This window comes from Panthera tigris, chromosome B3, assembly GCF_018350195.1.
Source record: "Panthera tigris isolate Pti1 chromosome B3, P.tigris_Pti1_mat1.1, whole genome shotgun sequence".
NCBI classification, from domain to species: Eukaryota; Metazoa; Chordata; class Mammalia; order Carnivora; family Felidae; genus Panthera; species Panthera tigris.
The window spans coordinates 47,710,445-47,928,777 of NC_056665.1; the positions used below are offsets into that span (position 1 = coordinate 47,710,445).

Genomic DNA, 218,333 nt, shown 5'->3' on the forward strand with positions numbered 1-218,333 from the left:
GAATAAACTCAGACTGTCTTGAGAACCCAAAGTACATATTAATTTCTTGATTGTAAATTTGTTCTCCCAAATGTAAATGTGTTGTAATTTTGCCTTCTGTGTCAGAGTTTGGCATCATCTAAAATGCTGAAATGAACTATGTGAGTGTTGACTAACTCAAGCTGTATAGTCATAGAAATAAACACCTTTAAAATCTGGACTAGACGGGAAAGGAGGGAAACAAACATTCAATGAGTACTTACTTTGTGCCAGGCATCATGTTCTGAGGCTTGTCTCATTTACCAAAATAATTCTGAAAGATAGGTATTAATTCCACTTAGAAACATAGGGTATACATATTAAGTGATATGCCCAATGTCACAACTAATAAGAGACACAGCCAGAAAATGCTTTCAGACTTCAGGTCCAGTGATTTTTCCACTCTGTAAAGCCTCTGCTCATGTAAGAGTGAGGATGTAAACTCTAAAAGGCAATCTAGTGTTGAGTTGTCTCTGTTCCCCATTCTAATTCAACCAACACATTGTGGTCAAAACCATCTACCTGAAACATAACTCTAATTATGACACTCATCTGGACAGAAGCAATAATGTTCCCCAGTAGTTTAGTAAGAAAACCTCTGATCTGCCCTTCTCTCTGGCTACTTCACCGTGGCAACTGTGTCTCATCCAGACTCTATCCTTTTGTTAATACTAGCCTAAACCCAGGACAGGCCTTCCTATAACATTGACATATTTAAGTTTTATCTACTATCAGAGACATTACTCAAATTTTGTTTTTACCACCAAGTTTTTTCTGATTTTACACAATAGAGTGAATCTTCCTTTTTCTTTCTATTCCCACTATACCTTACTCATATCACTCTTGTTTGCATTTAATTTTACTTTCTAAACTGTTTACTCTGTCTCCCCAATGCTAGATTGTAAGCTCATAGAAAGTAGGAACATGCATTTTCATTTTTTAACCCCTCTCAGTAACTAGTATGATAGCAAGTGCTCAGTAAGGGAATGATAAAAAGTATAGACAATTGTACCTTGCTCAGCACTCCTTCTTGTTCTCTATTTTTTGTTCACAAATGTAGTCTTAATTCAAACATGAATGAAAGTAGGCTTACAACTCCAGCATTATACTTTAAAATTTTTAAATGTCTGTTTCATCCCTTTGTATTTCTCTTCATCTTCATGAAGTTTCATATTATGATAGAGCATTGAATAAAACCATGCATTCTAAATATTTTGGTAACTAAAAAAAATGTGAATCAGTTTATTATTTGAAATAGAAAACTTAAGATTTGTTCCTCACTTTTCCTACTATCATATATATAGTAGCTTCTAAAGTGCTCAGCATCACACATTTTTTAAAGTTCATAATGGCCACTTTACACACTGGGGGCAATGTGAATGATGTAGAATGGCCACCACAAAGAAAAATCTTCATCCACCTCTTCAGGCAGGAATGTACTAGAGAAGGTGACTAGAAAGATGCAAATGCAGGTCATTCCATAATTTTTTTAAACCTAAACGTGTTGGGGACAAAAATGAGAAATAGGGGTTAAGACCTGAGACAGTGAGCTGGAAAACAGAGCTTGAGTCCCTCACTGCTGTGAACTCTGAGAATGAGGAATAGACAGATCTGGTAACACCAGAAACTTGAGCAAAAAGGAGCTATATATACAGAAAAGGGTCCCACTGAAAAATTTAGGAAAGCTTACTACCAAAATTCCATAGAATGCCACCACCTTTGGCACAGTGAAGTCAACAATGATTTCTAAGCCTCAGTGGTAACACGGGGCTAGAGTTGAGGATAGGTGTACTAGCTTATAAATCAGAGTTTCTCAACCATAGTGCACAATATAATCACAAGAGGAAATTTGAAAAAAAAAACAGTGGCTGAGGGGAGAGAGGACGGGGAGTTTTTGTTTAATGGGCACCAAGTTTCCGTTTGGGATGAGTTAAAGATTTATCTGGGGTCAGTGAATATATGTACCTTAAAAGATAGTCAGGTAGCATATGGAAAGTGCTAAAGGAATTCAGGAAAGAGTGATTACCAAAGGATGATGTATATAATAAAACTAAAGAGTGGAGGTAGCGTTTGAGCTCTGCTTTGAAGATAATGTACCATTTAGATAAAAGGTGAAGAAAGGAGAAGACATTTTAAGTAGGAGAAGTGATGTGACCGAGAGGGGAGGGAACATGTGTCTATGTGGGAAATCTGAGCTTGATTGGAAGGCTTTTTTAAGGAGTAGTGTGAGAAAAAGTTGGAAATGAGGTTCTTGAGAAGGCTGTGAGAAGATAGAATTTCAAGCTGAAGAATTTGATCTTATTCTGAAATCAGAAATAGCCATTAAAAAATATTGGAGGGAGGGATAAAGGAGTGCTGATTCATAGGGGCACATGTACCCCAATGTTTATAGCAGCGCTATCAACAATAGCCAAATTATGGAAAGAGCCCAAATGTCCATCAACTGATGAATGGATAAAGAAGATGTGGTTTATGTTTACAATGGAATACTACTTGGCAGTGAGAGAGAATGAAATCTTGCCATTTGCAACAACATGGATGGAACTGGAGGGTATGATGCTAAATGAAATAGTCAGAGAAAGACAGATATCATATGTTTTCACTCATATATGGAATTTGAGAAACTTAACAGAAGACCATGGGGGAAAGAAAGGGCAAAAAATAGTTTCAAACAGAGAGGGAGGCAAACCATAAAGAGACTCTTAAATACAGAGAATAAACTGAGGGTTGATGGGGAGGTGGGAGGGAGGGGAAATGCGTGATGGGCATTGAGGAGGGCACTTGTTGAGATGAGCACTGGTGTTGTATGTAAGCAATGAATCATGGGAATCTACTCCTGAAACCAAGAGCACACTGTATACACTGTATGTTAGCTAACTTGACAATAAATTATGTTAAATAAAAGCCATTTTGAAATAAATTTAAAAAAAAATATTGCAAGGTTCCGTAGGCAGGTATGTAAACAATTGTAGCTTTGAAAGATTTACTAGCATTTTTGAGGAGAATTGACTGAAAGGTAGAGTGACCCATATGGTGGAAAGAGCGATTGAAGGGCTACAATTGTGTGATCATAAGGTAATGGTGGCCTTGACTAGGTGAACAATGGTGACATTAAGCATAAGAACAGATTGTAGGCACATAAGACATCTGGGTAAGATGGTGTATGGTAATGGATGTGTATGATTAAAAGGAAAATGTAACATATGCCTTACTGAAGGAAAGATCAAATCGGGAAAATATTTTCAAAGACCTTATATTCTTTGTACATGCAGAATGTTTAGGTTTTTATGACCCAGAATGTTCCTTAAAGGCTGTTTAAAAGCAGATCTGTTTAGTGTATACTTAGTTAGGAAATGGTGCTGGTGAAAGCTCATTCTTTGCCACTCGTGTGTTCTCCTGGCTAGCTCTTTGGCCATTTAGGCAACTATGGCCAGTGGGTGATTATCATTAACTTATCTAAACCTTAGTTTTTTAATCAGTAAAATGAGGACAATACCAGTTCTGCTTATCTTGCAAGGATAGTATGAAAATGAAATTACTCTAGATTAAATTATATTAAAAAACATTTATTGATTATATACTGTGAGTATACCTGTGTGAGGTTCAACAGGAAGTAAAGATGAATGAGACAAAGTGCCTCTCTATGGAAGACTAAAACAAACACAAAACATGAAGTGCCTGGGTGGCTCAGTCAGTTAAATGTCTGTCTCTTGATCTCAGCTCGGGTCTTGATCTCAGGGTCATGAGTTCAAGCCTTGCACTGGCTGGCTTCATGCTAGATATGAAGCCTACTTTAAAAAGTAAATAAATAAAACAACACAAAACACAAAATGGTAACACAAAAATATAAGATGGGATAAGAAAAGCATCTCTGGACACAAAATCCTTAAGAGTTCAAATAAATGAGAGTGGATATCTGGAGGATGAGCTAAAGAATGGCTTCATGAAAAAAAAGGGATCATTTGAGGTAAGACATTAATAAGTAGAGAATGGAGGATAAGAGGAGAGTAATTCATCCATTTATGCACTCATCTATCTATTCATTCATCCATCCATTCATCCATCCATCCATCCATCCATCCAGTATTTTGGGGGGGATCCTCTTTGTGACAAATCACAGAGAGAAATAATACCCTGCCCTTGTTTAGCTCATAATCTAGGAAGGAGCTTAGTCCAGAGCACAGAAGGAAAGAAAATAAAAGGAAAGGAAAGGAAAGGAAAGGAAAGGAAAGGAAAGGAAAGGAAAGGAAAGGAAAGGAAAGGAAAGGAAAACGATTCAGTACTGAACCAATTAAGACAATGGATATAAACTGCATAAAATCTAAAGTAGGAGAAGCCTAAGATTAATGCATAGTAAAACACAGAGTGTTAAAATGTAGGAATTGCCTATATGTCTAGAAGTTTTCTTCCTATTCAAGAATAGGGGGGCTTCAATAACATTTGTGGAGCAGAGACCAGATCTGGGAAAGAGAAAATATTTAAATGGTCAGTGAACAATCTAAACTAAAGGAGACTTATTTTCACACATATTCCATTGACTTTGGCTCTTCTCTCTTGGTAATATCTCCTACATCCTGCCTAGGGTTCTGAAAGATGGAGCACCAGTACAACTCCAGCCAAAGCTATAGACTTTTAGCTTGTATAGTTCAGCTTCCTCTCAGTTGTTTCTTGTCTATAACTATTAGTGTGGCTTTGGTCTTTTATGGTGGGTCTTGAAATTTCTTTACTGTCTCCTTCCACTATACATCCTTAATGACTGATCCTCCTTTCATGAGGAAGATAGAGTTTATGAAAAAAACTATGGGGCCAACTATGGGGCTCATTCTAGAGCATGCTTATAGGAGGGAGGCAGAGGCAGAGGTAAGGACAGAGGAAGAGAATGAGAGGAGAAGAGGGGGAGAAAGGTAGAGAGAAAGAGATGGATTGACTAGCTTTTCATGTATAGAAAGGCTGTGTACTGTGAGGTGAGAACTGTTGCTACTAATGTTCCCACAATGGATAAAGCAAAAATTATTTTTGTAAAAGAGAATATTTGGGATAAGAACATGAAAATTAAACACTCTAAACCTTTAACAAGTCAGGAGAGTTGTGTTATTCACCAATATGATCAAGGAATTCAGGGAAAAAAATCTGTTGCATTTATGCCAGTTAATAACCCTACAATGACCCATAAGTGTATAAGTGGAAGGAAGAGTTGCACGTCTCCCACCTTAAATCAAAAGCTAGAAATGAATGAACTTAGTGAGGAAGTCATATGAAATGTGGAGATAGGCTAAAAACCAGGCCTCTTGCACCAAAAGTTAGCCAAGTTATGAATGCAAAGCAAAAATTTTTTAAGGAAATTATAAGTGCTACTTCTGCAAATACATGAAAATAAGAAAGTGAAACAACCTTACTGCTGATAGAAAGTTTTAGTGGTCTGGACCGAAGATCAAACCAGCCCCAACGTTCTCTTAAGCCAAAGCCTAAGCCAAAGCAAGGCCCTTAGTCTCTTCAGTTAGGTGAAGGCTGAGAGAGTTGAGGAGGCTGCAGAAGAAAAGTTTGAAGATAGCAGAGATAGGTTCATGAGGTTTAAGGGAAGAAGCTACCTCCACAACATAAAAGTGCAAGGTGAAATAGCAAATACTTATGTAGAACCTGCAGCAAGTTATCCAGAATATTTAACTAAGATAAGTAAGTAAGGTGGCTATACTAAACAACAGATTTTCAATGTAGATGAAACACCCTTCTATTGGAGGAAGATGACATCTAGGACTTAAATAGCTGCAGAGGAGAAGTCAATGTCTGGCTTTAAAACTTCAAAGGACAGTCTAACACTCTTGGTAGGGGCTAATGCAGCTAGTGACTTTCAGTTGAAGCCAATACTCATTTATCATTATTAAAATCCTAAGGCCCTTAAGAATCATGCTAGATCTACTCTGCCTGTGCTCTATAAATGGAACATCAAAACATGGATGCCAGCACATCTATTTACAACATGGTTTACTGAATATTTTTAGCATACTGTTCAGAACTACTGCTCAGGAAAAGAAAGATTCCTTTCAAAATATTACCGCTAATTGACAATGCACCTGGTCACCCAAGAATTCTCATGGAGATGTACAATGAGATTAATGTTGTTTTCCTGCCTGCATCTCATCACATCCATTCTGCAGCCATGGATCAAGGAGTAATTTTGACTTTTAAGTCTTATTATTGAAAAAATTCATTTGTAAGGCTAGAGCTGTCATAGATAATGATTTCTCTGATGGATCTGTGCAAAGTCAACTGAATACTTTCTGCAGAGGATTCACCATTCTAGATGCCGTTAAGAGCGTTCGTGATTCATGGGAAGAGGTCAAAATATCAACATGAAAGGAAGTTTGTAAGAGGTTAATTCTTTTTTTTTTAATTTTTAATGTTTATTTATTTTTGAGAGAAAGAGAGCGCAAGCAGAGTAGGGGCAGAGAGAGAGGGAGACATAGAATCAGAATCAGGCTCTAAGCTGCCAGCCCAGAGCCCAATGTGAGGCTCAAACTCATGGGAAATGTGAAATCGTGACCTGAGCTGAAGTTGGATGCTTAATCGACTGAGCCACCCAGGCACCTCTGGAAGAGGTTATTTCTAACCCTCATGGGTGACTTTGAGGGGTTCAAAACTTCAGTGGAAGAAATAACTGCACCTGTGGTAGAAATAGCAAGAGAACTCGAATTACAAGTAGAGCCTGAAGATATGACTGAATTGCTGCAATCTCATGATAAAACTAATTGTTGAGGAATTGCCACTTATGAACAAAAAAGTGGTTTCTTGAGATGGAATCTACTCCTGGTGAAGATGCTATGCAGATTGTTGACATGACAACAATGAATTAAGAACATGATGTAAACTTCGTGGATAAAGCAGTGGCGGGTTTGAAGGGACTGACTCTAGTTTTTAAAGAAGTTCTACTGTGGCTTAATGCTATCAAACAGCATCACATACTATGGAAAAATAATTTGTGAAAGGAAGAGTCATTCAATGTTGTCTTATTTTAAGAAATTGCCAGAGCCACCCCAGTTTCAGTCACTACACCCTGATCAGTCAGTAGCCATCAACATTGAGGCTAGACCCTCCACTAGCAAAACTACTATGACTTGCTGAGAGCTCAGATGATGGTTAACATTTTTAGCAATACATTATTTTTTAGTTTAGGTATGTACATGTTATTTATTTATTTATTTATTTATTTATATTTATTTATTTTTTTTAATTTATCTTTTTTTTACATTTTTATACAGATCAAAACAGATTTAGTGCCATGTTCATATAGGCATTGACTATGTAAAGAAAGATGAGCCTCTGAAGACATCTCATACACTTTGGGCTCCCACTGTTTCAGGTTTTTTTAGTGTCTGAGAATTCTCAGCTAATTCTTCAATCTGCATTTCACATAATATTTCACCAGATAAATGGTTTTTCTGTTCTTCCTCTACAATTTTCTTCCTTAGATCTGCCTCTGAATATATTGTCAGTTTAAGCGGTAAATCTTCAACTTTCACAAAGTACATGTTTTTTAGATACAGTGCTATTGCACACTTAAATAGATTATAGTATAGTGTAAACATAAGTTTTATGTGCATTGGAAAATGACAAATTTCATTCGATTGCTTTATTTTTATTTTGACTTTATTGTGGTGGTCTGGAACTGAACCTGTGGTATCTCTGGGGTATGTCTATACAGCCTAAGTGTAGCACTCTATAAAAATGCCTGAAGCACTTGTAGGGTCTCAGGAATTCTTCTGAATGTTTCCTACTATTTCCAGTTTTGACCAGTTTGTTCTGGTCTGAAGTATGTGTCTTGTTGCCATATAGTTGGCTTTTATATTGGCTGGCTAGTATCTTTAGAATGATATATCAGTCAGATGGATTGCCTGGCATTCTCTTTCATTTTTGCCTATTGCTTATTTGTTAGACAGTCCTGGGCTCCCTAAATATGAGCTCCAATTCTCCCCTACAATGACACTCAACCCTGGTGTGATCTTCCACTGCCCACTCTGTTCTTTGTGGCCTCTGCCCAACCTCTTGTATTTTCTCAGGAGCAGCAGTCTAATACTGGACTTGGAATCAGAAGACAAAATTTTGATTCTACATTCTGTTCTTTCCTAATCATCAAACCCTGAAAATCCACTTAAGCTCTTTGAATTTTAGTTTTCAGATCTTTTTTTAAAAATTTTTTAATGTTTATTTCTGAGACAGAGAGAGAGAGAGAGAGAGAGAGAGAGAGAGAGAGCATGAGTGGGGGAGGGGCAGAGAGCGAGGGAGACACAGAATCAGAAGCAGGCTCCAGGTTCTGAGCTGTCAGCACAGAGTCCGACGCGGGACTCAAACTCACAAATCATGAGATCATGACCTGAGCTGAAGTCGGTCGCTTAACCGACTGAGCCACTCAGGCACCCCTAGTTTTCATATCTTTTATGCATATGATGCAGATGCATACCAATTGATGTATGAGGATAAAAAGAGATAATGTGTGTTAAAGTCCCTTGTAGACTACTTTTACCCTGGAAGGTGTCTTTGAGGCTTTGAAGAGCTAAATTGACTATGGGGGAAATATAGAGGAGAAAATGCTGGAGCTGGCTGACCTCTCTTGTTGTGCACTGGATCCCATATCCCTTTGTCCATGCCAGCGCTGTTCCTAGAATTATTCTCTGTGTTTCCTACATAATCAACATAATCAGTTTCTCTTTGTCTATTTAGATAATTCTGATCAGTATACAAACATGCTTTAATAGGTCCTGTTTGCACAACATCACAACAACAACAAATCTTACACCTCATGTTCTCCCACCAGGTGTAATTTTTCTGCTCCTCCGTATAATGTTTGTCTCTTCCTACTTTTTTTTTTTTTTTAAATGTTTATTTATTTTTGAGACAGAGAGAGACAGAGCATGAATGGGGGAGGGGCAGAGAGAGAGGGAGACAGAGAATCGGAAGCAGGCTCCAGGCTCTGAGCCGTCAGCCCAGAGCCTGACGCGGGGCTCGAACTCACGAACCGTGAGATCGTGACCTGAGCTGAAGTCGGACGCTCAACCGACTGAGCCACCCAGGCGCCCCGTGTCTCTTCCTACTTTTGATTTAAACTACTCTGTGTTAGTTTGACTACTCTGATATATTGATACCCTATGATTTTAAGTACTATTTATATGGTGATATTTCCTAAGTTTATATCTCCAGTCAAAACCTCTCTCTGAGCTCCAGAATTGAAGGCTCATCTTTATATTAGACAACTACTTGAAATCCTCTTGGTTGTCTAATGGGTATATGAAACTTAACATGTACAGAACACAACCTTTGATTTTGCTATAAGGATTATTATCTACAGTGGGCAAGAGTAGAGCAGTGGAGACCAGATAGAAGGCTATTGTAATAATCCAGGAGAGAAATAGATGAGATGATGCTGGCTTGAACAAGTGGTACAAGGACTTTGCAGATACGATTAGGCTACAGACCTTGAGATGAGGAACTATCCTGGATCATCATGGTGTACCTAATCTAATCAAGAGTCCTTACAGTTGGAGAACCTTTCCCAGCTGTGGTCAGAGAGAGAGAGAAATGTGATGAAGGAAGAATGATCCGTGAGATGTGATATTATTGGCTTTGAAGATGGGAGGAAAGGGCCATAAGCCAAGGGATGAAGACACCATCTAGAACCTGGAAAAAGCAAGGAAGACATTCTTTCCTAGGGCCTCCAGAAAGGAACATAGCTCTACCAATACCTTGGTTTTAGCCAATTGAGACCTATGTTGGACTTCTGACCTATAGACCTGTAAGATAATAAAATTGTATTGTTTTAAGCCAGTAAGTCATGGTAATTTGTGATAGCAGCAACAGGAAACTAATAAAGCATACGTGTAGTGGTCCTTTGTATTAAAGGTGGTTATGGGCGTTAAATGAAGTTAAGAATTGTGATCATTTCTGAATATGGGTATACATAGTTGCTTCATTCTCCTCAGCTTGCCCCCTAAGTAAGGGGCTCCCTCTCCTCACAAGATCCCAATTTTTTTTAGTATAGTTGACAAACAATGTTACATTAGTTTCAGGTGTACAATCTAGTGATTTGATGTTTATACTTTATGCTATGTTTATCACAAGTATAGCTACCATCTGTCCCATTACATTGCTATTACAGTATCATTGACTATATTCCTTATGCTCTGCTTTTTATTCCTGTGACTTACTCATTCAATAACTAAGGGCTCTCTATTTTTAAAAAAGTTTTTAAAGAGTTTATTTGAGCAAGGGCACCTCAGTGGCTCAGTTGTTTAAGTGTCCGACTTCCACTCAGGTCATGATCTCATGGTTTGTGAGTTCGAGCCCCACATCAGGCTTTCCGCTCTCAGTGGAGAGCATGCCTTGGATCCTCTGTCTCTCTGTGTCTCTCTGCTCCTCCTCTGCTCGCATTCTTTCTCTCTCTCAAAAAATAAACATAAAAAAGAAAAGAGTTTATTTGGGCAAAAATAATTGGAAATGGGCAGCACCAAACCAAAAGTGGTTATGAACATTCCACTGTCAGGAGTTCAGGGAAAGACTTTATGAACAGGAGGAAGCAAAGTAAGGACATTAATTGGCTATAGCATAAAACCTAGTTGGCTGTGAATGAATTGTTGTCCTTTGTATTTTGATTTTGTAACCTTGAGGCATTTATAGACTTAGACTATGGTTTGCTTATGTAGTTCTCCATGGCATTACAGCCTCATCAGTCTAATGACCTCCTTGTTTAGTTTAACAATTTCCACCTTTGGTAATCCTCTCATACAGGAGAGATTAGCACTACTTTCAGTCACCATCAGAGTTAGGTTGCTCATTTCAGAAGAATTGGTTTTTCTGTTCCTGTCATTGTTCATCTTGTGTCTGTTTCTCCAAGCACAGTGAGACCATGTGATGTACTGCTGATGGGTATGAACATACATTTAAGACCTTTGAGAGAAATAGTGTACCAGAGAGACTATAATGCTAGCTATTAGGAGGATAATATTAAGAGACTGAGGTATACTTCTTACCCATGATCCCCATTACCAAACCAGTTAGTTATCAAATAAATCAAAGAATGAATCTGAAAGGGTGATCTGTTCTAGGCTAGTGACTGGCTTGTTAATTTCTTGTATTTGCTATAATACCAGAGCCATTAATCCAGGTACAGCAGAAGTTACTTGCTATGGCACAGACTTCTCCTTGTAAAGGCAGTAGTAATCTAAAGCAATTCTTTATCTAAAAGCACCTTAGCAAGAAAATCTAAGGACTTTTATTGTGCAGCTATGGCCTTAGCATTGGTTTCAGTGATAGTTGCCAGAGTTAAGGAGCATTATCTTCCCATCTATTAACAGAGAAAAGACAAGTAGCAAAAAGGCAAAAAGAACAAATGTTCACATTGGAGATGAAGATCTTGATCTATGATCTTGGGAGAGCTCTACACCTCAAGATGCTGCCTGTATTGAAGAAAAGCACTTATGCAATTATTTGAGTTGTGAGCTGAATTAGCAGAGCTTTTTAAAAAATGGAATGCCATTTTTACTTGAAGGAAAAACTGATAAACTATGAGTTTACTGTATTTGAGAAAATATTCTCAAAAATGAATGATGTGAGCCTGTCATTTTAAGGAAAACAACTGAAAGTATTTGTTGCTGATAATAAAATTTGAGCTTTCAACCAAAAAGTAGAAGTTTGGACACATGTGTCCACCACCATGAACTTGGCAGCTTCCCAGTATTTAAAGATTTTCTGATGAGATATGTGATATTGGTAACTGATGTGACTTTTGATATTGTATAATGAAAAATGTCAACATTTGGAAATCTACATAACTCAGTGCACTAATGTTCTCCATATGATCAATGCATGATGTATAGAATCACACATGGGTTAAAGATCCATTCAAACTTCAAAATAAACGAATGGACTATAATGTAATAGGATGAACGTTCATTTATATGGTTTCAGATTCTATATTGTAACTAACATTTAAGAAACTATTAAATGTTGAGTTTTGGCATACTGCCAAAGAATATCCACAATTATACGGAAAGGCTATTAAAATACAGTAAACCTTGGTTTGAGAATAATTTGTTCTGGAAACATGTTTGTAATCCAAAACATTTGAATATCAAAATGAATTTCAAGAACCATTGGCTCAATTGTGATCATGTGATGTTAAGCATCATGTCCTACTCGTATTGCAAGACATTGCTCGTTTATCATCTTAAAATTTATTCTAAATACTTGCTTGTCTTGCAGAACACTTGCAGAACAAGTTACTCATAATCCAAGGTTTTACTGTATTTCTTTTTCTAGCTTAAAAAAAAACAGTGAAAGGGCGGGCCTCCACCGCCGACTCCATCTTGTTCTGTGTCCTTCACCTAGACCACGCCTCCTCCCCTTGAGTAACTCCCGCTCACCCGTTCAAACTTCCTGATCAAAACACGCCCAGCAACCTGCGTAACAGGACTCCGACCCTTCCCCAGCCAATCGGCTGAGGCCACAGGCATTACCTCACCAACTGCCCCTAGGCCCCAATAAAACCTTTGTGCTTTTGAAACTTGCTCTCTCTCCCTGGTATCTCACCGCTGCGTCGGTGCAGGTAGGGGATTGAGCTCCAGCTAGCTCTAATAAAGGCTCTTTTGCTTTTGCATCAGACTCGGCTCCCTAGTGGTCTTTGGGGATCACGAATTCTGGGCATAACAACAGGTATGGGGGTACCTGGGTGGCTCAGTCAGTTAAACATCTGACTTCAGCTGAGGTCATAATCTCATGGTCCGTGAGTTCGAGCCCTGAATCAGGCTCTCTGCTGTTAGCATGGAGCTGGCGTTGGATCCTCTGTCCCCCTGTCTTTCTGCACCTCCTCTGCTTGCACTCTCTCTCTCTGTCAAAAATAAATAGACATTTAAAACAGAGTAGGTATGAACGTTAAATGAAGTTAAAAATTTTGATCATTTCTGGGGTTACCTGCCTGGCTCAGTTGATTAAGTGTCCAATTTAGGCTCAGGTCCTGATCTCACAGTATCATGGGTTTGAGCCCCACGTCAGGCTCCATGCCGACAATGCGGAACCTGCTTGGGATTCTCTGTCTTCCTCTCTCTCTTCCTCTTCCCCATTTGTGCTGTCTCTGTCTCTCTCTCAAAATAAATATATAAACTTAAAAAAAAAAAGAATTTTGATTTTTTTCTGAATGTGAACTTCTAAACTGAGACCACACATATATTTAAAATGACACAGATCTTTCTAGTACTTTAGAGTGTCAGAAAGGTGATGGAGCTTTTCCAAGTGTTATTCAGGGATAAGAAGAACACCACTCACTCAATCTCACCCCCAGCGAGTAAATTTTTGAGGTCAATAACAGGCAATAGCAAGTTATATTTTTCATGAATAAAATGCAGGCATGGACATGGAGGAACAAAGGCACCAAATCAAGGTGGTAAACAATATGCCTCTAAGAGCAGACAATCAAAATGTAGAATGTAAGCACAAAACCCTGTATGGCTACAGCAAAGTGGAATAGAGGGCACTTAATATTGTTACACAGGGTACAACATGGATTCTGTTACTTCTTTACAGTGTTTAATCCTTTATCAAATTAAATTTGACCTGTAAGTTATTCTTTTAGCCAGAAGCTAAGATAAGAGGGGAAGAGTACCAACAGAGAAGCAGATGTGGATAGTACAGAGCAGAAAGTTGCCACACAGAGGCAAAGAAACCATTCCACTTATAAAAGTTCTGAGTGACATTTTAGAGAAAGAATACTGGAGAGTGTTGAGAGGGAGTTATGTGAAAATCCCAGTGGAGCCTGAAATTCCTCTGGCAGCAGCCATGGAAAGGGGGATACTGATGTTATAACCATTGTTTTTAACCATGGTAGGCCAAAGTTCACTGAGCAATAGCAGCATGTTTGCATGGAGGGAGAATGAATAATATATGCAAATTCTGTGCTTTAAGTCCCCTTGTTTAGAAATCTGGCTTGCTTGATTTTGTCTCCTTAATCTACTTAGGCAGAGACCTTTCCTTTTGTTTTAATATCAAATAGGCTTTAGCATGGACAGGTCTAATGGGACTTTGCCATTGGTGGAGGCTTAACAGAGTATCAGGAGATTTTAAGTAAATTTCATTAGAAGGCTACAATCTCTACCTTATGAAAAATTATACTTTTAAAAATGTACAGGGTCAGGATATCCCTCCAATTTGCTAGAGCAATAACCTAGAACTATCCCGTGGGGATTACCTGTAAGGCTTCTGATACCCCTCTGTAGTCCACTTCCAGTCATGAGCAAGCCACATAAACTCATGGCTCATGAGTGCTTGGACAATTGAAGTTTTTCCCTTTAAGCAAACAACTGAAAAAGAGTATGGCTAAATATAATTATTGTTTGGACATTGGATTTGATAGAAAATAAAAGGGCATGTTAATCACTTTTCACCAGTTTCTGTTTGTTAGAGTCCTGAATTCTGTCCCATTGTTATAAAAAAATTAAAATATGGCTTGTCTTCCTAATTTGGCAGACTCTATATAACAAATAGAAAGAAACGTCCTTCAGTTCAATGCAATAAAAAATCAAGAGGGGAAGGAAAAAAAAAGTTAGGAAGTATGGGAGCCAAACAATAAAAGACTCTTAAAAAGTAAGAACAATCTGAGGGTTGATGGGGGGTGGGAGAGAGGGGAGGATGGGTGGCGGGTATTGAGGAGGGCACCTGTTGGGATGAGCACTGCGTGTTGTATGGAAACCAATTTGACAATAAATTTCATATTAAAAAAGTAAAATAATGAAAACAAAACAAAAAAAATAAATTGTTTCAAAAATATTTCAGAAAAAAAATCGGGTGTAGTTAGAACTTTATGAAGACGTCCTTTTTTTTTTAATGTTTATTTAGTTTTTGTTTTGCTTTGTTTTCTTTGAGAGAGAGAGAGAGAAAGAGAGTGAATGGGAGAGAGGCAGAGAGAGGGGGAAACAAAGAATCTGAAGCAGGCTCCAGGCTCTGAGCTGTCAGCACAAAGCCCCACGTGAGACTCAAACCCTTGAAATGTGAGATCATGACCTGAGCCAAAGTCAGATGCTTAACTGACTGAGCCGTCCAGGTGCCCCTATTGAAGACTTCTTCTTTATTTTTATTTATTTATTTTGAGAGAGAGAGAGAGAACATGGGGGGAGGGCAGAGAGAGAAGGAGAGAAAGAATCCTGGGGCTCAATCTGATGATAGGTGATCTTGACCTGAACTGAAATCAAGAGTCAGACACTTAACCAACTGAGCTACCCAGGAGCCCCAATTTATATTTGCTTTTATGTAAACTGTTCATAGTCTTTGCCCTTTTATCTTCAGGGTTATTGGTTTACCTATAGGGTTTTTTCATTTATTTTTTCTTTTTACTTAATCTCTTTATTTTAGGCTAAAATGAATCTGGAATTGCTGTCCATGTGAGAGAATATATTTAGTTGGTCGATATTTGATTTGCACAAATGAGCTTTTGGCTTACATTCAGATGAGTGGTTGAAATTCCTTCTGAGGTTTGTTTAAGTACTTCAGTGAGGTTGCTTTTTGTAATGCTCCTCCTACAGGAAAAGATATTTACTTGTAGAAAGAGGCTTGAGCTCCCTTTGTTTGTGTGGCTGGTTCAGCCACTAAACTTCATCCTATATCCTTAAAATGATGACTGGTAATTGACCCCTATTGAAAATAAAGTTGATGGATGAGCTTTGAAAATAAACGTGATATGTACTGGAAACGGGGAAAGTGGGATATCTTTCCCTTTCCCATAAACTAAAAATTGTAGAAATGTTTGGTAATAGTACTTTTACATTTCCCAAACTTTACAAATGTCTCATTTTCACTGCATTTCCTCATTTTATATATCACAAATCATTTATTTCCATAAATACCACCTGCATTTATGCAGTGAAGGAAGGTGTTCTTCCTTCCTGGCAGAAGTGAGAAGTAGTGGTTTGTGATTGGTCTGACACCGGCAATCTGCTCCAGAGAACAGCCCTGGGATGTCAGCATGTGAACAGCTCAGGCTGGGCAAGTTGCCAGTTGGGCCTTTTAGACCGGCAATAATTTTTGTTGATACATGTATTCAAGGTATTATTGTTTATTTTATTTTGAAAAATTTTAACAATTCTTACCATAGTTGTTTTTCTAGTTTACATGTTCTCTGATAACATACTGACATGAATTGGCCCTGACCTCTCCCCTGCCAGAAAAACATATCCTTATAACTACCCGTATTATCTAATCTTATCTTGGTGGGAAGACTTTTTTTTAACAGCTGCTTCAATATATTTAAGAGTTGCAGGACTATTCAAGGTTTAATTTTTTCTTGAGTTACATGTTGTATATGTATGTTTTCAAGAAGCATATACATATGTTCTCCATGCTGTCTAAGTTTTCAAAATTGTTACCAGGTAGTTGTTATAGTTTAACAAATAAGATTCCTTATAGACAAAAAATATTGGTGCTTTGTGAAATGAATTGCACATATTTTTCCATTATTTCCACAGAGTTCATGAATATTAAAAATTATTTGCTGCCTTTATATTTGAATAACAATTTGGATGATATAAACTTGGGTCACACTTTCTTTCCTTAAGGCTTTTAAGAGGCATTTCTCCAGTCTTCTAGAAGTGCATATTGTTGTAGAGAAGATTGATGTCAGCCTGTTTTGTTTTTATCCTTCATAGATGACTCATGGTTTTTGCCTGATTGCCCAAAGGATTCAAAGTTCAGCAACTGTATTAGGATATATCTGTGTTGACCATTATGTGTCAGTTTTCCTAAGACCTGAAATGCCCTTACAAAATGAACATTTTCTTCAATCATATTTCAAATATTTGTTCTGATCCATTATATAGGGATTTCAGATAAGTGTATGTTAGACCTCCTTTGCCTGTCTTCCCTAGATATCATTTTATCTCTAATTGTTTTAAATGCTATTGGTTTTCACTTATTTTATTTGCTTTTCTCATGTCTAATCTCCATGTTCCTTTTTGCATTCTCATCAGAATCTAGTCTCCCCTGGGCTACTTGCAGTTTTTACTCTATTTCTGTTATTTTTTAAACCACTATTCCCCCAAGAGATCTGCCAGTTTGTGTTTCATTTCTTTAGTTGTCTCTGTCTTCCTGAGCCTTATATCTCTGCCTTTAGCTCTTTGCTAAATAAAAAATAAATTATTGTAGTAAAATGTACATAATGTAAAATTTACCATTTTAACCACTTTTAAGTGAACACTTCTATGGCATTACATGCATTTACATTGTTGTGCAACCATCAACACTATTCAACCCCAGAACTTTTTATCTTCCTCAACTATGTACTTATTAAATACTAACTCCTAATTCCTAACCTCCACCCTCAGCCCCTGGCAACCATCATTCTTCTTTCTGTGTCTATGAATTTGACTACACTATGTACCTTGTATAAGTGGAATTATACAATATTTGTCTTTTGGTGACTGGCTTATTTTTCTTAGCATAATGTCTTCACATTTCATCCATGATGTAGCATGTGTCAGAATTTCCTTTTTTTTTAAATGACTTTTTTTTTTTTTTAGCTCAGTTTTAGGTTCACAGCAAAGTTAAGGGGAAGGTGCAGAGATTTCCTGTATACCCTCTGCCCCTACACATGCAGAGCCTCCCACATTATCAACATCCTCTACCAGACCATTTGTTACAACTGATGAATGTACATTGACACATCATAATCACCAGTTTAATTTGGGTTCACTTTTGGTATTGTACATTCTAGGGTTTGGACAAATCTATAATGATGTGTATCCATCATTATGGTGTTGTACAGAGTATTTTCACCACCCTAAAAATCCTCTGCTCTGCCTATTCATATTCTTCCTGCCCAAACCCTTGGCAAACACAGATCTTTTTACTGTCTCCATAGTTTTGCCTTCTTTAGAATGTCATATACTTGGAATCCTATAGTATATAGACTTTTCAGATTGGTTTCTTTTACTTAGTAATTCACATTTAAATTTCCTCCATGTCTTTTCATGGTTTGATAGCTCTCTCTCTTTTTTTTTTTTTTTTTTTTTTTTTTTTTTAGCACTGAATAATATTGCATTGTCTGGATGTACCACAATTTATTTAGCCATTCACCTACTAAAAGACATCTTGGTTGCTTCCAAGTTGTGGCAATTATTAATAAAGCTGCTACAAACATCCATGTGCCAAGTTTCTGTATGGACATAAGTTTTCAAGTTGTTTGAGTAAATACCAAAGAACATGACTGCTGTATCATCTGATAAGAGTATGTTTAGTTTTGCAAAAACTGCCAAAGTGTCTTCCAAAGTAGGGGTATCATTTTGCATTCCTACTAGCAATAAATAAGTGTTCCTGTCACCCCCCCTTCATTGCCAACATTTGGTGTTGTCAGTGGTCAGGATTTTGGCCATTATAATAGGTGTGTAGTGGCATTTCATTATCATTTTAGTTTGCATTCCCTGATGGCAAAGTATGGAGCTTCTTTTCATATGCTTATTTGCCATCTGTGTATCTTTTTGGTGATGTTCCTGTTAAGGCCTTTAGCACATTTTAAAATCAGATTGTCTTTTTTCTCATTGTTGAGTTTTAGGAGTCCTATGTATATTTTGAATAGTTCTTTATCAATTTATTTGTCTATTCTTTCACCAGTAGCTTTATAGCAAGTATTGAAGTCTGATAATGTCAGTCTCCCACTTATTCTTCTCTTTCAATATTGTGTTGACTATTCTGAGTCTGTTCCCTCCATGTAAAATTTAGGATCAGTTTATCAATATCCAAAAAATAACTTGATGGGATTTTGAATGAGATTGCATTGTATCTATAGGTTAAGTTGGGAAGAACTGACATCTTGACAATGTTGAGTTTTCCTCAATATTGAACAGGTACTAATTATTTATTTACTTTTTCTTTGATTTTTTTTTAATCAGGGTTTTGTAGTTCTCCTTATATACATCTTGCACACACTTTGTTTGGTCTATACCAAGTGTTTCATTTTGGAAGGTTGCTAATGTAAATGATATTGTGTTTTTAATTTCAACTTCCACTTACTCATTGCTGGTCTATAGGAGAACAATTGACTTTTGTATATTAATATTGTATCCTGCAACTGTGCTATAATTGTTCACTAGTTCCCAGAGTCTTTGTTGATTCTTTTGGATTTTCTGCATAGATAAACATAGCCACCTGCAAACAAAGACAGTTTTATTTCTTCCTTCCCAATCTCTATACTTATAATTTCCTTTTCTTGTCTTATTGCATTAACTAGGATTTCCAGTATACTATTAAAAAAGGGTGGTGAGGGGGGAATTGCTTCCATTGTTCCTGATTTTAGTGGGAGAGCTTCTAGTTTCTTACCATTAAGTATGATGTTATTTGTGGGTTTTTTGGTAGATATTTTTTACCACATTGAAGGAGTTTCCCTCTATTCCTCTTTTACTGAGTTTTTATCACCAATGGGTGTTGGGTTTTGTCAAATGCTTTTTCTCCATTTATTGATATGATCATGTGCTTTTTCTTTTTTAGCCTGTTGATGTGATGGGTCACATTAATTGGCTTTCAAAACTTGAGGGGCGCCTGGATGGTTCAGTTGGTTAAGCATCTGACTATTAATTTTGGTTCAGGTCATGATCTCATGGTTTGTGAGACTGAGCCCCTCACTGGGATCTACACTGATAGTGTGGAGCCTGCTTGGGATTCTCTCTATCCTTGTCCCTTTGCCCCCTGTCTCTTTACCCTTCCTCCACTCACACGCACACTTACTCTCTTACTCTGTCTCTCTCAAAATAAATAAATAAACAGGGGCGCTTGGGTGGCTCAGCTGGTTAAGCATCTAACTTTGGCTCAGGTCATAATCTCATGGTTTGTGAGTTCAAGCCCCATGTCAGGCTCTGTGCTGAAACTGAGAGCCTGGAGCCTGCTTCACATTCTGTCTCTCTCCCTCTCTCTTTATGTCTGCCCCTCCCCTGCTTTCACTCTGTCTCTCTCTCCCTCTGAAAAATAAACATTAAAACAAACAAACATTTTTTTTTTTTTAATTCACTTAAAAAGCCCTTGAACCAGCCTTGGATACCTGGAAAAAATCTTACTTGGTTATGGTGTATAATTCTTTTATACAATATTGGATTTGGTTTGCTAATATTTTGTTGAGGATTTTTACATTAATGTTTTTTTAATGTTTATTTATTTATTTTTGAGAGAGAGAGAGAGAGATAGAGAGTGAGATGTGGGGCTCAAACTCATGAACCATGAGATCATGACCTGAGCCAAAATTAAGAGATGGATGCTTAACTGACTGAGCCACCCAGGTGCCCCCTGTATCTATGTTCATTAGAGATATTGATCTGTAGTTTCTTGTGATGGCTGTGTCTGGTTTTGAGATTAAGGTAATGCTGGCCTCAGAATGAGTTAGGAAGTATTCTCTCTGCTTTTATCCTCTTAAACAAAGATTGTAAAAATTGGTATGATATCTTCCTTAAATGTTCAGTGAAATTCACTAGTGAACCCATTTGGGCTTAATGCTTTCAGTTTTGGCAGGTTATTAGTTATTGATTCAATTTCTTCAATAGATATAGGCCTATTCAGAGAATCCATTTCATCTGTGAATTTTTGCAGATTGTATCTTTTAAGAATTGGTCCATTTCATTTAGGTTATCAAATTTGTGGGAATAGACTTGTTCATTGTCTTCCTTTATTATCTCCTTAATGTCTATGGGATCTGTGGTCATGTTCCCTTTTTCATTTCTGATAGTAATTTGTATCAACTCTCTTTTTTTCCTAGTTAGTTAGAGGATCAACTTTTATTGATCTTTTCAAAGAACCAGCTTTTGGTTTCATTGGGTTTCTCTCCCTTCCTTTTCAAAGCTTTTAAAATCATTGCATGTATGTATGAGCTCTTGTTAATTGATGAATTGTTTCTTTAACTGTTTAAATCCATGGCAAAACATTTGTTCAAAATTTTCATCTGTTTCATGGAAATACTACTTTGATCAATATTCATCTACATTTGTATTCTTGTTCCTTTTTTCTTTGTATAATATTTTTTTAAAAATTTAAGTTCATTTTTATTTATTTTTGAGGGAGAGAGAGTGCATGAGTGAGGGAGGGGGCAGAGGGAGAGAGAGGGAGAGAGAGAATCCCAAGCAGGCTCTATGCTGTCAACATAGCTCCTGATGCAGGGCTCAAACTCAGGAAACATGAGATCATGACCTGAGCCTAAATCAAGAGTTGGATGCTCAACTGACTGAGCCACCCAGGCACCCCTCTGGTAATATTTTAGTATAGATTCTGGATGGTTTATTTTTGATTTCTCAAATTGATAAGTGAGCTTCCTTGACCAGCTACTTACAAATGAGTCATATGTTGGAGATACTAAAGCTGTGTCCAAGGCTAGTAGCAGTCTCTTTAGAACCCTTAGTTAAATGTAAGAGTCCATTTAACTGTTACCTTTCCCTGGCCAACAGAAAGAGGCAGCTGTAAGACTCATTCAGAGTCTTTTTCAATCTTTTGCCTCATCAACAGACTTCTTCTTAAAAAATGGCTTATCATATTAGTCATATCCTTGTTCACTCCTATTACCTCTGCTTCTCAAAAGCAAAGTAGTACATGGATGCTTCTGTCGCTACCCCACACTCCCTGTCCCATCTTGGGGTGTTGCCAGCTCTCTGAGGGATTTGCATTCACAGCCATTCTCTCAGCTTCTTCCCACATCCTGTTTGATCTTCACTGCTTTTGGCAGCCCTTCTATTTGTGGCTTAAGTTTCCATATGTATCCTAGCTTGTATTTCTCTTTCTCATTCTTCTTTTGGGTGACTTCCTAGAGAAGAAGGAGGAAAGGCCAATTTTACCCCATTATTATCAAACTGGAAATCTATATCTAATTCTTCTTCCATACTTTAGGGTAAGTCATTCTCAAACAAATGTTTTACTGCTTTTGTAAACCTCCAAGTTAGAGAACACTTTTGGGTAATATTGTGGATATTTGAACCTAGGAGACCCAGCTGACAATTGCAATCAAGAGCATTATGATAAGAAAGCAGAACATGAAGGAGCATCAGTCAGAGGAGGACTGAACTGGGTCATTTCTAGTTTTATATGTTGCATACAATTATCTTCATGCCCTCTGATTCAATGATTGGAACCATCAGTGTCTTTTCTATCACCCAATCATTCCAACACTTTCCGGGTATGAATGAAAATAGCTGTTCCTGGCTGATACTGGGATTGTGATTTAAGAACTCCCCTTCCTTCAACTAAATGCGCTCATTATGCAGTTCCTCAAGTCATTGCTTTTTTTTAAAAAAATTTTTTAAAATGTTTATTCATTTTTGAAAGACAGAGAGAGACAGAGCACAAGCAGGGGTGGGGCGGAGAGAGAGGGAGACACAGAATCTGAAGCAAGCTCCAGGCTCTGAGCTGTCAGCACAGAGCTGGGCACGGGGCTCAAACTCACCAGCTGTGAGATCATGACCTGAGCCGAAGTCAGATGCTTAGCTGACTGAGCCACCCAGGCGCCCCAAGTCTTTGCTTTTTTTAATGTCTAGGGTCTATAGCAGGGCTGCTTTACTGTGGGAAAAAACAGTGTGGTTTCAGGAAGCCCGTGAAATATACCTCTGATCTGTGTGCATATGTTAAACTCCATCGGTAACAATTTATTCCTTTATGTTGCTATGGGCTCTTTTAAATGCCTATCATTTCTTTGGAAATAAGTCATCCTTAACATCTTTGTGTAAATCACTTTTAAAGAATTGTTTCCAGAGGAAAGAACACTGAGAAAGGAAATAGAGGAAGTGGAAATTAAGGAACATCCAAGATAAACACTGAACACCAAGATAAACACTGCCCACTTAACAGTTTGGTCTGGCTGGGCTTGTATAAAAAGAATGCAAGTCAAGTTGTTACTCACATTTAATTAATAGTTAAAATTGGATAAACCTACCTATACGGTAAACTGAACCTAAAGTTTAGTATGTGAGCACTTCCTGGAGAGAAGGCAAACTCTTTTTAGATGCCTATAAGTAAATTCCTGTTTTCCTTCTCCACTTTATGGAATTTTTAAGCCTTGCATTCCACACTAAGTCCAGTTGACGTTATTGTTCTTTCTAGAGCATACCTCTGCTCTATGCAAAGCTTAGCTCCTGTTCTTTTTATATCCTGTGAAGCAATACTAGCCATGGCAGCTAGTTTAAGGGTAATTAGAGAGTACCACCTTTAGGTTTTGCAACATCAACAGCACTTCTATTATATAAAGAGTAATGTTAGGATTGGATTTAAGCTTTCCTGTACTGGGCTGGCATGGATAGTTGTTGCTCAAAGTCAGAATTATCAGTCATTTCATTTTTAGAAATCGATTTTAAAAATTAAGTTGATGGAGAAAATGTGGACATTGAATATGATCTAAGACCAGCATGGGCTCTAACATAAAAAATATTGTGAATTGGAAACTATCTCCTGATAGAAATACTGTTTTGAATGACAATCTCATAAGGGTATATAATATAATCATCCATACATTATGTATAAATTTACCATAATTTCCAAAGCCACAGGGAACATACTGTACCTCCTTTTCAAAACTACTCTTAATCCCGTGGCTTATACAACTGAGGTTATACTGCCAAGACAGTCATTTCAATTTCTTGTCCCATAAACAGAAGCACTTAGGCACAAATACTTTTTTTTTCACAAATACTTTTAATAAGAAAATATTTTGAAAGGCATTTTATTAATAGTTATGGCTTTGGAAATGATTAGTTAATAGGAATCATACTGAATATACTGAATACTGTGTTCTGAGAATTCATTTATTCAGTGATCATTTACCTAGTTGAGAACTTTTCCAGGATTTAATACTTTTTTTCTTCTTATCTTTTAGTCATTTCACATTTTAGTACTAAGATCAAGAGAAAGAAAAATAATAATATCCCCAAAATGGAAACAGTCCAATGTCCATCAGCTAGTGGAATGGATAAATGAAATGTGGTATAGCCCCATAATAGAATGTCATTTGGCAGTAAAAAGAAATGAAGCACTGGTACATGCTACACCATTGCTAAACCTTGAAAACATTATGCTAAGTGAAAGGAACCAGTCATAAAAGACCACATATGGTATGCTTCCATTTATATAGAATGTCAGAATAGGCAAATCAATAGAGACAGAAGGTAGATTAATGTTTACCTAAGGCAAAGCACTGCGGAGCAGGATGGGAGTGACTGCTATAGGATATGAGATTTCTTTTGGGGGCAATGAAAATGTTCTAAAATTGATTGTGGTGATGGTTGAACAACTCTGTGAATACACTAAAAATAATTGAATTGCATGCTTAAAATTTGTTTAAAAATTTTTATTAAGGTATAAATTGACATAACATTATATTTGTTTTGGGTATACCTTGTAATGATTCTATACTTGTATATATTCTATACTTGTATATATTGCAAAATGATCACCATGATAAATGCAGTTAATATCTATCACCATACATAGCTACTTTTTTTCCTTGTGATGAGAACTTTCAAGATCCATTCTCCTATTACTTTCAAAGATGCAGTATAGTATTATCAACTATAATTACCATGCTGTCCATTACATTCCTATGACATATTCATTTTTTAATTGGAAATTCCTACCTTTTGAGTCCTTTTTACCCATTTTACCCACCTCCACTCCCTGCCTTAGGCAACCACCAATCCATTCTCTATATCTATGAGCTCAGTTTTTGTTTTGTTTTGTTGTTATATTCCACATATATGTGAAATCATACAGTATTTTTTTCTGTCTGACTTATTCCACTTACCATAATGCCCTCAAGGTCCATCCATGTTATTGCAAATTGCAAGGTTTCATTTTTAATAGCTGAATAATATTCCATCATCTATATGTATACATACATATGTGTTTATATATACACACATATATGTTTATATTTATTTGTCTATTTCATTGATAGACATTTAGATTGTTTGCATGTCTTGGCTATTATAAATAATGCTGCAATGAACATAGGGTGCATATATTTTCAAATTAGTGTTTTTGTTTTCTTTGGATAAATACCCAGAAGTGGAATTGCTGGATCATATGGTAGTTCTATTTGTAATTTTTTGAGGAACCTCCATACTGTTTTCCCAATTGATTATACCAATTTATATTACCATCAAAAGTGCATAAGGGTTCCCTTTTCTTCATATTCTCATCAACACTTGTTATTTCTTGTTTTTTTTTTTTTTTATTTGAGCCATTCCAAAAGCTGTGAGTTGATAAGTCATTGTAGTTTTGATTTGCATTTCCCTGATGATTAGTGATGTTGAGCATCTTTTCAAGTGTCTGTTGACCACTTGTATGTCTTCTTTAGAAAAATGTCTATTCAGATCCTCTGCCCTTTTTTTTTTTTTTTTTTGCTACTGAGTTGTATGAATTCTTTAAATGTTTTGGATATTAACGCCTTATCAGATATCAGATATTTGCAAACATCCTCTCTCATTTGCTGGTTACCTTTACATTCTGTTGGTGGTTCCCTTTGCTATGAAGAAATGTTTTAGTTTGATATAGTCTCACTTGTGTTTTTGTTTTTTACCTTTGCTTTTAGTGTCAAATCTAAAAAATCATCACCAAGACCAATATCAAGGACCTTACCACCTATTTTCTTTTAGGAGTTTTATGGTTTCAGGTCTTATGTTTAAGTCTTTAATCTATTTTGAGCTAATTTTTGTGTATGGTGTACGTCTAGCTTCATTTTTTTGCATGTTGCTGTCCAGTTTTCCCAACACCATCTATTGAAGAGATTATACTTTCCCCATTGTACATGGCTTTTTTTGTCATAAATTAATTGACCTTATGTGGATAGGTGAGTTGTATACTTTAAATGGGTGACTTGTATGATAGTATATATCAATTAAGCCGTTGGAAATGCAAAAGGGAAATGAGATTTTCCCATTAGTCAAATTTTTGAGATAACAGTCCTTGTGAGGAAAAATGTGGTGGCATTTTGATACAGAATATCAAAAGATATAATGATAAAATAGGAATTGTTACAAATTTTAAAAATGTTTTATCTGGTAAACGTTTTTTCTACTTTGATGCTTGGTTTAATGTTTGCCACTATTAGTCAGGGTTTTCCTGTCTAATACATATTAGTAGAATATGCATATATAGGTTTTCCTGACTAATACATATATAATACATATAATATAATATAATATAATATAATATAATATAATATAATACAATACAATACAATACATATTACTATATATACATACATATGTACACACACACACACACACAGAGTGAGAAACCCAGAGAAAGAGATTGAGAGAGAAAGATTGATTTATTATTTTACAGAATTATCTCACATGACCATGGAGCTTGAAAGTCTGAAATCTGCAGGTTAAGCTGGAAGGCTGGACACCCAGAGAAGAGTAGATGTTGCAGCTGGAATCTGAAAGCACTCTGAGAAAGCGTTCTGGAGGCAGAATTCCCTTTTCCTTGAGGAGCCTCAATCTTTTTGTCTTAAGGTCTTCAGTTGGTTGTATAAGACCTACCCACATTATGGAGGGTAGTCTGTTACTCCAAGTCAACTAACTGATTTAAATGTTAATCTCATCTAAAAAATACTTTCAAAGCGACATCTAAACTGGAGTTTGACCAAATATCTGAGTACTATGGCCTAGCCAAGTTGGCACATAAAATTAACTATTACACCCACTTATGTGGGGAAGCAACTAATTTTAATATTTTCATTTCATTTTGGCTATACACAGAAAGAGCAGGCCAGCTCTTGAGCAGAAAGAATCCAGTAATCATACAAGCAACATGTTTGAGATTTTGGAACTTAATTTCTTTGCAGAAGAAAAATTAATGATTGCTCATTACTATAATTTTTTAAATGTCAGAAAATAGAGTAAATGAAACAAAACCACCCTATACTCATCATTTTGAGTTATCTTGTTCAATTAGACTTTGTGTAGAATGTCTTCATAAATTGGAGAATTAAGGTTTTTGTATAAGAAATACTTTAAAGTCAAATATATCAAGTGTGTAAAGAAAATGTATTATGATGCCAGTAAATATGAATTGTCTATACTACACATTTCCACTTTTTTAATACAATCCAGCAGGTCCAGAGAAACAAAACAATGGTGTTCATGAGGGAGAAGCTTCTTATGAGACCGTGGTCCTTACTTTCCAACTGCTAGTCTTGCATATAATGCAGATAATAATAGCGTTTTGCCTTTCTTCTCAAAACTTTTGGAACCTACTCCATAACCCAAAGATATTCTCTCCACAAACTTAAACCAGTTGGCAATGAATTTCACAATGAAAACATTTTATTTTAATTATGAATCAAACCACAGCATACATTTGATCTGGATACCATATGTGTAGAAGATCAACAGTCATTAACTGAGGGTATACTAGGTTACAGATAGTTATAGTTAATTTACTCTGCAATACTCCTGAATGGGAAAAATGGAAAGGTTGAGAAGAAAATGAATAAGAAGTCATGTTATGTGCCATGTTCTAAAGCCTATTACATGATTTAACATAGCAGTCTTGCAGGGTAGGTAATGCTTTTCCTGTTTTTGACAGATTAGCAAACTGAAGCTTAGAGAGGTTACCTTCATTGTCCTAATCATGCAGCTAATCAATAGAGAAGTCTTTCTCCCTCCTCAACCCCCCCCCACAAGATTGTGTTTATCCTCAGAAGCCTCAAATCAAGGGAAAATAGAAGAGTTTTCTGAGCCCCAGCCCTTGTAACTGGTGATCATTTTCTGTTTCCTAGCGTCTTCCAAGCGTGCTTAAGCTCCTGTGTTTCAGCCTATCCGAAACAGCTCTGGTCTCCCAAAAGACATAGCAATACCTTGGCTGTTGTACATCCTGAAGCTGTCCTGGAAATAGTCCAGGGGCCAGGCTGTCTAATCCAGATAGAGTTTCCGGTTTCTTTCTCTGAGGACAGTCTTTGGGAAGTTCATTGGAATTTTTGAAATTAGCAATAATGTCTGAATTAGGTTCTATTTCCAGTATAAGGTTTCTGATCAGGTATGATGAAGTGTACATGAATACTTATAATTCCAGACAAGTCCCCACATGTCACAAAAGCTGGAGTAAAACTTTATGAAGGACTAGATAAAGAATTCAGTGGATCAAGAATGATGCCTATATTTTTGTTTTGAGACTGAGTAAATGATGGTGTAATTTTCTGAGATTGGGAAGAGTGAGAAGCAGTTTAGTAGGGAGGTTGCAGGGAGATGTTTTGTTTTGATCTTTAAACTCTTCCCTCATACCCCATATCCAATCTCTCACCAATCCTGTCATTTTTACTTAGAGGTATGCTGATTCCAACACTTCTTACTAACCCCACTTGTCCCTGTATCAGTCCAGTCTCATCCAGGAGAAGAGAACCCATTTAAAACAGAGAAGAGTTACTGCAGGAAATTCATTACAAAAGTGATGTGAGAAGTGAAAAGCCAAATGGGATGACGAGACAACCCAAAGATGAACAACCCTAGGAAGCTGCTGCCATGTGCACAGGCTAGGAGGACAAAAGAAGGGTCATGATCACCCAGATGAAGCTGGATCCATGGTGATAGCATATGGCAGATGCCAGAGCCATTCCATCCCTGCCAGAGATGCTTCCTGTGGCAGAGATTGAAGGAGAGAGACAGAAAGAGAGAGAGAGAGACAGAGACAGACAGAGACAGAGAAAGAAAGAAATGACCTGGCTTCCCCCATTCCTGCCAACAGTGCCTACAGCCAGCCAGAAGTCAGGTGACAGGGAGCCTGGAAAATGCAGAATGCAGGGACTGGGCAGCAGAGGAATGGAATGGGTCTGAGAATAAAAGGCCCAGCTGGCACATACCCTAATTCAAGCCATCATCATCTTTTAACTGATTATGACAATAGTCTCCTAAGTCTTCCCCCTGCTCCCACTCTAACTTCTCCTGCTGTTAGAGTAAGATGAGATGACTGTAACAAAGAGACCCAACAATTCTGTGGCTTATTGCTTAAAGAAAAACATTTTTTTCTGTCTCTCATGGGTTGATGGGGAGATTTGTTGTTGCAGTGATTCAAAGATTAGTGTTGCTTCTAAGTCATTGCTTCTCCATTTCCTTGGGTATTATCATCATTTGCATAGTCCAAAATGGGCACTGCTATGTCTGGGTTGTGACTTCCAGAAAAGGAAAAGGTTGGACACTCAGGGTAAGGATTTCTTCTTTATCTGGTGATTCAAAAATGTCACGCATCATTTTACTCACATTCTATTGGCACATACTTGAGCACATACCCACATGCAGCTGCAAAGAAGACAGAAATGTAGCCTTTAGTCAAGGAGCTTTTGCACTAAAGGACAGGTTGAATTTGGAGCTTATAACCATACCCCCTATAATCTATATACCAATCAGCAGTCAGGATGTTCCATGTAAAAAGTAAGTCAGATCATGTCTCTGCTTTGCTCACAACTCTTTAAAGACTTCCCATTGCCCTTATACTTAAATCCAAATTCTTTGTCTTGGAGTACAAGACCCTTCAAGTTCTGACACTTACCTACCTTTTTTACCTCATTCCTATTACTAGTAATGGGATCCTTTATATGCTGCCTTTGCCCATTTCCAAAGTATAAATACTTCCTCCATGGCTGGTATCAAGCTAACAGTGGAACATCACTAAATATAAGGTTGGGAAGAGATGCTTAATTTCAGCTCTTGTGAGCTAGTATAAGCTGACTTTGGCACACTGTTGCCTACCATTCTCCCAATTACTTAAATTTCTCCAGCCATATTAGTTTCTTTGCTGTTCCCCTAACACAATGGTTCTTGTAGTGTGGTCCCTAGAACAGCAGCATCATCATCACTAGGGAACTTGCTAGATATGCAAATTCTTGGGCACCTTCCCAGGCTTACTGAAAAAGACAGTGTGTGTGAGGAATCAGCATGTTTTTTAACAAAATCTCCAGTTGATTCCAGTGCATGCTTAAGTTAGAGAACCACTGCTCTGATATACTAATACTCCTCCCAGCTCAGGACTTTTATTTCTGCATCCTCCAGCGAATACTCTCCTCCTCCAGATTTTTATGTTATCAAGGTCTGTGTTCAAATATATTATGTCCTTGAAGAGGCTATTCCCTCCTGCCAACCCCACTCGATTCCCCTTACTAGAATGTAAGCCTACCACAGGGAAATTGTCCTGTTCCTTGCATCTCCAGCAGCAAAAACAAAAAACAAACAAACAAAAAAAACCCAACCACAAAAAACCAAAACAAAACAACAACAACAAAAAATAATTCCTGGTACCTGCTAGGCAAAAGGAAATATATATCACATGGATTAACATTATATAATTTATGTTGGAATTAGTTTTATATTCTAAACAAGTGCATTGAAAAATACAAAAAGAAATACAAAAAAGAAAAAAAATAGAAAACACAGTTATAATCAGACCTTTAGAGACCATCTATCCTTCTCTCACCTCTTTAAACCTGAAATTCAACACACACGCATATAGTAGTTCAGGTGTAAGTTACATAAAAATATTTTAAGGTAAAAATCACCCAACATTTCTATTTATCAGTTGTTTCTGGTTCTTTTTGTAGGGGAGGGGAACATCCTTATTAAGATACAATTCACATACCACACAACTCACCCACTTAAAAGTGTACAATTCAGTAGTCTTTCGTATATTCACAGAGTTGTGCATCCATCAACACAATCAATTTTAGAATATTTTCACTTTCCTCAACTCTCCCATCTCTAGGCAACCACTATTCTTTCCGTTGCTATGAGTTTGCCTATTCTAGACACTTCATATAAATGAAATAATAAAATATGTGATCTTTTGTGACTTGCTTCTTTCACTTAGCATAACATTTTCAAGTTTCTTCAATTTTGTAACATGCATTAGAACCTCATTTTTTTAATTGCCAAATAATATTTCATTGTATGGATATACCACATTTTATTTATCCATTTCATCAGTTGATGGACATTGGGTTGCTTCCACTTTTTGGCTATAATAATGCTGTTATAAACATTCATGTACAAGTGTTCGTGTGGATATAGGTTTTCATTTTTCTTGGGTATAATTCAGTAGTAGAATCAATAGGCCATATGGCCATATGGTTACTCTGTGTTTAAGCTTTTGAAGAATGACCTGATTGTTTTCCAAAGAATTCACACCATTTTGCATTCCTACCAGTAGTGTATAAGGGTTCCAGTGTGTCCATACGTTTGCCAATGCTTCCTATCATCTCTATTTTTTATTATAGTCTTTCTAGTAATTTGGAGTGGTATCTCACTGTGGTTTGGATTTGCATTTCCCTGATGAATAATGATATTGAGCACCTTTTCATATGCTCCTTGGCTATTTGTATATCTTCTTTGGAGAAATGTATATTCATATCCTTTGCCAATTTTTAGGATGGGTTATTTGTCTTTTTATTATTGAATGTAATAATTCTTTGAACATTTTAGATAGAAGTACCCTATCAGAAATGTGATTTGCATATTTTTCTCTTATCCTGTGTGTTGTCTTTTCATTTTCTTGGTGGTGTCCTTTTAAGCACAGAATTTTTTAATATTGTTGAAGTCCACTTCATTTTTTCTCTTTTGTTGCTTGTGCTTTTGGTGTTACATCTAAGAAACTATTGCTAAATCTAAAGTCATGCAGATGTATACCTATGTGATCTGCTAAGAACTTTATACTTTAGCTTTGATTAATTTGAATTGGTCTTTGATCCATTTAGGTCTTTGATCTATTTTGAGTTAAATTTTGTCTATGGTATAAGTAGGAGTCCAATTTCATTCTTTTGCATTCAGATAACTAGTTTTCACAGCATAATTTTTTGGAAGGACTGTTCCTTCCCCACTGTATTGTCTTGGCACACTTGTTGAACATCAGTTGACTATAAATGTGAGGGATTATCTCTGGACTCTCGATTCTATTCCATTTATGTCTATCTTTCTGCCAGTGTTTCTGGTCCTTTTAATCAATGTCCACTTGGCCATATATTAGAGCCCATTTCACTGCATAAACATATGCTTTATTCTAAAGCAATTCTGTCTGCATGTTTTTCATTCCACAACTAACAAAATGTAGTCAGTTTTGCCCTCTTAGGAGAGGGGAGGACTACAAATTATAAAAGGGAATGAACTACTTCAAATGAGTGGAGTCTTTTCGTAATACCAAAAGATGGAATTGGAAATCAAATACCAAAAAATGGTAATATTAAAATTATGATTGCTTCATCTAGATCTTATATATGGTAGCTGTCTCCTTTGTAGAAAAGAGGTGGGCATTTGTAGGCACAGTGTAAATAAAACATTTGAAGACAGTTATATTACTTAGCATTATCAGTGAAAGGTTTTAATACCCTAATGAAAATTCAGCTGATTAGTTCTCCTGCCTTTCTGACAAAATAAATGATTCTTCTTGAGAAACTGTGATGCCACATTTTACCAACACTCCTCTGTTCACTCTCATCCCACTGTTCTCATGTCTGAGGTCCTAGAATTGCTCCCCTGTGAATGATTTATGTTGAAAACAATTGCTTTCTCTTTTGTCCAAAAAGAAAATGATGTATTCTACCCACTGTGAAAGTGGAAATACCAAGAATTCTAATCAGATGTAGCTTTGGACACCATCCTAAAGTAATTTTATCTCAACAAAATCAAACATGTAAGATATGCTGTGGTCAATATTTTCATTGTGACAGAAAGAACTTCAAGTGATAGTACCCTAGAATCTAAATGAAACTTGCCTCAGTTGGGGGGGTGGAGCATTGTTTTTCAAGAGCTTTAATTCACTAGTGCACAGGAAACGTTTTTTTCTCAAGTACATTTTCAGTTTTCAAAACCATGTGTTATTTACAGAAAATAGAATTCATATGTTTTTGATTCCTTTACACTTAACTCATTAAAAAATTCTTGTTAAACCACTTGGTATGCAAGGACTTTTCAGTTTTCTAAATAAGTTTCCAAAAGCCTTCTCAAAGATATGAAATGGTGTTAAATAAATATGTACATGAGTTTCCAAACCATGTTCATAATTTGTCTTTAGAATTTTATGCCTTTAATTAGTAAAATGTGCTTTTCCACTATCCAGAAAGAGACTAATGTGTGAAAATTTATCATTTGTCAATGTAAGAAAATCTAAATTTACAAATAAGTTTTAAATATCATTAGAAATCAACAAATAATTTAATGATGCACATATATGCTACAAATAAATGTCAGATAAACATCAGAAATTAAGGAGGGAGAAAGTGAAGGAATAATTATTGAGCACTTTTTACATACTATTGAGTACTTAGCAATCACTTTACATAGAATTTCATCCTTAGGAGATGGATATTTTTATCACATTTTCACAGATGAGAAAAATGGAGGCTCAGACAAGCAAAATGATCTTCCTAAAGTCACACAGCTAATAAGTCAGTGCCAGGATTCAAACAAAGGTCTGTGTGATTCCTAAGTCCATGTTATTTCTGCTATCTATGAACCCACTAGATTTGAAGTTAAGATATCTGGCTTCAAATTATTGTGCTTTTATTCTATATTAGTATTCTGAGCATGAATAAACCTTAGCTTTCTTGACTTAGAATGGGAACAGTAATACCCACCTTATAAAGCTGCTGTTGGAAGAAATGAGATAATGTGCATATAAACATACCTAGACTGAGTTGGACTGGTTTTCTTACCTCCAGCCTTTCCCCATTTCAACAAATTTCTCATAAAGCATAGCTTAAACCTTGGAAGCTGCATGTCTATTCCATCTTCCAAATTTTTTATTGATTCCCCAAAACCTTATACTATCACTAAAAATTCATGCTGATTTTGTTCTAAAGTAATATATTCAACTTCATTTCCTTTTATTCCCTCAATAAAACTTTAACTTCAGTCAGATTAATTTATTACCACACCCATAAATCAACATGTACACTATACTTTTTAAAAATTGCAGTAAAGGGGCACATGGGTAGCTCAGTAGGTAAAGCATCCGACTCTTGATTTTGGCTCAAGTCATGATTTCACAGTCATGAGACTGAGCCCCACATTGGGCTCTGCGCCGAGTGTGGAGCCTGCTTGCAATTCTCTCTCCTTCCCTCCCTCTCTTCCCCTTCCCCGCTCATGCTTTCCCTCTCTTTCTCTCAAATAAAATTTAACAAAATAAAAAAAAAATTGCAGCAAAATATATACAACATAAAATTTACCATTTTGACTATTTTTAAGTTTACAGTTCAGTGGCATTAATTCACATTATTGTGCAACCATCATCACTTTCCCACACTGTACTTTTCCAAGCAGCATTTCACCATATCCCTTATTGAAAGTCTTTTCCCACTTCTATTTATCTAATTCTTAGTCCTCTTTTTAAAAAAATCTTTTAATGTTTATTTATTTTTGAGACAGAGACAGAGCATGAACGGAAGGGTCAGAGAGAGAGGCAGACACAGAACCTGAAGCAGGCTCCAGGCTCCAAGCTGTCAGCACAGAGCCCGATGCGGAGCTCGAATTCACGGACTGTGAGATCATGACCTGAGCCGAAGTTGGAAGCTCAACTGACTGAACCACCCAGGCACTCCAACTCTTAGTCCTCTTAAGATTAAATTCAAACCCCATCACCCATGAAATCTTCCCTTACTTTGTTCACCTGACTTGTATACATGTTGAAAGGAAGTTTAACATACTGGTTAAAGGTACAGACTCTGGATCAGATTATTTGAGTTCAATTTCTAGCTGTGTTACTCCTTAACTATATGGCCTTGGACAAGGGAATCAAACTCGTAGTGTCTGGGATATTTATCTAAATTACTTCAAAATGTGTCCACGTAAAAGCCTGAGCATAAATGTTTATAGCAACTTAAAAGTTTTTTTTAAATGTTTGTTTATTTTTGAGAAAGAGAGAGAGAGGGAGGGAGGGAGCGGGGGAGGGGCAGAGAGAGAGGGAGACACAGAATCGGAAGCAGGCTCTAGGCTCTTAGCTGTCAGCACAGAGCTTGATGCAGGGCTCGAAGTCACCAACTGTGAGATCATGACCGGAGCTGAAGTTGGACACTTAACTGACTGAGCCACCCAGGCACCCCTATATCAACTTTAATCATGGTTGCCAAAAACTAGAAGCAGTCAAATGTCCTTCAATAGGTGAATGAATAAACAAACTGTGGTGTATCCAGACAATGGAACATTCAGCAATAAAAATAAAGCCATGAAAAGTCATGGATGAACCTCAAATGCATATTGCTAAGGAAAACAAGCCAGTATGAAAAGGCTACATAGTCTATGATTCTAACTATATGACATTCTGGAAAAGGGAAAACTATAGAGACAATAAAAGGATCAGTCATTGATAAGGGTTTGGGGGGAGGGAGACATAAATAGGTGGAGCACAGGGGATTTTTAGGGGAGTGAAACTATTGTGTATGATCTACAATGGTGGATACACAACATTATGCATTTGTCAAAACTCATAAAACAAGGGGCGCCTAGGTGGCTCAGTTGGTTAAGTGTCTGACTGTTGGGTTTCAGCTCAGGTCATGATCTCGCAGTTTGTGAGTTTGAGCCCCATATTGGGCTTTGTGCTGACCATGTGGAGCCTGCTTGGGATTCTCTCTCTCTCTCTCTCTCTCTCTCTCTCTCTCTCTCTCTCTCTCTCTCTTTCTCTCTCTGTCTCTTTCCCTTCTCTGCCCCTCCTCCCCTCACAGCCTCTGTCTCTCTCCCTCTCTGAAAATAAATAAATAAACTTAAAAAAAAACCTCATAGAACAGTACAAAGCAGAATGAACCCTAATGTAAATTGCAGACAATTGCAAAAAACGTACCACATTAATGCAAGTTGTTAATAATGAGGGCAACTAAGGTGGAGAAGGAAGAAGGGTTAAATGGGAACTTTGTACCTCCTGCTCAATTTTTCTGAAAACCTAAAACTGTTCTAAAAATAAAGTCTGTAGGGGCACCTGGATGGCTCACTGGGTTCAGTGTTTGACTTCGGCTCAGGTCATGATCTCATGGTTTGTGGGTTGGAGCCCTGTGTCAGGCTCTGTGCTGAAAGCTCAGAGCTTGGAGCTTGATTTTGATTCTGTATCTCCCTCTCTCTCTGCCCCTCCCCAATTCGTGCTCTGTCTCTGTGTCAAAAATAAATAGGGGCCCTTGGGTGGCTCAGTTGGTTAAACGTACGACTACAGCTCAGGTTATGGTCTTGTGGTTCTGAGTTCGAGCCCTACATCAGGCTCTGTGCTGACAGCTCAGAGCCTGGAGCCTGCTTCAGATTCTGTATCTCCCTCTCTCTGTTCCTCCCCCACTCATGCTCTGTCTCTCGCTGTCTCTCAAAAATAAATAAACGTTAAAATTTTTTTTTAATTTTTAAAAAACTTTAAAAAATAAAAATAAAGTTTGTTAATATGAAAACAAACTAAAAAATTATAAATCTGTAACAAAAAGATATCTAGGAAACCCTCAAATATCTATAAACTAAATATTACATTTCTAGATAACCTATATGTCAAAAAAGAAATGAAGACAGATTTGAATTGAAGAAAAATAATTTGCTGAAATGAATGAAAATGAAAACACAACAAATCAAATTTGTTAGATGGATATACATCTAGACTTAGAAACTTATAGCACTAATGCCTATCTTAGAAAATAAGAAAGGTCTCAGTTCAATGACTACAGCTTTCACCATAAGAAACTGGACAAAAAAGTGAAAGTCAAGCCCAAAATAAGCAGAAGAAAGGAAATAAAACATATCAGAACAGAAATGAAAACAGAAAAATAATAGAAGAATTCCATGAAATTTATTTGGGAAAATGAAAAAAGAATTAATAAAAGTTTAGCCAGATTGATTAGAAAAAGAGGGAGAAAACACAAATGACAATATTTGGAATGAGAGAGGAGATATCAGTATATATTCTTCAGATGTTAAAAGGTTAAAGAGAATATTATGAGTGACTTTATGCCAATAAATCTGACAACTTAGATGGCATGGATAGATTATTTGAAAGACAGAGACTGCCAAAGCTCATCCAAGAAGAAATAGAAAATGTAAATATATGTATGTCTATTAAAGAAATTGAATTTGTAACTAAAACATTTCCTACAAAGAAAAATCCACGCCCAGGTGCTTTCCTGGTGAATTCTATTGAACGTTTAGGGAAGAAAACAATACCACTCCAAAAAATTAAAGAGGAGGGATGATCACTTCCCAGCTCTGGAAGGCCAACATTACTCTAATACTAAAACTAGACACAGACATTAGAAGAAAAGAAAACCTCTCTTCTTTATAAAGTTATATATTCTATTTTTACTCCCAATCCTTCTGACAAAAGAGCCTAAAAATATTGGAAAAATTATTAAGTTTTTTTTTCTTAAAAGCATTGTAGAGCCCAAATTATGGCCAAAATCCAAGAAAACAAGAAAACAATAGACTCTGGAGACAGAAGCAAAGCACTGATACACTGAGGCTGCCTTTACTCTAAGGGAAGTTGTTGATCTGGGCATGTTTGGGCATTGGTTTTAGCAATCTCACATGTAAGAAATCAGAAGTTGAAACCCAAGTCCTGCCCACAGTGAGGGTGGGGGGTACATAGCAGACAACCCCTTCTCCACTGAAGTGGTGTCACCTTCAGAGCAAAAGAAAACCTGAAATATACCTATCCATACATGCAGAGACCAAAGAGAATGTTGCCTTGGCACTTCAAAAAACAGATGTAAAAAAAAAGGAGAAAAACTCCCTGCGAGGCTGTGGCTGTGAGCTCACTCTTCACAAGAATTACAGATCTGGATTTGAATGGCCCATTGAACATGAAGCCATGAATTTGTATAATTTTGTTCTAAACTGGTAGAAGAAAATCCTTTCTGAAAGAAGGTACATTTATGCTAGACTTCAAAGAATCCTTTCACATAATATTTTATGGACAATAAACAGTGTACAGTAAAACAACATAGGCACACATACACAAACACACACACACAAGGAAAGCATCCCATGAAAAAATGACAGAAATAAAATATAGCAGATATTGGAATTATTAGAGAAGAGATTTTTTTAAAATGTGGCTTACTATACTTAAATAAAAAACAAATTTAAAATATCACAATAATCTAAAAGGCGGCTGATAATATTTTTAAAAGAACCAATGATATTATACATAAATTAATGTGATATAAACATTTACAAATGAATGGATAAATACAAGAGCAAATTAGAAAATATTTTAGAAGAAATTTTCCAGAATGAAACACAGATAGACAAAAGAAATAGGAAATATAGAAGAAAAGTCAGGAGACATGGAGGACAGATCTAATATTCATATAATCAGAGTTCCAAAAGGAGAGGAAGGAGAGAACGGAACAGAGTCAATGCTTGAAGAAATAATGACCAAAGATGTTCCAAAAATGAACAAGAATCTCACTTCAAATGACTTGGCCATCTCATGATAGTTCAAATATTTGCAACATGGGCTATTCCATTTTTAAAATACTGCTTCCTTTGTGCTATGAAAATTAGAAGCTTCACTTATGTGCTGCTTACCAGATAAGTCATTTAAACTGCTGCTTCATACTTGATAATTGCAACTCTAGATATCTTAGAGCAATATTATATTAAAAAAGCAGGCAAGTTTCAGGTGGGCTATTCCATAATAACAAATTAATAGTATTCACATATTGATGCTCTATGGATATTTTAGTATAACAAATTTTAATGCAAAGTGTGGTGGTGGTATTTAACATTTTCCAGACCAAAATTATTGCTGCCATGCTTTATGGTGTGGAACTCTGTAATATCAGTTACCCAGTTTTCAGTACGTTAGAGGGGGCACAAATTATTTTCTGAAGACAATTTCATCTTTATTCTTGTGCTTTATTTTTTTGGCACAACTCCCAAGTACCAGGTGGGGTGACTTTTTATACAGGCATCTTTTGCATGTTTTAATATTCACCAGAAAATGTCAAAGCTACCCCCCAGCTCTAGTGATTATTAAAACATAAGGCTCTGTACTTAATTAGTGACAATGAATAGCTGTATTCTAGGTGTTTCTCAGGTGGGTTAATTTCAAATTCAGAGCTGTTCACTATTCTTTTTTAAAGCTTAGATGAAAGAATCACTAAGGAGGACTATCCAGAGAATTCGTAATTCATCCATTTCTCTGGCTACACTGAAATCTACTCCCAGATTAAGGCATATCATACATAGAATCTTGCCTATGATGATCCAGTGGAGAAATTATTTTCTGGTTTGAATTCAAGCATAGTTTTACTTTCCTAAGAAATTGGTTTGCGTTTTGCATTAGGACAATATGAAACTTTCTTAACCTTTCTTCCCTTTTGACTGACTTTCTTGTTTTTAATTTATTTGATATTTCCATATTATTTGTATCTGTATACAAACTTTTTTGAAACGAAGCATTACATAGATACATTTAAAAACAAAAATTATCTAAGTATTTACGCACCCAACAGCAGAGCACCTGATATATAAGGCAAATACTAACAAAACTAAAAGGAAAAATAAACAGCAATACAATAATAGTTGAGGACTTTAATACCCTACTCTCAGACAATCAATAAGGAAACAGTAGATTTGAACAACACTATGGACTAAATGGTCCTAATGGACATATGCAGAATATCCCATCTAATAGCAGCAAAATATACATTTTTCTCAAATTCATGCAGATAATTCTTCAGGATATATCTTATGTTAGGTCACAAAACAGGACTTACAAATTAAAGAATATTGAAATCACACTTAAGTATCTTTTATGACCACAATGGTATAAAACTAGAAATCAATAAGAGGAAGAAATCTGGAAAATTCACAAATACATGGAAATTAAACAACACAATCATGAACAACCAATGGATCAAAGAAGAAATCAAAAGAGGAATTAAAAAATATCTTGAGACAAACAAAAATGGAAATACAACATTGCAAAACTTGTGGGATACAGCAAAAGCAGTTCTAAGAGGAAAGATGTTTATAGCAATAAATGTATACATCAAGAATAAAGGAAGATCTCAAATAAACATCCTAACTTTGCTCCTCAAGGAACTAGAAAAAGAAGAACAAACTAAGCCCTAAATTAGCGGAAGAAAGGAATTAGAAAGATTAGAGCAGAAATAAGTGAAATAGAAAACAGGAAAACAATAGAAATGATCAGCAAAACTAAGAGTTGGTTCTTTGAAAAGATGAACAAAAACAGCAAAACAAAGAGTTGGTTCTTTAGCTAGACTGAGCAAAGAGCACCCAAAAATAAAGTTGTAAATGAAAGAGGAGACATTACAACTGATATCACAATATAAAGAACCATAAGAGACTACTATGAATGATTATATGCCAACAAATTAGACAACCTAGAAGAAATGAATGCATGTCCTAGAAACATTTAGCATACCAAAATGAATCATGAAGAAAGAGAAAATCTGAATCAACTAATAAAGAGTAAGGAGATTGAATCAATAATCAAAAACCTCCCAACAAAGAAAAGCTTAGGACCAGATGGTTTTTCTGGTGGGGTTTACCAAAATTTAAAGAAGAATTAATGCCAGGGGCACCTGGGTGGCTCAGTTGGTTAAGTGTCTGACTCTTGATTTTGACTCAGGTAATGATGTCATGATTTGATTCGTGAGATCAAGCCCCAGAGCCCCATGTTGGACTCTGTGCTGACTGCTCTCTCTCTCCCTCTCACTCTGCCCCTCCCCTGCGCATGTGCGCGCTCTCTCTCATGAAAAGGCACTCAACATCACTAATCATCAGGGAAATGCAAATCAAAACCACAATGAGATATCATTTCACACCTGTTAGGATGACTATTATAAAATTAAACAAGTTTTAAGTGCTGACAAGGATATAGAGAAAAAGAAGCCCTTATATTCTGTTGATGGAAATGTAAACTGGCCATTATGGAAGACAATATAGAGGTTCCTCAAAAAATTAAAGCTAAAACTACCACATGATCCAGCAGTTCCACTTCTGGGTTATATCTGAATGAAATGATATCTCTGTCTCGAAGAGATATCTGCACCCCATGTTTGTTGCAGCATTATTTACAGTGGCTAAGACATGGAAACAACCTAAATGTCCATTACTGGATGGATTTATTTCTCAGCCCTAAAAAAGAAGGAAATCCTGACGTTTGCTACAACATGGATGAAACTTGAGGTCATTATGCTAAGTAAAATAAGTCAAACGGAGAAAGACAGATACTACATGGTCTTACTTCTATGTGGAATCTAAAAAAAACCCAAATTCATGGAAACAAAAATCAGATTGGTGGTTGCCAGAGGTAGAGGCAGTGGAATGGGGGAAATAGGTGAAGGTATTCAAAGGTACAAACTTTGAGTTATAAGTTAAGTTTTGGAGGTATAGAAAACAGTAATGTTCAAGGTGACTACAGTTAACAATACTATATTGAATATTTGAAAGCTGCTAAGAGATTATTTCTTAAAAGTCTTATCATAAGAAAAAAATGTATGTGAGGTAATGGATGTTAACTAAACCTATTGTGGTAATAGTTTTGCAATATATACATATCTCAAATAGTTATGGAATACATCTTAAACTTATACAATATTATATGCCAATTATATATCAATAAACTGGAAAAACTGATTATCGCTTTTGTAAATTCTTTATCAATTATGTTTCATTATGATGCATGGCTATGATTATGTACATTATTAAATATTTTGGATAAAATGTTTTATATTTTTATTTCATGACTAAATGCTGTTCATGTGTCACTGAGTCAACATATTTAGAGATTATATTACATAGTTCTACCTGCTTATCACTTACAAATATTATCACTTATAATTACTTATAATAACCAAAATATGTTAGCCTATTTATGATCTAGTACTCTACCACTGTTTTAGAGCTTACACTTAGAAATGGAGACAGGACATATACATAGCTCTGAATTCTGTTTTTTTGAGATGGCCAGTTTGATGCAATTGTTACAGACTCATCAAAATGGTCATGATCATGACAAAACATAAACTCAATTTTGTTGTTTATACCTCACTCCTTACCCCACTTGATCTCTAAGCCTCATCACATCCCAGATCTTTACTCCTACTGAAGATGTAATTGTATGAGACTTAGGAATGGGTTGAGAAAAATAATTTTGAATATTTTATCAAAATAAAAAATAGTATGAGTTTCTATTTTAGTCTGTACCAAAATGTTCCCTAGTCAAAATGATCACATCAAAATTTTACATACTCAGGAAACTATTAATATAACAAATGTCAAATTCATCTAACAATGTCTCAGCTGTGGGTTAGGTATTTGGATCATGGAACAGTGAGACACTAGCAAATATGCCCAAATTTGAAAACAAGGATTAGTTTAATATTTAAAAATGAAACTAGTAGAATCTATACATAATGGAAATAACCAACTACCCACAGAAGTAGTTGAAGTTTGTGTGTAAGTTAGTAACTGAGGAGTTATGGAAAGGAAATTAAAATGAAATTCATTAAACATATTTATTATGAATTGGACCTGTGTATTTACCTCATTGAGGAGCACCTAAAACTCTAAGTAAAATAAAAAAGGAATAGTCTCAGGAAAGTATGGTTGTATTACCGCACAAAAATTCAATCCAGCTTAATCTAATAAATTTTATTATATTTTGACTGAAGAAAAAATGATTTAATAAAGAAATGTTCTACGTGTTTCCTATATGGTACAATAGACCAAAAAATGCAGCTTTTTAGAATGTTTGTCATTCGTTCACATATTTGTTTATTAATTAATCAAACATTCATTGAGGCTTGGTATAGGTTTTGTGATAATCACTGAAAAGGTAAAGACTAATGAAACACAGTCTCTGTGCTCAACAAGCATATAGTTTAGTAGAGAGCAGTAGACAATAATTACAATATAGACTGACTTTTGTAATAACTACTAACGCTAATTATATACTGTATTAGCTATAAATGCAATGTTACATAAGAATGTGGTCACTTAGGAGAAAATAGTTGTAAATCATATATTTGATAAGGGATTAATATCCAAAATATATAAAGAACCCATATAATTCAATAGGAAAAAAGAAAATCTGATTTAAAAATGGGCAGAAGATCTGAATAGACATATTTCCAAAGAAGACATACAGGTGGCCAATGTGTATATGAAAATGTGCTCAAATTCACTAATCATTAGGGAAGGTATTATCTGTAGGTAATACCTACATCTGTTAGGTTTATAAAAAAAGACAACCAATGTTGGTGAAAATGTAGAGAAAAGGGAACCTTTATGAACTGTTGGTAGTAATGCTAATTGGTGAAGCTATGGTAGAAAACAGTATGGAGATACCTCAAAAAATTAAAAATAGAATGGGCATATGACCCAGCAATTCCATTTCTGGGTGCTGTGCACATAAAACAAAAACACTAACTCAAAAAGATACGTGTACCCCATGTTTATTGCAACATTATTTAGAAGAGGCAAGATATGGACTCTAAGTGTACATTGTCAGATGAATGGATAAAGAAAATGTGATAAGTATATATATACATATATATATATAATGGGATATTACTCAGCCATAAAAGGAATGAAATCTTGTGATTTGTGACAACATGGATGGACGTTGAGATCATTATGCTAAGTGAAATAAGACAAGGAAAGACAAATACTGCATGATCTCACTTTTATGTAAAATCTAAACAAACAAGTAAAGAACCAAACTCATAGATATAGAGAACAGATTGGTGGTTACCAGAGGCAGAGATTGGAGGCTGAGCTAAATGGGTGAAGGGAGTCAAAAGGTACAAACCTGCAGTTATAGATAGATAATACTACCACTAGTACTCAACTGCTGCAATTGCCTCTAACAGTCACATCTTAATAACCTTGCTGCCAGAAGATGGCTTCGACCTCAAATTTAGTGCAGGTGCATCAAATTGCAGAACCTAACACATCTAGAACTCTACTGGTAAGGCTGTATGGAGAGTATAGTTGTGTTTTTTGTGTGTTTTGTTTAGCTTTCTATCATGTCCAATTAGAAGGAGAGTGGAATGGAAATTGAAGTGGCCAATCCACAGTATCCAGCACATCATGTTAAGGAGCATGAGCTTTGTCTTTAAGGGCTATGTAAAAAATTGATATATTTCTAAAGCATGGATGTTATATATTTAGATTTGCTTCTTAGAAAGGTGTTTTATAGGGGCGCCTGGGTGGCTCAGTTGGTTGAGCATCCGACTTCAGCTCAGGTCATTATCTCACAGCTTGTGAGTTCGAGCCCCGTGTCGGGCTCTGTGCTGACAGCTTGGAGCCTGGAGCCTGCTTGGGATTCTGTGCCTCCCTCTCTCTCTGCCCCAACCCACTCACATTCTGTCTCTGTCTCTCTCAAAAATAAATATACATTTAAAAAAATTTAAAAAAAAGAAATGTGTTTTATAATGTTGGAAGAAATTAATTGCAGGAGTGTACAAAGGAAGATTTTCTCACTCAAGTGAGGTAGAGTAGAGGAACTAGAAATTAAAAGTAGGGAAACGGTTAGAAAGATGTGATGAAGGTAGAACCTTCAGAAGTTGGTACAGGGTTGATGGGTTATGATGGGGACAAGAGAAGGAGAAGGTGAGGGTTATTCCAAGATTTCAGGATTAGAAAGTTGGAGGGATGGCGCTATGGCTGAACAAAATTGAATAGAGAAAAAAAGAGGGAGCATAAAGGATTAAGTGTTAGTAATGTTGAGTTTTTAGGTCCTGTGGGACATCCAAGTGGGATTGTCAACTAGGTGATGAGATATATGGCTCTGATGCTTTGGGGAGGGGTGTGCTTTGAGGATATAAGTTGAGGAATAATGAAAATAGAGATAAAAGTCAATGTCATAGGAAAAGTCAGTAACAATGTATTTGGATAACTTACACTAGCTACTCAAAAAAATAACCCCCAAATCCCAGAGACTTAACATATTAAAGTTTATTTCTCACTCACCTTATAGTCTAGTGGATATTGATGTGTTTTTTGGGGATTTGTTTCTCTTCCATCAATCATTCAGAAACCCCAGGTTACTTCTACCTCGTACCTCCACTATTTTCTAGGGCTTCAAGTACTCTGGTAGATCCTCTGCATCTGACCAACTGAAGAACAAAAAGGTCTGGGAAGAATGTTAAGAAGTTTTAGAGGCTGGGCTAGAGGTGATGTTAGAATACAGCTTCTCAAACTATCTGTAGCAAAGGACCACTTTTTAAAAACTTTCCGATCTGTTACAGACTATTACTTTTGTAAAAGACAACAAAGATGTTGTGAAAATGTCCAATTTCTATATAAGTTTCTAAATATTTTCATTTGCTATTCTTACCTTGTTATGGACCAAAAACAAACAAATCATGGAACAATACTGGTCTCTGAACCACACTTCAGTAGCATTGATGTAAATTGCTTCTGATTACATTCCACTGTCCTGAACTAGTTACATGCTGCCACTTGAATGTAAAAGGGATGGGAAATGTTCAAAGGAGAAAATTAAGTGATTATCTCTGTCTTAATCCACCTTTCTGGTCCCAAATACGTATTCTTCTTTTCCTCCCTTACACTAACCTATGTCCAAAGGTGATAATCCAGAGTCCCATCAAGCCATTGTGTCTAGCGTAAAGTCTCAGATGGTGCACAGATTTCTTCATCAGCTCTAGATGTGACTTTTCTCAGTTTGGTGACCTATGAGCTAATGCATATAATCCACTCCTCCCACAAGACTTACACTCAATATACAATGGTAGAAGTGAAGGAGGATAACTACAAAAGACACTCTTGTTAGAAAAGGAGCAGAATGTGAGACAAAGTGGTTACACCTTTATAGCAATTCTGAAATCCTGATGACAAGACATTTTTGAAGGCCCTTTATACCAGAGGTGAAGAAGTTTCCTTGGTTAGGTGTTAAACTCTAATTCTTCTTTTGGTGAGATACTCTGTAATAGCGTTTTCCAGAGAAACAATCAATAGGTGTTAAATATAGAGACAGATACATATCTTTATTTCTATATATCTGTATCTATATTTACATCTAGCTGGAGAACCAAAAAAGCCAGTGGCATATTCAGTACAAATCTGAAGGCTGAGAATGAGGGGGGCTGATGGTGTAAGTCCTGGCCTGAGTCTTAAGGCCCAAGAACCAAGAGTGCTGATATCTGAGGGCAGGAGTTGATGCACAAGCAGAGAGAGTAAATTCACTCTCCCTCTGCCTTTTTTCTTCTATTTAGGCCCTCAACAGATTGTATGATGCCCATCCACATTGGTGAAGACAGTCTTCTTTGCTCAGTCTACTGATTCAAATGGGACTCTCTTTTGAAACCACCCTCATAGACACATCCAGAAATAATGTTTTATCAGCTTTACTGGGCATTGCTTATCCCAGTCAAGTCAATATGTAAAGTTAACCAGGATATTATCTTTCTTCATTTCCTCTGGCTCTACACTTTGGGAAGTTTTCCTTGTTTATAATCTTCCGTGGCCATATCTGAATTAGACTGCTCTCCCTGGAGACTGTATAGCTTTCATACTTGAAGAGGCTAGTGGTCAACCAAAGATGGTTTTACAGCTTTAAAATTAAAAATAATTTTAGATTAGGTGCCTAGTTACTTTCACAGTAGAGTTTTCTCAAAACTATAGTAGGCCTCTGATCCATTTGTTTCCAGTCAGTTATATTAACAACACCCAAAATTCTTTCTGAGACTGTTTTAAGTTGAGTTACCCAGGAGATCCTGAGAAGAGGATTTGTGAAAATTGACTATTAAGAACTTTGTATACAAGTGGGGAAAGCAGGGCAAGGAAGAAGAGGAAGCCAAGTGTATCACTAAGGATCCAGTTAGGAGATAGAAGCATACTATCTCCTAACTACTAACCTAAATACAAAGAGAATTTAAAATAAAGAATTGTTAACAGCAAAAAGATAACACTAAATATTATGGAGGTGGTGACTACAGGAATCAGCTACCATCTCTATGGCTGAGGGAACAAAGAGGTTTGCATTACTAACACTGTCTTAGTTTGAGATGCTATAGCAAAAATACCATAGACTGGGTGGCTTAAACAACAAACACTTCTTTAAAAAAAAAAATGTTTATTTTTGAGAGGGTCCCAAAGAGAGAGGGGGACAGAAGATCTGAGGTGGGTTCTGTGCTGATAGCAGAAAGCCCAATGAAGGGCTTGAACCCATGAACCATGAGATCATGACTTGAGCTGAAGTCAGGCACTTAACTGACTGAGCCACCCAGGCTCTCCAAATGATAAACATTTGTCTCCCACAGTCTGGAGGCTGGGAAGTCCAAGATCAAGTTGTGGCAGACTCAGTGCCTGGTGAGAACCTGCTTCCTGGCTTGTAGAATGGAGCCTTCTTGCTGTATCCTGAGAGAGTGGGGGAGGGAGGGAGAGGGAGAATCAGAGAGAGAGAGAGAGAATGAATGAGAGAGAGGTCTCCATTGTTTCCGAAAGGCCCTATCTCCAAATACGATCACACTGGGGATTAGGGTTTTAACATAATGAATTTGGGGTGGGAATGCACTGGTCCTACAGGGGAATTCTGGAGTGTGAGTCATGCTTCCAAGTTGTTCTCACCCAACAAGGGAGTTAGGACTTTCACACTCCTGCATTTATCAGTTCTTGGTTAAGAGCTTGCCCTATGGGTATAAATTCCCAAGTATTTTCAGTCTCTGTGTTGGGAGGAAAAGTGGCTCCAAGAGCCTAAGTGTAGTCCTCTGAAAAAGAGCTGCGGATGCTAGCTGTTGGAAGGCACAGTGAAGCTTGGGGCAAAGGGAGCACCCCCAAAAAAGTGGGTAGATATCTGAGAGTAACGATTGAAGCACCAACAATATTGCCCCTGGGGACATACTTCTAAAAGATGCCTTATTTCTCCACTTTCTTAATCAAATCTCACTCTCAATTTAACAGTTGCTACTCTGGGGAGATGCTGGTCACAGCTTTCAATTATAATATGAATACATTCTGGGGATTTGATGTACTAATACTGTGTTGTATACTTGAAATTTGCTAAGAGAGTAGATTTTAAACTTTCTCACCATACACATGCAAAGTAACTGTGTGAGGGGATGGATGTGTTAATTAACCTAATTGTAATAATTTCACAATGGATATGTATATCAAATCATCCTGTACACTTTATAATACAATTTTGTCAGTTACACCTCAGTAAAGCTGGGGAACAAATAATAGCTGTTACTTTGAGGCTATCTGAAACAGTAGATACGATTTGAAACAACATGTGTAATCTGATCTGTTCCTAAGGGCTGAGTCATTTTGTTCAAATCCTACTGAGGTTTCCTTGCTCAAAGCCTTTTAAAATCATAGCTCTTCCTCTTCTGAATCTAGGAGCATTGTGTTTTCAAACTCTGCAAGACCTCCAAATGCTGGATTCTATTTCCTTTCATTTGTTTGTAAACTGGTTCCATGCTAATCTCTTTCTAGTAATATCTTGCTAATCACATAAAAAGTCACCAACATCTACAATTAATATTGTTTTCTCAACTCTTCCCTTAAAGCTAGAAAATATGTACTTATACCAATCTGCCTTCTAAGGTATTATAGGCAACAGCTTAGCCCCTGCCTAATATGAATTTTTGGTTATCCAGCCTACTACATGGTTCTTTAATTTCCACATGACTGCTATGCTAAACTAATGCCACCTATTTGGATTTTTTGTTATGGTAGGCCATTGTTTCTATTATTAATCAAGGTTAGTGATTTAGTAATAAACAACCCTCAAATCTCAGTCATAACCCAGTAAAAGTTTATGTTTTGCTCCCATCAGTACAATGAAGATCATTGTATTAGATGTGCTCCATGCAATTATTAACAGAACTAGGGTCCTTCCATCTAATGTTACTGCCTTTCCTTAGCTCCTCAGAATTTTGTTATGTGGCTGACTGATGTGTGAAAAATAAAAAGGAACTACAAATCACTGGAGGCTTTAAGGGTCAGGCTTTAGATTGGGCAATCACTGCTTCTGCCTACATTGCACTGGCCAGAAACAGTCACATGGCCTGACATAGAAGGAGCTAGGAAATGTGGGTTTCCTGGGTATGCAAGATGGTGAATATTTGTCTCTGTCACAGTTAGGGTGCTTTCACTTGCAAGTAACAGAAAGTCCACTTAAAATGGCTTTGTCAGGCAGCAAACTTTTTCTTTATTCTCTTAGATTTACTTTTCAGGGGCTTGTGAGTAAAAGTGACAAAAGGACAGGTTAGCAAGAGAAAAGACAGAATTTAATCACAAACCTTGTAGGGGGGTTTACAAAGAAATGTGACTCAAAGGAGTGGTTAGAATTTGGGGCTTATATACAATTTAAATAGGTGAAGGGGAGGGGAGAGGGCACTTACATGAAAACAATTGACTTATTGGAAAGGGGTGGGGGAGAAAGTGCACTTATGGGAAAACAAATGACGTTTAGGAAAGATAAATGGGCCCGTAGGAGAATAGATGGGAGATATGATAGTTTTGTGATAATGATTGTTTAGGTGTGGTGACAATTCTCACTGTCTCTGTTGATAAGAGCTAATCTTCCCTGGTTGCTCCCTGGGAGGAGATTTATGACAATTGAGTTCTTTTGGGAGGCTCCACTTTTAGGCAGATAAGAGATTGCAAGAACTCAAATGCCTTCAGCTAAAAATAATTTTTTTTTGCCACAGAGTCTTATTCTGGATCCCTTCTACTTAAACAGAAAAGGAAATTTATTGGCACATATAATAGAGAAGTCTAGAGGTAGCAGGGGGTTCAGGTTGGGTTTGGTTTGGAGGCTTGTGATGCTCTCAGGGATTGACTTCCTTTCCCTATGATTGATTCACCCAGCCCTTCCTCTTCCATTTGTTAGCTTTATTCTCAGTTGGCTCTTCTCAGTAGAAAAAAGGACAAAAAAGTTATAACTCTACCAGTATTCACATTCTAATGCCAATGCTATAGCATTCAGAGAAGGAAATAACTTCTCTTTTGCCCACAAACAAAAATCCTGGGCTTTGCTCTAATTGGTTTATGAAACCAAAACTGGTTCAGAGGGAGGTAAGGGTAGTAATTATAATAGTTTTACGCTGACTGGACCATTCTTGGAATTGGATAGTGGTTATTTCATCCAAATTGTATAGGTGGATACAATGGAGTGGTGGAATGGAAGCTGGGCAATCACCTATGCCCACTACAGTCAGGGAAGGGTGTGGAGCATGATCTCACTTGAGAATGAGTATGGTGAGGATACTTAAAGAGTATGTATATAAGGAAAAGGGCAGAAAATAGAAGTCAGAGAAAGAGAAGCTCTTAAGAAAATGATAGTAAGTCAAAAGAACCAAGAGAGTCATGTTCTACAAGCCAAGGGAGGAGTTTTAAGGATGGAGTAGTCAAAATAATAATTAATAATAATAATAATCTAAATTACTTCATGTGTGTTGATTCCATACTCATTGGACATCCTTTATAATGTAGCTTCTCATATAAATGTTTCCTTTGAGTGAAAATGTGTCAACCAGGTTTTCTGGTCTTCAGAGCAGTTATGCTTTTCACGAAAGGGGGAAAAAAAAAAAGAGGGATAAACTGGTTTGTATATCAGTCTGTATTAAGTTTGGTTGGCATGAATCATCCCCTGGATTTAAATTAGCTCTAGGGTCTAACAACATTAAGTTTCTGTCTCTTTAAACCGAGGACCAAACTATAGAACACAGAGTGAAATCTAAGTTCATTTTCATACCATAATGCTTTGAGAACCACTAGAAGTATATTTGAAATATAACGATTTAAGAATAATACACCAAGATTTTTTTTAACTTTCAGCTTCCCAGTTTGTTATTTTAATTATTCTCTTTTCCTACAAAGTTGACTTTCAGGGCCAGGAAGAAAAGAGAAAGCTGGGTAGACTCTCCCTGGCACAGATGGGGGAAGAGTAGGTCATGGTTACCTGTAGCCATTCCAGGTCTTCTAGGGTTAATTCAGGTGGCCTTTGGGTAAGATTAATCTGGGGGTGGTAACCAATAATGAAGTGACTGTAATGCTAAACACCAAAGAAAAGCTGGGGGCAGTCTGGATGAAAAAGAAGAAACTAATTCAAATAGGGAGAATTAGTACAATTCAGTGATGGGTTTGCACAGTGATTGGTGTTGTGTGTGTGTGTTTCAAGGATCTAATGAAGATACATTGATCTTGTGAGAACAACTCGGAGAGGAAACTTCTCTTACAGATCAGAATATAGTGTGTAGCAAGCAGTATCTTGGTAAGTGTCCTTGTAAATGCATGTTTCTTTCTTTCTTTTTTTTTTTTTTTTAAGTTATTACAGGCATCCATATGGCAGGAATTAAAGGAGACACAATTAAAATCGCAGGTTTGAAAAAAGTATGGCGAAATTAGCCAATTATTAAAAGAACCTGTCTTGACTTCTCATCTGGTTTACGTCTTCGCGCCTCAGGAACAGTCTTTGTAATGGCGCCTCTCTTCCTAGACGTTCTTTCTTTCCAAGCCTGCCGAGAACTAGCTGCTACACACAGGGAGGACCTGGAACTCACGTTCCCATGCCTTCAGACCCGGTGCAGCCCCGATTTCGAGACAGCTGGCCCGACCGGGCCGACAAGCAGGCGGGCTCTCACAGCCTCGCCAGGCCCCGGCCCTAGCCCTCGCCCGCGGCCAGCGCGTGGTGGGGCGCCGCGGCCTTCGAAGGCCTGCGGTGAGACGCACATGCCGGCGCCCGCCTCCCGTGTCGGCTAGAAGAAAGGGAGCCCGGACGCGCGAAGGCTGACCCGGAGCCTACCCATGAGGCAGCGCGCCGGCTCCACGAGAACACCCCCCCCCCCCCCCCCCCTTCCCACGGCTCATCTGCTGCTCCGCAATGGGAGCCGCCGCCGTTGCCGCCGTGTAGTTTTTCGTGCTCCTCCTTTTCCTCCTCCTCTTTCTCCTCCTCCTCAGGGCCCCAGTCAGGCCGATCCGCTCCGCTCACGGTAAGCGCCCCCCGCCCCCGCCCGCCCCGCGCTGCAGCAGGCAGAGGCCCTCCCGCGCGGCCTGCGCCGCCTCACTCCGGGGGCGCTGGGCCGGGGGTGTCGAGGCCGGCGCGGTTTGCCGAGAGCGCCCAGGGCGCGGGGGAGGGGACCGGCTGCGCGGCGGCGGCCTGACCGCCATCTTGCGCCGGCCCCGGCGGGGGAGGGATCCCGGCGCGACGCGGCAGACGGCTCGCTGCGGCAGGCGGCTCGGTGCGGCAGGCCGGGGCCGCGCAGGCCTTCGCCGCTTCTACCTCCGTCTCCTCCTCCGCCTCCTCCACCGCCTCCTCCATCTCGCCTTCCAGGGCCTGTGCGCCTGTTTGCCCCAGCTTGGGTTTGGCTCTCCTCTGGAGACTACTCCCTTTGGTCCGCCGTACATTTTGTGCCGATGTTTGGCGGGGACCCATGCCTCCCTCACAACGACGCTCCCCGGAGTCTCTAAAGTGGTAGACAGAGACCAAAGGGGGTCCCGAACTTCCAGGCGTCCAGGGCCCTAGGGCCCCTGTCTGCTGCCCTACCCGTCGCCCCCAGGTGACCAGTCATTCCACGCTCACACCCTCATTCTTGTCAAAGGGACTTTCCCTGCTCTGCCCTTGAAGTCCCGTTATTGTCTGCAGAAGGGCCCTGAGGAGAAACGTGGAGTTGGGTACACAATTTACTGACCGTGCTTTCAGGTTTCACTTAATGAGACATAAAGAATGAGCTCACTCTGAGGTTTTATCTTGCTCTAGAGATGGAAGTTCTTCCCAACTTACGTCAAGTTTGAAGGCTTTTAAGGAGAAATCTGCTAGAGAGGAGAAACGTCAAAGCGGACCCGCTTCTGCAAGCACGGGAGACCTTGGTCCAAGGGTTTCTCTTTGTTTGCAAAGATTGGTTTTTTAAAAATTCTGTGGACTTAAACTTTATTGTTTTGAGATTTGGACTGGGTCTTAAGAATTTGACATCTTTTAGTGCCATTAAGCATAAAATTGAAGCCTCGGAGTAGAGTTTTAAAGTACAAAAGCCCCCTCTTAGCATTTGTGAGAAGTCCTGCTTTCGGGGGATTAGTGGCAACTTAGGCTGCCTAAGCGGAAACTTGCTGTGCCAAGGAAGGCACTGGTTTGCTTGGAGAATTGTTACGGCTGCTTTGCTCTTGATGTTTCGAAACATAAGTATAAATACCGTTACAACTGTTATCTTGCATTTGTATCTGCCATTGGTGCAATCTATTTGTACCTGAAGACCCCTTTTGCACTGGTCTGTGTTTATGGCACCATCTTGAAGATCAGGAGACGGCCTCAGGGAGACATCTTTAATGAGGTCATGGCTAAGGAGTGATAGAACCATTTCTAGAACCTTAGGTCTTCTGATACCTCAGTGCGCACGCAATTCACTATATTTCTTTTTTTGTCTGTGGGAATAAGGTGAGTGAGGAGAAGCAAGGAGGCTCACCTACAAAATTTAAGAAATATTATTCAATTGCTCCTTCTTTTACATTTTTGTTTTTTAGACTTCATTTCTTAGTTTTTCAACTTTTTATTAAGTTTTGATGTTATTTTTTTCCCCAAACATATTGAAAAGTTGAATAGTCTGTTTGGACACACATAACCTACCACCTAGTTTAAACAGTGTTGCCACTTTGTCACATTTGCTTTAAGTACCTATCTTAAATTCTTTCTGGTGAACATTTTCAGAGCACACTGCAAATACCACAATTCACACCTAAGTACCGTGGATGGATGTGTCTGTGTGTCATAAAAATAAGGCCAATTTTCCATATAAACACAATACCATAAGCACACTTAAAGTTAAGAATAATCCCTGCAATCTAATATATATATATATATATATATATATATATATATATATGCAGTACGTATTCACATTTCTCCTATTGTCCCCCAAAAATGTTCTGTTTAGTGATTTATTTTGGAACCGGTATCCAGTCATGCATTACATTTGTTTGTGTTAGTTTCTTTTAATTTAGTGTAGTTCCCTCTTTTTTATTTTTTAATGACACTGACCTTTGAGACCAGGCTACCAGTAGTCCTGTAAAATAACCCACATTCTGTATTTTACTGATAGTTTACTCTTCGTTAGGTTTAAATTGTACCTTCTGTACATATATATTTTATGCATTTAATTATATACCACATACTACAATGGATATGCACGTTTAAAAATTTTTGGTATGCACACGAAGAATATCTTCCTTTATTCCCACTTTGAGACCTGTGCAAAAGAATGTTGTGGTTGAAGGGTTAGACAAAATTCCTTGTTTCTGCAAGTTGTTTTCCTAGTTGCATGAGAAATATTTTTCTTGGCAATTTATGGTTTTGTAATTGAAGCTTTCCCCATACACTGAAAGAATTCCCTGCACTATTGTCAGTCATAGGTTATCATTTTCAAGTCATTCCTTTGCAAATACAAGTTCTAACCTTCTTAATGAGCATATCTACCTCTCATGTAGTCTTTTTATAATACATCTCTCTTCATGTTAATTTATGCAAGGGTTTTTGAATTCATTTATGCTTGAGAAAGCATTGAGCTGAGAAAAAAACTAGTTTTTCATAGGATAGTTAAGAGTCATCAAATATGTATAAAGCCCAGATTATGTGCAGTTGACTTTTTCTTATGTCCTATTTGTGAAAATTCATAGAAGTTCAACCATGTTCTTCCTGATATTGCCAAATCAAGAAAATTTCTTGTTGGATAATAATACTAACCTAGTTCTAAACTTAGAAAAATTTTGTCACATGTTGTATTTCTGACAGAATTTTAAAATTCTTTTGTCCATTCTTGTGATTTTTCTATTACTCTTGGTTCTGCTCCCACCCTTTTCTGAATCTGTGTAGATCTGCATCTTTCAAGTTTAGGATGATTCACTGTCCTGTGTTGCCCAGATTTTTAGTAAATGTTTTTCAGGGTTTGAAAGTGTGTGTACCTGAAATGGGCAACATTGTTTGAATGTAACTAACTACTGGTCAGCTGTCATACATGAATGAACTTGGAGTGTATTTATCTTGTAAATACTGATTTCAGATTTCAAATACTTCTGATAAGTTCTTATCATTCTGGGGCTTTTTTTTTTTCTTTTGCATGTGCATCATTAAATGCAATACTTGAAGAATTTTTTGAAACCTTTCATAAGTCTTAATTTTGTTGAAGCATTGATGGCCATCTTTGCTTCATAATTGCCAGATATTTTCAGTTCTGGATTTGTAGATATCAGTTAGCATAACCAATCCAGTGAATTAAAAAAATTTTCCACATTTTCTATGTCCTTTTAGTCATCGTTATATACACCCGCATTTAACATTTGTCCATTTATGAACTGTATCAGGTTAATCTCATCTGAAGATTTAGTCTGAGATTTCCGTGTTTTCATCATTAGAGTCTAAGGTGCTTGCTGTCTATCTTTGCATTCATTTTCAGGTTCATTTAATAATTGTGAAATGTGTCCTCTGCCAGTTTTCTTCTGTCCCATAATGGGCAGAAAATAAAAAGTTCTGAGTTCTTAACTGTATTTAGGGAAGACTAAAATAAAAGCATATGAAAAGGATCAGGGTATGCTGTGCTAACATATGCCACTTTGAGCTAAGGATTATTTTGAGTGGACAGCAGTTTGGAATTAAAAGAAGTAAAAATTGTTTTCTGTCCTCCTGTTATCTGCCTGAAAGCAAGGCATAAATATCCCTTTGTGAAGACATCCCCCTCCCCCAACCCCGGGCCCCCTTAGTAGGAAAGAGTGACTCTTACCACTTTGAGATGGAGAGCTGATACCAAGATGAGTTTGCATAAAGAGACCTAATGAAAATAACCCTTATCTTCCATTAGTTCTCCCATGTATTTCCTAGTTATTTCCCATGATTTATTGTCTCTCAAAGCCCTAATCCCCTCTCCTTTGTTAAAATGGTATATGAGACCTTGAATTTAACCACTTCTTTGAGTTTTACTTCTTTTCTGTGAATTCCTGTGTGTGTAAATGTTAATAAAAATTTTGTGCTTTTTCTCTTGTTAATCTGTTTTTTTTGTTAGTTTAGTTCATGGGTCCTCAGGTACAACAACATAAAAGGGTAGAAGTAAAGTTCTTCTTTTCGACACAGATTACAAAGATAATGTCTTCAGTCATCTTTTGGAAAGTTCATGCAATATTTTGTGCAAAACAATAAGAAAACTGAAAGATAAGAAGAGTGAAAGATGATGATTTACTTAACCGTTGCATTATTCTTCTAGGCAGTTAAATCGTTCTTATGTTTTCTTATTTATTTATAATTTTCTTTTGTAAGCATAGGTGGGAATATTTGTTTATCAGTGGTGAAATAATACCCAGAATGATGGAATTAGCAAATTATTTCAAGATGTAAGAAGAATAAAATCACTATGATCGCATAATGTATCTTAGATTTATAAAAGGATCCTGTAGACCCACATAGTAATTGTCAAATACAATGAGTTTTATTCGGTTTAAAAGTAATAAGGTGTTGTTTGAAGATTTCTAGGAAACAATAAAAGCCATAAAATGTCAATCTTTACAACTAGAACTACCCGAGAAAGAAAATAAACTAAAATTGTTTCTGTGGATTCTGATGGTATATTGAAGGTTAATGGTTAATTTGGACCTTCAGATATATAAAGTGCCCCCTTTCTAACACATTAAACCTGCCTGCCTCTCCATCTACTACCATGATAGGTTTTTCAGCAGTTTGCACTCCATCTCTAATGAATGCAGGTAGTACTTAAAAAGTTATTCCTTGACGTGTCTGTTCCACAATATTTTTGTTGTTAGCATTTTTTCTTCCATTACTTCCCAACTTTACCTTCAGAGGTCCTCTATAGTAAAAAATGATTAACTGAAACCCTGTAGAATCAGGGTGTAATATTTAGGCCTTTTGGCGAACTGGATTAAATAAAAAATATTTCTTATTTCAATTATTTTTCATTGCAAACATTTCTGCTTTTCTGGTTTATTATATGGTGATGAACACTGATTTTTTGGAATGATGCTGTGTCATTTTACATCTTTGTGTTTTTAAATACAATGCTTTATATATAATTACTGCTTAATAAATGCTTTTTCTTAATGTTGTGCTCATCACTTTAATATTCCCTAACTATTTAAAATTGTGACTTTACTCCTTGGGATTGGTATATACCAAATTTTTGGTCAGCTCTAATTTAGCTCTCCTTTTTAAACAAAGGCTTTGACTTGTTTAATGTAGTGTAGCAGTTCTCTAACCATGGTCTTGGGGACCTGAGGTGCTTTCAAGGGTTATACAAGATCCTCTCTCTACCACCTACGTATCTTGTGAGGCTGGATTTTTCAACCGAACGATGTAGTGCAACAGATTAAATGTAGAAGCAGATAAGAAAATACAGCTGTCTTTATTAAGGCAGATACTAATGGGTTTTGCAAAAATATAAAACAATGCCACCCCTCTCTAAATATTTTGTTTTGGGAAATACTTCTCACATAAATATTTATATTAATATGTAATGGGTTTATTATAATCATTTTTAAAAGTTTTTCTTTTTTCTTTTCTTTTCTTTTCTCTTTTATTTTTTAAGGGAGAGACCCCACATATGTTCAGGGGAGGGGCAGAGGGAGAGGGAGATAGAATCTTAAGCAGGATGCATGCCCAGTGCTAGCCTGAAGTGGGGCCCAGTCTCGTGAACCATGAGATCACAACATGAGCCAAAATCAAGAGACGGATGCTTAACCAACTGAGCCACCCAAGCACCCCTATTGTAGTCATTTTTAAGTAAATTAATATATCTTGAATATTTTAGGTTGGGGTTTGTGGACTTCTAAGATTCCATCCTTAGAAATTAATTAGACACACTTTTTTTTTTTTTTTTTTTTTTTTTGCCAGGTTGGGGATTTCTTCAGCATGACCGCTACTTGCATGTCTTTCAGTTGAGGGCTATTAACCAAAGCAAAGATCATTAGTCTATGAAATAATATATTCCTTGCTTCTAGGCTTTACCCCTGTGTTTTCCTTATTTTGTGGGTAATTGTTACCTTTGGCAAGTTTGAGAAGGGAAGCCTAAAGCTCTTGGGAGGGGTCTGAGTGTTTTGGGTATAGGTAATCCCTATCTCCTACTTTGTTTACTTATTTTGCTTTTTCCATTTAGGGTTTAAGATTATCTGACTTTATACAGGATTGTTGATTGCTGATGGGAAGGCCCTCATAAACAAAATGTCTTTATTAAGTTCTAGGATTAAAAATAAGTAATAGAGCTCTCAACTTTGTTGAATAGACAAAGAGTAAATAAGAAAATTGGCCTTACTTTTTTGACACTACATTGTTAGTATTTGTGTTTATTTGAGGAGTTGTAACACAAGAGATGTGTTTCTAATCTTTTATTGTGATATTTTATATATTATAAAATAAATTTATACATCATATTTTATCTTTAAAATAAATGCCTTTTTGAGATGGATGGTATTATCATCATCCGCCCTTTACAGATGAAGGAATTGAATCTCAAAAAGTGCATTTCATTTATTGTAATACTTACTGGATGCCTAATGCTGTATGTTAATTTTGTAGGCTATGATGCCTTGGTCTTACCTAATTCAAACCTCAGCCCTGTAATCCCAGGATTGCATGTTGTTTGCTTAAGCTGGATAGTATAGGACTAGCCTTGCAGCCTGGCAGCACCAACCACTGGTGGAAATGACAGTTTCTAAAACATTTGGCCTGTTCTGTACCTCACTGGATTCTAGAAGCTTCTGACACAAGGATAACCGAGCTCTGCATGGATTGGTGGAGTGTTACTGAGGAGTTTGGAATTGATAAATGACACAATGAAAACATTTTTTTATGACATTGTTAATTTGGTGGTTCTATGTTAAATGGATGAAATCATATAGATCTGGATGCTGAGAGGCTGATATAAAGTGAATCTTACACGGTAAATCTTACTATGGATGTGAGGTTCTAAGTGCCTGAACAAGTATGTAGTGAATTGAAAATCAAGGGTGGTTGTAGAAAATATTTTGAAGGAAGACTATATAGGACTGGGGAATTGATTGATTAGATACGATGAATAAAAGAGGGGAATATTGAGAAACACTTTTAAGGACTCAAGATCAGAATGATGACAGTTTTATTGGTGGAAGAAGAGAAGTAGAACTAATTTTTATAAACTGAGGTCAGGTTAACATAACATTAAATTCACCATTTAAATTATTTTAAAGTATACAATTTAGTGGCATTTAGTACATTCATGGTGTTATACAATCATCAAAATCGTCTAATCTCAAGGTAGTATTTTCAGCTTTCAGACCATTAACTTTCAGGTAATGGTACTGTTAAGCTGCCTCTCCCCACTCCACAGGTCCTGGCAACCACTGATCTAATTTCTGTCTCTGTGGATTTGCCTGTTCTGGACATTCGATATTAATGGAATCAAACAGTATGTGACTGACTTCTTTCACTTAACATAAAGTTCTCAAGGTTCATCCATGTAGCATGTACCAGTACTTCATTTTTTATTGCTGAGTAATACTCCATTGTATGGATATATATCATATTTTGTTCATTCATCAGTTGATGAACATTTGGCTTGTTTTCACTTCTTGGCTGTTATGAATCATGAAGTAGGACTAATTTTTGTGGAGAAGTTATGTTCAGTTTGGAAATACTGAGTTTGAGGTGAGTTTAAATACCCAGATAGTAGTTTTTAGCAGTTAAGAAATGATAGGCGGGAACTTAGTAGGGGAGTCAAGGTTGGAGGTTAATATTTGATGATTTTATACCCTGCTATTGAGAACTGACAACCTAAGACAATGGAATTTATTAGATCTGTTGTTTAGGTAACAATTTGTGTAGGGCGGAAGACTAAACTCTGAAAAACCTGATTTTGCACTATTTAAGGAGCAAGAAAATGTGGAGAATCTATTGAGTTAAATTGGAGCAGGTAGATAGAGAAACAGTCTGTTGGCATATAGAAAATATTTGAGGAGGAGGTTTCAAGAAATTGAGTTAAAATAGATGAAAGATAAGGAAAATGTAAATGAAGAAAGGGTAATTTGCTTTGGCAATGGGGGAGGGTTATCCGGATTGTCAGTAGAATACAGTGTGTGCAGTAGAAAAGGTAGTAGCTGTACTGTGGTGCTTAGGTTAGTTTTGACTGACAGAATGGGTGGTGATAAGTAGAGCAAATGGATTGCAGCCTGGATCAGGGTTAGCAGAAATTTTACTTGGATGAAATGGAGGTGGTACAAAAAGAGATTGATTCCTCATACCCTTTTTTATGAAGGATTCCTTTCACATAGAAGCTTTTAATGACTCTGCTGATTTAGATTGATTTATAGTTATAAGCAGTCTGCTGAAGCATATGCCTTCTACTTATTGATACTACTTTAAAGATTTTTGTGTCATCAAAAATGTTAAAAATCTGAACAGTTGGTTTATCATGATTTGATATTTGGGATTTTGCTCTGAGTCAGTGTCTGTGAAGTAGATCTTGATATCATTGGGAGTTGACATCAAACAGGTTTATTAAAATTCAACTTATATTATTTAATTAAAATTATCAACTATTACTTATTCTTCAGGAATTTACTTGCTTTTATCCTCAGTTATCCTCAATTATCCTCAATGTTGAACTTCAACCCATTTGCTTCATTTATTATATTGAACTTGGAGTTTCTAGAAAATATTTGGGAATGGTTGATTTGATTACTGAAAGACTTTTCATAATACCAAATTGGCTTTTCATAATTCAACATTCACTGAAATAATAAATCCCCTTTGTCTAGGCAAAAATTTACATTTTCATATCTATGCCAGATGGGTATGTTTATATTAGGGTTGGAAGGATCCTTGGGGATTTTGGAAAGTGACCATTTCGATTACATAATGCTTGAATTTTTCATATTTTTGTTTGGTGATCTATCACACCTTGAGTTCGTCTCATTTCCTGATATTTAACCATGAATTGTTCTGTTCTTGTGTTGAGATGAAATCTGCCTCCCTGTAATTTTGGTCTTGTTCCTGGTGGAGGCAAGTAGTGTATGGCTGGAATCTGTGATATTTTAAGTGTCTAGATTTGAATCCTTGCTCTACTCTTAATTGTGTTGCTTTGGGCAAGGTACTTAACCTCAATAATTCAGTTTCTGCAGTTGTGAACTGAGGATGATAATAGTACCTGCCTCATAGAGTTTCTTGAGGAATAGACAAAATAATGTGTGCATTTAATTAATGTTAGCTTATGGTAATGATAAATTGTTATTATTAGTAACATAATTTGTAATTGTGATAACATAATAGTATGTAATAAATTAAGTAGTTTTGTTGAAGCTGAACACTAGGAATGAAATTCTTGTTTATTCAAAACAAGTAAATATTACTAATATTGTTATTATTATCACTTGAGCTAGAAAGAACAAGACCTACTCTTTTCCTTCTTTCTCATGACAAACTTAAAATATCTGTAAATAGCTTTCTTTTCAACCACCCCTGCCCCACAGTCTCATGTTTCCTAGGTTAAATATCTTTAGTCCTTTGACCTAGACAAAGTGCTAATACTAATTCCTTATAATGGACATCTGTTGTTTTTGTTACCTAACATTCCCCTTTACTTTGGTAACAGATACCTTAATTTTCCTTTGGGGAACCAATTTTTATCTTAGTTGTTGTTGTTGTGGCTCTGGTGCCAGGGGTAGTATGTGATCTAGGACTAAACCTATTACAAGTCCTTAGCAATAGTGATTGGCTTCAGGAAGGGCATATGACTTAAACCAGTCAAACCAGTCAACTCCAATCAGAGCTAACCCTCTTATTAGAGTCTTGGACTTGAATCTTGGAAGGTGTTAAGTTGGAGAGATTCATAGTGGGAAACCTCTTCTGAAGGTAGAAACAACATAGAGGAAGTGAAGTCAAGGAACAGAGATAGAAAAGCCAACTTTGTAAGTCATTGTTTAAATTGCACCTGTATTTAGTTCTGTAAATGTGCTAAAAATTCTCTTTTGCATAAGCCAATTTGAATTGGGTTTTCTGTTACTTATAGGTGAAAGCATCCTAGCCAGTATACTCACTGTATTCCCAGTGGGGATGATTAGGACAGAATAGAATAAAACTACCGTCTCTTTGATTTTAGACTCAAATTCTGTTATTTTGACACTGTATTACAAATCTGATTATACCAGTTCTTGTTTAAAATCCCCTTTTTGGCTTTCCATTGGTCTTAGATTACGGACAAGATTCCTAATATGATCTCTAGGATGCTGCTGTTGTTTGACTTCTGTCTTACCTTCTACCATATACCCCCTTGATTTTCTTTTCCATTCACACTGGTTTCTTTTCTGTTTTTCATATTTGCTGTGCCATAGATCTTTTCCACATGTTATTTCTTCTGCATGGAATCCTTCCCTCCCCTCCCCTCCCCTCCCCTCCTCTCCTGTCCTTTCCTTTCCTTTCCTGGAACTCCAGCCAAGGCTGAGTCCCAACCCTTTCCATTGTCTCTTTGCTTGTTCACTGTTAAGATTCCTGCATGTATAATCCTTTTTTAAAATGACATTTGAAATATTTAGTTTATTTAAAAAATAAAACAGTGTATCCATATTCTCCCCTTATGGAGACCTTTTCTCATATACTTGGAGTGACCATTTTCAAAAGACATTATTCTACTTAACATAAAAATAACTGTCTTTCAGAAATTGGTTAAAATTTGATGACATAGCTTCTAAAGTTTCTATGATCTCTCAGTATTTTGTCTGTAGTATTTTAGTTGCTAGTGGTCAGATGTTTCTGATTGTACATTTTATGTGATTGAAATGTACCTTTTTCAGAAATAAGTCTGTGGTTTTTAACAGACTGGACTGATAAACTGGGCTGATTCTACAAAAAGGTACTTAGTTTTCTAACAATAAAGCATTTTAAAAAATAGGCATAAAAGGAGAAAATACTGATTTAAAATTTTGTTTCATCTGCTTAATGTTAGTAAATAAATTTACTAAGTTAATTTCTTTATAAAACCTCATATTTAAACACCTGAATTTTATGAAATCAGATTTCACTTGTGGGTCTTTTTCAATTATATAGGGTTTATTGCTTACGCTTTAAGGTTTGTATTTGTGTGATGTATGCCAAGATAGACATCATTCTCTGTTTTCTAACCTTGTTACAATTAATTTCCACAGTGGAATCAATAGGTGATGGATATTAAGGTACTATAAAATGAAATTTTTAAAATGACTCTTTGTCCTCAAAAGATTGTGTATGCTTTTAAGGTAATGAACGTTAAAATGAGTTTTTTTGTAATCTCCTTGAGATAGTTGGAAATTCTTGAGAGATCACAAAACAAGGGTTGGAAATAATAGATTGCTACTCATAGTTAAGAACACACTTTGAATCGTTAAAGCTCTATTAATTTGGGATTAGAATTCTAAAAATATAGACCTCCATTTCAGTATGCTATTAGTGAAAGACTAAGAATTGTTTATAAAATGATATAGAACATAAACCAAAGCTTTAAAGTCAGTGGAATGATTTGAATACTTGATTTTTTGGGAAATTTGTGAGGAGGAAAGAGTGACAGATCAAACTTTTCTGAACAGTGTACCAGTGACCCTGTGTCATCCAAATTACTCCACTGAAAAACACTTCCAAGTGTATAAGTAAAATTGTTAAAGGTTTATTAGTGTTTCTTACAGCTAGCTTTTTTTTTTTTTTTTATAAAATTTATTGTCAAATTGGTTTCCATACAACACCCAGTGCTCATCCCAACAGGTGCCCTCCTCAATGCCCATCACCCACTTTCCCCACCCTCCCACCCCCATCAACCCTGTTTATTCTCAGTCTTTAAGAGTCTCTTATAGTTTTCCTCCCTCCCTTTCTTTTTTTATCCCCTTCTCCTCCCCCATGGTCTTCTGTCAAGTTTCTCAGGATCCACATAAGAGTGAAAACATATGGTATCTGTCTTTCTCTGTATGACTTATTTCACTTAGCATCACACTCTCCAGTTCTATCCACGTTGCTATAAAAGGCCATATTTCATTCTTTCTCATTGCCAAGTAGTATTCCATTGTGTATATAAACCACAACTTCTTTATCCATTCATCAGTTGATGGACATTTAGGCTCTTTCCATAATTTGGCTATTGTTGAGAGTGCTGCTATAAACATTGGGGTACAAGTGCCCCTATGCATCAGCACTCCTGTATCCCTTGGGTAAATTTCCTAGCAGTACTATTGCTGGGTCATAGGGTAGATCTATTTTTAATTTTTTGAGGAACCTCCGCACTGTTTTCCAGAGTGGCTGCACCAGTTTGCATTCCCACCAACAGTGCAAAAGGGTTCCCATTTCTCCACATCCTCTCCAGCATCTATAGTCTTCTGATTTGTTCATTTTAGCCGCTCTGACTGGCGTGAGGTGATATCTCAGTGTGGTTTTGATTACAGCTAGCTTGTTAATCTTAGACAAAATTTATGAGTTGGTTGAACATATATATGCTGTACTTATTTTGAATACAAATTTTCATTATTTAAAATCATTATATTTTGGTTTTGTATTTTCCCTTTTATGTTAATTCTATCTGGTTTTACTGTTGCTAATTTCTTGATTAGGAATGCAAACTCCCTATTAAAACATTATTTTTATGATGAGAAGAAAGCATTAATTTTATGATGTGGTTTCTCGGGTTATTTTATTGAATAACTGACTTTTGGGGCCTGGGGAGATAGAAAACTTAACCATTCACCATATTCCTCACATTCTTTTTTTAATTTAACTTGGTACCTACTCATTTTTTTTTTTTAAGGGTTTTATTGTTTGTTTGTTTCTTTGCTTTTGAGAGTGTGGGAGGTGGGGAGCAGAGAGAGAGGCAGAGTACCCCATGCAGGTGGGGCTTGAACTCATCATGAGATCATGACCTAAGCCGAAGCCAGATGTGTAACTGACTGACCCGCCAGGTGCCCCTTACTCATTTTTAAAAGGATTTTTTTTTAGAAATTAAAATACAGTGTTGCATGTAAAATGAAAGTGTTTTTTAATGGATATGATATCAGGTACTTTATTGTAATGTTAATTTTTATATGTTGGTATTTTTTAATTAGATACTGTTTTAACCTATGAGACAGGTAGTATATATTTTAACAGTATTGATGAATTGTAGGTATGTGTGTTATGTTTATATGAGGGTTTAAAATTGTTATGTGTGTTTTCACTAGTTTATGTTTCTTTCTTAAAAAGATGAAAATATGGTAGGATAGATTTGACAGCTGCATTCTAGAAGGTATACTTATAAAGCTAACATTTCATCGTGCAAAAGAAATAATGTAACAAAGATCTAAAAACAAAATAATTTCTAAATGCTCAGCTGATATCTTGAAAATTCTAGTGTAATAACAAAATTGTAATCTGTTCTTAGAGTTTTTCAGAATGTGATTAAGCCAAGAGTTAAAAATGGTTAAGATTTATTGAATGATTTCTGTGTGCCAGGCAGAGAGCTGTGTACTTTATGTGTGTTATCTAATTTGATCTTCACTGTAACTTCATGAAATAAGTTGCGTGTATAAAGTAAAGCAAGGCACAGAGAGTAATTTGCCCAAGGTTGTACAGATAATAAATGGTTGAGTCAGAATTTGAATGTGGCATTCATTCTTCACCATGTTTTACTGTTTACTGTTAATAAATGTTTAAAGTACACAGTATACAGCAGAGAGCTGAATTAAGCCATAGAGATTATTAGTTGAACTAAGAACTGAGACCCAAAATTACAAGGTGATTTGACTGCAAGTTGTAGTAGTGCTGGGGGGCTATAACTTGCCTCTTCTGGCTTTTAGCCTAAAGCTCTTTTTTAATGTGCAGACTCTACAGTTGGGGTTTGTGGAATTAATCTTTTATCAGAAAGTAAATTGAACTATATCTAGTACATAGCACACCTGTGTCATACTGTGTGCTTATGTACCAGATCAAATGCTTTACTTTCATTCAACACAGTGACATTGCATCAGGTAACAGCTGTCAGTGGCTAAAAGCAAATTTTTCAATTAAGAATGTAGACCTACATTTTTACTGATTTTTTTAAATTTGTAGAAAAAATTATTTAAGATATAGCTTAATTTTGGATATATAAAATCTGAAACAAAAAATAGTGAAATAGGAATTAAAATTATTTATATAAGCAGTCTCCCAACAGTGAATGAATCATTTTCTAAAAAGTCTTTGATAAGTCAGTTAATTGGAATTCATTTTTTTTTTCATAGAAACAAGTGTATTAAACTTGGCATGAAATGAGTCTGTAGCTGAAGTAGAATATTCTCTTTTTTCTGGCTATTTTGGAGCTAAGTCTGAGTTGTAGAAGCTATTAGAAATGTTTGGGAACTTTGAGATCCACACTGCATATCTTTGCTGGATATTCCACTTCAGTGACAGCTGACTTAATCCTTCATAGAATTCCATGCCTTACACCAAAATTCTGCAGTGTGACCTGAGAGGTTTTTATAATGGTAGTTTTGGCATGCTTCAGTGGCTGAGATGACAAAAGAATCCATGAAAGTGTTTGTTCATTAACGGAACAAAATATGGCAATGATTTGTTAGTCCAGTGTTGTCCAATTGTAAGGTTCTGTAGCTGCACTGTCCGATATAGTAGCGACCAGCCACATGTGGCCTTGAGCATTTGACATGTGGCTAGTAAAACTGAGAAACTGAATTTTACATTTTATTTAATTTTAATTAATTTAAACTTAAATTGTCACATGTGGCTAGTGGCTACTGTATATCACAGGGCAGCTTTAGGCTGAATTTATGATTCAAGTTTCATCTGAGGACTTCCAACTTTATAGTAGGCTACTATGGTCCTCAGGCTTTTGAAGTAGGTTATCTTAAAGTCATCTCTGTCATAATAGGCACTGGATGTCTTATTCATATAGACAAGTCATTCATTAATTGAATATTTGTAAATTGAATACTAATTACAGAATTTTGGTAAGAGATATTTGTATGGTCACTTAGCAAAATACCTATGTGTCAACTATGTAATATTTAATATAACCATTATGTATGACCCAATATAATTATAAGTACTCAAATAAAAAATATATATGAGTCTCATAAGCTGTGTAATTGTGGCACTTAAAAAATATTCTGTATTCTTGGTAACAGTAGGTCCTTAACATGAGCAAAAATTGTTATGTATATATTTCCTTGACATATTTGTAATAGTGATACTGTTTAGAGATAAGCTATAACTATTTAAATGACTGAATTAAGGGGTGCCTGGGTGGCTCAGTTGGTTAAGTGTCTGACTCTTGATTTCAGCTCAGGTGATGATCTCATCATTCTAAGTTCAAACCTCACGTTGCGCTCTGCGCTGGCAATGTGGAGCCTGCGTGCAATTCTCTCTCTCTCTCTCTCTCTCTCTCTCTCTCTCTCTCTCTCTCCCTCTCCCTCTGTCTCACCCTCACTTGCGCTCTCTTTTTCAAAAATAAATAAACTTAAAAAAAAATGAAGGCTATGAGTACTTATGTTTTTTAAGTTTATTTATTTTTTTTAATTTTTTTTTTAATGCTTATTTATTTTTGAAACAGAGGGAGACAGAACATGAGTTGGGGAGGGGCATAGAGAGAGGGAGACACAGAATCTGAAACAGGCTCCAGGCTCTGAGCTGTCAGCACAGAGCCCGATGTGGGGCTCAAACCCACGAACCATGAGATCATGACCCGAGCTGAAGTCGGATGCTTAACCGACTGAGCCACCCAGGCGCCCCAAGTTTATTTTTTTAAGTAATCTCTACATCCAACTTGGGGCTTGAACCCACAACCCTGAGATCAAGGGTCACATGCTCTTGTGACTGAGCCAGTCAGGTGCCCCAATGAGTAGTTATTTTTGGATGAATTAATCTACACTGAAATATATCTAATTAATTTCTTTATTTTTAAATTCTTTTGATAAAAAATAAGAAAAATACAATTTATTTAAAGTTATGTTTTCTTATGGAAGTAATTACACTTATACCTGAAACGTGAATAAGTAACAGTTAAAGATTAGTATCACTTAGCATTTGAAAATTCAGACTTACTAAAACAATACATTATGAGGTGATTACTCATTTTTACAAAAAGATTAAAAACATTATTTTTAATAATTCAGACTTCTTCAAGTAGTAAGTACTTAAGAGAATTACCATTTTTATTACTAAATTCTTGAATGAACCAATTATGTAAAGTGAGTTATAAGTAAAAGTCAGACATATCAAACTTAAAAATTGAGCTTTTTATAGGAAAAAAGATTAAATATGTGTACACTTAATTTAATGAGATCCACTCTAATACTAGGTATCTTTATTTTATAGGAAGGAAAACAGATACAAATTGCTGTCTTGTCTGTAATCACATGGTGAGTTTTGAGATCAAAATTAGATCCAAGAATTTCTGAACCCCAAGTTTCATGTTTCAATATTTGGCATTACTTAAAGTGACTCATAAAATTGACTGATATCATGTGTCAGTATTCAGGTGACAATTTACAGAAAGTCAACTCTGCAACTTGATGGGCGACAACCCTTTTCAGCCAAAAAGTAAGTGTTGCTGCCACGACTGATAATAGTATACGTGGCTTTTGTACTGATAAATTTGCTTCAGTAGAAAGAAGGAAGGGTAGGCACATTTTCTTAAAGACAGAAAAACATAAATTTATTGGAGTAACATGCTCACATAAAAAATGATGTAAATTAAAACGTGAGTAAAGTAGAAATGAAGTTTTTTTCTTCTTATGCTCAGTGATAACTGCTAGTTTGGTGTATATAATTACCTATATTTTTTCTATGCATAGACAAAAATATAATTATTTATAAAAATGTAAAGATGTTATGTGTCTTAAAAAATTTTTTTCTCAACAATGTATCCTGAATGTATTGACAATGGCACTACCCTGTTAAGAAGAATGAAGAAGATCTTTGTCTTCTGTATTAGTTTGCTTGGGCTTCCATAATGAAGTATCATAGACTGGATGGCTTAAACAACAGAACTTTATTTCAGAATTTCTCACAGTTCTAGGGTCTAGAAGTACAAGTTCAAGGTGTTGGCAGGTTTGATTCCTTTTGAGGGCCATAAGGGAAGGATCTGTATCACGTCTCTCTCCTTGGCTTAGAGATGGCCATATGCTTCCTGTGTTTTGGATGGTTTTACCTTCAAGCATGTCCTTCATCCGTGTCCTGATCTCTTCTTCTTCTTCTTTTTTTAAACGTTTATTTTTGAGACAGAGAGAGAGCATGAACGGGGGGGGGGGTGGTCAGAGAGAGGGGGTACACAGAATCTGAAACAGGCTCCAGGCTCTGTCAGCACAGAGCCCGACGCGGGGCTCGAACTCACGGACTGAGAAATCATGACCTGAGCCGAAGTTGGCCGCTTAACCGACTGAGCCACCCAGGCGCCCCATGATCTCTTCTTTTAAGGACATCAGTCATACTGGATTAGCACCCACCCTGATAACTTCATTTTCACCTCATTATCTCTTAAAGACCCTGTCTCCAAACACATTAAGATTGTGAGGTACTGATGGTGAGGACTTTAATGCATGAATATTAGAGAAACACAATTTAGCCCATAACATATACCAACTGGAAACTTTTATTATCCATTTACAATGTTTCCCTAATTTTTAAAAGCTAGGCATTGCCTAACTTCACTTAGTTTCCTAGCCATAGATTATTATATACTATGTGCTTACTGCCTGTCTAGTGTGTAGAGGGAAATACACTCAAAGAGTTCAGTTTGGTCTTGGACATATAGTAATATTTTTAGTTACTTTACTTGAAGAACTCTATGTAGTTAATAAAACATTATAGTTTAGAAAATAAAGGGATCAATTAATATGTTTATGACCTTTGGGAAAATGGAAAGGCCTTCTTTTTTTTGGTAGGTGGACTATTAACATTTAAATAATGTTAAGACAGGAAATGATTTGTGACATACTTTTATAGAAAGGAAAAAATTTAAAAATTTATAAAATAATGGTTCTTAATTTGTTAAGATATTTCTTTTGTATGCCATCAAAGAATTGTTTCAGTTAGTATGTTTTAAGACCTGGTAGAACATTATCCTAATTTTGAGTCAAAAGTAGAAGTGGCATTACTTTAATATAATAAAAAATTACCTTTAGAAATGACTATATTTAAATGATAAATGAAATATATTATTGTCAAAGCCAGAACTCTGGAGGGTTTTTTTGTTTGTTTGTTTTGTAGACCACCACCCATCTCATTCTGTGTATCAGTTAAGCACCACTTATATCTAGTTGGGATATAAGTTTAGGCCTTCAGTACTGTTTCTCTTCTTTCCCCTCTTCCTCCTCTTCTTTTTTCTCCATCTTAGCTTAAAGCAATCAATATATGCAGATAGTTTAAAAAGTCAGATAGTCCAGGGACGCTTGCATGGGCTCAGTTGGTTAAGCGTCCATCTCTTGATTTCCGCGCAGGTCATGAGTGCAAAGTCCAGCTCAGGGCTCAATCCCAGGAACTGCTAGGTCATGACCAGAGCCAAAATCGAGAGTGGAATGCTTAACCGACTGACCCACCCAGGAGCTCCTATCATATTTTTAATCTTATTTTTTGTTTTGTGAATATTACTTTTTATAACATTCTTTCTTATCTAATATCTCTAAAGATGCAAATTATATTTTCTTTAATATTTTTCTTGCTCTCTGCATTATTTCTTTTCCTTAGGATTCTTTATCTTTTTTATTGATTTGTTCTAAAAGACAGGAGATTTTCCTAAACTTTCTGGTGCTTATTGATTGTCCATTAATATTTAAGAGTGAAGTATTAAAATGCTTCGTAGGAGTTCTGTTCTTGGTCAGAACTTATAGGATGGTGTATATTCATATTTACTGCATGTTCTTTGGTCTGTTTCTTTAGGTGAGAAATGGTCTAATTTGCCCCGAATGGAATAAGTCTCACCTTGTTCCCTTATTTTAGTCTAGCATCTCATCACTGCTTTGTGTCTAGAATTCCTGAATTTGGTTTAGTTTTACTAAGTATATCTCCCAGGAGATGCCTCCTAGTCTTAGTTTATTTCCCATTTGTTAATATCCCCCCCTCCTCCCGATAATGGTTAGGTACGGTCCTTTTGTAGATAAAATTATATTCCAGGCATATGACTAGAACTCATTTTGACTTTTCCATTAAATAACTACTACTGTCAACCATTATCTGTCTAAATTGGTTTGTATCTTAGAGAGTGAGCTCTGAGTTTCTCACTTGCTGCCATGCACTATGTACAAATATCAAGTTACATTGCTATTAGGATGATTAAAGTAGATTTTAAATATACTATGAATTTTTAAAAGTGTATTTTTCTTTTTGAAAATAAGGTTTGCTTCTCTCCTTTTGGAAATTAGATAATTCAAAAATGGCAGAACTCTTTATGGAATGTGAAGAAGAAGAGTTGGAACCATGGCAGAAGAAAGTAAAAGAGGTTGAGGATGATGATGACGATGAGCCAATCTTTGTTGGAGAGATATCAAGTTCAAAACCAGCAATTTCAAGTAAGCATTTACTTGTAGTGAAGCCAAGTTTTATAAAATATTGTTTCTAATGGGAAAATTTGTGAACTGCTTTATAAGGACATAAGTTCCTTGGAATATTACCATATTATAAAATAGTTACTCAAATTCTGTTACTGAAAACATGACGGTTAAGGTCAGGTTGAATTTATACCAATTAGGGATGACTGATAACAGTATTCAACTAGAACAATGTATATTAGTTTTAGAATAATTCTTTCCAAAAGGAGATTGACCCCAGTAGAAATTCTCTTCTGGACTGTTAAGATGCAGAATTTAAATGAATTTATTGTTGTTAAGGTATAAGCCATAAGATATTTTAGTATGTGGAATATGAGTCAAGTGTTTATATAGAACTGCTAGGTAGGAGGGTAAAAACTTGTGTTTTGTAGAATACAGCCACTAAAAAGTACTTCAGCCAATAGTTCTTTGATGGTTGGAGTAATACTTAATCTTAAATTTCTGAATGAAAATGGTGTCAGGTTGTTTGAACAGGTTTTTATTCTGTAAGACATTTGTAGTTAGATATACAGTATTGTATTGCCATTATCAGAAAACAACTCTACTTTTGTGTGGCCCTTTACTTTATAGAGTTATTTTATGTGATCTGGTTCTTTTTTTACTGTGAGGTAAAAAGGAAATTTTTATGAGGTTTGGTACTGTTTGTGCTTTTACCTTTTCCTGACCAGCAGGTTTTGGCAAATCCCCACTCTTCCAATTTTAGCTTGATTACCAAAAAATCTAGAAGTTACAGAGGTAACACACATGTCAGAATCAGGAACTTTCAAGTGATCCTGAAAGTTAAATTAGGCTCAGATTGACTTCAGGTATACTGGTAGATTTGAAACCCCTTAAGTTATAAGATACCCTGATAAACTGTAAGTTGTTTTAGTCTGCAATCTCTGCTAGTTTTTCCCTTTCAGAATTCTTCAGAGTAGGGGCAACTGGGTGTCTCAGTCAGTTAAGTGTCTGACTCTTGATTTTGGCTCAGTCATGATCTCACAGTTGTGAGATCGAGCCCTGTGTCAGGCTCCGCTTTGAGCGTGGAGCCTGCTTGGGATTCTCTCTATGTCCCTCCCCAGCTTGGGCTTTCTCTGTCTCTCTCAAAATAAATACATTGAAAAAAAAACCAACTCAAAAGTAATGCTACAGATAATCCAATGAAATCCCTTATAATAACACTTCCAAGGCTTCTAGAGGTGTGAGTGGGATATGGAGGTTGGAAAAAGTTTGATTTTGAGTGGTAGGATCCTGAGTCATCACTCAAAGAAAGATACATATGCTAATTATAGACTGCATATACATATATTTTTGGAAGATTTTTATTATGTGGGCCTTTTCTTTACCATAAAAGAAACTTTAGAAAGTTTGACTTATATGTAGTCAGATTTATTAATCTTTTACTTCTGGCTTTTAGATTTTGAGTTACAATTAGAAAGTTTATTCTTATTCTATAAAACAAGGCTAGTAATCTTGTTTCTTTGGTAGATAAAGATCTATATGTTTAAAATTAATCATATATATTTTTTAATGTTTATTTTTGAGAGACAAAAATTTTTGAGAGACAGAGCACAACTGGGTGAGGGGCAGACAGAGAGGGAGACACAGAATCCAAAATGGTCTCCAGGCTCTGAGCTGTCAACACAGAGCCCGATGCAGGGCTCAAACTCAGGACTGATGAGATCATTACCTGAGCTAAAGTTGGACACTTAACCGACTGAGTCACCAGGTACCCCAAAATTAACTGTATTCTTAAATCAGTGATAACTTATATACTTCTTCTGGGAATCTATTTGATTGTTTCAATTCATGATTTCTGTTTTATTCAAATAATGAATTTTAAACTCACTATAATTTTTTGTAGATATTTTGAATAGAGTAAACCCCAGCTCATATTCAAGAGGAATAAAGAATGGTGCGCTCAGTCGAGGTACAGTATTATTTTAGTATTTTATTTTAAAGTGAAGTATTTTGACATCATTGATTATATCAAAATATATTCAAAGCACTGTTTAATTTTAAAATACAGGTATTACTGCTGCATTCAAGCCTACAAATCAACACTACACGAACCCAGCATCAAATCCAGTGGCTGCCTCGCCTGTAAATTTTCATCCTGAATCTAGATCTTCAGATAGTTCTGTGATTGTTCAGCCTTTGTCTAAACCTGTAAGTGTTTCTAAAACTACACAGCTCAGGGATACATTGGATATTATTTATCAGTATAAACAATGCCAATTAAAATTCTGGATTGTTGTGGGTAGTCATCCAATAGAAGCATAATCAGCATCAGGAATGTCACTATCTATATGATAGCTCAGCCAGTATCCGGAGTAATATTGGAAGGAACTACCGATGTAGTCTGTTCCTAAATCAGGTAACACACTTAAATAGTAAGGTATTGGAATTTGCGATAATAAAACATGAATAAAAGTATTACGAATATTGCATAATGGCAAAAATTGTAAACTGGGTCAAATGTTCTTAGTTCTTAATTGGAAAACTTTTGAGAGGACATTGTAGCTTTTTATTCTGAAAATATACCTTCATAATTTAGTTCACTTAAAAAATTCTTAACAAAAAGTAATAGTTAATGGTAATAGTTAATATTTGTAATATTTATGAGGCTTTGTTGTAAATGCTATACATAAATTAATCATTTAATTCTTAAACGACCCTGTGAAGAGGCACTATTATTATTTTTCCTGTTTTATAGTTGAGGAAATTGAGGCTCACAGAGGTTAAATAATTCATTTAAGGTCACACAGATGGCAAATGGTAGATCTAGAATTTCAATCCAGACTAACCCATAGTTTCTATGTATTTGTATACATATGTACATATTGGTATGTGCGTGTGTGTATGTGTGTATACTTAATATATACTTAAAATGGAACCATTGCCTTAGTGTAGCAGTTTTCAAAGTATAGTCTTCAGTCCCTGGGGTTCCTCTGAGACTCTTCCATGGGTTTTGAGAGTCAACACTATTCTCATGATAATACAAAGACATGATTTGCCTTTTCCACTGTGTTGACATATGCACCGATGATGCAGAAGTAATGGTGGGTAAACTGCTGGTGCCTTAGTATAAATCAAGACAGTGGTACCAAGCTGTATGAGTACTTTTTATATTCGTCCCCACTGTGCACTCCCAATAAAAAATATTCTTGCTCAATTTCCTTGATGAAATGTTATTAATTTTATTAAATCTCTACCTTTCTATGTGTCTTTTAAAAATATTTTGTGTGATGAAATAGTATGCGAAAGCACTATTGTTTCCAAAGTTTGATGATTATCTTAAGGAAAAGCACTTATGTGATTCAGTTGTGAGCTAAACTACCCACTTTTTAAAAATAGAAGACTACTTTTACTTGAAAGCATGACAAGCCATAGTATATTATTTATTTTCGTGTATCAGTAATATCACAGACTTCATGGTGTAAAACCACACATATTGTCTCACAGTTTCTGTGGGTTGGGGGTCAGGTCATGACTTAGCTGGATCCTCTGCTTCAGGTTCTTATGAAGCTACTTTCAGGGTGTGGACTCTGAGGTTGTGATCTCATCTGAAGCTTGACTGGAGACGTATCTGCTTCCAAGTTCTCATGGTAGTTGGCAGCATTCAGTTTCTTAAGGGTTGTCAGACTGAGAATCTCACTAAATGACTGGCTTTTGGCTGGCTTTGCCACCTGAGTTTTCCCAGTTTGGCTTCTTACATGCTCAAAGCCCACGAGAGAGAATATGTAGCAGAATGCCATGCTGATCTAATGTAATGTAATCACATACACAAAATCATGTAATCCTGTCACCTTTGTTGTATTCTCTTGATGAGAAGCAAGTCACATGCCTTGCCCACACTAAAAGGAAGGGAATCATGCAGGACATGAACACCATGGGGTGGGGATCATAAAGGCCACTTGAGAGTTTGTTTGCTGCACACTGTGAGTTATTCAGTTTTGGTTATTTGGCAGACATTTCCTGAAAACTGAACAAAGTGCACACTTAAAGGAAAATAACTGATGGCATTTCTTCCCAATAATAAAATTGAGCTTTCAAGCACAAATTAGAATTTTGGAAAACTTGTATCAGCAACCATGATCTGACAGCTTCCCAGTACTTAAAGACTTTTCTGATGGGTGGTACAGTTAATAAATGTGATTTTTTGTTATTGTATAGTGAATTCTGTTAACATTTGGAAGATAATCATAATTCACAGAAACCAGTATTTTTGAAATAACCAGCGCATCATATTATAAAATCATGCATGGGTAAGAGATCATTCAAAGTGTAAGATAGACTAATAGATTTTATTTTAACAAAGTACAAAAAATTCAGTGATAAGGAGTCAGATTCCACATTGCAGTAAATCTTTAAGAAAATATCAATGTTGAATTTTGGTGTGGTATCAAAGAAGTGTACCCATAGTTATCCCAACTTGCTGTTAAAATACTCCCTTTTTCAACTATATATCTTTATGAAGCCAGATTTTCTCTATATTTTTCAAATAAAATAACATACTCTAACAGATAGAAAACAGAAGCAGATATGAATCTGTAACAGTTTTTGATTAAGCCAGACATTAAAAAGATTTTCAGAAATGTAAAACAGTGCCATTCTTTTCACTAATTTTTTATGTGTTGTAGGATAGTCACTTTTCATAAAAATGTTATTTATGTTAATCTATAGTGGGTTTATTGTTATTTAAAATAAATATTTAATGTCTAATATTATAAATATCAGTAGATATAACCCAACTAAATAAAACCTTTTGGGCCCTCAGTAATTTTTAAATGTGTTAAAGGGGTCCTGAAACCAAGGAGTTAGAGTACTAAAACAAAAGGTTACCCAAAATGTAAAGGTTCTTTGCTATTAGTTGGAATTGAATTAACTCAGTGCTTTTTTCATGTATATCTATCATAAGCTATTTGGCACTGGCCTTAGAGAAATAATAAATTTTAATGAAAATGTTTGTTCTTTTGACAATAAGGGAAACTTCCAAAGCACCTATAAATTTTCTTGCAGATGTCCAAGTTCAAAACCAGAACTGAATCCAAATACTTTTGTGAGGAATAATATATTTTTTCTGTATTTCATATTACTATTAGGTAATCTGCAGATCTGTTAGCACTAAAATTGATATTTTGCGGTTTTATTTTTCATAAAAGTTATTTAAATTGTAATTTATGTAAAAATGAAAAGGAAGGCTGTAGATTTTTAAATCTATGGCTAAGTAAATTCAACTCCCACTTATATTTTGAAGAGGTTATATATCATAAAAAAATAAGAATATCTTTGGGCAAATGTTTCTGTCCCCTGAGTTGTTAATGACTTGAGATAATTATTATCTGAAATAATAACTCATAGTGATATCAGCTCTGGACCGGTAGTTTAAAAAACTTAGATTGAAGCAAGAGACTTGAATGCTGATTCAACCTTGCTCCTTAGCATTGCCAAAACCTCTTTGAGCCTCATTTTCTTAATTTCTAAAGTGAGAGATTTTACCCAGACCACTGACTCTATCTTGGATCCTAAGGTTATGCAGGTTATTTCTGGGATTTCAAAAGTTGGAAAGCTACTTGAAATGTATTAGTTGGATCACATTAACTCAGTATACTTTCCATAAGTTGTCAACCCAGTATACTTTCCATAAGTTGTTGGCTTTTGCAGGATAGAAAACTGGAAAAAGAAACTTTGTTATTTAATTCAGTTTGATAAAAAATCTTTCTGACTTGGACCCAGGAAGAAGAAAGAAAAACAAAAGGAAGGGTTGTACGTTAGTGTTATAAAAGTTAGAAACTAGAGCTTTTTCTAGCTGAGAATATTTATTTCTCTGCGCATAGTTTTAAAATCAAAACACCTCAGTTGGTGTTTCCCAATCTTGTAAGTTCTTAAAAGGAGAGATTGTGCCAGTTGGTCTGTGTGGGTCCTACAGATGAAATATTGTAAAAAACTCTCCAAGTGATTCTAATGTGCAAAGTTAAGAATGTCATATATTCTGGAATGAATTGAGACCCCTCTATTTAAGGGAATTTACTCTGAAGTTAGGAAGCCACTGCTTTTAATAAATTATAATTACAGTTTTTCATTTTTTGGTGTGTGTGTATATGTGTGTGCGTGCACACACACACACTCACATGCTTTTTCATGGAATATCTTTATACCTCAATATCTCTTTGAGATCTCTTGCAGATGGCAGGGATATATTATTATCACTTATAATAAAGTTAGTGTGATACAGCCTAACGGTATAGCCTTGGAAATAAGGCGTCGATTCTAATTACAGCTACATCAACAAGCAGCTGTATTGGGAAGCCTTATGTAACCACATCTAAACTTAGTTTACCTATTTATAAAATAGGGTATAACATTAGGTTTTTATTAGTAATGTGACAACTACTTGATTTAATACATACATGTGTCATGAAGTACAAGTACATTTAAAACACAATTGTAGCCATTATTTCAGTTTGATAGGTGAATAACTTGAAGCTCAGAAGTGACTTGCCCAAGGTTACATAGTTAAATGTGCCAGTCTTCTGAATCTCAGTCTAGTGTCTGTTCCACCCTTACTATTCCATTTGATATCTTTTTGAACTGTTTTTTAAGACATTAAAAATTCCCTGTTGGAGAATTATTTTAACCAATTATTATTGAATACTATGTGCCTGCTCTCTGAAATTGTTGAGCTTAATTAACCAGTTGTTTTCCTAATAAAGTATTAACAGTATTAACTTTGTATTTCTGTTAAAGAACTATTTTGTTAAATACATGTGAATATTTTCTATTTTTTAAGTGCAAATTTGGAGAAAATATTTATTATGAAATAAGATTGTGCTTTTTTACAGTAAAGTCATGACATTACTGATTTTTTATATTACATTGTTAAGGCCCAAATAAAGATAATTTACCTGTTATTTCTCAAATTTTAGAAGTGGTTTGAGTTACTTACACACTTGTTTCCATAGCTTCCAAGAGCAGAGCAGCTGGTCCAGATTATTCCTATAAACAGTTTCCATTTTAAATAAACCCTGTTTGCCTGGCTTTCTTATTTGTTTACCCTGTTGATCAGGTAGCTTTCATATTTATCCTATGAAATGGAAGATTACCTGGTCTAGCATGGCTTTCTGTGGAATGGTAGGAAGAGTGAGGCGGGGCAGGGTGTGGGTGGGGGGACACCCATTCTTTCTTTTCCTGACCCTTGCCTTATAAATTTTTCCAATTAGGATGATTACAAAACTCAAACCATGTGATATATTCATCCCTAATCCTGATGCACAGCACTGCAGATTGACTTCTAATTTGTTTGCCCTAATATTTTGTCTTGGGGTGGGGGGTTTATAGAGATACAGAAGCTTTTAAACTTATGTCAATATGTTTTCATATTTGTTTTCCTTTTACCCAAAGATTTTGATAAGTTTTACTGTTTGCTCTTTGATAGGAATACTGCATTTTTAGTAGCCCTCTAAAGTGTATCAATCCTATTGATTTAAAATGAGTATATGTTTCCTTGATCTTGAAAAAATCAGACTAAAATTTGCCCGGTTTTAATTCGCTAGTTAGGAACAAATCAGCTGTAAGTAATAGCTTCCTTTTAGTTTTACTAGATGATAATTTTGACAGTAATAATTACCTTTGTGTTTTATAACTTATTAATTACTAATTGATTCATCAAAAGCTATTCTTACAATATTGACATACAGTTAAGTTTACCTTTAGAAAAGTTTATGAAAGAAAATAATTGTAACTATGTTGAATAAATGTAATATTCTTCCTTTGAAATATTTTAACAGGGTTATATAACAAACTCATCACGAGTTGTGTCTAATAATTCTTCGGAGTTACTATTTGATTTGACCCAGGATACAGGAACATCACATTACCAAGGGGGACCGACGCTTTCTATACCAGGTTGGTTTTAGCACTTTTAAACAAAATTATAAGAAGAAACTTGATGAATATGCATATGTAATTGACTTTCTTGTAAGGTAGAATGGTGCTAATAGTTCATGAATACCTTTCTTGGGTGACTTTTTTTCCCCCTTGGATGGTTTTAAGTAAAATTTTATTTATTAATAAGACATTTTATTTTTATTTGTTTTTTACTTATTAATAAGACATTTTATTAATAAGACATTGGCTAATGTTCTTACTTGGCACTAAAAATGGGCTGAAAAATCATAAAATAATTTCTGTAAGTTATAGAAGTCTTCTGACACCATAAATACTCTGTTAAAAGAAGTATTAATTTCCATGACTAGTGTGAAAAAAGTATATGGTTACAATTGATTTCCTAATTAGATTAGCGTCTTTCTATTCAGTAAAGCCTTTAGATACTGTAGTTACATATGATTATAGAATGCTATTATAAAGTGGTACAATAAATTTGTATATAGCCAGTACTCAGTATATGCCCATTGGAGGAATATGAAATTTCTGTTTAGTAGAATTAAAGTTCTTAGATTGTATACTGAAACATAGTTCTTCATTAACCTAAAATAAATTATCTATGAAAGAATTTCATCTAATTGAAAATTCCCTGTAATGAAGGCAATTATGCTTTGTATCTTAGCAGTTTTGGTATATTTCAGATATTTGACTAAATAGAGACAAGTAAGATTTGAGGGGAAGTTTTAGATTATTTACTAAAAAATCAGTGTGGAGAATCTACTAAACCCTCTTAACCATTGTTTTTTTTTTTTTTTTTTTTTTTAAAGCAAGACAGAAATACAAGCACACTTACTTTAAAAAAATTTTTTTTAATGATTATTTATTTTTGAGACAGAGCATGAGCGGGGGAGGGGCAGAGAGAGAGGGAGACACAGAATCCGAAGCAAGCTCCAGGCTCTCAGCTGTTAGCACAGAGCCTGATGTGTGGCTAGAACTTATCAACCGCGAGATCATGACTTGAGCCGAAGTTGGATGCTCAACTGACTGAGCCACCCAGGCACTCCTCTCCTCCAATTTTTTTTATTGTAATATTAGTGCCGAAAATGTTTTTCCATTTAGATAATATTGAGTTCATATTCACTTCTTGGTGTGTCACTTACATGCTTTATAAAAATATAGTCAGTAACATAGGTAAGAACCAAAAGAAAGAAGAAGAAAAATTGTTGTCTTAAGTCTGGTTTTCTAAAACACAGAAACTTTATTAATAGAAAAAGTGAATTTTTGAAACTTCTTGGGAGTAAGGGCAATGACTCCTGCTCAACCTGTAAGTTTTCTGTTGCAGAGAGAGTTTAGCCTGAACAGTAAGTAGGATGAGGAAGAAGATGTAGATTTCAACTGCCGTTCTTAAGATTTTTGTAGTCTTTATCAAGTCTTTATACTTCAGTTTTCTCATATTATTAAAATGGAGATTTAATTTTTCTTTTTTAATGCATTTATTTTCCAGGCCTGGAGTCAGCCATCAGGAGATATAATTTTAATTCTCACTCTACTTTAGTCAGGGATTTTTCAGGCACAAATAAAATAAATAAAATGAAAGTGCATTATGAACTTTATAAAAAAATTTTTTTTAATGTTTATTTACTTTTGAGAGAGGCACACACACAGCATTGAGTACGGAAGGGGCAGAAAGAGGAAGACACAGAATCTGAAGCAGGCTCTAGGCTCTGAGCTGTCAGCACAGAGCCCAATGTGGGGCTCAAACTCATGAACTGTGAGATCATGACCTGAGCCGAAGTTGGATGCCTAACCACCTGAGCCACCCACATGCCCCAAACTTTAAAGGATTTGACACCAGTTGGTGTGAATGATAATATGTGTTTTATGTTCAGTAGTATGATTGACTACTCTGCAGTGATCATGGATATTTGGAGAAGATTGGATTTGAGCTTGTTCTTGAAAGGATTTTTACTGGCAGAGAGAGAACTGTTCAGAATAGGAAACAACACAAGCCAAAGACAACAGGGATAAATAAGTTGAAGGGTCAGAATTTAAAACTCCTAAATGCAGAGTGATTTTATTATATTAAAAATTTCTTATAGTAAAACAGTCTGTTTTTACTCTCGAGCCTGTTATGTAAGCAGATGCATAATTAAAATATCAGCATTCATTGGCTTTTCAAGTAACCTAACCATTTCACAAGAATGCTATTGTGATTGCACAAATCTTTTCCAGGTACCCATATTATAGCCATAATGATGTGCCTTGAAGATGGGAAGAAAATCATTTTTATGTTATTTCACAGGATGAACAGAGGAGCCAACTAATATAATATTCTTTATTTTTCTGGCATGTTTCCCCATATTAAAAAGCTGATAGGTGAATCTATTAGAATAATTTTTTTCCTCTAAAGTAAGATACAGAATAATTTCATTAGTAATGATAACAGCTACCATTTATTATTGAATGCTTTCTATGTGCCATATATTGTATGGGTACTTTTTAAAAGTAAGTTAAGATACAAAATATTTTTTTAGTAATGATAATAGTTGTCATTTATTATTGAATGCTTTCAGTATGTCAGATATTGTGTTGGGTGCTTTAAATATATTATCTTATTTGATCTTAAAACAGCTCTGTAAAATAAGGCATTATAACTCTTATTTTACAAAAGAGGATACTGAGGCTAAGAGAAGTTAATTGAATAAACCAAGAATACATAGCTAGTCAGTGACAGAGCCTCGATTTGAACTTATACTTTCTGACTTAAAACCCTGGAGTGTTTCTAATATATTTACTTTACTGCTCCTACTTACAGTGTACAGTTGAGAGAATGAAAATATGGTGTGCAGTTTTAGAATGCTTATTACCATGTACAGTTGAATGTTATTTTCAAAAACAGCTTTTGCCTGGCCTGATTATATAGCCTAAATATCCCCATTTCTCTTGCTAATGCTCTGAATAAGGCTTTCAGGTGATGGTTTTCAAACTGTTTTTAGGAGTAAAATTCCTATGCAAAAAAAATTTTATTCAGAAGCCTAATAAATAAAATATACAAGAATTTCTCTGTTAGACATACCCTCTATATTCCCTAAAATGAGCCTTTTAGGCTCTGGGAACATAATTTGAAAACCTTTATGCTAACACTCCTTCCATTATGAGTCCTTTCATATTTTACCCTTGATCTTAGCCAAAAGGCCAACAAGCCATGGGCCCTTTCATATGAATGAGTGAAGTATTATCGTTTAAGATTAGTTTTTCTACTTTGTACTTAGGAATTTTCCTCAAGTTTTTTTTTTTTTTTTTTCTTTTAAGTGTATTTATTTATTTTGAGAGGTGGGGGTGGTGCACAGAGAGAGAGAATCCCAAGCAGGCTCCACACTGTCAGCGCAGAGCTCCCATGTGGGGCTCCAACCCATGAACCGAGATCATGATCTGAGCGGAAATCAAATCAGACACTTAACCAACTGAGCCACCCAGGCACTCCTCTTTTTTTTTCCTTTATGTTCATTTGTTTTGTTTCTTAAATTCCACATATGAGTGAAATCATAGCGTATTTGTCTTTTTCTGACTGACTTATTTTGCTTAGCAGAATACTCTGCTCCATTTATGCTGTTGTAAATGGCAAGATTTCATTTTTTTATTCTTTTTTTTTTAATGTTTATTTATTTATTAGAGAGAGAGAGAGAGAGAGTGCATTAGCAGGGGAAGGGCAGAGAGAGAGGGAGACAGAGAATCCCAGTCAGGCTCTGGGCTGATGTGGGGCTCGATCTCATGACCCGGGAGATCATGACCTAAACTAAAATCAAGTCAGACGCTTAATGGACTGAGCCACCCAGGTGCCCAAATATTTTATTCTTTTTTAATATCTGAGTAGTATTATATTACACACACACACACACACACACACACACCACATCTTCTTTATCCATTTATCAGTCTATGGACATTTGGGTTCCTCCAGATTTGGGCTATTGTTGATAATGATGCTATAAACATTAGCATGCATGCATCCCTTCAAATCAGTATTTTTGTATCCATTGGGTAAATACCTACTAGTACAATTGCTGGATGGTAGTGTAGTTATTTTTAACTTTTTGAGGAACCTTCATACTGTTTTCTGCAGTGGCTGCACCAGTTTGCATTACCACCAACAGTGTATAAGGGTTCCTTTTTCACTGCATCCTTGCCAACACCTGTTGTTTCCTCTGTTAATTTTAGCCATTCTGACTGGTGTGAGATGATATCTCATTGTATTTTTGATTTGTGTTTCCCTGATGATGAGTGATATTAATAAGCATCTTTTCATGTGTCTGTTGGCCATCTGTATGTCGTCTTTGGACAAATGACTATTCATGTCTTCTGCCCATTTTTTAATGGGATGATTTGTTTTTGGATGTTGAGTTTGAGAAGTTCTTTATAGATTTTATATACTAATTCTTTATCAGATATGTCATCTGCAAACATCATCTCCCATTTCATAGGTTGCCTTTTAGTTTTGTTGATTGTTTCCTTTGCTGTGCGAAGCTTTTTATTTTGATGATATCCCAATAATTTATTTTTGCTTTTGTTTCCCTGACCTCAGGAGACCTATCTAGAAAGAAGTTACTATGGCCAGAGTCAAAGAGGTTACTGCCTGTGTTCTCCTCTAGGATTTTGATGGTTTCCTATCTCACATTTAGGTCTTTTATCCAGTCTGAATTTATTTTTGTGTATGGTGTAAGAAAGTGGTCCAGTTTCATTCTTTTGTGTGTTGCTGTCCAGTTTTCCCAGCACCATTTGTTGAAGAGACTCTCTTTTTCCTATTAGATATTCTTCCCTGCTTTGTCAAAGGTTAATTGACCTTATAATTGTGGGTTTATTTCTGGGTTTTCTGTTCTGTTTCATTGATCTGTGTGTCTCTTTTTGTGCCACTACTATGCTGTTTTGATCGCTACAACTTTGTATTATAACTTGAAGTTTGGAATTGTGATGCTTGTAGCTTTGCTTTTCTTTTTCAAGATTGCTTTGGCTATTTAAGGTCTTTTGTGGTTCCATACAAATTTTAGGATTGTTTGTTCTAGCTCTGAAAAATGTTGTTGGTACTTTGATAGGGATTGCATTGAATGTGTAGATTGCTTTGGGTAATATACACATTTTAACAGTATTTGTTGTTCCAATACATGAACATGGAATTTTTTTTTATTTCTTGGTGTTATCTTCCGTTTCTTTCATCAATGTTTTGTAATTTTCAGCATATAGATCTTTTACCTCTTTGGTTAGGTTTATTCTTAGGTATCTTATTGTTTTTGGTGCAGTTATAAATGGAGTTGATTTCTCGATTTCTCCTTCTGCTGCTTCATTATTGGTGTATAGGAATGCAACAGTTTTCTCTACATTCATTTTTTACTGAATTTGTGTATCAGTTCTAGCAGTTTTTTGGTGGAGTCTTTTGTGTTTTCTGTACACAGTATCATGTCATCTACAAATAGTGAAAGTTTGACTTCTTCCTTGCTAATTTGGACTTCCATTATTTCTTTGTGTTTTCTGATTGCTGTGCTTAGAACTTCCATTACTATGTTAAATGAAAGTGGTGAGAGTGGGCATCCTTGTCTTACTCCTGACTGTAGAGGAAAAGCTCTCCGTTTTTCCCCGTTGAGGATGATGCTAGCTGTGGGATTTTTGTATGTGACCTTTACTATGTTAAAGTATGTTTCTTCTAAACTGACTTTGTTGAGGTTTTTATCCTGAATGAATATTGTACTTTGTGAAATGTTTTCTCTGCAGCTATTGAGAGGATCATATGGTTCTTTTCTTTTATTAATGTGGTGTATCACATTGGTTTACAAATATTGAACCACGCTTGCATCCCAGGAATACGTCCCACTTGATTGTTGTGAATGATTCTTTTAATGTACTGTTGGATTTGATTTGCTAGTACTTTATTGAGAATTTTTGCATCCATGTTCATCAGGGATATTAGTCTGTGGTTCTCTTTTGTTGTGCAGTCTTTGTCTGGTTTTGCTATCAGGGTAATGCTGGCATCATAGAATAAATTTGGAAGTTTTCCTTTTGTTTCTGTTTTTTGGAATAATTTGAGAAGAATAGGTATTAACTCTTCTTTATATGTTTGGTAAAATTCCCCTGTGAAGGCATCTGGCCCTGGACTTTGTTGGGAAATTTTTGATTGCTGATTCAATTTCTTTGCTAGTTATTGGTCTGTTTAAGTTTTCTATTTCTTCTTCTGTTTTGGTAGTTTATATGTTTCTAGGAATTTATCCATTTCTTCCATGTTGTTTTTTGGCATATAGTTTTTCATAATATTTTCTTATAATTGTTTGTATTTCTGTGGTATTGGTTGTTATTTCTCCTTTCTTGTTTGTGATTTTATTTATTTGAGTCTTTTTTCTTTGATAAGTCTGACTAGAGGTTTATCAATTTCATTGACTTTTTTTTTTTTTTTTCAGTGAACCAGGTACTGGTTTCATTGATCTGTTCAAATATTTTTTTTAGTTTCTTTATCATTTATTTCTGCTCTGATGATTATTTCTCTTCTGCTGGCTTTTGGTTTCGTTTGTTGTTCTTTTTCTAGCTCCTTTAGGTATAAGGTTAGGTTGTTTATTTGAGACTTTTCTTGCTTCTTAAGGTAGGCCAGACTTCCCTCTTTTTTAAACTAAGTTTATTTTTTTTTAATGTCTTTTTTTTGGGGGAGGGGATGTGGGGGAAGAGAGATAATTCCAAACAGGCTCTGCACTGTTAGTGCAGAGTCTGATGTAGGGTTCAATCTCAAGAACTGTGAGTATGACCTGAGCTGAATTTAGAATTGGATGCTTAACTGACTGAGCCACCCAGGAGCCAGTGTAAACTTCCCTCTTATGACCAGTTTTGGTACATTCCAGAGGTTTTAGACCATTGTGTTTTCATTTTCATTTGTTCGCTTGTATTTTTTGTATTTGCTTTTGGATTTCCTCATTGACCCATTCGTTGTTCAGTGGCATGTATTTGAGGTCTTCCCAAATTTTTTTTTGTAGTTCACCTTAAGTTTCATAGCATTGTAATCAGAATATACGCCTGATATGATCTCAGTCTTTTTGTACTGGTTGAGGCCTGATTTGTGACCTAGTATGTGATCTGTTTTGGAGAATGTCCCTTGTACAGTTGAAAAGAATGTGTATTCTGCTTTAGGACGAAATGTTCTCAATATGTGTGTTAAGTCCATCTGGTTCAGTGTGACATTCAAAGCCCTTGTTTCCTTGTTGATTTTCTGCTTAGATGATCTGTCCATTGATGTAAGTGGGTGTTAAAAATCTCCTACAATTATCGTATTATTATTAGTTCCTTTATGTTATTAATTGTTTTATATATTTGGGTATCTCCATGTTGGGGTAATAAATATTTACAATTGTTAGATTTTCTTGTTGGATAGTCCCTTTTATTCTGTTGTGCCCTTCTTCATCTCATGTTATAGCCTGTGTTTTAAAACCAAATTTGTTTGATATAAGTATTGCTCTTCTGGCTTTCTTTTGATGTTCTTTTGCATGATAAATATTTCTCCATCCTTTCACTTTCAAACTACCAGTGTCTGGGTCTAAAATGAGTTTCTTTTAGGCAGTATTTAGTAGGGTCTTGCTATTATTTATTTATTAAAAAAATTTTTTTTTAAATGTTTACTTTTTTTTTTAAATTTTTTTTAATTTATTTTTTTATTTTATTTTTTTTTTATTTTTTAATATATGAAATTTACTGTCAAATTGGTTTCCATACAACACCCAGTGCTCATCCCAAAATGTTTACTTATTTTTTTGAGAGACAGACAGCATGAGGGGGTAGGAGCAGACAGAGAGGGAGAGACAAAATCCGAAGCAGGCTCCATGCTACGAGCTGTCAGCACAGAGCCCAATGCGGGGTTCAAACTCATGAACTGTGAGATCATGACCTGAGCTAAAATCAGATGCTTAACCAACTGAGCCACACAGGAACCCCTATTTATTATTTTTTTAATAAACATTTTTAAATGTTTGTTTATTTTTGAGAGAGAGCACAAGATGGGGAGGGGCAGAGAGGGAGGGGGACAGAAGATTTGAAGCAGGCTTTACACTGACAGCAGAGAGCTCGATTTGGGGCTTGAAATCACAAATTGTGAGAACATGACCTGAGCCAAAGTTGGACACTTAATTGACTAAGCCACCCAGATGCCCCTATTTTTTAAAATGTTTTTATCATTTTAGAGATTGTACATGAGTGCGGAGAGGGGCAGAGGAAGAGAGAAAATATCTTACTCCACACTCAGTGTGGAGCCTAATGCAGGGCTCAATCCCCTGACCCTGGATGACCTGTGCTGAAATCAAGAGTTGGACATTCAACTGACTGAGCCACCCAGGCACCCCAGTACCTTTTTTTTTTTTTTTTACCCATTCTGACACCCTATGTCTTTTGTTTGTGGAGTATTTAGTCCATTTACATTTAGAGTAATTATTAATAGGTATATATTTAGTAGCAGTGTATTACTTGTTTTGTCATTGTTTATGGAGATTTTCTCTGTTCCTTCCTTGTCTTTGTCACTTTTAGTCTTTCTTTTCCACTTGAAAAGTCCCTTTTTAATATTTTTTGCAGGGCTGTTTTAGTGGTCACGAACTCCTGTTTTTATTTGTCTGGGAAACTCTTTATCTCTCCTATTCTGAATGATAGCTTTGCTGGGTAAAGTGTTCTTGGCTGCGGATTTTTCCCATTTAGCACTTTGAATATATCATGCCACTCCCTTTTGGCTTGTCAAGTTTCTATGGAGAGATGTGAAGCTAGACTTATGGATCTTCCCTTGTAAGGTAGGGACTTTTTGTGTTGCTGCTTTTAGGATTTTTTTTTTTTTTTTGGCTATATTTTACAAATTTGATTACAATATGTCTTGATGTTGACCTGCTTTTATTGATTTTGATGGTAGTTCTTTGTGCTTCCTGGATCTGGATGTCTCTTTCCTTCCCCAGATAAGGGAAGTTTTCAGCTGTTATTTTCTCAAATAAATTTTCTCCCCCCTTTTCTCTCTCCTTCTGGGATTCCTATAATATGAATGTTATGATGTTTGATGGAGTCACTAAGTTCCTAAGTCTATTCTCATGTTCCATAATTCTTTCTTTCTGTCTTTTGTACAGCTTCATTATTTTCTATTATTTTATCTTCTGTATCACTTATTTGTTCCTCTGCTTCTTCCATCCATGTGTTCTCTGCATCCAGTTTGTTTCAGTTTGTTTTCAGATTGCATTTATCATTTCTGACTGATTGTTTTTTAACAGTTTTATCTCAGGTAAGGGTCTCCCTTTTTTCAAGCTCAGCAAGTATTGTATGATTGTTGCTTTAAATTTTCTATCAGGGATATTATATCTATTTTGATTGAATTTCTGGCCATGACTTTTTGTTGTTTCATTTGGGATTAAATCCTCTGTTGTGGCATTTTATCTAGGTCTCTGTCTTCTGTGTGTTAGAAAAGCCTGTTATATTTCCTGTTTCTGAGACTAATGGCTTTATGAAGAAGAGGTCATATAGTGTTCAGAGCTTGGCGCCTCAGGGAGTGTCTCTGGTGTGTGTTGTGTGCACTTCACTGCTGTGTTTTGGCTAGTATGTCCTTTAGGCCAATCATCTTCAGAGGTTCTGTTTGCTTGCAGTGAGCATTGTTTGGACCTGGAACAGAGTTTGGTGAGTTTTAACTACTTCCTCTAGAACTGAAGCCTTGCAGAACTGTCTGGCCAGGGGATGTGATGTTTGCGGGGTTTCTGCTGGTCTTCCGGGTAAACGGCCGACTGCACTGGTACTGAAGCATGCTTGCCCAAGAAGGGAAGTCCCACCAGAGTGCTGGGGGGCGGTGCAGGGCATGGTGTAAGCAGGTTAGGCAGTCAGTGTAGGCACTATGCTGTTTACTGCAGGTGGTTTATGCTGACACTTGGGGAGAGAAATGGTGCCAGCGTGCTCCCTTGTCCCCAGAGAGGGGTCTCCGTGCTTGCTCCTATCAGGGAAGCACTCTCAAAAGAGCAGGTAGTTTCCCTTCTTGTGTCCCAGGCATCTTTCAGATTGCCATTTTCATGCTGTCTGTCCCTGGGTTGCTTGTCTGCCAGGAGCAGTGCAGTGTACTTAGGGCTCTAGCCCAGCCAACCCTTCTGACTTCTAAAACTCCAAACTTTAGGGATGTGGTGTGGGCATGGCCTGTGCTGGCCTTCTGGCAAAAGGTCTTGTTGCCCTGGGACTGATGTGGGTTTGACCAAGAACGGCAGTCGCCAGAGGCAAAGGTGCACAGGGTAGGCAGCCAGTGTTGGGTCCAAGCTTCCCTTGGCAGGTGGCTCTGTGCCTATGCTGAGGGGCAGGGTAGGGAAATAGTGCTCCCAGCTCTTTTGGCCCGTGAGAGGTGCCTCTCCAAATGCTACCTCTCTCAGATGCGCCCCACAAGTGAACAGTTTCCCCACTGTGTGCCTTGGGCATTCCTCAGATGTCACTGTCTTCCCCAGATTTGTTTGCCTGCCTTCTCGTCAAGCCTGCTGACCTTTAAAACTCCTGTCTTCAAGCTCTGCTGATTGCAAAAACTTAGGAAAATCCGCCTGTCTCCTTTTCCCGGCCAATGGCTTTGGGGAAGTGTTTTTGTGCATTCCCCTGTGTGTTCTTTTCTTTTTCTTTCTTTCTCCCTCCCCTCTCTTTCTCATCTCTCCACCACCAGAGCTCCCTCCCCTCTGCAGCACCTGCAGTCCATTTCTCCCCCAAAGTGTCTGTGCTTCCTACCTACCTAGATGTGTGGCCTCTTCTCTCCCTCTAGTTGTGGTGTTTGTTCTGTCAGTCCTCAGGTCAATTTCTTGAGTATTCAGAATGATGCTATAGTTACCTAGTTGTGTTCAAGGGACAAGAGGAGCCTAGAGTCCTACTATGCTGCCATTTTAGTTCCTCACCCAAAAGTTAAATTACTTTTTAAAAAATTTCGAATATAATTGAATACAGTGTTATATTAGTTTCGGGGGTATAATATAATGATTCAAAAATTCTATATGTTACTCAGTACTCTTCATGATAAGTGTACTTTTAATCCTCTTCACCTATTTCACCCATTTCCCATCCACCTGCCTGCTGGCTACTACCAGTTTGTTCTTTATATTTAAGAGTCTGGGTTATTTCTTTCTCTCCTTTTTTTCTTTATGCATTTGTTTTGTTTCTTAAATTACACATATGAATAAAATCATATGGTGTTTGTCTTTCTCTGACTGAGTTATTTCACTATAGCATTGTACCCTCTAGGTCCATCTCTGTTGTTGCAAAAGTTCAGATTTCATTCTTTTTTATGGCTGATATTCCATATACATCACATTTTCTTTATCCATTCATCTGTGGATGGATGCTTGGGTTTCTTTTACATTTTGGTTATTGTAAATAATGCTGCAATAAACATACATCTTTTTGAATTTATGTTTTTGTATTCTTTGAGTAAATACCCAGTAGTGGAATTACTGGATAATACAGTAATTATATTTTTAGTTTTTTGAGGAACCTTTACACTGTTTTCCAAAGTGGCTGCACTGGCTTGCATTCCTACCAATGCATGAGGGTTCCTTTTCTTCCACATCCTCATCAACACTTGTTATTTCTTGTCTTTTTGATTTTAGCCATTCTGACAGGTGTGAGATGATTTCTCATTGTGGTTTTGATTTGCATTTCACTGATGATTAGTGTTGGTGAACATCTTTTCATGCGTCTGTTGGTCATCTGTATGTCTGCTTTGGAGAAATGTCTGTTCATCTCTTCTGCCCATTTTTAATTGCGTTATTATTTTTTTTTTTGCTGTTGAGTTGTATAAGTTATTTGTAAATTTTGGATATTAACTCCCTATTGGATGTATCATTTGAAAATATCTTTTCCCATTCTGTAGATTGCCTCTTTGTTTTGTTGATGGTTTCCTTTGCTGTGCAAAAGTCTTTAATTTTGGTGTAGTCTCAGTAGTTTAATTTTGCTCTTGTTTGCCTTGCCAGAGGAGACCTATCTAGAAAAATATTTCTATGGCTGATTTCAAAGAGATTATTGCCCATGTTTTCTTGTAGAAATTTTATGGTTTCAGATCTTTCATTTAGGTCTTTATTCCATTTTGAGTTTATTTTTGTGTATGGTGTAATAAAGTAATCCAGTTTCATTCTGCATGTTAACTGTCCAGTTTTCCCAACATCATTTGTTGAAGAGACTTTTTCAAACCATTGTATATTCTTGCCTTCTTTGTTGTAGATTCATTGACCGTATAATTGTGGGTTTATTTGTGGGCTCTCTGTTTTGTTGTACTGATCTGTGTGTCTGTTTTTGTGCCAGTACCATACTGTTTTATTTGTAGTATATCTTAAAATCTGGGATTGTGATGCCTCCAGTTTTGTTCTTCTTTTTTAAGATTTCCATTTGGTACACCCCTGACTTTTCATCACATAAATTTTTATCATTATTTATTGTCATTTGAATGATAGGATCACTCAATTGTATTACATTTAATTTAGCTCCAAAGTAATTTTATTTAGTTGTAGGAAACATGCTACAGTGTTTAAAAATACTTTTCCCACTTATTTAACTCATTGTAGGTATGAATGAAAGTTCGTTTTTATCAAAACGTCCTTCTACTTCTGAAGTAAACAGCGTTAATCCAAAAAAACCTAAGCCCAGTGATGGTGTTTCTGGAATAAATTCTTCAGCTGTATTTCCTTCAGTTAAGTCTCTTTCAGTGACATCTCCCCAGGCTACATCATCAAAAGGTAAATGTGAAATGTGGCGTATAAAAAAGAAATTATAGTATTTATATATAAATTTTAGAAATCGTAAATTTCCTGACTATTTTTAGTGGTTAAAGTTATAAAAGATGAATTTTGAATTACATATGTTTTGAATTTATTTTAGGTACAAATACCTCGTCAAATCAATCTAAAAATGGAACACCTTTTCCAAGAGCTTGTCCAAAGTGCAATATTCATTTTAATCTTTTGGATCCTTTGAAAAATCACATGAAGGTAAAACTTTTTCAAAATTTAATTTTAAAAAGGTTTGCAAATCCCTAAAGTATTGATTTATAGTAAATAATGCTTTGTCCAGATATTTAATGAAAAAAATCTTGTCATAGTGGTATTTCCATATAACTTTGGCAAAGATTTATATTCATAATGATTATCTTCATATAAGATTTTTAAATTTCCTCTGAATCATCAAATTTTTTTTAAATTTTTTTTTTTTTAAATTTTTTTTTTTAACGTTTTTTATTTATTTTTGAGACAGAGAGAGACAGAGCATGAACGGGGGAGGAGCAGAGAGAGAGGGAGACACAGAATCGGAAGCAGGCTCCAGGCTCTGAGCCATCAGCCCAGAGCCCGACGCGGGGCTCAAACTCACAGAGCGTGAGATCTTGACCTGAGCTGAAGTCGGCCGCTTAACCGACTGAGCCACCCAGGCGCCCCTTTTTTAACGTTTATTTATTTTTGAGACAGAGAGAGACAGAGCATGAACGGGGGAGGGTCAGAGAGAGGGAGACACAGAATCTGAAGCAGGCTCCAGGCTCTGAGCTGTCAGCACAGAGCCCGATGGGGGGCTCGAACCCACGGAGTGCGAGATCATGACCTGAGCTGAAGTCAGCCGCTTAACCGACTGATCCACCCAGGCGCCCCTGAATCATCAAATTTTAAGAATTAAGTTTATATACATTATAATGTATACTTATTATATTCTCATTTTAAATGAAAGTAAATTATTAATCAAAATATTTAGTAGATTTGGCATAATTCAAACTTTTAAAAAAAGGCATTTTTATAGTTTCTGTAATTATTATGTTTTTGGGTTCATAGTAACATGTGCATGACACATTACATGATGAAAATCTGAATTTTACATTTAATTTTCAATGCTCAGACTTAAACCCCAAATGATGGAGCATTTCATCTGAAATAATTATATTCAGAGTATAGTTTGTGTAATTGTCCTAAATTAATTCAGGCTTTTTATTGGAATAGGAAGCTCTTGAGATTAAATTTTAAGAATTTTTCAAAGTACAAATGAAATATGAGGTGTAGGTAACATTTCACTTGAAATATTTTAGTGTATATTACAGTATCCTCCTTTGGTGTGAGGAAAGATATCCTGCATTCTCTTTGCATGTCCTGTAGAAATGGCAGGAAGGGAGAAAGAGAAAGAAAAAAGTCCATGTAGATTATATGAAGAAAGAAAGGAAGGAGAAAGGTACAGTTGTAAAGAAATAGGTAAGGAAAGTTCTTGTTCACAATTTCAGAGATTGACAAACTTTTATTAAGATAAAACATTTTATTAAAAAGGTAGAAAAAATAAGGGAACTTTTTTAGAATTTCAAGTATGTCTTTTTATTCGGTTACAAAACAGCATTTGGTCTGTCACTACTTCCAGCAACCAGAATGTAGTCCCTGATAATTGCACTCTGTGCTTTCTTCTTACATAAGAATTAACCTGTACAGGTGCTTTCACTTTTTTTTTTTTTTTTTAATCTGTGTAATGCTTTGATGAGATACTTGATGTATTTTATGTTTGCATTTTAGATGGAAAGAAAAAGCTACATTCTTTGACTTTAATTATTTGAGTAAGGAATACAGTGATATTATTCAAGATAAAAAAGTTTCCAAAGACATATAAGTGAAAAATCCTAACTGTGTCTCTTATTTAACTGGTTCTCAGAATGACTCTCAAAGAAAATAATTTTTATTAGTTGGTTTTTGTATTTTTCCTAATTTCCTTTCTACATATACAGTTAACACAAATGTTCTTATTTTCTTTCTGTTTTGTATATAAATTGTAGCATATTGTGTATATCCTTCTGTATCTGGTAAAATTGGCAGCTATTTTCCAAAATGTAGCTTTACATCCAATATGTGTATTATTGCATTGTTTTTGATTACTCATATTAGAAACAACCAAAATTTCATATAATATTCATATAATAGAACACTATGCAACCTTTTAAAAAGAATGGAATGTCTGTAATGGATAATGATATGGGATGATCTCGAAGACGTATTAGTGAACTAAGTTAAATATATGATATAAACAGCTTATTATGTGTGTTTATATCATAAAGAAATGTGACAGAATAGTCATCAACTCTAGGACAGGGAAGTTTAAAACTTAGACTTTTTGTATCCTAACTTATGCATTTTATATATCAGTTGAAGTTTTAGTATTACAACAATGAGTTCCATTTTGAAAAAATGTGATTTTTAGATTCTTTGTGAATTAATGTTTGCTATTATAGATAAGTAGATGACTGCACTACAGAAATAATGTTTTCTCATTCAGTAAAGAATATCTAAAACATAAGGCAAATATCCTACAGTATTAAGAACAATTTGTGTATCTGAGACCATGTGCCAGACTACTAAACTTTAAATACTGTATTTCATTTAATCTTTAGAAAATTCTTGCAGGGGCACCTGGGTAGGTCACTCTCTTGAGCATCTGACTCTTAATTTTGGCTCAAGTCATGATCCCAGGGTCGTGGGATTGAGCCCTGCTTCGGGTTCCACGCTGGTAATGGAGCCTGCTTAAGAATCTCTCTCCCTCTCTCTCTCTCTTTCTTTCTCTCTGCCCTGCTTGTAGGTTCTTTCTAAAATATATATTAAAATCTTAAAAAAAAAAAAAAGAAAAAAATTCTTGGAGATGAACATTTTTCTCATTGTTTTATAGCCAGTTTATTTAAAGGCATAACTGGCGTTCAAACATTAATGGTAAAAGCCAAAATTCTCACAATTTTTTTTCCTTTTTGAGTGGATAGGTTATTTAATGTTACATGGAAACCTGAAAATAGGTATGCAGTTTTTCATAGGGTATGGAATTTGAAATTTATCAATCAAACATAGCTTATTAATTACATTATTTAGATTTCTGTATCTTTATTTTGTTGTATACTTCATCTTTTTTTTTAAATCTACAACAAATTTATTATTATTTTTTTAATTTAAATCCAAGTTAGTTAACATATAGTATAATAATGGAGTAGAATTTAGTGATGGATCACTTACATATGACACCCAGTGCTCATTCCAACAAGTGCCCTCCTTAATGCCCATCACCCATTTAGCCCATCCTGTCCCCATCTCCCCTCTAACAGCCCTCAGTTTGTTCCCTGTATTTAAGAGTCTCCCCTGGTTTGCCTCCCTCTCTGTTTTTATCTTATTTTTCCTTCCTTTCCCCTATGTCCATCTGTTTTGTTTTTTTAAATTCCACATATAAGTGAAATCATGATATTTGTCTTTCTCTGACTGATTTCATTTTGCAAAATACATTCTAGTTCCATTCACATTGTTGCAAATGGCAAGATTTCATTCTCTTGGATTGCTTAGTAATATTCCATTGTATATATATATACCACATCTTCTTTATCCATTCATCAGTCATTGGACATTTGGGGTCTTTGCATAATTTGGCTGTTGTTGATAGTGCTGCCGTAAACATTGGGGTGCATATGCCCCTTCGAATCAGCATTTTTGTATTTTTTGTATAAATACATAGTAGTGTAATTGCTAGCCATAGGATAGCTCTATTTTTAATTTTTTGAGGAACCTCTGTACTGTTCTCCAGAGGGGCTGCACGAGTTTGCATTACAGTACAAAAGTGTTCCCCTTTCTCCACATTCTCGCCAACATCTTTGTTTCCTGAGTTGTTCATTTAGCCATTCTGACAGGTGTGGGGTGGTATCTCATTGTGGTTTTGATTTGTATTTCCCTGATGATGAGTAATGTTGAGCGTCTTTTCATGAGTCTGTTTGCCATCTGGATGTCTTTGGAAAAGTGTCCATTCTTCACTGGATTATTTATTTTTTGGGTGTTGAGTTTGAGAAATTCTTTATGCATTTTTGATACTAACCCTTTATAAGAGATGTCACTTGCAAATATCTTCTCCCATTATGTTGGTTGCCTTTGAGTTTTGTTGATTGTTTACTTAGCTGTGCAGAAGCTTTTTATCTTGATGAGGTCCCAATAGTTCATTTTTGCTTTTGTTTCCCTTGCCTCTGGAGACATGTCTAGTAAGAAGTTGCTGCAGTTGAGATCAGAGGTTTTTGCCTGGTTTCTCCTCTAGGGTTTTGACGGCTTCCTGTCTTACATTTAGGTCTTTCATCCATATTGAGTTAATTTTTGTGTATGGTGGAAGAAAGTGGTCCAGATTTATTCTTCTGCATGTCGCTGTCCAGTTTTCCCAACACCATTTGCTGAAGAGACTGTCTTTTTTCCGTTGGATATTCTTTCTTGCTTTGTCAAAGATTAGTTGGCCATGTATTTGTGGGTCCATTTCCATGTTTTCTGTTCTGTTCTATTGATCTATGTGTCTCTTTTTGTGCCAGTACCATACTATCTTGATGATTGTAGCTTTGTAATGTAGCTTGAAGTTCAGAATTGGGATGCCTCCAGCTTTGGTTTTCCTTTTCAACATTACTTTGGCTCTTTGGGGACTTTTCTAGTTCTGTACAAATTTGTAATTATTTGCTCTAGCTCTGTGAAGAATGCTGGTATTTTGATAGGGATTGCATTGAATGTGTAGATTGCTTTGGGTAGTATTGACATTTTAACAATATTTTTTCTTCCAGTCCATGAGAATGGAATATTTTTCCATTTCTTTGTGTCTTCTTCAATTTCTTTCCTAAGTTTTCCATAGCTTTCTGTGTGTAGATCTTTTACCTTTTTGGTTAGGTTTATTCCTAGGTATCTTATGGTTTTTGGTGCAATTATCAATGGCATAGATTCCTTGATTTCTTTTTCTGTTGCTTCATTATTGGTGTATAGAAATGTAACTGATTTCTGTATGTTAATTTTATATCCTGCAGCTTTGCTGAATTCATGTATCACTTCTAGAAGTTTTTTGGTGGAATCTTTGAGGTTTTCCACGTAGAATATCATGTCATCTGTGGAAAGTGAAAGTTTGACTTCTTTGCCAATTTGGATGACTTATTTTTCTTTTTGTTATCTGATTACTGAGGCTAGTACTTTCAGTACTGTGATAAACAACAGTTGTGAGAGCAGACATCACTCTTGTGTTCTTGACCTTAGGGGAAAAGCTCTCAGTTTTTCCTCAGTGAGGATGATAGTAGCTATGGGTCTTTCGTGTATGGATGGCCTTTATGATGTTGAGGGATGTTCCCTCCATCCCTACTTTCTTGAGAGTTTTTATCAAGAGAGGATGCTATATTTTGTCAAATGCTTTTTCTGTGTCTATTGAGGGAATCATATGGTTCTTATCCTTTCTTTCATTAATGTGATATATCACATAGATTGATTTGTGGATATTGAACCACTCCTGCAGCCCAGGAATAATCCCACTTGCTTATGGTGAGTAATTCTTTCAATGTATTGTTGCATTTGGTTTGCTAGTATCTTGTTGAGAATTTTTGCATCCATGTTCATCAGGGAAATTGGTCTGTAATTCTCCTTTTTAGTGGAGTCTTTGGTCTTAGAATTAAAGAAATGCTGACCTCACAGAATGAGTTTGGAAGTTTTCCTTCCATTTTATTTTTTGGAACAGCTTCAAATGAATAGGTGTTAACTCTTCTTAAATGTTGATAGAATTGCCCCAGGAAGCCATCTGACACTGGACTTTTGTTTGTTGGGAGATTTTTTATTACAGATTCAATTTCTGTACTGGCTGTGGGTCTGTGCAAATGCTCTACTTCCTGTTTCAGTTTTGTTAGTTTATAATTACTGATTCAGTTTCTTCAGTGGTTATGGGTCTGTTCAAATTTTCTACTTTTACCTGTTTCAGTTTTGGTAATTTATATGCTTGTAGGAATTTATCCATTTCTTCCAGATTGCCCAATTTGTTTGCATATAGTTGTCCATAATATTCTCTTATTATTGTTTGTATTTTTATGGTGTTTGTTGTGAAATCTCCTCTCATTTGTGATTCTATTTATTTGGGTCCTTTCCTTTTTCTTTTTGATAAATCGAGGAGTTTATCAATTTTGTTAATTTTTTCAAAGAACTAGCTTAGTTTTATTAATATGTTCTACTATTTTTTTGATTTAGAAATCATTGATTTCCACTCTAATCTTTATTTCCCTTCTTCTGCTGGTTTTGTACATTATTTGCGGTGCTTTTTCCAGCTCCTTTAGGTGAATGGTTAGGTTGTGTATTTGAGACATTGCTTCCTTCTTACAGCAAGGCCTGGATTGGGATATACTTCCCTTTTATGACTGCCTTTGCTGCGTCTGAAAGGTTTTGGACTGTCATGTTTTCATTTTCATTGGCTTCCATGCACTTTTTTATTTCCTCTTTAATTTCTTGGTTTACGGATGTTCTTTAATCTCCAAGTATTTGTGGTCTTTCCAAATTTTTTCTTGTGGCTGATTTCAGGTTTCATAGCATTGTGGTCTGAAAATATGCATGGAATGATGTTGATCTTTTTGTGCTTTTTGAGGGATGTTTTGTGACCCAGTGTGTGATCTGTTCTGGAGAATGTTCCATGTGCACTCAAGAAGAATGTGTATTCTGTTGCTTTAGGATGAAATGTTCTCAGCATATCTGTTGAGTCCATCCAGTTCAGTGTGTCATTCAAAGCCATTGTTTCCTTGCTGATGTTCTGCTAAGATGATCTGTGTGTTGTTGTTAAGTGGGGTGTTAAAGTCCGCCTATTCGCCTGGGTGGCTCAGTCGGTTAAGCGTCCGACTTCAGCTCAGGTCATGATCTCGTGGTTCTGTGAGTTTGAGCCGCGCGTCGGGCTCTGTGCTGACCGCTCAGAGCCTGGAGCCTGTTTCCGATTCTGTGTCTTCCTCTCTCTCTGACCCTCCCCCATTCATGCTCTGTCTCTCTCTGTCTCAAAAATAAATAAACGTTAAAAAAAAAAAGTTTAAAAAAAAAAAGTCCGCCTACTATTATGGTATTATTATCAATGAGTTTCTTTATGTTTGTGATTATTTGACTTGTGTATTTGGATGATTCTAAGTTGGTGGTATAAATATTTACAATTGTTAGATCTTGGTGGATAACCTCCTTAATTATGATATAATGCCCTTCTTCATCTATTGTTACGGTCTTTATTTTAAAATCTAATTTGTCTGATATAAGTATTGCTACTCAGGCTTTATTTTGACATCCATTAGCATGATAGTTGGTTCTCCATCCCCTTTCAGTGTGCAGTTGTCTTTTTTTTTTTTTTTAATTTTTTAAAGTTTATTTATTTATTTTGAGGGAGAAAGAACATGAATGGGGAAGGGGCAGAGAGAGAGAGGGAGATAGAGATTCCCAGGCAGGCTCTGCACTGTCAGCGCAGAGCACAATACGGAGCTTGAACTCACAAATGCGAGATCATGACCTGAGCTGAAACCAAGAGTCAGATGCTTAACTGTCTGAGCCACCCAGGCGCCCCAAACTGCAGATGTCTTTAGGTCTAAAATGAGTATTTTGTAGTCAGCATATAGATGGGCATTGTTTTTTTTTTATCCGTTTTGATACCCTGTGTCTTTTGATTAGAGCATTTAGTCCATTTACATTCAGAGTTGATTATTGAAAGAAATGAATTTAATGCCATTGTATTGCTATGGAGTTGGTATTTCTGGTAATGTTCTTGGGTCCTTTCTGGTCTTTTTTGCTTTTGGTCTTTTTTGTTTTGTTTTGTTTTTTTCTCCACTCAGAGTCCCCCTTAAAATTTATTGCAGGGCAGGTCTAGTAGTCACCACTCCTCTAGTTTTGTTTGTCTGGGAAACTCTAGCTCTCCTTTTATTCTGAATGACCGACTTGCTGGATAAAGAATTCTTGGCTGCATATTTTTTTGATTCTGCATGTTCAGTATATCCTGCTACTCCTTTCTGGCCTGCCAAGTTTCTGTGGATAGATCTGCTGCAAACCTGATCTGTCTTCCCTTGTAGGTTAAGGACTTTTTTTTCCTTTGGTGCTTTCATGATTCTTTCCTTGTTTGTGTATCTTGTGAATTTGACTATGATATGTCTTGGTTATAGTTGGTTTTTGTTGATCTAATGGAAGTTCTCTGTGCTTCTTGGGTTTTGATGTCTGTGTCCTTCCCCAGGTTAGGAAAGTTTTCAGCTATAATTTGCTCACATAAACCTTCTGCCCCTTTTTTTTTGTCTCTTTTCATCTTCTGGGACTCTTATGATATGAATGTTATTCCTCTTTAATAAGCCACTGAGTTCTCTATGTCTTGTATTGTGATCTTTTGCCTTTTTTTTTTCTTTTTTTATACTTTTTTTATTTTCCATAATTTTATCTTCTATATCACTGATTCACTGCTCTGTTTTGTTCATCCTTGCTGTCATGGCATCCATTTGAGATTGCATCTCAGTTATAGCATTTTTAATTTCAGCCTGACTGGCTTTTAGTTCTTTTATCTCTGTAGAAAGGGATTCTCTGGTGTCTTCTATCCTTCTTTCAACCCCAGCTAGTATTCTTATAATTGTGGTTTTAAATTCTAGTTCAGCATGCCTGGGTGGCTCAGTTGGTTGAGCATCCAACTTTGGCTCAGGTCATGATCTAACAGTTCATGAGTTTGAGCCCCATGTTAGGCTCTGTGCTAACAGCTCAGAGCCTGGAGCCTGCTTTAGATTCTGTGTCTCCCTTTCTCTGACCCTCCCTCACTTAACACTCTGTCTCTCTCTCTCTCTCTCTCAAACATTAAAAAAAATTTAAATTCTAGTTCAGATGTCTTACTTATATCTTTGTCAATTAAATTTCTGGCTGTCATCTGCTTTCTCTTGAGGGGAATTCTTCTGTCCTTTCATTTTGGAGGTAAAGAAAAAATTAATAAAATAAAAAATTAAAAATAAAAAAAGTCAAATAAAGGAAGCTAGAACCTAGGTGTGTTTAGTCTGCTTGTTTAGATAAGCTTGACAGAAAAGAGAAAAGAGAGAAATGAAAAAATAACTTATAAAACAAATTTAAATATTAAAAAAGGGGCACCAGGGTGGCTCAGTCGGTTAAGTGTCTGACTTCAGCTCAGGTCATGATCTAATGGTCCACGAGTTCAAGCCCCGCGTTGTGCTCAGTGCTGACCACTCGGAGCCTGGATTCTGTTTCAGATTCTGTGTCTCCTTCTCTCTCTGCCCCTCCCCTGCTCATTCTCTCTCTCACTCTTTCTCTGTCTCTCTGTCTCAAAAATAAACATTAAAAAATTTTTTTAATTAAAAAATTGAATAAAATAGTATAAAAGAGAATAAAGAAAATAAAGTAGAATAAAAAAATTAAAAAAAATTTCCCTTTCTGTATCTGAGAAACAGAGAGAGAAAAAAGAAAATAACATAAAAACAGAAGCAAAGAAAATAAACAAACAAGCAAACCGAATGATATCCAAATGAAGTTATATCCATTTTTCCCTAGAACTGAAACTTTGCAGCACTGTAGTCTGTAGACTAAGCAGGTGGAAGTGATTTGTGCTGGTCCTCTGGGGGATGTGCCTGGAGTGTGCAGGTGGGCATGGCTTGGTGTAACAGCTCTGTTTTCTACTTGGTGGCACTGCTTAGCTCACTGGGGTTGTTCCACATGTGTGTGCATGTGCATGTGCATGCTTGCAGTGAAAATAGCTTCACCTGGCTCTCTAGTCTCTGGCGCAGGAATTTCATGCCCTCACACACAAGCAGTCAAGCAACCGTCCTTTGTCTCAGGCTTCCATCTGCTCCATGCCTTTACTCTTTGTCCAAGCTGTCTGTCTTCCTGGTGTGGCCTCCAGAGATTTATCTCAGACGGGGCTGTGTTTCAAAACCCCACACTTCAGAGACCCCGGCATCTTGGATCCATGCTGATTCTCTGGGGTAGGGTATTCCTGGGCAGTGGCCAGGTTGTCCCAGAAAACATTCACGTGATCGCGGAGCAGCACTGTCTCAGAGTTTATGGTAAATCACAACACACAGCCAGTGCCAGGTTTTGCTCCACTCTGGGATCATTGTTAAAATATCAGTAAATGTGGCAGTTCTCCAGGGTCTGCTGAGAATCTTGCCCATAGGAAGGTTGTATGGCCTCTACCAAATGCAGCGCAAGCAGGAGAACCGCTTCTCCCCGTGAGAGACTTGGACCCCTCGAACTGTGCTGCCTGCTTTTGGGTATTTGCCCTACTTTTCCACCAGAGGACTGCCAGGCACTGAGCTCTGAAACTTCAGACTCTGTTCTCCACTGTGTATAAACTTCTGGCAGTATTAGAACCCTCTCCTTTCTCCCCATCAGTGATTTTGGACAACAAACGTCTTGTCCTGTCTCCTGTGAGTGTTTTTACTCTTTGTTTCTCTCCAGCTACTTTTGGGGTGTGTGCTTTTTTGCATGATCCCGATGTGCTACAGTTTCCCCCTTTTTCTTAATCTCTCGGTCCTCTCTCTGCAAAAATGTCTCCCTACCCTCCATGGCTCTGTGGGTTTTTTCCTCCCCCAATTCACTTCTATTCATTGCGTAACTGCCAAATTCTCTGGCTCAAATAATGCAGATTATTGTATTAATCCTTCGATCAATTTCCTAGGTGTTCAAAATGGTGTGATGCTGATCCAGCTGATGTCAGGGACTAGACAAGCTTAGGGTCCCCATACTACTTTGCCATCTTAACTCCATCCTGTTGTGTACTTTATCTTACATGGATGGAGAAATACCAAATGTCAATCTATATCTTTCATTACTGATATTTTCTGCCATATATTTCACTTCTAAGATTGTTAATATTATTTGCGATATGGATGATTCTCTCACAATTGTATTACAAACCCATCCTTTAGCATTTTTTAAATATAATTTATTGTCAACTTGGCTTCCATACAACACCCAGTGCTCATCCCAACAAGTACCCTCCTCAATGCCCATCACATACTTTCTCCTCTCCCCCACTCCCCATCAACCCTCAGTTTGTTCTCTGTATTTAAGAGTCCCTTATGGTTTGCCTCCTTCCCTCTCTGTAACTTTTTTTCCCTCCCTTTCCCCTCCCCCTGGTCTTCTGTTAAGTTTCTCAAGATTCACATATGAGTGAAAACATATGATGTCTTTTTCTCTCACTGACTTATTTCACTTACCATAATACCTTTCAGTTCCATCCACATTGCTGCAAATGGCAAGATTTCATTCTTTCTCATTGCCAAGTAGTATTCCATTGTGTATATAAACCACGTCATCTTTTTTTTTAATTAATTAAAAAAAAATTTTTTTACATTTACTTATTTCTGAGAGACCGAGAAAGAGAGAGAGAGAGAGAGTGAGAGTGCGTGAGTGAGGGAGAGGCAGAGAGAGAGGGAGACACAGGATCCGAAACAGGCTCCAGGCTCTGAGCTGTCAGCACGGAGCCCGACGCAGGGTGCGAACTCACGAACCACGAGGTCATGACCTGAGCTGAAGTCGGACACTCAACCGACTGAGCCACCCAGGCGCCCCTAAACCACATCTTCTTTATCCATTCATCAGTTGATGGACATTTAGGTTCTTTCCATAATTTGGCTATTGTTGAAAGTGCTGCTTTAAATATTAGGGAACATGTGCCCCTATGCATCAGCACTCCTGTATCCCTTGGGTACCCTCCTAGCAGTGCTCTTCCTGGGTCATAGGGTAGTTAGTTCTATTTTTAGTTTTTTGAGGAACTTATGTACTGTTTTCCAGAGCAGCTGCACCAGTTTGCATTCCCGCGAACGGTGCAAGAGGGTTCCCATTTCTCCACATCCTCTCTAGCATCTATAGTCTCCTGATTTGTTCATTTTAGCCACTCTGACTGGCGTGAAGTAATATCTCAGTGTGGTTTTGATTTGTATTTCCCTGATGAGGAGTGACATTGAGCATCTATTCATGTGCCTGTTGGCCATCTGGATGTCTTCTTTAGAGAAGTGTCTATTCATGTTTTCTGCCCATTTCTTCACTGGATTATTTGTTTTTCAGGTGTAGAGTTTGGTGAGGTCTTTATAGATTTTGGATACTAGCCCTTTGTCTGAATGTCATTTGCAAAACCTTTTCCCATTCCATTGGTTGCCTTTTAGTTTTGTTGGTTGTTTCCTTTGCTCTGCAGAAGCTTTTTATCTTGATGAGGTCCCAGTAGTTCATGTTTGCTTTTAATTCCCTTGTCTTTGGAGATGTATCAAGTAAGAAATTGCTGCGGCTGAGGTCAGAGAAGTTTTTTCCTGCTTTCTCCTCTAGGGTTTGGATGGTTTCCTGTCTCACATTCAGGTCCTTTATCCATTTTGAGTTTATTTTTGTGAATGGTGTAAGAAAGTGGTCTAGTTTCATCCTTCTGCATGTTGCTGTCCAGTTCTCCCAGCACCATTCATTAAAGAGACTGTCTTTTTTCCATTGGATATTCTTTCCTGCTTTGTCAAAGACTAGTTGGCCATCCTTTTGTGGGTCTAGTTCTGGGGTTTCTATTCTATTCCATTGGTCTATGTGTCTGTTTTTGTGCCAATACCATGCTGTCTTGATGATGACAGCTTTGTAGTAGAGGCTAAAGTCTGGGATTGTGATGCTTCCCGCTTTGGTCTTCTTCAATATTACTTTGGCTATTCGAGGTCTTGTTGTTCCATACAAATTTTCGGATTGCTTGTTCTAGCTTTGAGAAGAATGCTGGTGCAATTTTGATTGGGATTGCATTGAATGTGTAGATTGCTTTGGGTAGTATTGACATTTTAACAATATTTATTCTTCCAATCCATGAGCACAGAATGTTTTTCCATTTCTTTGTATCTTCTTCAGTTTCCTTCATAAACTTTCTATAGTTTTAAGCATACAGATCTTGTACATCTTTGGTTAGGTTTATTCCTAGGTATTTTATGCTTCTTGGTGCAATTGTGAATGGGATCAGTTTCTTTATTTGTCTTTCTGTGGCTTCATTGTTAGTGTATGAGAATGCAACTGATTTCTGTACATTGATTTTGTATCCTGCGACTTTGCTGAATTCATGTATCAGTTCTAGCAGACTTTTGGTGGAGTCTATTGGGTTTTCCATGTATAATATCATGTCATCTGCAAAAAGTGAAAGCTTGACTTCATCTTTGCCAATTTTGATGCCTTTGATTTCCTTTTGTTGTCTCATTGCTGATGCTAGCACTTCCAACACTGTGCTAAACAACAATGGTGAGAGTGGACATCCCTGTCGTTTTCCTGATCTCAGGAGGAAAACTCAGTTTTTCCCCATTGAGGATGATAGTAACTGTGGGCTTTTCATACATGGCTTATGATGTTTAAGTATGTTTCTTCTGTTCCGACTTTCTCGAGGGTTTTTATCAAGAAAGGATGCTGCATTTTGTCAAATGCTTTTTCTGCATCGATTGACAGGATCATATGGTTCCTATCTTTTCTTTTATTAATGTGATGTATCACGTTGATTGATTTGCAAATGTTGAACCAGTCCTGCAGCCCAGGAATGAATCCCACTTGATCATGGTGAATAATTCTTTTTATATGCTGTTGAATTCGATTTTCTAGTATCTTGTTGAGAATTTTTGCATCCATATTCATCAGGGATATTGGCCTGTAGTTCTCTTTTTTTGCTGGGTCTCTGTCTGGTTTGGAAATCAAAGTAATACTCGCTTCGTAGAATGAGTCTGGAAGTTTTCCTTCCCTTTCTATTTTTGAAACAGCTTGAGAAGGATAGGTATTATCTCTGCTTTAAATGTCTGGTAGAATTCCCCAGGGAAGCCATCTGGTCTTGGACTCTTATTTGTTGGGAGATTTATGATAACTGATTCAGCGTCTTCGCTAGTTATGGGTCTGTTCAAATTTTCTATTTCTTCCCATTTGAGTTTTGGAAGTGTGTGGGTGTTTAGGAATTTGTCCATTTCTTCCAGGTTGTCCAGTTTGTTGGCATATAATTTTTCATAGTATTCTCTGGTAATTTCTTGTATTCTTGAGGGATTTGGTTGTAATAAATCCATTTTCATTCATGATTTTATCTAATTGGGTCCTCTCTCTTTTCTTTTTGAGAAGCCTGGCTAGAGGTTTATCAGTTTTGTGTATTTTTTCAAAAAAACAGCTCTTAGTTTCATTGATCTATTCTACTGTGATTTTGGATTCTATATTGTTTATTTCTGCTCTGATCTTTATTATTTCTCTCCTTCTGCTAGGTTTGGGTTGTTTTTTTTTTTTTTGCTGTTCTGTGTCTAGTTCCTTTAGGTGTGCTGTTAGATTTTTTATTTGGGATTTTTCTTGTTTCTTGAGATAGGCCTGGATTGCAATGTATTTTCCTCTTAGGACTGGCTTTGCTGCATCCCAAAGGGTTTGGATTGTTGTGTTTTCCTTTTCGTTTGTTACTATATAGTTTTTAAATTATTCTTTTATTGCCTGGTTGACCCATTTGGTCTTTAGTAGGATGTTCTTTAACCTCCGTGTATTTAGAGGTTTTCCAAACTTGTTCCTGTGGTTGATTTCAAGTTTTGTAGCATTGTGATCTGAAAGTGTGTGTGATATGATCTCTATTCTTTTATATTTATTGATGGCTCTTTTGTGACCTAGTATGTGATCTACCTTGGAGAATGTTCCATGTGCACTCAAGAAGAAAGTATATTCTGTTGCTTTAGGATGTAGAGTTCTAAATATATCTGTCAAGTATATCTGCATCCAGTGTATCTCTCAGGGCCATTGTTTCTTTACTGATTTTCTGTCTAGATGATCTGTCCATTGTTGTAAGTGGAATGTTAAAGTCCCCTGCAATGACCACATTCTTACCAATAAGATTGCTTATGTTTGTGATTCATTGTTGTTTATGTATTTGGGTGCTTTTGAATTTGGTGCATAGACATTTATAATTGTTAGCTCTTCCTAATGGATAGACCCTGTAATTATTCTATAATGTCCTTCTCCATCTCTTGTTACAGCCTTTAGTTTAAAGTCTAGTTTGTCTGATATAAGTATGGCTACTCAAGCTTTCTTTTGACTTCCAGTTGCATGATAGGTAGTTCTCCATCCCCTTACTTTCAATCTGAAGGTGCCCTCTAGTCTAAAATGGGCCTCTTGTAGACAGTAAATAGATGGGCCTTGTTTTTGTATCCATTCTGATATCCTATGTCTTTTGATTGGAGCATTTAGTCCATTTACATTCAGTGTTACTATTGAAAGATATGGGTTTAGAGTCATCGTGTTTTCTGTAGGTTTCATGCTTGTAGTGATGTCTCTGGTAGTTTGTGGTCCTTGCAACATTTCACTCACAGAGACCCCCTTAGGATCTTTTATAGGGCTGGTATGGTGGTGATGAATTCCTTCAGTTTTTGTTTGTTTGGGAAATCCTTTATCTCTCCTATTCTGAATGGCAGGCTTGCTGGATAAAGGATTCTTGGCTGCAGATTTTTCCTGTTCACCACATTGAAGATTTCCTGCCATTCCTTTCTGGCCTTCCAAGTTTCAGTAGCTAGGTCTGCTACTACCGTCATGTGTCTATCTGTATATGTTAAGGCCCAGTTATCCCTAGCTGCTTTCAGAATTCTCTCTTTATCCTTGTATTTTGCCAGTTTCACACTGATATGTGGTGCAGAAGATCCATTCATGTTACCTCTGAAGTGAGTTCTCTGTGCCTCTTGGATTTCAGTGTCTGTTTCCTTCCCCAGATTGGGGAAGTTCTTAGGTATGATTTGTTCAAGTATACCTTCAGTCTCTTTCCCTCTCTCTTCTTCTTCTGGAATTCCTATGATATGGATATTGTTCTGTTTGATTGAATTGCTTCGTTCTCAATTTGTCTAAATCCCCTGGATTTTTTTCTCTTTTTCTCAGCTTCCTTTTTTCCATAATTTTATCTTCTAATTCACCTATTCTCCCCTCTGCCTCTTCAGTCCTTGTTATGGCTGCCTCCATTTTATTTTGTACCTCATTTATAGCATTTTTAAAATTCATCATGAATATTTTTTAGGTCCTTGATCTCTGCAGCAATAGATTCTTTGCTATCTTCTATGCTTTTTTCAAGCCCGGCGATTAATCTTATGACTATTATTCTAAATCCTTGTTCAGTTATATTGCTTATATCTGTATTGATCAATTCTTTAGCTGTCACTTCTCCTGGCATTTCTTTTGAGGAGCATTCTTCTGTTTCGTCATTTTGGCTAGTTTTCTGTCCCTTATGAGTTCTAAAAACTTGTTATGTGCTCTGCACCTGTAAGCACTGCTATATTAAAGGAGGGTCATACACTGTCCAGGGCCTGGACCTTCAGGAAGTGTTTTTTTGGAGAGTGTTATTTGCTCTCTGTTGTTGTGACTTTGGTTATTTTATTTTCATACTCGTAGTGATGTTTTGGACCCTCCACCAGGTGTGCTTTGATTTGTTCCTTCAAGTAGCCTTGGAAAGGAAAGTGAACAGACAAACATACAGAAAACAAAACACGCAAACACACAAGCAGGTTAAAGAAAAAAACAAAACAATGCGAAAGCAAAGGCAAGAAACACCAGCCTCAAATAAAGAACAGGGTGGAGGTGGTGCTGATGGAAGAGCATATACAAAGAGAGAAGTGACAAGGGCGGGGAGGAAAAAGAGAAAATAAACATTGACTGGGCAGAGAGACTAAATGGCTTAATCCAGAGAGAGAGAAAGGAAAATAAAGAAGGGGGGTGTGGAGTGGGGAAAGAAATGAAGATAAAGTTGCCCAGACAGAGATGGGCTTGATTAGCCCCATATATGGGGGGAGAGAAAGGAAAGTAAATAAGGAGGTGTGGAATATGTATCAAGAGAATGGATTAAATATGTCTCCTTAAATAAACTAACAACCAGGGTAACCAGACTAGAGGAGGGAAGAGATAAGGAGGAGAAAAGGAAGGAAGAATATATCTATGTAACAAGAATTGTCCAAGAATTAATCAAGGCAATGCAGCAGCACTGGTCTGGAGGAGGGGCTGTCTGGTTCCTCTGCCTCTATCCCGCGCCAGTAGATATGCAGTATACCTGGTACGGAGGGGCCTAGTTTGGTGTGGGCAAGTTCCTCCCTCCACTGTGGGCCCTTAGGACCAATCCCTGAGGCCCCACCTTGGTAGTGGTTGGGGGAAAAATGGCGACCCGTTCCCCAGCCTCCCAATTGCTTCTCCATGGACCCGTTGTACCAAATTACTCTGAACTGCCCTTGCTGTGCTGGGTGCAGACCAGGTGGTCTTTCTCACTCCTCTGACTCCCGTGCCCTTGTGCTTGGCTAGGATTCAAACTTCCCTTCTATGTGCCGTGGTACTGGAGAAGTGCCTCTCCATGGCGCATGATATGTGGTCCCTGCCTGCACTCCAGGGGTGGGGGTGGGGGATCACTTCCTCTTCCTTTAGCATTTATATAAAATATTCTCTTTTTTTGTCTTAATGTTTGATGACTTTTAGGCTCACAACCCTTGTTTTCCTGTGGTTTCCATTTGCCTAATATATTGTTTAACCTGAATCACTTTATGCCTCTTGGTTTGTGATCCTATGTGAAAATCTCTGTTTTGGCACTTATGTTAAACTTACTTGTATTCGTTGATATGATTTATTTTGGTCTTGGTTCTGTGACAATTTTTATTATCTTTTTTTAAAAGTCTTTCACCATGTGATTGCTTCATATGTATGTAGCTTCAGTTTTTAGGGAAGCTGTATTTTTGTTCTCTTGTTTACCCTTGTAATTTTAATGCTGATATAATTCTAGTAGTCTTATATTCATTTTGCCATTCTGTAAAATTAGAGTTGGTTAAAGTATTCTTAACCCACTCGTTGTTACCTTCTCCTCTCCTGCCTGATTTTAGTCATTATTATTTTTCTGAGTATTTATCTTTGTACTATTAAAACTGCTCATACATATACTACTTCGTTTGGTAGCTCTAAATGATATTCTTTGGTGTACTGCTATTATATGTGAGGCAGTCTATGACCTTTCTCAAGCTTACTTATGCTTACTGTCCTTTTACCCCCTCCCAGTTTTTATTTGTTGGTTGTATAATGTTTTCATTGCCAGGGCATATAACATTTGCATTTGACTTTGTTAACCTTATTTCTATATTTGTTTTAATCTTTTTTCACAGTAAATATGTTGATTACCAGTCTGTTTGTCATGGTTTTAGTTATCTGTTGGGCTGAAGTTCATCCTCTAGTAATTTCCTCAAACATGGCCTGGGAACAGCATTTTTTGATGTCTTTCATATTCAAAACAGTTCGATTATCCATTCTCAAAAGACAGTTTGTCCAGATATAAAGTAAGTTGGATCCTACTTTGAGGATCTTGTTTGTGGTGCTCCTGTTTTACAATATTGAATGTTGCTGTTGAGAAATCTGGGATAAGCCTGAATTATTTTGCCCTTTGTAAGTGATTTGACCTTTTTGCATGCAGTCCATAGAATTTCTTTATTTTGGAAGACTGATAATTTTATAATGACATGACTTAGTGTTGGGATTTGAGAATTTATTTTAGTGTAATTTTCTTGATTAATATTTAAAAATATTTATTCCATGTAATTATTTTGCCTTTTGAAGGGGAGAGGAGAATGTTGTCCAATATGCATTCATTTGATGTCCTTTGTCTGGCATAAATGTTTTCTTCTTTTAACACTTAATTTTTTTTATTTGCTCTTATTATTATTAACCTCTGTGTCCTTCATTTTATTTTCCAATGCCTGTTCACCACTGTTGTCTAATTTCTCTTTATCTCTCTGATTTTATTTCCTTACTTTTCCCTCAGTTTTGCTACTCTTTTTAATGTCTTTTTGGTCTTGCCATCTCTTCTTGCTTTATGGTCTTCCAAATAGACACAGTTGTGTCATTAAGGTTTTAAAATTTGCAACAAAAATTTTGTTCACTGTTTTCATCTGCATCTGCTCCATGGCGTTTTTGTCTGAATTTTACGTTTTCCTTCTTTTATCCTAAAGTATTTTTGTTCAGATGTAAGTTTCTATCATAGTGAAGAATAAGTTGGATTTTCTTGGGCTAGCTCTTTTGTACAAAGCTCCTTTAGGGAAGCCAAGGTTGCCATAATAATCTCACATTCTATTAGCTGGTTTATATAATAACTCTTTGCTGGGCAGAAGGTTTCCTGCAAATGTGACTTGTGTGTCTGATTTTATAGCATTGCCTTGTCTACTTCTCTGTACCAAATGAAGTCTGAGGGACTTCTGTCATCCTACTTGCCCCAGCTTCTGCACCTGTTTTTGCGAAGAAAGGATATAGCTTTGCACTTCAGGATGTGTTTTTCATCTTTAGCAAATTTTTGCTGACACTTTCTAAGATCTGTTACTATTGGGTCCTTTTGACTTCTCTGTTCTACTTCCACCTGCATGTCTTTTGTCTTATCTTGGCTGCTTTGGGTAGTGCTGTCATATGTTGTAGAGTCTGTGGATTTTATATGGTTCTTAGTTTCAATGAAAGTGAAATTTTTAGAATTTGGTTGTTGTGGCTTTGGATGAGTCCTAGGAAAAGGGGGAAATGTTGACTTATGTAGGCTGATCATATGGGAACTTCCAATTTACTATTTATTTTTTTATTTAAAATATTTTTTTAGTGTTAATTCACTTCTTAGAGACAGAGACAGAGTGTGAGCAGGGGAGGGGCAGAGAGAGAGGGAGACAGAATCAGAAGCAGGCTCCAGGCTCTGAGCTATAAGCACAGAACCCTACAGGGGGCTTGAACTCACAAACTGTGAGATCATCACCTGAACCTGAAGACAGACGTTCAACCAACTGAGCCACCCAGGCACCTCTGTATTTTAGTGTTTAAAAATAGCATCTCTCCTTCTTTGTTCTGAAAATCTTACCTAAATATTTAGGTACTAACAAAGCACTAGCACATGGCCGTCTACTGGGAGGACTGAAGATGAAAATGGTGCTAAGATGGTATCTACTGTTTAAAATTACAGTGTATGGCATTAAAGTTTAACATTTTCGAGTGGCTAACCGAGGACAATAAGGGATAACCTAGAGCTACAGTGAAGGGCTAGAACCAAAAGGGTTTTAGACTGAATAAAAGATGACCAGGTGATCTTAGACCATACCTCAGCCATACCATCCATAGCTTTTTCTCTCCTCCTGTAAAACCTTCCTTCTAAGCCTAATTCTCATTTAAGTTGCTTTCTTGCCTTTTGACTTCTGGATATTTTCTGTGGGATTCTGTGCTTTTCTCTCAGTTACTAAATTTTCTGAACTAGGTTGTCCGTTCTTGGTTTTCAGTGATTTATTACTCATCTGTCTTACAGGGATCTGAAACATTGCTTAAAAGATACTGTGAATGAAAAAAAAAAGATACTGTGAATGAAACTAACGTAGTATTGTATGACAACTATACTAAAAAATAAAGACACTTTGAGACTTAATATTTATTTTTAAAATCGGATCCTGTTTTATTTAAAAGAAAAAATGGAGGCACAGAAAGTGGTTGATCATCTATTATGTATATCGTAATTTATGAGTAATTAAGGTAACTTTACCTTTTATGGGTGTACCAAATTAGATGTTTCTGAAAAATATAACCTTGTAACACACTCTACTATAGACTACTTATTTTGTAGATTTCAGGAAAGTATTGAATCTCAAATATGACTCAATAGCTCCTACAGTCTGAAAACCAGGTTTGTTGTTTGAATATATGTGATTGTCCACATTTCTAATTAGGGACACTATTCCATATATATCATTTTGGTGCATTATAATTTTTCCCATTGTTTGAGATCACTCCAATGGTAAAATTGCAGTTAAGGTCAGCGGTTTTATCTATCAAAATGATACTACGGTACACATCACTTGTAATAAGATATGTATTTTGAGTTTTTTTCTGATAGTGTTGATGGATTTACTCTGAACTATCCTTTTCTCCATTTATCTTTAAATTCAAAACCAGCCTGTTTTAGAAGGAACTTAGCCCTATAAAAGTCCTTAGAAATAGCCTGACTTACCTAGTGTTCAGCTCTTAAATATTATGTGTGTCATAAGGAATATCTAGAAACATATAGAGAAAACCCTTCTCATTTCCCTCTTTTCATTGTGGTTTCATTTCAACTGTATTTATTCTGAGTGGTTGACTACAGAGGATCATGTAGTATTAAGGACCTAATGTATTTGTCCTAAATTCGCTTATGGATGCAACCTTAACTCCTAAATCACAAGTTATGTCATTGTTTTGGGGCCCATTTTATTCAGTATTTTTTCCCCTTTCTTTTAGATCTAAAATAGATCTATTTTAGATATTTTTCTTGGTGTTTTTTTTCTTAAAGGTTTCAGAACTGATAGATGAAAAGCATAAATGCAATTGAAGGAAATGTTATAGGCCTGTTTTGGAACAGCTTCTCATGTGATTCAGAACATTTTACCAGTGATTTAACATTTCGATGTGGCAGAAGAAGAGATGGATGTTACCTTAGAAATGGAATAGAGTTGTGTTTATAGAGTTTCAAACTCTTTAATGTTGTTATTAATTTACTAAGTAACACATTTAAGAAGAGTTTAAGTCAGCTGGTTTATATTATAAATGAATTACCTGGGTGGCTTGTTGAAAAATAAAGATTTCTGGGCCCTGTATCTAGACATTGTGATTTATGGATCTGAAGTGGGCCCAGGAATTAGCATTTTGACAAGTACTCCTGGTTTTTCTAATGTAGGTCTTCTTTGGACTGACCTTTGAGAAAAACTGCCCTGGAGAAATTCTACAACTGAAAATGATGTACAATAAATGAATTAGTTAAATCTTGTTGGGGAAAAAAAAAGCTCATGTATGAAAGTATTCCACTTTAGAACCAGTTTATGTGACATCTTGAGTTTACTCATGAGGAACTAAATTTCCCCTTCAAAAATTTAAGCATTCTAGATTTCAGGGTGTTACTACTGCTGCTTTTTTTTTTTTAACTCATACATTTTCTAGCATCTTGAGTCTGGGCAATGGCAAATTAGTTGTACTCAATTTTTAGTTCTAACTAGATATTATGAAATTTCATATATCACTTGATAATGAAACATCTACATTATGGCATATAACCTACATTTCCTATCTATACTCTATCTTGACATGAGTGTGAAATGAATAAGGTTTGTTTTTTTATTTATTTAATTTATTTATTTAAGAGTGGGCGAATGTGCAGTGGTTGAGGGAGAATGTCAGAGGAGGGGAGAGAGAGAGAGAGAATGAATCTTAAGCATACTCCATGTCCAGCATGGATCCTGAAGTGGGGCTCAATCCCACAACCCTGAGATCGTGACCTGAGCTGAATCAAAAGTCAGACACTCAGCCAACCAGGCACCCTGAATAAGTTTTAGTTTCAGTTAAGCATTTAAGTTATTATTCAATATTTATATCCAAAAAGATAAATTGCAAGGAAAAAAATTATTAGGTCAGTAACCAAGTTCTCATTTTAAAGTTTTTCTTTAAAAATTTTTTGTTGTTGTTTATTAAGATAATAGGTATTTATTGTTATTAGAATGTGAGTATGTACCACAAACTTTTGGTGAATATTTTCCCAGATATTTACCAAGCATAGTTTTAACATGGTCTGGCCTTGTTGTAAACTTACAGTTGTTTTTTGATGTCCAATCTTTTTTAAGTGTTAAATAAGACTTATGTTTTTTCTCTTTCAGTACTGTTGTCCAGACATGATAAATAACTTTTTAGGACTGGCTAAAACAGAATTTTCAAGTACAGCAAATAAAAATAAGACTGTTGATTCAGAGAAAGGAAAACTGATCATGTTAGTTAATGACTTTTATTATGGAAAACATGAAGGAGATGTTCAGGAAGAACAGAAGACTCACACAACCTTTAAATGCTTCAGTTGCTTGAAAATTCTTAAAAATAATATTAGGTATGTAAATACTTATTTTTATTTGTGTTTGAAAATTGGAATGCTAAAGATACAAATGTTGTATCTTTATCTTGTATTTCTCTGTGCCATTCTAGATAAGTAATTTTAATACTTTCTACTAAAGAACAAAGGCAGATTGTCCTGTTTGAAAAACTTGTTCTTTCTTGTAATTCAGAGTTGACTCCTGGATCCACTTAGTTGTATCTTTTTAAGATAACTTAAGAAAGGACAAACTTTATTTCAAATAAGGGAAAATTAACATTTCCCTTATATTATCAGGGTTTTAGGAATTTTCATGAGATTATTTTCATTCTTAGCTGCTTTTGAATTTTATTTTTCTTCACTTTACAAGAAGTACCACTTCAGTATGTTTTGTCTAGTTTGACCTCTTCCATATTAATCTTATTTAATGCTCAGATCTTTCAATTCATATTTGTAATTTTTGGAACATTTACCTTGCAGGAAAAGTGATCTTCTTTAGAGAAATACCAGTTCTAGGAAACATGTTGTCTCTGATTTCAAAATTTAACCTCTTCAAAAATTACAAATTTAATTTCCAGTGTAATTTTGAAGATTTAGACATGTATGCTTTAAATTTTATGACCTTTACTTTGTAATCTTTGTGTTACATGGAATATTAGTAGTTGTCATCCTATTAATGAGTACATAACAAGAACAAAGTAACAAGACATATTGATTGGTATTTTCATTGGTTATGTAGCTTGACATTTATATTAGGTAAGGTTGTTTCTTCATTTTGTTACAAAAATTTTCAGACATTCAACAAAGTTTTAAAAATTTTACTGCAGATATTTGTATACTTACCACCTTGATTCTACCATTAACATTTTACTGTACTTTATCATACATCTATTTGATATCATATATCAAACTATTTTTTTTTCACACATTTCCAAGTAAGTTGCAGACATCACTGGTGTGTGTGTTTATACAAGCATACCTATGTATGCCTTTTTATGTTTACCCTTGATAACTATTATTTGTAAATAGCATTCTTAGGTACCAATAGGTTACTTCTGGACCTAGTATTTATTTCATTTTCCTGTGAGTTCTTACGTCAAAAAGAAGGATATGGAAAAACCCTGAAATATATTGTGATATACTCCTATAACAGTTATTAAAGCTTTGTTTATGGTGGTGCTTTATAGTTTCCAAATTCTTTCATGTATGTTATTTCATATGAGTTTTCACTTTTCTTTATCTCCTTTTATTAAACTTTAACAGCCATCAATAGTTAATGGTCCTAGTAGTTTAACAGAAGGGATATTGTATTTTTTAAAAAAATTTTTTTAAATGTTTATTTATTTTTGAGAGCTGAGAGAGACAGAGCATGAGGAGGGGGAGGGGCAGAGAGAGAGAGGGAGACACAGAATCTGAAGCAGGCTCCAGGCTCTGAGCTGTCAGTACAGAGCCTGACGTGGGGCTGGAACCCACGATCTGTGAGATCATGACCTGAGCCGAAGTCAGTTGCTTAACTGATGGAGCCACCCAGGGGCCGTGAGATATTGTACTTTTTGATATAACACTGAAACAATATTACAGTATAATTCTGTCACCGATTTCCATATTATTACCCCTTTAATAGTAAAATACACCAGAAAAATCATGTTAATAAATGTGGTGCATGCATACAAATATGTTTCACTGACTTAGTTCCTTGTTATACTTAAGTATTACATATATGATATTAAGTTATTTCAGCAACAGCTTTTGCCTTTCCTTTGAGATTAGCCCACTTAATATTAAACATACGAAAATTAACAATTCCTTTTTTTGTTATTTTTTTCAGAAGAGTAGTTATACATTTTAGAGTACCAGATTATTTAGGAATTTTAAGCAAACAGCACTTATAACATCCAGGAATTGAGCATTTTTTAAAATACTAATTGTTGAGTAAATGTAACCTTAATGGTTAATACTTCATAACCAAAGGAGTTAGATGTGTTAAATAATATTTTAACAGTAAAAATTGGGAAGACAAATTGATGTTTATAGAGAATGGTAAGAAATTGATAGCTATAGATTTTTTTTCTCTGCCTCATCAACATACTGTGGTGTGGTATTTTTCTTTTGTTTCCTACAGTGAATGTCACCAAAAACGGTTAGGTTTATTTTATTCTGTGAACATCTTGCAAGAAGTTTGTTTTTCTGTTTCCCTCATTTCCATAGTTTGGTTTGAGAGCATGAGTTCCTGATGGGGGCTCATATAATAATTGAGAGAAAGCTTGATAGTTAAAAGATTATTTTATATAGATACACTTGAATTGCTTAAAGTTGTGAGGTGAAAATTTAATGGCTTATGACCATATCTCTCTATATAAATATTCCAAGACTAGGATTTTCTATAGGTGTTTGTAGATCTGGTGTTAAAACCAAAGGAGGACAAAAAGATACTTCAGAGTTTGCCATAACCTGTTTAAGAGTAGTATTGTGGAGGTGTGAAAAAGAGATAAACGTTATAGCCTTCATGGTGACTGCTATCCAGATTAATAACATTATCATTTACTTTCTAGATTCTTTCCTTTACAGGCTCAAAGTGAGTAATTGTTAATAGTTGACCCAGACTAAAAATTGTTACAACTTTACTTTCAAATTCAGTAAAAAGCTTCAGTAAGCTCTTTTAAATAGGTGTTCCCAGTTTTATTGCACTCTTTGCTGTTGAAGGTCATAGTTCCTGCTCATAAGAAGCCTTTTAGGGAAGCTGAAATAGCAGAATGTAAAACTGAAAAATGGACGTTGCCTACAAAGGGCACAGTCTGCAAGTTAAAATGAACGGTCTGTGCTAACAGTAAACCGGTATCATTAAATAAAACAAAAGGTTCTCGTAATTGTAGGCATTAAAATTGCTATTACATGCATTTAGAAACCAAGACACAAGTAAAAATACCAGTAATTTGTCTTTTAAACAGTTGGAATCTATTGTATATCTTCACAACCTTAAAAGATTTCTCTCATGACTATAGCTGCTTTTGGTGGTAGGGTTTCCTTCCTTTCAAGTATTTTATTTCCTTCCTTTCAAGTAAATAAATTTTATTTAAAAATGTAAATAGTATTTGTGTATGGAAAAAAAGACTGCTTTTTTATCTTAAAAAAAACAATCTGAAATGATTAAGAATTAGAGCAAATTATTGAGATTTCATATTAATTACATTGATGAATTCTTTTAAAACAAAGATGAAAAGATGTTTATTTAGCCACTTAATGAAAGTGATTATTTAAAATGCACAGTTTTCTAGAAGACTTTAAGGCTTTTGAGATTTTTTTTTGAGTAATGTATTTGTATTTTTAAGATTTAGATTCAGATACTTATTTTTTACATTTGTGTTTTTAAATCTGAATTTTTGCACCTGTTGACAATCATTTATAGGTTTATGAACCACATGAAACACCACTTGGAACTTGAGAAGCAGAGCAGTGAGAGCTGGGAAAACCACACCACCTGCCAGCATTGCTACCGTCAGTTTCCCACACCATTTCAACTGCAGTGTCACATTGAAAGCACACATACACCTCATGAATTTTCTAGTAAGTTACAGTATTGGATATTATCAATTTTGACAATGTAACTCTGAGAAAACCTTAAGAAGCTTGTTAGGAAAATAAGACTAAGAAAAAGACTTTGGAATTTGGGGGCAAAATTGAAAAAGTTTTAACTGTTAAAACTAGTTACTAAAATTAAAATCCCTCTTGTACATAATTCATTAAGGTAAATAACCTGTGTATTATATGTGGGGGACTAAATTAAAAAACTCAGATCATAGTTTTAAAATATGAAAATAATGAAAAAAACAACTACAGTCATAGTTAAAGTCACAGATCTCGGAGCTAGATAGCTTGAGTTCAAATCCCAGGTCTGCCTTTTAATACAACTATGTGATGTTAGGCAACTTAGTATTTGAATAATGAGAATAATAGAAATACCTGTTTCATAACGCTGTTATGAGAATTATATGAGCTAATGTAAGTAAAGTACTTAGAACTGTGTTTGGCACACCAATAAAAACTATATAGCTGCTGTCTGTCACTACCACCAATACTATTGTTATTATTGATATATAAAATGAATTTTATTCATATATATTTGTGTTTGCCTGGTAACGATACTTTTTTCTGAGGTATAATTGACATAGAGTTTCAGTTATACAACATAATGATTTGCTGTTTGTGTGTGTGTGTGCATCTTAAAATGGTGTAATGTCTTTTCCCCCCCACTTTTAGCCATTTGCAAAATCTGTGAATTATCATTTGAAACAGAGCATATTCTTTTACAACATATGAAGGACAATCATAAGCCCGGTGAAATGCCATATATTTGTCAGGTATACATGTATTTTATTGTGTACTTAGTGTTTGGTTTGTTTGTTTTCTGTTGTTTTGATTATAAGATTTAAACCTCTTGGGCCAGGGGTCAGCAAATTTTTTTTTTGTAAAGCACCAGGTGATAAATATTCAGGCTTTCAGGGTCATATAATCTCTGTTGTAACTAATCAACTCTGTTATTGTAGCACAAAGGCAGCCACAGACAATAAGTAAATGAATGTGATCTGGCTGTGTTTATTTAAACTTTATCTATGGACACTGGAATCTCAATTTCATATAATTTTTATGGATCATGAAATAAAATTGGTTACTAAAATTAAAATTCCTTTTGTAAACTATTTATTTATTAATTAAAAAACCTTTGGTATAACTTATGCATTGTATGTGGGGATCAGTAGAGAGTTGAAATTGGCCCACAGGCCATTTTTACCCACTCCCGATTGGACAAAGAAAAGCCCTGTGGCTAACAGACAAATGTAGAGACTTAGCTTACTATATAGGGAAGAATGTAGGCATACAAGGGAAACATGAAATGCTTCTACTTACAGAGAACTCTACCAAATGCTTTGGGATTAGTAATTTTTTCAGAATTTGAGGAAATAGAAAAAGAAGATAAAAATATATTGCCAATGTCATAGCCTGGAAGCCATGTATAATCTAAAGGAAAGTGCTGTTTTATGTAGCAGAAAAAAACTTTGTAGGACAGGAGGTGTTAAAGCTTGAAAATTCAAGTCAAGATGGGGATGATAATTAAAAAGAGCTGATAAAAATAAGGGAATCTAGTTATGTTTTGGGAGCTATCCCTAAACTTTGAAAGATAACTTTTCTCTCTCAAAGATTATCTTTCACTGCTTGTATTAAATGGGATTCTAATAGCACCTTATGTTCTTCTAAACAAATGACCTATCATTGTTACTTTGTAATTGATACTTTGCATATCATTATACATTTTCAAGTTAAACTAAACCTTCTTTATTTGTAGGTTTGCAATTATAGATCATCATCATTTTCTGATGTGGAAACTCATTTTAGAACATCCCATGAAAACACTAAGAACTTGCTATGTCCATTTTGCCTCAAAGTTATTAAAATTGCAACACCCTACATGCATCATTATATGAAGCATCAGGTGAGATTTACCATTTCTTATTTGTTCATGTTATTTTAGCAAAAAGATAGGTTATTACTGAGAACATTGGTTAGATTTGTTCTACAGGAAAGCAAGGTTATTTCAAATGACATGATTAATTTTGATTTATGCTGAGTTACTTGTGAATCTTTCACTTCTTTTCCTTGCTTCCTTTCTGGTGATGTTGTAGCTCATAAGTGAAAATTCTGAAAGATAGCTGGAAATCAGAAACCTAGGATTGAAGGAAAAAAAGGAGAGATGAGTGGAGAATTCAAACGATTGGATATTTCAGAGTCCAAGAGTGGATATAGGAATGATTTTGAAGGTAGTTATCAGGTGTGGGAATGATTTTGAAAGTGGTTTCTTAGAACTGAGAAAACATTGAGGACTCATAATCTTGTTTTCCATTTTCTCTTCCAACCTATTTCCACTTTTTAGCCCCCTTATTATGAGAATACATGTTGTTATCATTGACCAGAAGTGGTGTTTTATAGCTGCCACTGATAAAGGAAACAGTAATGACACTGCTTGGTACATGAACTCTACCAAAGAACTGTATTTAGGCCATCACTTGTTTTATGGATGACTTATGTTAGTTCTGCTATGTAATTTTTGGGACCCAATATTAGCACTTATACCCTTCTCTTGAATTCTGGTGTTAATACTTACTGGTTCTTTTCCTGAAGCAATTAAACCACCCTTTGTTTGGGTTGAAAACCTTTATGTAACACTGATCCTGTTCTTAAGTGCTTGAAAGAGCAACAACAGTGCCTTTGCCAAAATGAGAAGTCACTGGGCTTACTGAATCTGATCATGCAATCAAGTTTTGCCACCTCCCTAATCAGCTCATTACATTTTCTTATTATTGATGAAGTTGGCACGCTGATTGGTGCTCACTTTGCTTTCAGTTCTAGTCATGAGACAATCATGAAATCATCTTGTGGTTTTTAACTGGGAAAGATCATAAAAGTAGAATTTCCAAGTGAATTTTTTTTTTCTCATTTTCATTTAAATTCCAGTTAGTTAACATACAGTGTAATATTAGTATCAAATTTAGAATTTAGTGATTCAACACTTACATACAACACCTGGTGCTCATCACAGGTGCCCTCCTTAATCCCCATCACCTGTCAAACCCATCCCCCATCCACACCTCACCTCTTAGAACATTGGTTACCTCTGATAACCATCAGTTTGTTCTCTATAGTTAGGAGTCTGTTTCTTGCTTTGCCTCCCCTTTTTTCCCCCCTATGTTCAGTTGTTTTCTTTCTTAAATTCCACATCTGAGTGAAATAATATTTGTCTTTCTCTGTCTTATTTTGCTTAGCACAATACTCTCTAGCTCCATCCATGTCATTGCAAATGGCAAGATTTCATTCTTTTTTATGGCTGAGTAACATTCCATTGAGAGTGAGTGTGTGTGTGTGTGTGTACCACATCTTCTTTATCCAATTGAATTTAGTATCACCTATGTTGTGACTGGGATGATACTCCTCTTGGAGAAGTTTTGGCAAGATCTTTCTATTCTAGGTTTCCTCAGCAGTGTTCCAGCAGGTGTTAATAGATGTTTCCCCCCACATTGTTACTGGTAAATAAATTTGGTAAATGCCCAGATTTACAATATTAAACAGTTTGGTTGTCTGTTTTTTAAAATAGGACTTCTCAGAAATTTTTATATGACAGTGAACTTTGTGAATTTCCGAGCAAGGGGTATAGTATGCATTAGTCCCCAAACTTTTTTGGCCACTAACCCCTTTATTTGCATAATACCTATTAACATTTTTTTGAAGAATAGAATTTTGGAAACACCATTTTTGGTACTCTTTATTTCGCCTTTGGCCTTTAATTTTGAATGGGAGAATGAGATATAAAACAGTAGTGCTATTTCATTATGGGAGTTTTAACATAATTTTCCCCACATGCTTTCCTAAGCTCCAGAGTGAGATGTAGATGTGGGAAGAATGATAATTATGAAAGAGATGTGTGGGGCCACTATGTGGGCTATGTGATTTATAAGGTTTTTATAAACTGAGTTTTATGTCTTAACTTGCTGTTGGTACCCAGTTTTCTTTGGTTTATATGGAATACTCAGGAGGCAGGCAGTCATCAGTAAAGAGGGGAGAAATCTATTAATAAGGATCATCAACATCCTTGAAGGTATTTACAGTTTGTTTAATTATTTACAAAGACTAGGACACCACAGTTGAGCAGGACTATAAACTTGTAATTGAGGTGACGTTATTAGTGTGATATTAGACAATAAGAATTGTTGACTCTGGCTCATTTTATTGTCTTCGAAGACTTTGGTTGTGACTTTTTTTTAAGTAGTTTTGTTATTAAGTCTCGGGATTTTAGAGCTAAGAATCCAGTTTGTATGACTTAAGAAATAATATAAGTGATTTTGGATGTGTTAAATATGCTCATTAGATCTTTAATAAAAATGTTAAGCAGTTAACATATGCCACATGCCATCACTTACCTTATGGCAGCAGCAGGTGCTTTACAAACATTATCACATTTAATCCTCACAATCACATATGTATATTATTATTTCTAACTTATAGATGAGGAAACAAAGTTTTAGAGAAAGTAACTTGCTCAATGCCTTATTACCTAATAAAAAGCAGAATTAAAATTTGACTTCAGAGCCCAGGCTTTTACTACTTTATCACAGAGCCAGATTTCACATTGGCATTAGATCTAAGGGTAGAAATCACATATAGTCAGAATCACTCTTATATCCTTTAAGCTTCTCAAACAATGTCGTTATGTGTATCAAAAAGTTCAACACCAATAATTAGTTCTCTATCCTTGGAATAGATCACCATTTTTTTGATTGAACATGATGTTACTGAAAAATGCACTGTTTTCTTTATCACTCTTATCACATTGAAATGCATGCATACACAAGAAACACATGCAAGACTTGTGTCCAACTAAGGGAATAGTAGATTAATGTATTCTATCTCATGATTCTGGACAAATGTTCATTGAATGGAATGGCAGTCGTTTTGAACTAGTTAAATTGTACTTCTCATATGTACTTTCTCTGTCAGTCTCTTGCTTTCCGCCTCACTATCCATTTACTTAACAAATATTTACTGAGTGCCTTACTATGTGCCAGGAGCTGTTTTGGTTATTATATAGCAGTGAAGAAAACAAAGTCTAAGCTCTCTGGAATTTGAATTATAGTGGAGAAAGATAAATATATGTGTTTATGTTTGAATGTATATGCATGCTAGCTGGTGATAGTACTGTGGAAGGAAAATGTGGAAGATGGAGAGTGCCAGAGAGGTGTTGGGAGTGGAGGAATGGTTGCTGTTATGTATATATTGTGGTAAAACGCGAGCCTCTCTGAACGAAATAAAAGAATAAGCCACGTAGAAGTCTGGGAGAGGAAACATACAGTGAAGTGAATGCATACATGGGACACTCAAAAAACAGCAGAGGACAGTTGTTGCTAGAGCAGAGTAAACTAAAAAGAGGAAGAGAAGTAAGAGGTAAGAGTGTAGCAGTAGAATGCAGGCTAGTTTATGTAGAGCCTTGTAAACCAGAAATAGGACTTGGGAAAGCCATGGGAGCATTTTAGCATGTGAAGAAAGATCTACCATGTTTTAAGATCATTGGCAGCTAGGGGGAGAATAGACCATACGGAGGAAAGAACATGACAGGAAGGTAGGAGATTATTATAGTAGTCCAGGTGAGTGGTTTGGTAGCAATGGTTAGAGGTAATGAGGGGTGGAAGGATTATGAAAGGTTTTGAAGGTAGAGCTGACAGGTTTTATTAGTGTGTTAGTTATAAGATGTGTGAGTGAGTTACTGATTTTTTGTCCTAACCAGCTATAAGAGTATAATTTTCATACACTGTCATAGGGGAAAGAGTGAGAAAAGAACAGATGTTGGGGGGGGGGCAAGGAGTTAGGGAGAAAAATCCAGAATTCAACTTTGTCCATGTTGATTTGAGATACATATTAGCTATCAGGTAGTGGTGTCTAGTAGATGGCTGGATAGATAGTATTTAAAGCCTTGAAACTGGATGAGGTAACCTGGGCAGTGATTACAGATAGGGAAAAGATTTCTGGGAATTGGATTCTGGACAAGTAACTTTCTGTCCTTTTGTCTTGGTATCTGTTTCTTGGCCAAGTTTTCTCTTTTTCCTCCTCCTCTTCCTTCAGCACATATAAATGAATTTTCAAAAATTGCCTGTATCTATGATATAATCCAATTCACCACATTTCTAAAATAGTCTTAAGAAGCAGCTAGAATAGTAATACAAACACATTATATTTATACGTTACTTTGAATTTTGTAAAGAGCTTTGATTTATGAAATCCCTGCCGTGTGCTAGTAATTGTGCCGGGGACTTCTTAGTATATTACCTTGTTTGAATTTTATAAATGAGTGAGTGTATTAAAATGGAAATAGTGATATATCTGGCAGATCATAGCTTTTGAGAAAACATTCTTTTATATTTATGTATTCTTAAAGTTTGTGTATATATACACACACACACACATATATCATTTCTAAATTAATGAGAGCATATAGGTAAGATTGTACTTGATATATAGTAGAAAGAACACTGGATCAGCAGTCTGGCAACGTCAGTAACTAGTTATGGGAAAGTGATTTGGATTTTTTTGGGTCCTGTTTTCCAGCTGTAGAATAGTAACAGGATTGAGTTTCAAGAGGGACTTACTCAAGAGATCTCAATCAGTAAGTAGATGGAGAGTAGTAGTTCTGGTTTATGCCTCTACATCAATACTGTGCAATGTCAATGTGGCTATTCAAGTTAAGATTAATTAGATGAAATTAAAAATTCAGTTGCACTTGGCACATTTCAGGTGCTCGATAACCATATGTTGTAGTGGCTACCATCCTGGTCAGTGTAGCTATACAACATTCTCATCAGTGCAGAAAGTTATATTAGACTGCTTTATATAACCATTTCTATAGTGACCTTCTCTGAAATGTCTGGTTAAGTATTTGACTTTATTTTACCAACTTGTCAACTAACTGGAAATAGCAAAAATTAAAAAGAATTTACCTTTTTCTAAGGTAAAAATATGGTATGGCTCCTTTTAACCATATCATGTGTCTAAATACTATAAAATTGTAATTTGAAGAGCTTTCACACCACTATTGAGAGAACTTTCATTAGAACCTACTGATAGATCTTTTATGTTCAATGTCTATATAGTAATAGACATTTTTGGAACATAAATACTAATACAAAGTGCTTTTAAAAATGAAATAAAATTTTGCTGTTTATATGGGAGATGTAAAATACTACTTTTAGAATTATTTAGGTATCATTAAAATTGAATCAGAGCAGTTTCAGGACATAGCATTTGTGGTTGTAAAAATTATTTTTCCTCCCTTTTTCTGTTTTTTTTTTTTTAAACAGAAAAAAGGAATACATCGTTGTACAAAATGCAGACTGCAGTTTTTGACGTGCAAAGAGAAAATGGATCACAAGACTCAGCATCATAGAACATTTATAAAACCTAAACAACTAGAAGGATTGCCTCCTGGAACAAAAGTGAGTTTAAATGTGTTGTATTTTTAACATTTTGTATGATAATAGAAATTAACTCCTGCCTCCTTTTACCTATTGAATGTAATACTTAAAAATGATTTCTGATTTTTGTTAAGACTTTAAGTTTTATCATTCTTATATCTAGAAAAGAAACCTTCTGACTATTGTTTTATGGTCAGTGGTGTGTGCTGTGCTAGAGTGATATTCCTTTTCAAAAAATGCAACTAGATTAACTGTTCCCTGGGTCAGTGGGTTGTGTCAATATCATACAGGCTATTTCTGAGCTATTCCAGTTGGCAGTGTATATTTCACTTTTATCTGCTTAACTATAAGATGCTTGAGATCGGGAGTCATGTTTCATCTTTGTGTCCTCAGCATCTGGCATAGTGCATCGAATGCCATAGGTTCTCATATGTTTATTGAAGTTGTTGTTACTGAGTCTCCTCAGAGAAGCAAGTTCTGCTGCTGGATAGCATTATGTTTTAAATGAGCAAACAACATGTCTGACTGCATACTGATGATTGTAATTTACTTTTCCCTTTTTGCCTTATATACCTCTGTTTTCTCTGACTTCTTTATATACAGTCAGCTCTTGAATATTTGCTCCAGTGGAGGGAAACAGAGGCATGGATAATCCAAAGTGAAATAATCCCCAAAACATTTATATTTGGCTTTGGGTACTTACCTTTGAATGTGGGTATGTCTGTTATTTGAATTAACTAAAACAATATAAAGCCATGCTCTGAAGACCTAGAGCAAGAGAAGCTATCCAGCATCCCTACAATCCATTCATTCCATGCTGGGACTAGACATGCAGAACACTAATGTAAGCAGTGCAGTCCTCTCTCATATTTTCCCTTATTAATAATAATAGTAATAATATTAATAATTATACTAAATGTTTTTATAGCACCTTAGAATTAGGCTTTTGATATGCTTTTTCATACATTGTTATTTAATCCATACAGCAATCCAGTGAGGAAGACAAGGTAGTTATTGCCCTATATCATAGATAAAGAAGAGGATAAGTTACTTACTTAAGGTCACATGGCTAGGAAGGCATGGTATGAAATTTAACCTCAGGTCTTTTGATTCCTAGTCAGTGCTTTTGTGTGATACCAAAATACATGTATCTCATAGGACTTCCTCCAATACATGGGAGAAGTATAGTCAAATGATTAACAAGAATGTTGGTAGGCGATTGTTTTTCATTGTCAGTCAACAAATATAATTTCAGGATACTAAGTGATAAGCTTTATATTAGTTTCCTTTAAGGAAATTCTAAATATAATTAAACTTTCCATATAGTATAATGAATTAATGTAACGTCTCCCTAACCATCGTATACAGAAATCCTGCCTAATGAGCCCCTGAAAAGAGGAGGTGATGTTTACTGTAGATCTGTTTGTTGTATAGTTGTTGAGGGATAATACAGGACTTTCTAGAATGATTTTTCAGACTTTGAGATTTAAATTTTGATGTCTATGTTTATGAATTATTTTAGTTATAGGAGAGCATAAAAATAGCTATGTAATGTGTTCTTTTTTAATAGTCTTATAATTTGCATTAACTCCTAATTATGCATTAATAACTGTTAACATAACTGATATCAATACAAAAAAATGTAGTACTGCAAGTGAATGAATATCAAGTTTAATTTAATTGGTATGAAAATCTAGAATAAATGGAAGACTTAATCTAATTTTAGTTTATACTTGCCCTTTCCAAATACTTGATGTTTAACTTTTTATTACACAGTGATATTTTAATGTTAATGCCATGATTAATTTTCTAAAGCAAATATTATCTCCATTTTTGTAGGTTACTATTCGAGCTTCAGTTGGACCTCTTCAGTCAGGATCTTCAACTACATCTTCCATTAGTGCAAGCACTTCTACTCTTCAGCTCTCACCTCCAAGGACTAAAAATATAACTGCTAAAATTCCCACAAAATCTAACACAACCAAACCTAATACAACTAAACCCAATACAAGTAAACCTAATGCAAGTAAGCCTAATGGAAGTAAATCTAAATATAAATCAAAAATCTCTAATATACAAAAGAAACAAAGCACATTGGCTAGTAGCAATAAAAAAAGTAAAGTCAATACAGCATTGAGGAACTTAAGGTAATCTTTTATTCCTCATATATAGTTCTAATTTAATCTTAAGTATAAAAACTTTAATATAAATTTACCTTATTACACATATCTCTTATACATTTATATGCTATCACTATGACATAAAGGCCAAGAAAATAATAAAAAGGTATTTTTTTACAACTATTGAACAGTACTTGAATTACTATTTTTTTTTTATAATATTCACTTATTATACTGGTATTATATGTTGTGCTTATATCTTGTGATGTTTGTATTGCTTAATTTGATCCCTTTTATGCCAGTGAAAAATATTGACTTATGTTAAATTGTTTACACTTAATTACAGCTGTTGTTCCATAACAAATTTTTCAAATTACAACTCTCTGTTTACATGTTAATTTAAACACACTGGCCTCTATTAACAGAATATTAATAAGGCCCTCCCTTATTATTTTTATTTTAAAATATATATCATTTTCTTTATATCTCCATAAGGTATCGTCGGGGAGTTCACAAGTGCATTGAGTGTTGTTCCGAAATAAAAGATTTTGCAAACCACTTTCCTACGTATGTCCATTGTAGTTTTTGCAGATACAACACTAGCTGTAGCAAAGCCTATGTAAATCATATGATGAGGTAAGATGAGTTAAACATCTGTAATTACCAATTACAATTATAGTTCAGCAAGTTCGTTGTAAAACAGTTATCCTTTTAGAAGCCAATTTTTCTCTTCGAACCTAAACATCTAGCAATAGGGAACTTTTAGGATAATGCCCCATATACTATTTTCCCAGCATAGTAACTCAAAATTACTGGAACTAAAATTTTATGAATGGTTAGACTAATGAAATAAGGATAGGTTTGTTAAGGGAAATGATTTCTCTATGGGTATTTTTTTTTTCCTATAGAATTTAAAAAAATGGTCACTTTCAAATATAAAAGGTCAAATGTTTTAAATGTATTTACCAAACAAATTTACAAAACATGTACTCTCATGAATATTACTCTTTTTAAAGCAATCACTTTAAGAGACTCCAGGATGATGTTAGGAGCCTTATTGATTCTTATTTCTCTCTCTCTCCTTGTCTGTAATCCATTGTCTTAGCAGTTCATCTATCCATCAACCATCTTCTTGTATTCATTTAGTGAAATGAGACGTTATTCCAGTCACGAGGCCACTGTTGGAACTCCTTTTTATTGATTCATTCAACTTAGGCTTTTGAGTACCCAATATTTACTCTATGCAGAGAAAGTATTCACAGCTCACATTGCTTTCATTTTTGTCTCATTAATAGGGGCATCCCTTAGAATGGATTTCTATTTTTTTAAGAATAGTCAAAAATTGTTTTGATATAGAGCAGTTAGCTTGATTATTCAAAGTGAAGTTGTTCCATTTTTTTTTTTTTTAAGTTAGAATTGAAGTATAACTAATAAAAGTGATTTTCTTACAGATCATAAAATATCCTCTATGTTACTTTCTGGTCATTTATCAGCCACTCTTTTCAAGGATTCATCCACCTTTCTTGATGGTTTTAGCACCTGTCTCCCACTTCCCCCCTGCCCCACCCCCCTTTGATGATTAATTAGCTTGACCTCATGGGACCTGGACTTCTTCATGGCCAGTGCTTCACATCAGCTTTTAAGTTCTTGTACCCCCTTTCTTACATCATTCATCATAGCCACTGTTCATTTCTTTCCAGTTCCTGTTACCCTGTGACTTTAAGGAGCTTTGACTCGTTTTTTCATTCTAACAGCACCTATTTAACTTTATAGTCCATTTCACTCGCAGGATCATCTGTTTGATTGCTGCTTTGTTTTTGTTTTAAAATCCTTTATATTTTTAGTCATCTCACTTGGCATAAAGGCCAACATGAGACTCGGACATTTTACTCTCCTGAAGTTTATGCTCAGTTCTGGACTACTCACCAGCATTTGATTCAATCAAGTTTGACTTTGTAGGCTTTAACTTTGGGTCCTATCTTTTTATTTTAAATTTTTCTTTCTTTCTTTCTTTCTTTCTTTCTTTCTTTCTTTCTTTCTTTCTTTCTTTCTTTCTTTCCTTCTTTCTTTCTTTGTTAAATTTTTAATGTTTATTTATCTTTGAGAGAGAGAGAGATTGGGAAGGGCAGAGAGAGAGGGAGACACAAAATCCGAAGCAGGCTCCAGGCTCTGAGCTGTCAGCACAGAGCCCGATGTGGGGCTTGAACTCACGAACCGCAAGATCATGACCTGAGCTGAAGTCGGATGCTCAACCAACTGAGCCACTCAGGTGCCCCATGTCTCTCTCTCTTTCAATACTTCTTTATTTTTATCTACAATTTTTATTTAAACTTTTTATGTATTCTAAAGATTTTATTTTAGTCTCTTAGTTCTTAACCTGGCCTACTAGTAAGTACTCAGTTGGAAGTCATCCTTTTAACTAATCTTTAAAAACCTCAAATTTTTTTCTTGTTACTTTTATCTAGTCATTGATCTCAGAAATCAGATATGTTCCGCTTCTCCAGACTTCTAATTCTTCCACAGTCTTGTTCAGTTAACTTGCAACTTCATCTCTTCTCTCTCCCAGATTTCTTTTGCTTATAAACATTTTCAGGTACTTTTTTTTTTTTTTTTTTTTGGATGGAAATTTGTCCCTACTGCTTACTATCCTTATTTTTTGTCTTCCTCTTACCATGAATATTTGTAAGAAGTGTTTACTAGCGTATTTATGATTCATTTCTCTACCTTTTAACTCATCCCACCGTACCAACTGACACTGACACTTTAAAAGATTATTTGTCTTTATTTATCACCATGTTTATTTACTTTTTCACTCGTACTACTCCATGACTTCTTTAGAGTATTTGACGTCATCATTCACTTTTGAAAGTATTCTCTTTAGCTTCTGTTAAATTATTACCACTATCTTTCTTCTTCCTTTTTGGCTACTCCTCTATTTCATTGTCTTGTCTTCCTTTAACTCATCTTCTTTACATTTGCTTTCTTGGTAACTTAACCACTGTCACTTTTACCTTTCAACTCTAAATCTTCCAATTTTAATCCTTAGTCTTCCTGAGGTCCAACTCTATGTTTCTAATTATTTTATATGTATTTTTACCTTTGACTCACTAGCATCTCAAAAGAACACAAATGATCCAACCTTTATCATCTGTCCAGAATTCACATGACTACCACTCAAATACTCTTTCAGGATATCATTTTGATTGGCCACTGTGCTCATCATGATTTTTGAGACTCCCTTTTTTGCATTCTGCCGCTTTGCCGACCAGCTACTACAATGGTCCACACCTATGTTCCATTTACTCTAAACCAGGCCCAGGCATCCTTTTCCTCGGTATACCTCTGTGTGGAATGTCTCTTCTTCCTGTGACAAATAAATACATGGTTTCCCAAATGGGGCTTTAATTCTGCCCAAAACTTCTAGGGGGCCAAATTCGAAAATATTTTCTGTTTTTTTTTTTAATTGTATTTAAATCCAAGTTAGTTAACGTGTAGTGTAATAATGATTTCAGGAGTAGAATTTAGTGATTCATCTCTTACATATAACACCCAGTGCTCATCCCAACAAGTGCCCTCCTCAATACCCATCACCCATTTAATCCATTCCCCAACCCATCATCCCTCCAACAACTTTCAGTTTGTTCTCTGTATGTAAGTCTCCTATGGTTTGCTTCCCTCTCTGTTTTTATCTTATTTTTCCTTCCTTTGCCCTATGTTTATCTGTTTTGTTTCTTTAAATTCCACCTGTGAGTGAAATAATAGGATATTTGTCTTTCTCTGACTGACTTACTTCCCTTAGCATAATATACTATAGTTCCACATTGTCACAAATGGCAAGATTTCATTCTTTTGGATCACCATATACCACATCTTCTTTTTTTTTTTTTTTAATTTTTAAATTTTTTTTTAATTTATTTTTTGAGAGAGAGAGCAAGCTGGGGAGGGGCAGAGAGAGAGAGAGGGAGACACAGAATTTGAAGCAGACTACAAGCTGTCAGCACAGAGCCTGATGCGGGGCTTGAACCCACGAACTGTGAGATCATGACCTGAGTCAAAGTTGGACGCCCAACCGACTGAGCCACCCAGGTGCCCCATATACCACATTTTATTCCATTCATCAGTCAATGGACATTTGGGCTCTTTCCATAATTTGACTATTGTTAATAGTGCTGCTATAAATATTGGGGTGCATGTGCCCCTTCAAATCAGCATTTTTGTATCCTCTGGATAAATACCTACTAGCAAAATTGCTGGGTCATAGGATAGCTCTGTTTTTAATTTTTTGAGGAACTTCCATACTGTTTTCTAGGGTGACTGCACCAATTTGCACCAATTCCCACCAACAGTACAAAAGCGTTCCCCTTTCTCTACATCCTTGCTGACATCTTTATTTCCTGAGTTGTTCATTTAACCATTCTGACAGGTGTGAGGTGGTATCTCATTGTGGTTTTGATTTGTATTTCCCTGATGAAGAGTGATGTTGAGCATCTTTTCATGTGTCTGTTTGCCCAGTGGAAGTCTTCTTTAGAGAAGTATCTGTTCATTTTTTTGCCCATTTCTTCACTGGATTATTTGTTTTTTAGATGTTGAGTTTGAGAAGTTCTTTATAGATTTTGGATACTAACCCTTTATCCAATATGTCATTTGCAATTATTGTCTCCCATTTTGTTGGTTGTCTTTTAGTTTTGTTGATTGTTTTTTATGCTGTGCAGAAGCTTGTTGTTTTGATGAGGTCCCAATAGTTCATTTTTGCTTTTGTTTCCCTTGCCTCCAGAGACATGTCTAGTAAGAAGTTGCTGTGACTAAGGTCAAAGAGGTTGCTGCCTGTTTTCTCCTGAAGGATTTTGATGGTTTCCTGTCTCACATTTTGGTCTTTCATCCATTTTGAGTTTATTTTTGTTTATGGTGTAAGAAAGTGGCCCATATTCATTCTTCTACATGTCTCTGTCCAGTTTTCCCAACACCATTTGCTGACGTGACTGTCTTTTTTCCATTGGATGTTCTTCTCTGCTTTGTCAAAGATTAGTTGGCCATACATTTGTGGGTCCATTCCTGGGTTCTCTGTTCTATTCCATTGATCTATGTGTCTGTTTTTGTTCTAATACCTTTCTGTCTTGATGATTATAGTTTTGTAATATGGCTTGAAGTTCAGAATTGGGATGCCTCCAGCTTTGGTTTTCTTTTTCAACATTACTTTGGCTATTTTGCGTTTTCTGGTTCCATACAAATTTATAATTGTTTGTTCTAACTCTGTGAAGAATGATGGTGTTATTTTGATAGGGAATGAAAGGAATGTGTAGATTGCTTTGGGTACTATAGACATCTTGACAGTATTTGTTCTTCCAGTCCGTGAGCATGGAATGTTTTTCCATTTCTTTGTATCTTCTTCAGTTTCTTTCATAAGCTTTGTATAGTTTTCAGCATACAGATCTTTTACTTCTTTGGCTAGGTTTACTCCTAGGTATTTTATGGTTTTTGGTGCAGTTGTAAATTGGATTGATTCCTTGATTTCTCTTTCTGCTGTTTCATTATTGGTGTATAGAAATGCAACCAATTTCTGTATGTTGATTTTATAACCTGCGACTTTGCTGAATTCATGTATCAGTACTAGCAGTTTTTTGGTGGAGTCTTTGAGGTTTTCCATGTAGAATATCATGTCATCTGCAAAGAGTGAAAGTTTGACTTCTTCCTTGCCGATTTGGATGCCTTCTTTTTCTTTTTGTTGTCTGATTGCTTAAGCTAGGACTTCCAGCACTATGTTGAACAAAGTGGTGAGAGTAGACATCCCTGTCATGTTCCTGACCTTAGGGAGAAAGCTCTGGTTTTTCCACATTGAGGATGATATTAGTGGTGGGTCTTTCATATATGGCCTTTATATACCTACTTTCTATTTTTTCTGTTTTTCTATTTCTGGTTTTTATCATGAAAGGATGCTGTATTTTGTCAAGTGCTTTTTTCTGTATCCAGAGCGTCATGTGGTTCTTATCCTTTCTTTCATTAATGTGATGCATCACTGTGTTTTATTTGTGAATATTGAACCACCCCTGCAGCCCAGGAATAAATCCGACTTGATTATGGCTACTAATTCTTTTAAATTGTGGTTGCATTCGGTTTACTAGTATCTTGCTGAGAATTTTTGTATCTGTGTTCATCAGGGAAATTGGTCTGTAATTCTCCTTTTTAGTGGGGTGTTTGGTTTTGGAATCAAGGTAATGCTGGCCTCATAGAATGCGTTTGGAAGTTTTCTTTCCGTATCTATTTTTGTAGCAGCTTCAAAAGAATAGCTATTAACTCTCTTTTAAGTGTTTGGTAGAATTCCCCTGGGAAGCCATGTGGCCCAGGACTCTTGTTTATTGGGAGATTTTTGATTACGGATTCAATTTCTTTAGTGGTTATGGGTCTGTTCAAATATTGTACTTTTTCCTGTTTCAGTTTTGGTATTTTATATTTTTCTAGGAGTTTGTCCATTTCTTTGAGATTGCCCAATTTGTTGACATATAATTGCTCTTAATATTCTCTTATTATTGTTTGTATTTTTGCGGTGTTGGTTGTGTGTTATGTTCTGTTTTGTTAAACCAAGCATCATTCCACCCTTCCCTCTTCCATTTGTCATAGGCTTCCTACCTGTCCTATAAACCTCTAAATCCATTCTCTTCCAAAACATTGCCAATTAGCCTAACTCCCTCATACCCATTTTCCAGTTCCCAATGAGCCCAATCCTACTCTTCATCATCATCACATACTGAGCTCCTACTCATTGCTGGTCTCTTATGGAACTAAAAGCTTCCATTGCCACTTTTAGGGTTTGGTAAGTCTCTTTTCCTTTTTATGTACTGGTACACTTGCCTTGTTCACTGCCTTAGGTATCTCCCATTGAATGGTCCCACCATTACCTCTACCCAGTGTGAATTCATATTATAGGCTTGAATTCTCTATGTACAGAAGCTTCACAGTCTCTAGAGGATGAGGACTTTTAATCTCTATCCTATATCACGTCTGTACTCTTAATTCGTCTTTTTCCCTCTGGTCTCATATCTGCCCCAATCCATTCTTTAAAGACTCCCATCTCCATAAATTGACTACTCTTCCCCAAAATAAAGTTTATTGCAAATCTCATTTTTGACATTTGTGTCTCCTTATTCTTTGTTAGTCTTTAGAATGTTCCTGTTCTTCTTTTCTGTTTACCTTCTTTTTTTGGAGTATCTGATCACCACAACCACTCACAGGGATCGTTCCTCACTTTCAGCTGTATACCATTCATTTATCCTGCCTTTTATTATATTTGTGTCTGTATTGTTTCTTTGAGAAGAAGGGGCTCTTTGTATTCACCATGTCACCTAGCACAGTAGGAATAGTAAGTCATAATTATTATTTGTTGTAATTATAAAAGGCTCTAAATAAAATCTCAAAAAAGGATATTAAAAAATCTTGATGCATTTGGAGTATATTTGAAATAAGACTTTTGAAGAAGAGCATCATTAAACGTGTAATTTTTAACTGATTTTTTAAAAAAGTACTGTTACTTGTGTTTGGTTGTTTAAGTTACTGCACCTTATTTGCTTATAGCTTTTAAGTAGCAATTGAAGTCACCTGAAAAAGAAATAAATTACCATATGATAATGTTATTATTCCCCAACATTATATATATGAAGGCTTCTTCTCTACATGTAATAGAATTAAGTTAATGGACATAAGTGTTTATCTCTTTTTCTAGCACAGTTTACTGTTTGCTAAGACGTATGGCAAACTGGTGGTGAAGAATGAGACAAATCTGGATTTGAATCCAAGCTTCACCAATTATTTATTACCTGTTTGACTTTGGGCAAATTACTTAACCTGACTCCCAGTTTCCTTTTTTTGAAAATAAAGTCATTGTGATAATTACAGAAAATGTACTTAAAGTGCTTAATAAAATGATTTTTGCTTAGGAGATATTCAAGTAATTATAGCTGTTATTATTTCTGAGTTGCCATTGTTAGGTATTATGGATAAAGTCCTTGCCTTTAATTTTCACAGTTTAGTAGGATAGAGATAATTTACCTAACTAAATGTGGTAAACAAATGACTATAGGAGCACGGAGAAGGTAAGAATGAGTTCTTTAAGCAAGAAATAAGGGGAGGTATTCTATAAAGGACATTTCACTTAGGCTTTACAGGATGATTTAAAATTTTTCCAAGGAAAAAGAAATATACAGTGAGGAAGACAGTACTGAATTAATTTTTATAAGATATGCTTGAGTTCATTATATACTTTGTATAGATTTATTGGCATTAAATAATAGTCATTAGAAGAACAGTTGCATAATTGTGATAGCATCATAATTGATGTCTTGTCCACAAACCGTCCTCCCACCACACACATTTTTTCCAATTTTTCCTTTCTTCTGTTGCTGCAGTAGGCATATCTGGTCAGGTCTTTTTTGGCCTATAATCCTTTGCCTTCCTAACATTAGTAGTTATGAAGTTCAAATTTTTTAGAGAATATGAGACCTTTCAATATTTAATTTCTAACCACCTTTTCAGCTCCTTTAATGCTTATTTTCTTGAAAATCCCTCTGTATCTTGCTCTCTGTTTTGCCTGGAGCAAGGCAGTAGTGACCTTCTTAACTGAAATGAACTCCTAATTGTTAGCTGGTTTCTATTGCATATATCTGCATTTTTCCTTCAGGTAGCCACAAAATTTCATATGTGTCACTATTAATGTTTATAATTATTAGTAAATATGTATTCATTCATTTAACCATTTATTAGGCATTTATTCTGTGCCAGCTGCTGTTTGACTTTTTCCCCTTTCCCCCCACTGTCCCCTTGGACCTTCACTTATAGGGCAGACAACTTGCCCTCTTTCTTTTTGTATCATCAACCTCTAGTCTAGGGTCTTAAATTGTAGACATACCATCAGTATTGTTGATGCTCCTTTTGTGTTTCATCAGAAACAAATTGTTATTAGACTGAATTAAGATTATTAAGAAAATGTCAAAGGGAGTTTTTTCCCTCTAGCCTTATTGAGGTATAATTTATACACAATAAAATTCACTTATTTTTAGAGAATAGCTTAATGAGTTTTGATAATTATATACAGTCGTATAACTAGGTAGTGAACTTTTAGAATCTAGATTTTAACCTGTTTTTACTATATTGTTTTTAAAATTTTAACTTTTTTCTCTTTTCTTAGACTTCTATATTGTTATTAACTTTATGCAGATCTAATAGGAAGGAGAAGGATTGTTATTTTTTTTTTCTTTTCCTTTTTGTGAGCTATATGGATCCACTTTTCCATTTCTATAATACAGGGATAATAATAAAGAATGGAATTTATGTAATAAATGTAAATAAAGAGACTTGATAAGCTTTTACATAGATAGGGAACTCTAAATTAAAACTGGATTCAGTAGCACGTGGGTGGCTCAGTCGGTTAAGCGTCCGGCTTCGCATCAGGTCATGAACTCACAGCTCATGGGTTTGAACCCCGCGTCAGGCTCTGTGCTGACAGCTCAAAGCCTGGAGCCTGCTTCGTATTCTGTCTCCATCTCTCTCCCTGCCCCTTCCCTGCTTGTGCACTCTCTCTCTCCATCAAATATAAATAAACATTAAAAAAATAAAACAAAAAAAACTGGATTCAGACAACTAGAATTATAAAATTACCAACATTTTAATAAGGTACAAGTTATATACAGAAATGGAAGCCATCAAAAAGACCCTAAAATGTAATCTTTTCCTCTCCTCTTACCAAATAAATAAAACCAAAATAGTCTGTTTGAGGAGAAAGAAAAAATAGCTTTTAAAAGTAACTTTTAAATCTCATTAAAAAGTAGCTTATTTGATTCACATTCTTTGGGAATCAGATAAATCTTGGATTTATTCTTCTGAAGAAGCACAGTATATGTGCACAAATTTTTGCATGTAATTTCAGTGTTTTCTAACCCACTGTGTTCTACAAAAAACCCAATTATTTTTGTGATGTTGTCTTGAATTTATAAACTCTTTAATAGTATTTATCCTCAAATTGAAGAAATGACTGTTAGAAGTCTTCTGAAGATATTTTCTGGGGATTATAGCTAGTGACAGTATATTTCTTTTCCCATACATACATACTGTGTTGGTGATGGTTACCTTGTATTTGAGAGTGACCATTGACGTGGATGATGGCTACTGGGGCTACTGCTTCTCGATGTTTAGCTTGCATAAATAAGAATCACCGGAAAACCTTGTTAAAATGGATTCTAGTGGGCCCCTCTGCCAGAGATCAATTCACTTAGGTTTGTGGGGGTTACAAGACTTTGCATTTTTAAATAATCTCCTGGGTGATGCTGATGTTATTAGTCTACGACTTTTCAGTAATACTGTGCTAAGCTAATCCTGGTTTCTAATACAGGAAAGCTTTCTTTACCAGATTTAAAAGGGTATATGAAAGCTATTATCGTGTGTACAAAGTATGGTTAGTGGTTCTCTGTTTTGTGTTTAGGGGAAGCATTATTTTAGTTCTAGGGTTCTGCTTAAATTTGTTTTTTTAAAAAAAACCTCTACTAGTAATTGCAAGGAACTCTTTAAATGTTTGATTTCACAAATGGTAAAGAGTGGCATTTAGCTGAAGGACTGTTTACTTCAAAGATCATTTGGATTTTACTCCCCCTCCCCTGAGACAGGCATGTTAAGATTGGAAAATGACTTTAAAATGATTATTGACAATGATTCATATTATACAAAAATGTTATTTGCAGACATTTAAGTGTCTTCAACTCTTCTGTAACAGATATGCAAGAATTTTTTTAAAAAGTAAAGCACATCAAACCAGTTTTTTTCAACTCTTCTGTAACAGATGAAAAAAACTGGTTTGATGTGCTTTACTTTTTAAAAAAATTCTTGCGTATTTCCTTTTTTTTTTTTTTTTTATGTAATGGTGAAGTAGTGGTCATACAAGAATATGCTTAGAGAAATATGTGTCATTAAAAATAAATAGATAAAGTGGAATTTAAGATAAAATGTTGAATTAAACAGTGATGATAAGCATTATTTTGTTACTTATATCATGATCTTTTGTTCAAAACTAGAAACTTAAGTATAGGCTTGATAATAAAGCTATAAATTAATATGACTTACTGTATAATAAAATTAATAAAATTTGCTTTGTCTCTCCAGCTTTCATAGTAATCGTCCAAGTAAAAGGTTTTGTATTTTTAAGAAGCATTCAGAAGATCTCAGGTAACTAGTTGATCTTTTTAAATTCTATTGAAAAATTGTAGAACTTCAACTATGTGTGATGTATATGACATCTTTATTGAAATATAGTTCATATACCATGTAATTCATGCCTTTAAATTGTACAATTAACAGTTCTTAGTGTATTCACAGAGTTGTGCAGCCATCACCACAGTTACTTTTAGTACATTGTGGTCATTCCAAAAAAGGAACTCTGTACCCATTTATAGTCATTCCCATTTCCTTCCAACTATTCCCATCCCTAAGCAACCACTAATATAACTCTTGTCTCTATAGATTTGTGTATTGTGGACATTTCATATAAATGGAATGACACAATATGTGATCCTTTGTGATTGGCTTTTTCCATTTAACATATTTTCAAGATTCATCCATGTTGTAGCATTTCAGTACTTCACTTTTTAAATTGCTGTATAATACCCCATTGTATGGATCTACCATAGTTTGTTTATTAAGGTTATTTTAACTTTGAAGCCATTATGAATATTGTTGCTATAAACATTTGTGTACAAGTTTTTGTCTGGATTTGTGTTTTCATTTCTCTTTAGTGTATATGTAGGATTAGAATTTCTGGGCTATATGGTCACTCTGTGTTGCACCTTTGAGGAGCTGCCAAACTGTTTTACAAAGTACCTTTACTATTTTACATTCCCATGAGAAATGTATGAAGGTTCCAATTTCTTCACATCTTTGCCAACACTTGTTATTACCTCTTTTTGGTTACAGCCATCCTAGTGGGTTTGAAGTGGTATCTTATTATGGTTGTCCTATTTTTAAACCTGATATCAGAATGCCCGATTTAGAAATCTAAATGATTGCTACTGGACATTGGAGAGTTCTATTCATTATGTCCTTAGATTAGAGGTATGATTAGCCTATATTCTCTTGCTAAATTTCAGTGGTGACAAGTTATATCTTCATTCATTTATATTATAAAATGAGAACAAAAATAAGGCTGTCCAACAATATTTGATTATTAAAAAGATAACCTAAGATACCTAGTAAAGTGACTAACACTTTTTTAGTTTTGAAGTAAATTTCTTAAACCACTGGAATTCTTGAAATTACTATGTAGCTTCATAATTCTTATTTTTCCTTTTTCAAATAAAGATAAGTGCACAACTTGCTTACCATGTAGAAAGAACTGTTGATGAGTATTTCTAAAGATATTGATAATTCATTTTGATTGTACTACACACTTAACTCAGAATCCACTGAGCACCATTTTTTTTAATATTCTTTTGAAGCATTTGGACTCTCTTGTTCTTTATTTTGTTCATGTTGCCATTGCTACTTGGAATATCAGTGTCTTTGCTGCACCAAGCTAATATATAGAGATAAAGTTAGCCAGTACTTGTTTTGGTGCTTTGACTTAGTGGAAAAGGTAGAAAAAGGGATGATATTATGTTTCAGGATCTTTGTACTTACTGGTTCCTATGACTAGTTTCACTCCCCAGATGTATTAGTCTGTTGTCTCCTTTGGGTTGCAACTCTGAGCCTTTCCTTGACCGCTTGATTTTTAGATTATATCTTCTCCCTGTGCCTTACCCCAGCACTCCCTATCTCCTTTTTATGCTCATTTTCATTCAGATCATCTTTTATCATCTGACATACTGTATACTTTACTTTTAAATTTTTCTGTGTGCTCTCACTAGAATATGTGAGGTTTGGATTTTTGTCACTGCCAGGAATTGATTAGTGCCTGGCACATGGTAGGCACTCAGTAAATATTTGTTGAATAAGTTAATGTATATGTTGAGAATGACTTATATGAACAGTCATATAAGTCTTATATAACAGATTTATATGAACAGAATAGGCCCCATCTATTATATAGGGATCAGTGGCTCACAGGGAGAGAAAATTTTGATTCAGCTTTTAAAATGCATTAGTACAGATTTTAAAACATTTACTGAATTCAAGGAAATAGATTAAGATTATATTACATGTTGCCCTTACTAAAAATTTTTATAAGAATAAAAAGGGCTTTTTTCAAAAGATGAGATTTTAGTTTGATTTTTTTTAAGTTTTTATCTATTTATTTTGAGAGAGAGAGAGAAAGAGGAGAGTGTACATGAGCAGGGAAGGGGCAGAGAGAGAGAGGGGGGGAGAAAGAGAATCCCAAGCAGGCTCTGTGCTGAGAGCACAGAACCTCCCACAACTATGAGATCATGACCTGAGTTGAAATCAGGAGTTGGATGATTAACTGACGCAACCACCCAGATCCCCTAAGTTTGATTTTTACCATAATGTTTCAAGCTCAATTGTGCGTATGTGTTTTAAATGAACTATATGATTTTAAAGATCTGGAATACTTTTCTTTCAACTGGAATAGGTCTCAAATTGAAAATGGTCAATTTCTGTGAATGGACATAGCATACTTATAATTGTAGAACAGTAGTTTTTGTAATTAGTCTTTTATTAGATTGGAATAGTCACTCTTTAGCTATTTATGATACATCTACCAGGTACATAATATAGCAGGTCCTATGAAGAGGACAGTGATGAATTAGTCTTGGAACCAGCCTTTAGGGAATGTACAGTTTATTGGGGGGGGAGATAAGGCATGAACATACAAAACTATAATAAATCAAGGAGGTTTTTGTTAAGTTCAGTAGAGTCTTTTTTTTTTTTTTTTCCCAAAGGAGAGAGTGGTTGTTTTACTTGGAAATATCTGCATAGATGTTAGGTGTACTTGGCTTTAAGGAATGAATATTTATACTGATAGAAGGTGCACAGAGGCATTCGAGTTAGAAGGAATAGTGTGAATAAGGTGCAGAAATGAGAAAGTACAAGGCATACAGAGGGAATAGCTAGTAGTAAATGGATGGAGCATGAAGTTCAGATAATGGTAATAAGGAAAGAAGTCTTGAGCAGTAGTTTTAAGCCTAGAGCCAAATTATAAAAGTGTTGAAAATAAGGTTAAGGAACTTGGACGTAAGTTGGAGAACATTGGAGAACCGTTGATACTTTATATAGAATCAAGTGATAAGGAAGATTTAACAATAGGATGAGTTATAGATGCATGAATCCTACAGATTGGGGCAATTGTAGTTATGAACAATTTAGTTAGTTAAAATGATGAGGCAGTATTATATTGTCTTTGAGACTATGGGCTCTGGAATCAAAGTGCTCAGTTTCAAACCTAGTCTTTACCTTTACTGGTCTATATCCTTGGTAGTTTACTAAGCTAACTTTATAAAAAGATGATAAATTCTAGCACCTGCCTTTTTGGGTTGTTAAAATATTTAGATAAGATGGTAGATGTATGTCTAAAATTGTTAGCTTGGCACAGTATAAATAATAAATATTATAAAATCCTTGCCATACTTATTATTTTAAGGAAGAAGAGACAGAGATAACTATAGTTTGAGTTTTACTATTAGAGGAAACATCATAAGAAAGACAAGTCAGGAGAAATTAATTTGGGAAGGAAGTACATGATTTTAATAAAGGTCAGTTTTAATGTCCTAATATGACATCTAGGTGTAAATACACATCACATTGTTAGAGTAGAGCTTCAGATAAGTCAATCTAAGGTATGTTATTTGTTTGTATTTGTATATTGGTAAAACACTTAAATTTATTAAGTTATGTGATGAACTTCAAGACTGTATTTATGCTTTGTTGATAGATTGACGGTAACAATGATCACATCACATAATCTATTTTTTTTTTTTACCTAAGCAAAAATAACTTATAAGCAGGATTCCAAAGAATCTCATGAACCCATAAGAGGAGGAGGTGGAACCAGAACAAATGAGGGAAATAGAAAGCTACCAATTGCTAACATTGCTTCTCTCTAGTCTGAGTTGCTGAGGCAGGATGATCTTGTCTTTAATATTTTCTCTGGACTTGTGTTCCATTTTCTTTTCTCAGTGCAGACCAGCCTTCTTTACTGATGACTCAAATATAGTAGTCCCATTCCCCACGTCTTCCCAGATCAAGAAGTTTGATTACAAATTCTAATTAAGAATCCTTGTTTAGTGAAGGTCCCAGTAACTATAACTAGTGGAAGAGTAATTTAGCTACTGCTTACCATTGAGACTGCTTTTAGTTTCTGGAAGGGTAGTTTAATAGAGAAGACTATATAATTGGTTATTAAAGTATTTAAATCTTAACTTCCCTTAAGCTTTTAAGTTTAACTTTAAAATATTCCATTTGGAAATCTAGTACTCTTTTTAAAAATTTTTTAATGTTTATTTTTGAGAGAGAGAGGGAGAGGGAGAGACACAGTGTGAATGGGGGAGGGGCAGAGACAGAGGGACACAATCCAAAGCAGACTCCAGGCTCTAAGCTGTCAGCACAGAGCCTGAAGCGGGACTCAAACTCACAGGCCATGAGGTCATGACCTGAGCCAAAGTCACAGGCTCAACCAACTGAGCCACCCAGGTGCCCCTAGTACATTTTAATAATCACTTTCAAGAGAGCTTTTAATTAATGTTTGATAAAAAGTTCATTTAAGTTGAATAAATTTTTTAAACAGTCCCATTTATAGTTCAGGTTTGTTAACAACTTAACATCATTTATACTTTTAATATATTTGATTTTTTTAAACAGCACTTCAAATGCTTGACACACAAGATCCCAAGTGCTTAATTCTAGTAAATATAATAAATTAAGCATATAGTGGTTTTCTAAATTCTCTGAAACACTTCCATATATTTGCAGGCTTAATAATATTTTAGAATACCTTTCAACAAAAAATCAGACGTTTAAACACAATTTAAATCTTAAGGCCAGTGTCACATCCTACAATATGCCAATTGTGTTTAAATACTTCAAATAGCAAATGCTACACAGTTTGATCCAATGAGTATAAAAATTATTCAACAAAAAGTATCAATGGCTTTGAGAATTCTTTCCTAATATTTTTGAAAATTTGTAATCATTACAGATTTCATTTAGGAACTACAACACCCAGTGAGGTTTTCTTAGGGGAACTCATAATTTTGGCTCCAGCAAGTGGACCAGTTGCCAGTGCTGATATACTAAGTACCTCAAGCTTTGCACTTTTATGGTGAATTAACTACTTTAGTTAATACAGCGTTAAATGAGAATAGTGGCAATACCTTTAACATATGGTACACAATTGATGGCAGCTACAACATGATCTGTTTTTAAAGCCTTAATGTTTCTTTTCTAATTTTTTCATCACCTAAGTGAAACACTAGATTATAAACTCTTTCAGAGCACAGACTATATTTTTGGTCATTATTATAATCACAATACAGTATAATATTACAGTATGTATCAAGAAGCCTTAGTAAACATACATTAAGTGAATGAATACTGTATGCTTGCATTGCAGATGAGCAGAGGCACAAATAGATTGTGACTTATTGAAGAGACACATGTTGTTAGTAGAGCCAAGGTTGGGCTATAGATCTCTTGTCACCCAGGTTTTAGCAACTGACATGAACTGTAAAAGTTTATAAAGCAGGGGTGCCTGGGTGGCTCAGTCGGTTGAGCATCCAACATTGGCTCAGGTAATGATCTCATGGTTTGTGAGTTTGAGCCCTGCATCAGGCGCTGTGCTGACAGCTCAGAGCCTGGAGCCTGCTTCGGCTTCTGTGTCTCCCTCTCTCTCTGCCCCTCCCCTGCTCTCTCTCTCTCTCTCTCTCTCTCTCTCTCAAAAATAAACAAACATTAAAAAACGTTTATAAAGCAAAAATACTTTCTGTAAATAAATAGTAGTATAACTTGAATATGGCTTTTCCATTTTCTAGAGAATCATTTCAGTTATATCAAGTTTCTATAATAAAAATGGGAGTGACAGTTATGACATAAAAAGCAAATTATAGAAAAGTAATCATTGAACTTGTATATGGATTTTTATAAAAGATGAAAACCTTTTCTTTTATACTGTTTCCTTTTTTTTTTTTATAGGGGCATTACTCTAGTGTGCCTTAATTGTGATTTCATAGCTGATGTTTCTGGCTTAGATAATATGGCCACACACTTACGTCAACATGAAACTCATACTTGTCAAGTTGTAATAGAGAAAGGTACGTATTTATAATTGCATTACTTTGGATTTTTGAAATTTGTCCCAGTATTTTTGGTCAGCTACAATATGAGCTCTTTACTAAATCGTTATTCTCACTCATATTTCATATGCCATTTTAAATATAAAACTTTTCTTCTAATTTCAGTTTCTGTTTGTATCCCAACTTCTGAACATCTTTCTGAGTAAGTTTAATTTTTAATTCAGTGCAATTTAATTTGATGGATTTTAGCACTATTGCATTTTAAAATGTATCATTAATAGAAATGAAAAATATTAAAGTATTTTGTTTGTTTGTTTTTTTTTTTAAAGCTGCTTGTTGAAATAGGTTCCTGCTCTTTGGAGCTCGTGACCTGGTGCAAGACAAGTTGGAATTTCCTAAGTTCAAAGTTCTGAGATGTTTTCTTACACAAAGGCAGTTAAGCAGCCAAGTTCATGACACTAGCTCTCATTATTCAGCAATTTTCAGCTTCAAATGGGACTAGATTCTTATTCCACCTTATCTTTGTGTCAGGTTGACATATCTTAACATATGTTTTTTGTTTTTTTTTTTCTCCCAGTTGGCTCTCTCCAAAAATAACTTTTGTTGCTACGGTCATTTCTTACTTTGCTTAAAATAATTTGCGTTTTTCTCTGCTGTACTTGCCTTCAGAATAATACATTCTAAATGATATAGCTGTTTGTCTTTTTGTCTGTTTTGTCTGCTTTCTTAATTTCTTATAAGTCTTAAGCTTTTAGGCCAGATGATTGTCTTTTTCCTCATCTGTTGTCTGTCATTGTACTATTTTTCTTATTTTTCAGATGCAGAGGCAGCCCAGAGATTTCAAAAAATGTCCAGGGTACACCTGGACAGTGTCCCCCTTCGATGGACACAACTGATGCCTGTTCTCTCTTTCCAAGGAATGTGAATAATTTGACTGTGGGACCTGCTCTAGGTTGTGGTCTCAAGAAATCAGATTTTGGGGAGACTCCCTTCCTTCATGGCTGGCCTCCCGTAAGGCTGATGCTGATTTAGCCAGAGATGGTTTTAAGCCCACCAAATTGAGCACAACTTCCCACTGGGGGCTTGGCTCTTGATCTTAGGCTTGTGGGTCACTTGTGGCCAAGAAAACCCATTCAGATAAGTGCTTCAACATCCAAGTTGAAGTGTAGTCATTTTGGCTGCTACCTTTTAATCTTTATCTAGCATGAATGCAGTCCAAGGAATACAAAAGCTCTCTGGTTGTTAGGAAACCATGGTTATTTTTATGTCCTTGGAACAACAGGTCTCTAAACTTATGTTCCAAATTGCAGTTATTTTTCTATCATTTAAAATATATTACTCAGTGCTAACTTTATTATAGAGTTTTAGCAATACCAATTCTCAGATTTTTGAATTAAAAAAAATTTAATTTTGGTAGCTTGGTTTTATGTTCTCCAGATTTACAGATGTCTATTTTATGATGTCTATTTTTATATTCTTTTTTTGAAAACTGTTGTTTAGTGTTTGCTTTGTTTTGTTAAGAACTCCAAGAGATTCCCTGGAATTCTCTATGGATTTCTTTATAGCTGCCTATTTATAGCTTTTTAATTTGGCTGTTGTTCAGACCATTAGACATTATTATATCCTCTGTCTTACTTTGGGATATTTATTATTAATATTATCTTAATGATTGTGAATTTTAAAGTGTAAAGAATTGGAAGAACCTCTTCTTGCAGACCTTAAAACAGGTTTTAAAGTTACATGTTTGTACGTCAAATACATAATAGCCACTTAACCATTAATGTAGTCTCTTTGGGTAAAGGTAACATTAAAAATGATGGGGGCCAATAATGCAGTTGTTATATTTTATATATATATTTCCTCATACATATGTATATTTTAAATATTGAACATTTGTTTATTTTAGCTATATTAAATATAGATATAAACAGTTTTGATGCTATTAATTTCTTTTAATAAAAGTTGTATTGTTTAAGTGCCTCAGGAATTATTTACCAATAAAGAATTCATATGAAAGCTATAGATTTTTATCATATAAATAGGAGCATTGCTTTAATTGTTTTATGGAGGCCTTGTTATTATTTGGCCTGCAAACTGAAAGCTGTGTCTATTTAATGCATCTTGCATTTTTTCCTCCAGAACAATTGAAAGGTCACTATAGTATACCAATTTCTTGAATTTTAAAAACAAGCAAAATGCTTTTTGTGATCTTACCTGCTGTGAGGTTAGGAGCCTCTGAAAGTATGACCTCAGTTATGTTTTTTACTCTAAAATCAAAACTTCTTTAATTTTACTTTGAAAGAGATTTAAAGCCAACTTAGATGACTACTTATTATAAAATGTGCTCCTTGCAAATAATAAGAATAATAAGTTGAATCCATTAGTGTTACATTTCCAAAATAATTTGTACTGTAAATGAATGATTTTCCAAAAGCTCCCAAAGTGGCTTGTTTCTTAATAATTTGACATGGGGATATATTAGTCTTTATTTCCTTATCTGTCTCTAGAAAATTTTTGTCATTCACCCTCTTTCTACCCAATTTTTAAAAATATTTTAAAATTTTGCCCAGAAACAACAACTTCTTTCTGTTTTTAGCATAAGTTCCTTTTTGTTTATAAATCTTTGTTTTGTTCTACCTTGGTTAAAGCTCAAAAATATGATAAACTACATTATTTTTTTAATGTTTGATTTATTTATTTTGAGAGAGTGCACACGAGCAGGGGTGGGGAAGAGAGAGACAGAGAAAGAGAATCCCAAGCAGGCTCTGGGCTGCCAGCAGAGAGCCTGATGCGGGGTCAAACTCTTGAACCGTGAGATCATGACCTGAGCTGAAATCAAGAGTCAGACACTCAACCGACTGAGCCACCCAGGTGCCCTGATAAACTACATTCTTGATAGAACAATGTAGGAGTACTGCATTGTGTTCTTTCCTAGGACTGTATCTTATAGTGTTATCCAGTTTATTTTCTTGAAGTTTAAGTTCTTAAAGTTCTATCACCTATAACTCCTTTTTTAAAAAGTTGGTTTAAATAAAACATTAAGGCAGTTGATGTAAAATTTGCTTATTATAGGCAGTGGTTGAATTTTAGTTTGGTTTTAGCTTGAGTCTGATCCCTCCTTACCATCAAGTTTATTCACCTCATCAGAAATTGTCATTTCATGCATGTTTGTTTTGGTGACCACTGAATAAAAAGTGAGATTGGTTCAGTTTGAGTCCATCACCATTCTTAGAAAAAATGATTCCTAAGCTACATAGACTTAGGACTCCTGCCATATTTGTGTCACATTTTGGCAAAACACCTTGCTGTTTTGGGCCTCGTTTATTTATTCAGTGTTTCTTAAACATCTGATTTGTGCCTGGCACCATTCTAAATGCTAGAAAAATGAACTGAAATCTCTGCCCTCCTCGAGCTCATGTTTTATTTAGTGCTGAAAGACTGACAATAAAAAGTAAATAAAACATATGGTATATTAGGTTGTGATCAATATTGGGGAGAAAAATTGAGTAGGAAAGGGGAATAAGGAGTACAGGGTTGGAGGTGGGAGGCTTCCATTTGAAAGTTGGTGGTCAGAAAAGGCCTTTGAGTCGACACTGGAGTGAAAACCCGAACTGCAAGGAGACTGGGTTGGTTGCAAATGAGTGAGGAAGAGAGAGAGAGCAGTAGGAGGCAGGGCGTGGGAGGTAATGTAGGCCATGTGTGAATTTGGCTTTTACTCTGAGATAAGAAGCTGTTTATTAGAAGATTTTGGATAGTGAAGTCTTTTATATCTCAGTAAGAACTACAATCAACAAAAAACCTTAAATAGAGAAGAGTGTTTATATTACTCTAGCCCCTGTCTTGAGGATAAACTCTAGAAGACCAAGGGCAAATTTCAGAGGATTAGTTGGGAGGCTATTGTAATAATCTGGTAGGAGATGGCAGAGGGTTAGGCTAGGCAACTAGCAGTGTGGGTGATAAGAGGTTTGATTTGGGGTATATTTTGAATTTGTTGTTGGTTTGGATGTGAAGTAAGAGAAGAGGATGACTTCATAGTTATTACTCTGAGCAACTAGAAAGATGGCATTGTTATTAATTGAGATGGGGAAGACTAGGAAGAATACATTTGGAAGGGAAGATGAAGACTCTGACTTGGGACATGTTTTAGTTTGAGATACCTCTTAGACATCCAAATGGAGATGCCATAGTCATTCACTTGTGTGAGGTTAGGGGAGTTTCTAGGCTGTAAGTATCATTGAACACTGTTAAATGCCATTGGAATGAATATAAGTAAAACCAGAGTAATATGAATTAATTGGTATATTATACCACTGTCAGTATCTTGATTATGATTTTGTACTATAATTTTGTAAGATGTTATCACTGGAGAAAACTGGACAAAAGGTACATGGAATCAATATATATTATTTCTTACAATTGCACGTGAATATACAATTGTCCCCAAATAAATATTAAATTTAAAAAGGTCATGGGACTATAGATTACCGAGGAACACAGTAGAGATAGAGAAAAGGTAAGGTCCATAGTTTGAGCTCTGTGAAATCTGACAATAAAGGATTAGGGAGATGAAAAGGAGGAGGAGACTAAACAGTGGTGGCCAATGACATAGAAGAAAACCAGGGGAGTGGTGGTGTCCTTGGGGTCACAGTTACTCTTTTTGTAAATAGGAGTGCAGACATGTTGTAGGGTTCTGGAATTCTGTTATTCAGTATTGGTTATACCTACATGCTATAATTTGTTCTTAGGAGAAGATGATTACAGAATGCCGCATATCCTTATCTCTGGTAGCAGAACCTTTTGACCTTAAAAAAAAACTAAATGTCTGCATTAATCCTTAGCATGGTTAACTCTCTACATATATTCTCATAAAAGTAATTCTCTTGCATTTCTATAAAAGAAAGTAAGTCATTGTTTCCCAAATGAATGGTGGAACTAGTGTGTCCAAAATTTATAAAGTGTCTGGGGGGGGGGGGAAGTTTCCATAGTCAAATAAGTTTAGGAAATACAAGTTAAAATTATATAGATTCTTAAAAAAATTTTCTTTTAATTTTTAATGTATTTATTCTTGAGAGAGAAAAAGAGAGAGAGAGAGAGTGTGTGTGTGAGCCTCAGAGGTCAGAGAGAGAAGGAGACAGAAGCTGAAGCAGGCTCCAGGCTCTGAGCTGTCAGCACAGAGCCCGACACGGGGCCAAACTCACGAACTGTGAGAGCGTTCTCTGAGCCGAAGTCAGATGCCCAGCCGACTGAGCCACCCAGGTGCCCCTAAATAGATTCTTTAATATAGGATTTTTCATGCTAAATGTGGCCCATGAGTGTCTGCAAGAATATTTATTCAACCTTACTTACTAATTTCCTGACATTAATTTCCATATAATACGTATGTAGAATGCTGATTTAGAGGAATCATTCTTCAGATTCTCTGACTTGAGAAATGAATAGTTGTGTAGGGTTAACGAGGATGGACTCCTAGACATTTCATTCATTTTTATGTATTTTTCTAGACTTTATAACTTGATAGCAATGTACATTTTCATATTTTTAGAAGTTAAATAAAATCATATCTTCCTTTATGTTTATAAAATTGAAGAAATACATAACAGGGACAACCAGTTATTAGCTTATTCTGTCTCTGATTATAGCTGCAACAAATTTTTTTTTTTTTTTGGAGGAGGAGGAGTATGGTTACTTTTCATTTCACACTAAGAACCTTAAGAATCTCTCATTTATTTGTAGCTTCTTCTCCTTATGCTTAGTTTATCAATATACCCACTTACCTACTTTTCTTGAGGCTATTTCCAGCCTTTTATTATCTGATTATCTGTTAAGGAGTTTCTTCCAATGTAAAGTTTTGATACTAGCTCCACATTAAACCCTCTCAGACTGCTAAGGGGACAGTAGTTAAATAGCATAAGCTCTACAGTTGAGTGCCTCGTTTGGAGTTCCTACCCTGCTGCTTACTAGAGTGTGTGTGACTTTGGGTGGGTTACCAGTTGTCTGTGCCCCATTCCTCATTTGTAAAAATGCAGATAACAACAGTACTTGCTTATAAGGTGTTGAGGGAATTAAATGAATCAGTTTATGCATATAGTTCTTACAAAATAATTGGTCCATAGGAAGTGCTATACAAGTGTAAAGTTATCAGTGTTACTATTGTTGTTATATTACTACTGTTCATGATTTTATTTCTGCCTGCATTTTCTTAATCTTCATTAGGATTACTATTTTCAACCTAAGCTTCCCATACCATTTTCACAGATCAGTTTTGTTAACTTTCTTTTCCTAACCCAGTATATATATATTTTTTAGAGTTATTGTTGAAGCAAATAGTAGTCATGCCATTAGATTTTTGGTATCTGATGCTCACCAAACTGCTGTTTGAGAATGTCTGTGAATGCTCCTAGGTTCCCTTTAGTCATAATTGTATTTTATAAATAGTAAGAATAGTCTTTCCACCTAATTATCCTGCCTTATGCTGATTGCACTGTGGTTCATCTCATATTTTCAGTCCGTCTCTCTGATTTTGAGATCCTTCAGCAGCCTCACTCTAATCATTTTGGTATTTGACTACCTGAGTTTGCTCTCATCTCCAAACTTGGAGAAGCTACTGTGCATCTCCTTTCCTTTGTCATTTATTGAAATATAGGAACCTATTGTTTCGAATCCTCCACATGGATAAATATCTGTCTCCATCCCACTGTGAAGTATGGTATTGTGAAAGGAGTGCAGCTGTGAAATAAGGCAGCCCTAGGCTTAAGTGCTAGTTGTGTATCTAACCAGCTCGTTGAGCCCCAGCTTCCTCATCAGTGAAAGGTCTGTGAGAATTCCTTACAGAGTCGTTAGAAGAAAAAGACATAATGTATGAAAATTAAATTAGTTAAGTTATTAACTTAAATAATTGAAATTATTAACTTCAATAATTACAATTATTTAGCATTGGCCTGACAAAAAGTAGTTAATAAATGCATGTTGTTGCCATTGCTGTTCCAGCTGCTGCTGTTACTACTGCTACTGTTAAGGCACTTCCTGTTACTGCTCCAGCTGCTCCTGCTCTTTCTGCTGTTAATACTGTAATTACTGCTACTGCTGATGACAGGAGACCCTGGAAACCACCTGTCAGTGGCCTCTTCTCATCATTGAGAGTTTTAGTGCAATCGATTTGCACTGTAGTTATTTGTAATTTCGGCTTGTACTTCACAGATCTTGCAGTACCTTCCTCCAAACTGCTGGGTGGATGGCATCTTATTGAAGTGCTTCAGTTGCATCTGATATAATTCTTTAATGTCAGATTGAGTATAGTTCTTACTTTTCTTGTCTAGAGACTATGAAACAACACCCTTGTTGAAAACTCGTACATAGGGGCACCTGGGTGGCTCAGTCGGTTAAGCATCTGACTTCAGCTCAGGTCATGATCTCACAGTCCGTTAGTTTGAGCCCCGTGGTGGGCTCTGTGCTGACAGCTCAGAGCCTGGAGCCTGTTTCAGATTCTGTGTCTCCCTCTCTCTTTTCCTCCCCACTCATGCTCTGTCTCTCTCTGTCTCAAAAATAAATTTAAAAAAATAAAAAAAGAAAACTAGTACATAATTCTCTCTGTTGAGGAGAAAACATTCCCTTTGAGCGTATAGAATCCCCCTTTAAAAGAAAACTTTTAAAATTATTAGTAGGCATTCATTTCCTGGCTACTTATTCGATATTACTAGATTTATGGATATGTATAACTGTGCCAGGTAGTAGTAGTAAAGTTGCTGTTCCTTTTGTAGACCTTTGAAATGATTTTTTTTAAAAACTTTACAATGTGAGGGGGTAATTCAATCATGGAATTGTACTTTTCTATTTGTTTTTCCCTTATTTTCATTTTCTTCTTCCTCTGTCTTCTCCAGTATACTATCTGGGTGAATTAATTATAACATAGAATAGAAGTAAATTTTCAGGTTTTTTGCAAGGTTAATTTTCTTGACAACAAGTTCAGGTTAGAAAGATATTCCCCTCTAACACATCTTGAGAGTATGAGTCCATAGTAAATCCACAAAACCTCAAACTTAGAAAACTAGGCTACTTAACCAGTTGTCTACTTTATTGATTGAATCAAATGCACTAAAAGCCACTGTTTAAAGTGATTTTAGAAGTTGATTTGGTTGTCTCAGTTACCTTTAAGTTTGTTTTAATCAAAGTACAGTAAACACCGGAGTTGAAGACTCCTCTCTCTTATTAACTTTATGTTCAAGTTACTTACTTCAGTTTCATTTGTGAAATAAATTTAAAAATAGTTTTTATACTATTGTTTAGAAGATTTCAGGAGTGTAAAATATTTTACAAATAAAAATTTGTATTATGTTTTATTAAATATTCCTAATTAAAAGAGTACTAGGAAGAAATGAAAACAAAACTTTCCTTAAAACTGAGTTCCTCTGTCTTATTTCAGAAATGGCTACTGTGTTTTATTCTTAACACCAATTGTAACTGCATGGCTCTTTAATAGTATGATGTAAATAAATAACCCTCCCATATATTCCTTGACCCAAACATTGATTTCTTGCCTTCTGTATCAAGTGCTGGATATGGAAACGTGAATAAGGCATATAGTTCATGCCATCAGAGTAATTACAGAATAAGCCAATCAGAATTGTAGACACTGAATCCACATCTTCACAGGGCCACATAGTAAACTGATTTCATAACCAGTTAAACCAGTAATACCATGTATATATTACATTATGTGATTTTTGTGAAATACTATACCAACAGAGAATCTGGACTTGTTCCCAAAGAGAAATATCACTATTATACCACTCTAAACAATACCAGTAACTCATTAATTATCCTTCATAAATGTAAGCCATAAGTAAGCTCTTTTAGAAACAGAATGGCAGCCTTTTAAAGTAAGCTTTATGTTTAGGAATACTATCTTTCTTTAATGTTTACTTCTGGGGCGCCTGGGTGGCTCAGTCAGTTAAACGTCCGACTTCAGCTCAGGTCATGATCTGACAATCTGTGGGTTCGAGCCCCGCATCGGGCTCTGTGCGTACAGCTCAGAGCCTGGAGCCTGCTTCAGATTCTGTGTCTCCCTCTCTCTCTGCCCCTCTCCTGCTCATGCTCTGTCTCTCTGTGTCTCAAAAATAAATGAAAACATTTAAAAAATTTTTAAAAAATAAGTAAAAATGTTTACTTCCATTGAATACTGTGACCATTGAAGAGTATGTAAGAAATCATTCCATTATTTTCTTGTGAAATTCTGAAATTATTTGGAGAAATTATTTGTTCTGAACACATTATCTAAGTTAGAGAATCTTAAGTATTCAAAATGGTCAGTGTCTTCACTTCATATATTTGATTTAGTGGGAAAAAGGCAAACTGATCTCATTTATGAGGTATATGGAATTTATTTTGGGCTTATTTCCTTCTCTAAACTAAAAAAGTATTTTTTAAGTTTATTTATTTTGAGAGAGAGAGAGAAAGTATGAGTGGAGGAGGGACAAAGAGAGAGGGAGAGCGAGAATCCAATTGGGCTCCACAGTCAGTGAAGAAAGACCCCGATGTGGGGCTGCATCCTACAAATTGTGACATCATGACCTGAGCCGAAATCAAGAGTCAGACGCTTCACCAACTGAGCCACCCAGGGTCCCCTAATTTTTTTTTTTTGAGTATAGTTGACACACAGTAATCCATTAGTTTCAGGTTACAGCATATGGTAATTCAACTTCTCTATAAATGCTACGCTCACCACAAGTGTAGCTACCATCTGTCACCATACAACACTATTGTAATATCATTGACTATATTCTCTATGCTGTACCTTTTATTCCCATGACTTATTCCGTAACTGGAAGCCAGGATCTCCACTCCCCTTCCCACATTTTTCCCATTCCCTACCACATTCACCTCCAGCAACTATCAGTTTGTTCTCTCTATAGGTCTCTTTGTGCTTTTTGCTTGTTTATTCATTTGTTTTGTTTTTTAGATTCTACATATGAGTGAAATCATACAGTATTTGTCTTTTTGTATCTGACTTATTTCACTTAGTGTAATGCCCTTTAGGTCTATCCATGTTGTTATAAATGGTAAAATTTCATCCTTCTTTGTGGCTGTATAATATTGCAGTGTGTGTACACATATATACATACATATACATACACATGTATGTACATATATGTACAAGTTATATATATATGTACATATATAACTTCTTCATTATACACTCATATATTGATAGATATTTGGTTTGCTTCCATATAAATTATGCCACAATGAACAAAGGGGTGCATATATCTTTTAGAACTTATGTTTTCCTTTTCTTTGGGTAAATACCCAGTAGTGGAATTATTGGGTCATGTGATAATTCTATTTTTAATGTTTTGAGGAACCTACATACTGTTTTCCACAGTGGCCATGCTATTAACATTCTCACCAACAGTACACAAGGGTCCCTTTTTTTTGTACATCCTCACCTTGTTCTTTCTTGTCTTTTTGATTTTAGCCATTATGACAGGATTTAAAGTGATCTCTCACTGTGTTGTTTTAATTTTAGTTAAAATACTTCAATATTGGTTTCAGGAGTAGAATTTAGTGATTCATCATTTACATACAACACCCAGTGCTCATCACAAATGCCCTCCTTAATACCCATCATCCATCTATCCCATCTCCCACCTATCTCTCTCCATCAACTCTCAGTTTGTTCTCTATCGTTAAGAGTCTCTTGTGGTATGTTTCCCTCTCTCCTCCCCACCGCCCCCCCATATATTCACCTATTTTGTTTCTTAAATTCTACATGAGTTAAATCATATGGTATTTGTCTTTCTCTAATTGACTTATTTCACTCAGCATAATACATTCTAGCTCTATCTATCTTGCAAATGGCAAGATTTCATTGTGGTTTTGATTTGCATTGCCCTGATGATGAATGATGTTGAGCATCTTTTTATGTGACTGTTGGGCATCTGTATGTCTGCTTTGGAAAAATATCTATTCAGGTCGTCTGCCCATTTTTTAATTGAAATGTTTGTGTTGAGTTGTGTAACTTCCTTATATATTTTGGATATTAGCCTTTTGTCAGATATATCATTTGTAAATATTTTTTCTCAATCAGTACATTGTCTTTATTGTTTTGTTGATGGTTTCCTTCACTATGGAAAAGCTTTTTTTTTTTAAGTTTATTTATTTTGAGAGAGAGAGTGCACGCATGAGCTTAGAAGGGGCAGAGGGAGAGGGAGAAAGAGAATCCCAAGCAGGCTCTGTACTGTCAGTGCAGATCCTGATGCGGGGCTTGATCTCATCAACTGTGAGATCATGACCTGAGCTGAAGTCAGGAGTTGGCCACTTAAGTGAATGAGCCACCAGGTGCCCCAAAAGCATTTTTTTTATTTCAAGTTTTTATCTAAATTTTAATTAGTTAACATATATGGTAAAATTGGTTTCAAGTGTAGAATTTTAGTGATTTTGTCACTTACACATAACACCCAGTGCTCATCCCAACAAGTGCCCTCCTTAATACCCATCACCCAATTAGCCCATCTCCGCCCACCTCCATCCATCAACCCTCAGTTTGTTCTCTATAGTTAAGTCTCTAATGGTTTGCTTCCCTCTCTCTGTTGTTTTTTTCTCCCTTCCCCTATGTTCATCTCTTTTGTTTCTTAAGTTCCATATGAGTGAAATCATATGGTATTTGTCTTTCTCTGACTTATTTCACTTAGCATAATACACTCTAGCTCCATCCACATCATTGCAAATGGCAAGATTTTGAGGGCTAAGTAATATTCCATATATATATATATATATATGTATTTACATAAATATGTATATCAAAATACGGTATACACACACACACACACACCTTTATTCATTAGTCGATGGACTTTTGGGCTCTTTTATAATTTGATTATTGCTGATAATGCTGCTATAAACATCAGGGTGCATGTGCCCCTTCAAATCTGTATTTTGGTATCCTTTGGGTAAATACCTAGTAGTGCAATTGCTGGACAGTAGGACAGTTCTATTTTTAACTTTTTGAGGAAACTCCATGCTGTTTTCCAGATGGCTGTACCAGTTTGCATTCCCACTAACATTGTAAGAAGGTTCTCCTTTCCATATCCTCGCCAACATCTGTTGTTTCTCGTGTTGTTAATTTCAGCCATGCTGACATGTGTGAGGTGGTATCTCATCGTGGTTTTGACTTCTATTTCCCTGATAATGAGTGATGTTGAGCATCTTTTCATGTGTCTGTTAGCCATCTGGTAGTCTTCTTTGGAAAAATGTCTATGTCTTCCCATTTCTTAAGTGCATTCTTTATTTTTTGGTTGTGAGTTTGATTCTTTATGGATTTTGGATACTAACCCTTTATCAGATATGTCATTTGCAAATATCTTCTGCTATTCCATAGGTTGTCTTTTAGTTTTGTTGATTGTTTCTGTTGCTGTGCAGAAACTTTTTATCTTTATGAAGTCCCAGTAGTTTATTTTTGTTTTTGTTTCGCTTGCCTCCAGAGATGTGTCTAGTAAGGGGTTGCTATGGCCGAGGTCATAGAGTTTGCTGCCTATGTTTTCCTCTAGGATTTTGAATGTTTCCTGTCTCATATTTAGGTTTCATCATTTTTAATTTATTTTTGTGTATGGTGTGCAAAAGATTTTTATTTTAATATAGTCCCAGTTGTTTATTTTTGCTTTTGTTTCCCTTGCCAAGGAAGACATATCCAGAAAAACATTGTAACAGCCGATGTCAGAGATACTACTTTCTGTGTTCTCATACGAGTTTTGTATGGTTTTGGGTCTCACAGTTAGGTCTTTAATCCATTTTGAGTTTATTTTTGTGTATGGTGTAAGAAAATGGTCCAGCTTTCATTCTTTTGCATGTAGCTGTCCAGTTTTCCCAGCACCATTTATTGAAGAGGCTGTCTTTTCCCCATTGTATAGTTTTGCCAGTGTTCACTGTCATAGGTTAATTGATCATATAAGCAAGGGTTTATTTCTAGTCTGCCTTTTCTGATCCATTGATTTATGTGTGTTGTGCCAGTACCATACCATTTTGATTACTACAGCCTTGTAGTATATCTTGCAATTGGGAATTCTGATACCTCCAGTTTTGTTCTTATTTCTCAAGATTGCTTTGATTTTTCAGGGTCTTCTGTGGGTACCTTCTCTAAACTGTTGAAATGTAACTGGGTTTGGAGATAATGGGGGCTCATGCCCTTGGATTTCTCTCCCCTACCATGGACATTAATATGTCAATCCAAATCTTGAGCAATTCTAAAATGGTTTCTCCTTTTCAAAGTGGGTACAATATATTTGCCCCTACTATGTAATTACAAGTCAGTAGGTAGGAGCTATGTGTCAATATAGGGTGGTTTCTGGCAGTTTGGACCTCTATTTTTGATACCTGGTAAGCAGAGAAGGATGGGAGAATCAGTGAAATTGAAAAGATAAATGAAACTTTAGTGTAGTCCTTCATTTAGGACAAACTGTACCAGCTTCTGCCAGTGATTCTAAGGCTACTAGTTTTTTCAGTCTTCTGGTCCTGATGGTGCTTCTTGTCTATTATAAATTAAATATTCCAGACTTAATTCAATATTGCCAACAAAATGACAAAATAGAGCCCTAGTCTGGCATCAAAATCTTCTGCCTTCACTTATGGTCTTATTATTATTAATTTTTTTGCTTCACAATTTCACAAATATTTTGTTTCTTTTGATTCCTGTCTCTTGTTAGTTCTTTCTTCTATCCATACAGAGTGGTTTTTTACTCTTATCTTGCCTAACTTTAGATCATACCTAAGTGTTTAGAAGTGGGTAGATAATTTCATATGATAGCAAATAAGGCTGGTCCTAACAGGAGTAGACCAGCAATCAAAATAAATATCTAATGTATTGTGTTTAAGAGTTGGGGGAAGTATGGCAGGGAAATCTCAAAATATGAAGGATATTTAAGTGGTAAAAGGCTTTACGAGCCTGTGTGGTACATCAAATAAATTCTGGACAGTAAGGTTGACTCCCAACTCTACCCATGTCATTAATAATAACTAACATTTATTGAGCACATGTAATGTGCCAGACACTCTTCTTTTTTGTATTTGTTGACTCATTTAATTCTCACAAATTAATGAGATATGTGCCAATTTTATGGATAATTTTATGGGTAAGACAGTTGAGGTACAGATACATAATTTGCTCAAGGTCACATAGCTTTCAAGTAGAGAGACTCCATTTAAATTATGGCAGTCTGTCTTCAGAGACCAAAGTAATAAGCACTGTACGCTATTGCTTCTCTGGTTGTACTTGTGGTTACACATGTAATTCCTGCTTTGTTTCTGATTGGCTGCGGAGTTACATGGGACTGAGCTTCAGTGTGTTTTCACAGGAGGGTAGGCAGCAACTGACACACTTGTAGCATTGAGACCAGAATCTAGCCTCCCAATCTTAGAGCAGTATATCTATGATGTACTGTAGGCAATAGGACATTTCAGCAAACAATGGCCATAAATTGGTCTATTAGTAAGATTAATTTGGCAATGATACTCAGCATATTTAAGAGTGGAAAACATCCAGAGGCAGAGAGATCAGTTAAGCTTTTTCACTTTTCTTGGAATGATTATAAGGGAGCCTGATTCACAGGAAAGGAATTGGCTGTGAAGCAATGCAGTGGAAATTTGAAGTAGAGCCACCACTTTTAATCCCTGTTCTATTGCTTAATAGACTTATTTAGCATTTTTGGGCTTCAGATTTTTCTCATCTATAAGACAGGGGCAGTTGTACAATCTCTTAGGGCTCAAGTCTAATTCTAATATACTGTGATATTTCTGAATTGAATTGTTGATTGATTGAAATAAACTAATAAAAATGGGGGTGGGGTAAAGCTCTGAATGATGACTCTGAGGTTATCTGTTTGGAAGTGATGGTTGGAATTTTTCCTCAAGGATGAAATAAATAACCCTGAGCAGTTCTGAGTGGTAAATATTTCCATCTGAATGTTTTGCAGGCATCACAAGTTCATTTCCCCTCCACAGTATATGTTGTTTCTCCGCCTGAATTTCCTTTCTTGGTTAATGGTATTACCATTCTCTTGCCACTTGAGGCAGACATATAGGTGATCCTATTTACTCTACTCATTTATCTTTATCAAGTTGGTACTTATATTCTGTTGGTTTTTATTTTGTTTATTGTCTCCCTAAACCTTCCTCTTCTTTATTGACACTACTGCTTTACTTGAAACAGGCATTAACTGTCTCTTCTCTGGACTTCCTGAGTGGAACCTATCCTCTCCTAATACTACCTTTTCTCTTTCTTTCTTAAAATATTTATTTATTTTAATAGTAAAGGAGAAAGTAGAGGAGGGGGTATTTATTTTGAGAGGGGGGCAGGGAGAATCCCAAGCAGACTCTCCACTCAGCATGGAGACCCACCCACATGGGGCTTGAGCTCATGACCAGGAGATCATGACCTGAGCCAGACACTCTTCTGAGCCATCCAGGCATCCCTACCCTTTGCATTTCTGATGTACAAATTTAATCATACTTTCCTGTTCGCCTTAAAATAAAGTTCTTAACATAAGCACTTTACCCAGGCAATCAACATCTTTCCTGAAGTTGTCCTTGCTATTTCTTCAATTGTGTTTTTGACCCCTCTCCCTTGTTCCCTACATTTCAGGTTTATGAGACCACTCAGGTTCTTATATCATTGTCTTCTTTCATACTTCTTTTCTTTTGCATTGCCTTGAATCCCTTTCTCCTGCTTTGCTAACCCTTGCTGCAAAACCAAGTTTACTGTAGTATATTCATTGCTTCCTTGCATATTCCCCTTCATAGTGGCTCAGTCCTTTGTACAGTCATTCCGTCATATAGATGTCTCTTTTTCAACAGTACATAAGCATTTGCTTCTATATGTTTCCTTTATGGTGATGGTGAATTCCTTGATAGGAGGGACTGTGTCTTTGGACTGGAACTCTTAGCACAGTAAGAGTGCAACCTAGTAAATGTTTAGCTCAGTTACCCTTTCTGCATATCTATTAACATCTCCCACAACATATGATCAGAAATGGTAGACTAGATGTTTTACTACAATTTATTAGTCTGGTGATTACTATCTTAAATCCAATCATGAGTGTCTAAGTGGAAGATCTTAAGAACTGATTGATTTTACTATTGGCTTTTACAACTTTTTAGCTTTTTTCATATGCTTACAAATATTCTGAAATTGAAGATTACATTTTAAAACCCAGCATTGAAATTTGGGGCTTTTAAACGTAATTAGAAGGAAATAATGTAGCCTGGCTGAAATGAATCTGAACATTTTTCCCTTTATAGCTCTTCCCTTTAACCCGTGGTTATGTATATAGTATGAATGAAACCTGCAAAGAACACACTAATGTAATTGACCTGAAATATTTATTTTACATGTAGCCTTGGATTAGTTATGTGACCTGCAGAAAAATGCAAGAAGTGACATTTAGTTTACTTTAACCTTTAGAGAGAAAGGATTGTCCTTTATCAGAAAGATCTGTTTCAGCAAGTTCACATACAGAGGAAAAGTAACTTATTTGCAATCTTGATTTCAAATCATTGTTGAAATTGATCACAGTCTTTCTGTTCTCTTTACACTGAAATCTTAGTGTTTGTTTTAAATGCTGTACTACTTTTTTCTATAAAAAGTTATTGCAACATTCCCAGGTGAAAAGTGTAATTAACTTAAATAGCAGGTCTTTAGCTCAGAACTTTGAGCTTAGCAAATTTCAATGTCTTCTGCCAAGCAATTGAATATCTCAAATGATGACTATTTCAGCAGGTATCTTTAATGAATAAGAATTACAGGTAAGAACATTTTTTTCTTTTCCAATAAATGTTAATGAGTTGCATTAAAATTTGTTAGTCTTTTTTTAATTTGTTAATCTTAAAGTATGCTTTTGTAATTATAAAAATGTAGTGTACATTTTAGTGATGAATTTGTAACTCTGAAATTTTTTATAGTGTGCTTTTCTAATTTTTTAAATATTTGTTTTCTTAAGTATTTCACTGGTTATTATAATTCTGTTCCATAAACAGAATATCAGTATAGTTAAAATAAGATTGGGATCATAGACCTCTTACTGCTAATTATTTCAATAACTCACTTTGTTCTCATTTACTAGTTTCTTAGCCAGTAAAATGAAGCGTAATAAAAACCTCTGTCACTAACCTACCTTCCAGAGATAGTAGGAGGACCCAGTTTCCCCAAATGAAATGTCAGCAATAATAGTAACACATGCTTATTGGCTTTCATTTTAATTGTTGCATAAAATCCGTTCATTAGAACAGCCATATGTGAAAATGATAAGCATAGTAAAGTTTCTTTTGTAAGAATGTAAGATTGATCTTTGATAATATTTCAGTAATAAGCTGAGAAGGAAAATTCTTTTATAAAATATTTTTAAACTACTTTGTGAGTAGTTTGTTGCACAGCTTTTCAAACTGAGTTTAAAATATTAACTGCTTAGAAATAAAAATCAGTTGTAATATACAAATTTATTTTAAAGATTTTTAAAATTTATTTTTGAGAGAGTATATGCACATGAGTGTGCTAAAGGGGGAGGGGCAGGGGGAAAAAGAGAGAATCCCAAGCAATGTGGACTCACTCTAATGAATGGTGTGATTATGACCTGAGCCAAAATTGAGAGTCAGACACTTAACCAACTGAGCCACCCAGGCATTCCTATTCAAATTTACTTTAAAATTTCATTAGTCCAATGTTTACTCTTTGTTTCTTCAGACTAAGGTTTCATATTTTCTTACTATTTTGTAGATACTATTCTTAAGACTATCATTTTCCTGTATAAATCATTAAAGCAATGAAGTTAGACTAAACACTTGAAATTTCATCTGTATGAATATTGTTTTTCACAGTTAAACACTTTAGAGAATTACAAAATCTTTGACTCCCAAAATGATTGACATTTATGCATTTTGTCAATATTTCTGCAAGTTTTATTTGCTTAAATTTGTTTAGTAAATTAGTTGTAAATTATTGTAATACACTAACAGAGTAAAAGAACAAAAAAATACATGCTCAATTTCCAATGGTTTGCAATCTCATGTAATAATTAAAATATAGATAAGTAATTTTACACAAATTATTGTTAATATTTAGTAAATTATTAGCCTTTATCAACCTAATTTTTTCAGTTTGACTACAGAGAATGGAGAAAGAAAAGGATGTATGTACACCAGCTGTATTTCACTAACCATGAGAGTAGCTTTTAGGATATTTGACATTTCTATCCTATTATATGTCTTCATTTGTGTACATGAAATTTAAGTCAGTATAACTGCTGCTTATGTTAAATGTATTAACCTTTTAGGTATAACTGTAAGCCTTCATAAAATAATGAATTCACCTTACTATGTATTAATGGCATTTTAGATCAGGTAGGCACCCAACTTATATGGTTTATAATTGAGTTTAATATATAATATCAGCAAATAATATTGAGTTATCAGCAGTTTGTAAAAGATCTTTTGGGAAAGCTAGCTTTTATATTAAATTATTTCAAAAGATTTTATAGATGGTATATGCCTTTCTGAATGTTGTAATAAGTTACAATTAGTTTTTTTATTTCTAGAAGCCAAGTTTAAAAATTTATAGTTACTATTTGAGCTATGCTTATGAAGGCTCTTAAGAGACTATATCCTTCAGAATTCTAAATTATCTCTGTGAGTTTGCCACTTTAATTATAATAGATATCAAAATAGCATTACATGGAATTTCATAATAGATAAAATTTCTCTTTCTCTTCTCTCCCTTTTTAAGCCCTATGATAGTAAATATTCATGCATATTTATATATGAGGCATAAAACGTGCTTTCATTTTTTAAATGAAAAGTAATTCCTTTTTTGAAATTGTTTTACTAATGTATTATGTCCTTTTTTTATAATTGTATCTAACATAGAGAAAATTTCATAAGTGCTCTTAACTTTAGAAAAGAAGGAAGTACATGTCTGTATTAATTTATTTAGCACATTTATTGAATCTGTTTATTTTGTGCATTTTATTTTTCCCTTAAAACATTTATAGAAGTCATTTACAAATCTACTTTAGTTTAGATTTACATTTTAATTATTTTAAACATGCAAAAAAGAACTGTCTCATATTTTTCCATTGTAAATATAAAATATTCAATACTTATTTTGTTTTCAAGATCAAAAAATGAAGCTCCCACTAAGGAACAAGAACCTGTGTCTGAGGTAAATTTTGTTTTATTTGTACTTTAAAGGTTTATACATTTGAAAGTATTATTGGTTTAATTTTTCAGACATTTCAATTCATTGTGTGTACATCAGTAATTATTGGCATATGGCATATTATCAGGGAAAAAAATTTGAGATTTGTTTTTTGTTTGTCTTTAGATAATAAAAATATGTAACTCTAATAAGGTGTTTTTGTTTTTACAAAGGCATCACATATTTCACTTGCCTGTTGTTTAATTCAACTAGTGAGTTAATGGAGATAAATTTATGATATAAAAATCCTGAAATCAGTAAAACCTCAAAGATTTGACACTTTGGAATACTAATCTTTCCAGATGATTATATTTTCTGGGATTTTTTAAAAGACTTAACTGGTTTTTAAAATAGAAATATTTTATGTTTTAGCTACTTATTAAATGTGTTTTACCTATCTTAAACTGGTACTCTTAATATAACACTCAGGATTATCATATAAATGTTATTTACTAGGCAGTCTACTGGATGTGTATAGAAATAGTTTTGCTCAAGTACTTGTTCTTTTGATGTCATTATTTTTAATATTACAAAATATTACATGTCTCCTTCTGAGTGTAATGAAGTGAGGCAGGTTCAGCATTTATGTTTGGAACAGCATTTCTTGTCTTGTAGAGTTAGTGAGACCTAGACAGAATTAGCCGCCTTCTTCCAAGCAGCTTTCTTTTACACCACAGAAAGTTTCCTTCTGTTTGAAACGATTTTAATACAAATAAGTTTCATAGAAATGGGATTTTTTTGATTATATGATTATTCTTGAGTGAGTTTTGGTAGTTGTAGTTTTTAATGTTGAATTTATCTATGTAGAGTTGTTTGTACTATTTCCTTATTCTTTTAATGTCTGTAAGGTCTGCAGTGATAATCCTCTTGTTCATTCCTGATGTTAATAGTTTGCGAGTTCTTTTTTTTTCTATTATTGTCATATATTTTACTTTTATATAGGTTATAAAGACAAAGTACAGTGTTACTGTTTTTGTTTTAGCTGGTTATTTTTTTAGAGCAGTTAAAAATTCTAAAAAAGAGTTTCATATTCACTGCTGTTTTTACCATGCCCAATGCTCATTGTTTCTTTGTTAGCTCACCATTTCTGTCTAGTATCACATTCTTTTTGCATAAACAACTTCCTTTGATATATTTTATGTTGCAGATCTACTGGTAATTAATTCTTCTGTGCTCTTTTCATTTAAAAATATCTTTATTTTTCATTTTTGAAAGATATTTTTTGGTGAGTGTAGAATCATTTTATTATCTCTTGGTTTACATATTTTCTGACAGAATGTCTTACTGAATTTTGATCTTCTATATATATATATATATATATATATATATATATATATACACACACACACACATATACACACACACACACACACACACACACACACACACACACATATATATATATATAAATTTTTTGGTTGTCCTCAAGATTTTATCTTTATTTTATCTATAGTTCTCATCAGTTTGAGCATGATGTATCTTATTCTGGATCGTACATATGTTTATTTATGTTTATCTAGTTGTTTATTTATTTGGGACATTTGCCCTGATTGGTGTTCTCTGGGCTGTCCTGAATCTTCTACTTTTGGGGTTTCAATATCCTCTGAGCTGTCCTGTATCTTCTACTTCAGTTTCCTAAATACTATACCATTTGATGTTTGTCCCTGTTCTTAGATGCCTTGTTTTAGTCTCCACCCTACCCCACACACACTTTTTTTGTGTTTTAGTGTGGGTAGTTTCTACCTATTGACCTTTGTTCAGTTTCACTGATTCACTTTTTCAGTGTATCAGGTCTGCTGATGAGCTCATCAAAGGTATTTTTCATCCCTGTCATTTGTTGTTGTAGTTGTTGTTTTCCTAGCATTTGCATTGATTTTTGCAGTTTCTGACCCTCTGCTAAAATTCCCATTCTGGTCATGCATGTTGTCCTCCTTTTTTACCAAAGGATTTAACATATTAATAATAGTAATTTAAAATTTTCTGTCTGATAGTTCCAATAGCTGGGTCATTTATAAGTCTGGTTCTACTGATTGCTTTGTCTCCTTACAGTCCATTTTTCCCATTGCTTTTTTTTTTTTGGTGTTATATCATGTTTTGTTAAAAGCAAGAAATTATATCTAGGACTAAGATAAATAGTGTATATATATCTGAAAATAGGTGTACCTTTTCTTATGTTAAGTCATTACTATGGAATTTTGTTTCACTTAATAGTGAGTTGAACTGGGTTGTAGCTTTCTTGTTGCCATGGTTACCCTTAACATACTACAGGTTCAATTCCTCTGGTATTTCTTTGTGCTTAGGGTGGGAGTTATATCACTGGAGGTTTTTTCCCTCAATATCCTTGTTTCACACTCAGCTTTAGTCCCTGTGACACTGAGTCTTAGAGGGTGTGTCTTTCTCTCTCTACACTGTTGCCTTTTTTTCAGCAGTAGTGCTGTTGCTTGTTATTTGGTGTTTGCTAGCCTGGAGGTGGGTGGTGGGGCATGGGGTGATGTTCTGTATTCTGGTTTTGCCTCACTCTTAAGATGGCTGTGTTCTGGGTCTTGAGATTAGGAATTTTTTCTTCCATCCCCTAGCCACAGTTGGTCCCTGTGCCCTGGGGACAACAGAGTTTGCCCATCTTCTTTCCAGTATGTAGTATGAATATGAATCCATATTTTCATCACGTCATCTACTGATTCTTTTCTGATACATTCATACTTGACTAGAATAAATCTTTGAACTCTTACTTTCCTTTGATTGCCCTGTTTCATCTGTGTCAAATGAAACCAGCCTTTTATACATAAACCAAATTTCTTAAATTTATTTTTTGTTAAATGAAAAAACCTTATACTAAAAATTCAGCAAGCCATCATCAGAGTTAAAGGCAGTCATATTGAATGGAAGGCTACATAGAACAATCTTGGTCCAGGTATGTCTTTCAAGTATAATGTGATGTGGATAGTTCTTTGAATAGATGCAAGTATTTATTTTAGGTACACCTGTGATAGGATGGATAGGTTGAATTAATCTTCAAGATTTTGATTAGATGGTGTTACCATGCCCAGATAATATTTTCCTGGTATCACTCTTTTTCATTCTGTAGTTTTACATTTTCTCTTTGAAAGTTAGTTCCTTTCCTATACTAGATTATAGTTGGAATTATGATTTAGTGGCTTCTAACATAGCCTCTGTTACACAACTATTTGTATTCTGTATGCTCAACAGTCTACTGCTATTGTTCTATAACTGTATGTATGCCATGAATCTTCCCCTCCAATTTGAGGGTTAGTGGAGTTTCATTATAATGTAGGTAGGGAGTAAGAAGAATCAGGTAGAGATGCCTTTTTTTTCTAAGTTTTTATTTAAATTCCCGTTAGTTAACATATAGTATAATATTAGTTTCAGGAGTACAATATACTGATTCAACACTTCATACCACAACCAGTGATCATCACGGCAAGTGCACTCACTCCCTGTTCCCCATCACCTATTTTACCCATCCCCTCCACCTCCCTTCTGGTAACCATCAATTTGTTCTCTGTCATTAAGAGTCTGTTTCTTGGTTTGCATATCTCTTCGTTTTCACTTTGCTCATTTCTTTTGTTTCCTAAATTCCATATATGAGTGAAATCATATTGTGTTGTCTTTCTCTGACTGACTTATTTCGCTTAGCATAATATTCTCTAGCTCTGTCCATGCCATTGCAAATGACAAGAATTTCATTTTTTTTTTTTTATGGCTGAGTAATACTACATCTTCTTTAAACATTCATCAGCCGATGGACATTTGGGCTGTTTCCATAATTTGGCTATTGTAGATAATGTAGATAATAACCCCAATCTCAAGATTGGGGTACATGTATCCATTTGAATTAGTATTTTGTATTCTTTGGTAAATACCTAGCAGTGCAATTGCTGGATGGTAGGGTAGTTCTGTTTTTAACTTTTTGAGAAACCTCCACACTGTTTTCCACAGTAGTTGCACCAGTTTGCATTTTCTTCAATAGTGCAAGCCACATCTTCTCTAACACCTCATTTCTTGTGTTGTTGATTTTAGCCATTCTGACAAGTATGCAATGATACCTCATTGTAGTTTTGTTTTGTATTTCCCTAATGATCAGTGAGGTTGAGCATCTTTTCATGTGTCTGTTGGCCATCTGTATGTCTTCTTTGGAAAAATATTTATTCATGTCTTCTGCTCATTTTTGAATTGGGTGATTTGTTTTTTGGGTGTTAAGTTTATAAGTTCTTTATAGATTTTGGATCCTAACCCTTTATTGGCTATGTCATTTGAAAATATCTTCTCCCATTCTGTAGGTTGTCTTTTAGTTTTGTTGATTGTTTCCTTAGCTGTACAGAAGATTTTTATTTTGATGAAGTCCCAGTAGTTTATTTTTGCTTTTGTTTCCCTTGCCTCAGGAGATCAATCTAGAAAGAAGTTGCTAAGGCTGATGTCAAAGAGGTTACTGCCTGTGTTCATGAGAATTTTTATTTTTTCCTGTATCGCATAAAGTCTTTCATCCATTTTGAATTTATTTTTGTTTATGGTGTTTCTTAAGAAAGTGGTCCAGGTTCATTTTTTTGCATGTTGCTGCCCAGTTTTTCCAGCACCATTTGTTGAAGGGACTTTTTCCCATTGAGTATTCTTTCCTGCTTTGTTGAAGATTAATTAACCATATAGTTGTGGGTTCATTTCTGGGTTCTCTGTTCTATTCCATTGATTTATGTGTTTGTTTTTGTGCCAGTACCATATTGTCTTGGTCACTACAGCTTTATAATATAACTGGAAATCTGGAATTGTGATGCTTACAGCTTTGCTTTTCTTTTTAGGATTGCTTTGGCTATTCAGAGTCTTTTGTGGTTCCATACAAATTTTAGGATTGTTTGTTCTAGCTCTGTGAAAAATGCTGTTGGTATTTTATTAGAGATTGCACTAAATGTGTAGATTGCTTTGGGTAGTATTGACATTTTAACAGTATTTGTTCTTCCAATCCATGAGCATGTAATGTCTCTCCTTGTGTTTTTGTCATCTTCAGTTTCTTTAATCAGCATTTTATAGTTTTCAGAGGACAGGTTTTTCACCTCTTTGGTTAGTTTTATTTCTAGGTATGTTATTATTTTGGGTGCAATTGTAAATGGGATTGATTCCTTAATTTCTCCTTGTGCTGTTTCATTGTTATGTATAGAAACACATCACATTTCTGTGTGGGGCGCCTGGGTGGCTCAGTGGGTTAAGCATCTGACTCTTGATTTCAGCTCAGGTCATGATCTCATGGTTTGTGGGATTGAGCTCCCACTGTCAGCATGGAGCCTGCTTGGGATTCTCTCTCTCCCTCTCTCTCTCTGCTCCTCCTCCACTCGCATGCTCTCTCTCAAAATAAATAAATAAATTAATAAATTAATTAAGAAACACTAAAAAAAGGAAATGCAACAGATTTTCGCACATTAATCCTGAAATTTTACTGAATTCATGTATCAGTTCTAGCAATTTTTTAGTGTAGTCTTATGGATTTTCTATATAGAGTATAGAGTATATATTTTCTATATGGATACTCTATATAGAGTATCATGTCATCTGCAAATAAAGAAAGGTTGAATTTTTTTTTGCTAATTTGGATGCTTTTTATTTCCTTTTGTCATCTGCTGAGTGTAGGATTTCCAGTACTGTTAAATAGTAATGGTGAGAGTGGACATCCTTGTCTTATTCCTGACTATAGAGGAAAAGCTCAGTTTTTCCCTGTTCAGTATGATATTAGTTGTGTGTTTTTCATATATGGAATTTATTATGTTGATATGAAGTTTATTATGATTATGTTTATAATTATTATTATTATTATGTATCACATTGATTGATTTGTAAATATTGAGCCACCTTGCAATCCAGGAATAAATCCTCCTTGATCGTGGAGAATGTGTTTTTAAATGTATTGTTGGATTCAGTTTTTTAGTATTTTATTGAGAATTTTTGCATTCGTGTTTATTGGGGTATTGGCCTTTAGCTCTCTTTTTTTGGAGTCTTTGGATTTGTCTGGATTTGTTATCCAGGTAATTCTGGCCTCATACAATAGATTTGGAAGCTTTCCTTCCTTTCCCATTTTCTGGAATAGTTTGAGCACAGTAGGTATCAGCTCTTCTTTAAATGTTTGGTAGAATTCTCCTGTGAAGCCATTGAGTCCTGAACTTTTGTTTGTTGGGAATTTTTTGATTACTGATTCAACTTCTTTCCTGGTTATTGTTCTGTTCAAGTTTTCTATTTCTTCCTGTTTCTGTTTTAGTAGTTTATATGTTTCTAGGACTTTATCCATTTCTTCCAGGTTGTCTAGTTTGTTGGCATATAGTTTTTCATAATATTCTCTTATAATTGTTTGTATTTCTGTGGTGTTGGTTATTATTTCTCCTCTCTCATTTGTGATTTTATTTATTTGGATCCTTTCTCTTTTCTTTTTGATAAGTCTGGCTAGAGGTTTATCAATTTTATTGATTTTTTTCAAAGAACTGGCTCCTGGTTTCATTGATGTATTGTATTGTTTTTTTAGTTTATCATTTCTGCTCTAATCTTTATTATTTCCTTCTTTCTGTTGGCTTTAGGCTTTATTTATTCTTCTTTTTCTAACTCCTTTAGGTGTAATATTAGTTTGTTTATTTGAGGTATTTTTCTTCTTAAGGTAGGTCTCTATTGCTATATACTTCCCTCTTATCATAGCTTTTGTTGTATCCCAAAGGTTTTAGACCATTGTTTTCATTTTCATTTTTTCCCATGTATTATTTTTATTTCTTCTTTGATTTCCTTGTTGACTCATTCATTGTTTAGTAACAGGTTGTTTAACTTCCATGTATTTGTGGTCTTTCCAAATTTTTTCGTGTGGTTGATTTCAAGTTTCATAGCATTGTGGTCAGAAAATATGCATGACATGATCTCAGTCTTTTTGTGCTTGTTGAGGCCTGATTTGTTATCTAGTCTGTGATCTGTTTTGGAGAATTGCCCATGTGCACTTGAAAAGAATGTGTATTCTGCTTTAGGATGCAATGTTGTGAATATATCTCTTAAGTCCATATGGTCCAGTGTGTCATTCAAAGTCATTGTTTCCTTGTTGATTTTCTGCTTAGATGATCTGTCCATTGTTGTAAGTGGGATGTTTATGTCTCCTACTATTATTGTATTATTATTAATTAGTTCCTTTATGTTTGTTATTAGTTGTTTTATATATTTGGATGCTTTCATGTTAGGTGCATTAATATTTACAATTGTTAGATCTCCTTTTTGGATTGTCCACTTTATTATGATGTAGTGTCTTCATCATTTGTTAAAGTCTTTGTTTTGAAGTCTCATTCATCCAATACAAGTATTGCTACTCCAGCTTCCTTTTGACATCCATTTGTGTAATAAGTGTTTCTCCATCCTCTCACTTTCAATTTGCAGGTGTCTTTAGGTCTAAAATGAGTCTCGCAGGCAGCATATGGATGGGTCTTGTTTTGTTTATCCATTCTGACACACTATGTCTTTTGATTGGAGGATTTAGTCCATTTACATTCAGAGTACTTATGATAACTGTGTATTTAGTTCTGATTTATTACTTGTTTTGTTATTGTTTCTGGAGATTTTCTCTGTTCCTTTCTTGCCTTTGTCATTTTTGGTCTTTCCTTTCCACTCAAAGAGTCCCCTTTAATATTTCTTGCAGGGCTGTGGGGCCATGTTAGTGATCACGAACTGTTTTAGTTTTTGTTTACCTAGGAAACTCTATCTCTCCTTCCACTCTGAATGATAGCCTTGCTGGATAGAGTATTCTTGGCTGCACATTTTTCCCATTTATCACTTTGAATATATCATGCCACTCCCTTCTGGCGTGCCAAATTTCTGTTGAGAAATCTCCAGCTAACCTATGGGTCTTCTCTTGTAAGTCAAGGACTTCTTTTGTCTTGCTGCTCTTAAGATTTTTTTTCTTTATCACTGTATTTTGCAAATGTAGTTAGAATATGTGTTGGTGTGGCCCGCTTTTGTTGATTTTGATGGGATTTCTCTGTGCCTCCTTGATCTGGATGTCTATTTCTTTCCCAGATTAAGGAAGTTTTCAGCTATCATTTCCTGAAATAAATTTTGTGCCCCCTTCACTCTCTCTCCTTCTTCTGGAACTACTATAATATGAATATTATTATGTTTATGGAGTCACTGAGTTCTCTAAGTCTATTCTCATGTTCCATAATTCCTTCTCTTTTTTGTTCAGCTTCATTATTTTTCCATTATTTTGTCTTCCATATCACTAATTTGTTCCTCTGCTTATTCCAGCCTGCTGTTCCTTGCATCAAGCCTGTTTCTAATCTCATTAATTGCATTCTTCATCTCTGATTGTTTTTTTTTAACTTTTTTTTCTCTGTGGTATGAGTCATCCTGATGTCTTCTATTCTTTTCTCAATTCCAGTGAGTGATCATTATGATTGTTGCTTTAAATTCTCCATCAGGCATGTTACTTATATCTCTTTCACTTAACTCTGGCTGTGACCTTATCTTGTTCTTTCATTTGGGATAAATTCCTCTGTCTTGACATTTTATCTGATTCTCCTGGTATGTAATTTTCTATTGTTTGTAATCATTAACTTTTTATATTTTTCATACAAATGTTTATGTATACCTATTTGGTTGTTACATATTTTAATTTATATAAATTAATTAAATGTTGGGGTGCCTGGGTGGCTCAGTTGGTTAAGCGTCCAACTTCAGCTCAGGTCATGATCTCACGGTTTGTGAGTTCGAGCCCCATGTTGGGCTCTGTGCTGACAGCTCAGAGCCTGCAGCCTGCTTCGGATTCTGTGTCCCCCTCTCTCTCTGCCCTTCCCCCACTCCCAGTCTGTCTCTCTCTCAAAAATAAATAAACATTTAAAAAATTAATTAAATAAATGTTTGTTATGTTTAGCTGAATGTACTAATTAAAATAAATATATTTAAAATGTATACCAAAAATTTCTTAAAACAAATATGGCACCTAAAAAGTCAAGTGGTGCATAGGGAAAAACACATACACAACTTGATCAGAATTATAGGGGACTGTAACAAGTCAGGGTGGAAAAACACAATATTCCAGTGGCTGAAAATGATAGTCTTTAATGTTGATTGATACTATTAGAATAGAATTACTATGAAATTCAGAGTTAAATAAAGACTTTTCTTTGAAATGTGAGGAAAAGATAAAGAAAATGAAATGTTGGAAGTCTCAGAAGCTAGATTTCTTAAGCATCAGCAAGAAAATAAGAAGATGCCTTTGAAATAAATTTATTAATTCTTCATTGTCGCCACATATTTCTAATAAAATCAAAATGCTTTTAATAGAGCATGGGCCTATTCAACATGCAGATTTTGGAGTATCTGTTTTACATCATGAGCAACAATTTTCAAAAGTTGGATTTTTTTTTTCTTTTCTTTTTAATGTTTATTTATTTATTTTGAAAGAGTGAGTGAGAGCATGAGTGAGGGAGGTGCAGGGAGGGAGAGAGAGAATCCCAAGCAGGCTCTGTGCTGTCAGCACAGGGCCCACTGCAGGGCTCAATCTCACAAACCATGAGATTATGACCTGAGCTGAAATCAAGAGTCATGCTCAACTGACTGAGCCACCCAGGTGTCTCACAACAGAATTAAATTTTTGTAACCAAAAAAATGCTTTGAAATTTTTCTAAAATTTGAAAAATAATTTGTGATCACAAAAATTCCATGTTTCATCTTGATGCTTTTAAAATGTTAGTATTTTTTTTTCAGTTTATTTATTAAAGAGAGAATGAGAGAGAGAGAGAGAGAGAGAGAGAGAGAGAGAGTGCACATATGAGCAGGGGAGAGGGAGAGAGAATCCCAAACAGGCTCTACCCCGTCATTGCATAGCCTGACCTGGGGCTCGATCTCATGTCCTGTGAGATCATGACCTGAGCCAAACCAAGAGTCAGATGCTTAATCAACTGAACCACCCAGGTGCCCCTTAAAAATGGAAGTATTTTTAAACATATATTCACTGATAGTTTAATAGATGATGCTTTACAGAATGTGTTAAAATATGTGTCAGTGATTTTAAATGTATGTTTTGTGCAAAAATTGTTTATTTCTTAGATGGGCATAGGAAACTCTTGGAAGTCCAAATGCTGGAATGTTTATAAATCACTTGAACTTACAGGAACTCCTCATCATATAACTAATCATTAAAAGGCTTCTATGCTTTATTTGTCTAGTAAAATTTAAAAAAACATATAATGCTGTTAGCAAATCATGTTAAATCTGAAATACCATGAAGAATAAAAAAAAGCAAAATGTTTCCTTGCTCTTTGGAAACCAGATATACTCCATTATGAATGAATGTGCCTGATTATTTACATTAAGAATAATGTCATTTAAAGAGGAGAGTTTTATTTGACTTGATTGAAACAAAAGGAAAAACTGGACAATTATATCTTAAAAAAACTTTTCATTTTAAAGAAAAACTCAATATGGTCTAGCTTATGAAATTATCAATAAGTTAAAAGAGATCATATTTATATAAAAATTGTCCTGGCCAGGTATATGATAATGGAGCAGGTATGTCAGATGTATACAAGGGTATACAATCCAGTATTTCTCCCCCAAAATAATTATGCCAAATTTGTGCCTTGCTCAGCTCATAATCATAATTTGATATAATAGTACAGCATCTATGAATTCAAATATGATTATCTTTTTCAGTATTGTAGAAAGGATATATTTTGGGAGTTGGTTAATTTAACAAGCACATGGAATATTCTTGACTATTCTAAATACAAATTAAAATCACATACAGATATGTGATAGGCATTAAGATTAAATGCAATTGAGATATTTTGTATACAAATTAAAGATTTTTATCAAGTATGAAAAGATAATATCAAATGTCAAAATTATGTTGAACTCAAAAGCATCTTGATACAAATATATTACAGATTTTTACACAACTTATCAGTATGATATTTTGAACAAAGTGGCAAGATATAATAGAACTCTACAATCAGAAAAATCACCATAAATAAAACTGCATGATTAATAAAAGGCTTGTGCCTTTGCTAACAACAAATGAAACAAAGTAATTTGACAAGTGTGTTCATTGAATATAAAACATAAGCAATAAATGTGAATATTCACATGAATTTCAAAATTAGACAAAAAGAAAAGAAATTAGAAATGCATGAGTCAATGATTGAGGGTATTTATAATTATAGAGAAAGTGCTTATCAAATAGACATTAAGATTATAAATGTGCTAACTTCATATTTGAAATATATATATGAAAAATTAAGGTATCTTCAGAATTTAGAATTTTTAAAACCAGAAAAAAATTATTTTCTATAAATTACATTGATTTACACAAAGCAGCCACTGACTCTGTTCTCAAATATCCTGACATTTTAATTTCTATCAAAATTTCATGTAGAATAGTTTGTTACAATATCAATAAATTATAAAATTGGGAATTGTATTCGGGTCCTCTAAAATTGATTAGCAATGCTAACCATCATCAGAGCTTTCAGCAAGTAATAATATTTTTGCGAGTGAAGGGTGTTCTTTCAATTGTAATGGCTACCGACTGATTAATAGAACTTCTTTCAAAGTTGGAGTCACTCCTCTCAAACCCTGCCACTGCTTTATCAATGAAGTTTATGTAATATTCTAAATCTTTTGTTGTCATTTCAACAGTCTTTACAGCATCTTCACCAGGAATAGATTCCATCTCAAGAAACTACTTTTTTGTTCATCCATAAGAACCAACTCCTCAACCATTAGTTTTATCATGAGATTATACCAATTCAGTCACATCTTCAGGCTCTACTTCTAACTCTAGTTCTCTTGCTGTTTCCACTACATCTGCAGTTACTTCTTCCACTGAAGTCTTAAACCCCTCAGTCAGCTGTCAGGGTTGGAATCAACTTCTTCCAAACTCCAGTTCATGTTGATGTTTTGAACTCTTCCTATGAACCATGAATGTTCTTAATGGCATCTAGACTGATGAATTCTTTCCAAAAAGTTTTCAGTTGACTTTGCATAGATCCATCAGAGGAATCACTATCTATGGCAGCGATAACCTTATGAAATGTATTTCTTAAATAATAAGACTTGAAATTCGAAATTACTCTTTGGTCCATGACTGTAGGATCAATGCTGTGTTAGAAAGCATGAAAAACATCATTAATCTTATTGTACATCTCCATTAGAGCTCTTGGGTGACTGGGTGTCTTGTCAATGAGCAGTAATATTTTGAAAGGAATCTTTTTTTCCTGAACAGTAGGTTGCAACAGTGGGCTCAAAACATAGATTCATATCTGTAGTAAACAGATATACTGTCATCCAGCCTTGGATTATGCCACAGCTGCCATAAATCTTTAATTTGTAAAATAAAATGCATATCTGTGAAATGCATGTAATAAAATGAATATGTCTGTATTTTGGAATTCCTGAGTCTGTTGAATGCCTGCAACTTCCAGGGGAAGACTTGGTTGGTAAATTGTAATTACTATTGGTTAATTTAAGCATTCAATACAGTAGCAGTTACCCACCCCCCACCCTCAGCCACATAGCAAGCAGCTGTGCACATGTACCTAGAACAGCTTGCGCAAAGCTTATGAGACCAGAGTGGCCAAAAAAGATACTGCCCTCCAAATATTGAGGAGCTGTGCTGTTATCACTGATTGATACTTTTTATCACAGCATTGCACAGAAGTGGGCACATTGTTGTTAAAACCTCTCCTCATTGTTGCAAGCCCCTCCCCTTATAACTGATGTGACTTCCAAGGGATTTAAAGGTACAGTGCCCTTTTTCCCCCCCTTAGTTTTTTGCTTTTTCCCCATTCAGGAGCCTGACATTAAAGATTAGGACATTCAAAAACAATCACATATATGGGTAAAATTAGAAAGTGATTGTACATGCCCAGGGAAGGGCTCAGCATAGACCTAAGAAGACCTTAAGTTTACATCTCATGTTGATCCTGGAACAGAGACAGCCTACAACAATCAAAAGAAACAAAAACAATAGCAAAAACATCAGAGACTGGGAAGGGGGAGAATCTGATTTCCAAAGTTACTACATTATTAGTTTCAAATGTCCATTGTACAATAAAAAAAAAATTACAAGGCATACATAGAAACAGGCAAGTATGGCCCATTCAGAGGGGAAAAAGGTCAATAGAAACTGGTCCTGAAAAAGACGTAATGGCAGATAATGCTAGACAAAGACTTTGAAACAACTATTTTAAAGATGCCCAAAGAACAGAAGGAATGTGGGGAAAGTCAAGGAAACAGTATGTTAACAAAATGTTAGAGTGAAAACGTGAAAAGGTAAAAATACATTCTGGGGCTGAAAAGTTCATTAATTGAAAGTGAAAAGTTCACTAGAGGGATTCAAAAGCAGATCTGAGCATACAGAAGAAAGAATCCGAAAACTTGGAAGACAGGACATGGAAAGTATTGAGTTTGAGGAACAGAAAGGAAACATATTGAGGAAAAGTGAACAGAGCCTGAGGCAGCTGGTGCCCACCATTATGCAGACAATTATACATATCATGGGAGTTCCAGAGAACATTTGACAGAAACAAAGAGACAGAATATTTGAAGGAATAATGATAAAAAAAACTTCCCAAATTTGATGAAACACATGAATGTAAACATCAGGAAGCACAGTGAATTCCAAGTAAGATGAACTCAAAGAGACCCACACTGAGGACACATTATAATCAAACTCTCAAAGGACAAAGAATCTTGAAAGCAAGAGAAAAGCAAAATATCACATCTAGGGGACCCACAAAGATTATCAAAAGATTTCTCATCAGAAACTTTGGAGGCCAAAAGGCTGTGGACCAATGTATTCATAGTGCTAAAAGAAAAAAACTCAGTTTATAATTTTATATCCATTAAAACTATCCTTCAAAAGTGAGATATTCTGACATAAAACCTAAGAGAGTTTGTGGCAACTACATCTGTCCTGCAAGAAATGCTCAAGGGAGTCGTTGTAAGGTGAGATTAAAGGACACTACGTGGTAACTCAAGGATGTGCAGAGAAATAAATATCTAAATAAAGGTAAGTACATGGGGAATTATAAAAACTAATAGTATTGTAACAATACTTTGTAATTGTTTTTTGTTTTCTATGTGAATTAAGAGATAAATTCATTAAAAGAAAAAAAATATTAGTGTATATGCTAGTATTACTGTAACTTTGGTTTCTAATTCCAAATTTGTTTTCTATGTGATTTAAACACATTTAAAATAATTATTAGTTTATGTCTGGGTACACAGTTTATAAAGATGTGATTTTGTTACAACAGCCAAAAAGCATGGGACAAGGGGGGCAGAGAGGGAAATGGAGCTGTAAAGGAGCACAGAGTTTTTGTATGTTATTGAAGTTAAGCTGGTATAAAATCAAATTAGAGGGTGACAATCTTAGAATGTTAAATATAATTCCCATGGTAAGCACACATACACACACACAAATAACTATACACAAAGGAAACGAGAAAGGAATTTATTTATTTATTTTAATTTTTTTTCAATTTTTATTTTTGAGAGACAGAGACAGAGCATGAGTATGGAAGGGACAGAGAGAGAGGGAGACACAGAATTCAAAGCAGGCTCTAGGCTCTGAGCTGTCAGCACAGAGCCCGATGCGGGGCTCGAACCCATGAACTGTGAGATCATGACCTGGGCCAAAGTCGGACGCCCAACCGACTGAGCCACCCAGGTGCCCCGAGAAAGGAATTTAAACATTTCAGCACAATCAACTAAACACAAAGTCAGTAGTGGAGGAAATGAGTGCCAAAGCAGTTATAAGGCATACAGAAAGCAAATAACACAATGACAGCTATACCTCCCTCCTTATCAGTAATTAATTTAAATGTAAATGGATTAAACTATAATCATAAGACAAATGTTGGCAGAATGTATAATAACACATGACCCAAGAGCATGCAGTCTACAGGAGACTCATATGAGATCTAAAGACAAGTTAAATGAAAGGATAAAAACAGTATTACATGCAATTAATAACCAAAAGAGAGCATGGGTATCTTTACTAATACCAGACAAAATAGACTAAATGAAAAAAGTTTACAAGAAATAAAGAAGGACATTATGTATTAATAAAAGGTTCAATACAACAAGAAGATACAACGATTATAAATATTTATGTACCTAATGACAATTCACCAAAATATATGTAGCAAAACTAACAGAATTGAAGGGAAGAATTGACTGTTCTACAATAATAGAGTCTTCAATACCCCACTTAAAATAATGGATAGAACAATAAGACGTAAGTAAGGAACTAGAGAACTTAAAAAGCTAACTAGATTTAGCAGACATTTAGAGCTAGATTTAGTTCTGCCCAGAAATGGCAATTAGTCAAGAAAAAGAAAAGGCAACCAAATTGGAGAAAAGGAAGTAAAATTATCCTGTTTATGTAGAAACCCTGAAGAGTCCACCAAAAAACAAATAACAAAACAAAAACCCTGTTCGAACTAATAAATGGGGGTGCCTTGGTGGCTCAGGCTGAAGGGTAACTTTAGCTCAGGTCATGATCTCATGGTTTGTGATTTCGAGCTCTGCATTGGGCTCAGTGCTGACAGCTCAGAGCCAGGAGCCTGCTTTGGATTCTGTGTCTCCCTCTCTGTGCCTCTCCTGCTTGTGCTGTGTCTCTCTCTCTCAAAAAATAAATAAACATTAAAAAAACTAAAAGAAACTAAGCCAAGTAGGAGGATACAAAGTCAACAGACAAAAATCAGTTGCATTTCTATACACTAAAAGTCTGAAAAGGAAATTACCAAAATAATTCCAGTTTACAATAGTATCAAAAAGGATGAAATAGTTAGGAATTAACCAAAAGGATGAAAGATTTGTAAAATAAGACTAAAAATCCTTACTGAAAGACATTAAAGAAAACATAAATAAATGGAAACACAACCCATGTTCACAGATTGGAAGACTTAATATTGTTAAAATGTCCATACCACCCAAAGCAATGTACCAATTTATTGCAATCCCTACAAAAGTCCCAAAGACAGTTTTTAACTTTTTCCCATCCTAAAATTTATATGGGACCTCAAATAGCTAAAACAATTTTGAAAAAGAAGAGCAAAACTGGAGGACTTACACGGATTTCAGAACTTACAGCAAAGCTACAGAAATCAAAACAGTGTGGTATTGGCATAAAGACAGACACATAGACCAGTGGACTAGAATAAAAAGCCTAGAAATAGGCCTCATATATGTAGTCAAATAATTTTTTACAAGGTAGCCATGATCAGTGGGGAAAGGACAGTCTTTTCAATAAATGGTGCTGGTAAAACTGGATATTCACATGCAAAAGAATGAGGTTGGACCCTTACCTAACACCATATACAACCATTAACTCAAATTGGATCAAGAACCTTAATGTAAGACTGAAAACAATAACATTCTTGGAAGAAAATAGGATACAAGTTTTATGACATTGTATTTGGCAATAATTTCTTAGTTATCACACCAAACCACACAGTCAAAAAAAAAATACACAAATTGGTCTTCCTAAAAATTTAAAAATTTTGTACATCAGTACAGTATCCACAGAATAAAAAGGCAACCCACAAAAGACAGGAAATATTTGCCAATCATATGTCTGATCCAGAATATTCAGAGAACTCCTAAAACTTAATGACCAAAAACAACCCAATTAAAAAAATGGGTAAGACTAGAACAGACTTTTCTACAAAGAAGATAGATATATAAATAGAAAAGATATGCAACACTAATTATTAGAGAAACACAAATCAAAGCTATGATGAAATATCAGCTTATACCTGTTAGGATGACTATTATTAAAAACAACACAACAACAACGAAAACAAGTGTTGATGACAATGTAGAGAAAATGGAACCCTTGAGTGCTGTTGACGGGATTGTAAAATGATACAGCCAGTATGGCAATTTCTCAAAAGAAAAAATATGTATGATCTAGCAGTTCCACTTCTGAGTATACTCAAAAGAATTGAAAGCAGAGACTAATTCAATTAGTCTGTATACCAATTTTCGTATAACATTATTCTCAGTAGCTAAAATACGGAAGTAAACCAAGTATCCGTCTATAGATGAATGGGTAGGCAAAATGTGATATATACATACAGCAGAATATTATTGAGCTCTGAAATGGAAACAAATTTTTCAATATGCTACAACATGGATGAGCCTTGAATGCATTATGCTAAATGAACTAAATCAGTCACAAAAAGATAAATACAATATGATTCCCCTTTGTAAAGTACTTAGAATAGTCAAAATTATAAAGATGGAGAGTGTAGTGGTGGTTAGAGGCTGTGGGGGAGAGGAGAATGTGGAGTTAATGTTTAATAGGTATAGAGTTTTAGTTTTACAAGATAAAGGTATGGGGATGGGTGGTGTTGATGGTTGCACAACAGCGTGAATGTATTTAGTATCATTGAACTGTACACTTAAAATTGTTTATGATGGTAAGTTTTATGTGTATTTTATCACAAAAAAAAAAAACACGTGTATATAGGGGTATGTGTTTTTTCTTTTACTTCAGGTTCCAGTATGGCTTGGCATAGCACTGATCTCAGCATAGTTACATCACAGCTTTTGAGACCATTATGTGTGCTGATCCAGGAAGTACTATGATTTCTTTTCCTTTATTATATCCTTTCCTTTTACTTTTATGGAGTTGAACAATATATATCTTTACTCATTTGTTTTTCTATACACTTAATGCTGTTTTTTTAAAAAATGTGATTTATTTGTCTAATGTTTGGAAGTATTTTTTCCAAATGTTCACACACATCACAAGAAATTGTTGGAGAGTCTGTATATCTCCTTAGATCTCCTTCAGTGTAAACTGGTTGCTCTCTGGGTCTGGTTGCATAGTTTGTTGTATCAAGATTTTGCTTTGCCACTTTGTTATGTTGGATGTCCTATTTCCTGGACTCTGAGTTCCTTTTTTTCCTTTTTGGTTTACTTCCTACTTTGATGAAACATGTTCTATAACACCTTCCTCAGAAGGGGTGCATCTTTTTTCACTCCTTGCATATTTAAAATTTTATTTACGTAAATGGTAGTAGTTTGGCTGAAGTACATAGAAATCATTTTTCCCATGTAATTTTGAAAGTATTGTTTTTGATAAGTCTGATGCCATTCTTGCTCCAGTTTCATTGCATTTTGGTTATTTTGTTCTTTCTGGAAACTTTAATGATTATCTTTAGTGTTTTGAAATTTCATAATATGTTCACCAGTCATCCGTTTTCCATTCATTATGATAGGCATTTGATAAACCTTTGTAATTTGGATGTATATGTTTGGGAAAGTTTTCTTGTATTATTTATTTGGTAAATTTTCACTTTTCTTTGTTCATTCTCTTTCTCTTTTTCTCTCTCTCAACTCCTATTGATGTGACACTGATTTCCTACTTTAACTCCTCTAATTGTATGGCATTTTCTTTCTTGCCTTCCATCTTTCTTTTTTATACAGTCTTTTTAAAAACATTTACTGTACTTAACACATTATTTTAGTTGTCATGTATTTATTTTTGAAGAGCTCTTTAATATTTTCTTCAGTTCTCTTCATAATTTTTGTTCTTGTTTAACGGATGTAATAACATCTGATACTTCTTTGGGGATACTAAATATAAATTATATATTTTTTCTTTTGTTCCCAGAAATGTCTCTGATGTCTCGTATCTCCTCTCTTTATTCCTTTTCTATTTGTTTTGGTATTTCTGACATTAAAGGGTGTCTTCAATTGTGTGGTGATCCTTGTCTGCCCATACACACTAAAGAGTAAAGCAGTACAAAGTTCTTTGAAAACTTGTTTATGAATGGGGACAGGGCTGCCTCGTATGGTCATACAGGGTGTGCACTGAAGAACTCCAGGGGGTAATATTTACATACATCCCTTAGTACTTTCAAAAAGTATTGGATTTGCCATATTAGAAATTAAAAATAGGAGTTGTAAAATGTAACTTAAAAACAAAACTAATAAACCTACTATATATTCACATATAGTAACATATAAATAACACTTTTCTGAAAAATAACTATTTTCTGAAACATGAGATATTTAGTTAGAAGACTTGGTATTGTTTTATACTTTTGCATAACTATTTAATGTCTGGTTAAATAGAATAAAGCTAGATTTTCATGTTTCTGCATTCAGTCTGTTATGACTTGTTATTGTGGATGAAATATATGATGAATGTCCAGCCTTAGCCAGTACTTCAATAATCTTTTAAAATAATTGTGATTTTTTTTTGCTACTCATCAAAAGTAGACAAGTAGTATTGCATTGCATATGTAAACTGCTTTGGGTAGTATTGACATTTTAACAATATTTGTTCTTCTATCCAGAAGCATGGAATATTTTTCCAGTTTTTTGTGTCTTCTTCAATTTCTTTCATAAGCTTTCTGTAGTTTTCAGTGTATAGATTTATCTTTGTTAGATTTAGGTATTTATCCAAGGGATGCAGGTATGCTGTTTTGAAGGGGGCACATGCACCCCAATGTTTATAGTAGCACTATCAACAATAGCCAAAATATGGAAAGAGCCCAAATGTCCATCGATGGATGAATGGATAAAGATGTGAGATATATATATATATATATATATATATATATATATATATATACACACACACACACACACATCATACATACATACATACAGTGGAGTATTACTCAGCAATCAAAAAGAACAAAATCTTGCCATTTGCAACTACATGGATGGAACTAGAGGGTATTATGCTAAGCGAAATCAGTCAGAGAAAGATAAATATCATATGACTTCACTCATATGAGGACTTTAAGATACAAAACAGATGAACATAAGGGAAGGGAAGCAAAAATAATATAAAAAAAGGAGGGGGACAAAATATAAGAGACTCTTAAATATGGAGAACAAACAGAGGATTGCTGGAGGGGGGATGGGCTAAATGGGTAAGGTGCAATAAGAAACTCCTGAAATCATCGTTGCACTTAATGCTAACTAACTTGGATGTAAATTAAAAAATAAATAAATTTTGGGGTTCCTGGGTGGCTCAGTCGGTTGAGCGTCCGACTTCGGCTCAGGTCATGATCTCACGGTTTGTGAGTTCGAGCCCCTCATTGGGCTCTGTGCTGACAGCTCAGAGCCTGGAGCCTGCTTCAGATTCTGTGTCTCGCTCTCTCTCTGCCCCTCCCCTGCTCATGCTCTGTCTTTCTCTGTCTCAAAAATAAATAAAACATTTTTTTTAATTGAAAATTAATTAATTAATTAACTTTAAAAAAGTAGACAAGTGGAAGTTTTCTTAAAGGATTTTTGCAGTGCAGGATTTGATTCCATATCACTGAACTTTTTTATGCTTTGTTACATTAAAATCTATTGGTCTGTCTTACACTTTGATTGAATCATTCATAAATGATTTTATAGCATCATAGATTAGTCATTTGGAAATAATGGTTCACTGTGTTACGTAGATCTTGCAAGTGTTGACATGTTTTATGTATAATTCCAAGTAAGCACATTCATTATTAGCATTAATCTAATCAATGGTGAATGCAAGTTTTCCTAAAATTTAATTTTTGTTTAATTTTATTATGGCAATAAACACTGTCAGTTGTTTCTTTGATATGACAGGCTTATTTTGTCAATTTTAAGAAAATATCTCCTAAATAACCAAGTTTCAATATTCAGTTTGACAGTCATCCTTTAAAATAAAAATGATATTCTATGAAAAAAATATGCCTAAATTCAACTTGCAACTCAGTCTCAGACCCAAGTGTTTTCAGTATACAATAGCAGTGCTTTATGCATTCTTCTGTTTTATCACATAGAATATTCAAAAGACATGAACTCAGAGATTGATATTTAATAAAGTGAGTGTTACTGCTGGTGTTTGCCAGTGAAGAATTATTTAGTGACTTCTAGTGTAGTTTTGCGTTGATGCCACTGCCTTGATTGATGTTGAGATGCCAGCATGTTACTACTGCTTTTGTACCAAGAGTTTTAACTTCATCTGCCTCCTGAAAGTGTCTTGGAGGCCCAAGGTATCTGTGAAACACACTTGGAGAACTGTTGACATGTATTATAATATGAAGGTTAGTTAATTCTTCTGGATTAGTGGTCTATACAATCTGCATAGTCTGTATGGGAATTGTTCAGACTTCCCATAGGAAAATCAGATGCTAATGAACTAATTCTTTGGTGAGGAAGATGCTTTCAAAGTCATTATAGGAAACCTTGTCTGTCTTGAATCTAATAATTTTCTCCAAAGAAGAATCTTCTAGATTCCAGATGTTGGTAGTAGAGTGAAGAGTGATCCCTCCAGCTGCTAGCATTTTGGGAGCTAGTCAGGGAGAACTGTAGGGACCTTTATTCAGTTTATGGAATTTGACTAAATTTTTCTGTTTTCTCCCAGTACGTCATGGCTGCCCTTTGCCATTCCTGGTATTCACAAGTCTAGATTCTCTTTAGTTCATAAAGTTAACCTTTAGCCTCTGTGGTAGAGGAAAGAGTAGGTATCTGTTATATGAGTTGGAGAAAGAGCATTTAGATTTCTCAGCAGTACTTGTGCTTCATTTTTATATTTTATGTACTGGATATTATACCAAATTACTCCAAATACCAGATTGCTTAAGTTCCCTGGACAAATTGATTCTCTTCTCCTTGCACTCATTTACTCAGATATTTAGTTGTAACTTCCTCCATGCTGCAAAGTTAACTTGTACTCTTCTTACAGTCACTTTCCATCTAAAAATTTGTTGAAATCTCATTGACAATTAGTATGGTTTGGTGTTTTTGTGGTCTTTATGAATGAAAATATTTCATATCTTTGCCTCAATTTAGCAGGGTTTTAGGAGAGTAAAAAAAATAAATATATGTGATTAATACACCCTTATCAATTTCAATAGTCAATCACTATAGTAGTTAAGAACTAGACTTAGATTTGAATCTTTTCCATTTATTGTGGTTATTGCCTAGGGTTCTCTATTTAACCTACATAATCGTATTTCTTATTATAAAAATGGAATTGAGAATGTCTAACATGAAGATTAAATGAGATAATGAATGCAAAGCTCTTAACATACTACCTCATGCATCATATGTGCTCAATAATCAGTAATTGTTATGAACTGTTGGTCTGGTTTCTGGCTTACTGAAATTTTATTGCATTCTTTTCTCCCTGTAAAACATTTCAAGTAAGCAAAATATTTAATCTATCATCTCATATTATACGAAGGGTTAACATGACTCCAAAATGAAATTATAATTTCAGAAATGTTTTATATAAATGTTTGTATTTAATATATTTGTATAAAATTACTATGGATGCAACTTGTTTTCAAATTCAAGTTGTGTTTCTATTCAAGTGATTGTAACTAGAGTCCACATTTTAAACAGTCTAAGAAAAACGGGTATTGTTATAACTGGGTAATTGCTTCATGACCTTGATTTGGAAACTTGGTATACTGAAGTTCTGAAAGGTTTTTTTTTAACAATTTTTTAAAGTCTGCTTTTGAGAATTATTCTAGTACATACTTTAGATTAAGAAATTGTTTTTCTATATCTTTGGTATGTTAGGTTGAACACTTATATTCCTTTAATCCAGAAAGTTTAGTATCATTAAAGTAGTTTAATTTAAGCCTAACTATGAATATAAAATCTTAATCGTTTCAGGAAATTACAAGAACTAATATGGCTGAAGGAGAAACAGAAACATCAAATTCTGAAAGGTAAATATAAGGAAAAACTGACTCTCTTGAAATTCAAGTATATAAAAAGCTTGATACTTGAACTGCATTATTTTAGTTAATTGATATTTCAGTTATTTAGTTTTTTTTTTAAGCTTATTTATTTATTTTGAGAAAGAGTGAGGGAGAGCTCACAAATGGGGGAGGGGCAGAGAGAGAGGGAGAGAGAGGATCCCAAGCAGGCTCCGCACAGCCAGTAGAGAGCCCTCTGTGGAGCTCAAACCCATGAAACCATGAGATTGTGACCTAAGCCGAAACAAAGAGCTGGCGTTTCATTGACTCAGCCACCCAGGTACCCTGTTATTTTAGTTTTAATTAAAATAAAATTTTGAAATTTTAATACAACAAAAATATACTGTATATCCTTAGTTTTAAAATCATTTTTTAAGTTTTGACATCTTTTAAACATCTTTTAAACACCTTATAGTTGTTAAATTTTAAAAAGTACTTATTAGTAAATAAAATGTTAACAGATTTTAATTGCCTCTATCAAATGAAAACAGTTATAAGATACTACAAGTTACAAGACAGATGGGGACAATTTTTGCAAACAGATCATCTTAAAATCTTTTCTTCCTAAAGTATTTTCAAAAGCTATAAAACTTTTGGTGGGAACTCATAAAAGTTTCAAACTTCAGGAATTGGCTTTAAAAAATGTAATTCTCTGATCAACACTAAAGAGCCCAAGACATTTTAGAAGCTTTCTTAACAAAAGAGAATCTAACATTCAAATTAGAACTTAATTCCAGATAAAGATAATTTTATTTTATCTTTCAAGTTAAGTAATTTCCCCATGTCTATGTTTATGCTGTGTATTTTATATACAGCTATACAGCGTAAGGTGTAGGGTGCTAGTTAACCAAATAAGAGTGATTCGTCTATTGCCCCTGAGAAGAAAATTATGGAATAAGGCCTTATGAAGGTGTTTCTTAGACTTTGCTAGAAAAATTATTTAGCCCTTTCTTCACCTAGAATTTGGGGACAGGGGCAATGGTTAACAAAATTTCAACAAAGGAGTTAGAAAAAGCAGACTAGTCACCTCTCTATAATGTTTTCTGTAAATTGTAGTTAGTCCAATAAGATCTGAATAAAAATAAAAATTATATAAATTTAAATGAGGAAAATAAACTAATTGTTTGCAGATGGTATAATTGACCTATAAGATCCAAGAAAATGAGCTAAGAATGAAATTAATGAGAGTATAAATTAAGGTAGTTTGTTATAAAAATCTGAATCTTTCAATATACCAATAATGTGATTATAACATATAATATTCTTCACAAGAGGAGCAAAAAATGAGAACTGTGTAGGATCTAAATGAAGAAATGCAAACTTACTGTGATAGAAAATAACTAATTAATAACTACTGCATAATAGGCCATTTTCCAAATTAATTTATAGTTTTAATAATGAGTAGTTAGTTAAAAATCCTAATGGGATTTGGTTTGGAAACCAACAATGTTTAAAGGAAGATTCATATGTTCTATTTACTACCATAATTGTTTATTTAAATTATTGTTCTTTTGTTAGTATTAGGTTGTTTCTGTATTCACTATTTAGACATTGTTTTTATGAGTGTCTCCGTACAAATATCTTTTACATTTTTAAACTATTAAACTTAGGAAGAAAAGTAGTAGAATGTAGGTGATTTACTCTATTAAATAATAAAGGACAGTTGCTGGGATGAGCACTGGGTGTTATACACTTGTTGGGATGAATCACTGGAATCTACTCCTGAAATTATCTAATATTTTATGATTCACTACATAGTTTGTGTTAACATGCCAGGGTAAGTGTGAACACACACACTTATACACACATAAACATTTATATATACAAACAAACATATTTATGTATGCATGTTGTATATATTTACATATACTTTTTCAGGCATATGTTTATGTTTTTTTAATTCAGCTATTAAATATTAGGGAAATATTTATGAATGCTTATTTAATTTTGCATAGGGAAAGACACTCTAATTAAGAGGATATAGAAATCATTTAAAAAGTAGTTTTTTTCCGGTGCTCCTGGGTGGCTCAGTCGGTTAAGTGTCCAACTTCTGCTCAGGTCATGATCTCATGGCTTTTGGGCTCGAGCCCAACTTGGGGCTCTGTGCTGACAGCTCAGAGCCTAGAGCTGCTTCAGATTCTGTGTCTCCCTCTCTCTCTACCCCTCCCCCACTCATGCTCTTTCTCTGTCTCTGTCTCTCTGTCTCAAAAATAAACATTAAAAAAATAGTTTTTTTCCAAATATGTTCACTTCTTCTTTAAAGTTACAAATTAATAAGAATGCTTAAATTTTAACCTAGATAGGCAAGAGTGTGAACAGTTGAAAGTGATGATTATCAGGACTAAAACCAGTTTTGATAGATTCCCCAGGTCTCCTTTTAAGATGTGACTCTGGAGTTTCTCAGTCTCATGCCTAAGAAACTGGCCACCTCCTAAAGTGTACATGGCAAGGACTGGGGATTTGGGTTATTTTTTTTTGTTTGTTTTCTGTTTTGGCAAATGTGCTTTGATCTTTTTTTTTTTTTTTTTAAGAGCATGACTTTATTTTGATAGTGTTCAAATACAATGTGTTATAAAGGAATAGATAATAAATGGCTTTATTTTTTCAGTAAACAAGATAAAGCTTCTTCAGAGGAAGAAAAAAATGAATGTGTTACAAATTCATTTGAAGGCTCATTAGCAACAAAAAATGAAGAAAGTGTAACAGTGTCAAATAAGGAAAATGATACCTGTCTTGAAGATCAGAAAACTGGCGTAAAGAATATCTTCAGTCATGATTCAAATATTGATGCAGATAAAGTAGAAAAGGAAAAACAAATAGAGCACGTTTGTCAGAAAATGGAGTTGAAGATGTGCCAAAGTTCAGGAAACATAATTTCTTGTGATCAGAATGAAGATTCCAACTCCAGTGAAGCTAAGTTTTCTTCAAAGAATGTTAAGGATTTGCGGTTAACATCTGGTGATGTTAGCATTGATCAATTTTTGAGAACAAGAGATGAACCTGAATCTATTAGTTCTGATGTTAGTGAGCAAGGCAGTATTCATTTAGAACCTTTGACTCCATCAGAGGTACTTGAGTATGAAGCCACAGAGATTCTTCAGAAAGGTAGTGGTGATCCTTCAGCCAAGACTGATGACGTAGTATCTGATCAAACTGGCAGTGTTCCTGGAGAAAATAGCCCTAGCACAACAGAGACGACAGTAGACCGGGCAGAGGAAAAAGAAAGAAGTTGAAATTTATTAGTTATTCTAAGTTTAGTGTACCAACGGTAATAACATTTGGAACAGTGCTATCAGGTGAACTCAGTGGTGCTGTTCTGTAGAGTTCAGAAATAGAAAAATGTGAGGGAGGTCATTCATCTACACTTTACCTGTAGTTCAATCCAGGTTATTGAAGAAATCAATTCACCCATAATAGCATGATTTGTATGGATTTCCAAAAAGCCTTTAAAACTATTATGGATTTTAATGAAAGCTAAGTTTGCAATGGAAAAGTCTCATTTAACAGTTTTTGAAGAGAAGTTGGTGGCCAGTATGAATTGATTTTTAGAATATTAATTATAATGATAAAGCTTTTGAAACTTCCATCAGTCCTAAGCTAAAAGTTCTTAGTACCTATATATTCTTTTCAGGTTACTTAAAGGAAGAGATTTGGAAACCACATACCTTTTGGGAACAATTGATTTAAAGTAATGGCTGATAGGCATTGTTAATGAAGGCTTCATTTCGAGTATGATGCTGGTAAATGGGGCATGCTTAGAGTGCTAAGTTAATTGATCTAATGAGAATTTGGATGAACGTAAAGTTAATTTTGGATTTAATATAACATTCCAGACTGTCACAAGCATGTAAACAGAATATTTGAATCTGTGTACCTCCCTACGAGTGTGAGCCTGCAAGGCTGTAAGCTTACCTTAATTAAACTTTCAGTGAAAGTGACATTATTAATATGTAAATTTATATTTGTGCTTTTTGTCAGTGTGTAAGCTGTGCAGAAATCCCTTAATGTGCTAGTTGTATAAAATAGAAACCATTGTTGAAACTCCTGTAGCTATTATGCTTTTAATATTGTTTTAATGATTTTTAGAAATAGACCCATAAAAATGGTCTGGACACCAAACCAAAGTATGGTATAATGTAGATATTGTAAAGCAGTAAACTGAAAACATGTCCTGGCTCATGCCATGTTTAAGTGACTTTTTCTTTAATTGTAAAATAGAAATTTCAAATGGGACCTAAAGCAGTGATGTAAAAAATTGGTTTGGGACATTTAATCTAATTTATCCATATCCTATTTTATCCATAAAATGGCTGCTAAATAGATTTTTCAGTTGTTTTTTATCATCTAGAAAATAGTAGATATAGAAATAAATAATATGAATAAAGTAGTTTGCTTTAAAGTACTTAAAATTTTATTTAAAATGCTACATTTTTACTTGTTAAAATGTGCTTTGAATTCTTAAATTTTGTTTCATTGAATGTTAAATGTTTTAAATGGCTATTAAAATTCTGCTGTATATAGTAGTATTTGAGTAAATATTTGCAATAAAAATCTGTCCCTGAATAATTTTATTTTTCAGAAACCTGCTTGAGTTGGATTACCTTTGGCGCCTTTAGAAATTGTATACTTGTTCAAGGAAATTTCATGTTGAAGTTAGTGGTAGGATTTCATTCTGTATTCTTTAATTGATGCATGATTTATTTTAAATTAGGACTTAAAGTACAGGGGAAAATACTGTTAATATTTACAGAGAGTGTATCTGCTTTAAAATTTCTTTTATTGCAAGATAAATATAATTTACTATTCTAGTTTTCTATCTGCCCAGCAAAGTAAAAAGAGTAAACAGGCAAAATATATTATTGATCTACTTTCTTGAAAAGTTTTTTTTTTTTTTTGAGGGGGTCACATGTTTTCATCTTTCCTGCTACCAAGAAAAGATAGGGAGAGAGGGACTTTTTAGCTGTTACCCTTCACCTTGTTGAAACATAAAACTATAGCAGACAAGATTTTTGGAGTAATTTAAAGCTTAGAAGTGAAGGAGTAGAAGAAAGTCTATGTAAAGACTATTTTCTGAATCTTATTCAATTAATCGGCTGGCAGATCACCTAATGTACAAAACCCTAGATCACTGTGCCAAAATAAGTCTCTAATGACACTGTTATCCCTTTGAGCTTTGGGTAGTTCCTTCTTCTGTGGCTATATACCTTTAGAGTAGTTGTGTTCAACATAGCTAATCAGTGAACTGTTTATGCCTATCCATTAGGAGAAGAGGAAACTGTACCAAACTCTAAGGAAAGTCTGGCAATGAAAACAAAAGTGTAGTTGAAATAAGCATTGTATTTGGTAACATAATTGGTTTATGTTCTCATACCATCTCCTTATTTCCGTTGAGGAACAAACAGTTCAGGTGCACAGACCAAGCCTTTGAGTAGCAGTGCTTTAGAACAGTGGACAGCAAACTTCTGTGTAGGGCCAGATAGTAAATAATTGTGGACCATATGGTCACAATTATTCTCAACTCTTCCTTGTAGCTTGAAAGCAGCTGTAGATGTAATGTAAATAATAGCCTGTTTGTGTTCCAATAAAACTTTATTTACAAAACAAGAATGTTTGGCCCATGGATTGTGGTTTGCCTTTCCCTGCTTTAGAGTGCTTAGACTGACTTAATCTGACAGTGAAAGCCAGTGATGCACTCTAGTGACTGTTTGCCTAGGAACTACCTACCAAGGTGCCTTAGTGTATAATAGTTCCCTGTTACCTGACAATAAACTTAGGATTGATTTTAAGTGCAGTTCAGTGACACTAAGAAGCATTGTATTCATTTTGTGGATATACTTTTAATTTACATTGAAAATCTGAATGCCATATTTGTTTGTATTCTTTCTTCCCCTTTGTGTCTCTCCAATAGGGAGGAAATTGGAATTGTTTTCATCCATGAATTTTTTTAAGAACTATTCTAAACATTTTAAAAAGGAACTGATAATGTACAAGTCACTTTGTTTTAGCTGTAAGTAAAAAGATGAGGAAACCAAATATCTACGCAATTATTGGCCTAAGGTTAAAAAGCTAAGATTTGAATGAAATTTGATCTTGATTCTGAAACAGAATCTGAAGCAGGCTTCAAGCTCTGAGGTGTCAGCGCAGAGCCTGACGCAGGGCTCGAACTCCCAAACCATGAGATCATGACCTGAGCCAAAGTTGGATGCTTAACCAACTGAGCCACTAAAGATATACTTTATATAATAATTATATAAATTTAACATCATTAAATTTTTGTAGGCTTCTGTAATGTCATTTTTTACTTCATGGTTGACATCATTTTTGTTCCATCAAAATCATTACTCCAAAACCACTCACTTGTACTGACTTCAATGAAATAGTACTTTTGTATGTATGCAGACACTACAGAAGAAGTGCAAATATTTCATTTTTACTAGATTACCTTAACAATAAGACTTGTTTTTTCAGTTAAGAAGTGAAACATTTAACTTACCTATTTCTAAGTATTAAAAGAGATAAAGTTATTTTTAAATTATTTTTTCAAATGAGACACATGTGCAGATCCATGTAGACAAAAAATAGTATTAGATTTTTAAAAGTTATGGCAATGTTTAATTTTTACCTCAAAAGCTATAAATTAAAAGATACTTTTAAGGAATTAAACACATCTTTAGCAACAAATGTAACTTTGTAGAGGAATGAGATATCCTGAGAAATCACTTTTACAGTTATGTAAATTGCATGTTAAAAATATTATACAACCAGTTTCATTATTTAAATGAATATACTAAGCATAATTTAGTCTTCTTTGATGACACAGTGTATCACCATGAAGATTATTGAGCTAAGCTGTAAATGAAGCCATAGCTATAGATGTTAATGGCCTGAATACCTGCTGATCACAGAAGTTACCTTGGATTTTGGTTTCTAGAAAATATCCCAGGTACATCTGGGGTCATTTGGCTTTTCCAAAAACAGAACAGAAAAATTGTATCATTCACCCAATCCAACCTCTTTTTAAAAATGACTAAAACCCTTTAAATCTTAAAGTATAACTTGCCATTTGTGGGGAATTTGGGAGAATTTAAACTATAATTTTAAATTTTTTAAATATTTCAAGTCTTCATCCACTGCCTTAAAAACATGACTTTAATTGTTCTGTATCAGGGGCTAGCAGACAGTGACCCACAGTTGGCCACCTGTTTTTATAAACAAAATTGTATTAGAAAATACCCATATCATTTGTTTATATATTGTCTGTTGTAGTTTTTGCACTGCAATAGCACAACTGTACCGGACAGAGACCATTTGGCTCACAGGCCCAAAGCTTAAATCTGGCACTTTAAGAAAACGTTTGCTAGCACCTGCTCTATATTTTTATGTAAGTATATCATAATTTTATAATTATTTTATTGTCACCATTATAAACACTACAGGGAAGCTCTCACTTCATAAATTTTGGTCTTTATTTGTTATTACCTGTAGGAAGTCTAAGTGCAATATTAGATTGAAGAATATTTAGATTTTAAGTAGCCAAATACCAATACTTAACTTTAATTATCTTCCCATGATGCTTGTGGAAATCTTCTTGTTCCAGTATGAACTCCTAGAGTTAAGAGTTTACTTATCTAGATTTTATTTTGACTCTTCAAACAAATTTAGCTTTTTTAACCTAATGTGACTTTAATTTATGCTATTCACCAAATATTTCCAGTGTGTGGTAATATGACTGTTACCTAGCCAGTGAGTTGTGAGTGAAAAGTTATTTCAATTTGGATCATTTAAGTGTTGATACGAGACTCTTTAGAACTTTCTTTTCTCTCTGACATGGTGATGATGATTGCTGCATCAGGCTGGGTTCCTGAGGGACTATAAATCTAGCCTCCCTGTTTAGATGGACATATAGCGTGAGGGAGAAATAACCATTTTTGTTTTAAGTTAATACAGTTAGGGAATACCTCATTTGATACAGGATTAGTCCTGAAAGTGGAGTGCTGCCATAAAAAGAAGCAAAATTGAACTAAATTAAACTATATTGCATTGGCTTAGGTGACAGGTGGTACATGAGATGATCCACATTTGCTGTGGTGAAACGTTTGGTAAACTTGCCTGCAATACTTGGAAGAAAAATAATATAGTGAAGTTTTATCTCTATTGGAAGAGTTTGGATAAAAATTTTGTTTATTAGTTGCATTTGACAGTTGCATTTTAAGAAAGACATGAACCCAGATAAGAAATGGTAAGATGTCCATTGGAAACAAAATAAGAAAAGTCCAGAAATTCACGTACTTGAAAAGCTGGGAAAGACAGAACTTCTCATCCCCAATCAGTCGAACAAGAAAGCCTTTAAGTAACAAAGCTAAATTAATTCAAGAATATGGCCATGATACTAATTGTTTTAAATGTCTAATTTGGTTAAGGAGATCCCGCCTCCATAGTGTTTCTATGTAGGAATTCTTTCACAGCATTTCTTGGGAAATTTATGTATTTTTCTGAATCTCATGACCCATCATTCAGGAAATTAGTGAAACAGGAAGAAGAATTGCAACTAAGCAAGAATTAAAGCTTAGTAATGAAGTTAGAGCCATTATGGGACTGAAGGAATCCACTGAAGTCAAGCACAAAAGCAAGAATGGGGAATGCTGATATAGAGTCCAAGAATAAGTTCAACATTTCCAGGAATCAGAACAGGAGGACATGGAAGAGAAGTTGTCACAACCTGATCATTCAGTCTTACTTGTAGCTATTGCCATGTTATGAATGTATGTCTATGTTCCTGTCTGCTACTAACGGTGAGTCATTCTTATAAGTAAAATAAATATGAATAGGATTATATATAGAGAGTATACTTTATGCAAATCCCATCACTGGTGTTCTAAGAAATAACACATGGAAGCAAATTAATTCCTTACATTGTCAGTTTTGACCTGTGATTCTGTGTCCTGTCCCTTCATGGGACATCCAAATGTAACATTCAAATACTACCAAATAAATTTGTCAGCATTTCTAAGTTTGTATGATTATTTGCCAAAGGCTGCTGTTCTTTGCAAATACTTTAACTAGAAATGCAAAGAAAAGAAATAAATGTTTTGGCACATAATGAAATGAAGTTAGAAACTGATCTAAACTCTAAATTAGAAAAAGCAGTATCAATTTCAACAGCAAGACCAAAATCAGGGAAAGCCGACAAAATATTTTTATCATTAAAAAGGAAAAGAACTTTAATAAATCAACATGTAACCAAATGCCAGCTTATAGATGTTTTTGGACAATTCTTAGCAATTCAACTAATAGAAATGTGAATATGAAAGATAAGTTTCTATGTCTGAAATGTTTGTAACAAAATAAAGATAAAAACTATCAGGTCAATTAATGCATTGTGTGCTTTTAAGTTTCATTTTAAGATAAACTTATAACAAGTATTTGTAGTACTTACAGTTTAAAATGATTTTAATTTGGCGTCTGTGCTAATGTTTCCTTCATTTAATGTTTTCTGTTGTCAAATGTCTATGTCAGGCAAAGAGAGTGGTATTGAAATATATAATATTGTCACAGTACATTGGTTTGTATTAAGAAATCACATATTTATGTCTTTTTAACAGAAAATATCAAACATTTAGCAGAAAAATGATGCAGTATTTATTATGGTGATAACTATTTTAAAATATATTAATTATAGTGTTATGAAAAATACAGAATGATGATTGCATATAATTTGGGGATTCCTGAGAATTCCCAGAAGTGTTATTCTTTATTCCTATTTCCTAAATATTACTGTCTGTCAGGAATTGGAAATACTAATGCCCAGTAAATCTGTTCAGGTAGACAAAATGGCTTAGGAAATGGGTGCTAAAGTGTCAGTCTTCTATCAATGCCTGATGGGCTCAAGGTACTCCAGTTAAGTGGGGACCATTTCTTTAAAATTGTGGGTGTGACTATTGGCTCATTGCTAACTGGAATCATATAAAAAGCAAAAATTTGGAGAGAGGTATACTGTCAAAGAAACCATGAATTTGGACTAAAAGTTTATAAATGTTCAAGTCTTAAAATGAACCCTTGGGTCCCCAACATTTTTTTTCTTTCCAAGTTTTTATTTAAATTCCGCGGAGTTAAAATACAGTGTAATATTAGTTTCAGGTGTAGAATCTCATGACTCAGCACTTCCATACAGCACCTGGTGCTCATCACAAGTGCCACCCCTAATCCCATCACCTGTTTACCCTGTCTCCCCACCCACCTCCCCTCTGGTAACCATCAGTGTGTTTGTTTTCTGTAATTAAGAGTCTGTTTCTTGGTTTGTCTCTTTCTTCTTTCCCCCTATGTTCATTTGTTTTGTTTCTTAAATTCCACATACGAGTGAAATCATATGGTATTTGTCCTTCCCTGGCTGACTTAATTATACTTAGCATAATACTCTCTGGCTCCATCCATGTCATTGCAAATAGCAAGATTTCATTCTTTTTTATGCCTGAGTAATATTTCATTGTATATATACACCACATCTTTGTCCATTCATCAGTCGATGGACATTTGGGCTCTTTCCATAATTTGGCTATTGTTGATAATGCTGCTATGAAGATTGGAGTGAATATATTCCTTCAAATTAGTATTTTTGTATCCTTCGGGCTCCCACCTTTCTATATGATGTAGCAGATGGAACCTATTACCCAATATCCACCTCAGATATGGTCAGAAGGATAAAGAAAAAAGGAAGGGCCTCTTTGATGGTGGGATCAATAGCTATAGACATCAGTGGATTAGGGATCCCCTCAAGGAATTTTTGAGCCACCAGAGTAGAGCATTCTTGTATCAAGGAATTGTTTTGGGCCAGTGACTGTGTATCTCCCAAATTCCCCCTTTTTATTTCTGTTTCAACCTTGTATGTGTAGGAGACGGATAGCTTTTCAATTCATAGGTCAATAGTTAAGAGGAGACTAGTGCATACCATTACCCAATTTAGAGACTGGCAGGAGATACTGAACTTTGAGCTTGCTGCCATTGATTTAATGGGACTTTTCAGTTACTTCTGCTTAGAAGAGAAGCTGTATTTGGGCTGTAGGAAGGAGGGTGCACTGAATAGCTATTGACCAGAAAGATGGTCCCATATGGTTAGGTTCTCCCTAGAGAACCAGACACAACAGGATTACACTTCCTTTATGGGTGAGTGGGGCAATCTGTTTGGGTCTATGAATTGTAAGCAAATATGACATGTAACTTCTGAACTCAAGCAGTGAATTGCCAGTATGAGACCTTCTAGACTCTTATCTTTCCTCTGATTTGTTTACTGGCACTGTTTGAGATGGTGGTTGCTTTGTCATCTGAGTAACTAATGAACAGAAAAATCACCGGTCCAGTTTGCAATGGACTTTTAAAATGAGTGAGAAATTTTTGTTGCTGTTACTAATTGAGATTTGGGGGTGGTTACTACAATATAAGTCTAACCTATCCTGACTGATAATATTGTGAAAATCTTTTTGAGCCAGTGCCTTAGAACCTATGTCAGAATTTCCTAACCTTTTAGAACTAACTCAGCAATTCTTAGTTTTTACTATTTTTAAATTAGTCCCCCTTGGGATTGTTAAGAATCAGGGTTTGTGCATAATTAAAAAAATAGTTTTAGAACTTTGACTTCTAATAAATTTGGAATAATAAGGATTGGATTTACCTTCCCCCATGAAATAAACAAACCAAAAAAGCAACATAAAACAATGGTTTTCAAGACAGTGGCCTCAAGAACGAAAGGTAGTGAATCCATGAGAGAAAACAAATGTGGTGAGTCCTATGATTGCCTGAGTTTACAGCCTTGAGAGTTTACAAGCCAAGAAACAGAGGAAGGTAAGTGAGACAAAACCTGAGAGATTCACTGAGGTGAGAAGACACAGCTGAGAGTCTGGAAAGGCCCAGAGAAGAAGAGTTCATAGGACCAAGTCCCAGAGAGGAGAGAGCTGCACTGATGTGCGGTATTCTGCAGAGTACTTTGTTTTATGTGAGAAACTAACCAGGGGGAAGGAAAGAAAAATCCAAAAGGATTAGGGGAAATAGTGTTGGCATTTTAAACAGGGCTAGAAAGTGCATATTCCTAAAGGCCAGAATGCAAAAAAAAAGTATAATTCATGGAGCATTGGGTAGAGAACTCAGGGAAGTCTTGCCTCAGTAGTATGGAAATAATTAGCCCTAGACTGAGCACTGCTCCGTACCCAATGAACAAATCATAAAACAAGACCTGAAAGGGTCAAGTAATTTCCACATTAAGCAGAACAAGAATAAAAAAAAAATTTTTTTTTACACAAAAGTAAAATTCACAATGTCTGGCATCCAGTAAAAGATTACCAGGCACACAACGAGGCAGGAAAACATGGTCATAATAAAGAAAATAGCTGGTCAAAATTGACGCAGACTGATATAGATGTCAGAATTAGGACAAGACATTAAAATAGTTAATAGAATTATCTTCAAAAATTAAGAAGATACTTAAAAATCAAAATTGATCTTTAGAGATAAAAACTATATCTGGAATAAAAATTGTGAGATTAATGGCAGATCAGACAGGGCAGAAGAACAGTTTAGAGATTTTAAGACAGCAATACAAACAATCCAGTGAGCTGCAATTGAGGCCTAGTGTTTTCCAAACATGAACACTATACAGCTGCGTATCCAAGAAGCTCAACAAATCCCAAGTACATGATACATGAAGAAAACCCACAAAAGTAGCATAATAAAATTGCTCAAAACCAGCAATAAGGGGAAAATTGTAAGCAGACAGATAAAAGTTTAAAGTAGTCAGATAAAAAGGACATGACATACAGAGGAACAAAGATAAGGATGACATCAGATTTCCTTAAAAGTACTGAAAGAAAAAAAACCTGTCAACATAGAATTATATTCTTTAGGAAAACTGCTTTTCAAAAACAAAGGCAAAGACTTTTTCTGAATTTATCACCAGGAGACCTACAATACAAAGAAGTCCTGTATGCAGAAGGTGTACACTTGAGATCAAATTACTTAACTCTGTTCACATTATCTGTAGTCTTACTGGTTTTTTATTCCCCTTGATCAGTTATTAAGAGCATGTTTTAAATCTGACTCTGATGATGGATTTTGTCTATTTATAGCTGTAATTTTATTAGCTCTTGCTTGAATTTGAAATTATATGACGTACATACAAGCTTAGTTTATTTTCCTGGTGAATTGAGCTTCATTATATAGTGACCCTCTTTATTTCTAGTAATGCTTAAAGTTTTTGTTATTTTGCTGAAGTTATTTTGCTTCATATAGCTTACACATTTACTGTTGGTTATTATTTACATAAGTATTTTCCACTATTACACTTTCAACCTTTTTGTGGTATATAGATACAACCTTAAAATCTACCCAGGCAATCTTTGTCTTTTAATCACAGCATTTAATCCACTATATCTATGGTACTGATGAATTGTGTGTGCTCTGTTTCTCTTGTGTCTTCTTTATTTTTTTATCTTATTTTTGGTCATCTTTTGAAGTATCCTTTCATCTATTTTTAAAAATGTACTGGTTTGGAAGTTATATACTCTATGTTCTTTTTTTTTTTTTTAATCTTTTTAATGGGTACCCCTAAGAATTACACAATGTATACTTTAATTTATTAAAGTCCTAAGTTATATTTTCCATTTTCCTAAACAGGGACTAAAAACACTTAAACTCCACTTGAGACATACCCTTTTCTAAAGGTGGCCTCTGCTTCCCATTTCGACTCCACTCCTGCCAATCAGAAATGCAGGCTCAGAATAGGACTTGAAATCTCTTGATTTTTAAGCGTTGGTTAAAAAATGTGTAAACAAAACATAAACATGTTAATAGTTCAGCAGTTACACGACTCTGCTAGGGCCCAAGAAAGAGAACATTTCATCATGACTTGATTGAATAGTGGTTGCAACTATTTTTCACAGACTGCCTCACTGTAGTCCCTTACCACATGTGCCATGCTTTTATCCCTGCTATGAGAGAAGTAAAAATTTCCAGTAGCCCCTGCGTGCCACTCCAGAAATTATACCAAGTAACCTTAATTTATTAATGATGTTAATCAATTATTTTTAAGAGACATTCATCTTCTCCAGAGCTCAGACATTGGCACTCCCTGTTCTTGGAATTTCTGACTCAGATCTGGATTTACATCGTTAGCCCCCATTCTCAGGCCTTGGAACTCAGGTTATTATATTACTGGCTTCCTGGTTCTCCAGCTTACATAGGGCAGATCATGGGACTTCTTGGCCTCCATAACCATGTGAGCCAATTCCTATAATAAATTTACCCATATATATTTTACAGATACAGATATATAGATACAGATATAGATACAGATATAGATATAGATATATTGGTTCTGTTTCTCTGGAGAACCCTGACTAATATAGGGCCCTACAGTTGTCATGTGCATGATTTCTTTGTTTTGTTTTAACAAATGATGAGTAGTGCCTCCAAATATTTGACAGAGCTAATTCTTTTTAGAGGATGCCAGCTTCATTCCAGGCCTCTAAGAATTTCGCATGAGAGATTAACATAGCTGTGAGGTTCATTCAGATTTACCATCATATTTACCAGGTTTTTGTTCTTCATCTTTTCTTGTGTTTCAAACTTCTCTCTGGGTTCACTCTCCTGCCTGAAGTACATCCTTCATAATGCTCTTCAATGGAGGGTTTTCAGATTCTCAGCTTCTGTCTGATTGCTTTTAGTCCTTATTGTTGGAAGTAATTTTGTAAGTATTGAATTACAGATTGAACAATAATTTTTTTTGGCATATTAAAAAATATTAAAATTTACTTTTTTCTGACTTCTGTGTTTGTTGCTAACAAGTTAGCTATTCATTTAATTGATGCTTCCTTTTTTTTTTCTGGATGCTTTTAAGATCTTTTAGCCTTGTGTTATCTGCAGATTCATAAAGATGTGTTTAGGTATGGATTTCTGTTTATTAACCTACTTTTTGAATCTGTGGATTGGTGACTTTCTGAAACATTCTCAGCCACTATCTAGTCAAATGTTGCCTCTGCTCTTTTCTTTCTTTTTAAAACTCATTAACTTCACATTAGACTTTTTCACTCCATCCTATGACTCTTAGCCTTTTTTCTCATATCCACTGTGGACTACATTCTGCATTACTTAGACCTTCTAATATATTGCCTTTAGCTCTACCTAGTCAATATCCATTGAATTTGTAAAATTTCAATTATTACATATTTTAATTTAGAACATCCTCTGATTCTTTCTTCAACTCTCTTGTAATTTACTCATTATTTTAAGTTCCTTTGATGTATTGAAGGATATTAAGCAAAATTATTTTGATTTGTGTCTGAATATTCCAATGTCTGACTTTTTTCAGGTTTGATTCTGTTCTCTGTTGTTTCTGCTTGTTATCACTTATGGGGTCTTATTTCTTTGATGTTTAGTGATTATTTTGATCTACTGTGTATTTTCCTCATACAGTAATTTTTAAAGACCTGGAAGGAAAGAAATTTCCTCTGAGGAGGGTTAGATTGTATCAAGCATCTGGAGGTAGTACTAGTCCAGTACCACTTTTAATTCATGATCTGAGGTTTTGTGGACTCTTGAAATACCACAAATTCAAGCTACAAACCTACTTGAAGGGCAGCTTAGAAATACAAATTCTCGGGGTGCTGGGTGGCTCAGTCAGTTAAGTGACCGACTTTGGCTCAGGTCATGATCTCACCATTCGTGAGTTCAAGCCCCACATCAGGCTCTGTGCTGACAGCTCAGAGCCTGGAGCCTGCTTCACATTCTGTGTCTCCCTGTCTCTCTGCCCCTTCCCCACTCGTGTCTATCTCTCTCTCAAAAATAAGTCAACATTAAACAAATTAGAAAAGAAATGCAAATTATCCCAACATGCCACAGTTTAAGAGATAATTTTTTGTTTTTGCAGTACCAGTGGCTGAGGGAGTGAGCAAGTATTTCTAATTCACCCTTACACTAAGAAGTAGACTTTTGTGGTCTCAGCTTTGTAGGCCAGTCTCTTATTGCACATAAGCTTTATTTTCCTTCTTCAGGGTTAAGGCTGTAAAACTGATGCTCAGGTTCATCCAGTTCAGCAAGTACACTCACAGCAGAAGTCAATTTCAGGTCTCAAACTCTCTGGGTTCCTGCCTTTAATGAGATTTTCCTCCTGAGTTGTTTTTCTTCTTCTTCTCCTTCTCCTTCTTCCTTCTTCCTTCTTCCTTCTTCTTCCTTTTTCTTTCGTCCTTCTTTCTTCTTTCTTCTTTTTTTAATAGATTATGGACCATTTAAGACGATTTTAAAAATATTTGTCCAGACATTTTGGTTGTTTTCTATTCTGTTCTTGGCTCTGTTTCTTAAAGTTAATTGCCATCAGATGGTTTGGAATTTTTATCTGCAGATTCATTTTCAGTGGGAGTGTTGCTCCCACCTCGCCTCTTTCTGTGCTCACCCCTCCCTATTTGGCAGTTTTGTGGTTTCCTCCCTCTGATCATCCAGGACCCTAGTCCAAAACTAGGTTTCCATGGCTAGGGACTCCTGCCCCAAAGTGGCTTGAGGCTGTAGCTGGCCCAGTACCTGGGGCAGTATGCAACTTTGCTTAGGTCTCTGTTCAGTTTTCTCTGTTTATCTTACCAATAATGAAGTTATACAGGTTTATATAAGCAGTAACATCAGATAGTGGTCACAACCATTTTCACACAGAACCCAGCTATACCATGGTTCCATGCCACATACGGAATGCTTTTGTCGCCTCAAAAGAGTGAAAAATCCTACCGCATTTTTTAAAAGTTTATTTATTTTTTGAGAGAGAGAGAGAGCACACAAGCAAGGGAGGGGGAGAGAGAGAGGGAGAGAGAGAATCCCAAGCAGAATCTCTGTGCTCACAGCATGAACCCCAAGGCAAGGCTCGATCTCATGGTGGTCAGATCATGACCTGAGCCAAAATCCAGATTTGGAGGCTAAACTGACTGAGCCACCCAGCCTCCCCCTCCCCCCAACTGACTTCTAATTGCTTCCTGGACCCAGAAATCTGCAGGGCTATAGCTTTATAGCTGTAAGGCCACATCTTACTATTACCTTCTGTTTCTGACCCAGAGAATGTTCATTTTATGTTTGAGCATGAGTCAATCTTTTTCTTGTTGTTAATTGAATCTATAATCCACATATGTAGAACAGGAGAGTTAAAAGTGTGAGTTTACAACACTCTTGACCTGAAGGGTCCCTCTCATATTTCTCTAAGTTTATTTTGTTGTCCTCTTTCCAGCTTCTTTATTTGGGTGCTTAGTCTCTTTTGAATCATTTTGTTTTCTAAATATGAGTTTAAGGTGATTATTTTTTAGAGCTCACATTTACTAACCATTTACTATATTCCAGGCACTAGGCTAAAAGTACTTTATATAAATTATTTGCTATAATCTTCCCCCAAATCTTAGGAGATAGAAACCATCAATACCTCCATTTGTAAATGAGTATATTGAGGCATAAAGAATAAGAAATTTGCCAAAGGTAATTAGATAGGTCGTCTGTTTCTCAAAAGCCTGAGATCTTGACTAGAATTAGATCAACCAGTTAAATGATGCAAATATGTATAGAGAAAGAGTTCATCGATTTTTTTCATTTTTTAGTTCCTTTCCGCTTACTCAACACACTCAAAGTAACCAATGTTAATAACCCTGGTATGTATCATTTAATTCTTGGTACTTGTACAAGCATACCACATGTGTGTGCATGCACATACACACATAAAGATTTGCTTTTCTATGCACAAAACAGCCCTTTAGGAGCTCCTTAAACAAGGATTATGGTACAGAAGACACGTAGATGCCTGGGAGACAGGTGTGATGAAGAGTTTTCACTTACTGTACTTTTGGCATTTGAACTATGTTAGTGAATTGCCTATTTAAAAGTACATTTAAATAAAATACCAATTTTAAGCCACTAAATTTGTAGTAATTTGTTATGCAGCACAGAATACCAGTACAGGTTGTTTCCAGTTTTTAGCTATTATAAGCTGCTATGAACATTGTATATGAGTCTTTAAATGGACAAACATTTCATTTACCTATGGTAAAAATCTGAGTAGGATTACTAGGTCATATGGCAAATGTATGTTTAATTGCTTAGGAAACTGTTGAACTGTTTTCCAAAGAGGCTACATTGTTTTATACTCTCATCAGCATTATATGAGAGTTGCAGTTGTTCCAAATTGTCACCAACACCTGGTATGATCAATCTCTTTAATTTTATCCATTCCAGGGGGGTATGTATGGTATCTGTATTGTAGTGGTATCTCAGAGAATATACTCGGCATGATTTCAAGCTTTAAAATGTGTTGGGATTGTCTTTATGGCAAAGTAAGTGTCAATTTTGATTACTGTTTCACGTGTACACTGTTTCATGTGTACTTGTTACCTGTGTGTTTGAGTACTATATTCTGTAGTTGTTGGCTATATGTCCATTGGGTCAGTTTTCTTAATTTTAAAGAATCAAATCTCTTACATCCTATAAGATTTTGTTTGTCTACTTTTTCTATTGCTTACTGGGAATGTGAGTTAAAATCTCACTCTGGTTCACCTGTTACTCCTTCAGTTCTTCAGTTTTTCTATAGTGCAACCACTGATTTGGTCTCTTAACTATGGTTTTGTCTTTTTGAGAGTATCATATAAATAGAATATTACCCTTGTAACCTTTGAGACTGCTTCTTTCACTCAGTGTAATGCCTGAGATTCATGTAACCTATTCCGGATATTAATAGTTCATTCTTTTTTACTGCTGAGTAGTAATCCATTATATTTATAAACCAGATTTGTTTATCTATTTACCCATTAAAGGACATATGAGTTGTTTTCTGTTTGGTGATTATGAATAAAGTTGGTATAAACATTCATGTACATATTTTTTTGTAACCATAAGTTTTTGTATCTTTGGGGTAAATACCTAGGAGAAGGATTGTAGGTCACATTATAAGTGTATGTTTGACTTGATAAGAAGTTAACAAACTGTTTTCCAGAGTAGCTGCATAATTTGCATACTTAGCTTTCACATTTTACTTAGAATAAATATTTTACTTCTTAAAGTGGAATGTAGAAAACTTACCATCATATGTCCCTTTATCCTCGTTTTATGTTTTAATTGTCATATATGTTACACCTACATTCATTAAAACTCCATTAGATAATGTTATAATTTTTGCTTTCAACCCTCAAATATATATTAAAGAACTCAAGAGAGAATAGTCTATTATATTTACTAAGAAACTTACCATTTCTTTTGCTCGTCATTTATTAATGATATGCCAAGTTTCCTTCAGGTATCATTTCCCTTTTGTCTGAAGAAATTTCTTTAGTAATTTTTTTAGAGTAGGTCTGATGACAACAATTCTCTTAGCTTTCTTTCATCTGAGAATGTCTTTATTTCACCTTGATTCCTAAGTAATATTTTAACTGGATAAAGAATTTTAAGTAGACAGATTTTTTTTTTTCGTAATTAAAAATAAAATGTTATGCCACTTTGTTTGGGTCTCCATGATTTCTGGTGAAAATTAGCAATTATTTGTATCATTGTTCCTTTATAATAAGGTACTTTTCTTGGAACGCCTTCAAAGTGTTTTCTTTGTCTTTAGTTTTCAGCAGTTTGGTTATGGCCTGTTTAGTTCTGAATTTCTTGGGATTATCCTATTTGGGATTTACTGAACTCCTTTGAATCTGTACATTTCTGTCTTTTGCCAAGTTTGGGAAGCTTTCAGCCAGAGGGAACCCCTTTTTTTATTTTGGTAAAATACACACAACATAAAATTTACTGTTTTAACATTTTTTAAGTTTTTGTTTTAATTCTAATTAACATACAGTGTAATATTCATTTCAGGTGTACAGTATAGTAATTCAGCACTTCCATACACTTACTGTGTTGAGTATAGGGTGGTATACTATTTTAATGTTTTTAAGTATACAGTTCAGTGATATTCAGTACATACATTCACAGGGTTGTACAACCATCACTGCTATCTATGTCCAGAACACTTCCGTCATCCCAAACAGAAACTCTGTACCCATTAAGTATAATTCCCCATTTCTCCACCTCCTAGTCCCTGATAACTTCTCTTCTACTTTCTGTTTCTGTGAATTTGTGTGTCCTAGATATCTTCTATAAGTGGAATCATACCGTATGTCTGTATTACTTTGTGTCTACATTTTTTCACTTAGCCTGTTTTCAAGGTTCATCCACGTTGCAGCATCTATCAGAACTTCATTCTTGTTTATGACTAAATAATATTCCCTTGCATGTATATGCCACACTTTGTCCATTCATCTGTTGATGGATACTTGGCTTGTTTCAACTTTTTTGTCATTGTGAATAATGCTGCTGTGAACATGTTACCTGTGTGTTTGAGTCCTGTTTTGTGTTCTTTTGAGTATATACCTCACAGTGGAATTGCTGAATCATATTGTAATTTCTATAGTTAACATTTTGTGAAACCTCCAAACTTTTCTTCAGTGGTTGCACCACGTTACATTCCCACTAGCAGTGCGGGAGTGTTCCCGTCTCTCCACATCCTCAGTAACACATGTTAATATCAGGGTTTTTGATACTAGCCATCTTTAGGGAATGGTATCAGCTATAATTGGCTTCTCTCTCTGTCTGGGACTTTGATAACACAAACATAAGACCTTTTGGTGTTGTCTTACAGGTTCCGTAGGCTCTGTACTTTTTAAGAAATATGTTTCTGCTTTCAGAGCAGATAATTTCTATTGATCTATCTGCTAATTAACTTACTCTTTTTGCTTTCTCAATTCTGCTACTGAATCCATTCATTCCAGTGAGATTTTTAAAAATACAGTTACTGCATTTTTTACTTGTAAAATTTTCATTTGGTTCTCTGTATCTTCCACTTCTTTACTAAGACTTTATATCTTCATATTCATGTTAAGAATGTCCTTATTCTTGGAACAGTTTTGTAATGCCTTCTCCAATGCTTTGTCAGATAATTCAAACATCTGTGTCAAATCAGCACTGGTATGTGTTGATTATTTCTTTCTCATGTAAGTTCAGATTGTCTGGTTCTTCATATGCTTCATGTTCTGGATTATATCCTGGACATTTTGAGACTCTGGGTTTTGTTTAAATCATATGGAGAATGTTGATATTTTTGTTTTGGCAGACAATTAACCTGGTTGGATTCAGGTTGCAAGTTCCAAGCGGCCATCTGTAGGTTGTGGTTTCAATGTCAGTTCCATTTTCAAAGCCTCCACAGTTTTATTCAAATCTGTCTTACATGTATGCTGCTCAGAGGCCAGTCTGAGTCCTGAGTGGTGGTCTCTCTCTTACTTGAGTTCTCAGTCTTTGCTATGTTGTTTACATTCAGAACCACACATGCACTCAGAAGTGATACCAGGTGTTCATAAACAATTCTATCAGGTCATTGTCAAAAACTTCTCCCTCTTACTCTCCTCAGTACTAATCCCATGGGACTCCCTTTTGAAGCTCCATTTAGAATGCTGGGGCTTTATTTCATTCTGCCACCCACCATAACTGCCCCCACAACCAGGGCTAAGTGAAGTTGGAGAGAGTTAAAAAGCAATGGGGATCCCCTCACTCTCTTGAGACTATGACTCTTCTGATTGGAAAGTTTGCCTCCCTCAGTTTTTAGTGCTTGTGGGGTCCTGTAGCTACCAAGAGACCCCTATCTTGTTCTTTGACCCTGAGCTAGAAGGCTTCTCTAGAACCACTCTCTACCATGTCAATGCCCATTTCCTCTTTCAGGCTGCCTAAATCAAGCAGAGGGATACTAGAGGGAGAAAAAAATACTTCACTCACCACTGATTGAGTGATACTTTAAATTCTGTCCTATTTCTCTACTCTATATACTACCATTTACTTTTCAGTGTTCTTAAAAGTGTTACATTTAAGAAAAAGATTTAAATGTTTTATTCATTTTCTGAGAGAGAGGAAGAGAGAGAGAGAATGAATCTGAAGCAGGCTCCACTGCCTGGAGCCTGCAGTGGGGCTCGAACCCATGAACCATGAGATCATGACCTGAGCTGTAGTCAGATGTTCAACTGACTAAACCACCCAGGTGCCCCAAAATTGTTACATTTTTGTAACACTGGTTTTATAGCCTCATTCATTGGGAGAAGCAGAGTGGAGTGCTTACTGCATCTTACCCAGAATTGGAATCCCTATAATTTTGTAATTAAAAACAACAGTAGCAAGGGAGACTGTTTATTCAGTTTTTTGTTAATCAACCAGATTTGATGTGCAAGCACTTGTAAGACCAGGCGAGTTTCCCTAAAAGTTTCCATACTTTTAAAAAAGTTTTTATTGGGGCACCTGGGTGGCTCAGTCGGTTAAGCATCCGACTTCGGCTCAGGTCATGATCTCACAGTTTGTGAGTTCCAGCCCCGCGTCAGGCTCTTGTGCTGACAGCTCAGAGCCTGGAGCCTGCTTGAGATTCTTTGTCTCCATCTCTCTTTGCCCCTCCCCTGCTCACACTCTGTCTCTCTCCCTCTCAAAAATAAATAAACATTAAAAAAAATTTTTAAAAAGTTTTTATTTAAATTCCAGTTAATGTACAGTGCAATATTAATTTCAGGAGTACGATTTACCGAGTCAACACTTCCATACAACACCCGGTGCTCATCACAAGTGCACTCCTTAAGCCTCATTACCTATTTTACTCATCCCCTCACTGACCTGCCCTCTGGTAACCATCAGTTTGTTCTCTATAGTTAAAAGTCTGTTTCTTAGTTTACCTCCCTATCTCATTTTTCCTTACGGTTGTTGTTTTGTTTCTTAAATTCCGCATATGAGTGAAATCATATAGTATTTGTCTTTTTCTGACTGACCCATAGAATTTTAATCGAAGCAAAATTTCAGGTAGAAGCCAAATTCAAAATTTCACTAAATCAAGAACAAGTCAGGGATGCCTGCTGTGTTACTCAGGCTTTTTAGTTACAGATCACAGAAAAGCCACTCGTTGATTTAAGATGAAAATTAACTTACAGAATAAATACTCTAAGAAGACAAAAATAACCACATCAGAAATGAAAGTGGGGACATTACTACCAACTTTAAAGAAATAGAAGGGATTTTTGGAGAATACTATCAACAGCTGTATGCCAAAAAATTAAATAACCTAAATAACATAGACAAATGCCCAGAAACACAAATTACCAAAATTGAATCAAGAAGAAACAGAACCCTAAATAGAGCTATCACAAAAGATTTAATCAGTAATTAGAGAACCTCTCAACAAAGAGAGGTCCAGGGCCAGATGTCTTCCCTGGCTAATTCTAACATAGAATTTTAAAGAAGAATCAACACCAAACCTTTTCAAACTCTTCCAAAAAATTAGAAGAGGAGGGAACAGTTTGTAACTCATTCTGTGAGACAAGAATTACCCTAATACCAAAGTCATATAAAGACATCACAAGAAAATTATGGATCAATGCTTCATGAATATCGATGCAAAAATCCTCATCTAAATATTAGCAAGCCAAATCCAGGAGCATATTAATAGATTAAACACTTTGACCAAATAGAATTTATCCTCAGAATGCAAGGGTTGTTCAACATAGAAAATAAATCAATGTACTATATTACACTAATAGAATGGAGAAAAAACGTCACGTGATCATTGCAACTGATGCAGAAAAAAACATTTGACAAAATGTTTTCATGATAAAAACTCAGAAAACTAAGAATATAAGGGAGTTTCCTCAACATGATAAAATTTTTGATGCTTGTGGAGTCCTGTAGGGGTTCCAGAAGACCCCAATCTTCCTCTTTGAACCTGAGCTAGAAGACTTCTCTAGAACCAATCTCTCACCACATCAATGACCATTTCCTCATCTCAAACTGCCTAAATCCAAGCAGAGGGATACCAGAGAGAGAAATAATCATTTCCTCAGAAGTGATTAAGTGATAATTTCAGTACTAGAACTAGTAAACAAGTTCAGCAAAGTTGCAGTGTACAAGACCAACACTCAAAAAGTTGTGTTTCTATTCACTAATGAATAATTCAAAAAGGAAATTAAGAAAACAATTTCACTTATAATAGCCTCCAAAGGAATAAAATACCTGGGAATAAATTAAACCAAGAAGGTGAAAGACTTGTATACTGAAAACTACAAAACATTGTTGAAAGAAATTAAAGACATCCTATGCTTCTGGATTAGAAGGGTTATTCACTTATAATAGCTTCCAAAGGAATAAAACACCTGGGAACAAATTAAACCAAGAAGGTGAAAAGACTTGAATACTGAAAACTACAAAACATTGTTGAAAGAAATTAAAGACATCCTATGCTTCTGGATTAGAAGGGTTAATACAGTTGAATTGGCAATACTACACCAAGTGATCTACAGATTCAATGTAATCCCTAACAGGCTCCAATGGCCTTTTTTCAAAGGCCATTTTAAAGCTACTTTCGGATTTAAAGAGCCAATAGATAAAAGATAAAGACCTATGAATCTCTGGATTCAGCCCTGAGATTACATTTTTGTAGCCAAACGTGCTGTCTCTGGAACTTGATTTTACTCGAAATGCCAAAAGTGCCTTCAGAGCGAAGAAAATGTGATCTTTCCTCAAAATACCCAATTACTGCAAATCTACCAAGTTTCAAGAGTAGGCAGTTTACTGTCAGCTAGCCTTCCTTGGGTTTTGAACAAAATTTTCACCTGAAAGTGTAATAGAAAACACTAGATTCTAATGGAAAATTAATTGTTTCACACTACTGCATTTATTTACACCTTTCCCCATACACCTGATCTCAATATTTGTTTCATTATATGTAAACTTGAAGACTTGTAAGAAGTGTTCAGGGATTGGTTAACCTTTAGCTGTTTTCATATTGTTACCAAAATGAGACTATTGTTGATTGGCTGACTTGCAGAAAGGGTGATCACTGATTACTTAATTACTGATCTGAAGTTATGGAAAAGTTGGGATGAGTTTTAAACTGGTTCTGGTTGTTACTACTGATAGGGCCAGTAAATGGTCAGACCATTTCTAGAAAAATAAGAACTTTTTTTATTCTCAGCACTTTGTTATTTCATTTCACTCATGCCAACGTTTCTCAAAGTATATATGATATCTTGGTTCTTAGTAAATAAGAGTGTTGTGTAACTTCAGAGTTTCTGGGCAAATATATAAGGTTCCTTACAGCTGGATTAGGCAAAGATAGACAAGTTTCTTTATTGCAGAAGTTTTCAGAATGTTTCATATGCACAGCTTGAATGTACAACTCTTCTCTCTCTTCCTTTCTCAAAATAAATAAACTTAAAAAAAGTAAAAAGAGACACACTGAAAAACAGACTCTTAACTATAGAGAAGAAGCTGATGGTTACCAGAGGAGAGGTCAGTGGGGTGGGGGATGGGTGAAATGGGTGAAGAGGATTAAGAGTACACTTATCATGAGCACTGAGTAATGTACAGAATTGTTGAATCACTATATCATACACCTGAAACTGATAGAACACTGTATGTTAACTATATTGTATACCATTCTTTTAAAATTTTTAATTCCAATATAGAATGCCAAATTTGTTCACATATATTTTTTGATAATATCTTATAATCTTTTGTATTTCTGTGGTCTTGGTTGTTATTTCTCCTCTTTTATTTCTGATTTTGTTTATTTGAATCTTCTCCCCCCCCCCCTTTCTTGATGAGTCTGGCTAAAATTTTACCAATTTTGTTGATCTTTTCAAAGAACCAGCTACTGGTGTCATTGATCTGTTCTATTATTTTTATAGTTTCTATTTTGTTTATTTCTGTTCTAATATTTATTATTTCCTTCTTTCTACTGGCTTTGGGTTTTCTTTGTTCCTTTTCTAGCTCATTTAGGGGTAAGGTTAGGTTGTTTGTGGGAGGTTTTTATTGCTTTTTGAAGTAGACCTATATTGCTATAAATTTCCCTCTTAGAACAGCTTTTGCTACATCCCAAAGATTTTGGACCATTGCGTTTTCATTTGTTGACATGTACTTTTTTATTTTGTCTTTGATTTCTTGATTGACCCACTCATTGTTTAATAACGTGTGATTTATTCCATGTATTTATATTCTTTCCAGATTTTGTCTTATGGTTGATTTCTAGTTTGAGAGCATTATGTTTAAAAAGATGCATGGAATGCCTGGGTGGCTCAGTCAGTTGAGCATACAATTCTTGATTTCGGCTCAGATTGTGAACCCAAGGTTGTGGAATCAAGCCCCACGTCCAGCTCCACACTGAGTGTGGAGCCTGCTTAAGATTCCCTCCCTCCCTCTGCCCCTCTACCCTGCTCATGCTCTCTCTCTCTAAAATAATTTTTAAAAAGATGCATGGTATGACTCTGAAGTTTTTGAATTTGATGAAACTTGTTTTGAGGCCCAGTATAGCCTGTACTTTGAATGTAAATGGACTAAACACTCCAATCAAAGACATAGGGTGATGGAACAGATAAAAAAGAAAGACCTATTTATATGCTACAAGAGACTCATTTCAGACCTAAAGACACATGCATATTAAAAGTGAAGGAATGGAAAAGCATTTATCATACAAACAGTACTGAAAAGAAAGCCAGGGTAGGAATACTTATATTGGACAAAATAGGCTTTAAAACAAAGACTATAACAAGAGACAAAGGACACTATATAATCATAAAGGGAGTAATCAACAAGAAGATCTAACAATTGTAAATATTTATGCACGCAAGGGAAGCACTCAAATACATAAAGCAGCTAATAATAAACATAAAGGAAATAACTGATAGTAATACAATAATAGTAGGGGACTTTAACACTACACTTAATATCAATGGATAGATCATCCAAACAGAAAATCATCCAGGAAACAGTGGGTGGAGCATGCTGTTAGCAAGTTAGGTAGTGAATGTCAGTGCTGCTCTAGAACCTGCAGGTGGTCATGTGTCTAGGCTGGGTGGTAGGATAGGGAAATGGTGTCTGCCAGCTTCTTTGTTCCTGGAGGAGCCTCCCCAGTGTCCCCTAACCCTCAGGTACATGCTTAAAGATTAGTAAACAAAACCCCCTCCTTTATACACCAGTTGTTTTTCAAACTGTTTCTATGCTGTATCTCCAGGGGCTATTTGTTGTGCTGGCTCTTTAAGGATGAGAACTCAGTTCCCTCTCATCCTTCTGGCTCTCCCAGGAGCCTGATTTTTAAACTTCCAGGGTTAAGCCCCACTAAATGTAAGAACTCCTGAAATTCAGCCCCTCTAGTTTTCAGAGCCAAATGTTATGGGGATTCATTGTCCCCCATTTGTTTTTCTTCTCTCTCCACACCCATATTGTCTCTTCAGACAGTCCTCTAGGTCCCTTTGGCTCCAGAACACATCTCTGCCCTTCCTATCCTCTTTAATGTGGCTTCTTCTCTACACTTCATTGTAGAGAGTCTGTTCTGCCAGGTTTGAGGTCATTTTCTGGGTTAGTTGTATCCGTGGGATGAGTTGAGCTTAGCATCCTCCTATTATGTCATCTTTCCCAGTAGTCCTGCATATGGCTTTTCATAAAGCTATTTGACTTTCTATACTTGAGAAAGATTTCCTCAAAACATGTTTTGATAAATACTATTCTGGATTACATTCTAGGTTAGGAGTTGGAAAACTATGGTCCAATGTCCAAACCTATCTTTCTGCTTGTTTTTGTATAGCCTCTGAGCTAAGAATCATTTTTATATATCTTAATGGTTGTAAATAATCAAAAGGATAATGTTTTGTGATACTTGAAAATTATATGAAATTTACACTTCAGTGACTTTGAACAAAAATTTTTGGTGCACTACCACAGTCATTTGCTTACATATTATCAATGCCTGTTTTTACACTATAACAGCAGAGTTGAATACAATTGACCATTGAACAATAAGGGTTTGAACTGTGCAGGTGCACTTACATGCAGATTTATTTTCAATAAGTATATTGGAAAATTTTTTGGAGATTTGTGACAATTTGAAAAAACTCACAATAGCCCAGAAATATAAAAAAAATCAAGAAAAAGTTACATATTTCATAAATGTGCACAATATATGTAGATACTGATCTATTTTATTATTTAGTACTATAAACATACACAAATCTAGTTTCACAGGTTAAAATTTATCAAAACCTGTGTACACAAACACAGAAAATACATGGTGCTATTCATAGTGGAGAGAAATGTAAACAAACATAAAGATGCAGCATTAGATCATAACCACATAAAATTAACTGTAGTACATACTGGACTACTGTAGTATTTTTGCTGGAACCTCCTGTTGCTATTGTGGTGAGCTGAAGTGTAGGGAGTATCCACTTAAAATGCTGTGTGATGCTAATCATCTCCACATGAGCAGTCTGTCTCTCCAGTAAATTGTATATCACAGTAAAAAGCGATCTCTCGCAGTTCTTGTCTATTTTTCATCATTTTTAGTGCAATATCATAAACCTTGGATAACAAACACCATGGGACCCATACAAAGTGCCACTATTGGTGCTGGAAGTCCTCAGAAGAAGCAGAGGAAAGTCATGACATTGCAAGAAAAAGTTGAGCTGCTTGATATGTACCATAAATTGAGATCTGCAGCTGTGGTTGCTCACAATTTCAAAATGAATTAATCCAGTGTTAAGGACCACTGTCAAAAAAGAAAAGGGAATTTGTGAAGCCGTCACTGTCAGCAAACATGAAAACCTTGCACTTTTTGGAAATGCCTCTTTATGTCATATTGAAAATGCAGCTTTCAGGTAAGTACAGCATTGCTATAAGACACACCTATAGACTAATATAATTCAAGAAAAACTAAAATCATTATGTGACAACGTAAAGCAAAATGAAGGCGAAGGACCTAAAGCTGGAGAATTTAGTGCCAGCAAAGTTTGGTTGGGTAATTTTAAAAAGAGGTTCAGCTTTAAAAATGTCAAGATAACAGGAGAAGCAGCTTCTGCCAGCCAAGAGACAGCAGACGAGTTCCCAGACACCATTAAGAAAATCATTGAGAAGAAAGGATATCTGCTTGAACAGGTTTTTTAATGCAGACAAAAGTGCCCTATTCTGGAAAAAAAAATGCCACAAGGAACATTTACTAGTGAGGAAGACAAGTGAGCACTGGGATTTATGGCAGGAAGGGATAGGCTAATTTTATTGTTCTGTGCAAATGCAGTCAGGTTTATGATCAGGACTGCCCTCATCTATAAAGCTGCTAACCCCTGAGCCTTGAAATAAAAAGATAAATGCCAGCTGCCGGTCTTTGGGTTTTATAACAAGAAAGCCTGAACAGTGAGAACCCTTTTTATGAATTGGTTCCATTGATGTTTTGTCCTTGACATCAGGAAGTACCTTGCCAGGAAGGGACAGGCTTTTAAAGTTCTTTTAATATTGAACAACACCCCTGGCCACCCAGAGTTCAACACTGAAAGCATCAAAGTGGTCTACTTGCCCCCAAACAATGTCTCTAATTCAGCTTCTAGATTAAGGGGTCATAAGGACTTTTAAGACTCATTACACATGGTACTCTTTGGAAAGAATTGTCAATCCCATGGAAGAGAACCCTGATAGAGAGAACATCATGAAAGTCTGAAAGAATCACACCATCAAAGATGCCATCATCATTATAGAAAAAGTCATGAAAACATCAAGCCAGAAACAATTAAGTTCCTGCTGGAGAAAACTGTGCTCAGATGTTGTGCATGACTTCACAGGTTTATGACAGAGCCAATCAAGGAAATCACGAAGGAGATTGTGGCTATGGGGAGGGAAAAAAGGTGGAGGGTGAGAGTTTCAAGACATGGATCTTAGAGAAATTCAAGAGCTAACAGACACCACACCAAAGGAATGAACAGAAGAAGGCTTGATAGAAATGAGTGCTTTGGAACTGGTGCCAGATGATGAGGAAGAAGATCTAGAAGCAGTGCCAGAAAAAACAACTTGACGTCAGACAATCTGGCAGAAGGGTTCTGATTATTCAAGACTGCTTTTGACTTCTACAACATGGACCCTTCTATGATACAGGCCTGGAAACTAAAGCAAACAGTGGAAGAAGAAATTGTACCATATAGAAACGTTTTTAGAGAAATGAAAATACAAAATGTCAGAAATTACGATGTATTTCCAGAAAGTCACACTGAGTGTGCCTGCCTCTCCTGCCTCCCTTCTACCTCATCCCCCTCTTCCACCTCTGCTACTCCTGAGATAAAAAGACTCAATCCTTCCTCTTCCTCCTACTCCTCAGCCTACTCAATGCGAAGAACCTGAGGATGAGGACCTTTATGATGATTCACTTCCACTTAATGAATAGTAAATAATCATCATGCTGTACAGTCAATAAACTTATCTGTTGTGTATAGATGTGTCTTCTCATGAAAACCTAATAACTGTACAAGAACTGTGTAAGACATTTTTGTGTCACCATTACCATCATGACCCCAAGTGTTCATCACATTGAACATCCTGTGTGAAAGTTGTATGGACGGTGGACAGCCTATCATCACATAGACATAAGGTGAGTGATATTTAACATAAAATTAATAATGTGTTAGTTTTCTGTTTTATAACTTTGCTTTCAAAGAATTACAGTACGTCTCTCTCATAGTTGCAAAAACTATGTATCAGCCTATCATCACAAGTGTTTTTTTCTTTTTAAAAAATGTAATAATGTTTCCAATAATGTATTATGAATATGACTATAATTCTGTAAGCCATAAAAATTTTATAATGACTCATCCATTAGTATATAGGCTCAGCTACTATGAAGCAAGAAGGTTGATTACAATAGGCTCCTATAAAGCAATTATATGGCTGCTTCTTTGTTATCAGTGCATGAATCATTATACCTGTAAATTAATATAAATTTCTTTTTCAGATTATCTTTCCATTTTTTTATGTCAGATGTTAGTAATATGTGTAACATCTACAGTGTTTTGTATCATATCAGACAATACTGATGTAGATGCTGACAATTTATCTTATAAACAGATGGTGTTAATTTACCTTATCTATAAATACAGTAAAATACTGTAAATATATCTTCTCTTCCTTATGAGTTTCTTAATAACATTTTATTTTCTCTAGCTTACTTTACGTGTGAATATAGCATACATGCATAACATATAAAATATGTGTTGACTGTTT

The 218,333-nt window shown here is 35.2% G+C and overlaps 1 protein-coding gene across 4 annotated transcripts; it reads left to right on the plus strand.

The window, feature by feature from the left end:
• Positions 1-51,808: 51,808 nt before the first annotated feature.
• On the plus strand, positions 51,809-191,590 carry ZNF280D (zinc finger protein 280D). 4 transcript variants are annotated; one of them, XM_042988790.1, is made up of 24 exons: positions 62,947-63,191; positions 68,257-68,300; positions 68,413-68,481; positions 71,301-71,447; positions 73,330-73,395; positions 73,495-73,634; positions 79,256-79,373; positions 91,910-92,080; positions 92,223-92,332; positions 114,754-114,977; positions 118,366-118,523; positions 119,217-119,317; positions 120,301-120,447; positions 125,855-125,989; positions 127,808-128,115; positions 128,584-128,724; positions 139,228-139,290; positions 145,198-145,316; positions 145,464-145,500; positions 146,117-146,309; positions 162,058-162,086; positions 164,448-164,493; positions 187,171-187,226; positions 189,865-191,590. In XM_042988790.1, exons 3-24 carry the CDS (start codon positions 68,454-68,456, stop codon positions 190,487-190,489), a joined length of 3,162 nt encoding a protein of 1,053 aa, XP_042844724.1. In that variant the 5' UTR covers positions 62,947-63,191; positions 68,257-68,300; positions 68,413-68,453; the 3' UTR covers positions 190,490-191,590. The 4 variants fall into 4 exon arrangements, with proteins under 4 accessions (XP_042844725.1, XP_042844727.1, XP_042844728.1 ...); XM_042988791.1 differs by lacking the exons at positions 62,947-63,191; positions 146,117-146,309; positions 162,058-162,086 and adding an exon at positions 51,809-51,934; XM_042988793.1 differs by lacking the exons at positions 62,947-63,191; positions 146,117-146,309; positions 162,058-162,086; positions 187,171-187,226; positions 189,865-191,590 and adding exons at positions 51,809-51,934; positions 176,188-178,567.
• The last annotated feature ends 26,743 nt before the right edge of the window (positions 191,591-218,333 follow it).

Bases quoted from the DNA above. Each gene is read 5' to 3' on its own strand.
- ZNF280D (XM_042988790.1), top strand. From the start codon at position 68,454: ATGGGCGACAACCCTTTTCAGCCAAAAA. The intron at 79,374-91,909 runs GTTGGTTTTAGC...AACTCATTGTAG, and splicing joins ACCGACGCTTTCTATACCAG to GTATGAATGAAAGTTCGTTT. The intron at 118,524-119,216 runs GTAAGTTACAGT...CCCCACTTTTAG, and splicing joins TACACCTCATGAATTTTCTA to CCATTTGCAAAATCTGTGAA.